General features: G+C 48.1%; 1 protein-coding gene and 1 pseudogene across 6 annotated transcripts; one reads left to right on the plus strand and one right to left on the minus strand.

Annotated features, from left to right (window-relative positions):
* Window positions 1-13920: 13920 nt before the first annotated feature.
* Tet (Ten-Eleven Translocation (TET) family protein) lies at window positions 13921-227692 on the minus strand. Of its 6 annotated transcripts, none has more exons than XM_084588460.1 (13): window positions 227391-227692; window positions 132039-132979; window positions 95723-95800; window positions 94671-94823; window positions 72769-74446; window positions 56756-56837; window positions 54914-55216; window positions 42958-43102; window positions 39558-39647; window positions 39331-39468; window positions 38303-38425; window positions 33002-33151; window positions 13921-20375 (listed from the first exon to the last, which is right to left on the minus strand). In XM_084588460.1, exons 2-13 carry the CDS (start codon window positions 132957-132959, stop codon window positions 18228-18230), a joined length of 6009 nt encoding a protein of 2002 aa, XP_084444586.1. In that variant the 5' UTR covers window positions 132960-132979; window positions 227391-227692; the 3' UTR covers window positions 13921-18227. The 6 variants fall into 6 exon arrangements, with proteins under 6 accessions (XP_084444586.1, XP_084444583.1, XP_084444584.1 ...); XM_084588457.1 differs by lacking the exon at window positions 227391-227692 and adding an exon at window positions 225356-225512; XM_084588458.1 differs by lacking the exon at window positions 227391-227692 and adding an exon at window positions 167702-168032.
* On the plus strand, window positions 85974-88624 carry LOC146202961 (uncharacterized; annotated as a pseudogene).
* Window positions 227693-288358: the final 60666 nt, after the last annotated feature.

The raw sequence follows: 288358 nt of genomic DNA on the forward strand, positions 1-288358 counted from the left end.
AGCAAAAACCAGAAATACTCGCATGAGCATATGATCCAATCTGAAGCTGTGGCAACATTCCTTCATTTGGAAAGGCAGAAGTGTGGTCTGTTTTGTATTCTACAAACAAGCAACAACTCTCACATAAGTGCCATAAATCTTTGAAAGCATGACGTGTCAAACCTCACCACAGTTCAAAAGCTGCAGTTAACATATCTGCTTATCACTTGGTGGCATTGCATCGTCTCTGCAAAAAAAATAGCAAATTGGGCAAAAATGATCACAACACAGAATACACTATTTACTACATTTTGCTGCTGTCAAAAGTGCATGCAATAGCGACAAGCCATAATGCATTACATGTATGTGTTGGGCTGAAAACAAACAATGCCTCAAAATGAACGAACGCCTAAAATAGTTGTGCTCTATGTAAGTAAGCAAAAAAAAAAGGGGGGAGTAATAAATGCCGTTACAGCAGGTTTGACGAGCGATAGCTCTTGTTTTGCTAATACCACGTGTCCAGCTGACGCCATCACGTGCTGGTCACGTGATCTTTGGCATTGAGAACAGCTCTCCCTCTCCATATCGTAGGTGATGTAGTATGTGCATGTGTATGGGCGTAGTTCAGCTTAATGAGCAAAACATTCGAGTGCAGGGGGGCGCAGTGCAGTGGGTTAGGTCTCTTGTGGGTGCAGTTTGCACAATTTTTCTCAATGCTGTCCAGTTATTGCGCAATGGGATGCAATAATCGATACAAGGAGACTAGCGGCACGCGTTTCTTCTGCTTGAAAGTGGCACAAAATCTTGCGTTTCCAGGAACTGATTGCACTTCACCGTAGGCAGGGTTGTGCGTACGTACTCATGCATCCACAATAAATCGCTTCGTTTGCTTTATTGTCCTTCCAAACAAATGGTGCTGGGATGATGGCCAAACTTTCACTCAAAGACCTGGGTGGCATGTGATTGCTGGCAGTCCTGCAAGAACTTCTTGCTCGGCAGTTAGTGCACCAATGGATATAGAATGCAAGCTCCTTCACACCTTGCATAACACTTTTTAGGTGGCTGAATTACACAACCCCCTTGCACATCACCTCCTGTAAACTGTTGGGTGATAGATTACTCCTAGCAGTAACGTCTTGTATTTGCCAGGCCAAACAGAATTTCAACAACACTAACTAAATATGTCTGCTTGATAAAGGAATCCCCAAACCAAGCACAGAGCTTGTGCGTACGCTGCTGTCTTTGCCCCCGACTGTCCGCAGTTCATGGCTCTTGGGAGTTGCTTTTGGGAAGGGTATCTTAAAAAAAAAAAAAAAAAAAAGGGTCGACCGAGGTACACAATAATCCCATTTGTGCATAAGTGCAGAGCTTATATGTTTCAGATGTTTGGTAGGATTTTAAGGCCTCCTTACTACGAGGCACGCCTGTTCTAAGAACACAAGGTCTACTGATCGGATTGGCTTCGAGTTTCTGCTATGCAAATGAGCTGTGGCTTGTTTCTAGAGTCTTGTTCTACTTGCTCAATGTTGAGCCTGACAAATGTTGCAAGTTGCTGTTTTTGTCATTTCTGGTGTATTCGATCTGAAGGCTTACTATGTGCATTCTCTATATGCATCTCTGATAGCTTTAGTCACTTTGGGACGTTAATTCCCACAAATTAAACCAAACTAAATGGATTCTTTATGCAGGCACATACAATGTCGAAACAACTGGATCTACCCAACACTAGCTACTTTGTTGAAAGAGGTTAGTGGTGGGGGAAGTGTTTTAGTTAGATTTAGCTGTACCTCAATAATGAATGACATTGGTTTCACTGTAGTCAGCCTCTGAAATATGTTCTTGTTTCATTTTGAACCAATGCTTGTAATGTATTTTTTGCCCCTTTCTCTTGCAAGCTCTAGCATCAAACCGTTAATTCGAATTTTATCTTTAATGACGGAAACAGTGGCGTCGCTAGGGTCACCTGCACCCGGTGCAGAGAAGCGCGACGCGGCGTGGATATCCCCCCCCCCCCCCTTTTTTTTTTTGCCGTCCTGTCGTTTTAAGCACTGGATTGCAACTTCCTTTTTACCTCCTCTGTAGTGATCAGACTTGCCATTCCACCGAGCAACAGGCATTACGTGTCTTTCGGCGTTTGGAAAGTGTGAGGTGGGTGTGTGACTGGGCTGAACGAGAAAGACAACAGATAAATGAACAAGACAAAAGACTGCCGGAGAGACACTGCAGCGGTCCTCGCTTGGGAAAGGAGAATGAACTGCACATACACAAAAGGAGGTGACGCAGCGGCACGGCCGCCGACGGGTGTCTCTCCCGCGCAGGGGTTTCCAGGGTACACACACGTAGTACACAGGCGCGGCCCCGGTTCAACGCTAAAATGGCGTGGAGTCTCTGGCATAAACTAAGGCATTTGTTTTCAAGCACTCCTCACAACAGAATGATTTGTTGTACGAGAAGATCACACTTTCCAATGGTTTCAGCGGCACCAATGCGCGCCTTTTCACGTCTTTACTTCATTTAGCTCCTCGCCCCTTCCTCCCTCTCACTGCCCAGCTGCACCCCCTTAGCGCTGCACCCAGTGCGGACCGCACCCCCCTCGCGACGCCACTGGACGGAAAGGGTGGAGATTGGCTAGAAGAATGTGACCCTAGCCTGCTACTTGATACTAAAGGAAAGGGAAAACTCGCAGTTACTTTCAGCAGTGTGATGACCGGTTCTTCTTGGCCAGCCCAAGTCATTAATCAACTGTGCCCCTTCCCATAACATCATAGTTAAATATTTGATAGATCAAGTTTTGGGTTTTGAAACAGAGTGCTAATAAATCGCATATTCACAGCTTTTGCCCACAAATGTAGACGTACTGCGAAAATTGTTAGTACCGTTTGCTAACCTCCAATTTAAAATTTGTCTGCAGTAATTTACCGAGATCTTCGTGCAGAACCAAGTTTTAATACCCAAAATGCTAAAGTATACAAAAAAATTGGCAAAAGTTGTTTGCTGGGCTTCTCACACAAACTGTGAAGTGTCGTGAACTGTAAGCAGCTGCTTGAAAATGTAGGCATAGAAAAGACGTGTGGGGGAGGCCCAGTTCAGATGGTTTCTTGAAACCAAAAGAACAAAAGCAGGGTGATAAATGCTCTTTCAGCGGTAGTAGGATTCATTGCTTATATATATAGGTATATTTTGTTTTCAATGTATTGTACACAAGTGCAGTGTTTCTTACAGTAGCAAGAAATTCTCAGAAATTGTGATGCCATCTGCCTTGTGACATGGTACATAGGATTAGGCCACAGCCATTATACTTTTTTAGAAGACTATATTGATTACATTTTCACGAGGATCAAAGGCATCAGCCATATTCGTCACTGTACTGTGGGACACGGCTGCTAACGTTCCTTGAAAAGGCAAGCTCAGGCGTAACGCTCGCCTGTTCACTCTCTTCCCAGTCTAAAAACCACTAACCTTTAAGGTTAGTGGTTTTTGGACCGCATTTCTAAACCCCTATAGGGTTTTAGAAATGTGGTCCACTCGGCTGGCAGTTCATGCAAACTCTCACTTTCCCAACACTTGCGACTTTAAGCACAACAGTTTATTGCTGAAATTAGCTGCTGCAAGCAAGATGAAAGAGTCTAATGATGTATACATGCTATTTCATCAGACTGATTGATCTGTATGACTGCGGTGGTCGCCACAATGAAATTCATCAAGTGAGCATTCATAAATACAGTTAAACCTCATTAAGGGCAACTGAGGATGTCGCACAATTACAGAGAAGGTCGATTCTCTCCTTCTTGGTGCTGAAGTTAACATTTGTAATTTGTCCAGCAGCTGGGAATGATCAATGAGATCAATGTGATAGTATGCATTAGACTTTACAGATGTTGCTGTATCACACAAACAAATTCCCGATTTCTTTTTTTTTTCTATACACACTTAGGTATTCTTTATGGTAGGTAGTACTCCATTCAAGAAGGACCTCCCTCCACTTCTGCTTTGCCTCTTCCGATTAGACACAGCACCGCCAACCACATTTCCCTCACCACTTGAATCCATCTACACTTCACCCTTTCCATTCTCATAGCTGTGGTGCCCCACCTCACCCTCGACAAATTGCCCCCTTTCCACTTCATCTTTGGCTTTGTGGCTTCAGAGACTGACGTTAACAGACAAAAATTGCTGTAGTGGAGGGTTACATCAAAAACATGGTACAGAATATAGTTAATTTACAAATTTCCTGCTACTTCTCAATTTTGTGATGTACGCATTAAGAAGGATTGGTTGCTGCATTTTGAAGGGTAAAAATTTGACATTAGGAAAAATGCAATCTACTTGCAAAATCAGGTGATGATAGTGACACCCATATTTTGTTTTTTGGTCTTTCATAGTTTACACAAGCTGTTTTTCATAAATGTGCTCTTCTTGTTATTAGAGAAAGTGTCGGTGAGCTGCTGCAGGCGCTCCACTTATGGGGCGGCATTTCGTGGGAAGGCAATGAGGCAGCAGGCGACGACAGTAGTGGTGATGACCCGGCATCTAAGTCGGAGTCAATGCTGGCGCCGTTGACATATCGCTTCATGTTTGACACATGCTCCGGGAAAATGTGGTGCACCCCGCATGGTTGATGCTCGGGGAGGTCTTCGAGGCGGTATGTCACGGAGCTGAGCCGTTCATCGACACGGTAAGGGCCGCGATATCGGGGCATGAGCTTCGTGGCACGGGTCGCGCGGATGGTGCGGCGAACGAGGACCAAGTCACCGGACCGAAAGGAGGGAAGTGGTGGTGCTGCCGCATTGGCCACTTGCACACGCGCATGAGCCGTGAGAAGGTTGCGCTGAGCGTCGAGGCGGACTTAACGAAGTCGTTGGGCGGAGTCAGTTGGTGACGCAGTGTGATGGGGAAGGCCTAACTGCGCGTCGAGAGGGATGGAGGGTGTTCTGCCATAGACGACTGAGAACGGCGCGACATGCGTTGTTTCTTGCCTCGCAGTGTTGAGTGCAGAAGCTGCCGCGGAAACAAAACGATCCCAGTTTCTGTGGGACGGAGCCACGTAAGCGAGTATATCCGTGAGGGTGCGGTTAACACGCTCCACGAGGCCATTGCACTGGGAATGATTGACGGATGTAGTGGAATGCGCAATGCCGAAGGAGCGAAGGGCTCGCTCAAATTCATGGGACATAAAGCACAAGACGGCATGAGCGGAAGAGGTGTCTGGAACGGGCAGTGCTTCGACCTAAAACCCTAAAACCCCAATAAACTAAAAGTAGCGCCGTAGCGCCATCTCCTCTCTCCTCCTCCGGCGGCGCCGCTCCTCCTCTCGCATTTCGACCGTGGCTCCACCTACGGGGTGCGCGACTAGCGCGCGCTCTCCGGAGCAGGCGCTGGTCACGGCCGTCTCAATCAGCGCGCGCGGCGCGCCGATCGAGACGGCCGTGCGCCGGTAAAAGGGCTGGCGCCGGGCCTCACCAGAGCATTTAAGCTTGCATTTTGTCGCAATGTGTTCAGGTTAAAATATTGCTCACTGTTGAAACAATTACCGAATGTTGACAGGGATTTCCCGCCAAAATAGTTTCAGCTGTTAGTGTCTTACACCACATGTACGCGATTTCGGCGTTGGTTCGACTCGCCGCCATCTCAGTGTGTCCGTAGTTCGTTACCCTTGGCCAAACTCAGCGGCATGCTTTAAAAAAATTTGTAACTAGGTGGCGGACAGGAACAATTTATCAACAGTCTGTGTATGGTTTCTCTGCAGCATTGACTGAATTGCGAGCTGCCGGTAAACTTTAAGTGTGGCAGCAGTTGTCTTCCGTGTATTTTCAACTTCAGCTGCAGATCAGAATTAACTAGGCGGCGGAAGCTGCAGTCTGTGTGGTGTCTTTGCACCTGTGACTGACTTGTGAGCTACCGGTAAACTTTGGAAGAGTGGTAGCAGTAATGTTTTTTTTTATATTTTGTGCTGAGACAGTGCCGTTTTCAGCTGTCATGGTGTGTCACCATACGTACACGATTTCGGCGTCGGTTTAACTCGCCTTCACCTCCTTGAGTCCATCAGCCGTTGATAAAAGTGCGCAACATGCTTGAAAAAAAAAATTAACTATGCGGCGGAAGCTGCAGTCTGTGTGGTTTCTTTGCAGGTTTGACTGAATTGTAAGCTACCGTTAAACTTGAGAAGCATGGTAGCAGTTTTTTTTTTTTAATATTTTGCGCTGATACGGTTCCGCTTTCAACTGTCAGTGTGTGACACCATTCGTACGCGATGTCTGCGTTGGTTGTACTCGCCTTCACCTCCGTGCTTCTATCAGCCGCCGGCCAAAGTGCGCAACATGCTTGACAAAAAAAAAATTAACTAGCCGGCGGAGGAGAACAATTTAGCAGCAGTCCGCGTGGCAGCAAAACACACGGTAATATGTGCCGCGCGCGCTCCGCCCGCACCGCTGGAAAGGAGGAAGCTGCGCGCGCGAGCACGTGATAGCGCTCGGCGAATGAGAGTGTCGAACGACGGAGAGCGCCGGAGAGGACGCGGGCGGCAAACTTCACATGTTGGCGCTGCTTTTAGTTTATTGAGGGGTTTTACTTCGACCCACTTGGAAAAGTAGTCGATCGCAACCAGAATATACCTGTTTCCGGCGGGCGTCTTCGAGAATGGGCCCAAATGGTCCAGTCCAACCAGTTCGAAAGGTGAACTCAGCGGCAAAAAAAGCCTGCGGGGGTGGCTTGGTTATTCGTGTAAACGATTTCCGGTATTGGCACGTCTGGCAGGACGCAACGTGTTCCTTGACATCTCTAGGCCACCAAAAGCGCTCCGACACTCGTGCGTAGGTCTTGCCGCGACCAAGGTGACCAGCTGTGGGAGCGTCGTGTAGGCCGCGCAAGACTTGCGACCGCAGTGTTGCTGGCACCACTGGCAACCACACGGGTGGTCGACCACGGAACCGCCTCACATGACACAAGAGATTATCTTTAATTCGATAGACTCGGCGCAGTTTAAGGCTGGTTCACACTGACGACTCGCGGAGGTCGCGCGACACGATTCGTCACGGAGGGGGCGATTATAGTCACGGAGGGGGCGACCCGAACGAGTCGCCAGCGACCCGTTTGGGGTAGATTGAGAAAGTCGCTCGCTGACCGATTTCTTGCGACGCGACTTGAAGTCGCAGAACTCCTCAGCCAACCCGCGGCGCTTCTGCCTTCTTCTTTGGGCAGGAAAATTCAAGCGTGCATGCGCGCGTGTGCACGAATTACTGCGCCCGCTGTGGTTGGGCACACATGTCAAGGATCACTGCGAGAGTGAAACGTACTAATTTGCGTTTGTACTCGTACTCTATCATGTGCTCGACTCTCTGGCATAAGGGGATTTCGTGATCTGCTATTGCGCGAGGCGCGCACACCACCACCGCTTCAGTCTTCGTTGAACTAGAGCGCTTTTGACTGTCGAAACAGCCCTAAACATGGGCATAACCATAAAATCTACTTCATCGCGGATAATTGCACATATTCATACCAGAAATGAGTCCGAATTGATCTACAACTAGCGGTGGAGCAGAGTCCGTAAAGGCGCGAAAGTCGGCTCTTCGTTCAAATCTCGTTCGGTGAAGCCCAGACAAAAAAAGTCAATGGGTCCAATTGGGAATTTCCCAATTGAAATGAATTGGTCAAAAACCAATTGTGTTTTCGCCACCCATTGGGCCTGACCATTTGATGTGAATTGGTGCTCCCCATTGGAAATAATTGGTCACCCATGAAGACCAAATGGTTCACCAATTGAACTCAAAAATGGCATACCCATTGAGCCCAAATGGTTTGAACTCACATTGCTGAAAAAAAAAAAAAGAATGGAGATGCAATTTCAATGTTTTGTGTCCAGAAGTTAAAGGGGAGCCGGCTTCTATACAAGTGGAATGAAATTACAATATTTTACAGAAATCATATATGAGACATGCAAGCATTACACACACGGAACACAGATTCAATGTATATATCCACAGGCTGCAGACTTATATACTCCATTCTTTGAGCAATGCTGCTGGGACCAGTGACACATCTTTGTTATTCAGAGTTAACTTATTTATTATTCCTGAACTTAGAGTGAACATGATATAATCAATAAGATTAAGTGGCATATACTTTTTATAACTTAAATTTTTCACTGTTGTCTCTTTATACAGGTATGTATATCTGTACACATCTCAGTCAAGGATATCACTGACTTGACTTTCCCAATTGGGAATGTTTACTTAGGACCAATTGGAACCAATGGGAAGCCCAGTTGGAAGCCCAATTCGTTTCAAATGGGCGTCCCGAATGGGAGCGAAGGAATCCCAATTGGGATTGAAGTAAACCATTGAGCTTCCCATTAGACCAATGGGTTTATTCAGTCCCAATTGGGATGCCCCGTTGGTTTCTCCAGTCCCAATTGGAACCTCCAAATGGTTTCTTCATTCCCAATTGGGAGTCATGAAACCAACTGGGCGTCCCAATTGGGAGTGAGGAAACCACTGGGCTTCCCAATTGGGAGTGGAGAAACGATTTGGGTTGGACAGTACCCATTGGACAAACCATTTGGGATTGGCAGAACCAATTCAATCTGACTGGTCTTCCCAATTTGACCCATTGATTTTTTTTTTTACTGGGAGGGGTTGTCGTGAAGGGAGTCGCATGCCAATGTGAACATTCGTTGTCGATCAGCGCTTGTCGCCAGTCTCCCCCTCCGTGACGAATCGAGCCGCGCGACCTCCGCGAGTCGCCAGTGTGAACCAGGCTGGTTCACACTGGCGACTCGCGGAGGTCGCGCGGCTCGATTCGTCACGGAGGGGGAGACCGGCGACAATCGTCGACCAACAGGGAGTGTTCACATCGGAATGCGACTCACTTCACGACAAACCCCTCTCCGAACGAGTTTGAACGAAGGCCCGGCTTTCGCGCCTTTACGGCTTCTGCTACCGCGCTCGGGGTAGATCAATTCCGACTCATTTCGGTTATGAATATGTGAAATTATCAGCGAAGAACCGGATCTTTTAGTCATTCCCATGTTTGGAACTGTTTCGACCGCCAACGCGCTTTAGTTCGACGAAGACAACAGCGCACACACCACCGCTGCGGTGGTGTGTGCGCTGTTGTTAGCGTTCTCGCGAAATAGCAGATACGAAATCGCCTCATGCCCGAGCGTCAAGCACATGACCAAGGATACGAGTGCAAACGTGAATTAGTACGCTTCACTCTCGCAGTGCTCCTTAACATATGTGCCCAACAACTGCGGACGCAGTAAGTCGATCGTGCACACGCGTGCATGCACTCTTGAATTTTCCCGCCTTGGAAGGAGGCTTTGCGACTTCAAGTCGCATCGCAAGAAATCGGTCAGCGAGCGACTCCATGGCGACTCCCTCAAACGGGTCGCTGGCGACTCGTTCGGGTCGCCCCCTCCGTGACGAATCGTGTCGCGCGACCTCCGCGAGTCGCCAGTGTGAACCAGCCTTGGCGGCGGCGGTGCCAAGGGATTGGACTATGGCCGCAATGTCGGGATCTTGCGTTTGTGCAGTCCTGAAATCCGTTAAAGCCGTCACGGGACAAGGGTGGCGAGAAAGGAAACCGGCATCTTGATGGGCAGAACCGCACCGATGCACTATGGTGAAATCGTACTCTTGAAGTTGCTGTGACCAGCATGCAATCTTGGCATTTAAGTGTTTGACGGCCGTATAGGTAGGGACGGAAATTCTCGACGGCCCAGACAACGGCGAGGCGGCGAGGCACTCGAGTTCCGAGGAGTGGCGGCGGCGCTCTACGTCGGAAAGCTGGCGGCTGGCATAAGCTAGAACTTTGTGGTCACCAGACTCGTCTTCCTGCAGAAAAACAGCGCCGAGCCCATCTTGACTGGCATCCGTGTGGAGGACTATGGGGGCCGATTCGTCGTAGTGGGCAAATGTGGGAGGCTTGAGGAGGGCGTGCTTGACGTCAAGGAACGCGAGCTGTTGGACCGGCGTCCAACTCCACGCTGCATTCTTCTTCAGCAGGGCGGTCAACGGAGCGCTTCGCTTGGCAAAGTCCGGAATGAAACGACGGAAATACGAAGCAAATCCAAGGAAACTTTTGAGCTCCTTGGCGGTGGTGGGAGCTTCGTAAGCCGTAAGCGCTTTTAGTTTTTCAGGGTCGGGACGGATGCCATGCCGGCTCACAACGTGACCCAAGTACGTCACCTCTGCAAAATCGAAGAAACATTTCTTTGGTTTTAAGCGAAGCCCAGCAGAGGTAAGGGCTTCGAGGACGAGTTTGAGTCGCGTTTGGTGTTCTTCAAACGTAGCCGCGTAGACAATTACGTCGTTCATGTAGACCAACGCCATAGTCACTTCATATTGCCTAAGACGCGGTCCATGAGGCTCTGAAAGGTAGCTGGAGCATTCGAGAGACCGAAGGGCATACGGTTGAACTGGTAAAGGCCGCCGGGAGTCACGAAAGCCGTCTTTTCCGCATCATCGGGGTGAACAGGCACCTGCTAGTAGCCCGAGAGCAGATCTAGGGTGGGAAAATAACGGGCCCCCTTCAGGCGATCAAGTGCATCGTCGAGGCGGGGAAGAGGGTACACATCGAGCTGAGTAATAGCATTTAACTTGCGATAATCAACGCAGAAGCGGAGTGTTCCATCCTTCTTGCGCACAAGGACTACAGGGGAGGACCAAGGGCTACAAGACGGGGCAATGATTCCCTGGTCAAGCATGTCGCATACGTGCTGCTGGATGACTCTCCGTTCGGCTGGCGCTACACGGCGAGGTTGGTGATGAATGGGCCCGCGGTTTTCGGTGTTGATCCGGTGTTGGGCCCAGGAAGTGCACCCGAGTTCACCGGCGCTTAGAGCAAAGCAACTGCGATGTTCGAGCAGCAAGGCCTAAAGAGGCAAGCTCCGCGTCAGTGAGGGTGGGGCCAAAGTTAAATGTTTCCCATGGTAGGACCGCCGGCGCTGGAAGGTGCTGAGGCGGTGCTTCAGGTTGCAGAGACGCAACCGGTGATCCGGAGTTCAGGATTGAGGCTGTACCCAATTGAGTGCCAGGAGTCAGCACGAGAGGTGCGCGGCTGATGTTAAGCATAAATACGTGGGCCTCTCCTTTGAGCACAGGCAGAAGGCTTCGAGGGGAGGTCATCTCACGGGCTGGAGCTGAACACCGGATGGGTTCGAAAAGCACGTCCGCTGTGATCGGACTGTCAAGCTTGGCATACACCCACATTGCCGCACCCGGTGGCAGAGTCACGGCGGACGCTACAGTCACGGTAGTGACGTCGATCGGCTTGACTCGACGTGGCCACTTCGTTGCGAGGTAACGCACAGATTCTGAGGCACGCTTGGTCGCCGACACCAGGGACTGCCACAGGGCGACACCGAGACTGGAAATCCGGCTATGCCAACCCGGCCCACGCAGAGTTCAACTCGCCCGTGGTTCTGTTGTGGTAAAATTAAGGACGACTCTGGCTTGCTGGCACCACCCGCACCCGAGGACCACTGGCCAAATAGGGCTGTCTGCTACAACAAACTCGGTGGAGAGGGTCTTTCCTAGCGCTGTCAGATTGACAATGACACGTCCGACTTGCTCCACCGGGGCGCCGTTAAAAGATATAAAAACCGGGTTTTGGCGGCTGGAAGAAGCCGGTGGGGCTCGTTAACAACAAACGATTTGTCCAGCAGGTGGGGCTCGTTAACAATAAACGATTTGTCCAGCACATTGACAGCCGCTCCGGTGTCGACCAAGGCCTCTACGTGCCGGTCAAGCAGAGCGACACGTAGGGAGCTTCAGTTGTTATCGAAGCCGACGAAAGGAGGGGACAAGGAGAACGAAGGAGTGTGGGGACGGACTTTATTCGGCGGAACAGTGCCCCCTGAGTTCCGCCAAATCGTTTTCCGACGTCGGAAGGCTAGCACAGTCCCTCGCGTAGTGCCCCCTCAGGCCGCAGCGGAAGCACGTCGTGCGGATGTCGTTACGCCTGCGTCGGTTAGAGGCCACTGTAGGGACTGCCAATCGAGGTGTCTGCACCGAGACGGTGCGCGCGGCAGACGGTGGCGACCCCCGCGTGGCCAACAAAGTCAATTCCACCTCGATGGCGAGCGCCATGGCGGCGCGGACGGACTCGGGACGCCCAAAACGGACCAAGCGCTGCAACCTCAGGGAGTCGGATCGCGTCGACAAACGCCTTGATGCCGACCAGGGCCACGACGTTCTGAGGTGCCCCCGGCAGCGACTGCAGAACCAGGCGCTCAATGGCGGCGGCGAGGTCCTGGTATGTCTCCCCGGGCTCTTGACGACGGGCTCGCAGGCGGTGGTACTGCGCACGGGGTTGACCTGAAGCACTGTAGTGGTTGGATAGGAGGCCCACCAGGACGGTGTAAGAGCCCAGCTGGTCGGGCGGCACGTTCTGCAGCAGCTCAGTTGCGCGGCCTCTCAGTTTGGAGACGAGCACCCATGCCTTCATTTGCTCGTCCCAGCCTCTCGCCGTCGCAATACCTTCCAGTTGGATGCGGTAAGCATCCCACGAGATAGTGCCGTCGAACGTGGGTAATTCCACTACGTCCAATGATGTACCCGCGCCGAGCACGTTATTGGCGGCTATGACAGCAGGCAGCGACGGCAGGGCTGGAGGCAGCGGTGGCGGTGACGCCTAAAGACCCATGACCTGTGTTCGGCTCGGCTGGCACAAGGCGACAGAAGTCGCGCCGGAGAGCTTCCATCTCCACAGCCTGGGCAGTCAGACGGGCCTCCCATGCGTCCATCCGCTGAGTAACTATATCCAGGAGGCGCTCAATACCGCCATCCAGCTGCTGCGAAGGACCGAGCCACTCCGAGCGTCTAGGTCTAGCTGCGCCAGCCGCTGCGTCGTCGGCGCCATCGCCTGGTGGCAGAGTCCTGTCGTCTGGCACGTCGGGTCCTTGACTTTGGGAGCGGGTGAGCGGCATGATGCCACCGCTGCCACCAAAATGTTGTGGGACGCTGTGCCCGCCTAGAGATAGACACAGAAGAACGGAGGACACCAGGCAAGCACTGCTTGCCCCGGCGCTCTTTTTTTTTTTTTTCTAACCCTCGCGCTGGCGTTTAGCTCTCGTCCCGCACCTCTTCTTTTTCTGGCGCAGCGCTCCTCGGAGCCCGCCGTAACAATACGTGGCTAAAAGCTTTCTTAATGCAGTCATAAAACTACACTGCCCGTTTCAAGGAAACTTCACCATTGTCCCTAATGAGCAGATCGCATGCAGCACACGACGATCATGCTTGCAGCAATTGATGCAACCAACAATCACAAGACTGTACACCTGCCTCCACCTGGTTCGCAGGCGCCAGTACCCAAGTGGTCATGGTCCAAGCTGCGTGAATCTGCCTGTCACGATAGCTATGCCCCGACTTCTTCGCAGCAACATGGGCCCGCAGTTTAGGTTAGCCATAGCAAACTTTCGTTTTGCTCTCTGTGCTGTAGCCGTCACTTCTGCATTTCTGGCTGACAGGTGTCACCGCACAGCTGTGATTTGGCCTCATCTCATTGTGTTGTCAAGTTACCAGTGTTGTCATGGATCGCATACATGATCTGGTGTTTCCCATGTGACACTACTCCACAGCATGCCTAGCATAGGGGTAAGGCTTCAGCCGATCACTATCCAGTAGCAACAATGCTGTGAAGGGCATTTCACACCATTTTTGTAGTGGGAAGGAGCTGTGGACACTGCAACCTTTTGCAAGAGTCACAGATAGTGCAGTTGAGACTTCCTCTGCATGATCTGGCTGATAGTGGCACATTGAAAGCTAACGATGGCCTGGGCCCTACCATTGAAGAAACTGCATGGCCGCTAGATGTCCTTCATCTGTTCTCCGAAATATGGGGGCTAATATGTAATATGTATATTTAAAGGTCTCCACAAATGTGGATATGGTAGCGATACGAATCTGTTGTGGTACTGTGCCATAAGCAGAAAACATCAGCTCGGACAATGATAAAGTACTGTTTATTGGAAAACTTCATGTATAACGACCACACATGTATCTGAATTTCATGGAGTTTTCAATACTCTTGGTGAATATGTTATGCAATTGCATGATTCTAATCTGATAATGTGGTGTACCTCCTATTTACAGGTCTGTACAAAAGTATGCACTTCATTTTGAACATTCACAACAACATAAAAATTATGAGGATGACAAGAAATACAAAGGGGAAGAAAAAAAAATCTAACAGTGGTAAACTAAAATGGCAGTGGTTTACTCTGTGTAAAATTAAAACTTTGGCAATTTTGAATTTCGACGGTTTGCTCTGAATACCCTTCAGCAATATACGTCGTTACAAAATGAAAGCAATTTGGGTTCAAAAAAAGAGGAACCATGTGTACATATAATTTAAACATTCTTGTAGGTGTAAACATTGTGTAATTTAAGCAAATACTCAGGCGTTAAATAAAAACAAGACAAACTTCATAACAAGAGAATCAACCCACCAGGGAAGCAACACTTAATGCAATGAGAACTAAATGACTGCATAGCAATCCCACATGCTACACTGCCCACTCCAGGTTAGCTGCGCCTGGTCGATGCGACACCCATTGCTAAAGAGACAGAAATCATTTCCAGAATGTCATTCACATTGCAAAGGCGGCTCTTTAACCAAGATAACCGCGGCCACCGTTGCAGCATGGTGTTCACACGTTAATAGCCTGTATAACTTATGCTGAAGATGTTCTCTGTACAAGATGAACAATGTTGAAGGACTGCCACTGTTTTGTAGGAAGTGACAGAAGGTTCATAAAACATCTCATCATGAAAAGGATAGAGTTATGCCAATATATTTACACCCTGGAGACATTGTTTCTGGGAAGCCTAGCAAGAAGCAGTATAAACTGCTCTGCAAGTGCCACTCACTGAGTTCATCGGAAGAGCATATCAAGTACTGTTTTGCACTACGGTGTTCCAAATCATGGAGGGCCCATACTTTGAATTAAAGGGAACTGCATAATCTGCTCAGATGTAGTGCATGCTGATAAAATTGTGCAGCTTTTCACATTGCAAGCCTTGCATTCTTCTGTCAATGTGCGTCAACGTAGTGGTAGAGATCACCCCCGCCTTGAAAGCTTTTCATGACCAGTGTTTCATATTTGTGCAGTCTGGCAGATAAATGCATGCATACACACTAACACACTACTAGGCAAGACAACAGCACAAATAACAAAACTGAGCCACTCAAGTCACTTCTCAACAGTAGTACTGAAAGCAATACCAATGACCTGCATAAGTTTCAGAAGAAAATAGAAATGAGCATGAAAGTATGCACAGCTTAAGAATGCTCTGTGACAATCCTTTTTTATGTGACTGACACACTACTTAAGGATGACTGTGTACACGAAACAGCCAAACAATATAGCTATGACTGGCTAGTGGCATTTTAGGCAGCAACCAGCCTCCTGACATATGGCAACATCTAAGGACATGGCATTTAAGATATTATAACTAAGCTGCAGTGGGCCACTGTGCCCATTTAATTACTTGAAATGTGTTCATTAAATCACTATAATTTTACGATAAATTAAAACATGTGGGTCCACTGCACACATATTTAGGCTAGTTAATGATGTCCGGTTTCGCACTTCAAAAGCTTAAATGCCAGATTCTTGTCAGGGGTGAGAATAGGCCATTACTTGCACTCTTGCCAATGACTTGTCAGCATGGCTGCTGCTCATGAAATCATGGGATGCTGCAATCAACAAGTAGACAGATGCTGGTGACATGAGTAAAATGAAAATGCAGTGCCCTTCCCTCAACATCTGTGAGTCTAAGTGCCAGCACAGATGGCCCTGAAAGACTTCTCATGTGCCAACCAGGTGCCTCAGCAAAATAAAAACATCCAACGTTATGTGCTTCATGCAAGTCATGAGAACTACATGACTACCAAAAGTTGCTCTTATTTTCACTACCCATTGCACTGCAGATAGTGGGCACGTCAATAAGGAAGTTCATTAACTCTTACGGAACAGTGGGACATATCCGAACAGCAGGCCTCCCCCCCCCCCAGCTATATTTATCAAAATAACAGCAGCACAGGTGTATCCTGCCAATGCTTGCCTGTGCCGAATTGCCTGCCACATTGCCTGCAAATCGCCTGTGCCAAAAAAAAAACTATCGCGCATGAATGAAAGATGGTAATGATTTCCAAAGAAGAGTGCAAGAGGAGTTTGGACTTAACTCACATGTTTAAAAGTGGAAGAGGACAATTTTTAAAGCACAACACAAGAGGCTGGCAATTGAACGCATAAGGAGAAAAGCTGAGGCCATAGCTGCATTGTCTAAAGCAGCAGCAAACAAAGCTGATCTGTTTGTTCCATCGCAGTTTCAAATCCCACTCGAGGCCATAAGTGTGGAAGGTACTTTTTTCTGCTGTGCAAGACATACTTCAGATGCTGCTGGGTTTTCATTCACACAGCCATTCCAATGTTAATGCAGTAAGAAAATGTAGACAGGGTTGGCAAAGAGTAAAGTTGGGAGGCGAGTGAGAATAGGAAATTAGCAGGGCCAGGATGTCCATGCCTGGCACGAAACAGACCTTGCTGGAAATCAATGTGAGTGGCCTTTGGCCTCTAGTGGATATAAACTTGCTGGTGTTTAAACGGGGCACGTGCTGTGCAATGTATATGTCCCACTATTCTGTAGAAAGTTAAGAACATACTGAACTGCTTGTTTTGATGACTGCTAGTAAGGTAAAGTAAAAAATAACCAAACCTGCCACTTCGGGCTTACTATAGGCACTACATGGCCGCTACTACAATTAGCCACACACAATGCTGCACATTTGCACATTCTTGCTCTTCAGACAATTTATAATGTAAAACAATCAAACTTATTAATTCCATATTACAGTGGCCGCAATAACAATGAGCAGTGTATGAATAATCTCTCCAAAATTATAGAACAGAGATAACCTTACAGAATCTCAAACCTGAGAGCAATTACTTCAGTCTACTGAATTATAACTATTCTCCTGCATACGTTTTCGTACCATGGCACCAGTAAAGGCTTCTTTTTAAAACTTTTGTAGTCTTTGAGAAAGTGATTGCATCCTTGAAAAGACTTTCCTTTTGTCAGAACTATCACATCATCCTTCTTCAGAACTAATTCCACACAGTAAAATGATCGCTGTGGTTTCCCAATCCCAATGCTTGCTATGTGCAAATGGCTAACATATGCATTTGTATTGTGGCTGCATGCAGAGTAAGCTGTACGATACCACATGAAATTACGGTTGCAAAATACCCTGAGCCCTTCTTAAGATATCACAAAATTATGTGGAAGATTAGACATAAAGAATTGACTTGTTACTTGTGCAATCTTGCCACTCAAAACATTGCAAAAACTTGCTTGAAGGTAAACATGTAGGCCTGATTCTCTCATTTAATGAATGAAGAACATCATCAAACTTCAATGAAAAGGAAAACAAAATGTCCGAGTCTCCTCAAGCACATCTCAAAGCATTGTACAGAGCTGGAGCTATGCCTCAGTCTCCGATATTAAAAAAGTTTCCTCATGAGGCATAAGAGCAAACAGCATGAAATTGTGTAAAAATTTCTCACTTCATAATGGCGTGAAAAAAAAAAAAAAAGCAGGGATATAAGTAAAGACTACTGCAAGTATGCAGCACAAAAATAAACTCTGGTACTATTTATTATGGGCTACATTTCATCTGAACCTGCATACCTGTACACCTTTAAAAGATAAACTTGACTCTCGCCAATGTTCTGCTTATGATTACAAAGCCATCAACAGTGCAGCACACAAAGCTGATTTCATTTTTTCCCATAAATGCGAAAAACTAAGCCTACCTTTGGACATCAGAAATCCAGCGGTACTGAGAATAATTATGCATGCTTACTATCCACTTATGCAAGAACTGCTAATATCAGATCAACGCTAGCATAAATACATGCTAACACTGGATGGCAGTGAGCATAACAGTGTACCTTCTAAAAAATTCACAGTACAGCAGCGATGAAAGCAACTACTATGTCCCCTTTTGGTTAACGCCCCCTTGTCTGACATCATTTTACACCAAACATGATGCTGTTGCAATAAAGATCGACAAGGCCAAAACTGCATCTCAGCAGCACGTGCATATTTAAGTCATCATCCTAAACGAACAACCAGTTTTGAAGCTGGCCTGGGCACCAAGCAGTGCAAACACCATGTATTCAGCAGGTACAGGCATTCCTGGCTGGCACACTAGAAGCCCCCTAGTGCACTCCTGTCTGGGCCAAGCTAGAAACACTTCTGGTATGGGTTGATGGCAAAGAATGAGGGCAAGGGCACATGGGGTCCCTCCCAAGACGGGACCTGGTCAGCCACTCGCAGTGCCGACGCAGGGAAGCCATCCTCATCCAACCTTTCCGCGGAGAGCTTGGCCTTCTTCTTGGATGGCCGCTCACCATTAGCCTTCTCCAGCTTGCGAACCTCCATCTTTTTCTCCCATTCTTCCTCGCCATGGTTCCTGAAATTAAGGTTCTTGTGCTGGTAAAAGACAAGGCTGATGCGGGTGGGGTTCTTGCGGTCGGGCCGTCGGAGAGCAGTGGTGGCATGAAGCTCATGCTTGGCACACTCAAACAGTACCGAGCCATGTGTGAGGGCAATGGCTACACCACCAACTTCTGGGTCCTGGAACGCTGCTTCGTTGTCTGAGTCGACTTCGTAGATGCCTTCCTCCTCAGCCTTGGTTATCTCGGCCCTAGGGAGGCCCTCGTGACTAGCTGGCCGTGGCATGAGCCGTGTAGGGCCTGCCACTTGGCTCCTTTGTGCATCCTCCATAACCGAGCGAAATGTCTGTAGGTGCCGCTCAAAGCCATTTGGTGCAGTCTGCGCTGGCAGGAAAGTGTTTTTGAAAGGAGGAAGCACACTGGCACGCGTCTGTGGAGGTGGTGTAGCAAGGCCTGCAGGCAGGCGTGTAGGAACAGGCGGTGTATGCATGCCATAGTCCTTGGGAGGTGTCACAGCTGCTGGGAAGCACTGACCACGAGGCGCGTAGTAAGGGCCTTGGAAGCCTGCACTGTAGTCACGGTCGGAGGCCCACGCTGCCGCGTCCACATAGGGCGCTTGCGGGAAGGGGGCACCCTGACTGTGGCTCCTTGATGTTCCACAGGATGGGTCCATGGGCATGCCAAAGCTGCCAGCCACATAGTATGGGGATCGCATGTGCAGTGGAGAATCCATTCGCACAGGGTTCAGTTCTGTCAGTCTCGGTGTGCTCGGCGGTGTCATAGGAGTGACAGGGGGACTGGGATGCGGTGGAAATGCTTCATGAGGTGGGGACAGGAAGCTGCCACTTCTGGAAAAGCCAGGTGCGCTATAGCCGGCATTCCGCGACATGTGTGGAGACACTGCTTGTGGGACATATGACGGTGGAAGCATGACGCCTTGGGACGGTGTCTGGGAGATGGGGTTGAATGCGGCGCTTAGAGACTGATGATGGTAAGATTGCATGGAAGCACTTCTATCCACAAATGGCGAGTAGACAGTGTGGCCCCCACTGGGACGACCTAATTCGAGGTTCTGCAGGTGGTGGTTGGAAACTGAGGCCAAATTCTGCAAGTGATCAATGCTATGGCCTTCCACAGGGGGGCCATCCTGCCCACTGTGTGGCAAGTAGCTAGGATAGTGGTACCGGTCAACCATCCTGTACTTGTAGTAGTTCATAGCCAAGTGGTGATCCTCGGGAGGAGTGTCCGGAATGGTAGTCATCATGGGGCTCTGAGGAAGGGAACAAATATTTCCCATCTTCTGCGCTCCTTGCTGTGTGTAGTTGCCTACAAAGTAGGGGTTCCCATAGGCAAGATCTTGCTGAGGCTGAAGATATGGCTGATTGAATGGGTTGGAATCCTTGGTGTGATGTGTTCTTTCTAAAGTATGAGGTGACAAGCTTTGAGGCATACCTGAGGATTTGTTTAATACTTGGGCACCTTTGTCCAGGATACTTTGAATGCATGCTTCATTGGAGTTTTCTTTCTTGATCACCACTTTCATGTCATCTTTGCCTGGACAAGGAACTTGAGATTCAGCGCAAGGAGAATTGGGTCTCTGTAAAGAGAAACTACTCTCTGAAGCTGATGTATCATACTGGCAAGAAAAAGGTGGCACACATTCATTTTTAACTTTGTATCCTGGTGCACATGCGCCATACGACTTGGCTGCTGAAGGCTCACTTGTTGGATAAAAACTAGGCTGAGATCGAAAGGAACTTGCAGGAATCTCAAGCCTGGAATTCCCAAGCTCCGATTCATGCTTCACGTGAGGCACACCTGATTTGTACTTCTCTTCAAATGGAGATCTGTGGTACGATGGTGGTGGTGCTTCAAAACTGGGACTGAAGACTGGTGATGGCATTGTTTGTGATGCATACCCTTCATCTGTCTGTGCCTGCAAAATACATGGCATAAATTTTTCTTTTTGCATAAGGATGACCGAAATGCACTAACCATCAATAACAATCAAAGACCTCGCATAAATTAACAGGCCATACAGTTAGACTTAATTATGGAAAACTTGAAATGGCACTGAAGCCTTATTATAACCACTGCTTCCTTGCAATTATAAACGGCTTTGACTGCAAATATGGTACTTATTGAGAAGTAAACTGAGTTTCCACGCTACTGGAGTGGGGAACGGCTGCGTGCATGATAAAATTTTAATAGCCCTAGCTTTTACACTGCAGCCACAAAAAAAAGATTTATGTTAACAGAGGAAAGTAGTGACACACACAATCCACTAAAAGTAAAACCTAACTCTGAAAAAGTCTGCCATGCTTCGCAAACTCATCCTCGAATGAAAAACAAATAAGAAGAAAGCTCTCAGCAACAGCAACCACCTCTGTCACGATCACCTCATTCATTTCACATTCGAAGAGGTAAACTCAGGATTGGTACTCAACGTCAGGTGCCTAAGACAACGATGAATTCTAGCACTTTGTCAGACAGCGAATGAGTAGTGATGAGGGTTTAAAATGTAGATTAAGTTACAACACAGAATGAGTGCAAAATAATGTTTTCATGAGAATGAATAGCCTAATACAAGCAGTTATTTTCATAGCATTAGATCCTAAAAGATAAATGAAACCCTTCCCTTACTCCCTCACAAAAACTACCACCACGTCAGGGGTAGGAAACTTCCTATATACACCACTGTCCAACAAATCCAGATGTCAGTGCCAAATTCAATCCCAATGCAGTCAGAAGAAAGTCAACTGAAGCACCGTGTTGTTGTCATGACAATTGGATTCAGTTGAGAAAGCTACATCCCTGAAGTGAGATTTAAAATGCCAGCAAAAACGGCACCTTTATTCCTCAGTGCCCCATACAAATAGTCACCACAGTAGCCGCTCATGTTGCGTGCACGTGCAGATAATATTGACCTTTAAACATCACTTCTTCTCCAACCGTCTGGTGCAGTGAAGTAGTGGAAACCAAAACTAACTACAGTTTCATACTCCTGACTGTGCCTCGCAGATTTCTCAGATTTTTGAGGATTCACAAGCCTGAGATCAAGAGTTCATCAAGGATGTCTAATACACTTACTCTCCAACCTCTCTCCGCCCTCCAACTTCCCCACCTACACACGAACCCACACCCGACATATTTGAAGAACGCCCACTTTCTCAAATTCCTCCCGTCATCTGTGCCAGCTAATGGTGAATATTCGTGTTAAGGATTTGTAACCCCATACTGAGGGGTTTTTTTTACCTTTATTTGGGAGGACTGTTATATCTATTAGCAGAGAACATATATACCTTTTAAATATGAGCTATTTAATCCTTAAACACCATTATAGGTGACATGTATGTAACACAATTGAAAATAAGAAGCGTTTTCCATAAACTTGGTTGGTTGTCCTATATGTTCCATTAAGTAGGCCTCTTCTGTAATAGCTAACTGGTGTAGAGTAAATTCAACAAAAAACAACCCTGCCTTGAATTTCGATCAAGACCTTATAATGAATATTGTAGCGTGTGCAACAGCAGCCGCTAGGTGGCAGCTCATCGAGAGTCTCGTGCGCGGACTGGAAGAAGTGGTCTCGTGGCGTTCGAGAAGAAGCTGAAGTCGGCTGCTGTCTCTCAGTGCTCTCTGGACCTACTCTTCTGTGCCTTCTAGGTCAACCCCCCCTATTAAAACCAACCTTCTGGTTACGGGCCTAAACGGCTACGTGACACTGGTGGAGGTGAGGCCTTGAATTACATGTCTCGGGCCTCTCGCAGCCGCTCATCGAGTCCCAACCGGCTTCCGCTCGTGTCGACACCCGTTCATCGCTGCAGCCGTCGCCTCCGAGGTCTGGCGCCGGAATTTGCCCCTCTACCTGAACCGACGCCAGCTGATCAGCAGTTCGAGACTTCTGTAATGGCACAGGCAAGTCAGCACCAGTTGCTGCTTCAGCAGCCTCGTACGCCCCCCCAGTTTCCATGGCGCTACTGGGGAAGATGTCGACGACTGGATCGACCAGTTCGAGCGAGTGGCGCAATTCAATCAGTGGAGCCCTGCTCAGAAGCTGCACAATGTGTACTTCGCCCTTGAGGACTGCGCAAAAACATGGTATGAGAATAGGGAAGCCAGTCTTCAAAGCTGGGATTCCTTTCGCCAGCAGCTGCGGGACACTTTTTCCAGCCATGACCGCCGTGATCGCGCACGCCGCCTCCTAGAAGCTCGTGTGCAACTACCAAACGAGAGCGTGGCCATGTTCGCTGAGGACGTGACGCGTCTTTGCCGACGGGCTGATCCCGACATGACGGAATCAGCGAAGTTGCGCCACCTGATGCAGGGCGTAAAAGAACCCCTCTTCGCTGGTCTGGTTCGGAGTCCACCTCAAACCGTCGCGGACTTCATCAATGAAGCTACCCTCATTGAGCGAGCCCTGCAGCAAAGATACCGGCGCACGGAGTCTGCCTGTGGTCAGCCCTTCAGCAGTGTGGCCACATTGAACGGATCCACTGACGATCACTCTCTGCGTGAGCTGATCCGCGAGGTAGTTCGCGAGGAGCTCCTCAAGTTCAACCTTGTATCGCCTAACCCGACTGCCGTGGCTGTCACCGAAGCCGTGCGGGAAGAAATACGTCAGACATTGTCCCCACCTGAGTCACCGTCGGAGCCACGTCCTATGAACTACGCAGCGGCTCTTCGTCGGCCTGCAGTGACTCCTGCGCAACAGCTTCGATTCGAAGCACAGCCGCCACCCACTTTGCAGCCACCGTTCTACCAACCGTCCTTCCAGCCGCCATACCAGCAGAGCCTCGTCATACAGCCGTCCGCTCCTCAGCCACTATACTACCAGCCTTCCTACCAGCCACCGCCCCAGCAGAACCCCGTCATGCAGCCACCGCTTCGGAAGGCAGACGTCTGGCGCACTCCTCGCCAACGGCCGCTGTGCTACCACTGTGGAGAACCCGGCCACTTGTACCGTCGTTGTCCATACCGTGAGCTCGGTCTTCGGGATTTTTCTCGGGATTCCCCGCGTCCCCGGGTCGGCGAACGCCCTCCAGAAATCGAGGAATACCTCGCAACTCGTGCAACCTCTTCAGGCAACCGTACACAGTCTTCTCCCGCGCGCTACTCGTCACCTAGCCGCCGTGATTTTAATGATGCGCCGAGGCGCCGGTCGCCAAGCCCACACCGGGGAAACTGAAGGCGGCGACCTCAGGGGGGCAGGTTGCTGACGAACGGAACCGATATCCCGAAGACCCCCCCGTGACGACTCAGTCCGATGCTGTGACTAGGATGCCGCCGCCGCCACATGAATCCGAAACTCCCAATCAACCTCAAGCCGATCAAGTTGTTAGCGCCGACCTTTCCGTTCTCGTCGACGGACACCCAGTAACAGCTTTGGTAGACACCGGAGCAGACTTCTCAATAATAAGCAAAAATTTCGCAGATCGGCTCTCTAAGGTGAAAACTGAATGGCTGGGGCCGCAAATTCGTACTGCTGGCGGTCACCTTATGACGCCGATCGGACGATGCACTGCCCGAGTAACCATCGCCGATTCAGCCTTTGTAGCCGTTTTTGTTATCCTGCCACACTGCTGCAAGGATCTCATACTCGGCATGGACTTTTTACGTGAGCATGGGGCGATTATTAATGTTCCTCGCTGTACTGTAACGTTTTCGACGCCTGAAACAATGACCGCTGACTCAGAAAGACGCCACGCACCTTTACGCATCGTTGACGCGGATGTATTCATGCCGCCGCGTTCGTCTGCTCTCGTCGCAGTCAGGTGCGACGATCAGTCCTGTGCTGCTGGTGTTGCCGAACAGAACATAGAGCTTCTGTTACATCATGGAGTCTGTGTTGCACGCGGTATAGTTCATCTGACTAATGGTCTAGCTCACGTAATGATTACGAACTTCGGGAACGAACGGCAACGCATCGCTAAAGGCACCACGGTAGCTTACTTTGAAGGTGTCGCAGAAGCAGCCCACGGCTGCTTTGTTCTTGAGACCAACACGTCTGCCAGCCAAACGCCCAACTTCGACCCTGATGTGAATCCCGCTCTATCACCGGCAGAGAAGGACAGACTCGTTGGGCTACTCTTTCAGTTTCAAGACTGCTTCTCATCCGCCTCCGCGGTTAAACAGACGCCCTTGACCAAGCACCGCATAATAACCGACGACCGCACCCGACCAGTCAGACAGAACCCCTACCGAGTGTCACCGCGGGAACGCGAAGTCATTGCTCAACAGGTCGACGAGATGTTAAATGACGGTGTCATCCAGCCATCGAGGAGTCCCTGGGCTTCGCCTGTTGTCCTCGTTAAGAAGAAAGACGGAAGTTTAAGGTTTTGTGTGGACTACCGTAAGCTCAATCAGGTCACAAAAAAAGACGTCTACCCGCTGCCACGTATTGATGACTCATTAGACCGGTTGCGCCACGCGCGCTACTTTTCATCGCTTGATCTCAAGAGCGGTTACTGGCAGATCGAAGTCGATGAACGTGATCGCGAGAAGACAGCGTTTGTCACGCCCGATGGACTTTATGAATTCAAAGTCCTACCTTTCGGATTGTGCTCCGCTCCAGCGACATTTCAGCGAATGATGGACGCAGTTCTATCTGGTCTTAAATGGCAGATGTGTCTAGTCTACCTGGACGACGTTGTTGTGTTTTCACCAACGTTCGAGGAACACCTCCAACGTCTCTCCGCTGTGCTACGGGCTATCAGATCTGCCGGCCTCACGTTAAAACCACAAAAGTGTCACTTTGGCTATGAAGAGCTCATGTTCTTGGGCCACGTCGTCAGCCATCGAGGAGTTCGTCCCGATCCCGCTAAAACAGCTGCCGTCACCAAATTCCCTACTCCATGTAACAAGAAGACAGTTCGCCGTTTCTTGGGCCTCTGCGCCTATTACCGCAGATTTATTGAAAACTTTTCACGCATTGCCGCTCCGTTGACACGTCTCACCCGGGATGATGTCACCTTCACCTGGACGGACGAACAGCAAAAGGCATTCGACGAGTTACGGCACCGCTTGCAGACAACACCTGTACTTGCCCATTTCGATGCGAATGCCGAGACTCTGGTCCACACAGATGCCAGCAACGTGGGTCTAGGCGCTGTACTCGTGCAGTGGCAAGATGGTGCCGAGCGAGTTATCGCATACGCAAGCCGGACTTTGTCCCGTGCCGAATCAAACTATTCAACCACCGAAAAAGAATGTCTGGCCGTTGTATGGGCGGTGATGAAATTTCGACCCTATCTTTATGGCCGGCACTTTCGGGTTGTGAGTGACCACCACTCTCTGTGCTGGTTAACAAACTTGCGAGACCCCTCCGGACGCCTTGCACGATGGAGCTTACGGCTACAGGAGTTCGACATGACCATCGTGTATAAGTCTGGACGTCAGCACAACGACGCTGACTGCTTGTCCCGTTCACCTGTCGAGGCTGCGCGGGAAGACGAAGAACCAGACTTTCCCCTTATCGCAGCCGTCGACGCGCTCACTGTTTCGCAGCAGCAACGTAATGATCCGGCTCTCGCACCACTTATTGATTTTCTAGAAGAGCGCACTACAGAAATTCCCCGTCTCTTCGCCAGAACGCATTCGTCGTTTTGCATGCAAAACAATGTTTTATAAAAGATCAACTTCGCTCCGACGGGAAGAGATTATCTCCTCGTCGTACCAGAGTCTCTTCGCGAAGAAATCTTACAGGCATGTCATGACGAGCCCACCGCGGGTCACCTGGGGTATGCTCGAACTCTGGCCCGAATTAAGAAGAGTTATTATTGGCCAAACTTTGCGGCCGCAGTACGCCATTACGTGAGAACATGCCATGATTGCCAGCGACGAAAAACACCACCTGTGAAACCGGCCGGTTTACTACATCCTGTTCAAGTGCCAAGATACCCATTCGAACAAGTTGGCATGGATTTGTTGGGTCCTTTTCCAATTTCTGATTCCGGCAACAGGTGGATAATTGTCGCTAGAGATTACCTTACGCGTTACGCTGAAACGAAGGCCCTCCAGCGTGGTACGGCAATCGAAGCAGCGAAATTTTTCATCGAACGCATAGTCCTCAGGCACGGCGCCCCGAGAGTTATAATAACGGACCGAGGCACTGCTTTCACTGCCAAGCTACTGGAATCTGTCATGCAGCTAAGCGGCACTACCTATCGCAGGTCAACAGCCTACCATCCACAAACTAATGGCTTGACAGAACGTCTGAACAAAACTCTCGCCGACATGATGTCCATGTACGTGGATGTTGAACATCGGTCTTGGGATGACGTCCTCCCGTACGTCACGTTCGCGTACAACACGGCGCAGCAGGAAACAACGCAAATGACGCCTTTCTCCTTATTGTATGGCCGTGAAGTTTCGACAATGCTCGAAGCCATGTTGCCCCACGACGGCCGTGACCTCGAAGTTGGCGCCGAGGAGTTCACTCAAAACGCAGAACAAGCGCGACAGCTGGCGAGGGCACGCATCCGGAACCAGCAAGGTCGAGACGCCCAGCGGTACGATCACCGCCACCGTGTAGTGACTTTCGAACCGGGTGACAGAGTGTGGCTCTGGACTCCGATTCGACGTCGGGGACTATCCGAAAAACTTCTGAAACAGTACTTTGGCCCATACAAAGTGCTCCGTCAGCTGAGCGACGTGACTTACGAAGTGCTTCCGGACGGCTTTTCTTCTACTCGTCGTCAGCAGAAATCCGAGGTTGCTCATGTCGTGCGCATGAAACCGTACTTTTCGCGAGAAAATTAGCGCACCGCCTACCGCATGTTTCTTGCTTTATTTTTTTTTTCTCTTTCTGCTTTTGAATTCATCAAACTCGCATTTATTTTTTTAGAGAGGGGGGTAATGTAGCGTGTGCAACAGCAGCCGCTAGGCGGCAGCTCATCGAGTCTCGTGCGCGGACTGGAAGAAGTGGTCTCGTGGCGTTCGAGAAGAAGCTGAAGTCGGCTGCTGTCTCTCAGTGCTCTCTGGACCTACTCTTCTGTGCCTTCTAGGTCAACCCCCCCTATTAAAACCAACCTTCTGGTTACGAGCCTAAACGGCTACGTGACAATATTTTAACCCTACTTGCAAGAGTTTCCCAACTAGGCTGATGTGGCAAGGGTGTGGTGCCATTGCTCACAAATTGTCACTACTACCATGCTTGAGGGGAAATCACTCCCACGGTATTTGTTACAACTGCAAGTAGTCCAGAGCAGTTTGGCTAGCTGCAAAGCATTGACGAGGGTGCCTTAAAGGGACAGAACACTGGCCAAAATATGTCATGAGATTATGATGGAGATGAAAAGATCTTGCCTCATATAGTACAGATCGAGCACTACAATAACAAAGAAAAGCGGCTTCACAATTTTAATTTGCCATTGAAAATCGCATAAAAACAACCGAGGCGCTATCTAGCGGAGAAACCCTAGTACTTTCAGTGTAGCCCCCCCCGTGACTACTTGTCAGCAAAATATCGCCGATTTCCGTAACTGCAAATTTTTTTTTTTCTTCGAGGAGTGCTTGCCATAATTTATTATATCTTGCGCTCTCTCCAGTGCGTCCTTAAATACAAACCACCTCTGCTTTCGCACCGCGAGAGGTATGCTTTCAGGTTTTGTGCCACTAGATGGCGCCACAGTGTTTGCAATTTCTTGAATGAAGCAATGACAGTGCCCATTAAAACTTTCGTCGACGAGGGCGTGTGTTATTGTGCCGTAACAGCATTGAGTGTGAAACTGAAAAGGACGTTACTCTGCGCAAAAAATGCCTGATTACTGTCTGGCGAGTGAAAGTTATATTTGTTTTTAGTACGTCTTTTTTGTCGACCGCCAGTCGTCATCGCGGTCGCTGCTCATGGTTTCCAGCATCGGATTACATCAAAACGGGCGCACGCATTGATCGAAAACTTCCCGGTAAACCTTTTCTACAGTGTTTCTAACAAAACCGTTATGGAATTGGACAGTTTAGACATCAATCTTTCCACTGCGGCGAAAAAAAATAGAGACCTAAATTCCAGTGTTCTGTCCCTTTAATTGCAAGCGCTACACAGGGAAGGGCTTCTAAACTACCAGTAACATACAGGCAGTGTACGTGTGTCAGCCTGCACTGAGCGTGGCAGGTACACACAGCCGGCTTTCTTGCTCATGCAGCTCCTACGACCAAAGGAGCTTGAAACTCGGTAAAAGGGCCATCATCCAGTGGTTAACACAGCCCACAGGTCATGTCGCAGCCAATAGGTCCGTTCGATCCACCTAGTTTGCTCACATGGTGCTGCACTTCACCATTCGTTTTAGTGATCCAACATGGCGCCCTCTGCATCACGGCGTTCGTTTCAAAAAGTGCAGACGTCATGCAGGTCGAGTTTACGAAAAGTTTGGCAAAACCGTGCACCTCCTCAGTGGTCAGTGCCAAAATGGTGCAGCTTCAGCCGCTGAATGAAAGCAGACGACAGCTTGCGCGATGATGGCTTGCGTGTTGTGATAAACAGTGAAGCGACCCTAGCTATTCTACTTGTCAAGGAGGACGGTGCTCGTATTCACCAAAGAAACAACGACGCATACTTCAAACCATGTCTAACAAGTAAGCATGTGCATATGTTATGGTTCATGCTGACTTCAATCGTGATCAAAGTTGTTTGCGCTTCGCGCCAGCTGACGCATGGTGCACATGCATCGAGGCAGCTGGTTCGTGTCAACGCTTCATTGCGATGTGCTAGTTGAAAATTGATCTTATTCGGCATGTTGGCGCCAGCTGATGTGAGTGGCAATATAATTCACATCTAGCCGACCACATGAATGCAGTCAGCTTTTGTACATCATCGCATATTCATGAATGAATGAATCCCATCGCCTATGTATATGCTGCTCAGATCAACGGTGCTAATCATCCCAAACATGAAGATTTTCAAATAGCACATCGCATCAAGTACGTGCTGTGCATATGCATATATATTTGCACCTTTTGCAGCAGCCGGCGATCAAAGCGCACATGATCATGATTGAAGAATATAATCAGCATGCATCACACCACATGCGTGTGTCTACTTTTCTTATGAGTACGCGTAGCCATTTCCTTGGCGAACTCGATCGTGTTCTCGTTGATAAGTGCAATAATTAACATCAGGTCCTTTCGCCGTCTGCTACAATGCACAAGGCCAAAAGCATCGCGGGCTGGATAATGGCAAAACTTCGTTATGTGCTATTTGAATATTCATCAAGTTAACCAGGACGTTGGCGTTGGCTGACGCGAGTTGCCCACAGCTGCGACCGCAACTTGTAGACGACGTCAAGGCTAGCAGATGACCCAACCTGCACTCTACCATTCGTTTGGAAGCAGCTGATGCTGCACCTGAACTGCTGGAACTGGCGCTGCACGCTTGTGGCACCGCTGCAGGACTTTGCAGAACTGGTGCAAAGAATGGAACTGAATTGAATGGAACTAATGAGTCTCGCTGTTACTCCGTAACATGCAATTTTGATGCTGTGCTGAGAAACAAAGCGTGAAGCTTCTTTTCCTGGCTTCGAATCTAGGCATCGACGTTAAAGAACTCCCAACCAAATGCAAGGAAAGTTTGTTTCCCAAGTTTGGTGGGGGCATCTCTAAGAAAAGGACGTGTGGGAAGATGCAAGCCTTCAATTCCCACATGTTCTGAGGCAGCTAAGGGATATGTCCACATTCTCAAAGCGGGCGCTCTCCTCTTCACTGCCTGTACTTCACACATGCTATCGTGCCGCTACACGAGGCTTGTTTCATTATAATTAAGTGCCCGGTTTGCATTGCAGAATAATACTAGAGAGAGGCTGAAATTTTTATGATTCTTGGTCAGTGCATGAAAGAGTTTGGTACTTATCTAGAACAGGGGTTCTCAAACTTTTTTGCTTGAAGGAACCCCAAAAGCCTTCAAATAGTTCCAGGGAACCACCCCCCCTCAGAGCCAGTCTCATATCAGCTGCCGGGTCAAGACGGCTCCTGTGCTTGTTCTTCAGATAGGCGAGGGCTGAAAATGCCTGTTCACATGCATATGTAGTTGCAAAGGGAAGCAAAATGTCCACTGCCCTTTCAACGAGGCCTGGAAACAGCGGAGCAGTCCCCATCCAAAATTTCACCAAGCCTTCACCATTAAATTTTTCTTTGAGAGCAGTGCTTGCCCTGAGCTCTGAGGATTCTCGCGGAACACAAGAAGACAGCCTGCGGAACCCCTGTGTTCCGTGGAACCCAGTTTGAGAACCCCTGATCTAGAACCTTCTTCCACAAAAATATTTCACTTTGTTGTGACTTACAACTACCAATGATTAACTGCACTTTCTGCACTAAATCAGCACAGCAAAGCTTGCCAATATGTGAAGCTTCATTACATATGAAGGCATGAACTGTTCTCAGAAATGCCGTATGCCAAACAGACAAAGGAGCAGGGGCCGTGTCAGCATGCAAGACCAGTAACCAAGTGGCGCCAAGACGCCTACAGGTGGAGAACGGCTGCAATAGTAGCCAATGGGCCTGCTGTGAGTGTGCCACGGACAATCGTAGCTGAATACCACCGGCACAAAGGAAGATAACGGTGGTGCCGCAAGAGTGCAGTATGAATGAAGGAGAGCCCGGGGCACTGATTGCAGTGGAACTCAAGTGCCATCGTGGAAAGGGCCCAAGAGGCGAGATGGTTGTCTCACCAGAACAGTAACATACATAAGAGGGGTGGCCATGTCTTGCTGAGGCACCGGTGGCAGGACATCCACGATGTACCAATATGCAGCGCACTAGCGACCTGAGCTTGGGTCATCTGCTGAAGAGCAGGAGTCAACACTGGTGGCGAGTCCTCCGAGAATACATGCACAAGCATGAGTTGATATGCTACATTTCCGTGGATGAACTGTTTTATTTGCATCAGATGAGGCCCTCTAGAAATCACAGCATCAGCGCACAGGAATTCAGCCTCCTGGCTTATTGATGTGGCAAGCAACGATGTGTTGCTTGGGAGCTCCCCGTAGCTCTGGCACAAGCTGATAACTAAGGCAACACTGTCCACAGCCTGGGCTAAATGCATTTCGAATGCATCCTTATCCATACCTTTCACAACATTTTTGAACTCGTCAGCCTCAGGCACATTGACACACTTGCATAAACCTACCACGTCCTTGATGTAGCTGGAGAGCGTTTTGTTTCATCCGGTTGCTGCACATTCCCACAAGCACTATTCAGTGCGGAGCTTGCACACACTAGGGCAGCCAAATAGCTCGGTGAATTTGGTTTTGAAGGTTGACCAGATGTCTATGTCCACTTCATGATCACAGAACCAGAGGTCAGTGACGTCAAAAACACAAAAACTATGTGGAATTGCATTGTGTCATCCCAGCAGTTGTCTGTGGTGACCCGTACGTATGAAGCCAGCCAGCCCTTAAAATCAGAGTCACCGGTTCCACTGAAGATGGCCGACCCACTGTTGAGGCGTATCAGCACAGAAAACCAGCACAGGCAGCCGCGGGGTCACCAGGGAGTGTCGGTTGGCAAGTTGGACATGAAAGTGCTGCTTCGAAGCTCCAGGGCGGCATCAGATGTCACTTCCACCACTTGTAATGAAGGTTTACTGGCATTTTCAGCACTAGGCACTAAGCAGGTTTTATTGATAGAAAGCAGTCATTTCGTGGAATGCCGCCGCCGTGTAGACATGTTATCACCATTGCACCGCTAATGTTTTTTTTTTTCTAAAAGCTTCAGTCATCCAGTGACGTCATCAAAGTAGGGGCAGATCAGTAAATAATGAAAATGCAGAACTTTTGATGTAAGAAAACATACCTCTTATGTAAATTACAAACTGCTCTCCGTTACATGCCTGTTATAAAGAGATTCAACTGTATACTGCTTTCTATGGGTGAGCTGATGAGGCAAATTAAATCTAATGCACTACAGTAGAATCACGACAATACAAATCTCACAAAGTTGCCAAAAATGTCGCATCATCTGAGATTTGTGTAACCAAAAATGAACAAATTCATACGCAGCAGAGGAAATGCATTCGCACAGATGTCTATATGGCTGATGGGATTTATTTATGGCCATGTATCACCACGCATTGCTCACACCGTGTATAGTGCAACCGGCGATCATGGCTGCAAAAATGTGCGGGCTGTGCTTAGTGCTTCATGGATGCAGTCAAGGCTCCCATGTTTGAATAATCTGTAGTGGCACCAAAGAACATTCACAATGTCCGAAATTCTGTCTATTGTACGCATACACTTTGGCCAGATAAGTTTACAAATTTTATCAGCCGTGATCATAGCATCAAGTTCTGTATTATGGTGATCTTTAACTACATGAACTATGTTTTGCTTTTTTTTTTACATAAAGGTTTACATAACCTTCTCAGTTAAGAAGCAATCAAGCGTTTCAGTGAAAGTGTTTTCAATGAAACAACAAGTATTTTAAGTCAATCGCTGCAAAACAAACTGAGCTATTTGCATGTTCTTGTTTTGAAGCTCTCACCAAGGTTTTAAATGGAAGTCTCATTCATTTTCATGACAGTACATTTCTGAACTGTTCCTTTTGCCTACTTACGGAGCTACAAGCCATGGAACTCACCTCCAAGTTCGAATTTTGTTGCATGGTGTGCGCTGCTTCATCAGGGTTTTTTTCTTTCCTGCCACGTTTCTTGCATGGCCCCAAAGGTACTTTGCGTATCCGTGTTGTTGTGTGGTACTTGGTGAGAACTTCCAACGATCCTTCTTTCACCTAAAGAAACAGAAAAGGGTACAGTGGTAAGTGTAGCAGAGATTCATGCATGTGTAAACCGCACTAAAATGAGAGTTGGAGGCAGTGCGTTGCTGACAGGGTACAGAGCAAACAGTAATGTCTAGATGAAGCTCACTTTTTAGACTCCCGAAATCTTTTTGATTTCCCACTTAAATTGTACAGCCGACTCAGATATATCAAACTCAGATACCTTGAATTTTTGGCTACAGTGAAACCCACTTATAACAATATATCGAATATAACAATGGGCAGTTGCTGCGCCATCAGGTCTGCCGTGTGTTCTATGGTAAAATAAACAGCTTATTACAATGGTGTCATGTTATATTATCGGATATAACAATGAAATGTGATCACTATAAGTCAACAAAAATGCAGAAACGTGGTGACCACAAAAGCGCGCGCGTACGCGGAGATGCCGACAATGCCGATGCAGTGACAATAAAAAAAATAATAATAATAAAAAAAAAGAATCGGAACAGAGTGCATTAAGCCAATGTGTTGGTCAGGTGCGCCATGGAAGCTTGCATGTCGTGGAGACGCGGGGTAGGATGGAGCGCTTCCTCACGCGGAGGAGGAGGGAAGGCATAAGGAGCTGCTAGGCACGGTCATTCTGAGGAACAGCTTTGAGCGCCCCCACGCGAGACCGCCCGTGGCCTAGGGGACCCGCGTCCTCTCTACCTCTGCACGGTGGAGCAATCCATTCTGAGGGTGCACTGACCGTGGTGTGCTACACTATCCTCCCTTATTTGCTTTGTCCAGGCCCTCGCTTCGCGGTTGCACATGTTTTGTGGCAGGCGTGCAGCAGCGTTCGTGCACGTGTCTTCCTAGCATGGTTCTAGTGTTCCATCATTGTTGCTACAATCTTGCTGGCCCTGGATTTCCCGTTAACAGCAATGGAGGATTCTCCTTCAGGAAGAGCAACACAACCGGCGCAGAAGAAGAAGCGAACGGCAATATCGCTACAAGTTAAGCGGAACATTATATGTGAGCACAAGGATGGTGTAAAAGTGTGCAACTTGGTGCGCAAGTACAGCCTGAAGCAACCGACGGTATCGACAGTCATCCACAACATGCTCAAGATTGAGAATAAAAGTGATGCCAGTACTGCCCATGCAATGAACGATGGCCGGAAAAGGGTTCGACACGGGGCCTACAAAGATGTAGAACAGGCGCTCTACCAGTGTTTTTTGAATGCCCGTGCAGCGAACCTGCCGATTAGTGGCCCGATTTTAGCGGAGAAGGCAAAGCACTTCGCATAACTCCTGCGCAACACCGATTTCACAGCGATGACCGAACTTTGGTCCACAGTGAGCGGTAGTGACGGCGACACGTCGTGACAAAGAATTTTTACATGCCGACGATACAGTCACGACAGACAAGGCTATTGTAGCAGCAGTCACTGGCGCGAAGGACGGTGACAGTAGCAACGGCGATGATGAACCGGAACCTGTGCAGGTTGCATCTCACCAGGAGGCTTTGAGAATGATAGAATTCCTGCGGGACTTTGTTTTTGCTAAGAACCTTCCACTGCACTATGTTCAGCAGCTGGATGCTCTGCAGAAAGATGTCGGCCAGATTGCAGTGAAACAGACGATGCTTACGGACTTCTTCCCAGTACGAAATAAAAAGTGTAAGCTACCTCGTCGTCATTAAATGTGTAGTTTATAATGTTTTCTTTGTTTTTTTGGTCTAATCTGGTTATAACAATGATATTTCCATGGCGCTTCAATATTGTTATTAGTGGGTTTGACTGTATATTGAACACAGACTATTCCCTTGAAAATCCTTTGTAAAAGTATAGAAAAGTCATACACTATACTGTATATACTCATGTAAGGGCCGCACTCGTTTTTTCGCAAGTGCAGCCCTTCCACAGGGCCGGTATTTTTCCGTAAAACATTTTCCGACTTTTCCCAATTATGCGTCCATTTTTTTTTATGCGACGACACACATTTCTATGACGAATTAGCCCAGCTGCGACAAATCCTTCGAATATATAACGCACTGAAAGTATGGATGATACAGCACGTGCCTGCACAAATGATGCGAGTTATATTACAGTTTTTTCATGCCTCACATAACCTAAACATCAACTACATGCATCACAGCTATCATACAGATGATGAAACTGAAACAGCATCAAGAAATAATTTCAATGATACATTACTTATTGGTCGCAGGCAAATACTGCATGGTAATCCATGCATTCTAATGTCTAACACATTATCAGAAAGAAGGAAACATCAGCTAAAATTTTGTGCCTCTAGTCCTTTAAATTTACTGAGCATTTATTCAATTTTCACAGTGTATTGGTGAAAGAATCTGACATCCTATGATTAGGCAATGGTTATTTCTGAAGGACCATCTGCAGCGGCTTCGATCAAAGTGAAGCAAGCTAAGCCTAACAACACCTAGCGAGCAGTGTGCTGCTAGCATGCCATCAGGTGATATGTAGCTACAAGTGCGTCACTGGTGTATGTACAAAGAATTTTTGCTTCCAGGTTAGAGAAAAGCTTGTATACTGCCATTTCTTATATATAAAACTATTTTGCAATTTCCTTTGAGTTCGATATATCCAGATTTGACTGTAGGAAGGTTTGGCCAGCAGGATATCAGCAAACACAGACGCAAGCAGGCAAATTTAAGTTCAAGTAAATGTATTTTCAGATCACCGCACCAGACAAGTAGGTGCAATTTTCCCTGATGTGTTCATTACAGAAAGCAATCATATGTTGCTAATTGCAGATACTCTGCAATATTGGTAGTACTACAGCAGATATCAAACCCACAAGCACCATTTTCAACAGATATGTGAGAAACATCTTCCCAAGAAATGCAAAATGTGGGAAAAACAACTGCAAATAGCTACATTTGCAAATAATAATTATTACGAATAGCCAAACAAAAAATGCAGTGGTGTACAAAGCAGTGTCCAAAACGGTGCCAGTGGCTGGCTTGCGCCCGATAGCAGTGGCGGGATGGCGCAAATCTAAAAACAGTGAAGCAAACTATGCTGCTGCGCTATGTTTCGCAAAGGAGGTATTATAGTTTCGCATTTGGCTGAGTAACGGGGCCCACTCTGTGGCTGCAGCAATGCCACAAAATAGCTTGCAGAGCAGCAGCAAATAAAAGGTGGCACAGGCTCTATAGTTGGATCCAACTCAAGAAAAAAGCGGCTTTTGACCCTCAAAGAATCCCCTCACAGCTGATGGCACTGAACGATTCTCATGATCGAGTAATGCCTTAGACCTGCTGGTGGAACAATACATGGTACGCCAGATAAAAGGAAGTTCACCATGCCTTAGTGAGCAGACTAACCCCATCATCATCATTACGAGGGTCGGCTGACACCACTGGCTCAAAAGCCTGCTTTGAAGGACATCTGCCGCTTCTTTCTCCAGTCTTATCCAAATATATACTTCGTCTCACAAGATATCTGCAGTACTGCAAAAGACAGAGGAGCCCTTGCAATTGTGCTCCCAAGTGCCTCTTGCCCCTGCACACTATAAAAGAGAATTGTGCTCCTACTGTCATCCTCGCCAATTTGGGGGGCGAGAGGCACGTAGGAGCAAAATTGTCTACTGTAGTGCGCGTGATCCTCATTGGACCGGGGTGCCTCTGCCTTTCGTAGTGCTCCAGACATCTTGTGAGACAAAGTATAGTAACGCATGTACACTGCGCAGTGGAGCACAGTATATCTGCATCTGTTTCTGGGAGCCTAGCTGCTGGCAGCGACCACAGAGACAGTCCATGTCTTGGCGTTGCTTGTTCATTGTCCCATGAAAATCAGGTTTGGGGATTTAAACGATCACTGGCTTCCTGGGTCATACCTCAGCATGCTGCCTGTCCAAATTGACTGGTGCAAGCCCACCCATGTCTGAATCAACAAACATCTCATGTATTCGACCATGGGCCTTGACACAGACGGTGCTCATAATTCAAATTATCCAAATTAACAAGGGTTGAATTAACAAGCTGTCACTATATTTGCACTTTCATAAATAGCCTACAATTGGCAGTTTGCAGCAATGTTCGATTCGTGTTGGGTTATTTTTTTTTTTTTTGTTCATGACTGCAACTGTTGTGCCGTGTACATTGCCATCCTCATATGCAATATCTTCCATGCCTTGCTAGACCTGCCTGCCTTTGTACTTTTTAAATACACTCACCACCATAGTGGACACCTGAAATGCCCATCTGCCTCGAATGGTGTGGCTAGAGCGTGATACAGTGCATATCAAGAGCATCTCACTTTTGCACCTGGACGGCTGCTGCCTGCGTCCATGATGTTCTCCCCTTTTTCTTTCCTTCATTTCAGGCAACGGAGAGGTAGCTGGGTGATAATCACTATTCTTTGGCTATAGTTGCACTCCTGAGTCTCAATGATGTTCATCCATCAGAGCATTTTTGAGAGAATTTGGGATCTACATGTGGCTGTGCACCGTGTATCCACCCGAGCGTGTGTGTGTGCAAGAAGGAGGGAGTGAATAAACACACCTCTGTGCACTTAGAGGTCTGTCTCCTTGTAGTGAGTTACTCTGGTCGGGGCCACTGGTTCGCGCAAAGCTCAAACCCACAGTGACTGAGTGCCCTCCATGAAACCACAAGTGGTGCCAATTCTATCAGTGCCTGCAATCTGCCCGATTTTTTTTTTTTTTTTTTGTCTCCAAGATGTGCTTTTTAAGTGATCCACAAATTAAACCACACCATTGAAAACAAGCATTAAAAAAGGTTTAAAATCATTATCAGCTAATTGAAATCACTGCTCCAGAAAAAGTGGAATACACACACACACCAGCTAGTTTGTGTGCTGTGCCTTCAGTTATGCGCACTGAAAAACTTTTTGAAAAGTGTGTGTGTGAGTGTATGCCAGAAAGAATTTACGAGATGCTTTGCATCCGCAGTATGTTCCTGCCGTTTGCAAAACAAACTGATGAAATGAAACATAAAAGTCTGGTCCAAGGTGCACCACTGGCGAGTTCATTTACCGCTAACCTCAGCATACATTCCAGCATGAACTTTTCATTCCAGACATGCCTCTAAGCCTCTTTTGATGAACCACCAACACATAAAATTATAGCTATCCTTGAGCACTTCTACACCCCTACTGTTGTTGTTAAAGCAACTCACCTTGTCAAAAAATCCATCTTTTTTTCCGTATTCATCAGTTGCATCAAGTACATACAATGGAAGCACATGCAGCTGCTCATCGTCACCTTTCTCAAATCCTCTATGTTTTGTCAGCGTCACTACCTGAAAAGGTATTATGGCAAACATCAATTCCAGGAAGGTTTTTCGCAGCTTTAAAGAAATAAATTAGCGATGTGCACTCGCAAAAGGACCTGCGAAAATGTGCAAAAAAAGAAACAAGAACGAGAACATCCAAAAGATGACCCTATCACAGTTGAATATCGTTCTTATGATGTCCTAGAATGGTCCTGGAAGGTTCAGTTACCTTCACCCTCCCACTTGTAATTAGAAGCCGAAGTTGGAAGCGCCTTATAACTCGGCCATGCATGTCATGTGGCCTCATGATGGCATCCACACTGTGACCTGAGGACCGATCAATGTATGGCCATGTCATCTGCAAGCTACCACTTGACAGAAGGATGCCTGTGACTTTTTGCTCAAAGTGTTGCCAATGATGGCAACATTCACGCAGGATTTTCAGGGGAACAGGACCTTTAATGCTATCCCGTTAATATCTATAACATTACAGAGCACTTAAAACAAAAACAGATGCTTTACATGTTTTTATCATTTGTTCATGCTGCACAAGAACAAGCCAAAAAGGTAGCTTTTTCTACAGTTATACTAACAGTCCTTTATAGGAATAGCTACAAAGTTTATTCAACTATTGTAGCGAAAATGCAGTTTTATAACTGCTAGCATTACAACACAATCTTTTAACATTACACCAATAATTCAAAAAGCTACAAAGTACACAGTCACATGGCAACACTCAATGGTAACAATAATTCCCCGTTACAGCCCGTTTCATGGCTACACACAGTCAAGAAAGGAATTAGGTAGTCATTGTTCTACGGACATAAAACAGCTTCCATGACATTGTTCATTTGGTCAGAACTTGGTTTTATCACCAGTACCACAGTAGGCTGCTTAACAAACCTGAAATCAAGTCTCTGAAAGGTACTCACGACTGTGCAGCCATTATTCATGTTGTGTAGATCTTTGTGGGCATGGGCGCAAAAGTCCACACAAGCGGTAACCCCCGAAAATGGTCTTCCTGGCTTCAGTCCTAACCTACATGATATCCCTTCAGACTCAAATTCGGTCTGAGAGAGGAAGTAAAAAGGCGATGACGAAAAATAATATCAAAACACTGTTCTTTCGATCACAAGTACCACAAGTAAATAACACACACCTGGTTCTTGTACGATTCTGGTGCAACCCTAGCATACAAGGGAGCCATGTTAGTGGCCAGCTGCTGCAGTTTGTCTTCAAGTTCCTGTTCCTGCATGTTACAAGCAGTCAGTCATCTCTTACTTCAATGCAAGCTTGGCTATATTTTGGAACTAAATCTACGCTCTCAAGCTGTGCACACGAAAACTCAACAATTTCCAAGCCGGATAGCAGCGAAAGCAGAAAGGGCTTATGCAAGAAGTACGCGTACAATTTAAATTGCACCTGAATACAGTCAAAAGAGCACAGACCAGTACTTAAAAAAAGTGCTTCATGACTTTAATATTCCTTTTAGTCCAGAGCCCTAACAAAGCCTGAACGCTGTACTGAATGCACCAAGCAGGAATTTAACGGCTAATAAATACCAGAGGAAGTTGTCAATACTAGTACAAACTCACATGAAGCTGCGGTACCTTTAGCACTTTCACTCTCATGCAATTCCTTTTACTATTAGTGTTGTTATCAGAGGCGTCAATAGGATGACCCGCACCCAGAGCGGTGCGCCACACGTCACCCCTACCCTCTTTCCTGCGCCATATCCAGATGCTGTGCTTCGTTGTTGAACTCACTCGGCAATACGAGAGATATTTCAATACAATGTACCAAACAAGAGTGAAATGCGATAGTGTCAACAGACTTCGTTCTTGCCTTTCCTGCTTGTCGTTCGCTACCACCTGCTCATCAGGCAACTGACACAATGACTTGCTTTAGTGTGTACATTCCTTTCTTATTTTTTATTCACTGTGGCATTTGCTTTAAATGGCAATGCCGTTTTGTACATAATTAATAACTCACAATCAGCACACCCTTAATTGCACTTAGCATGTGTCTTCAAGACCACTACGCATTATCTCTCCTTCTTATAAACCTAAACCAACGAGTCTTCGTGGCATATGTGAGCAGCATTATGATCTCGCAACCAAAGGACCTGGGTTTGACCCTCAGTACCAGCCCTAATTAAAACCACTTAATTATTGTTATTGTTTACTTATGTTACACGAACTTCCTTACCAACTTTGGTTTCATATGGATCTTTCTCTGAATTCTTCTGACCGTTCCTTATGGTTCCTTAGATTATTCAGTCACAAACAATACATTCACTGGTGACACATGGTTTTCTTCGACACTGAACCCTTACACGATGCATAAAAATTTGCTCATGAAGATAATGCAACATGAAAATGTATAGGTGCCCACAGAAGTTTTAAGAATGCGAAGTTTACAATACAGGCAACCTAAGCATGCTACCATAAAGCGAAGGTTGCTTTGTAGTTTCCAGCACAATGAACTTCCAAATGCTTGGCTGTAAAAACAGACATGCAAATGGTGCCCAACCCGAGATCCACCTTCAATCCTTCCTTGGGCGCATTGCTATGAAACAGCCTTCTGTCAGCGATGGTGTGTCGCATGTGCTATGTAGCTGAGCCGCCGATGTTGGGGCAGTGCGAATTCAAGACAAACATAGCATACGATATAGAGTGACATTCCAAACATTATGGTCAGCTGAAGCGTAGGGATATGGAAACCACGTTCGTAAGGCCGTAGCATGTAGTAAGTTTGGTCTTGCTTATAAGGTTTAATGCCCAAAAGCAACTCAACTCAGGCTATGAGAGAGGGATGTGGTGGATTTGTGTGGGAGAAACATCAGTGGAGGTTGTCACCTACAGCTTTTGGCAGTGTACCCGCCAAGTTCGCTGTGCAATTGTAATGGAGTATAAATAGTGAAGAAAATCTCTAAATTCAGTAGTGCAAATAGCAGTTAACAGACGTGCGTGGTGCACCTGGTCACATAATAATTGGCAATGGCGATTCATTTAGTGCTCAAGAGGGGTGTCGAGGAAAGAACACTGCACATCGAGACAACCACAATAAAAGGTTAGGGGAAATGTCACTAGGTCCAAGGGGTGCAAAGAATGGGTGATTCTTCCTATGCTGACAGAGGTAGCAAGAGTGAACACTACAGTGCAGTGGAAACTAGGACAGAATAAAAAAATAATAATAAAAGGCAGCACACACAGTCGCATATGCGCAACATGCCAAGATGGACGGTGCCAGGCACGTCGTAGAATTCCTGCAGGAGAGATAAATGGAGTCATTGCAGAACTGCAAGCAGTAACTCAGGCCTGTCAGTGTGGACATTTAGGCAACTGCCATCGAGGAGAAAAAGTAATCATGTAAGGATGCATTCATGGTTACAGAGTTGAGGCATTCAGTAAGGCAGCCTTAATAAGAAGTCAGGGCTCGACTAATGCCGATTTCTTAAAAACTAAAATAACGAAGAAACTAGGCACGGCGTGGGTCTCATTCGAGCCAGGCAACTCCACAGGGTGACAAGAAAAACAATCTGTATAGCGACATGGATGCCTGGACTTGTATGTGGCAATGAACAAATAATTTTGCAGGCAGAAAGCCTAACCTAGCAGCCAGCTCGTGGGGCCATTCAGCAAAGAAAGTGCGCGAGAAACACGGTGGATGGTCAGGACTGTGAACCGCTTGCATGTGTAATGGCTTTGGAGCAAACCTGAGCAAGATATGATGCATCAACATGGACTAGAATGGGTGGCGTTTCAGCAACTTGAGGAGTGACGAAGGAGCTTTCATGGGGGGCAAGCACCCAGGTAAAGAGAACGCCTTTCCTTGGGGGCGCTGTTTGCGGACAGTGTAGGCTGGCGAAATTTCAACCAAACAGCAATAACAAGAATAAAAGTGACAAAGCTTCACATACTACCCTTTGTTTACTGGGCAAAAAGTCATTTCATACATTTACTCACATAATGAACTCATTTTTATTCCAGGAAATCCAAGAAAATTATGGGGTGCTTTAAATATGCTTAGTAAAATAGTTAAAAAAATTTCAGCAATAAAGAGAAGGGGGACAGAAATTTGGCTGATGAAATAAATACTTTCCCCAGTATGACTCACCTTATAGACAAAAAAGAAAGCTTTTCTGTCTGATTTACGTTTTCGAGAGTGTAGTCAACAACTTTTATGTTTAACCCAGCCATACTACCTATGTACGGACCCATAGTTATGCCTCAAAAAGAGCACTACCACAGTTCACACCAGCACAGCTGCCAGCATTAAGTGTGAAGCCCAACTGAAACAAGTTGCTACAGTCTTAATATGGCAGATCGACTATACAAGGTTTCTACATGTTTGCAGTTTGTTTGCAGATCGCAGGGTGTGATGCAGCAATCTTGAGGTTCTTCATTTAATGCTTTATATCTTTGTGTAGTTGTTTTGGAATTTAAGAAAGAGTGCTTGCTAAAATTTACAACCAGGAGCAGCAGAGTGCATACAAATAAAAAGGGCAATAAAAAGGCCGAGCAAATGGCCTATGCCACTTCAAAATGTGCACTTACTTCAGACTGTTCCGAGAGTTTGAACTTGCGAACAGCTTTACTCCTTGCGTACTTGCAGCCATTGTAGTACATGCTCCATGAGCAGCCAAATGAAAAGGAAGCACCACAGGTTTCTGAGTCGATTCCTTGGCACGCGCATGTTCGTCTGAAAAAAGGCACAGAATTTGATCAATGCCGAAAGTTGGACGAGTTGGTTAACGTTCATGATGGAAAATAGCGCGAAAAAGTACACAAAGGACGGAAGAAAGACACGGACAAGCGCTATTTTTTTTTACAAGGAAAAGAACCCACTGAACTAGAAATCACGTTAAGTAATGCCGAAAATTGGGCGAGTTGGTTAACGTTCATGATGGAAAATAGCGCGAAAAAGTACACGAAGGACAAAAAGAAAACACGGACAAGCGCTAGCACTTGTCCGTAGCGCTTGTCCGTGTCTTCCTTCTGTCCTTCGTGCACTTTTGCGCGCTATTTTCCATCATGAATTTGGTCAAACAGAATGCATGAAAGGCTAAGTGGGTGGATTTATTGCTAAACAGGAGAATTCTTATTATGTCCATAAACAGCAAGAAATGCCAAAAATTTCATGCAAAATAAGGCACCTTTGTCATTAGAACACAGTAACCTGCATGTAGAGGTTAACTTCAATTTGCCTTCTTGTATCCCTATAATCCCTTTAATGGCTACAATTGCTTTGAGCAAGTGTTAGATTCCATGAAAGTCACTCCACAAAAGGCTGTAGTAATTAAAGAGAGCGTAATCCAAATCTTGCATGACTTTTTAACAACTATTTAAAAGCTGTTGCAAAAGAGGATACCCTTTGGGTGCGCTCCAAACGCTGTCCCAATAATACAGATCTCAAAGAGGCTTTCAGGATGCTCCGAAACAAAATGATTGCTATGATTCAGGGCACTAAACGCTGCTACTGTAATACATGTTTTTTTTTTTTTTATATATAGTAAGAAATACCCTCCATGTAAAACTTTGTCAACTATCAAGAAACCCCATGCAGTCCATGCAGAGATTTACTTCATGTGGTTCATTTTCCTCAGTCACTGTATTCCACAGTATCATCTCCATTTTTTTCTTTTTCCATTACACTCCAAGACCTTCAAAAAAATAATTTTAAGTTATTTTTAAGTTTTGACTTAAATAAAGCTGCAGGAACTGACGATACCACCATGGCCGACTTCCACCCAGGTAGCACCGAACCATGGTGGAAGAAAGAGAAGAGCTCCGACGGCGCCGGGAGCGACCGCTTAGTGTGACTTTTATGCATGACGCGGCCACCAGGAGCAGCACTGGTACTGGGAGCCTATCTCGTCGCTCGTTTCGCTTGCGTTTCTATGGGCGCGCCTGGGACGGGCGCTATAGGGACGTTCGCCAGCTTGACACAATTTTTTTTTTTTTTTGAAGGTATGCCCCTTTATATTTCTGCAAATTTTCTGGGTTATAATTCGACTTGGGGCCGCATGAATGAATTCTTAACTGATATGCAGCTTTGCAGTTTCCGACAAACACGAGTAAGAGAATATTTCCTGAAAGCACTTCTGTGAGCGGCGTGTAAAAAGCATCCAAAGGAGTGCACGGCAACCATGTGAGCCTTCACAGCTACCAACATATGTGCAAAGTTTCAGGTACTGTCGCGCCAAAAGAAAACAACGAAAACAGTTACGTTCGCATACTCCGATGTTTGAATTTCTTCTCGCCGTTCTTTTTTCTGGTTGATAACAAAAAACGCTAATGTCCTGATTTATTGCATTACAGACAATTGTAGAAGGCTTTTGCTGCAGCCCAAATGTAAACATAATGCAAGAAATTTAAACAGCGGAACCCGTAGGCATGTCTTTGCTCGCATTTCTTTTTGTTACCATGCACATGTGCGTGTCGTACATTACAGCGCAATTTGAAAATTCCATGCAAGATCAAACAAAGGATGGTCGGCCGACCTTATAAATTGATTTTATAATTTGGTATATTGTTGACCGATGACTGCAAAAAGATATCTGCAATTGGTGTTGCTGCCAATTTTTTTTTTTTTTTCGGGGCACAGGAAATTAATAATAACAAAGGAGTGGAGTGATGCGGTTATGTTCTCTGCTGTTTTTGAGAACTTTCGTTATTGATTACAGAAAGTATAATAAAGTTAGGTAGCTGAAAATGGTCTCACTAAAAATATGCAAGTTTCTATTTGTATTCAATTAATTTTTCTTTTTGGGAAGTGTTGGCTTTCTATATTTGCATGAACAATAAAGGAGAGGGTGCCGCATAGCGGTTCTGGCTACTTCTTCCCACCAAATTTATAAGAAACACCTGACCCGCGCCTTAAGGGAAGGGAGGAAGGTGGGAGTGAAAGCAGAAAGAGAGCAAGGGGTGTCGTAGTAGAGGGCTAAGGAACAATTTCGACCACCCGAGGATCTTAACATGCACCGACATCGCACAGCACACGGATGCCTCTTCTTTTCGTCTCCATCAAAACGCAGCCGCTGGCAGTCAGGATCGAGCCCTGGTACTCGGGTAGAGTAGTCGGGCATCTTAACCACTGCACCACCGCGGTGGGGCGAAATCGGCCCAGGAAGTGAAATTGTGTCTGTTAGCATATTTATCTATCAAACTGCGAAAGCTTATATTTATATAACGTTTCAATAAAGATTTACGATCGCACTAATTTCAAGAAAACAATGCACAATGAAAATTTCTGAAGACATGTAATTTTTTTTTATATCTCTTAAACTTTGTCCACCTATTCTCCTTTACTTCAGCTTTTAAATTCATTAAAAGCATATTGCATAATTTCGTTGTACTAATAATTATGGCCACTCCAATAACGCCTATGCGCAAGTCTCGGAGCACGACGCCGGTTTCAAGATTCTACGACATTTGTGAATCGCGAACTATTGTGGCATAATATTGCATTTAGTCATTTATGTCACCAAGTTGAAAATTAGCTGGCAGGCACCATAGTGAATGATTCAGAAATCTGTACGCATGGTGTTCCTGATGCGCTTGTGGCATCGGACAGCATAGAGATGTTTTTCGAATTTTACCTTCACCAAAACACGGATTTCACAATAATAGGATAGAGTTCAATGAGCAAGCACCATATTCCAAATATTATTAGTGAATCGAAGAAAAATTTGAAGGTCATGGAGAACTGCCTCATTAAAACAATGCTTCTTGGCTGTAATCGTTTATTTTTATCATTCGACGACGCACATTACCTTCATTCTTGTGCACAGTTTGTTTCTTTCATTCAGTCCAGGCTATGCGTGCCAGCATGAAGTGTGAGCTCCATATCGAATGCGCGGCAAAAGACACAGTCTGACCGTGTGGATGCCGTCATCCGAGATAGGCACAAGCATCCAGCTACAGATAGCTTTGCTTTTCTTTATGTTCGGTACTTCACTCTGCCACTGGAGCACCACGTTCATTCTGATACCATCTGGCGCAGCACAGTTTCTCATGTGGCAACAGCTGTCGCATCCGCGAGGGGGAAGCGGGCGCCCAAACCTCCTCGACAGCGCTGTGATCTTGCTTCCTTCATCACCGTGTTATAGGCGTCTGGTTGCCGTGCGAACAAGGGGCGGGCTCCATTGCACGTGCGTTGAACAGCTACCCAAGAGACATTGCACCGGCCATGACGCTGCTGTTTAATTGGCCAGACAAGGCAACAATCCGCTAGAAGCACGCCCGGTGCGTGCTCCGGAGCGGCAAGTGCAGCGTGTCGTCTGCTCGAGCAGACGACGCATCTCTGTTTGCTCGGAAATGGAGTTATTTGTTTAGTCAGCGTTACGAAAGTTTCTACCTACTCAGAAGTCAGGGTGTAAATATCGGAAAAGAAATATCTAAGGGTTGGGGCCTTTTAATGCTGATTTAAGTGGGAAATTATCAGCGCGCGCTGATGCTCCAGAGGCACGCCAGCAGAAACGGTGGAGAGGGTGGCCCCTAGAACATGTGCTGCCCCTGGCGGCGGCCCTCACTTCCAGCCACACTAAGCGGCCGCTCGCTCGCTGCAGCGCGGCCGCGCCATCGGAGCATCTCTCTTTCTTCCACCGTGTACTGAACATTAGAATAATGTTACAAATTGTTATCTAAGTTGCCTGAAGGTTGCCTGACATTCTGTCACATAGTTGTAACATTAGTTCCAGATGCTCCAAAGGCACGCCAGCAGAAACGGTGGAGAGGGTGGCCCCTAGAACATGTGCTGGCCCTGGCGGCGGCCCTCACTTCCAGCCACACTAAGCGGCCGCTCGATCGCTGCAGCGCGGCCGTGCCATCGGAGCACCTCTCTTTCTTCCACCGTGCACCGAACATTAGAATAATGTTACAAATTGTTATCTAAGTTGCCTGAAGGTTGTCTGACATTCTGTCACATAGTTGTAACATTAGTAGAACATGCAAAAGAAGCATTATACTAATGTTGACTTTTGAATGTTATAATAATGCTATACAATGTTTCATGTTGCATTGCAAACATTATTTTAATGTTACAAACAAATGTTAATCTAATATTGTCTGCTAAACGTTAAATAATATTTGCATCATAACTATAAAGCAACCCAGCATATATATTTCAAACACTGAGTCCCAGTACTTTTGCCCTTTTTCTTCCAGTAACCATGTTGTTTCAATAACACTTCTTTGCAACTAGAGCTTTCAGGTGATGCCCGTCGTAGAATGCAAGCATATAACCCTAACATTTTGTTAGAAAGTTTTGATTATTATCTATTTGCCACTATGACTCGTTGCATACCCGTCTGTGATGGATATAAAAGCTTGACTCTGTGCTATTTGTTCAGAGGTGATAGTAGAAGTTGTGCTGTATTATGGAGTTGTGCTGTATTGTGGTCTTTGCAAAGCATGCAAGCTATGTACCATCAAGAGTGGTGGGCCTACATGCTTGTGCAAGGTTGCTCTACATTTTCTCAAATGTTACGCTTTATATTGCATACATATTAGATGTATGTTGTTTAAATGTTTATGGAAACATTACACTAATCTTCATATGTAACATCGCTCAAACATTAGAAAAAAAAGGACAGTAACAACATCAAAACAGCGTTCGACTGAAACAAAAATGGAACATTGCTCTAATATTTCGGTGTTACCTAGACAGCATAATCTATCAGTATTGCAGTCAGTCCTTCTCCACAAGCCAATTGGTTTAATTCTCATTGTTTTATTCCTATTCAATTAGAAATTGTTATAACTAAGCTGTTATATAAAGACAGTTCATTAACCCTTCGAGTCCCACACCGGAGCTCTTGCTGCATCTTAAACTCTCCTTACGGCTCTCGATTTTACATGAGTTCGAAAACATTTTGGACTGGTCCCTTCATTTACTGAAATATGTGGCACTCAATCAAAAGGTTAAAAAAAGTTGAGAACTACAGGCCTATTTCAGTCATACCAGCAATGATGGAAATTTTGCTCCAAATTATCCACAGCTTTGTAGTCAAGAACAACACCATGTTTGAAGCGCAGTGTAGTCTGGATTCTTTCAGTCCAAAAGTTCTATCTCACTGTTACAAGCATTTTCCTGTTTACTACACTTTGCAGAACCCACGACTGCCTCAGCCCTTCCACAGCAGTCAGACCGAAGAAGTTGAAGACTGGCTCGTCCAGTTTGAACGGGTCACCTCATTCAATCACTGGGACGACGCCGCCAAGCTTAGAAACGTCTTCTTCAGCCTGAAAGATGGCGCTCGTATGTGGTATGAGAACCGAGAAGACACCCTAACATCATGGCGCGAGTTCTGCTGACGCATCCTTGAGACTTATACCAGTGCAGATCGGCGAGAACGCGCAGAAAGGGCCTTACAGTCCCGTATGCAGATGCCGAATGAGACTGTAAGCACGTATGTGGAGAACATGACCCGGCTCTTCCGACGATCTGACCCGGCCATGCCCGAAGACAAAAAGGTGCGCCACCTCATGCGCGGCATTAAGGAACAACTGTTTGCTGGTCTCGTGCGTAATCCACTGAGCACAGTTGCCGGGTTTCTTGCGGAAGCTGTCACAATGGAGCGGATGGCTCCAGCAGCGGTCTACCACCTATAACAGGCCGGTACTCACCGCTTCGGTTGCGGAGCTGCTTTCGGCCTTCGGGGCCACCCAGAATTTTCGCAACATCATCCACTCTGTTTTACGCGAAGAGCTCAAGATGCTTTTCAGTGCTCCTCAGCCGATGGTCGGCTCTATAACTGGCATTGTCCGTGAAGAGCTTCAAGCACTGAGGCTTTCAGTACCATCTCCTGATCCGCCACCTTTTCCTGCGGAGTACCATTGTCCAACGTATGCAGATAAGTTGCGATGCCCTGCGCCTACTACGAAGCCATTACAGCCGCCCAATCAAGGCTCACTCTATTCCGCACAAACTGAGTCGCACATCGACAACCGACGACCACACCAGCGGAAGGCGGACCTGTGGCGCGCCCTAAATCACCAGCGCCTGTGCTTCCATTGCGGGGAACCAAGTCATCTGTATAGCCAGTGTCCCTATTGAGGACTGGGACTGCACAGATTTCCCATCAACATGCGTCGCTCTCCACTAGGCCAACGACGTCATGAGATTGAGGACTACTTATACCAGCAGCGCATGGCGCCAACTTCCCAGCGACAGTCACACTCTCCATCTCCACGCCGACCATCGTCGCAGCCCAGCTCCTCCTGGATGGCGCAGCGACGGTTGCCTAGTCCGCGTCAGGAAAACTAAAGACAGCGACCTCTAGGGGCGAGGCCGCTTGCAATCGACGCCACGAAGACCCCCCGACAACGCGACCTGTGAGCGACCGCGACTTGACGACCCCAACGACAGTTCGTACACAGAAAGACAGTATCTCGCTGGATATACCCATGGTCCTCGACGGCTATAAGGTTAGCGCATTGGTAGACACTGGCACTGATTTTTCGATTTTAAGTGAGAAGCTCGCGGCGCATCTTAAAAAAGTAATGACGCCATGGTCTGGCACACAGATTCGCACCGCTGGTGGACATGTTGTAACAACGAGTAGTCAGCGCACGGCGAGAGTCCAAATTGGCAACTCCACGTTTGTTGTCAGCTGCCTCGTGATACCTGACTGCTCCCGCAACTGTATCCTTGGTGTATATTTTCTCCGGGAGTATGGAGTCATTATCGATTTCCGGAAGCGTACCGTGACATTTTTGAACGAGAAGGCTGCTGATACTGACACCGAGAATCGCCAACGCCGCCATGCCACCCTACGAATTGCCGCCGAGAGCATTTCTATTCCGCCATGTTCCAGTGTTTTTGTGACTGTTACCTGCGACGAACTACGTGACAAGTCGGCGGTCACTAAGGGCAACCAGTCCCTTCTGCTTCCCCACAGCATCACCTCGGCGTGCAGTCTCATCCACCTCCGTAACGGCCGATCTCAGCTGCTGGTGACTAACTTCACGAACGAACCCCGTCATCTTTTCCACGCTACTGCAATCGCATTCGCTGACTCCTTAGCGGATGTTTCTGAATGTTCTACGTTCGGAGCAGTTGAATATGTGCGCCCATCTCTTGACCGTCTTGAAATTAGTACAGATCTCTCAAAAACACAGCAGTGCGAACTGCGTTCTCTCCTCCTAGAATACAGCGCTTGTTTCGCGACCTCATCGAAAATTCGGCAAACGCCTCTTGTGAAACACCGCATAATTACACCCGACGATGCCTGCCCTATACGCCAGCAGCCGTACTGCATCTCCACGACGAAATGTGGAGCGATTCAGACACAGGTTCAGGAGATGCTTTCTGATGGTGTCATCGAACCCATGGTGTCCCCTGTCATGCTGGTAAAGAAAAAGGATAGGACCCTTCACTTCTGTGTTGATTATAGAAAATTGAACGACATCACTAAAAAAGACGTCTACCTGCTGCCCTGTACCGACGATTCGCTCGACAGGCTTCGTTGCGCCCAGTACTTCTCCTCAATTGACTTGAAGAGCGGGTACTGGCAGATTGAGGTCGATGAGTGGGACCGTGAAAAAATGGCTTTTGTCACCCCAGACGGTCTGTATGAGTTTAAAGTGCTGCCTTTCAGCCTATTTTTGGCACCGGCTACTTTTCAGTGCATGATGGACACAGTCCTCACTGGCCTCAAATGGCAAATTTGTTTAGTTTACCACGATGATGTCATCGTGTTCTCTGAAACCTTTGCCGAACCCCTTCAACGCCTGCGCACAGTGTTAGACGCCCTTCGGTCAGCTGACTCAACACTCAAGCCACAGAAATGTCACTTTGGCTACAAAAAGTTTCTCGGTCATCTCGTGAGCGCTGCTGGCGTGAGGCCAGACCACGACATGACTTCTGCTGTCGCCAAATTTCGCACTCCTGCATCCAAGAGAAGTTTGAGACGGTTCCTGAGTCTCTGCGCGTACTACCGCCGCTTCATTGCAGATTTTTCCAAGGTTGCCGCCCCCTGACTCGCCTCACGTGTGATGATACACAGTTCGTGTGGGGCACCGAGCAACAAGAGGCTTTTGCAGAACTGTGCAGATGATTGCAAATGAGCCCTGTTCTTGCGCACTTTCATGAAGATGCTGACACCGAAGACCACACCGACGCCAGCAATATCGGCCTCGGCGCTGTACTCGTTCAACACTTAGCAGGCGTCAAAAAGGTCATCGCGTATGCCAGCCGCACGCTCTCCCGCGTCGAGACAAACTATTCCACTACGGAAAAGGAATGCCTTGCGGTTGTGCGGGCAACCATGAAATTCAGGCCTTACCTCTATGGCCACCTATTTAAAGTCGTCATCGACCATCATTCTTTGTGCTGGCTGGCTAACCTCCGTGACCCATCGGGGTGCCTAGCACGATGGAGCCTTCGCCTCCAAGAATTTGAGTACATCACTGTGTATAAATCTGGCCAGAAGCACGAAGATGCTGACGCGCTGTTGCGTGCACCCATTGGTTTAGTCGACGAGAGCACGGTCAACGAGACCGGTTTTCTTGGACTGGTGAGTGCTCCAGACGTAATGACCCGACAGCGAGCTGACCCGGACCTTCGACCTGTCATTGATCACCTGGAGGGTCGCACTGCTGATATCCCTCGCCAATTTGCTCGGAACCTGTCTGCTTCCTGTCTTCGGAATGACGTTCTATTCAAGCAAAACTCAACCACTGTTGACCGAGCGTACCTCCTTGTAGTGCCGGCTGACCTCCGTGCCGATATCCTTTTTGCTTGCCATGATGAGCCCACCTCTGGCCACTTGGGCTTTGCATGCGCACTCGCCCGAGTTCGTCAAGCCTATTATTGGCCTAAGCTTGCTGACGCCGTTCATCGTTACGTCAGAAGCTGTCGTGAGTGCCAACGTCGAAAGGCGCCGCCTCTCAAACCAGTGGGTTTGTTCCAACCTATTGCGCCTCCCCGGATGTCGTTTGATCAAATCAGCATCGACCTTCTCGGCCCATTTCCGCTGACATTGGTCCGTAACAAATGGATTATAGTCGCGACCGACTATCTCACACGGTATGCGGAAACCAAGCCGGTGAAGTGTGGCATGTCATCTGAGATCGCCCAGTTTTTTATGCAGCAAATCGCGTTGCGCTATGGCGTACCGTCCCAAGTCATCACCGATCGAGGCACGGCGTTTACGGCACAACTTATGCGCAACGTTTCTGAGCTCAGTCACACGAGCCATCGCAAAACAACTGCCTATCATCCACAGACGAATGGCCTCATGGAGAGGCTCAACAAAATGATCGCCGACATGATTGCAATGTACACAGACTCCCAGCACAAGACCTGGGACAAGATTCTCCCGTACGTCACATATGCCTACAAAACTGCCATTCAAGAGACGACATGTTTAACGCCATTTCGCCTGCTCCATGAACGTGACGTTCAGACGATGTTGCATGCCATGCTTCCGTGCTGCACAGATGATCATCTTCTTACGCCAGACGCCGAACAGTTTGCTCAGCGCGCTGAGGAAGCACGTCAACTTGCCCGCATTCACATTCAGCAACAGCAGGGCAAGGATATGCGTCGCTACAACCTCCGTCATCGACACGTCACATACCAGCCTGGAGAGCAAGTTTGGGTGTGGACACCGGTGCGCCGACCCAGCTTGTCTGAAAAACTTATGTCGCATTACTTTGGACCTTACGAAGTTCTGCGCGTGTCACGGAAGTGACATACGAAGTTCTTCCAGCGGGTACTGTGCAACCCTCGCGTCAACAACCACGCTCCGAAGTGGTGCACGTTGTCCGCATGAAGCCGTATTTCACGTGGTAATGCGCAGTGTACTATGCACTTGTTTCGTTCTAATGTAGGGCACCTTATCCCGCTTCCGTTTTTTGTTTGTTTTCTGTGCTATCTTTTGTTTTCGCTTGCATCGCCCATCGCTTGCACTCAGCCTCTGCTTTCGTTTTTTTTTAGGAGGGGGAGTAATTCCATCTGGTGTTCCCGAGATTCTTAGGTGGCGCCTGGAAGAAAAGGACGCTGAAGTCGGCTCATGCACTCGGTGCGGAACTCTGACTGCTGGTATAGCTTCGCCCTGTCTTTTAGGCACGTCTAGCCCTATTGTCCATGACAGTATGCAGATGGCACTGTACATTTATTGACTAATGCACTCTTTCATAAAACTATGGAGGCTCTTGGGACTAGCATTGTACAGGTTATAAACTAGCACCTTATACTGCCAATGCCATCATTGAAAAGAATAGCTAAATGGATATTAAGGGCAACTACACACACTTTTCTTCTCAGTCAAAACCAGTTCTACGGCTCTATTGAGCTGTGGTGATGTTTGTCCAGCAGTAAAAGATCCATTTATAGCAGAGAAAATTAAACTTGAAAGTTGTCCCGCCATTCAGTTCTAACTCGTGATGTCCACAACAAAAAAGGCCTCCGTGAGCACTCTTTTCAAGTGTATTACAGTGTTGCCTAGCCTCATAGATAAGAAAAAGAAAACTCTGAGGGGCATTTAGTTACATTACGTGCATCAATGCAATAGCATAGAGCCTCGTCCACACACACATGGATTCCCAACTATGCTCTGCACATCCCTAAGCACAGCTGCCGATTGCTGCCTCGCCCACAGCTGCAAACCTCCGCTGATCACGTGGTGCATGATGTCACATCCCGCACCAGCCAATGGGGGTTAGGCAGTAAAGAATAGGCTTTCTTCCCAAAGAAGCTTGTAATGAGTTGCACTAAAATCGGCCACAATGACTTGTGGTTTTCTGATTGTGAAGACGGCCGGACTTAGTAGCACCTGCTTCCATTTTCAAGTCTCTTCCAGCTTATACAAGCGAAGACGTTGTAAAATAACGTCTTTGTCATTAAAAGGCAGTAAAATCTGTCTGTACAGACCAACTTAAATTTCTCCCCCATACATGTTTAAGAGAAATTACATCTTTTGTTTATACTGATATTAAGAAGGCAATAGGTCTCATCCTTGACACTGTCCTCCTCGACTGCTATGCACAGCCCACTAAGCCTTACTGACTTGAGCTGACCTGTTGTAACCTTTGTCATTGTAAAATAAAACTTTTTGTTGTTGTTGTTGTTGCAATAAACATCAAATACACTGATTTCAGCACCTTGCAACATGTATTCAAGATGGTTGCTGCTAGAATGTAACAAGTTTTCCAGTTGGTCTGACATATTATATTTACCTTTTATTTTTAACATTCTTTGAGTCACAATTTGGTCTTGGATTTTCTTCTATAAATCCCCATTTTCTTTGTTTCTGCTTTCAAAAGTATCACTAATGTGCCAAGGTTGTCGTGATGCAATCATAATCAACGGGACAAGTTGTGCATATTTCCCCATCACATTATACACACACCTCTACACTAACTGCAATACACTTAAGGTATTCCTATTCTGTGCAATCAGTGTTTCTCACACACAGCTACCAGTTTCACGTCTGTCCACTTGCTACATGAATGCACTTTATAGTAGCGCACAAGTCGTGCCTCACAAGCAGAAAGCAGAACTCACTGCTCATTGGTGCCACAGCGGCGCTGAGTGGGGAAGCCGAAGTTGACTGTTTTGTGCACGACAGTGCGGTACAAGTCGTCTGCCATCTCAGTGTGGACACCCTCCCAGGCCACGATAGCCATCACAATGTAGGCAGACAGGCAGCGATGGCCCTGTCGATGCCGCAGCACTGCCAGCACCTTCTCAGTGGGGCCGCTGCGCCGTATCACCCACTTGGCCACCGGACAGCCCTGGCTTGTCTTGCCCTCCTTGCCCGTGTACAGCACCTTCTCAATGCGCAGCGCAGTGCCCGTCTCATTCAGCCTAGGCAGCAATGAGACAGATTGCATCCATTTGTACCTTGCCCCCACCAGTCAATGTCGTCATTCTCAATAACAGTGTAATCTGCAAGTGAGCACCTCTGCAAATACCCACATAGCCTTGTAGTTCAGCAGTATACACTCAGAGTCAAAATGATGCTCACGAGATAATGACTTTCATTATGTGAACTTGGCTAGGCAGAATAGAAAATAATTTCGTGCATTAATTTTACAAATAGTAATGTGGCCACAAAGAAATCTGGAATATGCTTTTCACAACAGAAGTTTACAAAGCATTCCAAGAGGCAGTATGGCTTTTGTCAAATTTTTAGGAGCAATGCAGGTAGCTTTAAATACTTAAAATGGTGTAACATATACCACGATGCAACAAAGAAATCACTAATGGTAAGCAAAAACAGTGTTAAAATGCTAAGACCTTTTAAGACGTCTGCTATAGCTAATAATGAGCAGATAGTAAAATACCAGAATGTGATACGATACTATCATGTGATGGGAATAAAAGCGACACTTATAGTCTTCTCAATGCATCTCGATTTTTGTTTAGTGACATCAGTAGTGGCAAAAATGAAGTTAACAAGTACTACATGGCCTGTTATACATTAAAGGACCTGCACGTTGGATACAGGGCTTTCTACTAACAATCTACAAAAATGTTCTATACCATGCATTTCAGAGAAGGAGAACCAGAATTTTCAAAAACTGTGTTTTTGAGATATCGATATATTTGTTGCCGTTGCATTACCATTCTAGGCCGACTTCAGAAAACAGGTAAATCCTTCCAACTGGTTAACTAAATTCAAATAATTTATCTTTTAACTATTACACTCGTGTGCCTGAACATACTGGAGGTTTGTAGCTGGCTGTTAGTAACAGCCACATCATTTGTATAAATTCTCAAAAAGTGACTTCCCTCAACACTGGGGCATAACAAATTTCATCCACTGTACGTCCTTTTTGAAAACAGCGTCTATGAAGAGACTTCAATCACTACATGTCACTCCATGGCTCCGTTGCCGCGTGACCCACCCTGTCCTGTCTGGTCAGCAGTGCTCCCTGCTGCTTGCTGCTCATCCCACAAAGGAGAAAGGCCAGGTTACATAAAACATAATTCACCCGTTTGGCAGTGTCTGCAAATACAAAAATTCTGGTTTACCTTCACCGAAACACCCTGTATATTACACCAGTTTTACTTATAACTTTCTTGAGCAGAATAAACAGCCCATGAATGCCAGTATGACCCTAGCCTTGAAGACAAATTTTTCTTCAACCTCTGGAGGAGACAGTAGTGAATAGTGCTACTATATAAGCACTGCTCTCTTTTGTCAAAATCATGCCAGTTTTCATAACCTTTCTGTCAAAAATTATTCATATAGCTGAACTACACTGCTCAGCAAGGGTATGAATCTACCATCTAAATCTACATGAGAAAATGCAATGCTTACATTAAAAAATCCATGTACTAACTGACAAAAATGACGTGATAGCAAACAGTTAAAGTGGTTATATAGTACCTTGGACTCACCTTCGTTCTAGCATCTCTCTAATTGCGGCCACAGTTGGCCCCGAGCCAAGGTGAGTGTAGTAGGGTGACTTGTCCAAAGGTGCTGGGCACAGACAATTTAGAGTATCATAAAAATTTAGAATTTTATTTGCGCCTACCTAAGCAGACACAAGAGAGCTAAAATTTGAAAATATCTGCATTTTGCACGACCTGCTTATTACTTTCACAAGGATTACTGAAAAGTGACTGCTCTCATTGCAGTGAACATCAGTATCTACTGGTCATCATACCACACATTAGCTGCTATTAACACCGCTGCTGAAATATGATATGGTACAGTGTGAAATATATTTATGTTTTGAAAATAAATTTCTCGTTTACTCACACCTCCTTTAGTTTTTCTTCTTATAACCTACCGCAGGACTAACAAGAACAAACCACTACTATCACATGTACCGGCTCTGTGAAAAATTAGCCACATCTAACAAAGATACCAAGATTCAATATGTTTAAAGGAATGCCACAAAATCAAGATACCGGAATGTAATATGTGTAAAGGACTTGTAGCACACTGGGATAAAACACAGGGCAACTGGCTCTTGGAAGCCCGTCTACAAAGTTGGGGCGCTCCTGCAAAATGTGGACCTCCTGCAAATGCTACAGTTGGTTTAGTTGGCTTAAGAGGCTTAACATTCCAAAGTGACTTAAGCTATGAGGGACGCCATAGCAGAAGGTGCCAGAAAATTTCAACCATCAGAGTTTGTTTAGCATCCACTGACATCGCATTGCACATGGGGGCCTTGCATTTTGCCTCCATCAAAACGCTGCTGCCACTGCCGGAATTGGAGAAGTCCTTCACCTGCACATTATATTTATATCTCGTTTAGGTGTAAACCAGTGCTGTAAGAGTAATAATGGAAAAAGAAAAGCCCACAATATCCGAGGTTTCATAGTGTGACAGCTCCATGCATTATGATTGTCAGCATTTCACACACTCACTCAAAGGGCATCATTTCAGTGTATGACCCATTCTCTTTTAGACGAAATATAGGTGCTTGCAGCATCTACTAAGAATCGCCACCTGCCAGCATAATGCTGAAAGCACTTCATAAAATTTAGCTCAGAGGACCAATTTCAACACTTAGTCCTCTGTGGCCAATAGAGAACCATATAAAAATTGACACTATGGCTAATAACTACACGGCAACTACACTTCCACCACCAGCGAGTGGTAAATGAACATTTTAATGTCTAGGTGATTGTGTCAATACCTAGCAAAACTGCAACAAATTTTCAAAATTATACATCTAGAAAATACACCATCATAGAAAGTTATTGCCCAGTACATGTTCAATGCTTTTGCTTCCATCCCCTATGCACTTTTTTACAGCACGGCACCACCTCCAGTACAAGACCAAAAACCTCCAATATAGGGGAAATGTGAGCTAGTTGGTAAATGACCGAGATGCAGGACAGCACAGTGAAATGGTGAAGCAGACAATGTGTCATGGTTATTACATTTGAACTTAACTGTACCACTCTGCATCTCAGCCAAACAAAGTTTCACAAGGATAGTCCACCAGTTCCAGGACACAGAAGTGCCACCTGCCATCTCAGAACTCCGCTGTTAAACTGCACATTCTGGTTCCATTTTTCAGGAGGGGGTGGTTAGCCAAGAATACCCCAAGAATGGTGTTTCTGATCCTTCAGTTTGATACAAAAAGCAATGCTTTGGCAGCCTGCAGCAGTACACTGCTAGTAAAATTCAAAAGAAAGAAATGTTTATCTCATGACCCTCTTTATTGCATGGCACACTATTCTGGCCTTGCCAGAATAGTGTCACGCGCTCAGAGACATGCCAGCTTCTCAAATCATCATGCAAGTTTCTTCCAGCATCAAGCCCAAGGAAAGCAGAGCACACGTTTGCAGGCAAGCGCACACAGGTGCGTGAAATGGACATGTCCTCCACAGCCGCAATCAGAGTTATGGACCACCATTCTGGGATACATCGACGAAGTTAGAACAACATTTGCGTGTCCTTGGCAGCTTTGTTTCCTGGAGTACATTAAACGTTGCTCTCCAGTGATGTATGCAATATTCCATTTTCCCTCCATGCTGCCATAAATATAACGCACCAAAGGGAAAATTTCCAATCAGCCTGTAAATGCTTCTCCAAAGAGGCAACACAACAACGTTGCACAGGAGAGGCAGAGGGAAAGTAGAAACGAAGAGTTCCAGACACAATACTTTTGATAAAGATAGATGAAAAACAAAGCAGGTTTACCACCAGAGAAAGTACCCATCATAATTCCACTGGCTATTACAAAAGTAATGCATTTATTCCACTAATAAACCTCCATGCAACGTCCATATCTTCTTAGTTTTTGCACTTGAAGGTTTGGCAAAAAAATTAAGAGAGAATGTGTAACCCAATCTAGATACTTCTGTTACATATTAAGTGCAACAGCCTTGCAGTCTTAATGCAATATGTTCATGGCCACCGTATAAAAGAGAAAAAGCAGAAGGCTTGTGGATAAAATGCAGCCTCAGAAAAATTTTAATTTCATACAGCGAAGGAGAGTTGAAATGTGTTGGCTTGCAAATGACTATTTGGGTCATATCTGCCAGGCTCTTTTCTTATTTCATACTACACCACTGGAACATTGCTTTATTATTCAAACACTATTGAGAGTGCACATAATCTAAACGAAATAGATCTGAGACTTGCACCACCCTGCCCCAGCTCAAGAAAGTGCCTCAAATACCTAAGCCCCCGATTTTCCCCAAGCTTTCAAGAGCCATGGAAGTGATTCGAGACCCGAGCCACAACAGCTACAATACACTACTCTTATGGGAATGGTACAGCAAAGTTTGCAAGAACACCCCTAAATGATCAGTAAACACCAAATCGGTAGGGGTAAGCTACTCCGGGCACCGCGCATCTTGTATAAAATTGTCCGTACACTGCCGCACTGATCGAGAAATGAACACAAACGACAGAACATTGATTCCGCATAAGGATTGGGTGCTTCCCAACAATTCGTGAACTAAAGATGCTTTTGCCTTACAGTCCAAAGTTCATTTGACAATGTGATGAAATCAATAAATTGGCCTAATAAGATGCTCAAGGGCAAGATTTAATTGATCCCAAATTCTTTCTCATCCCATTTGCACTGCTTTATTCATGTCAGAGTGGACCAACTACACCAGCAAAAAAAGGTTTTGCTTCTTTCCTCTATCTCCATCCAGTAGACATGGGTTTAACTCATTCATTCATTCAATCAAGCTGAATCAATACATTTGTGAGGGTAGAACTAAGTGTTCGGTTTAATTTATGGGTGGCCTGAGACAATACTGTAACTTTTCAGGTCTCCATTCATTAACAAGTCTCACTGTACCAAGATTCCTGCGCCAACACTGAAGAATTATGAATTATACATGACCCCAATAGATCCCTCCAAAATGGGTATAAAAATAAATTTGGAAGACCCGAACGGCAGTGAAACTCAACCATCTTTCGAAGAAATCTTCCTATTATGCAGTTTTTGAGAGCTTCTCTGTATGACATTGATCTTTTCTCATATATTAACGAATTAGATTAGACCGTTAGCTGTTCCTTCTTTTCCATATCATAATGAAATTATATTGATTCAATACGATATTAGAACAACAAGGGCAATATCAAGTGCTGGAGCTTTAGAATGTCGAGCTTTACTTTTTTTTTCTGAAGTCAAAAACACACATCTTGACACAGTGATAAAAAATTTCAAGTGTTTGCTCCAGAAGTATAACCACGATTCTGGCATAATTCAAAAACAAAAGGCATGCTTTGCTTATTGTTTACAACAAAGTGCTCCACTCCTGTTGCAGGATTAAAGCACTTTTTCAGAGTTCCACATACTTGAGCATTCTACTAAAAGTTCAGTAACGTAAGCAAGTGGGACTAGCATGCAGCATTCAGAAATGCACACACAATACTGTCCGGCTTGGTGTGTATTTTGGGGGTAACATTACCTGTGTTTGTTATCCACACTTTTATTTCCATCTGTTTGTCAAGTTAGAAGTTAATCCTTTAGTTGCTAATTTGTTGTTGTTTAATGAAACGCTTGATGTTCAAGATGCCCGTTGCTGATATGGTATTGTCAGGGAGTACTGCAGAAGATCTTTAGAGCAAATTTTTGTGTCAGTGAATAAACTCATCTTTATGCAGCCTAATGCTGAAAGGCCATGTAAAGTGAGCGTTATAGTGAATGCAAAAAGAACTAAGAATCAGTATGACTACATCCACCAGATCATAATTAGCTGTGACATAGCACAGCGTCCACATGCATTCCTGCATGCAGCTCTATTACGGCACACTGCCGTACCTCTCAACTAGTTTTAATGAGCCATGGCTATAAATTCAAAACAATGCAGCACCGCCTAACTCAACGTACTTCAACTTAACCATGTGAAAGAAGGGCTTTACAACCTGCACTTTTTTTTTTTTTTTCACATTAAAAACAGATTGCAAAGAGTGCAAGCCACAATAATACTAGTTTCACCAACGAATGTTTCAGCCTCTTTATAAAGACTTTCAATGCCATATTAAAGTTGTAAGTTATCATCACATTGGTATCAAACTGCTTAATTTTGCTAATATGACAGGTTTTTTAAATCCCAATAAATTTTCTAAATAAATTTTGATTAACTGTCAAACCCTTAGGGATGAAATCCTTCAGCAAGAAACCAGCAATGCTTATCTTACCGCTGATGTAGTTACATTGCATGCAAAGCCGTTCTATAACAGGAAACATTTGAGAGTATACTTCAACAGCTGCAATTGGCATCAATAGATATAAAATATAACTTTTGTTTTTTGCCGAAGAGACATTTTGTTATTAAGTTTGTACTTCAAGAGTTGATAACCTATTATTCTGCCATACTTAAAAAAAAAAAAAGTGCAGCTCAAAAATCCCCATAACCTACTGAAATTTCCACCTAGCTTATGATGGTAAATATTTCAACTGGTGCCAGCATTTTTCTAATGACAGGCTAAATAAAAGCAGCTATGCAATTTCATGAAATATAATGACAACTAGCTTAACAACAATAGCAATGGTATCAAAAATAAAGCTGATGTGATCGTGCTGTTTACATGCTTATGAGCACGGCAGTGTCTGCAGTTAAAAAACAGCTTCAAAAAGGACAATGAAACCCCTGTGTGTGCTTTGAATGTTTGAATTGATGTTCTCACAATTCTGACATCTGTGTTAGCGATGGAGATGCAATTTTAAACTTGGAATTTGCAAAGCCCGGCAGTTATTAACATTATCAAGACAGAAAGAGCTTTCAGAGTGCAAATGAATGCTCCAATTTCATCGGACACATTGGTTACACTGTGCTTTTGGAAAGGTTTCATTTCAAAGAGAACAGTGGGGATAAAAAACCTTCATTTTTGCTCTGCCATTACGTTAGCAGAAGTAGCAGTACAAAAGCTCTCTGCTGGTTTGCAAAACATGTTGCAGCCAAAACAGCTAAAGGAACTCAAGATAGCTAAAAAAGTATTCTGATCCGCACATGGAATGAAGGTCACAAACATTTAGCTATGAGAAAACCTAAGTGTGTAGTTTAAAGGAAGGAAAACAGCCCATAAGACCATGAGTAAGATGATGGTTCATTTTACTCACATGAAAACGCAGGAATTTTCTTGCTGAATCCTCACTATGTGTACCAATTTTGCCATTTAGTGTTGGTAAAACTGTCCCCCTTTCAGTACCAACACTTCCCCATTTCTTCTTTGAATGCCTGCTATTGTATGCAGCACACTTCCTTGTTAAGGCTGCTGTGGGTGGCACAATAATAATGCAATGCTATACTTTCCATATGGTATAAGTCTCTACTGGTCTGTTCGGGCTTCTGCTACACATAAAAATAAATTATCACATATGAGCCACCTCCAAACACAAATGTATTCCTGCCATAGCTTTTTATGCTAACTGTATACTACAGTCTGTACACAGTTATCTATGCCACCTTCAAAATATAAAAGCATCCTGTAATCCCCCAAGTTTCTGGCTTCTGTCATTACCTATTCTTCGTTATGGATTTCTTAAGGACTGAAAGCATGCGGAATAGATAAATATACAAAAAGAACAACTGCATTGATGTACACAGTTCTCCACCAGACCTCGTGGGGACACAACACATTCTTGAATGTCAAAAAAGCATGAGTGAAGGTCATCTCTTTGAACAAGACAGATATGGAATTTTGTGCACTGACTGTCCTTAGGAGTGGTTGTTGTCCTGAAGCTTCTTTATGCATACTATGCAACCTCAGAAGTAGATCAGGGATTATGCAGCAGTGTCGAGCTTCCACTGCTACCACGTGATCCTCCCTTGCCGCCCTTGTTACTTTTATTTCAATGTTACTGCATAGGAAACGTTTAAGGTGAAAAACTTTCTAGGCTCATGGAACGCAATCACGTGCTCTAGAGTTGTGAACAACATGTGTGCGGGATCTGTGCGCTGGTGTGTTACTTGTCAATCATCCTGATGACGTCGTCAGAAAAATTTAAATCCTGTCTTCACTGGGAATCGAATCTCCATCCCTCTGATCCCCAGCCGAGAGCTTTAACCAACTGTGCCACGCTCGGGATCATGAAACGCACATCATGATTCTCCTTGTCTACTGTGGGGATGACAGTAGCGATTACAATGATGCTGCAATTAGTGATAATGAGAATGATGACAATATCAATGATAATTGTTAAATTGTGATTTATATGTGTTTCAGTGCTTGTTTCTGTTTCGGTTCTGTGGATTGTCTTGTACTTGTGTTTGGATTTGTGTGCGTGACATCATCACGTCTGTATATATACCGCGTCCCACCAATAAACGAGGCTCAGCTCTAGTCTCTCAGCCATGAAACAGCGCGAGTGACCTCGGCTCTCCTTACTAACGGCCGCCCCGACCAGCACGACATGATGAGTATGGGAAAACAAATTTTTTTTGAAGTCTTCCCCTTGTGCATAGTTTCGAGTTCCAATCGCCCCTAATGTCGGAGCCAAGATCAGAGCACACTAGGCGGACAACGCTCCTCTCGCCTCTGTTCGAATGCGCATTAGTTCTCTTGCATGTAGAGAGAGAGAATGTGTGTTTTTTTATTTGTGTTCACTGCTTTAAAAAAAAATATTACATGTTCTGTGTCAAGTGAATCTTTATGTTAGAGCACTTTTCCAAATCAATGTATCTGTCAATATTTTTTTCCCAAGGAAGGGAGTATGTTATATTGTGATTTATATGTGTTTCAGTGCTTGTTTCTGTTTCAGTTAGTCATTGTTTCGATTCTGTGAATTGTCTTGTACTTGTGCTTGGATTTGTGTGCGTGACATCATCATGTCTGTATATACATTGTGTCCTACCGATAAACGTCTCGTCTCCCGGCCATGGAACAGCGTGAGTGACCCCGGCTCTCCTTACTACTGGCGACACTACAATAATGACAGTGCATTTAGTTAATAATAATAAAGAGAGCAAACGTGATGCACCGTGTGAAGCAGCAACGCTCCCGCTTTCGCATTTCTGCAGTGTATATTCCCCAGTGCACTCATTTTTTTTTTTTTTTTTTTCAGGACATATTTTGTGATACTTAGTCTTAACATTAAGTTGAATACAGACACTTTTTTAAACTTCCACCAAGCACCCTGAATGTTGGTTTGGTTTATGGGGTCTGATGTCCCAAAGCGACTCGAGCTATGAGAGACGCCAGAGTGAAGGGAACTGGAAAGTTCGACCACCTGGGGTTCCTGAACGTGCACTAACATCACACTGCGGCCAGGATTCGATCCCACATCCTTGGTAGCGGTTGAAACTATCCTGTTAGAGCGGACATCTAAAGTGCATAGCAGGTAGGTTCAACGTTAGATGGGCAACTATGGAAGCTCGACACGTACACGCATCTTAAAAATATGCCATTTTAAACGTTCAGCAGACGTTGATGGTAACCTGAAGTTGATTGATGATAGTTTAAAGGCTTTCACCTTAATACACATGCAGGTGCAAGACTAGAGAGGAATGCACATGGCATGTACAGTGTTCACTGTGCATTTCACGTGTTCTTTGTGCGTTTTCATGCAAGTGTACTTCAGAATGAACCACACAGTACAGACCAAAGGATTAAATGAATGTTATTTAGATTCATGCTCTAAAAAGAACTGCTAATGTTGCGCTCCCTGCTATGCATAATCTGTGTCCAATGTTTACACCTCATTGGTGCAGTGCCAAACAGCAACAATGCACTACCAGGTGAAGCCTGCTAGCACAGTGCTGCTACTTTTCATCAACAGCTCTGAAAGATCTGCAAGCACTTACTAATACCAACACACTTAGCTTACGCACATAATTTGTTGGCAGTGCAGCTTGACATATACAAGGGGTCATTTTTCAGTCTTACATAAGTCTTAAGCCCCACCTGCGCTGAAACACCAGCAAAAACAAAGCTGGGAGGCAACAAAGCAGGAACAAGGAAGGATAAGATGGTCACGTGATTGTAGTCCTGTTTTCCCACATATTCCTGCCGATCAGGTTTTTGTGCAAGCAGAAGGGACAAGTCCCAATGAGCATTACATGCTCAAAAGCTAGAAATAATAATGGTCTCAAGTTCCGAACAAAGACCTCCTTTTGCACCACACTACACTGCAGTACAACACTCCACATGCACAGTTCAGCAATAGCAACATACTAAATGCAGGATATTAAAGAAAGGTAAAAATAAAGCTAGCTACAAAATGACCTGCCCAGTAAAGCAATATTCAGATGCCAAACTTGCCCCAAGCAGCCCAACAGGTCTTGCTGGCTAAGGAAGGCGTTTAGGCATATTGATTTAACATAACGGAGACGAGCGATTTTTACAGTCTAAAATTAGGCCTAAAACAAACCACAACTTTAAGGGAATTTTAAAACTAATAAAAAAATCAAGGAATTTCACTGCACACACTTCTAAAATTCTTGTACTTTGGCGTTCAGAAATCCCAAAGAACAGCTAAAGAAATACATTAAAATCACAGAGGAAAAAAAAAGCTGCAGTAATTGCCTCAACTGCTGCAGACAAAAAAAGAAACGTACATCGCACAGCACATGGATGCCTCTTCGATGGAGGCGAAACGAAGAGGCGTCCGTGTGCTGTGCGATGTCAGTGCACATTAAAGATCCCCAGCTGGTCGAAATTACTCCGTAGCCCTCCACTACGGCTCCTCTTTCTCTCTTTTTACTCCCGCCTTCCTCCCTTCCCTTACAGCGCGGTTCAGGTGTCCACAGACACAAGTGTGACAGACACTGCGCCTTTCCCTTCCTGTGAACCAATTATTATTATTATTACCCAGAATGAAACTTTGAGGGGGGCCTAATATGAAAATTTTTGGTCAGTGCACGGAAGGTCATTGACATAATGGATGATGGAAAGGGGTAAGAGACAGTCAAGAGCCACTTCATTGGTGGTATGCTATGAGTGTCAACTTTTTCAACGGGTCCACTTCGATCGCGCTGATGATACCCATGTTGGCACGAGACTGAGCTTCTGCAGATTCAAGGCGCAGAACTCTATTCACTCAAGCCTGCGAAACCTGGAGATCGTCCCAACAAAGGCATTGTCAACACAACCGAAGTGGACATGCGCAAAAGGCGACACCTGCAGCATGCTGCTCCACGTCTCTTCCATTCAGTCATGGTGCCTTTCATGCAGCGCTGCAGTCAGTCTTCGCTACAGTTTAAAAAATGCATACTGAAGTGAGGCCTCCTCACAGCCTTACTTATTTTGGGCACAATGCTAACAAAGCATGAAATTTGTTACCTTTGTCTAGGTATATGCTCGATCATTTCTACCTTCGTTTCGCGTTTGATAGGGCTTAGGCTTCATTTCATGGTGGCTTCCAAACACAGATGTGTTTCACATTTTAGGCACAGTTCACTGACCACTGATGCCATCAACATTCTTCCTACATCTAGTAGGTTTTCAACTCTTCCACTGATACAGTCCAATGCTATGACTGTGATGTATGAAATATAGTGAGAAAAGGTGCTACAGATGTCGAAGGCCAACACTGCTGCAGAAGCATTCTGTGCTGTGTCAGCACAGAATGCCAACACTCTGTCAACACACTCCTCAGAACCACATATGAAGTATATAACATGTGGCCCACACAAATCCAAAAAAATGTGCACCTTTCCAGCCCTTCCAGAAGAATACTGCACATCCTGGTGATGATGCAAACATTTGCAACCTTTTAACCTTTTTCAAAATGAAATTCTACACAACTGAGACAAGTGAATAAAAACAGAGATGAATGATGAAAGGTGGAAAGAAGATTCTCCAGTCATTTAAAAGTACATTTGTAAAACTGTGAAGTTGTGGATTACTTTTGTCCCCTTGATAAAAAGTAAAAAAAAAAAAAAAAAAAAAAAAAAACAAATGCAAAGAAACTTAGTGTCAAGGCCATGCAAAAAAGCTTAAGCAGGAGGAATGGGAGGGGCACCCAACAGCAGACTGCTCACAAAGGACTACCAGCTAAATAATAAAAAAGGCAAGCAGAAGGACAGGCAGAGAGGTTCAGGCATGCCAGGGTAGAAGAAATGCATTGCGAAGACAGCAAAAGAGAAAAAGAGGTTGGGTTAAGGTTGCCGCTGCAAAAATTCCCATCACCACACAGAACCAAAACCTTGTTTTCACAACTCAGGTTGCTCTATGAGCAGTCATTTTGAAATGTGTTTGGACTTATGCTAAAAGTGCACTGCAGACCAATGAGTGTCCTCTCCACGTCAAAAGTGTGAGGCAAACACGTATTCTTGATTAATGATTAGATGCAAATTGCATCTTAAATGCCAATAAAACAATGTGTAACTCTGAAGACAAATGCTGCCATATTCAAAGAGGAACCACTCAATATTAAGGAAGCATGCATATTTAGTGTGAGGCTTCCTTTATTTCTAGGAGAGAATGAATAAGAGATGAGTGCAAAGGTCTGCGTGAACCAGGAGCCCACAAGGCAGCACAAAAAACAATATGTTCAAGTTACACATTGCTTTTACTTAGCCAGGACATGTTCTATTATCATAGATGGTTCTGAAGATGCTTGTAAAAGATATGTGCTATATAAGAAAACTACTGCCGATTCTCTGTATGCACCGAAAACAAAAAGAGAAAAGCAAAGCCTTCCACAGGTCAATGACTGACCTCATAGGTTACCCACAACTGTGGGCCACCCAAGGGAAAGAAGCAAAATCAGACATTGTTGCATTTGATTTTGAAATGAAAGGGATTTATTTCTCACACATTTCAAAACCTGAGTTTCTATATATTTAGAAAAATCTATGGCACAGTGTAAAAAAAGTTGTGTATAGTAGCGAAGAGTATTGATAAATGTTGTACATCTCATCTGTTCACTCTATGATCAAGCAAACACTTTTTAAACAACTATTCATGTTGAGAGGTTGCACACACAAAAAAAATTATAGCTACCAAGATTGTACAATTAAGTAGGGGCACAAAAGCAATCCACATACTTCATAGCATTTCCAAATGTGCGATAAAGAAGTCAGCAGAAAAACAAGAATACGCTCATCAAGGTTTCCAGCAGCATTTTTTTTTGTTCCAGGTGCATGCAATAATCTCGAGCTGATCCTTCCCTGAGTGCAGAAAAACACTATAAACACGAATTAAAACAATCACATTGCAAGAACAAAAGCATAACTAAAAAGAAAAGCACAATGTAGAAAACACAGACACCACTCATGAGGACAAAACAGCAGGGGTGGAAAGTAAGGCTGAGGTAGAAATGAAACCAAAAAATGCACATAAACAATGCATGAAAGACTACAATGACAGACTTCAAAAATGAATGACACAAATGTACAACAAAAAGCACAGAAGCTTAAAAGCTTAAAAGCCAGGTGAGCAGACACATCTCTGGTCTCACCACACGTTTACCAAGGCCTTCTCCACATTTGAGCGTCAGATGATATGTTCTTTGGTTTCACTGCCTCACTAATTGGGTGGTGCTGAAGACAGCATGTCCTAAAAAATGTAAAGGCAGTTTCTGTGCACTGTCTCAAGCACCCCAAGAAGAAATTTCCTCACGCTCGCTGGCCTGGGTTTCCAGCCCTCCCCATTAGAGAAACAAGGTGCCTGAAGCAATGCACAATAAGTTAATGCCCGAAAAATCCTGCACACAAAACAAGGCGCAAAAGACAGCCGTTTATCTTAACTCACAAAGGTTCAATTTACCCCCTCCTCAGGCCTTCCATGCTTTCTGTGTGTGTGCATAGATAACCATAAACACGATGGGACAAGATGAACTCCTAGAACGGCAGCTTCCTGACAAGTGCCACCTGCTACAATACATCAGCTAAAACTCCACAAAAATAAAGCAGTAGCCGCTCAGCATTTGGCACAAGTTTGCATCATAATCCACCAGCGGCAACCAGCAGCTAGTCCCACATTGCAATGGATTGCTAGTGGCGTGACAATCTGTTTACAAGGGAGGGAATGTTACCTGGGCACACCCGTGGTGTACCCCTGTGTGCATAAGTCTCTGTATAGTTCACTGCACTTGTATTCACTTCACTGTACAGCCACACCATAAATAAATTTGCCACATTAGCGATTTCTAGCCTGGCCAACGGGAACAGTTACTCCAAGAAATGAGTAAGTAGAGCAGTACTCTATGGCCAGTGCTTGCAATGTGCATGTTAAGTGACAAACTGAGGACAGTAAGGACACATGCAGTGACATCTTCTCACATTATCCTTTGCTAAAGGCTCAGTATCTTGAGAGTGAAATGAAAACCTCAAAACAGCGCTCCAGAACAGTAAGGCAATCCACCTATTCACAGCACTTCATCCTTCCTGTTCTAGGCAACAGCACATAAAAATTTTTTTTTAAGACACCCATTCAAACAGCCAGCAGCTTTTGACTTATTTCTATACTCTATCTCAGTAGTTCCTTGCAGCACTATCAAAGCTGCAAATGGCCACACAGGCATTGGGAAAATGTGCTTTAAAATGAGCATTACTTTTATGCTTTACTTTTTGCTTAATCCAAGAAGTCCAACACTACAGCTATAAATTGCACATCAAAGATAATTAGCGGTTGTTGGTCATGCTGAAAGTTGATTTTGTCAGGTTTCTTGTTAAATCAATCTCATTTATAGCTTTCCCCTTGTTTATGTCTCTGCTTATAGTACAGAAAAAATAACCACTTAGTGAAATTTGCACTCAAGTGACATAACTTCTGGCTACACAGCAGCAAGATGCCATCACATTGTATTGTCAGCCTGCCTCTAGTTCTAAACATTCCAAACGAAATGCAACAATATGCATTATTTCTTTGTGAAAGACATTGAAAAAAAGTAATAGCACAAAAATATAAAGGAAAATATAGTTATTTGCACCTCATCTTCCCTGCTACTGATATAGCTGCAAAACTGACATCTTGAAAACATTTTGGGATGCAGAAAACATGCTTAATGCACTCTCACGATTGGCTAAAGAGGCTTTCAATAGTGCTGTAAGTACGCTATGGGATTGAGTATGGGTGCTAATTGTGACCTTTATCAAATCATTTGATGTCAAAATAATATGGGCTCTTCAGGAAACAATAAAGCTAATGGCTGGCTGCATATTCTCACTAAAAGCTTCTGTCGACAGACATCACCAAAACAATGTAAGAGAGGACTGCTCGTTGTCTTGTAGCTTGGCCCCAAACACCATTTTGGTCTGATTTATTTTTTTCCAGAACTTGCATGCTGAAACACTTGCAAGGTGAACATCGCCACATTTTGTTACGGCATCAGAACCAGGGTAAACATTCGCGGTTGCTTAACTACCACTGCCCATTTACACTGCGACAGCATGAAATATTTAAAACCAATGAGAAATTAGATTGCTAGTTCAAATCTACAGCCATTTCATTATATTTTCTGCATACCTGCAGGATGCAGCATGGATGCAAGTTACGAAGTTCGAAGCACTGCACAAGAGACTGCGGGATATTCGGCTGCAACAATGGCACAGTGGTCTGATGTATTTTGAATAAACTTGGTGACATCACATGACCATACAACTCTCTCTCTGCCAGGCAGAGAATTTCATGACTAACCACAACAAGCTTATTTTTCTGCGATGAGGCTTCTAATGCAGTCGCATTAGTAAGATTTGAATTTGATAATACAGAGCTTTGATTTTATTTTACTAAGCCTGGTTGACGAATAACAATGATGAACCAAGAAAACAAAGCATAATCAAAGCACTGGTTTAAAAACTACAGCGTTAAACTCAACTAAACCATAAGCTGCCGAATATTTATGTTCTTAATTCGTGGCACCGGTCACTTTGCAAGTCATCCAATGATACTGATGCGACTTCAAAAGTGCATTGCTTTAAGGCAATGCATTTCATTTCCATTTTGTTGCCTTGCATGCGATGAAAAAAAAAAAAAAAAAATTCGACAGGTGCATAAACCGATGCATAGGAGCTATTCTTAGCCTCTTGATAACACAGTTCAACAAAACATTCTACAAATCGTCTAATGACTGACCGACAGAAAGTTGCAAGAAATATGAGCACAAAGACTATAATTCAACACTAATAATGCATGCAACACCCAAACAGTTGCTTGATGAGAGCTGGCATTCTGTGTTGATTGTCACATGCTAACCAAAAGGAACTGCCCCTTAGTGCTTTCACAGAATGTTTATCTGTGTTGAATGTTTATCTCTGAAATGCAAAGACCATGTGCTCAGGCACGTCAAAAGATGAAGTCCAGAACACAGTGCTACATTATCTACACTTTTATCGCACTGGTGCACCACAGATAGTGCGTGTAGCCTGAATGCTACTGGACATCAGAAAGCATTATGCAATGCTGGAAACCTGACGATAGAGACAACACTGCACCCACGGCAACAATTTCTGCTATTAGGCTATCTCTCATTCCTTTGTCAGCAAAAAAAAAAAAAAATTTCAGGTGTGCAGTACTGCTGCAAATTCCCAACCCTCAATAACTTTCCGAATACAGCTTTCAAGTCTGACAAAAAAACATACATAACCTGTATCATAAAAATGACAAAAGCCAGCCATCCTTATCCAGATATTTTCTGATTATATCAGCACATGTGTTCCATGTATTTCATCTTTTCTGAACCACAGTGCTAAGTAATATGATCATTTTACATGCTTTTTTACCTCCCTATCCTTATCCCATGAATGGAATAAAAGCCTCCCAATACCAAAATACCTCCCAAAACACCAGCTGAAAATTTTTCTTGCATTACTTTTTTTTCTTCAATCGGTAATTAGTGACCACAGTACACTGCTAGTTAAAAATCTAAGTGGCTGGATCCAAATGTCACAACAGGGACTGTGTAGTTTCAACTACAGTAAGGCTGAACTGGCATAAAGGTAAGAACAGCTCCTTGGCACTGGAAATAGACACAGATTTTAGAAAGAAGCATGTAGCGCCACTGTGATGCTACCGGCAGCACCCTAGCAAGGTTGTCTTTGCTGTCGCACCCGATAACAACATCTCAGCATTCAGCCTAAGCAGTAAGACCCACAAACAACTTAGACACAAAAGTTCCTGCATGTTCTTGCATAGACATTGCCAGTGGCACCAAAGCAGAAAGCAGCATACGCTCTAGCCACTGGGGCTATTTGGCTTGCAAAAGTCAGCATTTCAAGTCAGTTGCAGCAGCAAGGAAATGAGGCTCCGTACAGCAGTCCAAAATTACAAAATGGTGATGCTACCAAACCAGCACACAGCCAGTGAAATGCACCTAACCACTGCCCAGATGGCAAATATTACATGGCTCGGTGTGAGCCATCCTGGGGGTATACTGCTAACTCCTCAATGCTAGTTGCGCTGCTTTAAGACCTGAGCCAATAACAAGAGGAGGGAAGCCAACATGTGATGCGGACCCCTGGCAAGCCAAACAGCCCCCACACACTTGGGAGCCCTCAATTTGTTGCTGGGAGGGTTGAGGGGGGGCTTCGGGGGTACTCACGAGCATCTTCTGGCGAGAGGCAGTCACAGGCGGGGGGCTCTGCCTTGGCATTGCTGCGCAGCCGCTCAAGTCGCTCCCACCAGGGGTCAGCGCCAGGCAGACTGAGGGGGGCGAAAGGCGCCGCCCCTGGGGGCCCCATGGGGGGCAGAGGGAAAGGGGGGCCCGCATAGCCCAACGGCCCCTCGGCAAATCCCCCAAAAGGAGGCGGTGGTCCCCCAAGGGGCCCCAAGCCCAACTCCAGTCCTCGGAATTCGCCCACAGCAGCAATACGACCAGCATCTATGTCGGGCGCCCCTCCCGCCCGAGCCGCCCCGTCTTGGGCACCGTCACCACCAAACTTGGACCCCCCCGCCGCAGTCAGCTGCTGGTGGTGGTGGTGGGGCGGCTGCTCCGGTAGGTAGGAAGGAGCGCACGAAGTGGCGAAGCTGTTATATGTACTGATAATACTTGTATATGTACTCATAGATGTGGTCGTATTCGATAAAAAAGGCTGCTGCACTGCATCCGTAGGCTCACTCTCACTGCGCGGTTGCTGGTGGCTGGGGTCACTCTCATTTCCGCGCACAGGGCTGGGCGGCACTAAGTGGGGCACATATGGCGGCGCGCCCTGAAAGGCTGCCCGTGGTGACTGCCGCTCTGCAAAGGGTGGGGCTGGTCCATTGCAGGGCTGCTGCTTCGAGTGGCTGGCTACTGTGCTGGCTGTTGTGGTGGTGCCAAGGGAGGCTGCTGAAGTGAAGTGATACTGGGCACCACCACGAATGTCTGCCTCTGATGCAGATGGTGCACTCGTACACGGAGTCTTCTTGTTCTCACATGCATCTGCTTTGGCTTCCGTTGACTCTTGCGGCGCCCCATAGAAGCTGCCGTATGGCAACATACCATTGGTGGGCGCAGTAGGCCCACTTGAGGCCCGGGGAGTGTTACCAGGCTCAGCACTGCTGTCTGCAAACTCACTCTCGCGACTCTGATCATCAGGCTGGGAGAACTCAGCTTCGGAGTTGTTGCTCCCCTGGGATGACGACCCGTTCTTGACAAATTCGGGCAGCTCTGGCCGGCCACGTGCCTGCCCCACTGAGGGGTTCGCCTCGTGCCAGGCCTCAGCTGGGAGCTCACTCGAGGAAGGTGGCCGAGCATTGCCATTGGAATGGCTGCCACTGTTGCTGCTGCCGCTGTTGCTCCTTGCCAAGGGAGGGAAGTTCCGTGGGGGGCCCACCTCAGCCGAAGGCCGGCTGAACTGCTGATGGCCCATGGGCTCGTCAGGCTGTGCCGGCTGCGGATGCAAAAAGTTGCCAGCTGGGCCTAGAGTGCTCTCCAAGCCCTGAAAAGGGCCTTGCTCCTTCTGGCTCTGCCTAGTCTGAATCAGAGTCTTGAGGCGATTGTTCATCATCTGGTGGCGTGTTGGGAAATCTGCCTCCTCAGTGTTCATAGGCAGACGCCCATCATGCTGCTGCTGTTGTTGCTGTTGCTGTTGTTGTTGTTGCTGCTGCTGTTGCTGTTGCTGTTGCTGCTGCTGCTGCTGCTGCACATGGCCATTAAAAGCACCCACCGTTTGTGAGTGCTGGGCTGGGAAGGTCCCAAATGAAGGGCCAGACTCGTACATTTGATTCGGGCCACCCGCTGTCCCACTCTTGGCTGTGGGTGGCAGCTGGTACTCGCTGTGGCTAGAAAAGCCACCGATCTGCAAAAGAAAGTGCAAAATTGATCAGACACTAATTATACAGAACATGACAACACATAACTTAGGATATTATATTATGCTAAAGAAGTGTCACTTTACTAGACACAAACATGTCTTGTCCACTGTTTTACTTTGTGTCAATGCAATATCATAACTCATTAACAACTAGCAGCAACCAATGTATTGAATGCATCGCCTCATGCAAAAGCAATTCACTTTTCTATTAACAATAAAACTGAGGAGATATCGATGCCATTTGAATGAAACTAGAGCTTAGTGCAGGCCTTTCTGTCTTGCCAACTCTTGTTTCACTTGCATCGCATAATTCTGGAAAAAGAGGCATCAACACGGCAGCAACTTGCATGCTATACCATCACTCTGCCTTCTGCTGTTCTAACTCTATGTGCCGTGTGCAGGACATAAGCCTTACTGCTGTCGATTCCCAATAAAAAAAAGCAGTTGGTACATGAGACTAGAACTGAAACAAAACAAAACTGGTGTTAGCTACAGTCATGTAAAACTTTGGAATGAAGTGGCAGCTGGCCCTCAAACAAGGCAGTAAGCCAATGACTTCAACAATTGTCACTGCATCACGGTTAATCTAGTTATGCTGAGGCTAATCACCGTGTGCCTCCCATTCAGCCACTACATCGTGGCAACCAGTTCACAGCATTCGCTGAAGGACCACCTTTAAATGGCATTCGGAAGTTGTACTTGACATAGGTCATAATTTCTGCTGTGCACTTATCTAGCCAGTGCTTATTTTCAGGCAGGAATAACTAAGCCTTGCTAAAGGGAAACTCTGTGTGCCTTCTTTCAAGAGTATTTCAGGAAAACTGGATGCTTTTTGGGTAATGATTTGATACAAGTCAAAGCCCAATCCTGGAGCACTAACAATTTGCACTTAATGTGCCAGCAACGGGCACCATATATAGTGTTAAAAATGCAACCAAACAAATATAAAGATTCCAGCAAGCTGTATCCGTGGCCATAAAAGTGATGCCACTATGTGAGAAAACAGCAGCAGTATACAAGACAATCGCTCAGGTTTCCCCACCGCAAGGTGGATGGCACAGCATGAACAATCTATGGTCCTCAGCTGTCCTAAGATGTCAGACTCAATCTTGTATAGTAGTGTTTCCAAGAAAACCACTCTCTCTCAGCTAGCCCACTATTTGTGTAACAATTTGGTGAAGGAAGAGAAAGAGAGAGAAATAAAATAGAAAGGCAAGGAGGTTAACTAGACGATGTCCAGTAGGCTACCCTACACGTGGGGAAGGGAAAAGGGAGAAAAAGAAAAGAAAGAGCGCCTACGAAAGGAGTCTATCACATGAAGGTGAAGGAAAACAAAAACATTCAAAACCAACATCAGCTGTATCAGAGCATCATATGCAGCGTGAAAAGCATAAAAGCAGAAATTATAAGCTCAAAAGACTCTCGATTATTATTGGAAAGAACCAAAATCTGTGTAAAAAAAAAGAACAAATAAAAGGTAAAGAGCATAAAGAGATTATTTGTCAGCATAAAACACACAATGACTCATTGAAAAACTTGAAGTCTGCCACCCAACAGACCTTCCAGCACCCCAAACAGCATGCAGATGTTAGCAAGAATGTATAGGGCCTTGTGTAACTCAAAGCGGTCAAGATTAGCTCGAAAAATGTGCAGCGCTAACGATGAGCACATCACAGAAGTGCTACTTATTTACTGATCATGTATAAATCCAGTACCCATACCCACCAGACCTTCAAAACAAAATGCCCATTCAATGAAAAGCGACATCGCTGAAAATAGTCACTCCCATGTATAGATTCTCTCTAATCAGCTTACTTGAAAAAAATAGTATGTATGGCTGGTTTACAAAGCTCAAGTCCCAAAGTGGCTCAGGCTATGGAGGACACAGTAGTGGAGGGCTGTGGAAATTTTTACCACATGGGGTTCTTTAACATGCACTGACATCGCATTGTACAAGAATGCCTTCATTTTTGCCACCATCAAAAAGTTTTGATCATGTGCCCTTGGCCTTAGTAGTAGAGCGCCCTAACCACTGAGCCACAATAAGAGCAGGTCTAAACGTAATTGGGCAATTGAAGATAAGATCATGCATTGAAATGGCAGTCATAGCCTTGGATTCATATAATGCTTTGTTACTGCCTGATGACTGGGAAGAAAGTAATAATTTTTGCCCAGAAACAATATTCTTTTTTTTACATGCAAAAACTACTGGATATGAGGCAACAAAAAAAAAAAGCTCATTCCGAGCAAAGGAAAGACACAGTAACAATCGCAATTCCCGGCGGCACCTCTGTACCAGGGGAAGAAACAAAGAAAGGACTGAATAAAGAGGTAGACTCCCACACTTACATGCGCTGCTATTTTTGCCATCTTTGGTTTTGAAAAAATATATTTCAAGGTAATGCCATTTATTTAAAACAGCAGATCCAAAATCGCTGCAGAGTTTGCCCAATTGCTTTCCAAATGTTTTCCAAACGTTCTTTCTTTTCTCCACTTTATGAAAACTGTCATAACTTAGCCCATGTATATTTTTTTTTGTAACCTTGATAACCTGAAGAAAAAAGTGATCACCCAAAGCACTGAAATCTGCACTGAAAGCTAAACATTTCAACAGATTTGCCTATCTGGTTGGGTTGATAACTAAGTGAAACTTGAAATTTTTCCAACCAACACTTTTTTTATTTTACAAAACCCGACGCGCCGCGTTTTGTAAAATAAAAAAAGTGTTGGTTGAGAAATTTCAAGTTTAACTTAAATCTGCACTGCACACAAGCTTATTTCCTAAAAAAATGAATTCGCTGACCTATCTCACACACAAAAAAAATATTCACAAGTGATCAATAAGTCAATCCAACAGCAATGCACTTTAATGGCTTGTAGCCACTACATACAGTGAGGTGGTGCATGCTTTCTGCTCACAATGGCACCCATGCATGTGCTGGCCGACTGTTAAAGCATTGACAATGGTTGATGGAAGCTGCCCTAGGTCTCGAGGAGATTCAAAGGCGACTAGCCCTGCACATGAGAGACATTTCCGGGACAGAATCTGGCCAGAGGGTGTATCAATGGGCAAGATAGTGGTGCTCTTTTAGGAACACCTGGATCAAGAAACTTTGCTTAAACTGCCAACGTGAATAACTAAATGAGCTCTACAGTAATTAAAAATATGCAGGCATGTCCAAGCAAGCTATATGAAGTTGTTCATGACCAAAGTAGACAAAAACTGCAATGGTTTGGTTTGGTTTATGGGGTATTCCCAAAGCAGCTCAGGCTACAAGATACATTGTAGTGGAAGGCTCTGGAAATTTCGACTGCCTGGGGTTCTTTGACATGCACTGACAGGCGCCTTGCTTTTTGCCTCCATCGAAAAGTGGCCGCCGAGGTTGGGATTCAATCTCGCGTTCTTGGTTGGGCACAACAGTCAAGTGCCCTAACCACTGCACCACAGCAGCAGAGCAAAACAGCAATGTATATTAAAAAAAAATGGTCAAACTACAAATACTGTATTAACTACACCCCCAATGTAATGCAACATATCTTTTTTTTTATATCTGGAGAGTAAATATATAGCCCTTAATATTTTGGCAGAATCCTTTCAACATTGATTTCAGGACAGTAATCTTTTGAAGTAAAAGCTTCACTACGCCATGTATCTGCCAAGGTCAACTAGGCAGGCCGCTTGACCTTCAACGAGCCAGAGGTCACAGTGTGGTTATATAGATCATTTCATGACCCTCGGGGGAAATTGGTTTGAGTGGGCTGCTAAGGGGGGCAGTTGTCAACTCTGCAGCGTTACAAGAGCAGACCAACGCCCCAATATGGCAGCGCACTTCACCCCTTTGTAAAATTGTGCATAGCTTAACCATGGTACCATCTATGGAGTGCCACCACTTGACCTCTGACGGCAGATGCAGCACCACGTGTTCCCTCTTGCAGTTGAGGACAGCCTCTACTCCATGGTCTCGGCAATTTAATAGCTGTAAAATCATGTCTGCCCATGCCTAAAGCTCACCAAAGCAAAAACTAAGCAAAATGTCACTTTCGCTTCGCCTAACTAGATTTAGCGAGGTTAAACCACAGCTACGTTTTATTTTTATTTTCGGAGAAAAAGGGGGTATAATTATTCAAGAATGAAATACTTTATAGTGGCATTCCTGTGAGGTTAGGGTCTGTCTTAGTGTATTAACCAGCATGAACAGTTTCATCATCTTCATCAGCCGGACTATACCCACTGCAGAACAAAGGCCTCTTACATATTCCTACAATTAACCCGGCCCTGTGCTAGTTACATCCACTTGACCCCTGCAAACTTATTCTCATCTGCCCAGCTAACTTTCTTCCGCCACCTGCTACGCTTTCCTTCAACCATCGGCTATCCTCTCTTCGCATTACATGTCCTGCCCATGCCCATTTCTTCTTGATTTCCACTCTGACTCACGCTACACACTTCGCATCTCTTAACATTACCCCTACCATTTTTCATTCCATAGCCCTCTGCGTTGTCCTCAACTTAAGTAGAACATTTTTCATTAGTCTCCACGTTTCAGCCCCATAGGTGAGCACAGGTAAGATGCAACTATTGTATACTTTCCTCTTAGTTTATTTACCAGTAATTAACATGCAAATGGCAGTATTTGGAACTGTGCTTTTAAAAGAAGTTTCTAACCTCATCAGAAAGGTACCATACAAGTGAAATCAAATAGGTAATTCATAAAAACACAGGTGCACGTTTGCTTCTGAGAACTAGGCTGACACATAATTATTGCAATGGGTTCAGTCAAATGGCTCAGCAGTTAGGGTGGTTGATTGCTGAACTCGAGAACACAGAATCAAATTCCAGCTGCAGCTGCCTGCTTTTCACTCGGGGGACATAGAAGCAAGGTGCCCATGCACTGTGCTATGTCAATGGCCGTCAATGGCAAGAACTTTAGGCAATAGAAAGTTCCGGAGGCCTCCGCAAGGGTGTCCTATTAGCCCGAGTCACTTTCGGACGCTAAGCCTTATGAAGCCAACCAAACCAAACCAAGAAGGCTGGGAATTAAGGTAGTGCTTATGCCGATGGCAGCAACAGAGCTGCCGCTAAGTTGCTGCAGTAGCCAGGACTTTTTTTTTTCATGACGCCTGTTGCGTTGGCCGAAGTGGCCTTTAAGAAGGAGAAGAAGCTTGCGCGTCAGCTGTCCATGTTGAGAAGCTCGTTTACTGATGAAGCGCCAAATATTTATGCAGCTCGGCTTACGTCACTGATGACAACACAATCCACAGCACAGAAACCAAAGCAGGACAAATGAAACTGAAACTAGAACAGAATGGATAGAAAGACACGATATAACAGTGCCCATGCATGCTTTCATGTCACTGTCCTACATGCAATTGATAAACTGACTTGACCAACTAACTGCTTCAAGTTGGTGATGATAGTGAGCAAAAAGTGCTTATCTAGCAGGTAGCAAGGAGGTGGTACTTCCCACTCTGCAGAGGCATGTAGGCACTACCTAAAATTGCATAGCTATGCCACCTATCCAACAATACCACCACGGCATCATACCGCTGGCTTCCCTACTGGGTAATTTTCAACTCTGACTTAGTGTACCTCATGCTCAACGGCCAGCTAGCTACACTTTGCATGCCAAGACTACAGAACCATTTCTTTCCTTTAAAGGGACCAGGAAATGGGTTCAAAGGTTGCTGTAAATGTGTTCAATGCGTAGAACAAAAGCATTCACCCAAAGTAAAACTCCTTAGACTAGAGCCAGTGGTTTATTATTAATTGTTAAAACCACATTTCTTTAAATTCGTGGCCTTACTGGTCAGTGAATAGTGGCAGTCTTTAACGATGTAACTATTGCCTATCAAGGATGAGTACAGTAATGTCATGCTGAGTAGTAGGCCGCTGCAGGCTGCCATTTGCTGCAGCCACAATAGCCACACTTTCGGTAGCTACAAAAGTTGTCTGCTAGCATTGCTATGGTTGCTGCATGAGCCCCTTGGGCATGTGCAAGCAAGGCCAATGCTGCCGTGCACTGGAGCACATAGTACCATGCCCAGAAAATGGCACATGCATACTTAAAATAAAAACATTTTATCGTCGAAACACTAGCAAACAATTTAATCCAGTTTTTAGCTCTAATGCAAGCTGCATTCATTTAGAAGATCGCTTGCATATTTCATATTCACAGTGTTCACTACAAAACTTCAACAGCGAATTTTCGAAAACCATTTTCAATAAAATATGGGTATCAAATACACAGCATGCTTTGAATCGCCATAGAAAGTTTCCACAATCTCCGCATGAAAGATACGTCAGTAAATGATATATTAGTGGACAAGCTTATGTACTAGTAGGCAGCTTTGATCGTACCATTCTGGCACAGCACATGACATCACAAAATATTTATGCTGCTGTCAACTGGTGGATGTAACTAACATAAAACTAACCTCACACAAGAATGGTATTCTCTGCAGTCTAAAATGGCTTAAGACTTCAGTTTACCAATTTTGACTCAGTAACAGCAGAATGAAGCCAGAAATTGGCATTTCGGTGGGGGGGGGGGGGGGGGGGGGGAGGAACGAAAACATCAGTGTCTCATCCAGTTTGTGGAAATGCACCCCGAATGCACATTACAGGCTGCCATCTAAAACAAACAGAAAAAGGGATGAGAGATAGAGTTGCGGCCTGGGCATTATGCATATGGATTTTATTAGTTGCTAATTAATTATCCTCATTAGTAGCACTAAGTACTAGTGCTACTTAGCATTGTTGGGTAGTGCTAACTGGTGGTCTTAATTTTAACCAAGTGTTGCTATCATGTAATGTAATGTGTCTACAGCATGAAGCAGTTGCAAAAAGCTTCTAAACTATCGCACTGAATGAATGCTCCTCAGATACGTGAAGATGCGTAGCCTGCCCGGCCTGCACCCTTCAAAGTGCAGCGCATTGGTTCCGCGTGACCGCCCTTTATTTTCCGTGATTTTTTTTTTTTACATTAGGAGTCCTTTCTAATGCTGTTTGGCTGAAGCTGAGCCACTGTGGTTGCTATCATAACCCTGCAGGCCCTGCCAGACCACCAGCCCACTCAGCTACAAACTTCCCTGACTAGTTGACATATTGATGACGTCTCGAGACCATGTGACCTCTTTTGACCGAACAGGGAATTTCCTGATACAAAGAACCCCAGGTGGTCGAAATTTCTGGAGTCCTCCACTACGGCGTCTCTCATAGCCTGAGTCGCTTTGGGACGTTAAACCCCACAAACCACCACCACCACCACCTGATACACACAGGGTTTTCCTTGAAATGCAGACTCTAATGTTATAAGCATTAAAATACAGCTGAACGATTTGTTTCTATGTGCCAAAGCAGCAGCATGTAGGTTGCGAGTTAGGGTAGGACTTTCCGGTTTAATAAGAAAAAAAAAAAAACATTAAACGTGTGTCGAATTCAATTTTAGTTTTAACTGAAAAAGGCCAGCATTACTGACATGCCCACAGCTAGCAAGCAATTGAGCAGGAGCTACACTCAAAGGACAAAATGACGTGCAGCAGCCAGGGATGTGGTAGAATTGTTTACCAGTGGATAATGCTGAGCAGTTGAGCACTTTTTGAGTCATCATTCCATTGCTTTAAATGCCTCAGTAGGCTGGCAGGCTCTACCTTCTTTTGGTAAAGTAGGTATCTCCACATGAAATCCATGCATAACTGTGAAAAACCATTTAAAACTTTAATTTCCTTTCCGTATTGTGCTCTTGTTTTCTCAAGGCAGATGGCGTCTGCAAATCCTGACAGAGAGGACAAAATATGCTCAATAGGTTGATGGTGTCAACTCAATGCATGTGAAAGCTGCCTTGTCACTTAGAAGGTGTGCAACGGCAGTAATGAATGCAATATTAAACGAGATGCACAAGTTTTACTAAAATTCCAGTTGAGAGAAATAAAGTAGTTTTAAAAATAATGCTAAGAAAACTAGACAGGTGATGTAATATAAAGAGGAGCCATAGTGCAGGGCTACGGATTAATTTCGACCACCTGGGGTACTTTAAAGTCCACTGACGTCGCACAGCATGCTTCTCTGTTTCGCCTCAGCCGCCGGCAGTCACAGGTGATATCACAGACAAAATGGCAGTTTCGGTTGTGCGATTTCTTCTCTGAAAACATTTCAAAATGTGATCAAGCAAGGTCAAACAATAAAAGTGCCTGCAGTTTAGTGGAAGTGCAAAAGGCAGGCTTGCTTAAGTTAATACAAGTGAAAATAACTTGTCTTTATGATGCTGGAGCATAGTCATGAAATACAGTAATACAGTGATGTTAGCCAGAACAAGAAAGCGTTGAGCTACCATCAGCTCCAACCTCACTTTCTTTGCCAATCTTAAATATAAATTCCTGCCTGAACAGTGCAGTTCTGCCTTTGTTGTTGCCACTACAATACGAGACCTACCAGAATATGCCAATATTTTATATTCATCTGTGACAGCAGACTGGCTTTTTTCAGCCCTTTCAACACAGACCTGCCCAAACGGCACCGCAAGCCAGCTTTTAGAAATAAACCTCAATATGTGGCCAGGGTAAACACAGAACATTCGGCCTGAAATTTAAGAATTTAAAAATTCCAGGATCACAAGAATACAACGGACAATAATAAAGGAGGGAGAGTAGTACTTTATGGACCACAGAGATTAGGAATCCTTTGATTTTTATTTAGCTCTGATTTCTCTCTATATGGCCACTATCTATCTCTACTTCTTTTTCTGGCATTCATGCACAAACTGTCACAAACTGTTAACCTTGACAATGATAGTTATGTCATTCTTAATTTTGCCAATCTTGAAGAGGTTGGCAGCTGACCCCCCAAAAACTACAGCATTCTTTGTAGTTACTTTTTCTCCTTTTCCGATCAGTTCTCATGCTCTCTAGCTCCAGTGCCTTCCATTTCAGACATGCCTGCTGACTTTCTGTCGCATTCTCCTGATCATGTGCAGGAACTGCGTGTGCGCTTTAGCCAGCAAGCATGAAACTTCGAACAGCACAACTGCTTCCAAATGCCATTAACCTGGAGATATAGGTGATTTTCCAGTGACATTTCACCCGCCGTCTCTGCATCAAAATCATCTTCTGGCACAACATGCACTTAGCCCTATGTGGATTTCTCCTTCTACCCTCACCCATGCATCATATAACCAACACATTCACAGTAGCAAGGCTGAAATTTGTATTTTGCACCTGGCAGAGCATCATATAACCACACATTCAAATCACAAAGGCAAAATGAGGTTATAACACAGCCTGCACTTGACGGCTTAAGCATCGGTGTAACTACAGTTCAAAATAGGACAGCACCCCTCAGAGGAAAGAGTCAAAGACAGGGAGACGACTGAGAAAATAAGCCTCCCAAAAGGTTATCAAGAAAGCTTCGCACTTCGGATGGGTTCTACTCCAATGCCAATCTATTCACGATAGTTCACTGCATAAGAGGAGAGTAGAGAAAATGGGAGGAAGGGGACCAAGGCGACCAATCAGTGTCAGAGAAAACCAGCTACCCGTGACCCTAGTCCTCCAGGGTCCGCTTTGGACTTAGATTATCCTCTTCCTGCCTTCTACTGTTCCCTCTGAGCGATATCAGCTTGATCTTAATATTTCAAGAAATTTAAAAAGTGTGCAAAATATAAAGAGTTTCAAGACAGCTGAAATGGTTTTTCAGGAATCAAGAGTATACAATGATTTCAAGGGCTTGTGCAAACCCTTGCAGGGTAGGTTTCACTGCATAAGTTTGAGCGAGAGAAAAAAAATGTTTTAACTGCTCTTCGAAAGTCTTCAGAGTTTTCATAAAGGCTGTAGTCTTCAGAAGTTTGAAACACAGAAGCTATGAACGTAAGGGGGCCATTTCTGCCTGGATTTTAAACAAAGCTGAATAATTAGAATCACAAAAGAAAACTTTCACACAACTTATGTGTGCCACCTGAAATTACAACAGAGGGAAATTCTCATAACTTCCTCTGCCTATCGTAGTGAATGAAACACTGTTTGTAGGGGTGGGTATTAAACTTCTTCCAGCTAAATCTCAGGCTCAATCACATTCCAATTCATGCGATGACAACTATGACATATGTTTTCAAATGGAAAACATAACCACATATCACTATCCATAATGATTTCAAGCAAAAGGAACTTTTCAGACAAAATAATGTTAGTGCGACAAGCAATGCGAGTCTCTCATAGAGATGTGTACTGTTGACACTGCTAATAACAAATGCAATTTCCACAGCTTCTGTTGTGGAACTAGATATCCCTGGCTTGGCACTGTTAGGGCCCCTAATTTTTTCCAATGCAGTATTAAACCATATCATAAGGGGGAGCGTAAAACCAGGGCAACAAACAAAGGAATTTGAAGGCTATATTGTTTAATAAACAGACATAAAATTTAAAAAAAAAAAGCACTCAGGCAACAGGTTGAAATTCGCAAGCTCCTAATTCGAAAAAATGAAAAAAGACGTCCAACCCCGGAAAATATTTAGCGAAATTAAGTATTTGTCCAATGCTCAACAGCATCAACTCTAGAAACCTCGTTCCCATTTTTTTTTTTTTAAGTATACAGGGGTGGAAGCAAACTCTAGCTTTTTAGAGCAGCCATGGGAGCAGCAAAAGTTCGATTTCGGAGCATGTTTGGAGCAATTTATGGGCTATTTTGGAGCACTTTAGAGCGAGCAGACGGCGTTAAATGCTACAAAGCACGTTTTTGTTTTCACAACTACAGTAAGCTGTATTTAATTTGGCCTCCGGTAGAGCAGAAAAAATTGAACCAAGTACAAGTTATCGAATTTGCTCGAAAAAACTCAGTTTACATTGCAGTATTTTATTTGACGAGCCCCTGCATTACAGCTACCTGCATATGACATTTTCGTCAAGCGCTTTGCCTTGCGCGCACTGCCGGGAAGGTTGAACAATTGCTCGAAAATTGTAAAAGCCTCGCTGCTCTTTCCGCAGGCAACCCGGTGCATGATGCCTCTGCACAAAACAGCCCCGTCGCATTTGGAGGATGCTTCACCACAAAGTCGAACAGTGAAGAATTGCGGCGAAGCGCCAGTGCGGTAAAACTGCGTGTGACTATCTGGAATCAGAGTGGATGCACGCGAGGGACGCGTGCGTGGAGACAACAGCGTGCCGCCATCCCAAAACAAAAAAGAACAAAGGCGCCCACGCAACGTCTGATACACGCGCCCAATCGCAGCCGCAGGATGACATCAAGGAAAACCAGTCCAAAGCTATGCGATTGAGTTTATTTCGGAAACTGCGAACTTACCATCGTCGTCATGCATGCAATTTAGGTTCGGGCAGGCTAGCCGCGCGTGTTGTAACACAACGGGATCCCCCTGTCCAAATCCGTGGTCCAAATTAACCACACCGCGACCCGCCCATGTCCGGCCACAGAGGAAATTGTTGGGGTCGCCACCTAAGAACTTAATAGTGGCGCCCTCTAAGCTGAAGCGCTGAAGTGCAGCAAGGGGGGATTGGAACAGTTTGTGTTTGGTTCTGGAGCGGTGTGGGTAGTTTGTTCTCTCTCTCTCGGCCTCCCAGCACGACAGCACGGGAACGCCCACGCAACATGGTGTCAGAAGTGGGGTCAGCATGAAAAACTCGTCTTAATGCAGCTCTTCACGACCGTCAAGGGTAAAAAGATGCTCCCGAACGAAAGCGCTCAGCAAGCCCAGTGGCTAGGCCTCTGCAACCCTGCAAGTAGGTCTTCATGGAAGTCTCGCTTCGAGGACTATGCCGCTGTCTCCGGTCTACGGAACGTTCCGCATGACATGAAAGTATGTATACGTACGCTTCTGTACTGCATGGGCCCGGAGGCTCGCTTGCTGCTAGACACTTTTTCACTCGACGCTGCCGCGTTAGCCTCCTACGACGCAGTTGTCAAACGCTTCTCCGAGCACTTCGTGCATCCCTGTAATGAGCTCTATCAGTCGTCTCGCTTTCACAAACGCGTTCAACAACTTGTCGACACATTTTACGCCGAACTGTTCAAGTTAGTCAAACGTTGCAACTACCCGCCACCGGCGGTGGAAGAACGCTTGGTCCGCGACAGGTTTGTCGTTGGAGTGCTCGGCACGCGTCTCTCCGATAAGCTTTGCTGCTCCCCCAAAGCTCTCTCAAAGAAGCTTGGACGCAAGCTCGTCAGTCCGAGGACGCAGACAAGGAACGCTCACTCGGACAGGCTACCTCGTAAGGCATGGTCAGCATTGATGCTGCGACTCAAAAGTTTTCGCGACGGCCGGTCGACGCCAGAACGCGCTCAACGGACGTGAAGTCGGAACGCCATCGTGACATTCCGGTCCGTTTCTTCTGCGGCCGCGCATATCATGCACGCTCAGAGTGCCCGGCAAAGAGCTCTATCTGCAACTGCTGCGGTAAGAAATGTCATTTTGCTGAAGTTTGCCGCTCCAGGAAGTCGAGGCAGGCCAAACTCAATGCTATCCAAATGCATGCTCTCGAGACGCCAGCTAAAGCCAAGTATGTGGATGTCACAGCCAACAACTACACAACTCAGTTCAAAGTAGACTCAGGGGTCGAGGTGTCCGCAGTTGCAAGTGACTTCCCCGGAGTCCCGGCTGAGCTCGCCAAAGTAGACGCTATTTTGACAGGGCCCGGTGGCCAACCTCTGCGTGTATGGGGTTCATATTTGGCACAGCTATCTTGGCAAGGGAAGACCAGCTCCCAGCGTCTTTACGTCACTGAGGTGCTTTCAGTACCTTGCCTTTACTGGGTCTGCCAGCCATCCCAGCTCTTCAAGTTAAATTTTTGGGTACTGTCAACACTCCCGAGCCAACGCTTCATGCTGAGCTGTTCCGTGGCCACGGCACGCTCAGAGATGAGTACACCATTCGCCTGAAAGAAGATGTGCCGTTCTTACTCAGTGCACCTCGACGGATACCAATCCTGCTACGTGAAGTTGTTCGACAAGAACTTGAAAAATTCGAAAGTGATGGGGTCATTCGCCGTATTGATAAACCAACTCCTGGTGGTAGTACCAAAAAAGAATGGAAAGTATTGTTTGTGTGTGGATCTGACTCGACTAAAAGTGGTTCTCAGGGAAAGACACGATTTGCCTACCGTTGAACAAGTTCTTGGGCTCATCGGTGACGCAGCCGTTTTTTCGAAGCTGGATGCAACTGCAGGCTTCCACCAAGTCGTCAGCAGACTCGCAAGAATTGACGACTTTCATCACACCTTTCGGCTGCTGTTTTTTCCGACTGCCCTTCGCATCACTTCCGCCCCGGAGTATTTTCAAAAGTAAATAGCCAAAATCCTTGAAGGTCAGGAGGGTGTTGTCAACATGATTGACCAAGCAGGAACACGATGCAAGACTTGAGCAAGTGTTGACTCGTCTTGCAACTGCAGGCGTCACCTTGAACAAAGACAAGTCTTGTTTTGGGGGTCTCCTTTCTAGGCGTCGTCTCAGCACAAGGCATCAAGCCAGACCCAGGCAAGATTGATGCAGTGTATGCAATGCCACCTCCCACAGACGTTGCAGGTGTCAGACGTTTGCTCGGGATGGTAAATCATCTTGCCAGGTTCTTGCCTCATATTTTGGAAATCACTGCTCCGATACGCACCCTTCTCAATAAGAATGCTAGTTAGACTGGCAGCATGAACAGGAAGCTGCGTTCAAAAAAGTCAAGGAACTTTTGACCTCCGAACGCTGCCTGGCCAAGTACCACCCATTGTATGCCACAACAGTTTCTGCCGACGCCAGCTCTTTTGGACTCTGAGCACTCCTGCTACAAGCACAAATGACTGGTGAGCGGAGGCCAGTAGCCTTTGCCTCAAGGGCAATGACGACCACAGAACAAAGGTACAGTCAAACAGAAAAGGAGGCCTTGGCTACAGCGTGGGCCATCCAGAAGTTCGACGAGTGCATCAGAGGCATCACCTTTACCGTCGAAACTGATCACCTTCCTCTCGTGTCATTGTTTGGCAGAATAGAACTTAACATGCTTCCTCTGAGGGTGCAAAGACTCAGGCTTAAGACAATGCCTTACCAGTTTCAAATCATGTACCGTCTTTGCCTAAAGTAACCAGGCTGCTCCAAAGGCTGGCGGAGCAAGCGCGCGGCCATGTGGCGGTGTTGCGCTTGCTGTGGCTTATCAGTGCTCGTCAGCTCCGAGGGTACAACAGCTGACGTAACTTCGCACCCTCAGTCTCGCCCATTGGGTGACAAAACTAGGCGTGTATGATGTGCGGGCTGCGATTTCACGCCTGCGAAGCCTAGTTGTGCCCAGCGAGGGCACTCAGTATAGCGACGGGGCTATTCGCACTTCTCGGCAACTGCGGAAAACAGAAAAGCAGGTGATAGTAGACAATGTGAGCTCTTGTTCGTTTCTAGGACGAATATGTGCTAGGTTTGCCAGACAGTGTTGCTCTGAAATAAGGGTTCCGCGAGCGCGAAAGCAATCCTGTGCATATAATGGCTAAGTGTGAGAAAGGTTTCATTATAGTTCATTACTTAAACCAAAACTGACCTACAAGCAAATGCAAGAATTAATTAGAATCAATCATTGCACTTATTTATAGGCAGCCTCCCCAAGGGGTTAACACAATTTTGCAAGCCTAAAAGAGAGATAAGGTGGTTTGAAAGGGTTCACTAGCTTTCCCATATCTTTGTACTGAAGTTACGGCCCGTAAAGTGGCAGTACCCAAGGCACCTCGGAGAAAGCATATTGAAATTTCGAGGTGCATTATCATTCTTTAATGTACAGGCGCAGGAAAGCGCAATTCTGCTGGAGCGTTTCAGTAGCGGATTACAGAACATAAGTATGTAGCGAGTAACGCGACATAATATCTGCTTCAGGGCAGTTGCCGAAAAGAGCGAATAGCCCCGTTGCTATACTGAGCGTCCTCACTAGGCGCAGACAAGCTTCGCACACACGAAATCGCAGCCCGCACATCATACGCGCCTAGTTTATATCATCCAACGGGCGAGACTGAGGGTGCAAAGTTACGTCAGCTGTTGTACCCTCGGACCTGAAGAGCACTGATAAGCCACAGCAAGCGCAACGCCGCCACACGGCCGCGCGCTTGCTCCTCCAGCCTTCAGAGCAGCCTGGTTACTTTTGGCAAAGACCGTACGTGCCCGGAAAATTGTTGGCTACAGTGGATGCATTGTCTCGCATCCCTCCAGAAGTGCATCCAGTACACACAGTGGAACTTTTTGCTACCGAAGTCGTGGCTTCTGCTCCAGATGTGCTTCCTGTGAACATGCAGGATACCAGGTATGTCCAAAGTTGTGATGGAGAATGCACCACGCTCATCTCTTTCTGCCAGCACGGCTGGCCAAAGATACCTTTTCACGCATCAAAGTATGAATCGGTGAAGGATGAACTTTCTGTTTGTGATGGTCTTCTCCTCAAAGGCACTCGCCTTTTGATCCCCGCAACAATGAGGCCAGCAGTCTTGACGCTTCTGCATGGAGGACATCAGGGCATCGGTCGCACCAAGACCCTCGTTCGTGAATCTGTGTGGTGGCCTGGCATAACAGCGGAGATAACCTCCCTCGCGACCAGCTGTGAAAGGTGCACACTTACTCGAGTGAATTCAGCAGAACCACTCCTTCCTACAAACCTCCCTGGTCGTCATTTGGGAAGTTCTGGGCATGGACCTCTTTCACCACAATTCTCAAACCTTCTTGATGGCAGTGGACTACTACTCCCGGTTCCCAGAGGTGATGGCACTGAAAAGTACAACAGCTCCAGTGGTAATTGAGGTGCTCAAAAGCCTGTTCGCCCGTCATGAGTATACCGCAACAGGTTAATTTAGACAACGGTCCGCCATTTTCTTACGCGAATTTGCCGCATTCGCTGCATCTTATGATTTCGACCACATCGCCAGTAGCCCCCGTTACCCGCAGTCTAACGGAGAGGCAGAGCGAATGATCCGGACTGTGAAAAACATCTTCCGTAAGGCAACAGATCCTTACTTGGCCCTTCTCAGCTGTAGGGATACACCAGGTGTGAGTGGCTTCAACCCAGCTCGGCTCCTAATGGGAACGTAACTGAGAACTCGAGTCCCAAAGCCGGATGAAAAGCTTCGTCCACACTGGCTCGAAAGGGAGGAGGTAGCCCTCAGAGATGATTCTTACAAGAAAAGGACTTCAACCAACATCATCGCGTCAAGTATCTGCCATCACTTCAGTCTGGTGAGCAGGTCTGGGTTCGACCCCATCAGGGCCTGTATTCAGACTGCGTCATTATCAAAGTGTCGCTATTTCACGTGATCCCGAGTCATCTGATTGGTGAAAACACTAGAACATGATGTTGCCACCTTTTCCGGCTCCGTAGTGGCAACACCCGATTCCGGCGTTTCGACCAATCAGATGGCTCGAGGTCACGTGAGATAACGACGCAAACTCGGAATACGGGCCCAGGTGTGTGCTACAGTTCTGAGCAAGGAACAATTCTGCAGCCAAATCGTCGACACCTTGTTTGTTCCCTTTGTGCTGAGGGTAGCAGATCCCACACTTCTCCAGCCTCACCCCCTAACTCGAGAGGCAGTAGCGCCTGATCTGCTGCCTGTTACAGCGGGACCTTCACGTCGTGGTGTTGGTGTTGTGTTTACCCATAGCGGCTGTCCTGTAGTACCACTGGACCGCTTGAACTTGTGACTGCATGGGGGGGGGGGGGGGTCGCCACTTATGAACTTAATAGTGGCTCCCTCTAAGCTGATGCGCAGCCAAGGGGGATTGGAATAAATCAGTGTGTTTGGTTCTGGAGCGGCGTGGATGCTTGCCTCTCTCCCTCGGCCTCTTGGCACGACAGCATGGGAACGCTCACGCAACAGAAAGCAAGGAGGTTCTATTAAATATTAACCCCCTTGGAGGAAAGCGACGGCAGCACTTATGTCTCTACTCTCTTGCTAATCGTATTCGCAGCTGAGATGGTACTTTTGTACAGCTGCGTACAGCCAGCGCTCTCAGCAGACAAAGTGATACGAAACTATCGCAAGAATGTTATGAGCCTTTACATCACTTGAAATTTAAAGCACATAAAATGTCAACTTTTTTTATGAACTTTAATGCTTTATTGATATACTTTTTAGTTTGTTTGTTTGTTTGTTTTTTTTGCGAGTGAAGCAAAAATAATAGGAGTACCACCATGGCGCTACCCGAGTGCAACGTTACTAGAACAAACTCTATTAACGTTGCCCGAGTGTAGCACAGCCTCATTGCCGCATAGAGTTGCTTACACTCTTCAACAAGAATGAAAGCTGAGGGCACTGCACTTCAGCCACCATGGGCGCGCTAAGTATCATGAGCCGGTCTCCTGCTTAGTGCGGGACAGTCGGTTTTTCTCGGGTGCACGGAGTGGCGTTACTATGATGTCTCTTTTCCATCATCATCTCGAGGTGGGTACATGAACCGCAAAAGCTATAGTAGCGAAGGCACAAAAGCAGACGTCACCAATTAAAGGTTTCTGTTTCCCGAAATGCCACTAAAAACTTCCTTAAGTGATTGTGCAACCATAAATATTTTCAAAACGTTTTTTGTCCTTCCAAAGTGTGCCTATTAAGGGTAAAGTATTGGTATCTGTGCAGCTCAAAGCTAGGCCAATAGGAGAAAGAGCCATCGCTTATATTGGATGAATTTCACCTGACATCCAGTTTCTCTTTTTTGAAATTAATAGTCACAAAATTGCATGTTAGGACATTGTTTACGGTAGTAGAACAATGTTTATCTTTGCATTAATTTTGGCCAAAAGTTTTTCTGTGCTCGGTAGTTATCCGGCCCATGATGCTTTGGGCGCCCATGGGGGCTGAACTCCATGTAAACTCCCATAGTTGGCGACACAGCTTTCCCTCTAGGTTTCAGTAAGCGACTATGCGTCGCCACACTTTACCTGAGCATCAGCCAGTGCTTCGTAGTAACAGGGGTCGTTGTCTAAAACTGCATGGAAAGTGATTCTGCATCCCAATGGCGAGAATTATTTAGAAGTGCAATGGATTCTAAAGATTTTTGCTCGAGTTCATGAAAAAAAAGACAAATGACAGCTGCAACAAACAGTAGTGGAATCGATTAGCTGCTATTAATTTCAATTCAGAAATTTGGCTCGTGCCGCCAGCCTTTCGTGAAAGCCGCGGCGACAACAGCTTTAGGATAGGCACCACTTTGGACGTGGATACGGCTGCGTTCTGATGGTGATGACAGCTCCCCCCTTCTTAACCTTTTTAGCGGTATTAACGGGTCACCCGCCTCAGCTCACGCGCTCACCCGAATGCTCCCTGTGCGGGGAAGGGCTACATTCGAGCACATCATGTTTATCTGTAGATAATTTCAACCTCCTGCCCAATGGGGCCTAAAGAACCACGAGGGATGGGATCGCGGTCTCCAGCTCGGACACAGCTAGCCAAAAAAAGGCTGGTCGACTCGGCGGGAAAGGTCGCCACCAGGCGCCACCTGCCTGGATCAGTTGTGCCAGACCTAGTGCTTTACCTTGTGAACTCATAAAGTTTGTACCACCACCTTACGCACGCTTCTTATTTTCAAAGCTTTGATCTTGAAACTACGAGCTGAAGCGACACTCGAAAACTGCAATTTCAAAACCGAAACTCAAATAGCATCTGCTCGCGAACATGGTTCACAATCGTCCTACATCAACTCCTTATGCCAAAAAAAGTGTCTGAAAAGTGTTTTTAAACTTGAAAAAAAAAAAAACGCGTAAAAGAATTGTCATATCTACCGCAGTTTTTACAACTCTAGTCCATACCCTGCTCATTTTTTACTTCTGGAGAAAAAAAAACTATGCTGGCCACGGTGATGAGTTTAATGATGGCGGCACTACTTGTGGGAAGTGCTTTTCGGTCTCAGCTATCTAGCTCACTATAAGTCTCTGCTTTACCCCCATGGTAAGGACTGTTCCCATGCGCCACCTTCGACAGCAGTCAACTCAAGCACCGCCCAACAGGACTTCCACGTTGATTGCGTGTTTACAAAAAAGTACAAGCGGGCCACCTAAGGTCACGCTGGGAAGAGACATGAACGCGTAAAACCAAAGTTTGGTACCACGAAAAAGTACGCAATTAGCTTAAACGGCAGTGATGTTAGACTGATGACGTGAGGTTAATCCCAGAAAACTCGCCACAGGATTATCGAATCGTAAACTCCCCAAAACGCGAAATGCACGTAACTTCGCTTCTGCTCCAGCAAGCTTCTAATGCTTGCGGCTGAGCACGAGCAGATGTGTGTTCCACGCGTTTTGAATAAATAACCGAAAAATTTGTAATTGCTGCCTTAAGCGAGAAGTGCACAAGCGTATGAACTGCTGCATAACAGCGATCGTAAAGAATGGAGGTCACAATAGCCATTGCCAACGCCAGTAAGAACGTCGACGTCCGTGTACTACTACGTGAAAACGCTACACTCAAAGATTCTAAGAGTCACCCGTGTATTTACATGTGTGCCTCTTTCAAATGTCAAGAAACCAGGGGAAAACATGTGGCACGCCTCGCCGGGTCAGTTCAGCAAAGCAATGCCAACATGTCCAATTCCCTACTTTTAAGTATTACCCATGAACTTTACCACGACCTGAGGCGAAATGAGAAATTCTGCAAGTGCTAAAAATTGGAATGTTACGGCAATTTTGAAAGTTCTGTTCAGCCACAAAGTACAACAAGCTAGTAATGTCACACGCAGCCAAGCGGCAACGGCACGAATGCAGCAACTGACAAATACTTAACTTTCTTCTCGCCAAAACGCTCAATAAGTATGGGTTAGGCATCGGGGGAAAAAAAAACGGTTAATTAAGCATGGTTAGCTTCATGCCCACCGTTAAACAGAAAGCGTTGCGCACAGGCAGCAGTTGTTAACCAGCAAGAGCAACTACAACTAATGACTTAAGTTTTCAAATTATGAACATGTCCACACACAAGCAAATGGCAAGAGGGAAGAAAAAAATACTGGCGCAAACCTACAATGCTCGCTGTGAAGCCGTAACTTAAACAGTCTTCGGTGAAGACATTTTAGATTACGGCTCCACTTGCCACTACTGACACAGTACTACGTGCAGCAGAAACAACCCATGAAGAAGGGAGGAGAGTTGTTAAAAAGCGCAAGGAGGGCGAGGGCCCTACTCGGAAGGACGCGACTGACCTCAAAGAGCCCCTCCCATATGTTTGGCGCCCCACGCGGCGGCGAGCGCCATCCAAAGGCCCTGGTCGCTCAGAGACTCACCCCTGGGTGCCCGAGATGTTCCGGCACTCCCTGCGGGAGGTACGGCGTCGTGGAGCCGTTCAGCGTCCTCCCGTTGAGATTATTTCTGCCGCCGGGGGACGACGCCATTCCGTCTTTTCCGGCAACCCCGCTTCCGCAAATGGCGCTCGCTACCTGCGGGCGGCGGCAGCACGTTGCTGGAGAGCGCTGCAACGACGCGCGCTCCGAGGCCCACACGGCAAGGGCAACGCGGATTCGCGGCGCATACGACCCTCAAAAGGTGCGCCACCCTCAGCCCTGGGCCTGCTGGCGGTGCGGTAGCACTGATGGCCGACGGTCTCCCATGCGCGGCAGCAGACCGGAATTCGCGGGAGGCCTCGCGAGGGGCGAGGACGCCCCGCAGCCGCGCTTGACTCACGTGCCACCTCGCAACAATCTGCAGCAGCGCGACGACATTGCGGAAGCCGGTCCGCACGGGCGCGCAACGACGGGGCTGGCCGCCGATCGACGCAGCAGCAGGCGACACGAGGAAGACGCCATCGGCCGCACGGATCGAAAATATTGAAAATGGCCGTTGTAACGCAGGCTCGGAAGGAGGAGGGAGCACGAGTGGATGAAGGCGGGAACAATCGGAAAAGCGCCCGTTACCCTAGCAACCACGCCGATAGGGGAAAGAGAGCCGCCTCCACGACGCGCTTTTTCTTTTTGGTTTCTCCCTAACATTTGTTAGACTCAGCGCGCATTTTAGTACTGATACGTTAGAATTATCCCCAATATCGCGTTGCACCGACAAGAAACGCGTGCACAATGTAGCCCGAGCACTGCCGCCCACCGACGACACCTATTACATAGCGCTCTCGGCGTGGCTTCGCGCCTCCCCTCAACGGAGCAGATCGCCGCCGCTTGTTACTACACAGCACTACGTCGCACACGTTGAGCCCAAGCAGCAAGACGATCCTCATGCGTTTCTCTTGTTTAGTAAATGCATTCATGCTAGTTCATGCTCATTTCTGACGCGTGCAAGCGGCGTGCTCACGGCAAACACGTGTGAATGAATTTGACTAAGAGCTCACCTGTTGCATATTTTTATTTTCATCTGGTGTGCCCCGGCGCCTTTCATGCATCTGATGCATCATCTTCTCATAGCGCTCCTGCAGAGAAAAGGAAAAACAATATTAGTAACTTCGCGTGGAACATGACTCAGCGTGACAAGCTTCGCACTCGGCGGGCATTGGAGGGAGAAAAACAAGCCGCATACTTGTCGCATAGTGTCGCGCTACTCGAGAGCTTCGGAAAGGACATCCTTGCATACTACCGCGATACCCTCCGATCGATCGGATATGGAATGAGCGGTACGAGGAAATCTCGCTAACGGGGAAAAAATAAAACGGCCCCTCGGGCGCGCGGGTACAGCAAGCGGCCCCCGCAGCGCCTTACCAAAGCGTTTCGAGATGGCGCCACCACCCCGTCAATGCATGGAGTGCCGTCACCCTCGCCCGCGGCTCGTAGCGTTCACTCTCTCCGGCCCGACGAAGGCTGCACGTCTTTTGCTTACTAGCGGTAGTTTGCTGCGTTCGTACAATATGCAGCGCGAGTACGCTCTAAAACGACTTTGGAAGCAATGCTTCAAGCGAGTAGCTATAAGACGTTTTAGTCGCAAACTCTGGAATGGGTGCAAATCCAAAAATACGCCCGCGAAAGGATTTCACGAAAGAACTTGAAAAACAGTTAGAGCACATGCTTGTGCCCCCAACTCGTACTTCGTCCCACAATTTTTTGCAAGGAAACACGTAGCTCGATGTACCTGTAAACTGGCCACGCTCAGCGTGACTAGAGAACACACCTTATGGGCAAGAGCTTCCACCCATTCAAGCAGAGGTCGCCGCCCGCATAGCCTCTCATTCTGTCGTCCTTTGCCCAGCGTGCAGGTGTTGTTTCTGCTTATATTCTGCTTCATTCCCTCACAGGAGCGCGCATACAAAAGTGTGGCCGGCTTACCGTAAATGACGGACGCATATGGCGTTGCTAACGAAGTCACAATGTTCCTCGAAATATTTCTGCCTAGGCCACTTCTACAGGACCAGTAGGCTTTCCTTTGTTATTGTTAGTAGTTTCTTTTTTTTTTTTTTTTCTAGAGCTGCTCACCCGGCTGGTTGTACAGGCTAGTACAATGCATTTAGGAGAAAATTCGAACGTAGAGCACATTTCATAGATAGGTTTATACGGTTAAACGTGCCAAACAGACTCAGGCTATGATGGACGCTTTCGACCACCTAGGGTTCTTTAGCGTTCATTGACATCACATAGCACACGGGGGCGCCTTGCTATTAGTCTCAATCGAAAAGCGGCCGCCGCGGCCACGATTTGACTCCGCGTCACTGGGTTCAACAGTCAAGCGCTCTGACCACTAGAGCACATTCAGTCAGGGAGGAATTAAGAGAGCAATTGCGCTCGTTAGCATACACCTGGACGACTGCACGGGCTGCCAACTAGAGGTTTGTGTGGGCATTAAAGAACTCAAGCCTTTCGACTAAGAAAGACTTCAACGCAAAGTGTGACACGGTTTGCTTTCGGCACTCAGAGACTTTTCAACAATTCCAGTTCGCCCCTCAACACGCGGAAAGTACACGCAAATAAGGCGGCGTTCCATGATGCCACTTGTAAAAGACGCGTCACGGGGCATTTATACCCAAACATGCACCGCCCTGTGGACGGTCGCAATCAAAGCCAGTCGCCTGGTTCGAACACTTCCGATCCCGCTTGGCCCCTGTGTGGGCTGCGATTAGTTCTCAACTCGAAACGAACGAACGTTCTTCGCCCGCCGCACATGGTCAGGTACAGCGAGTACACGTATAGAGTAGGTATAACAACAGTGTCACCAGTAAGAAATAGGGCAGCGACTTCAGTGGCACAGAACAACGGCTACGTAAGTCCCATATGTTGCTCTGAAGCATTACATTACTTTTTTTTTTCTTTCGCAGTCACTGCAACTGCGAAAGAAAAAAATGTTTCTATAGGAACAGAAAGAGAGGATGATATGACACCTGTCATATGCTTGCTGTTTCAATCTTTTGGTTTCACTTTTGTTTGCTCGGTTTTCACCCCATCCTCATTTACGTTGGTTAAAATGAAAATTAAGTGCAGTTGCTAGTTTGCACTAGTGTCTTGTGCTGTCCCTTTGTAATTCGTTAGTGCACCTTCACTTTATTATCACTATCGCAATGTTTCAGCTCTACCCGAGGACGTCCATTCTGCACCATCACCTCTCAAGGGTGAGGTGCCTTCACACCTCCAGAGCTTAGAACTTGCTGCGGTCCTAGGGAGCCTCAGTGCACCGCTGAGAAACAGGACTGTGCACTTCTGACGACTGGGACGACAACTCAAGTGCTGCGTGCTTAGCTTTCAGCGCACCACAGCTGGCACCAGAAAAAATGCCCTTGCGTTAAAGAAAATCAATACGACGGCGAACGGAAACACTGACGCATCAGAATTGAGGGAGGAATGTGAAAGGGGGCCGGCGACAGAGCCGCCCCGGGGCGCCCGCTAGCCTGCTTATCGAGCTTCAAAAAAAGACAAGATGGCGGAAATGTGGCGTAAGAAACGGAAGCGGAAATGAGGTTCCCGAAAGTGTTCGCGCCCGCTGCGAGGCAGGAGGAAGATACCGGCGGGAGGGGATGCCTGAGCCGGAAGGTCAGGAGGCGAGTGGAGAGAGGGTCAAGTTATTCCTCCTCTCCGCATTTCCCCTGCCGGTGTATTCCATGAGAGGAAGGAATATCGATCAGAAATTCGGGGAACCAGATCTTCATGCCGTGCCTGCCCACAACTGCACGCTTGGGTGTGAGCGCGCCCGCCGCCCTCTTCTAGCGTGCGCCAGCTGCTGACGGCCGTCCCTTATGCAGCATGTGAACTGTTCAAATCACACGCGCGTTTTTTTTTTTTTTTTTTTTAATAATTTTCCTGGCTCCGTTCATGAAAGGCACCACGCCGGTTTCTGTCCGATGGACAGTACCGTAGGCGGCGGCGATTATGAACGCAACTGAAAATGCAGGGAGGAAGTGAAGGAAGTTTTCAAGAACACGACACGAAGATGGCGATGCGTTCGTTCCGTGGGGAGGCGGTTACAAACCTACGAACGCCAACCAAACGAACGGAGTATCGGGAACAACTGGCAGCGCGCCAAGGAGCACGTGCGAGGAACCTGCCACAGAGTCTACAAACAAGTACCTTCGGAACGCCCGCTGCGTTATTTGTACACATTCACATGCATGTATAAACATGATGTCTGCATCCAGCCTTGCGAGTACTGAAATAAGCGGCCACGACGGAAGGCAACGAAACACAGGGGGGCGTGGAGTAACTAAGCCAAAATTCCCTTGAAAAAGCAAGCAGGGGGAAAAAAAAAATCAGGAGTCTTGTTGCGTTGCTCTTCTTTTTCCAAATACAATTCTGCTGTTAACCAAACGAGCGTTATAGGCTCTTGCGTAAAACTAATGATCGATACAAGGTGGTCATTTCTCAAGCAGCCCGGAGCCGAGCGGCGTAGCAGACGATAGGGGCGGAACGGAAACGGCTAGAATGCGTTGATCAGTGCCGCCATCTAGAAGGTAGTTGTGGAAGCTGTAGCGTAAGACTACATGCGAGACTGTCAGCTGTGATTCTAGCAGCAAAGAACTCGTGTTTCCGTAACGTCAATAGCATTAGCCCGGATGTTCTTTTTTTTTTTTTTTGATGTAGTATGTGCACGATTCTAACGCACATCTTTTTTTTTAAAAAAAAAGCACTCAAATCTGCGTGCGCATTGAATTGGACTCAAAAACTTTAACGAAACTGGGCATTTTTCTTTAGGGGCACAGAATATAACTGCGTTACAATATGGGAGCGTTATAACTGTAAATAGGTACTTCTTCAGAGTTCGTGCTATAGCGAGCAACAAACAAGTGCGAGTATTCACAGTTTGCGTGAGCTGTTCGTACAGGAGAGCCGTACAATACTTCAAAATTATCGTGTGTGTGTGTGTGTGTGTGTGTGTGTGTGTGTGTGTGTGTGTGTGTGTGTGTGTGTGTGTGTGTGTGTGTGTGTGTGTGTGTGTGTGTGTGTGTGTGTGTGTGTGTGTGTGTGTGTGTGTGTGTGTGTGTGTGTGTGTGTGTGTGTGTGTGTGTGTGTGTGTGTGTGTGTGTGTTATTCACCTAACTACTACTATTGGCTGGTAAAAGGGGGGATGCGACCAGGGGCACACGTCGGCAAGGAATGCGGTCACGTGGGGGTTAAGCAATGCGCGGCAACCATTCATTCGACCCAATTGCCGCAGCGTGCTTACATCTTGTACGAGACAAAAAGAGGCTTCTCTTTCCTGTCGAAGATGCAGCTCTCATTTCTTTCGCCCTTTCGCTGACAGCAATTCTCTTCTTTCCTCTGAGTCTCTCAGACAGCGGGGTGCACTCCCGGTGAGTGACGTCATTTTGACGTCAGACGACAAGCCCGACAGACCGCGTGGAGGTGTTTCCCGGCTGAGGCGCCCCAGGCGAAGCGCGGCTCGCGTTATTTTTTTTTTTTTTTTTCTTTTTCTTCGCCGCCGCCGCCACCGCTCGCTTTCACTCTTCTAGGGCAGCCGCCGACGGCACCGCGTCTGCTCCCCTCCACACAGGCACTTTATCCCGCCTTTCCCCGACGCCCCAGTCGACACAAGCCGGAGCGGAGCGCCCATTAAAAATGAGCAAGACAGGCGCGCTACACGCAGTCCGCCGGGAAAGGAGGGCCGAAGAATGGCTGTGCGATGATCGTCTCCTCGACGTGCCGTTGTTTATGAGCGAGCCCGCAGAAGGCGGCCAAACCGGCCAAAATAACCCGCAGTCACCGAAACTTGGCTCTCTCTTATTGCCCAGGTCTTTGCTTCCTCCGACCGTTGCGTTTTATTTCAGTCTTTCTTTCATTGCTCGTATCAATGCGATAGCATTTAAGCTGCCATCGAGGGGGTAACCTAGCGTTCAGTGTGAGGCGATTTCCTTACTGGCCGTAAGTTTAGATGTCACCGCTGCCATGACATCAGAACCGATCACTTTATACGGCCAAATTCGAAAATGGGCCAACACCCCAAGAAGTGGGTCGAAAATTTGGTGGACTAAGACGAATTAGCGGGAAGGTTGATGTGGTCGTAATAGTAAAATCCATCAAGCTACTCAAAATTTTGGAATTAAGACGGATTAAAAGGTGTATGTGATAATCCGTCAATTTAACCCAATGGAAGTCCTACAACGTTCGAGAAACAGGTGAATCATGCATCTACATTTGTCATCGCATTAATGCCTGAAGAAAATGCTTAGAAAGCCCTTAAGTTGTTGGCTTTTTTTTTTTTTTTTTTTTTCCGTAGCGGTTCATATTTACTAAGAGGTGTGTGGAGCACGCTCTGCGGAAGTATAGGATAGGTGCCCACGGTTGGCGATGCACTCCTAAACAGCCGCGAAGAACGAACACTGATGTAAAGAGGTTTTTAGCTCTAAATTGCTGCTCTCGCTAGTAGTTTCTTCTTTTTTTCTCTCACTAGTAGCTGTAAAGGGGTGTTGGCAGGCACGAAATTCTAGCTGCCACCAACAAGGAACAAGCCACGATGAACTACTAATGCATATACGAAGAGTTACTGCAATTGCATAGCAACAGAAAATAAAATCTTCCACGGGATAGTTTAGAAGAAAAAAAAAGTTCAGAGAAAAAAAATCGCTAACGTTGCCGCTCCTACACACACAGCCTCGGCGAATAGACAAAAACTAAAGCAACTCATCGTTTTCCAATGATCGCCAATTCTTCGAAAGAGGCGGGAAAAGTGGATGCCGATTCTAACAGGGGAGGGTTGGATAACAAAAACAGATCGCTGTGCACGAGGGTAAACCGAACGGCACAGACCTTATTCGAAGGGTTTGAAATGGGCGCCCAGCGAGCTGCCAAACGCGCCGACGATTCGCTTCCTTCAGTCGCTTTCGCAGCTGGTAGCTTTGGCAGCGATCGCCCAAGCAGAAAACTCGCCCGCCCGCAATTCCGCTTTCCATATTTGGACTACGTCAAGGTCGGCCATATACGATGACGGCAGGGTCTAACAATTCTGCTCGCGCCCAGCAGCTGCTTGACTGTTAAACACATCTGCTACCAGACTAGTCGGTTGCGTGTAGAGTAATTCGGGATGAAATAAAACGGTTGCGACACAAAAGCTGTCAACGTAAATTGTTTTGAGGTAATATCATGACGACGGCCTTTGGGACTGGGGCTGCGGCGTGGAGCATACAATAGGCACCGTCATCATAACTTTCACGTCTCTCTGTCCTTGCTGGCGCATACAATCAAAACACACGCTCGCACGCATTCGTGCGCGCAGAGGTACATACACCTTGGCTCAACAAAAACGCTGCTCTTCGCCACACTGAAACCTCGAACAGACTGGCGCCAGAAGCACAAAGATGCAGAAGACAAATGCCCCGATCAATACTACGGTCTGCGCGCGTTTCAAGTAAATTCGACTGAAAAAAAAAAAAAGAAAAAAAAAACGTTAATGTCAACACCGGTGTGCGTGGATAAAATACCCCGCTGAAATAAAACGAAGAAAAACAAGCGAAAAAAAAAACAAACAAAAAAAAAAGACTGCACCGCCAGGCAGAATGGGAAATGAGAGCATATGCTACATTGGACGAAACCACGTGATGCGCGCTCAGCAGGGAGAAGAGAGCTTCCACACCGCAGAAGAGGAAGCGATGCTCGACGGCGCCGGAGAATGCAAAGGGAGAGGGCGTAGCGAGGAGCAGCCGCTTCGGGCAGAGGAGGACAAGGGACGGAGAAAGGAAACGCCGTGGGAACGAATCTCCAAGGATTTTTGACCCGTGAGACAGATACGGGGGCAGGTGATGGCGGCTTTTCTTCGACGCAGAAGTGGATGGGTACAAGGCGCTTTTAACTTTCGGTTGTGTGTGCGTGGTAAAAAGAAGGGGCGTATGGCTACGCGCCCCGAAGTGCTGCTCTCCCAGCGGTTGTGACCCCGCAGAGATGCGAAAGGCGCCCGCGAATCAGTACAACGTGGTCATTTGCGAGCACAGCGGCGAGGCTGGATGGGCACCTGGGGCAAACACCGCTCTTCTGCGGCTTCAGTGTGTATGCGAGGAGACGAGAAATAGCCGCGACTGGGGAAGGCACCTTGAACCGTTGATTACCGCGAATCCGCGCACATGCAAGAAGGCGAACGCCTTCGCTAAACGAGCGCTTGTGATTCCACTCGCCAGGGTCGGCGTGGAATTGTTATGGGAGTTAAACGCTAACTCATTACAATAAAAAAAAAAAAAAATATGCGAGCATAGCGACCTCATCGGGAAGTCGCGACAAATCCCGGAGCCTGACCCCATGAGCGTAGAAAGGTTCCGAATGGATCGCCGCTTTTGGGTTGTGACAGTGCATTCGCAACAGCGGTACTATACGCGCCACGTGCAATGCAACGGCAGAAGACACCGCGGGGCGGGCACCGTCGCGACTGAGCACACAGGTCTTGACGCACCAAGGTCGGCAGGGCCGCATGAGTTGGCAGCAGCGAGGTACCCGGGCAGCAGCGATCGATGGCCGCTTATTGGCCCTCGTCTTGACGGAATCGATATGAATGTCGATACACGGCGGTGAGAGGGGGGGGGGGGGGGGGGGGGGGGGGGGGGCGCAAAGGGCGCAGAGTCAGCGCGCCGCTGGGTGCCCATTGATTTTTTGCCCTATCGATCCGGGAACGGGCACATCGCTGCCGCCACCAGCGCCTGGCACTGGTAGCTGGGATGACCTCCGGCGGGCCCTGCACCTGCCCATAATCTCGCCATGCGCGCGAGCAGCGACAAATGGCTGTGCCAACGCCATCTTGCACGCACCGGCCGTTCAGAAGAGTGTTTGAGACGAACAGCGGCTGAATTTCCCGTTTTACACCATCGTGCTGAGGAGCAATCTGGTAAGCGTTTCGAGCCGGAGTGCAGGCGCACAGCATTACTTATGCACTGTCCGGTAACACGGGCCTTGACTTGAACGTTGCAAAGATCCGACACCGACCTACGAACAAGCGCCGCTCAGGCCGATGGGTGTCGCGCAAAAAGAACCCTCTCCAATGAGCACCGCGAACAGCAGGCTCTCCTCGCCCAGCGCGGGGCACGCGTAATTCCAGCTCAGAGAACGCCCTCTCGCACAGGACCCTCCGAGAATGGAAGAGGTGGCGGCGGTGGTGCTCCGACCCTATCGAAGGCTCGTACCCCACGCGGGGCATCGATCCGAGAGGCCAGCCAGCGGCGAGCTCGGCTTTCCCCTCGGTCGCACTGGTGGCCCGCTCCGAGCCACACACTGTAATAGTGTATCCGAAGCGCACAGCGGCGCAGCTTCGCTGGAGACAAGAAACGCCTTCTGGTGGTGCAAGCGTTTTCGGGACATGCCTGCCTACGCCGACGAAAATACCACCCGGGCCGCAACTGTAAATCGACACTGAACTTGAGGTTCTTGGTGGCAAGGGGGAGGAAGGGGGGGGGGGGGGGATTAAGGAATATGAAGAATTGGAGGGCACAGCCCTATAACTGTCTCCTAGTAGAATTTAGGGACCACCGCAACGGGGTTGTGCAGGGGAAGGGTAAGAGTGAGAGCGCTCGTATCCATGTTCCATGCGCATGTTTACTTGAACCTGGGATGTTTCGTTGCGCGTCCCAGGCTCCCCATCGCATATTTTGACTACGACACAGCAGCGCGTCTCTGCATGCCTGCTAAAGAGCGCACCATTCGGGAAGATGCCAGCGGGCTCTAAAGTTGTTATGCGGCTTCGTCGAACAGCGGGCTGTCACGCCACTTTCCCTGGATTCGAGTAAACGGAAAAGATGTTGGCGCAGCCGCAGACCACTGTCTCAAGTATGCTGCTTTCGCGGCAGCTATCACGCGCGGCCGAATTCGCGACGCTGGAGACCAGCGAGACGCCTAGCGAGTGGGCACGAGGGACTGTGTGTTCGCGCAGTGGAGCACGATGTTATGAAGGCGGCAGGCGAAGGCGCAATGGCTCGGCTGATTTGCAAGTCAAGCGCATGTCATTGGTGCAGCCCGCATGGGCGAAGGAAAATCGCGCTCCGGGAGCTGTGGGGACCAGCAGCCGGGCGCTGCCGCTCACGCCATCCTATTTCGATGCGCGCTCTTCCGATAGACGGAGGGACACCCTCCTCCTACTCTCTCCACCTCTCCCGCACCATGGTATGCGGCGGCCCATAAATGGATCTCCAGTACTGACGTCACACAAACGCGTGGAGCAGGAGGCGGTGGTGGAAACTGCGCGTGCAGCTGTCATTCCAGCGCGTTTCGGATTTATACCGCTATTGATTTCGAGGAATGAAATTCCCAAATCTCGGATTTGCTTTCTCCGCTCGCCCAGCCCTCCTTTTGTGAGTGGCGCGCGCAGGCTCACATGCATGCAGACACACACGCATACAGCGCGTTGTTTTGTGGAAGGATATGAGCAATGCTACGGCTTCTATTCGATCGGTCGTCTTTTTTTTTTTTTTCGTCCTTTCAGAGCACGTTTTCAACCGCAGTCGGCTTTGTGTGCGCTCGGTGGCGCGAGAGGAACGAATAGCGCCGCAGCAGAAAGCCGCCAAGGAAATATCTGGCCGCGCTGGCGGATTCTGCTTTGTTCGGCGCACGGCAGTGGAAAAGGAGGATAAGAGGAGCTGCCCGCTGAATGAGCCCGCCCGGTGCAGCCAATCCCTTCTCTCGCGCCTTTCTTTTTATCCGGATCCCGCAAATGACTGATCGATCGTGCACTTTAGGGGGTCAATCAGCCAGCACTGCAAAGAGCTTCGAGCGCGTGCCTTGCACTCTCGCAACTCCGCACTACGCAACAACCGTCCCTTCGGTGCTGATGGCCGCCCAGCATCGAAGAAAGCGTACAAGCAATAGCAACAATACTAGCTCTCATCTCTTCTTTCCTTGGCGGCCGTAAAAGAAATGCAAAATCAGTCTATTACGGGTGTCCTAGTATTGGCATAACAAATGAAATATCCTCGTGTGCAATTTATTCGAAGGAATAAAGCAGTGTATCTTGGAAATTATTCGAATCTAATACGTTAAGAACATTTACAATATTTTTCGAATGATCGACCTAAGGTTTGACTAAAGTCCATCGCGTTTTTCTTTCACGACTCCTTCGAAAAGACGGGACCAATCCACCCTGCGCGGGATGAAGAGTTCAGTACCACTACATACACGGCCTCTGAGGCTGGACGACGCAGCTAGGCGTTTAGCAACCTTGCCTTAATCTGCCAGACTCGCAGTTGGGACCGCTCGACACCTACCGCCATGCCTAAGATCGAACTCGCAACCTGCCACAAACGGAGATCGCGTAGAGAGCGCTACAACGTTTCCGTCAAAAACGGCAGCCGCCATCGATTGCCAAGAGGAAAAAAAAAAAAAAAAAAGAAAGAAAGAAATAAACGAAACAGGCAGTTTGGAGAAAGAGCGGCGCTTTTCTGAAAGGGGGAGACCTGGCGACGGGAATTGCTTTCCGAACCGGAACAGCGTCGAAGATCGACATGCATCCACTGAGGAGGAGCTTCAGCGGCTGCGGAGAGAGTTCGATGGAGAACGATATGGATGGAACGCCAATCGCTGACTCAGACTGCATGCACTCAGGACCACGCGCTGGCTGGATGCAAAACAGCGGAGCCATCCTCTTTCTCTGTGTACCAATGCGAACGGTGCGACAGGCTCAGCTAAGCGACCCAGGGGCCTTCGGATAAGACGGAACGCATCCCGGTGTGCGTCCATTCCTCTAAGTGTTCTGCTGCAGGCATGCGCAGCTCCTATACTGTCAAATTCGCCGAGGAACGCAGAAAAAGAGGAAGGAACGCTAGAGAGAGAAGGGGACACATAGCTTAATACACACTGAACTGCACCGCGGACATTATCCGGCAAACTGCTGAATGATATTCAATTCGGCGCGCTCGAGAAACAAGGATGCATTTCCATACAATCGAGCAAACACGTGGCACTAGCGAAACGGGTCCTTCGAGCAATGTAGATCCTTGCAACGTACGCGCGGTCTTCGCTTTAAGTATATGCTTTTTTTTTTCTTTTTTTTTTCTTTTTTTTTGCCCGTGCGCACCCAAGGCGGACGTGTCTTTAACAGCAGCGTTTGGGGATTCATGGCGCAGCGTGTATGGCTGCGACCTTGGAGCGCAGCCATAGTACACGGGCATGCCAGGCAGGTTCTCCTGGAGGCAGCCATTTCCACGCTATTTTAAGGCGAAAGCCTTCATAGGCTCATGGAACGAAATCCCGTGCGCGAGAGCTGTGCGCGAGACGTGTTCTTGTCTAGCGTTCTTGCCATCTGCGACCCCACACTTAGCGCGCGCCAAGGAACGCAGGAGCGATGGTGTACCGTCCATACTCACAGTGAGACAGATACTGCGCTTTCCTTTCCTGTAAACCAATTATAATTATACCTATGTAGCACTGCCACAAACGCCGACAAGAGGCAAACGACGAGAAGCAAATAACAGAGGAAGGGCAGGCTTTCGCCATTCTCCTCTTAAGAGACATCTAATAGACCGCCTAATTTTTTACAGTATGCTGGCGACAATTACTTACTTTACTGGTGTACGCCACTGCATATCTTTTTATTTTTTTTAGCTAAACTGGACACGAAAAGTCTCTTTAGCGAGGGACTATTCATCCTCGCGAAAGTCCCCGGATCTCTCAATATACCGCAATACCACGCCGGCACAATATACCACAAAACTACCGTACATGCGTCGGTCATTACAGACGTCTTTTCCCCGCAGTGGGTGCAGTCACGCTGATGACCGTATCATACAATGAGATACATTTACAAACGTAACGTAAAATAGCATGCTGTTTGCTGCTTTCATTGCACGAAACACGAAAGGCGGCGGTGCAAGGAGTGAGCGAACATAGAAGGTGAACTCCGTTCGTGAGCCGTAATCACTAGATTGCCGCGACACGCAGGCAACCAACCTGTGAACGTCACCAGCCGCAACATCAGCGTAACTGACGTAACTGATTCGCCTGCCCAACTGTCTAGGTGCCGCGCTCCATCTGCCGTTCACCCCTACTCGAGGACGATTCGTTGCCGAGCGCCTACCGAGCGAGCTGCCTCCAAATGTCCAGTCCGCCTTAGGACACATTTCATTTCTGCGGTCGATTGTCGACGCAAGCCCGCTAGTGCCCTCTGTGCACGAACAGCTTAACCTCTGCACCGCGTTCTTCCTCGGGTGAGGGCGATGGGGCCGCGCGGGGCCCGACAAGGAGAAGCCGGCGATATTGAAAACAGAGATGGATCGATACTTCCGAGAACGTGGCACGCGACAACCGCACGCGGGGACTTAGCGGGGGCTGAGTGCTGGGAGGAAGGCCGACGCGGGTGGGGGCGGGCAGGAGGCGCCGTCAAAGCCCGCGCCGGACGACAGAAGAACAAAAGGGAGCCTGGTTTCGCACCAAAAAGAGAAGAGACAAAGGGAAAGCCTGGCGCGTTTCCCACTCCGCTTCTGAATGGTAATGACCTTATTTCGAAGCCTCGCGCCCTGTTTCCTTCGCGGAGCGCGCCTCCTCCTCTCTGCTCCTCCTCCTCACGACGCAACCGGCAGCTCCGGGATTCTTTTCCGTCCGCGACGGCAGTGGGACTAGCCGGCACCAGGCGTGCTCTCTTCCACGAGCCGTGGAGAAACGTGCGTGCGTCCGTGGCCGGGTCAATTGACAGTCACAATAAGAACAGTGCACGTGCGCTTGCATAACGACGCGTTGTGTGGACGCTTGTCCTTTGTAAAACCGCTTGCGCGCATCGGGACCACGCGAGCTCGGTTTACACGCGCACGCAAGCGAGACTACCGCAACGGGCGTCGACGGAACTTGCTTTTCTTTTTAGGTGCCGCGTGCGCACAAATCTAGGCGCGCATTTCTGGGCGCTGCTGTCGCTTGGCTGTAGGCTTTACAAGCCCAATAAGACATCGCCGGCAAATTAACGAGCGTGGAGCCAATGAATAAATATTAAAACGAATTGTACAGGCATACACGATTTTGTACGGTACTTAAGGAGATCACACCGGCCACGTACCTTCATAGCAGCGCAGCTTATATGCGATAGCCTTCTCGTGAAACTTCATTATTTGGGTTTAATTGTGCGAGATGGACAGCCGATGCACCCAAGAACGAGAAGAAAAAAATATGGGGGGGGGGGGGGGGGGTCTGCACTAAGATCACTCGTTATTTGAATGCATTTAGTTGTGGCTGTTGGCCAGCGACAGGCCGTGGCGATGAGTCCAGACAACGCCAGGAGCGCGGAAGACTGACCAGCCCTTCGCGCTCGTGTCGACCAGAAACCATTCACAAACAGCCGAATGAGATGAAGATATACGACTTCGGCGAGGAGCTAGTTAGATCTCAAAGCAACACTATATCGAGTGGGGCACCGATTCATCACTACGCGTCGTCTAACATCACCACAGTAATGAGCAACAACGGCGGCCAAACGGTGACACCTTCCCATCCTCGGTCTATCTTTCCGTGCCTGCGTCGACCCTTGCAGGGCCGACCTCCACCCACCTCGCAAGATTTGTAGCGACAAGCGGCCACAATTTTCACAATAAACTTTGCCGGCGAACGTCACGCAACATTAACCTTGCAAGTGTCTGGTGGTACAGCCCTTTAGGCTTAACCGACATCTATGCAAAGGTGACAACATACACCGTTAACGTCAACGCCGGCTGACAGCTGCAGCGGAGTACCCACAGCCCGAAGCAACGGTTCCTGAAACTGAGCACATTCGTGTTTTGTTTTTATCTGCCACCAAAGAGCAAACTGCCGGCATTGGCCATCGTCGCCATCATCGTCAAGTGACTGGAGGCAGCTTAGGCGATGTACAAATTTTCGAGCGACCGGGAACGGTCGCCGCACGTGTGGCACTCTTATTTATTCTTTTCGTCACCCTCAGTGGCGCGGTATCGACCGCCGGTGGGTTCGCAGCTCGAGCACGACAGCACCACCGCGTGGACCGATGCGATTCACGCGCGCAAGGGGATAAGAAACGGGCCGCCAAGATGAGGCACGGCGGAATGCGAAAGCCGCCGGGTGGCGGTATCGAACCAAGCAGAGAGAAGGGGGGTGCCCAGGAGAGGAGGAAAAAGCGTCGGGGACCGTCCATGAATTTTATGGCCCCCGGGCCGCCCGGTTGGCGGCGGCTCCGCTAGGCCGGCTCTGCGCCGCCGGAGCGCGCCCGTTGGGCCATTACGCCGATGCGCGTGACTAACCATTTCTATTGCGGGGGCCGTCTCCTAGAGGTATTATTAGACGCTGGCTCCTCCGACTTTCATTTGGCCCTTTCCCGACTCCGATCGCTCGTCTCCACTGCCACCCGCGGAGCCAGGTTACCTCTGACGTCACTGGCCCACTGTGCGCGAGTGTGTATACGAGTGCTATCTGGAACGGCCAGTGCTTATTCGTTCGTTGATTCCCGTTCGCTGCCGTGACAGTGCTCTCTACACTTTTCAGATGGTCTGATAACTCCCACTTTGTCTATAACAGAACACTGCTTACAAGGGTATGAATTCTATGCTTGCAAGCATTCAGTTTAGCACTACAGAGAACGAGGAGCAGAGGTGTACGGGCATAAGTAAACGAAGCACGCTTTTCCGTTTTGGCCAACCCTGTACAGTAATGTATAAACAGCCTCACAAAACAGCACCACTACAACACATCCGAATACAAAGCCGCTGAGGTTCGCAGTATACAAACGAAAGTGACCACCGGCGCAGCAAGTCGCCCTCGAAGTGTTGCGTCTAAAACACGCGCATAAGGGCGCTTTTGTGCAGCCGGGGCGAGCCATTTCTCACGCGTCCCGATCGAACGGCGGCCGGAGGGGGTTGTCTGTCGATGTCCGCGGCGGCCAGTGAAGGCCGTCCGCCTGCGGGGCCACTGGCTCCGTGGCCGCAGCCAGTCAGTAACCTGGCCGCAATTATCGCTCGTTGCCCAGAGGGCACGGACCGTATGGCCTTGAAAAGCGCAGCCGGACGGCTCCCCTAGGCGCGCGCCACTGCCAGCAACAAGCCCGATGCTTACCTGGCTGGCTGGCATGCCGGTGTTCATTGCGAATTGAAGAAGAACTGTAGCTTCCCAGATGCACCGTTGGCCAGCATAAGAGAAGCGCAAATTGACTGCTTGTTCTCTACTAGCTATAAACTCGGCAGACAGACATTGCGCGATTTACAAGGTCGGCCTACCGGCACTGGGACCGCTTTCCTACGAGCTGGATCTTAATGCAAACTGGCTCAAATCGCATGCCCAGTTCACAGGGCGTTCCTAGTTTCCTTGTCTCAGAATACGCAGAAGTGAACTTTATTTCTTAACCGTGGTTCACCGGCGCATCGTGTACATACAGTCGTCAGCACGGCTGTCTAGAGCGCTGGAGTGGTGTGCTGCGGAGCAAGTAAAGTGAGACATTAGAGAATTTTGGAATAGGACCACCCAAGGCTTGGGGCCCCCCAAGAAAATAGAGTGCCGCGGCGCAACGTGCGAGCCGACCGGCGAGTTTTAGAATAAGGGTTTTCCCGACGCAGCGGAGCCGGGCTTGCTTGCGTTCGTCGATTGCATCGTCCCGACGGTAAACCGTAATAAAGAATTTAAATATATAAAAGCGAACAAAGCTATTTTATTCATCAGAAAGTGCTCTTATTGTACAAAACTATCTCAAAACTACCGGTTAAAACCGTTTGTCAGACAAGACGAAATCGGCCAAAAGCATCCAGGCTGAACTATGAACCCTCATTTGAACCTTTCGGGCTTTCTGGCGTCTGGTCTCCAATGGCAACGATACAAGGCGAACTAGCTAAGTCTAACAGCTCGGTAAATCCGGAAGCAATCGGAAAATTTGGTGCGCTTTATCGATAAAATTTGGTGGTGCGGGCATCATGAGACATAGCACAAACTTCGTGCGCCTTTCGTTTGCCGTGAACGCGTGCCGTCAACGCGTGACACAACTACATCCTCGACTCCCGATATAAAACACGTGCCATCATCATCTCGACATGAAAATGGTGCCCAAAAACGCTGAACTAATGGAAACTTTCGACAAAGAGGACTGGATTCGGGGTCAAAAAGAGTAAGGAAGCACTTCAGAGTGAAGCCGTAGCGGTGGTACGTGCTGCTGGGCCATACGGAAAAGTAGTGAGCTGGACGACGATGCTGTGGTGCATTCAGCAAAATGTATGAAAAGAGAAACGAAGCCTCCATAACATGCGTACGGCAATTTGAGAGGAAGGCAGGTTGGCGCTCAGGCACGACCTTCTCCCTCCACCTCCGAACGGTAAGCGGCAACGCATGCGTAATCCCTCCGGGAGAGCGCGGTGTCCGGAGCAAGCGCCAAAGTGCAGACGCAGCAAATGTTGCTTTTAGTCTGCGGTGGTTTCTCGCAGCGGCAACAAATAAACGTGTAAGGTAAGCGGCGTGATCGTCGGTCACGACACCGACGTCGCAAATCGAACACCTGGAACTTCCCGCGCTCGGTAACACCACCAGCAGCAGTGAGAGAGGCGACCTCATCCGGGACACGGCGCGCGGAACAAAAAGCCACGCCGGGCACAGCGCATCCGGAGTGGTGGTTCGTTACCGGGCCTCGAAGATACGCGCGCAATGCTCTGTGCTCATCGCCAGCCGAGACGCCGCAGCACTAACGGGGAGGATGGAAAGAGGACGGAGGGGTACAAGAGAAGGAGGCTGGGCGCGCATCGGCGGCTTAATTGACGTGTAAGATGGGGGAAAGAGGTGCCTCTTCCTCACTCTGCACGGCGATCAGTAATGGGCATTGCGCTGTCTTCCCCGCATGCGCGAGGCTCGCGAGACCGGGGAAAAAAAAAAGCGGCTGCGGCGGCGTGCACGCGCACATACATACGTACGCACGCACGCAGGTGCGTCACGAAGCCGGCAAAAACAAAACGCCCGTCCCGAAGATGGTTGGGCTCGATACAAGTGACCCCCGCCTAGAGAGAGCCCACACGGCAGGCGTCAAAGACACACCACCACGCCCGACGAGTCGTTCCTCCCTGTGATGATCGCGGCCCACGATAAGTGCGCTCGCTACACGCGCGCCGATTGCGCTCGCAGATAACTTGTTCAGAAAGTGGCTCGCTGGTAATAGCCCGTTCAACTCTTTGCGTTCTGCAGACGCCGAAGGAGAATGCGTCCGGCTAGCGAGAGTAGCGACGCAGTGCAGTGTGCCGAGGGAGAAGGGTAGAGCAGACAGTGCTAGTAACAGCGGCGTGTACACGAAGAAGGCACAGCGCCCCGTGCGAGAGAAACCAATTCACCAGCCCGTCGGGCAGTGGTTATAATCAAGGCACTGCACAAAGGCTCGTTACGAGAGGCGCGCGTGATTGATCAGGCCGGGTATCCGCACTCTGCGCGGCCACTAATGGAGTCGTGCTGCGGGGAACGACGACGAACTGGCAGGTGCGCTACGCAGCCTCTCCGGCCGGAACCGAAACACGAAGAGCGGGGGCGCCGACACGGAGAAAGGTGTGACGGGCGCGGCACGTGTGACGACGTCGTGAGTATGCGTAGATGAAAGCAGTATGGACAGTATATATATATATATATATATATATATATATATATATATATATATACACACGGACGATTTAGAACCGTTGGGCCAAATGCCAATTATACTCGTCTGTAGCGATGGAGAGAAAGCTACAGTCGAAATGCACCAGCTCACTCCGCAACAGAATATAGTCCCCCCAAAATTAGCACACACCCGGCTATGAAATACTACACCATTAAGGAATTATTAACGTTATCATTACATCAAGATTATACTTCAATACTAGCCAGCAGAGCGTGAGTATAAGCAGAGTGTATACCGATGGTTGCGCCACCTGTCGGCAATCTCACAAAGCATAGGCGAGCTCTTCTGTGCTAGGCCTCAGATCATCCTCATGAATAAAGGTTTATGAATGAATGAAGTGCTGCATCAAGCCGCCGATTCCTGTACGCTTTTGCAACAAGCTTGTTTTGATAACATAAGTCGTGTGGACTGATTAGTCGCGAATTAGCGTTCGGATGGGGTTTCGGTGATGTAGAGGAACATAATTTTGTAGTTAGCGGCTCGAAAATCAATGCATCGTGAAGGCAGGACTGAAATCATAACCGAGGCCAGACGTGCCCGAACTACTTCGTGTGGTAACGCTGAGGAAACCCTCGCCCATTTAAATGAGCCTATGCTGCATAGCCACAGAAAGCCGTTCCCGAGAATACGTGTAAATAACAGCTTTCACTTCGATTACGGCTCGAGGCTCAGTCGTCAAGGTCAAGCAGGCTCCACGCAAAGATCGCCAAAATCGGTGGCTGGGGGCCTCAGTGGAAGCGCAGTATAAAATTTCGGGGCAGCTTAGCACACCCGTTCGGTGGCGATGATGACATAGTGGTCTGGTGCAGTGGCCGTCGATCATGCACCTGCGGGATCCAAACCCACTCGCGGCTGCTGCATTTTAGTTAAAGATCAAGGAGAGACTTTGGACGGACAAGCATCGGCGGAATCCGAAAATGGGAGTCTTCCTGCTAGCGCGGTCGAAACGAAACGAACAGTTTTCGCCGAGCGAGGACCGGCGCAGCCGCACAACTGCACATCGACAGGCCGCTATGGTGATTCCGAAGCTGCGTGACAGTGCTATTAAGCGTGAGTCTCCAAGGCTGGGTTGTCAATCTTGCTGTCGCTTTTCAAAGGTGGCGAACCTCGCCCAAGCAACAAAATTCCTCGCGTTTAATTCATTTTTGTCGCAGCTATATCGGCCCGGAGAGCCCTTGCACTAGCAGATCATGTGCAACCTCGAAATGTTTAAAAAAAACAATAAAAAGCTATTAACCCCGCTGCAAACAGAAGGTTGGAAAGGTCTCGACAATGACGCCAAGGAATACGTGTTATCTCTCTTGACAACTGAATTTACCTTCACATTGTCCAAATAAGTAGCGCTCCTTGAAATCTGGCGTTACTGTTTAAGGCGATAAACCCCTGTGCAGACTACGGAGTTTTGATTAAAACCTAGCACGACGGCCGACACTGGCTGGCGCAGTGGCCTTGGGAAGTTGCGCTCAGCCTTTGTTTTTGAAACAGACAGCTGGCAGATGCTGGCGATAACGCCGGGAGCCAGCTGCTGTCGTGATAGCCAGATAAGAAATACGGTTTCGTGCGGGTAAACCCGTTGATAATGTCACTCCTGGCGTTATCCACCCGCGCCACACGGTTATGCTGGGCCCGACCGCGTCGACGAGGATCGACGGTCCGAAACATCCGGCGCTCCACACACTTTTCCGCGCAAACATTAATGGCCCGCACCACCTTTAAAAGAGCTCGGTAAATCATTCGATAGGAGGCCAACAGACGTGACTATTGGTACATAACGACGAGCAAACATTCATTCATGTCGCGATACTACTTGAGGTTCGTTCAGAAGCGTCGCCACAGTAGGAGCTGCAGTGACAACGAACTACGCGAAGCGGAAACGGCCATTTAAGCGTGCGTTTAGTGACAACTGGGACATTTTACAAACATAGCGCCGTCTTGCGAAAACAAACTTGCAGAGACTGAGCGTACTGTGTAACGTTCCACAGACCTTGGATCGCAGCCATTTCTCCGCATGCATTAACCATTGCCTGAACTCAGTACGGATATGCAGACTTCTTTCCGCGAGCTGCTGCCTTCATTCGTCGCAGCATAGAGCAAGCGTTACATATCAGTCTGACCTACACCACTGCCCAACGCGTGTTCTCTCGCGAGTGACCAAGCGGCGCAACCACGAACAAGCAGTAGCCCTAATTGCGCCCGCTCTTTGCGACCGGCTGCATGTAGGGAAGCGCGCATTAAACTGTGCTGGCTCTCTTTCCCGCCGGATAGCGCGCGTTTCTAAACCAGGCTAGGTGTACGGCGGCGCGCTACATCGAGGCACCCTAAACCAGGCCACTGCAGAAATGTTTCGCGAAGGCGCGGGGGATGAGGCGGCGGAGTGCCCCGCAGGGACGCTCCTCCTCGGAGGACAGCGGGTGCCCCACGTCTCGCGTCCCTCCTGCGTGGGGTGGGGCGCAATGTGCGCAGTTCAAGGTCGCCGCGCGGTGGGCCAAGGCCGCCAATCCCCCTTCTTGGCGGCGGGAGCCCGAGGCCCCTGTGCCGGGGCCCCTGTCCGCTCCCCGCTGCCGCTACCGGTCTTGGCCGCCTTCCTTCCGGGTGGGGTGCCGGCCACGCCAGCCCGGCCCCCCTCGAGGGGTGTAGCTTGCGGCGACATTAGCGGTCGCAACGGGCCCAGCCTTTCTTCCACCCGCAGGCTAAGCCACCCCTCCTACTACGGGGCGAAGTGAGTGTTTTTTTTTTTTTTTTTTTTTTGTACCTGTAGCATACCGCGTTTCATTCAACGAGCGCGTGGCCGAGAACGGTATCCGGCGTTTTAAAACAGGGGGAGGAAGAGCATCGCGGAACCCGACGTGGGTCTGCAGACTGGCCTCTGGGCGCCGCATCACGATAGCTTCTGGTGGGCACAACTTGACGTTTGCAGTACAACGCACTCTTAAGAAGCATCAAATGAAAGGTTGAGCATGCTGAAGACTATCATTACCCCGTTTCAAAGGGGGCGCTCTTAACTTCCATGCAACCATCCATACTAGTGACACATGGTTTCAAAACGCTACGAGACCTGAAACGACAGGCAACTAGGCGTCCGTTCCTTCCGCGTTCAGCATCGAAGGAGGACCATGTTCGCCACAACGCACGCATCAATAGCAACTGAGAAGCACCGCACAGAATTCGACCGAAGATGCCACAGTACTTGTCAGACGCGGCGGCCCATGTGCGCAGCAACAAAGGGGCAGCGACTTTTCCGGCGCGCATGCGACCAGCGAGCGGAGGCATTCGTCGTCTTAAAGGTGAAGCCAGCAGCTGCGCGGAATCCTTGATTCGTTTACCGAGACCCTCGTTACGGGCCCCGGCGTCGTTAGAGGACGCTTTTCCTCTCCGGTGGAGGGAGGTGGAGGACGAAAATAGATGCGGCCGGCGCTCGCTTTTACGGCGACGGGAGGCCCGAGCTCCCCATCGCACGACGCCGGAGCTAACGACCGGAAAGGGAAGGCACCAGAAAACCGAAAGGCCCAGTAATGCGCAACGCAGAAGGAGATGCGCCTTTTCTCCGCAAATGAACGGGAACAGCGGGAAAGAATGAGGGCGCGCAGCTGAGATGGAGCGCTGCTCGAAATCGACGACCACCCGCCCTGCGAGGGCCGCCACGTGCCATCTTCGCACGGCCAACCCTTGAGTAGAGGAAGCTGCGGTCTCCTGCGTGATGATTCCGTACGTGGTGGCAATAAACGCAATGGAAACAAAGAAGCCGCACAGACCTTTTTAACTGCGTTCCCAGTGGCGTGCCGCAGATGATTCTCGTTTCCGTAACGCTGCGCGATCTCCCAGTGACACGTGTGTGCCCTTCTCAAAAAAAGAAAGCTAGTGGATATGTGAACTGAAGAGTTAACGATAACTGCAAAGTATCTCGCTTGTGAGAGATTTCTCTCGCTCTTTTAACCGATGAAGCGGAGCTACCGTGTTCGCAAAACTGGCGAGAGCGCTCGTATTTTGACCCGCATATCTGCCGCGTGGAATCTCCGCGTCTCCGAATACCTGCTTGCTTTTAACGCGAGGCATCGACGCCGAAACCGCCAGGGCAGCGTTGTGGGGGAAGAAATAGACACTGATGCTCATCCTCCCTCCACCATTGCCCTTGGCTACTTTTCCCCGGTCTCCTTTTCCGATTTCGTACCGAGTTCCCGCGCTTTTCCTATCCCCACCCTCGTCGAAGACGGGATAAAAGCGACAGAACAGCTTGCTTTCGCTAGCGGAACACGCCAGCCACCCCGCACCCTCCGCTCTCCGGGCTGCAAGGGCGCAGCGAACTCGGTCCGATAATCGAGGCGCTTCCCTCGACGCTTCCCGCAGCGCGGCCGACTCGCGGCGCACGTGCGCAACGCGCGCCGACGTAAACGACAGAGATGCGTAGGGCTCTGTGCTTAGATGGGGGGCGCCGTAAAAACGAGGATGGGTGCCACAGCAACGCCCGCGAATCGGGAAAGGGCTCGTCGGCAATCGCCAAATGGACGCCGCCGTCTCGCGCGTTGCGCAAGGGGGGCGGGCTCGGAAAGGGCTTTTCCGCTTTTTCTTTTTTATCCTTCCCGCAGTAGAGCTTTTTTTTTCTTTCGGCCTCCACGCAAACCAAGAAAAGGTAAAAAGCACAGGAAAAAAAACAAACAAACAAACATAGCGCAGTGAAGCAAGCATAGTGCCTTATTTAGTCCGTCACTGAAAGAGAAAACAAAAACACTAAAGGTCCCATGAAAAGCGATGGATGCCAAAGAAGGAGCGCGAAAGCATGTTCTTGCGACCAAGCCTTTGCCAGGCCAGGCGGGATTTTCATATCAAAAGTGGGGCGGCGAAGAGAAAGCAATAGGGGCTATGACTCACGCTCACCTTCCTAAAGTGCGCGGAGATCGGGCCCTTCCCAACGCGTACCTCTGAAAACTCCTACGCATCTGTATTCCGTCTTTTTGCACCTGTGCCAATCGGGGTGGTGCACAGTGTACTGTGTTCGGGTTCGAGCACAATCATGTAGTGCGTGTCACCCTGATCAGTGGCCAAGATCGTCCTTACATTTCGTAGTGCTGCAAAAAGCTTGTGAGACGGGGCATAGCCTAGACAGCAAATACCCCCTTCACCCCAATTTCGCACGAGACAACACACTAGCCCCGCGGTTCGGATTGCCGAAGGTTCTACCCACTGTTCTACACACGGTGGGTTTATTTTAGCAAAAGCAAGCCCCATTTTCCGGGAGAGAGAGAGAGAGAGAGAGAGAGAGAGAGAGAGAGAGAGAGAGAGAAAACGAACGATCCGAGATGAAGAAATGCGACTATAACCACACCTCTGGCGCTAGGACTCGAAACCTTTTTGAATACTCAAGATCCTTTCTGCCCCCTTCAAGCAAAGTGCTCAGGGGGGGGCCCGAGTCGGTACTCATCATTCTCCGTGCGGCGACGAGCAAGCGCGAAACGAACACTGTGATTACCTACAAAGCGCTCGCAAAAACATTGGTGGGACAGCGAGAAGGCAAGCATGCGCGGAAACATGCCATATGGCGATAGTCGCATGGCGCAGAGACTCCTCTCTGCTTCCGAGCCTTGCTGCCGGTTCGCGACTAGCTGATTCACGCACTGCGAGCGAGCTATGTCTTTAGACACGCGTCACGCACGGGAACAAGAGGGCACGACCAGGGCGAAGAAAAGGAAACGCTACGATGAGGAGGGGAGAGACAGCGCACACGGAATCCCCGAGATGAAGTCAGAACCTCAGAACAAAGCAAAGCACGAAGCTAGGAGCAGAACCAGAAAGCAAGGGGGAAAGGAAGAACGAAACAAGCGTGACAGCAAAACCAGCACAGGCGAACGCGCGAACACGTAACGAGAACTGCGCTGCTGGGGGAAAACACCTCTGAGTCATCGGCGCTCATCCCCCTCTCCACCATCCCAGCAGCACACACCGAGCCAGCTCCGGCAACCACCCCGTTTACAACCAACCCCGCTTCCAGAATCGTCTGGTGCGTCCCCCCTTCCAAGTGCCGACGCCGCATCGATTTTTCTGCTGCTGCCACCGCCGCCGTGGGGCCGCTTTCTCCGTCCTCTTCGCGCCCTCTCCGGACCGTTTTTGCCGTACTTTCTTTTCTCGCTGCTGCTCCCCCCTTCATTCGCCATCCTCATCGTGCGCAGAGCACAGCCGCCCGCGTGTTGTGCCGGCTCTCGCCAGGCCACCGCTCTCGGGCAAGCCGTGTTCGTCTCGGTCTCTAGGTTAGACACTCCCACCGCCACCATCCGTTCGGCTTCGTGTCCTGCCCTTCTCCCCCACCGCCGTCTTTTGTTTCTGCGTTTCCGGCGACATTTTGCCGTCGGCCTCGCTTCCTTCCTCCCTCCTCGCACTCCCCTTTCGGTCTCCCGGGAAACGCCCACGCTGTTCATTCATCCCGGCGGCTTTGCACGCCCGAGGTTCCCGGGCAACCCCAGCGCAACCCGGCAGACGCGCGCAGCGTGTGTCGATGTGTGTGCGTGCGGCGCCTCTAACGTCTTTTCTCCGGTGCTTCCGCAGCAGAGCTTCCTTTTCCGCTTTCGGCGCTACTGCGAGCTGGCGTCACAAGGTCCGGCCGCTGTTTACGAAAAACCGCTAAGTTCTTGCATTCCGGGAAATCGCGAGAGACGCGCTGCTACATGTTTAGTTTTAAAAGGTTCCTTTCTTTTTCTGGAAAGCTACATGCACGTGCTTTGATACCTCCTCCGCTTCTGTTCACAATACCCGCAGGAACCGCGAAAATCTGGAGGCAAATCCAGATTTCAGCGCGGTAAATTGACAGCGGCACGACAAAGTGGCGAGGCGAAGGTCGAAAGAAATCCGGAAAACTTCAACTGCGCCGTGGCTAACAGTTTGCATAACGTAAAGAGTAAAACCCAATAATCCGTATAAGTTCAAGGTTACGAAGGCAAAAAGCGTCACGGTCAGTGCTGTAATGCGGTTGAGAGCAGAGGGATATTGCAACATTAGACCTACGGCAAGGACACTTCACTGCGAGGTAACCGTGCTATGCAAGATAACCAACTCAAGGGGTACTTCGAAATGACGGCCACCGGTGACAATCGCTTTAAATACGATATTTTCCGACGAAACCCCAATCCGTCCTTTCTGTCAGCTATTACAGGTGTTGAAAGGTGTGCTTACAACGAACAGTGAGGAAGACAAACAGAATGTAACATAAAAAAAATACAGCACCTTTTACATTTTGCTTGCCGCGCTGCAAGAATTCCGACGTAGCCGTCTTGTATGCGGCGCAGCAAATGACGAACGGTAAAGAGATTTTCTTTTATTTGGCGTAGGAAATGAACACTGTATGAGCAAGCGTAAATTAATACCTCTTAACGTTCTTGAACTGAGCGTGCCAGCGCACGCACCCCACGACGCGCTTCAGCGTTTTCACTCGTAGCTATTGCATAAGCCCACAGTGACTTCACCGCAACGCTGCCACCTTTGACGGAGCTGGCGTAATCCAAAGGGAAGAAAACCATACCCTGCACTTGCGAGGATGGTGAAGTTGCCGTAATTCTGCGACTGCGTGCAATCGTTGGCTCTGCGCGGGAACCGGTGATGAGGCTTGGGCGTGGGCGCCGGATAATTGCACCCACATGCGACTCCACCCATGCCCGCCGCGGCCGCGCCCCCGCCGTTCGTGCGGCGAACCAAGTCAGTGAGTTCTCTTCAGCAGTCGATACGCAGCTTTTTTTGGGGGGCCATCTATGGTCGCATCAACTAAAGGGTTTTTCTTTTTGTTCGTGTAAGGCCGCCATGAAAACGGATGAATGCTTACGAAACACGCGGCGTATTCCAAGGAGCAATACAGGGCGTGCGGGCGTTAAAGTTTTCGTCGACTTACGCTACTTCTGGGGCTAGAAAAGCAACGATAATAAAACTAAATAAAACGTGCAGTGAAACTATGGTTATTCGAGAATTGCGCACCCGTATCCGCAATCTCTATTAGTACTATCGGCGAATCATTCCGACTCCCGGACGACCAGAGAGAGAGTGAGAGATACTACACTCCCTGTCAGTCAAAATGGGTTAAATACGAATATGGGTTACTACGTATGGGCGAAAGCCACTCCAGGGGGGTTCACATGAGACCGACAAAGTCGGGTAGGGGAGGCCTGTCGGGCTGAAAACAAACAGTTCCACCCATTGAAAAAGAAACCAAGTGAACGAATGCGCACCGAGTGCCAGCCGTACAGTGCGGAAGGAGTTGTCCTCGCGCGATAAACGGCCGCCGCTAGTTTGCTCGATTCCTCAGCCCCGTCGAGGTCAGGAAGGTTAAAAAAGGACAGGCGCCGCCGCGCAAAACAGTGGCAGCGAACAGAAAGAGGCACCCCGCTGCGACCACCCCCTCCAGCGGAACTTTGTGTAAAAAGAAGCAGCCACGCCGCGACGCCCTCGAAACCGAAGCGGAAGAGATGGAGGGGGCCGAGTTGAGCGGGGACCGCGGACAAGCGCTAAAACAAACGCGGTGACGACGGCGGCGGCAACGGTGCGGGGAAAGACTGGGTATCCCCGCCGCTCACATCGTCTTACTTTTGCCTTTAGCGAAGGCCTCCTCTTTCTCCAAACCTCGCACTATCGCCCGCTGCAACGGAGAAGAAAAAAGGCGCGCTTCGGTTTCAGCCGACAATGTTCGAGCGGCGGCGGCATTTCGCCAGCTTCGTCGGAAGAAGGAGCTATTATCCACGGCTAATTGGCCTGTCGTTGCAGAGAGCGCCAGGAGCGGACCTTAGTCCTTCCGAGGGGTAGGGTTAATATCGCGCGCGCGCACTCGTTCTCCCATCCAGGGAGAGTGATTCGTCCCCTCCTCGTGACGTCTTTTATTTTGCACTTTTGCTCTTCGCTTTACTTCGCCCCAACCCCAATTTTTCTTCCACTTATTTTCCACCCCGCGAGATTCACCGGGTGCGCGCACGCGGCTCCCATTGACAAACAAAAAACGACACCGCGCTCCGCTCGGCGCCGACAGTTTCGGTTTCCGAACAGCCGCCGACTCTAATGAACCCTCGAGCTGCGCGTACCCCGCCCCGCAAAACGGCCGACGAAATCCCAGGGAGGAGGCGGGGGAGGAAATTCCCGCTCGGTATTTTCTTTCGCCATTTAATCGCTCTCCGGATAACCTAATAAGAGGGGGCGGCGGAGCTCTTCGAGAGGGGGGCGAAACCGACCGCCGTCGCGTGGACACACTGTCGCAAAGGTGCGCAATGCCGCTCCAAGCAATGCGATTAGTGCTCTGCTCTCTTCACGAACCAACTGTCTCGGTCTCGGCAGCAGGACCGTCTCATCCGCGCAAATCGACAGCAATTGCTGCTGGCTCTTCCCGACACGCTTCCTCTTCCCTTCCCTAGATTCGCCCGCAGAACACGAGCAACAACCTGCGGCCTACCCGATAGAGGCGAGTCGTCCATCGGTGAAGAAGATCGTAGTCTAAAATGACAATGCAAGGACGCGCTCACAGGAAAGGTGAGCGGGCGACGTCCTGTCGTGCAGCCCAAGCGCGAAGGCTTTCAACGCGAAGTGATACACATGTACAAGCGTCCCTACTTTTCCGACGCCACATTCGATAGTCTGATGAAAGGCCCAAATTGACCAACGGCGAGAAAAACGCCACAAACGCGAGAAGAAAAAAAAAAAGCTACATTGACGATGCCCCCCCGACCCAGTCCCCGCTAGCAACGAAAACGCCCAGGCCTCCCCTTTTAAGACGCAGCCTACAAGGCACTCATCGCGCATGTGCGAGTGGGCGAACACCCAAGGGAGAAGCAAGAACGCTTTCCCGTCGAGTCATGGGGTTCACACGCAATGGCACGGCGCCCGCCGTAATGAAGACCAATTTCCATGCCCCCCTCCCCCATGAAGATTACTGCCCGGCAGCAGTTAGAGGATGCGGCCGTCTGAGCCGAACTTCTGCGAAAAGGCGAAATGAACGAGTGGAAAGTAACACCGCGCAACGCGTACAATCGCGACGAAGCGGCACGAGCAGTAACATCCATTAGGATGGTTTCCCAGAAGTCAGGGACGGCGCGCGAGAAAAGCGCGCGTGACGCAGTCGCCAACAAGCGCAGCATGCAAAAACTGCCTCGCAGCCCAGTATCCGGAAAAAGGAAGAACCCCACTGAAACGCTCCGACCGGCACACAGGACCGCTTGACAGCGTTTTCAAAATGAAAAGCGCCCCATTCTGCCATTTAGCTTGCCGCTGTACACACAGCGACGGGCCCCTTACAGTAACTCGTTATCGGGCGTAACGAGGCTAGGCAGGCGGCCGAGGAGGACTCGAGCCCAGGAAGACGGTGCCGCCTACGCCCGCTTCACTTTCCAGCCGGTAGCGCCTTTATCGGCGAGCAAAGACGACTAAGCGCTGACAGCGGCAAACATCGCGCGTGGACACGCACGGGGGTGCGATGATGGTGAAGGCCGCAGGTATACGGTGAGGTCAGACTTATGCCTCCGGCCTCCATCAAATGCCGCTCCGACTTCACCTCTACGCGTGTTATTTTACGTCTGTAGAGTTAGTTGTTGGGCTGGTTGGTACTCTAGATTCAAGGACACAGTTCTCAGCGCAAAGGCAAGCTGCCAAAGAAAAAAAAGAAGGAAGACTAAGGACGAACACAGTGCTGACTCGTCAGCGCTGTGTTCGTCTTCGGTCTTCTTTTTTTTTCTTTGGCCGCGTGCCTTTGCGCTGAGAATTATGTCCTTAAATTTCACGTCTATTTATTTGCAGCACTGCGGTCTACGTTCGGGCTCTGGACACCACTGCACCCCGGATCACGGCGAAGCCCGGCTGAAACAGCGCATGATGGGCGAGTAGGCTGCCCTACTACTGAAGACAGCTGCAGCTTTGATGGCGCCGGTAAACTTTAATGGGGCTGCAGCCGTGGCTTAGACGCTAGTGCATGCATGCGACGACGAACACCGCAGTGACGGATGCTCGCTGAAGAGTAAGTCACATTCCTAACGATCTGCGTTTACATCCCAGAATAAACACAACATTTGTTTGTTCGTTTTATGCGAAAGCAGTAGTTTCAAGCGCTGTACAGCCGTTGTAATGCCCAATCGTCACAGGGAGATGCGTCTGGGAGAAGCGCGCAGGAATACCTCGAACACACGGATCATCACGATGTATTCGCCTACGGCCGCTAAACTTAGTGGCCAGCTTTGGTTTGTGCGGTTTAACGTCCCAAAGCGACTAAGGCTAAGAGAAACGCCGTAGCGGAGGGCTCCACAAATTTCAACTAACTGGGGTTCTTTAACGTGCACTTAGTGGGCGGCTTTAGTGCATGGATTCCGCCCTTTCGGCGCACGCGTTATGCGCACTAGCACTCACGCCCCACTATTCCGCGTGGTCACGTAAAACTCTAGGGCCACCCCACTCTAGGACTCGCTAATTTCTTACCTCACGCCGTTTCAGTTTGGGTTTCATCATCCGAACGATGGCTGTCACCTCTAAGAAGGGTGTATTCGTTTGTTAAATTCAATTAGTGATTATTTAGCGGACGTAAGGGATTACCACGGTATGAGCCACATATACTAATGCCTAAAGCGTCTTCGAAAGGAGAAAACGGGATCAAAAAAATTTGACACCCGTGACACTTTAACCCGGCGCACCTACGAATTAGGCTCTCACGAGTTCGGGCAGACCAAGCGAGGATCGAGATACGGTGGGCCCTCTAGCCACCACGGTAGTGTTTCTTGTTGAAAGATGGACCGCGGCGTCCCTGCTTAAGCGTTACGCGGTCGGCCAGGTCTGCCGCGGATTGTTGCACCTATATGCTATGTAAATACGCCTTGTAAACAGTCAGCATGAAGTCTTCGGTATGGGCAACCGGGGGCGAAGAAGGGAGGGGGGGGGGGGGCATTTCCGCGTGCTCATGGCTGTCGTGGCACACGACAGCGTATACGGGAACACTATGCTGAACCACTATTCTCAAACACAAATTCCACGCGTCAGAACCGCCAATTCCACTTTAACAATCAACGGAAAAGCGCATAACGGCGTTAACAGCGTTCCAGGCCCGACGCTGCGCCCGACGGAGCGTACACCGGGCCCTCTCTCGCCGGACCACATGCTGGTGCGCAGACAAAGCGGGGCTTCCGAAACACAGTCGCAGCCGTCCGGCCCGCGTGTGTGCGTGCGTGCGCGCATGCTCGAGAGCGCTAACTCACGCGCCGCCTTCTATTGAGCGCTGCCGCCGCGAAAAGGGACAGATGGCCGCCAGAAGGCGCCCACGCAGAGGGAAACGAGAGGAATAAAGAAACGAAGGGAGAGGAGGGTTGGCGCACATCTGGACGGTGCATCCTCTTAAAGGAGCGGGCCCGCCACCGCTACGAAAACTGGGCGCGCCGTCGCGCGCGGTCTTCCACACTGTCGACTACTCGGCGATGATTGTGAACAACCTTCGTGTCTTGTGCGTAGCTGCACGACGTCGAGCGCCGCAGGCATCCTCGACAGCGAGAAATGCGTCTACCGATCATACCGCCAACAGTGCCACGAACAATCCTTCTATCTCCTGCATCCCATTCCCCCTTTCTAACTTATGCCTTGTGGCAAACTCTTCGAAAAAAAAAAAACAATCCGTGAAGACCGGCGAGGCACAGGAAGAATACTGGGGCGGCCACACAAGATTCCCCGTGACTAGTACCGCTTACCAAACGAGACCAGCAATTATCTGGTATTCGAGCGACGGCCGCTACATATGATCCAGCCCTGGGGTCTTTTGTTAGTTTCACTTTTTTTTTTTTAACCTGCTCTAGACAGAAAAATTTCATCATCTCCTTGTTCCAGACGAAGAAGTCACGTTGCAGCAACCACTGCAAATAAATATGAACCTGGTTTAGCGATTCAGCCAACGAGAATTCGCTTCATCTGCCAGCCGCGCCAGCTCAGCGGCTGTGTTGCTCGGGTGTTGTGGCCCTACTCGCGAGGCAAAATAACGGCCACGGATCCCGCATGCTCTGGGATGTCAGTGCACGTTAAAGATCCCCATGTAGTTCCGAGTGTCCTCCATCCACTAAGGAGTCCCTCAGCCTTCACGCGGCACCGGCACCCGGTTACGCCTAGCACGGCCCGACCAACTCGATTTTTATCAAAGCCCAGCTGCCGATCCTTCCGCCCGTTTTTTTTTTTTTTTTTTTTCGTTTTTTCCTTCCCGTCCGAATAGAGAGAAGGCAGGGGAGAAAAGCGCGCGGGGGGGAGGAGGGGGGTCGTTGTTCGCCCGCATAACGGATGCGCGCGAGTCCCGACTTCTCGGAAATGCCCGAGAGGGTAATTTGCCAATAAAGCAGTAGTGGCAGCCGCAAGGGTAACGCTCAACGTGGGCTCTCTCAATATCAAATGGTCGGTCCGGTCCGTTCGTATGTCTGCCTCATCTTTCCCTGTCCTTTCAGCCTGTCGCAAAAATCGCATGCCGCTCTCTGGCAAACTCCGCACTATCGCTACGCGCTCCGTTTTTTCACTCCGTTAATCCCGATTTCCGTCATTTAGCCGCCACATCCTCTCCTCGCCACAGTCGTGCCCCCGCCACCCCTTTCTTTCTTTTTCTATATTCCTACCTTTCACTCAGACTTCTTGAATGCGCTTTAGGAAAGCCAGCGACACGTGTGACTACCCACTGAAACCAGAGGAAAGAGGGAAGACAAATTCTAGAGGGCACTTTGGACCACTAAAGTGCGATGAGGCGAAATGCACTATAGTGCGGTGGATCGTAGCCCTCCACTGGGGCACCTCTGTCTCCCTCTCTTCTTTCACTCCCACCTTCCTCCCTTCCTTTACGGCATGGTACATGTGTCCGCGGAGAATTTCGACAGATACTGCGCTTTTTCTATCTTGTAAATCAATTTGAAATAGCGCTGCTTCCTCTGGGTCTGCTTCTGTTTGCTGCTCGGTGCGGCGTTCGAGGAAGCGGCAAATGAAAGGCGCCGCACGGACGCCTAGATAGGACGCCCGGCGGGGTCAGCTTTCGTATATGCATGAATCACGTCATGACCTGTCGTGACGGTACATGGCGCACCCTCTGTCGAACACAACCAACATTGCACTGAACGCACCGTTCTATAATTCGTTTACGGGAAATTAAATGCGCAGTATCTGTCACTCGCGGAATTCCGCTATCTTCGCGGTAGACAAGGGGAATTATAAATGTTTCACGATCCGGGGCGTGGCGCAGTTGGTAAAGTGATCGGCTAGGGATCCATGGGATGGAGGCACGATTCCCGGTGGAGACAAGGTTTATTTGCTTTTAACTATCTCCCTCGAAAGTGTGACACCCTCTGCCGACAGCTCCTGCTGACAACAATGAGGCATTAAAGGCCTTATAATACTGCTGGACGGCCGGACGGGGTGGAGAGCTGGGGACAGGAAAGTGCAATACCAGCTTGTGAAACGGAGAAAAACATGTTTCTGCAAGGCCTGCAGTGCGAGATAACTCGGAACATTTTCCTCATAAAACTGAAACCGAGCGCTGGAAGATCGCTAGCGATGTGTTGCAGACTCAATGGCGTTTAACTCGAACTGCTTGCCTTATTGTACCGTGCCATGCATTTATTTTCCTCCGTCGCCCTCAACAATGATGACTCCGCCGCTGACAATGACTGGTCTTCTCCCTGCAACAAGCGGCGATGCAAACGAGTGTACTGCATGACGTAGCACAACAGCGCTTGCTGTTCGAATTGACCGACATACTCACTGCCGCACATTATCAGCGGATATCGCGTTTGCACAGAGCTTTCTGCGCGTCAAATGCGCTCAGTTCAGCTTTTCCTTCCCAAAAAGGCGGTCGGATTTCATCCCAATCGAGGGGCTTAGGAAATAACATTCTCCTCATTTCACATTTATGTTTCAGGTAATCAGTTGCGGAAGTGAGGAAGTTTTGAAGGCGTTCACTGAAACACCTGGTAATGCAGTGGGTGCGTGTGCTTTAAATAGTGCTAGAGCTGCACGGCAGATTGCTCCACGCGACGCACTCTCTCCTGGAAAACGTAGAAATTATTTGCACGCCTTTTGGAAGAGACCAGGTATAGACGTATAGACCCGTTACAGCGCGAGCGCTGCCATATTTGATCATGTGACCCTTCCGCCATCGCTGGCCTTCGGGCCTCCTGGTTTGACGGCTTCCGGCGCACTGGTACTCGGCTGCACGGTGCGGCGTACTCGCTATCACTGGGGGCAACGAGCTTGTAGACAGCCAAAAAAACTTCATCTGAATGCCTATATAGTATGTGTAGGTGCTACAAAAAGCTTAATTTAACCATGTAGTTCATTTATTGCGTCCTCCTACTGTCTGCAGTGGCTAGAACGTTCCGACAAACCCATCAGCCGTCGACTCGCTTTTTTTTTTTTTAATCAATTCCCTCTCTAGCGCTCTTTGTGGATTTGTGGAAAACGTGCTTTTCTGTGACTATGGCATCCGATGCACCCGCAACGCGCTAAAAGTATGATGGGCCGAGACGCGCACACCTCTCGCGGCACCGCGCCAGACGCGTCAGCAGAGGCATCGAGTTGGGCACTGACGCGTCCGACGCCTGGCGCAGAGGATGCCCCGCGCACAGCGGAAGAGGAGAGAGGCGCTGGCAGCTGCACGTCGCCGCGGTGCGCCCCGAGTAGCGGTGCCGCGCGCAAAGTCTATTTTTACAGCCGGCACCGGGATGGAGATGAAGAGGGGTGGGATTGTAACGCCGCACGCTGAGTCGCCGCGTTGCCTTTTGCCGCAACCCGCAGCGATTAAAGCCCTCGGCGAGCCCTTTTACACTGGGACACGCATGTCGCACGCTCAGCAACCTGCCTCCTCCTCCTCTCCTGAGAACGTCACCACCACCACTTCAGCGCACACTGATCTTTACGACGTTCTACAGTGCCACAATCCCGCAATGCTTGCACACGTCCGCTCCTAGTGTCACATGTACTACAGTCGCATAGGTCGCGCCGCTGCGACAACCGGAGACAAAAAAAAAAAAAAAGAAAAGAAAAAAATGGGCACCGGACGTCGCCCTAATAGGGAAAAGAAGAAAGAAAACATGCCGAGGGCAGCGGACTTTTTAAGAAGTGAGCACACCGCTGAAAGTAAACCGGAAATCGACTTGGGCTGCGAGAGGCGCTGGCGGCCAGAAGGGCTACCTGCTTCATTTTAAAGGCCAGTTGAACACTGGTACGCTGAAGTGACATCATTGTCGCCTCGTAGCGACGCCTCCGCGCGCACACGACTCTGCGCCGTGCGGCAACGGCGATAGAAGTATGATATACGTCACCTGTAATTGTGCATCTGTGCGGCGTCGCAAGGGTACCAACGGCCGTGGGAAAAGGCTGGTGAGAGCTCCTAACGACCGAACTGACTCACAACGGAAAAGCCATTGTACGAACCAACGAAAAAAAAAAAAAAAGAAAGAAAGAAAGAAGACGCACCTGAAGAACGAGTTTCTATTGAATGGCTCGCGGAATGAAGCCTACAGGAAACAAAAGCAGCCTTACCCTAAGGCGAAACGACACGCCCGGCAGCTTCATTCGGCTGCTTCCGAGGGCTTCCTGCAAGCAGTGCTTGCAGCTGGGCTTCCATATTGAACGCTTCCCAGCTGCTTCATCGCCTGATTATCGATGCGCCTACGATACAGCGCAGCAAGGCCCGCGGCAGCACAGTGTCTAGAAAATAATGGCCCTCTCGGGATCAAGGTTCACAAAGTTTCTCCTAGTTACGACAGTGATGAAGGCTCCGGCCACTGTCGATGACTTTCCCGTAATATCGCGCAAGAGCGGTTCGTTAAGCCTCGCCGACAGGAAACCGAGGCTGATACACGCAGCTTATCTGAGCACGTGCGTAACGCGGCGCAAGACCAGCGACAACTGTTCTGTCCGCTGACCAGGAGGCCGGTTACGCCGCTCTCCTGTTGCAGGAAGTTCGGACGTCTGCGTCCCTCGCTGTAAACGCGATGTTTAGGAAATATCCGGGCCGGAATGGCCCGTCGTCGCCCAGCCGTCGGGTATACACTTGCCCTCTCTTCCCTCGCCGAGGAGGATCTGGAGAGCCTCGGCGAGGAGAGCAACACATCCGGGCGACTGAGCAAGACCGGAAACGGGCGCCATATGCTCCGCAAAGTGGCGGTTTTGTTCGCGCCACTGTGGTTCCATTAGTTACACGCCGCCGCCAAGAGAGAGAGCGCGGAGGAGGAGGAAGAGCAGGACGCCGTCGCGACCGTGGACGATGATCAATAACGGTCCCATTATCAAGAAAAGAAAAAAAAGACAGAGAGCCTGACCGAGCCCACCGTAATGACAAGAGTGCAGGCCCGCTGATTGATATTATCTGCTCATTCAAGCTTAACCTCCGGAAAACTAAACTAATGGCAAAAATGACAGATAAAAGTAAAAAAAAAAAAAAAAACAGTGCGTCTATTATTTTTGCACTCTAGCATGAAGGACCGAAAATACAAAGGCGGCAGAGCAAAAACAAAAATTAAAAACAACAGAAAGAAAGCTCGCTCCAGAAACTTTGCGAAAAGAGGAACGCTCGAGTGCATATACGTGCACGCGTTCCCGGTCTAGACTCTCTCTCCGCTCCGGAGAACAGCTGGGGCACATTGCTCATGCAAGTAGGGAAGGAAAAAAAAAAAAACATGGATCTGACGTCACCGCTTCTTTGTACCTTGCGCAGCTTTTACAGGCCTTCTTGTCACGACATGAATAATGCGCATGCACAAAGGCGCCCAGCGAGGATTCTTGATGGTCGCGCTGGGACGGGAACAAGAGAGCAGCTCCGTGACGCTCGTCCACATCCCATCACCACTCAGCTTCGAGGAGGGCGCGGTGAAATGTAACCGCATGCTAGCCGCGTTCGGCTCAAGCAGACGGAGTGAAAAAGAACAGGCGGCGCCGCTTTCTCATTTTCCTTCCTTTTCTTTCTTTTAACTACAATTTCGGTGCTACGCGATTCAATTTCCCAAAGGTAACAAGGAAACGCGTCTGAGAGTGGTCCTTGGCGAAACGTGAACTGCGCAACGAATTCACGGCTTCTAGCTGCAGAGGTCTACATTCGCTGCGCTCGGACACTGTTAGCCCTACTGCCCGCATAAGGCATTTTACAATGCAGCCAGGTGCTCGCAGATACTTCTCTACTATGCGTTACCTCTTGACAAATCTACTTGCAACCTGGCAGTATTCTAACGGCCTAGACTCCACAGCTTCAATGCAGCTTGTACACGCGTCTGCCGATACAAGCATTTCCTTGCACACAGTCAGCGCTACCCGCTGTACTGAAGGTGCACACCAGTCGCCTTATGGCCTGCAAACATCTTTTGGGATAAAGAAAGTGACCATCGCATGCTTCGTAGCCTTGTTGCTTAGCATCTCTCACTCTCGATTAACAACAACAACGAAAGATAAAAGATGCCTTCCGTGCCCAATCACGCGGCCACCGATACAAATGCCGAGCGCACTCCGCCGGGGAACTGGCGCAGCCCCTGCATGCGGCCCCCTCCGCCATAAAAGTTGCGAGGAGACGCGGCTGTACCTCGGATGCGGAGGAGAGCGAGCCATAATATTTACGCAACGAGGGCCCTCCTGCGATGTGTGCCACGCGGCGCAGAGTAAACCGCGCTGCCACTCATTATACAGCGTATCTCGGGACGCACACGCGATAAAAGAACGGGACCAGGGTGCACATGCGACGCCGAAATGCGCGCCGCCGGGACGCGCACTTGGGCGGCGATCACGGTACTCACTTTCTCCTTCTTGGTCTTGAGCTGATCGCACTTCCGCATCTTGCAGATCTGGTGGCTGCGCACACTCCTGCACGGCCCGCACTCGCCGCAGTTATCCTTCTTGAGACAGCCTGGGCACTCGCCGCAGCGCTTGCGTTTCTTCTTGGTGCCCTTGTCCATGGCGTCCGGCGTGCCCGGCGGCTGGGGCACCAGGCCATTGCGCTGCTGCTGCTGCTGGTCGGCCCAGTGGCTGGGCTGCTCGGGCGCCATGGGCAGCAGCGTGTGCCGGGTGGTGGTGGACGACACAGAGGGCACCTGGAAGGACGGCTCTTCGCCGGAGCCCTTGTCGAAGAACACCGCGGGGTGCGGGGGGAAGTCGGCGAAGGGATGATGCTGCATCGGAAACGGCGGCGCCGGGTGCTGCGCTGCCATTTTGTCCACGGGGGTGGGCATGCGCTCGCTAGATTGCGAGCTATCCTGGGAGCCGAGGCCCGGAGAGCCACCGCCCTTGTCCTGGCCGTTGCTGAAAGGCCGCTCGGGCTTGTCCGGCGGTCGGGCGCCCTCGTAGCCCTCCTGCTCCCAGGGTCGGTAGCCGACGCCACCGGCGGGCGTGCCGGCACGCGGCGAGGAACCGTCGGGGGGCTTGTCCAGCAGCCGTGCCGTCAGGCCCTCGTCCTTCGGCTCGTCGGAGGGCTCTTTGGGCGCGAAGCCGAAGCCCGGCGGGAACGGGAAACATGGGGCCACCTTGTTGAACTGCGGCTCGAAGGGCGACCCGAACGGGGCAAACTCCTGAGGCGGCGCCGCTAGCAGCTGGTACGGCGGCCCGCCTGCCACCATCCAGCCGTCTTGCGCCGCCAGCAGCGCTGGCGGCCCGGGCCCCGGGGCAGGACCCTGCGGTCCGGGCTCGAAGGGCCCGCCATGCAGCGCCTGCCGCTCGCTCATGGCCAGGCGGGGGGGCGCATCTGTGAAGAAGAGGAGTGCCGGTTAGCGTCCCTTGGAGACACGCAGCCGTACAAGAAAGCGTGTTTTAAGAAACCACCGTGCAATTGTGGGAACAATGCGAACAACGCGTCGTGTGTTTTTCAAAGGTGTCCACAGTATGGACTTGCACTGCACAGACAACCACGCAAAGGCATTGAATGAGCTAGAGCGTAGTTTGTTGAAATTACGGTATGGTTAACAGAAAAAAAAAAAAAAAGAACGTAGTAAAAAAGCACCGGTTTCACAAGAGCAATACACATGGACGATGTTGAAACCGAAAATAAGCTACAGCTTGAAAGCTGTTGCAAACAGAACAGAACGTATATGAACTGGCCCCAGCGCACTCAACGAAAGCACACTCGAACATCCCTAGCTGAAATTTACCAATGAACGCGCTCTCTATCACGAATACATCCAAGATGTGGATATCTATCAGAGCGATCCTCATTTCTTGTCCACGACATTACGCTACGCTCTTCCTTGAGACGCTGCGGCACACTGGCGAGTTGGTTCATGTCGATGAAATAAAATGTGGCAGCGAATACAGACGGGTGTTTGGCTTCTCTTCTGTACCGTCTCCAAGCGCTGCCATTCTTATTTCCACTTTGCCACTGGCACAGTGCCCCAACTTCCGGTTTCGCCTCACGGCTCAAGTAAAAGGATAAACGGCGACATTGTCTCCAATTAATCTCAAGATGTAACCTGAAAGGTAGCCAGCACACCGTGGAAAATAATGAATCATTTGCGTGATCTTGATTGATGCAGTTAAAAAGAAAGAGAGAGAGAAATACACTCAGGCAAACAGTTCTAGTCTACTACGCCACAGAACCGACGACAACGAGCAGATTTAGTCGTGCTTCATTTATTCCCTTTTCCGCTATTTGCAATTAGTCGTTTTCTTTGCGTGTGATTTCCGGCACTGTGGTTTGACGGTTCGGAAACATGTTACAGTCGTGGCGCTAGTCACAACAACACACGGGCACATCTTATCTACAAGTTCGAATAAATGCTTTCCGTCTCCTCTGAGGCGACAAGTAACGGAGAGTTGTTCCAATCTGTCGGAATGCGCCTCGGCGATTACGCCGGCCGTCCACCGTGCGCGTACTCCTAGTTGTGTGGGGCTCCCACTTTGTTCACTTTTGGTTCCGTCAGATGCCGCCACAGCTTGTCTGAAAGCGGAACACACGCAGGCATCCGTTTGGGACTTACCACGAGCCGGAGACCGAGCAAACGAGCAGCCTCTGGCCAGCCTGAAGCTGTTGCCGCCGCAAAGGGGTGGGCTCGCAAAATCGGGCCGATAGAAGGAGCGCTGTGTTAGCGACGCACAAGGCGTCGGCAGGGCAGGTGTCACAGGCAGCCAAGAGTGCATGAGAGAGGGAGGCAGAGAGAGAGAGAGAAAGAGAAAGCGGTAGAGGCGGGGAAGGGGAAGCAGGTGAGGAAGCACACATGTTAGTGGTGCAGAGTGCCGCCGATTACGCACAGCAAGCATGTAGCAGAGCCAAGCGACAAGTGGACTGGTTAACTGCGACTAGGCAGCAAAGCTTGAAACTGATTTCATCCACACACTGCTTGATAGTCACAAGATATTGAACCAGCCACACTCAGTTATCTTGTCACTTTAGGTAAGAGTTTCTGAACCTTCGGTTAATATTATATTATAATATATAAATATATGTGTTCTTCCTTGTTTTGCAAAGCCTGTCGCAAAATGAAAACGAATCAGTCATGCCTGAACTGCAACAAATTTGCATTTTCAGCATGAACACAAGCTGTCAGAGAAACAACTTATCTGACGTTACATAATGCACATGGTAGCAACTAAAAAAAAATCGCGTAGATGGCTCTCGGTGCAATTTAGCGTGGCATTCCATGCTGAGCACAATGTATGCAATATGCACCTGGCTGGCCGTGAAGAAACGAAACGTCGAAGGCACAAAGCACAAGCAAAAATTAGAATGCTTAGCGACAACTCTGATAAACTCCGAACTCAGTCGGCAGTCAATCTCAATCTAATCGTTAGCGTCAAACGACAACAGCATAGCACGCAACATCACCAGAAACTGCACAACGTATACGTATTCTCAAAGAGAACGCGCGCGAGCGAGCGTGCCAGGCGTCTTTATTAAGCGGTCATGTGTGATAGAAACGCCCACCATTAGCAACGAGGGCCTCCGGTTCTGTCGACCCTTTCGTCCACGCAAGTTCCGGGTCCACCGAAGGCCTAATTCATTATGCGCAAGACGCCAGTTCTTGTCAGTTAACACGAAATATCTCTCTGGAGACGGGGACGGCAGGCGGACACGAAGACGCGACCCACTTTCATTTTTATTTTATTTCAGCATCCCGTAGCGAGGAAAGCCAGAAACACACAAGCATCTTCCACACCACTGTATATGTATTAGTAATAAAGTCGCTGACTATAAGAAAAAAGCACTCACGTTCGCGGAACCGCATATTTCGCGGCGCGCCCGGTGGGAGGGGGGATCTTTTTATTTGCCTTTCCACTTACGGCGACACGTTCCGCGTTAAACGACGCCAAAGCGAGCGCCAGCATTTAAATCAATTAGCAACTGCGCCGCAACCATCGGGGACAGGCGGCGAGGTGAGGCAGTGCGATGAGGAGAGGTGAGGGTATCACGCAAAGCGCTTTCCCAGCGGCGCTCAGAGGTGCGACACGGCACCCAAGCGTGTCGCGCACGCGCTGCCTAACGAGAAAAACGCCCGTAATTCGCGCCTCAACACGTTTATCGCGCACTTTTATCCCCCGCGGAGAGGCTCAAGCAGCAGCCCTTTTGACTGGGAGTGTCGGAAAAGAAAAAATACAAGCATGAAGGGCAGCAGGCGCGCGCGAGGGGGTCGGAGGAAGCGACTCGAGGAGCGCCGAAGGAATGCAGATGAGGAGCCGCGTCTCTTCCTTCTTGAAGCGTTGCCAAGGTGAGTGGCCGCCCGCCACGCAATGACGCCTCCGACCGCTGCTGGCGCGTAGTCGCGCTACGCGAAAAGCACCATTTGTATTCCCCGCGTGCACTGCTGCTTCCGTGCAGAGAAGCGGTCGCCCCGCCGTGCAATGCCACGCGTGCCTGCTCGTACTACGCGCAGCGTGCCTCTCCCGTCTTGTCGCGGTACGGTCGTCGTCGGCGCACCCGTATTCCCCGCTGGGGTTCGGGGGCAAGCGCCCGAAACTGCTGCACGCGTATACTGGTTGCCTGATTAACGAAATAATTATTCCGCTAAAACCGGAAAACGACCTAGCTTCAACACGACACTCGAGATTCCCGAGCGCGGTCTGGCAGTGATCGCTTCAGTCTTCACGTACTCGGATGATCGCGTTCACTATGGCGAACACACCGAGTTAGATGCCGACACGTTCTCACCAGCCTTACCCCTTTCTTTCGTAATGTTTGGCGCCATCGTGAGGGAGCTACGCGAAAGGGCGCTAATGTTCAGAATTTCAGTTAGCGCTCAATATCCCTTCTTCGGCAAAAAGAGGAAGCCGCGTTAAACGTTGGCAAATAGTAATGTGCCATTAAAATGAAATACCCGGACCTTCGATCGGGTATTTCACAGAGCTCGAAACATGCGCAAACTAGACCAAGCTGCCGTTTGAGCGAATTCGCGACATACCGATTTCTTTCATTGCAGCGGCAATGACCCATTTTTGATCACTGCATTCGAATGTGCGTAGCGTAGCTCCTCACATAACATGCAAATAACATGTTCTTTGACTCTTTCGCAAGTTGGAGCATAATAGAGTGGAAACACTCTCACGCAGTTTATTGCTTAAAGGCTGACCTCAATAAACACGCGGGTATAAACAGCTATTTTTTATCTGTTTTTTTGTAAACTGCAGCGTCGTTCGTATTAGAAATTAACATGTTGTCGTGGCAGCGACCGTTTGTCGGTTCAGTTCTGCCGAAGCAATGGGCTTTGCGGAGAGAAGGAACAGGCTCGAGTCGCAGCAGTAGCCAAACGGGCGCCGAAATGGCGATTATGCCTTCTCTTTTAACAGAGAACTTCGCGCATCTTGCTGGACGTTGCCTGTGCTGATATTCGAAAGACGGCTGCCTTCATTCACACTTCACATCATGCGAGTGCAGGCCGCCGACCCGCGCAAGAAGCGAACAGGACGAAGCAGCGACGTGCGTCATAGTTCCATGAACGGCCTCTCGTCTGCCCATGCCCCACGGTTTGCAAGAAGGAGAAGAGGGGGGGGGGGGGGGGTAATAAACCTCTCGGTTTATTCGGAATAAGATGGATGCCGTCGGCGATAACGCGTTAAACGTAGGAGAGAGACAGAAAGAACGGAATGGAGCACAGGGCGAAATGGGCTGCGAGAGATTACAGGGTCCCGCGCTCTGGGTGTTCGATCAAGATGCCTCGCTCGGTTTCGCTGCTCGCTCTCTGGTTTTTGAAAAACAAGTCCACGCGATGACCGCGACGATAAGCGACGCTTCGCAATGAGAGAGCCAAGACGGGAGGAGGGCGACCACGCTCGGCAAAACAAGAACGCCGTCACGCTGTCGGTTTTATGAATCTTTCGATATCAGCACTGACGCGAAAGATTCAACTGAGGACAGAAAGAAATAACGCGCAGAGAACAAAAAAAAAAAAAAAAAAGCTGGGGAGGAGGAGAACGGCACAGGCACGTTTTCGACACAGCGCGATTGGTGAGCGGCCGATTCAAGGCTTCGATATACGCGCATAGCGATCGCCGGTGGCGAGCACGGTGCTTAACCCCGACCCACGAACCGACACAGACGCACGCACAGCGTGACCAGCATCCCTCGCCGGGCAATGAGAGAGGCAGCTGACCGAAGAAGGCAGTGACAACCCGCAGCAGTGCCGGACCTTTATCAGCGCCGCTCAGGTCCGCGAGCAGGCCCGTCGAGCGTGAAGAGAAACACGACGTGGCGCGCTCATCTTTCGCGCCGGCCGCTGCCGCCGATAAGGTATACCACGGCCGGCCGAGCTTTATGCCGCCGATCGGTCCGACCAAATCACCCTCATTATCCCGCACGCTTCCCCGGTTCGATTATTCCCGAACAGGCAGCCAGGCGCGCGCGCGAAAACCGCACCCCGCTCGCGCCATGTCACACATTATGAGCGCCGAAGGAAACAAGCCTCCGGTGATGATAGCCCTCGTTCGGTCCGATCTGGCCGCGCCGCTTGGCTGCCACGATAGGGGGGCGGCTGTCGGCACCGCGGCAGCCGAAGCATCGTGCGCCGGTTCTTCCCAGGCCGAAACGCATCGGCTCCATCGCAACGCCAAACTACGGCGGCGTGCCCGCCAAACCGAGCGACGCGCTACCGTGCTGACCAAACCGTCCACGGTTCCCAGAAGCAGAGCTGGTAAAGACTGTTGTAATAAATCACTTAGTTCCTACTCTTCCCTCCCTACTCTCCATTTTTCGCCCTCATATGAATTCAAAACCGCCGTCGACTAAAAAGCACGGCAAGTCTGGAAGTTTCCAGAGGCGCGTCTGCTTCACCTATATTGTACTGTGAACGCGTACAAAAGAACTGAACGAAAGTATGTTGGCTAGTCAGAAAACGCGCAAAGCGTACCCGTAAAGAGCAACCTTATGAAAAAGCGCTTCAGCAGCAGGCAGCCACGGAAGCCGGCGTCAACGTCAGGCCACCCAAATGGGCGACAACAGACGGTCAGCCTGCAGGCGGTCGCCGCTAACAAGTTTTGACTGCATGGACGTGCGGCCCCGGGGGTTGAAGACAGCAACTGCCGCTCGCTCATTCTGCAAGCGTGGCATACGTGCTGCCAAGCGATCATAATGGTGAGCGTAACCATAACTATATAAACCTTATCCAGCGAGCGACACCTACACACGCCGAAACCACTGGAATAAACAGATACCTCTTTATTCCTGCCGATTCGGAACCCCCATGAAACAAACTGCCGAATTGTATTTATGGCGGGCTTCGCTAAAGCGCGCCATTTTTCTGCACACGCTTGAACGCATTTCGCGCCAAAATGTATTCTAATCGAACAAGCCTCACGACTAACTTCTGGCTGATCACAGCTCACAAAACGGTCTAGATCAGCAAAATAAGGGGGGCACGATATGGCATCCCAAATTTTTCGAGCACACTCAACGACCTAACATATAAGTCCGCCTGCTTTGCTGCCCCGTAGTTTTCGAAGGCGAACACTACTCCCAACGACGCACATGTCCTTTCTCTTCAAACCCTGTATGCCACCACCAGAGCGTCCAGTCCTTTCATATCCATCACGTCGACGGCAAACTGGGGACTCCTCGTTCTCTTCTCCCAATAAGCGCGAGTGCTAAAGCGCCCGCTTCGTTATTCCGGGTCAAATATTTGGCCACTCGAGCGCAAATAAAGACAAAAAAAAAAGCCACCGGTGAGAGGAGGACTGAAGGGAAAGAGGATCGATGCGAGAAAACGCGAGTGATCCCGCCGGTTCGTGCTCGCGCGCGCCGCCCCTGGCCTATCCTGTTAGTTCTGGGAATCGACCAGTGGGAAATAAAAGGCCGCGCCGAGGGCAGCCGGCCCGAGCCAGAAACCAGCGGCCCGCTCACGCTAACGCGAGCAAGGTACACACATACGCACGCGCGCACAAAGGAAAGAGAGAGAGACACGAAAACGAACGGTGACTGACCTGCCATCTGTCGGTGGAAAGGCGCGCTCGCGGTGGGCCTGTTCCCTCTATCGCTTTTTTTTTTTTCCTTGACTTTTTTAGTTCTATTAGTTTCCTTTCCGGGCGCCAGGTGCGCTCCCTCTGAACACTAGGAACGATGGCTTGCTTAACCTTCCTTTCAGGACTACATTTTCTTCTCTCTCTCTAGAGGGATCAGCAGAGAGCGCTGCTCGCTTCTTATTTACTAGCTACTTCTTTCTTTTTCGTTTCCTCGACTCTTTGTGCGCGCCTATTTCCTTTCAGTGCGTCCGTAAAGCGGCCTGAGCGAGTGCATGCTTATCAACGTTTTTGTTCCCGTTCGGTGTCGTCCGTGTTTCTTCCACGCAATGCGCCATTCGGTTCCCCAGATTCGTCGTGCTAATACAGCCAGCGCCGAACACCTGGCCTCGCGCAAGATCGCCGCATCACGCTCGGCCTCCTCTCTCTCTCCGCTCCTCTTCAACAGCCGGCCTGCTCCTTGCTAATGGCTGAGTTCATCAGACGGGGGCAAACGCTCAGCTCAGCCAGTGGGAATTTTCCCATCTTGCCCCGTTCTAATATACAGCAGGCCCGACAGCGAAAGACTCTGCTATCAGCGCGTGTTTCACAAACTCGGGCACTGCTATGCGATGAGCGTCGGAATATAAAACACCGCTGTACAGTTCAAGCTTACCGCTGACGAGCCCGTCGGATATTGACTACAAGCAGAACAGCGAAAATGTTGCAAATGAAACGCTCTCCCACACAACGCAGATCTTTCGGGCGGGAACTTCGGCTAGACAGATGACATTTAGAGAAGGAAACGAACTATATGCCTCCGTGGTCGTTTAGTCCAGCAGTTTGCCGCTAGAGACAGAGCGCAGCCCGTACAGGAGGGTCGCCTCGTCGTCATGAATTTGACCTCTTGATCGTTTCTTCCACTACTGCTATCAGAGAAAATGTGTGGATGAAAAGTGTGCCTCAAGTGGCCAGGAAATTCTTGTCGAGCGAGCGGCGGGTCGTGTCGTGCAAGTGGTAAGGCATCCACTATCATCAGAGCCACTGCGTCCGCCTCAGCGACCTGGCCGCGGAGAATAGCCGTCACGTGAGTCAGGGCATCTCAAATAGAAAGCGAAGCATAGCGCAATAACGCCGTCGGGCGAGACTCCTCCGGAGAGCAGCGTCGTCGCGGCGCTCCCGCTCCGCCATCACGTCATCCGCGGCTTCCAGAGATTGCGAGCCGTATTTATAACCGCATCTCGGCCTCCGGCCCGCGCGCCATCCCGCCGGCTCCTCTCGACAGCTGCTCCGCAGTACCGGTGTTCCTGTGCACTTTTCCTGGACCGAGGCCATTCCATTATGGACCTTTAGTTATGGAGAAAAAAAAAAGGACCAGAAATTCGCTGCCCCTCGCGGGCGGATGGACGCAGCAGCGCTGTCCGGCGGCTGCACGGCGCAGCAGACCACCCGGTTCTGCGCGCCCAACGTCGCACACGCGCGCACACGGTGCGGCTTCCTAAAAATGGCGTTGCGGCGGCTGCGCACGCTCGTGCTATTCATAGCCGCACCCCGAGCCAGCCAGCCGGTCCGATGTGGGTAAACATGCTAGCGCCCAGCCAGCCAGGCCCTGGGGCGGGAACCGCTGTTTGCACCCCTCTCCTCGCTACTACGCTATACGCTCCACCGGCGTCGGTTCCCCCCTCTCCTTACCTCGTATTTCCCTTCCCGCTAGGGCGGGATTAGCGATTGCGCTACACTCTTGTCTTCGCACCATTCGGGATTAGCTTTGTGGAAGGAATCACGAGAGGCGGACGACCTTCCCCGCGCGTCGGCGCAACTTGACACGCTCCTTGCTGCTTCTTTAGATTTTTCGTCCTCCTCAGGCAGTCGACGACGTCCGAACAGCCAGGCGGCTGCTTTGTGCCGTTAGTGGATGAAAGTGATCATCGAGAAAGTGGAAATCGCTAAACGCTACGGATAATCTCTCGGGGTCCAAGAGGTCCTTATAGGTTGCTGCAAAAGCGCGTGACAGTCCCAGTAAACGGCCAGAAAGATACACCCGAGCCTGTTCTATTCGTTTGGAATTGCACGCCCCAAATATAGGCAATCGCCAACTGCTTCCTTCGCATGGTGGCGCTGTGAATAGTACACTCCGGAGTGGCCACAGCAGTCGAGCGCCGTAACCACTGCACCACCGCGGCGAGGCACAAATTCTGATAGCTGGATGTATAAGGTCAGTTGGCCAGATTCCAGCCGGACTTCGTGATCCGGAACTGGCACCGCGGTACCCTGCCAGCTGCCGGCCCGCAACCGGTTGAGGCGCGCTGCCAATCGACCCGGCACTGCCCGCCAGTACGACACCGAACGGTTCTGGGGGGCAGGCCTGCCGAGGAGACGTATACGGCACATCTCGAAGAACAAGGTGCCCATGAAAGTGCGAGCCGGCGAACTTGCAGTTATGGTGTTCGATGTCGGCCGGCACCAACTCTGCATGACACCGCGGGGCCGGGTCAAACAAAGCGGGCGCGGCACGATCGCACCACGCTGTCGCTCCATCGTACAGTCAGAACTATCGTTTGGCTGCACATCAATGGCTTTGACGCTATGCTCAATCATATGTGCTTTGGAAAGCGCTGATACGAACTCCCCAGAAACCACATTTGGCGGGAAAGGAGCTGAATATTTAGCTAAAGAAAGTGGCGCGTTGCTGTATCTTTTTTCCAAGTGGAGGGGTGATTCGCAATTAGTCGCGTCTTTTTTTAATTGTATTTTTTTTTTGTAGTGTGCGACGATTTAGGATTTTCTGAATGTGGGCCGAACAACGTGTTAGCAGATTCCAAATGAACGGGTGAGCGGACAGACGTTGAAGTGCAACTTATCAGTCTCATTTTCATCCGCCTTCTTTTGCTTATTCTCCCGTTGCGGCAAAGTAAGGGGTGCAAATGTGCGCCCTGGTCTATATGGCGATTAACGCACGCACGGTGATTAACCATACGTGTAACTGATATGAAGTTAACAGAGCTCCTTGTGGCGAAGTAGCGATCAGTAAGAAAGAGAAAAAAAAAGAAAAAAAAAAGTCCGACGTGTACGACCGAGCTTATAACGGTGTGACGAAACGGCGAGTTCCAAAACACATATTACTGGATCGGCGACCTAGATTCCCGACCGCTTCGTGGTCGCCACCCTAGGCGACAACTGCTTGGGCGACTACGCCCATCGCGTTCCTCCGAAAGCGCTAGGAAAAGGCGAGAAAAGCGCTCCCGTAGCTCGAGAGCATCTAAAATCTAAGCTCGCGACACGGGCGACACAGCATGCGCTCCAGAGCCGCTCATTATGCGCGCTGCATCGCGCAGCGGCGCCTTTTGTCGCGCCACGAATGAGCGCGGCGGACGGATTCAAATGGAGGCAAAATAAGGCCGCCCCGAAACGAGGAGGGAATAAAAGGACACCGCAGATAACATCCGAGATGTAGCCCAGGTCAGCCCGTACCGCGACGAGAGAACGATCCGCGATTGCCGACGAGATGTTGCGAAAGAGATGAGTTTCAAAACCTCCTTGCCCGGCTTTGTTGAGCGCGAGCGTCGCTTGCGAAAACGATGCCAAGGGGCTGCGGCGCACGCAAAAGAAGGCCGCATCACACAATGACGCGAAAAACGCCGCCGGCAGCACATGGCGACGCTGAATGAATCTCGGCGTCGTATACGCACGCTATGCCGCGCATCCGACTCGTGCAGGACGGCAACAAAGCGCGCCAGTCGAGAGAGCCAGGTAAATCACAAGCACCCGACCTTCGTAATGGCGATACAATGGAATCGGCTGCAGCGCCGTCCAGCAGTCCCTGCACGCTTGCGCAACAAATCCGGGCGACGGCTTCGTACTGACACGGAACCAGCCAACGCGGTGGCCAGCTTTCATGATGAATGAACGGGCAACGAAGGAGGAAGCCGTGAAGACTGCAGAGCGCCGGCACTGCGTGTAGTGCAGCTCGGAGAGGTTCAACAAAAAGCGGCCTATCGTGCTGCGCGTGCGGGAACGCTCTGCTAAGCCAACGAGTCAGATCCTAATCGGTTAGAATGAAGAAATGTCGATGAACAAGGAACGAGTGGACGACGCGGGCGGCAGCGCTCGATATACGGAGCGTCACGTCCTCGCGGCTGAGTAGATTTGAAGGCGGATTAAAAGCGCTCATTCGATGCGGTTTGGAACGGTGGTAACGGGTTTCGCGCAATGAGGGCCCTATTCGTTTTCCTTACCTTTGTGCGAAGATATAATAAATGTGCACGCAAAGCGGTCCTTCCCGGCTCGCTATCCAGCTGCAAAGCAGTGAAGAGCTCTGCATCCAAGACACAACGAAGCAATTAAGGTCTCAAGCAGGGTAACTCGATTACGGTTACACCCGGAAAGGGTCGGGACAAAGGAAATAAAAAGGCCCGGGGACATAGCCAGCGGACGCGAGAGAATTAGCCGCCCGGCACTTGACGGCGTGGTGCATGAATCTTGGCGGGCAGCCGAAGGAACGAGATTCCGCGCAAGGACTCGTGGTACAGAAGCGCCAGGTGGACGGGTTCGTCGGAAGCAGCGATAAGCGGCCGGAGCACGCGGCACGCGCACAGAGACCCGGATGCCGATCACGTCGCCGCGACAGGAATATGCACTCGCGGATTACGCCTCAATGAAGCAGCATCAGCGCCCGTACGGGTCGGCGTCTTTTGTCGTGCCAGCATCGCTTTCCAGTCGCCGCTATCGGCGCGCGCGGGAGCGTGCAATCTGGGCCAGCGCATCCGCCCCCCCCCCCCCCCCCCCCCCCGATCGGCACAAGACGCATCGCGCATTTCTCTCACGTTCCCCGGTAATAGGACAATTCTCGACATCGAATCGCGCCGGGTGCAACGACCTGCCGGGAGCGTGACTCGACCGACGCGGCCGCCAACGCCCGCGCTGTGGACGACGCTTCTCAGAGGCCGGCGGAGACAAAAGCAGCTCGGCGCTTTGTCTTGCAGAGACTGCTCGCGAGAAACACGGACTTAAGACAAACGTCCACAGGGGACCCGCCAATCCAAGTTTCTGTTGACAGTCCTGTCATGGTGAGCTCTCGCGTATTTTGGGGGAATCAGGCGTTGGTCGTCCACCTTAGCCAGTAAAAGTGAAGGGGTGTACTGTGTACCCTGCTCCAGTGCCAAATCAATACACTAAAAGAGTACTGGTCCAAAAGATTGGTCTAAGACGGGGTTGGCTCAACATTTTGCACTGCTCGAAAGCAAACCGCACGGCGGCCAACGGTCCATAACCTAGCTGCTAGCAAGTCGCGACCACTTTTCTGAGCAGAATGTAGGCGGACCGAACAGAAACCAAACGGGTCTGGAGAGCAAGCGAGTGCCGTCCACGTCCAATGTCCAGGCAGGAGGCTCGCCAGAATACGCGCCTGGAGGTTCAACGCCAGTTTTAGGCCATCACGCACTGTGGACTCGGGGTAATTCACGCGGCTGCAAGAACGTATCTCGGCATTAACCCAGGGACGCGGCTGGATGGTAGACACGTGTAATGCACGGGGACGCGATATAATGTCGTATGAACAGACGTTGCAGATCCACAGCACATGCGCAGATCCCCGGCGCCGCGTAACAGTTTGGGACAGGTGACCTCCAACTTCGCCTCCGTATGCTGTAGGGTGGCGGTTAGCGTAGAAAGCAGTACTCAGCTGTTCACACGTTTTAGCTATAAATCGGACGAACGGCTGCAAAACACGCTTCATGCTTCGAAACGCGTGCTCGTTAAGCGATTACACCACGCGCTACACCTCGCTTCGTACTTAGTGTTCCGAGTAGTCCCGCAACTACATATATACTGCCAAATGCGTATTGGTAGCACCTCTGTTGGTATTTTCTTCGGGCGGGGATCACTCGGGCGCGCAGACTGATACTAGTTTTACACCGGCAGTTTCAACTGCGAAACTACAGTTGAAATTCGCAACTGACGTTAAACTGAACGGCAGCCGCGAAACTCAGTTCAAACTCCGAATCACGTGATTTTGTCACGTGCAAGCAAATTGTTTAAAGATCATTTTCACGAATTATATTATTGAGTTCAAGTTTCTGCGCACGTTGGTTATCTCGAGTAAGGCACAACTGAACCCGACACACAGCCAAGACAATCCATTTGAGGTACGTCTGGCTTCGTTGTCGTTCACATTTACCCAACACGATACAACCAAAACTGTAAAGAATACGGCGAGATAGCAGGATACGATCACATATTATGGAGCTGCTAAAAAGGGCCGCCACCGGCGGACCTATACTACTAGTCCCTTCTCTAGAGCGATGGGTGGCTATACTGACCAGTTCAGACCCGCTGACGAAAGTTCGGGCCACTGAGTGGGTTCATAAGATCGTCGAGAGCCACGGACTCGAGGACATCTAAGTTGTTCAGTTCAACTGAACTGCCGTTGAAAACGACGGTGCAAAAAGAGTATGACATTCGTCAAAAGGGCAATGGCAGGAGAATTGGGCGACTCGGACTGGCTTAGTAATGTTTCCAACTCAGCGCGAAAAGAAGACAAGGAACGTGCTCTTGTTCCAGAGCACCATTGCGTAGCAGCGCCCCTCTGTGGGCCAGGCTACTCTCCTCGCGAGCCGGGCGCCGGGCTCCTTTCCCCCGTTCCAATGTGGAATTGCCGATCCACCACCCTCCCTTTTGGCGCTGCGCAGTTGCCATGGCACCCACAGGCGAAACGAGCTTCGGACAGCATCGCTGCGCGCTCGCGTGGTGTAAGCAGATTCGTCATTCTCGGAAGCCCATTTTCCTCATTTCGGAAGAGCGGTCCTTATTGCTTCCCCGAAGAATTTCGCTTCTTTTGTTCGCCACTCCCCCCGCGCCTTCTCCTCGCCAGCGCTCACCCAGCCGTTTAGCGAGGCGCTTCTCTACTCTAGAGGGTCCCGCCGGGAAGGCACGCTCACGGAGCGGCCGCGTCGCGAGCGCCACAGTCGGAGGGCTTCATCGAGCACTTTCTCGCGCTCATTCCCAGTCAGCCGGTTACGCCTTACCTGGAATAATGCACGGAATGATTCCTCGGCGTTCGAAATGCAGTTAACCGGCCCAGTGGCGGAACTTCCTCCTCCTCGGCCGAGGTGTTACAATATATCACCACAGACTTCCTTTGCAGCGGGATGCCCTCGAGGTGTTTGTTCCTTGCGCAACGCGCGTGTCAACTGCTAAGATTTGCTTTGAATCGCCAGATAACGAATGCTTTTTAATTGAGGTCAATGGGCCATCTTCAAGACTGAAATCTCGCACTTTGACAAACCAACAAAGAGCGTTTCAGCTAAGAATATCGTCAGGAGTTCGTTTACCCGCCGCACTGCTTTTAGTCCTTTCTTGATGACGAGCTTATGACTTTACACGTCCTTCGCTTCTTTCGAATCGGTTTCCCACAGTATTGTCTCGTATCTAACCATACTGACAATCTTGAGGCCGGTTTTTTTTTTTTATCTTACATAACTATAGAGGCCTGCACAACTCTACCAAAAAGTCATCAATTCCCCTCACAGGAGGCATTCCAGCCAACAGGGTCGACTGACTGTAGCATTGCAGTCAATCCAGTTTGGCCGTGAATAATAAATTTCCCTGCACTAGCAAGCCCCTGCGATAACACGCTATCAGGTGCGAGGATTAATGATTAAGCCCGATTGGTGGACGGCAAATAGGTGGACGGCCCCTTTTTCAGCGGCATTCGTCGCTTCGTTCTTGAGTTGTATCCAAGTGCAGCCTCCATAATGGCTGTGAATTATAACTGCCGTTGACAGGCCACAACGGATTTTCACCTCCAAAAATCTCACCGATTCCCAGATCGCGCGAGTTTTCCATGCACCGCTGAGGTTACACATATTCATAATTTCTAGTACCTTTGCCGACAATTTCTTCAGCTCCCTGTCAGTCTCTACGCGGCTGTCTGTTGGCCCTTGATGTTATACAGACCTGTCATGGATTGTTGGTTATCGGCGTCACACATGCGACTAACTGCGCGTCTGCACTATCTTGCCCGCCTCTCAAAGTAAAAGCCGAAATATCTGTCATAGCAGATGAAGGCACATATATTATGTACAGCCTCGCCCACTTCTAGCTATAACACGGTCACTGCTTTCAAAGCGTCATTGCGTCCGACTCGGCCATGCAATATAGCTTAGTGGCAGGCCATGTGAAGCAACACGCCCGGGTCCTTCTGTGCTCGCATCGCTTAGCATCGATATATGCCTACGCCGGGCGCAATGTTGCTTTGAAAGCAGTGACCGTGTTATAGCCAGAAGTGGACGACCCTGTACATATCCAAAGTTCACGAAGGCATCCAAATATAGCGTTTCCGTTGAAAAACGTCGTAATGCGCAGCCAGAAATGGATAGCAAAGTTTGTGCCAGTTATTAACAAGGGTGAGATGGTGTCAGCCCACAGCCACTTTGCAGACTTTGTGCACATGCAGCCAAACAGACAAGCAGCTCAGCTTCTGCCAGGAAACTTCCTTACTAGGACAAGCAGAGCACACGCTGCATACAACTAATGTGCACACAACTACTCAAGCTGCAGAGCGTAGGCTCATCTACACAGGCGATACGTGTGGTAAATCGTGTGCACTCCCAAGTCTCGCTGAACAGCAGACGCGCTCGCGAACCAGGTTCGAAAAGGGAGACGCGACCGCGCACTCAAGCCCCGTTGAGAAAAGAAAACAGCTGCAGAAAACGTGCTTTCATAAGATGAACCGGGATGAAGACGCAGCACGCGCAAAGACACTGCAGCCTAAGTAACATGATGATGCCAGCAGATTATGGTGGCACGGACAGCACGCGCGGTGCGGGCAGCATAGGACGGCCGCTCCGCGCGCTTTGTCGTCGTCGTCCGCGGAGGGAGCAGAGAAAGGGGGGAGGGGTCAACTACCGGTCGCGACGCTGCCAGGGCGGTTCTTGCTTTTTCTCGGAACCGTTAGGGAGGGGAACGCGCTTTTGGCGGATTAATCTGTCCGCGGGATCTGCCTGGAGCGCGCGCGGATGGTCCGCGATAATTCGTCGGGCCGCCTTAATACCCGCGGCCGCCGACGGCTCGGCGGGAAATCGCTCGCCGGAAAGCCTCTGTGCGAGCGCGCCCTACAGCGGAGAACGTGCGGGTCGCTTCTCGGATGCGGCCGTGGGAACTGCAGGAATCTGCCCGCCACGCAGAGACAAAGCTCGACGCCAGCCGAGGCGCCGACGCTAAGGCGATTGGAGCAGAACGGTCGGCTTTTAAGGTGAAAAGGCAGCAGTTGACCGCCGCGAGTGGAACTTCAAGAAGCCATGAAAATGGGACGTGACAAAGCCCACATCCTTATTCCCGCAGGTGCGTACGGGCGCAAACATGAAGGTGAACACTTACCTGATAATGCATTCTAACTCGCCCAAAACGCAACTAAAAAACAAAAATCACGTCTGACAGTAACATGCGCGTATTACTTTGCAGACTTTCATACCCAGAGACGGTGAAAGATTTGAGGTGGTAAGCAAGATGCTTCCCGTGCAAATATCACAGCAGCAGAGAAGGTGCGCGGCCAGCAGGAAGAAACGACGCCGCAACTGTGTTACGCTCTCGGAACGCAAGTGGTAACTCGCATACGCGGGCTGACACCTGAAGCGAAACGGCGATCCTACCCTGGCTAGGCAGCGATCCGTAGTACAGAATAAAGCGGCGGCAGCCTCTCTTGTTCGTCGTGCGTCTGTGCAACAAGTCCGCAACGACTCGAGCACAAGCCGCAATGGCCGCGCACGTGATGCGTCGCACCGTCGTCCACGCAACTCCTTTCCCACCGTGTAAGGTTGGTGGCTACGACGCGTGCTTGGTACACTGCCTTCCGTTTTTACGACCCCCTGACCGCCGCCCGAACGAGAGAGGAGCGGTGCCTGCGCGTCAAATCTCCACCAAGTACACACTCGCCGGCAAACCGTTAGGCGCGCTATTGAAAGCGCCAATCCCTTCTGTTTTGCCGCACTAAGGTTCCTCCTTGTGTTCCTTTCTGGCGGCGCTCGTCTTTTCTGCGCGAAAACATAAAACTTTACGTCACGGCATCGATTTTGCTCGCACGCGTTGTCTGTGCCAGGCACAACAGGCGCAACGAGGTAGGCGAGGGAAAGGGCGGGTGGAGGGATCATAGCGGTGGGGCCTAAGGCAGCGGCGCCAACGAGGCCCAAAGTAAAAATGCGCACAGCAAGCGACGAGTGTGTGTATGTGTGTGTAGGGGGGGGGGGGGGGGGGGGGGGGGCTCGACAAGAGCAAGATATACGCCGCGAGCAAAAGCCGGCTAAATCAGCTGCTGCTGCGAGCTATAATGGCGGAGCCCGAGAGCTCTGCATGAAGCCTAGGCCCCGTCCACCTGGCCTGTTGGTTCCCGACTCGGGATGAATAGGGCGGGGGGACAGCTTCCACAATGGAGAGAGCGCCGGGAAGATTTGGTAGTGAACCGGCTCAAAAAAAAAAAAAAAAAGAGAGAGAGAGAGAGAGGCCGACACACCATTAGGCATGCATTGAAAAGGGAGGGGCTCCCTTCGATGCGAAAAACTGCAGCCCCCCTTCGTTCCCATCCCCTCCCCATAGCCCAAAGAGAAAACTGTTGGCGCTGCACAGTACCTAGCTGCGCCCGAGAACAACGGGAGAGCGAAAGAGCGCAGTGATAATTTTTCATCACAGCGCGAAATCTGGTAACGTTAGCATAATGCCCCTCTGCATCTCGCGTGACGCGTCGCGAGTGATAAATGCGATCTTATTCAAACGTACGAAGCCGCGCTCGCTGCCGCCGCCGTCAACGTCAGGGCTCGTTCCGAGCGATCGTCGCAAATTGTCGAGGAAAGAAAAGGGTACTCATTCCACCACCACGTCTGTTGGCTTCGTTAAGTCAGCACGCTAAAAGAGGTGCGTGACCGGGTGTCCGGCTGTTTCGACGAATAGCGTCGAGCATAGGTCCGTGCCGTTGTCAGATGGGAGGAGGCTTGGCACCAGAAGGCACCGCACCTCAAGGTCTCACATAACCTATCTAAGCCCAGAGTTTTATTAACACCAGAGAGACAACCGCGGCACTTGGTAGTGACCGGGACATACTACGACGAGACGGGGCGCAGTTTAACCGCAACTAGAGAAAAACCCTCGGCTCACTCTCATAGGCCGCACGTGCGCAGACAGAACACACGGAGCAGTTCTCGGCGAGTTCCGATGGGAACTCCGAGCGACGCAGCAGTGTACATACTTCTACGCAACGCCCGAGAGCGAATCCGTTATCGCAGAGACGAAGCCAACATGTGCCATATGGTGGTCGTTCCGTTTCGCGTCGCGACTATGCTTTCACGAAATTCCGTCTGATCGGGCGAGAGGTTAAAGGAGCACAAGGGGAGATGAGGGGGGGGGGGGGGGGGGGGGGTGCTCTTCCGGCTCGCCGGCGCCAGACCAGCAAAGCACCGATGTGAACTGCGCGCATTAGGGCAGCCAAAAGCGCACAGAGCGAACGACTACCCTCCTGTCGGAGAAAGAAGAGCAAAGATGCGCAACAAAAGAAAAAGTGTACAAGAGAGGCGGCTGTGAGGGGGGCTTAACGGGAGAGAGAAGCGAAGCCGGCGCAGCACCTCCTGCAGAGAGTGCCAGCGAAGGCCACTGAGGAGACAGCAGACAGACAGGCGGTGATGCCTGCAACCGGAAGTCAAAAGCGCGACACACAAGAGAAACACGCGAATTTTGAGAAAAGAAGAAGAAAAAAAAAAAGAGAACGGTGAGAAAGAGGGGTACAGACAGGGACGGCACCCAAACGACGACCGCGTGGCTTCGCTGGCGGTGGATAAACATCTTAACGGATTCCTTCTCAATTTCCTTCGCTTTTTCGTTGCTTCAAGTACGTTGGACAGAAAGAAAACCTAATAACAATAAAAAAAGAAAACAGAACGCGAACAGAGAACGTTCGTTCTGAAACTCGATCTCGCTTTCTGTCCTCCCAGCGCGTCGCCTTCAACGCTGTGCAGATGCGTGCCCCGGGCGGAAAGGAAGGAAAGATGAGTGACGGAGGAAAGAAGAGGAAGACTAGGTTACAGCCTCCCCCCACCCTCTCCCGACATGTGGGCACACCTGAGGAAGACGCGCAAGACATTTGCGCGCTTACTGCCCACCCCGTCGTCTGTGACACACATTGGGAATACTTCTCTCTTAAGGGCGAAAAGGATCGAGAAGAAAGAGCACTTGAGCCACGCACGCTCAACACCAAACCCCCGGTTCTCGTCTGTGAAGAGTTCCAAGGATACATGATGCACCACGTGTCTCGCATGAGCAGCGCGTATGGTGGCGATGGTGCCTACGCGCTTTGTAACGGCTACGCATGCGTTTTTAAGCATGACGGAGCTAGAAAAAAGAGTACAGGACCGCAAAGCACTTGAGAGGCGAGAACATCGAAAGACGGATGCACACAATGTAGAATGGACAAACAACATGGCCAAACGCTGCCACTGCAAGAAAGCCGAACAAAAGAGAAAATTGGAAAAACAAACCGGAACGGATGTAGTCGCCTCGTCCTACCCGGGCAAAAAAAAAAAAAAAGTCTGGGCGTTCACGAAGCCCTGTCATGATGGCACAGGTATTCTAGGCGTCTTTCGGTCGGACGACAAAACAGAAGTACCAAGATCCACAAAGTAGGCAAATTAATCATGCTTTCGAAGGCGCCACAAAGCAACCAACGGTTACCCAGGTAGCTAATCCGTTCGGAAAGCCCGGTCCCTAGGGTCAGTGGCAGAGTTCACGCGTCTTTAACGCTCGAGAATGTGTGTAGCAGACTCCAACACGCGCATGGCCGTCCGTCTCTACGTAGCCCATCGGCAGACGACTTTGACGAGACTCGGATGCTGGCACCCAGAGGGCCTCAGCGCGCTACACTGTAAAAACACCCCAGGGAAAAAAAGCAAATTTTCACGCGCCGTTCCAGAGTGGTTAAGCCGCATCGTACGACAGCAGTCAGTCGCTAGAGCACAGGCCGGGCTAACCAAGCGCCTAAATATCCAGGTGCCGATATATTTCACTCACCGAACTTTTGCGTTGTAAATTGCGCGCCGACAGCGAAAGCATTCTTTCCTGCAGAGATGGAAAACTTGCACACCTCGTCACTCAGGGGGACGCGTCAACAGCGCCGCAAGACCACACCATGGCCTAGGAGAAAAAAAAGGTGCCGTCGCTCATTCGCGACTTACGGGCACAGCAGCGTCCGCCGTCATCTGTCGCGACCTACCAGAGATAGCAGCAACCAACAAGCCCCAAAAGCCAGCGCAGCGAGCGAGAGACAGACTAAATAAACCCGAGGTAAGAAAATAACCCCGAACGGCGCCTGACTTGCGCCGGGCTCACCGCTCCGTTTGGCGGCAGCCTTCGCCCAAGGTTTACCTGCATGCGCTACGTTGTTTACCCTTGCGGATTTTTTTTTTTTTTTATGCGACAAAGACGGCTTGGAATACTTTGCTTACACTGCACAAAATGCTGCGACAAGAGAACGCGCCAGTTTCGTTTTCTGCGTAGCGCTACACTACTACTGTGTGCACGATCCCCTAGGAGACTCGGCGCCCCGTGACAAATAAGCTCTGCTAAGAGGTCCGGGCCACAAAGCGTCAGGTTTGAGGGCACGTGCAATTGTAGGTCGTCATCGAGAAGATAAACTGCTACAACGCTGATTCCTTGCCAGTTGTCCAGTTTAGGAAGGTAGATACCGTATCCGGTCCATCGTCGCGGCTTGCTGCTACATTCGATTAAACGTCCCTCAGAAACGGCGGCAAAGTCAATGGACTCATTTCACCGTGTACAGGTCCATTGAGTAGCCGGGTCTTAAGCCGTGCCGTGGGCAAGAGCGCCCAGCAGCACGCCCCCCAAAGCCCGTTCGCTTGCGTTGCAATGATGGCAGGCGCGGATGAAGCGCCATCCGGCCAACTTGACGCGCAGGAAGAAAGAGACGGGCCACAGGACGTCCTCATCGCAAGAGGGACAAGCAACGAGAGACCGCTGTGCCCAAGAGGGCGCGCCCTCCCCGTCGGCGTCAGAGAACGGGAAACGCCGCTCGTCCCTCTTGGTGGTAACCGTGGCAACGGGTCATTCTGGGGCCAGCACGGCGCCGCTGCCCTCTCCCGACGGGCTTCACGTGGGCCCGGCCGCACGCAGCTGCGGCGGCCACAATGATGCGTGGAATGTCACAGACCTCCCGCCGCGGGCAAGGTCACCCAGAGAGGAGGGGGGGCATAGCCTCCTCGCACCTGAAGAAGAGTTGCACGCCCTCGGGGGCGCTCGCTTTCTTCGCAGGTCACAAGACAAATGAGCTTCGCACCTCCCGGCTTGATCGCAGTACACTTTCTGCGAAGGCTGGATAACCTCTGAAAGGACGAAGGAGAAGCAGGCCATCGGTGCGACCACGTTGCGAGCGTACGCGAGAAGCCGCGTCGACAGCGAGCGAGACATGGGCTGAATTTTTGAAAATGACGTGCGCTGCACGTCTCTTCATTGCGTATTCCTGTTCAGATGCATATGTCAATCACAAAAGAGTTCTAATCTGCATGCGCAAAGAGCCCGCTAGCGTAACAAGCTCTGACGACAGGTCATGCAACGCAAAGGAAGATACACCGGAGAGTGCCCTATCAAGCGAGCCGCTTTGCATTGGCGTCATGGCAAAATGGGCACAGATTGGTCGGCGGGTGACCACATGAGATCAGATCGCATGAAGGCAGGAGCTATCTAATTTACATTCGCATGCCCCCTTTTTTTTTTGTTTCCAGCTTGTTTAATTTCCAATTTTCACCCACGTCGCAGATCGTTTTCGTTTCATACTCTGGAAGCGTAGTGTGCATTTCCTGGGTGCATTTAAAATTCGCGCCAAGTTTACTTGTACGACGTGGCTCCACCTGCCAGCGCTATCCTTGCGACACTGAACTCTACCGCATACCACTTGTCCGGCTGTGTTAGTGCGCGCACGGTTTCTTGGATCTAAATTAGCTTCTTCGCTTGGGTTGCATTGCTTTCATTTTCCCTTTCGTCACGGAGAGCGTCGAGACAGCTCCAAAGGGCCAAAAGGAAGTTGTATCTGACGCTAATAATCCTCGCAAGTGTGGATTTTCCATTCTGCATTGGTGCACCATCTCCCGCCTTCGCCCTCTCCACGTTCGATTTCGCGCTTCACGCCACTGTGCAGTATGGAGATAGTTGTAAATACACAGCGTGGAAGGGACGCTGTAAACACGTTGGTATGTAAACAGCAAAAACCTGGAGAACACACTGGGAGACGTTCCCTTTCGAGGGCTTGGCTTGCGTTTACCTGAAAGGCGGTTGCCACTAAGTGCACTCAGGAGGCAGCGGGCGACAAAAAAAGTTATGGCAGAAAAGCAGGAATCCCACCGACGAGAATGCGCAGATAGACGCTGGGGTTTTTTTTTTTTTTCTTCTTTTTTTTTTTAAACGATGATTCGAGCTCGTTCCATCAACTTTGCTGCGTTTTTCGGTCGACATATATATAGTGGGGGAGACTGTCAAACTCACGTGGCAATCTACTACAACGGGCTGACAAATTTTAGCGCAACACTGACCGAGATGGGCAACGCAAAAGGGGCGTGCTGCCAGACGCTCTCGCACCTAAGGGTCGGCGAAGCGTCGATCGCGACACGCCGTTAGCATGCCCCCACGACGAAGCCCGGAGGGAAACAACACGCTCCGCAGCAAGGGTACATACACTACAGCCGAGTCACCTTCTTGTCTCTTCCAAATGCGACCGACGAAAACGGCACGAGCAAAACAAGTAGCAAAAAAAAAATAATAATAATAAAAAGGGGGAAGGGAGAGATGCGGGCAACAGAATTTGGAATCACGAGTCATTTTTCACCGTGTCAGGCAGCCATGCCAGGCTGCGGAGCGAGAGGCGAACGGGGTGGAGCCTGAATATGCCATGCGCGTGCATCAGCAGCAGCCCCGAGGTGAGTCACGCTGCTGAGCAGAGCGGCAACGCATCGAGCGCCGTAGGCCACCGCCGGATGCGGTGAGCAGCGGCGACCATCTCTCCCGGCTCTCGGAGGAGCCAGCGGCTCAGCCGCCCAAGTGGCAAAGTCGTGCGACGGTACTGCCAATCGCGGGCGCAATCTCTTTCTCTATGGCTGCAGCACTCAAGCAAATCTTCGAATCGTTCTTGATAAGAGGACTGCTACTAGAAGGGAGCACACAAGCTAAAATTCAAAAAGCCGGGTCAATGTGTCGCGAAATGGGCCAGTTCTAGGCGGAAAAAGAAAACGACCCATGAATGCGGCTCACAAATCGGACGACTGCATAAAGGAAGCCAAAGTTTCGCCAAAACCTTCTCTTCGAAGCGAAACGTCTGAGAGAACCAAAAATGTGCAATGCTGCCCACCTGCGAGTCGCTGTTAACGAGCTACTTGCAGGTTACCGCTTCCACTGTGCAAGCAAGAGCTTTTATTAGTGGCCCCAGACTCGAACGGGCCGACGCTCTTCCGCTGCTGACAAACGCAGATCTCGTAGGGAAGCCCAGCCTGATGTGCGGCCAGCGGGGTGGCCACTCGTATGCGGTGAGAAGGTTTGATTCGATTACCACCGGGCCCAGACAAAGAAAGACAGGCAGCGAACAAAGATGGCGGCATGCAGTGGAAACTATCCCCTCCCCATCTCGTAATGGGTCTACAGCAGCGAAGGCGGATGCACGCTGCTATGCGGCGTGTCTGGCCGCTGAAGGTCTGCTCGGTCACGAACGGCCCAATGGCTGCGCCGTTCCGTGATGACCGGGCCGCGTCCGTCCATGAACTCCGGCGTGCGCGCGGATATGCGTGTCAGCGGCACGCAGATGGCGCCGCCACTGACCGCGCCAAGCTAGTCGCCGTGCCACGCGCGGCGGCACTCGTCGGTGCTGCGTGCACTGCTTGCACAGCTGCGAGCGACGGCGTTACTGAGGCACAGCTCGCACCCGTCGGCGGAACTTGCAACGAGAACGTGCTGCCAGTGACCGCGTAGAAGGACCCTCGTGTTCAAGGGGCGCATGCGCAGTTGCCCTGCCCCCGCACTGTGACTCAGCACCGAGGGCGGCGGAGAACATAGCGCCATGCAGAGCACGTCGCTCGCCCACTCGCACGTACTGCAATCAGCGGTCCCCGAGGCCATGCCCGAGGCGTCTGCTGATCGGGTTAGCGCGCGGACCCCGAGGAGGGCGCTCGCGACGGACCTTCCGCGCGTTTGCTCTCCATCCTTCAGGGATGCGGAAAGCTAGCTGACCCCTCGCTCCGACCACAAAGTGCATACTCGCGCCGCGCCGGTGCGCTTTGTCAGCCGCCACGGATTGGCTGGAATGTAGGTACGTCGCAGCGCACTACAACACCCTTGGCATTACACCGAAATAAGTTTTGCCGGTGCCAGTATCAGTTAAGTTGGAAATTGTGAGGTTGACTGGTTTTCCAGTGAATACACGGTAATGTCATATGACATGTTAGGGATGTAGAGAGAAAATTAACAATGTGGACAGCAAAACAAATATGCAAATATAAAACCACACACACAAACACCGATATATATATATATATATATATATATATATATATATATATATATATAATGTGGTTTGGGGGGTTTAACGTCCCACAGCGACTTAAGCTATGAGAGACGCCATAGTGGAGGGCTCCGGAAATTTCGACCACCTGGCGTTCTTTAACGTGCACTGACATTGCACAGCATACGACGCCTTGCTTTACGCCTCCATCGAAAAGCGGCGGCCGCCGAGGCCGGGATTCGATCCCGCACTCTTGGGAACAGTAGTCGAGCGCCGTAACCACCTCAGCGAGGTGTGCGTGTGTGTATATATATATATATATATATATATATATATATATATATATATATATATATATATATATATATTTAAAGGAGCGAACAGTCTACGAGTGCAAGGCAAAGGTTTATTTTATTATTATTATACTGTTGACATTTACAGGAATTTTGTCTTATGGTGATTATTGGAACAACGAGCATTAAATGCAAAGCGGGAGGAAAAACAACGCGCCTATATATATATATATATATATATATATATATATATATATATATATATATATATATATATATATATATATATATATATATATATATATATACATTTCCTCTATTTATTTCCCCTCTCTCTATTTAAATATATATAGGGTTATTCGCTTTCAGGTATTATATATATTTCTTTTTCAAATTCGGGGGTAAAAATCGGGCGCTATTTTTCATCTTTATAATAGGGGAGAAATCGGGTTTTTCGTGGAAACACTCCAAAATTCGGGTTTTATCAGGTTAAATTTGCAAACAAATAATTAATTCCACTTCTCCTAATGTTGGGTAACGATTAGGGTTATGTTTTTGGTTGCTTTCAAGAAAGTGTTTTATAATTGGGCATTTTTGACGTAATTATTGCTTTCAGTGTTGTGCAACGGTCAGTTTTTGGACAAGAAACAATGTATTCACGTGAGCATGGTCATCGACGTTTTACACGCCCTTATTAACATAAAAAATAATCAGCATGCGCAACACTTCGGTTTCCATCCTGTCTGGTCTCTGGAGCTATCTTAGCTGAGAGGAAGTTCGCTCAACGTCACAGCTGGCATTAGCTATAGATACAACGATGTCAGCGCTGCATTTGCTAGCCTGGGGTAGCGCACAGCTGCAACGTTCCAAAAGTCCCTCACTTCAACACTTTCATTTGTGGGGCTTGCTTCCAGCAAGCATTGGTTAAACTCCTCGCGACTCAGCAGGAGCAACGACCGACTCAGCAGCCGCTTCTGGAGTGCAGCTCCATTTTGTGGAGATTTTGGCGCAAAACTGTTCACAACAAGTTTTTACTAATGTGTCACTGCTCTTAGGTAACAGACAAAACACCTTTTGCTCGATCTCTATTACCGATCATCGTGGAAACTCTTAGTCTGTTGTAGCTTGACGTTTACGCGGTGATCGAAGCTTGGAATAAGAAGTTCCAAGCGTCTTCTGGACATTTTAAAGTGGCTTGAGTGTATTCCTCATTAAGACTGCCTCCGCATGAAGAACCTCTTTATCAAAAAGTATCTTTCTGCTTTGCTGCTTTCATACGAGCTTTCAACAAGTTATGTGGGCACAGTTCCAGAAAACGGCAAAAATTGGGCTTTAGGAACAAGCGGGATGCAAAAACAGAGTTAAATCGGGCTTTACTTGAAAAAAAAAAAAAAAAAGAAAAGAAGAAAAAGGAAAGAAAAAATGTGTGTGTGCGCGCTGTTCGTTGAGTTTTTCTGGGTGTCATGCGGTCCTGTGTATGGAATGCAAGACAGGTGACATCCACCTGTTTTGATATTTCGTGGCACACCTAGGGTCTTCTTGTGGGAGCACTTGTCGTCAAGGGCCGCCCGACGGAGGTTCGGCGGCGGCTGTATTGTTGTCGACAGTGCCGCCGCTAAAGGATCCGGTTTCCCCCCTTTTGCCCTTCCTGTCGCCAATGCCTTCTCTGCGCGCAGCTCTTTGCAATAACCGCATTGTTCGAAAGCGCATGTGCCACACATTTTGCAGAAGCATGTCTACGGTGGGCGACGTGTGTGTGGCGCCGAGGGTTGTCTGAGCTGCAGGCAGCGTAAGAGTAAGGACGCTTTATTTTTTTATTTTGTAAACAACCGCTGACCAGAACATCTTGAAGTGACTGGTCCCACTGCATACGTTTGTCTCGTACGCCCATGTGTGGAAAAGAAGATGGGTGCTAGGACGAATATGGGATGACAGCAATGTAGTGACTGCAATGCCGTTTGTTTCCTATTGGTTGCGGTCCCGCTATGGGAGGACAAGGAGGGTTTAAAAGCACGCATCTAGTTTGAGCCGTGGGCTAAATTCATGTGAGCAACGGTTTAGGCAGTGCGTAAATAGTTTTATCCTTCCTGTTTTCATCGTATTTTATTTAATGTAAATAAATAGATAACCTTGCCAGTCCTCAACAAACGTTTGCGAGTAAGAACTACCAAGGTATCACAAACCCCGATTGCGTCATCAACAAGGCATTTTCTCTCCGGGTCACCTGAAGAGGAAACTCAAATATACCATTCCGGTTTCCTGAAGTTCATCTGCTGTCTACCTTTTGCAATCATCTCGCATTCTCAACCGCTTAATGTATTTAGACACCCAGAGGCAGAGCGGGAAAGCACGAAAACCCCCAGACAAATATTCTGTGAGAGAACAATTCTGAGGGCTCCGCAAATTTCGACCACCTGGGGTTCTGTAACGCGCACTGACATCGCATAGCACACGGACGCCTTGCTTTCCGCCGCCAACGAGAAGCGGCCGCCGCAGCCGGGAGTCGATCGCGTATTCTCGGGCACAGAAGCATGGCACAATTAACATTTTGACTATAAAACACATTAGCAGCAGAAATCAACGAAATTACGGTCTCTGATAAATGTTGCTGACTGAGAATAATTAAAGCTCACAACATATTAACAGGGAACTTGTGTATAAACCAGGAATAGATGATATTACAATTTTTGCCAGACCCAAACTAAGGCTGCGAGTGGAACGTTGGATGCACTTGCTCTCAGCATGCGTTTTGACGCTTCTAATTTCTTCGCTGTCAGTAAGTTAATAAAAACGAGAGTTTCCTCGGGCAGAGATTGCATCGGAGAAGCCGGGCCGGACAACGCAAAAGGCAGCCGGGCCTAGGCCGAACGATAATTACGGTCCGGCAATGCTCTAGCAACGACATACATCTTCGTGCGCTTTGTCGGCGCTTTCCATTCCTCGTGTGTGTAGGTTTTCTTTTTGTAATGAAAAAGGCAGGCACAACGACTATTCATCTCAGCAATAATTAAATATATTTTCTTTTTTTAGCCCAGAGTTCATGTGCTTTGACCTAATGACCCTAGGTGGCGCCAACGAGCACACGGTCGCTGACGGGCGCTGCGGCACGGTCAACTGAATTTACCGTGTTCACGCTGTTTACAGAGCACGCAACATCGTGAGCCATCCTGAACACCCCAGCTTAAAGTGTATAATTAAAACCGGTTCTTACTTGCAGAAAATATGATATAGTCATTTTAACACTGTCCTGATGCTTTTTCTAGAACAGCATTTGCAGGTTTATAAGGACTCTATACTTCCTCTCACAAGATGTTTGCAGCAGATGTTTGCAGAGACACCGGGTACAATCAGGCTCATGAGCACTACAATAGGCAATTGCGCTTCTACGCGCCTCTGGCCCCCCAAATTGGAGGGGGCGACAGTAGGAGCACACCTCTTCATTATAGTGCCCAAGGGGGAGAGGCACTTAGGAGCACAATTGCAAGGGCTCCTCCGCCTTTCAGTGCTGCAGATATCTTGGGAGACCAAGTATACAATTTTGGTCCCCTTTTATAGGGGGAAAGAACAGAAAGGTAGAGTAAGAGAGTAGAGGCCAGTCAAGTGTTTCCTTTTCAATACTCGTTCTCTCTCTGGAATAATCTTTGCAAACCCATTATATTTAGTTCCTTGTATACAAGACAAATTACCGGACCACTTGTGGGAAATAATGGAGGGAGTACAGTGTAGGCTTACACAAACACGTGCGTAGCTCCCGCACGTGCTGTACAATGCGATTCACCTCCACATTTCTATGAGTAAGGGATTAAACGAATTAGGAGAAGCAATGAGAAAATACAACCGCCCAAAATAGTTTGCTGAATATGGAGATTTGGACAAAGCGTAATTGCTTCGCACTGCCGCCTCGAAGTTTGAACTGAAGGGAGTGAGTTACCCTTCCGCTGGGACCCGCACAGTGCAGCCTTCAGTGATTGGCCCGCACCTTAGGCAGCGATGAAATGCGGCCTTTTCGTGCATTCAGTGTTCTCAAATTTTTCGGGCCTTCTCTAACGCAAGCCAGCAGTGCTCTTCGCCACTGGTCGAAAATAAACATCACCCGACAATGAAAACGAGTTTTCGCGGAAAAGAAGCGAGAGTGGGGCCAGCGTGGGACGCTTTAGTACGCCCAGGGGCTCGGAAGGGTGCACCACTAAGGAAAATATCCATGGACTGGGCGAATTACCAGCCATGGCACACTCAAGGACAGGAAGAATAGAAGGATCTGCCTGAATTGCAACTTTGAACAGAGCTAACAGGGCACTTAAAGAAAGAAATAAGCTCTAGCGTGTCAAGGAAGGCGCTTCTACGAAGTCACAACCATTATATTGTAGCAGAGATTGCCATCAACCAGACAACAGAAAAGCACGTGGACAGAACCCATGGTAGCATACAAAGGGTCCGTAGAGCACGCCACAGCTTGCGGGGTAGTTAGCAGCGGGCAGAATGGACTTTTCTCAGTAGCGGAAGTAGTCTCATGCCGAGCAAATGCAGTCAAATATCGTCGAGGATTATTTGCACTTGGCAACAAGCGTGTGCCTCTGCTGTCCATAAGAGTAATCACCTGTCCGCGTGTGCGAGTTTTTCCAGTGAAAGCAAATAGCTGCTTTAAAGTTTCGTCTTATTTCTTACTCATGACACTCTGCGAGCGCTATAGACTAGTGTAATTGACTACCTTTGCGGGGCCTAGTAAGTGTGGCTCCTTCGCATATTTCCTGCGAAAGTTCGTTTACAAGGGTGCCGTGCGCCGATTTTGCAGGGCTGGCTTCTCCTAGCCAGTGCAGAGAAGCTCGAGTCATCAGTGCACAACCTTTCGCGCACTTTATTTATCTGTAGTGCGACAAAGGGCCCGAGCATGCATGAGCTAAGGTTAAAGAATATGCCATCACTGCACCGTATTTTTCAGCAGTTCGCATCGGTGATCGGATAAACGTCGTTCCCAGAAAAGCACCCCCCCCCCCCCCCGCGCCCCTTCCCCCTCTCTCATTTCGGCCCGCCATAATCGGCAAAAATGTTAGCAAAGGATGTTTCCCGCATGTGCAGGACGTTACTGGTAAAAGGCCCACTGCACGACGGGGCAAGCGAACACGTCCAACGGCCGTGGAATCGCAAGAGGTCAGTAAGCCAGCACAATGGCACGGTATCCAAGCATGACAGGAAAAGCGCTAAGGAACTTTTCGGCTGCGAACTATATCATTACGAAGTTGAAATAATAAATAGCTCCACGCGAAAAGAAAAAACGACAAATAAAGCCGAAACGCCGGCAAAGAAACACAAGGTGCAGCGAACGCCTCGGCCAGCGAAGCAAACTGACGCGCAAGGTAGCTGCCGTAGTAAGACTGGCGAAGTAGCTAGCTACAGCCGGGAAAGGAGAAAAGCAGTCGGCGGGCGAGAGAGATCTGGCTTCCAGAGGCGGACAAACGATACAGCATTTTCACACTCCTTAAATCGACACTTTAGCTGTTTGCTTGGCCCACCACGGCAGCAGCGTTCCAGGCTGCTACCACGTGCAGAAGAATGCTGCGCGCCAGGTTTTGGAGCACGGCAGCCGACCGGTGGAGAGGGAAGGGCACCGGAGCATTTCGCCGAATCGAGTCGGCCGCAGAGGCGGACATGGCACTCGCGTCGTTACAGAGACTCCCTCACTTTTGTCGCTGCTCTTTTTGTTTTCTCTTTCAACTTCCCTCAGCACGCTGAAAAAAAAAAAAAAAAAAAAAAAAAGTGCACACGCAAAGCAACGTACGACCAGCATTGCATCGTTGCGTGTCTTTACGAAGCGAAGCGTAAGGCAAGGCCGGATCCGGCTTCGCCACAGCAGCCGCCGCGTTGCGCAGACGTTACCGGCGTTTTTCTCAGCGCGGAGCACGCGCGCTACTGTGAATGGAGGACGCGCCGACAACGGTGGACAGTGGTGCCACCACCACTCCTCTTCGAGCTCTGCCAACCTGTCGGTCAAGGAAATTTCAGCGCTGACTGCTGGATTCCCATGCATTCCGCACATCCGCAGGAGTGCATACTCGATGGGAAAGCAGCCCCAGTTTAGGAATGTTAACATGTTCCGCACGTCATTAAACAAAGTCTTAATTCAATAAAGTTTATTCACTCACTCACACTATACGATAGCAGTGCAGGTTATTTCCCGGCGCCCTTCACTGCGGCGTCCCATCTAACTCATCTCGCTATAGGTCGTTAGACCACAGAAACCAAACTATTCAGTCACTTTTCGCTAAAAAAAAAAAAAAAAAAAAAAAAAGTGGCAGAAATCTACAACTTTTACCTCATCACGTAATGATGAAGGCAGCACACCTGTTGCATAGAAAAAGGGACAAACACAAAGCCAACTACATGACGAGACATGATGCAAATGGTAACCAAGGAAAATGAAACAAGTGTCAAATTCCGAAATGAATGTCTAGCGTTTGAAACAATGTTCCAAAGGCTAAGGTGTCAACGTATCTAGATCTGTGCCAACGGCGGTCTGCTTGGCCAGACACGAAACAGGACAATCACAGTGCTGCCTCGCGATTCCTTTGTGCGAACCAGTAGCCGTGTTTACATGAAGGCGACAGTAGCGCATCATCTCTAGCGCTGTGGTGTCGCATATAGAAAGCATTAGTGGCAACAGGTTGGAAATTTTTCGAATTCATTTAATATTTATTTTATACATACCAGAATAAAATTGGAACTGTAATAAATACCTGAACAGCGTATGAAGCGAAATTAAATACTTCTTCGCCTTTGTTTATCCAACCTGAAGGGATTTGAACATCCCGCGCTTTCAGTCCATGGCGCCCGACAACGCTTACTAAGCCTTTCACCTGTTCGATTCCAGAAGCTATCTTAAAATTTGAGGCGTTTTGCCGCCAGAATTGCGTGGTGCGGGCATCTTCAGCCAAATTAACAGCTTCGTTAGCCACTCGTTTGCAGCGAACGCGAGACGCAGTGGAGTGGCAACGACGAATTGCTGGTGAGGCGAGCGGCCGCCGCTTCGCCGGACACCGCCATCTTTTCCGTAATGCGATGCGACCGGGTTTACATGCACGGAGAAAGTCGACTTACCCCTCTCGATCCATCCCTGCCTGGAGCATTAATGCGATATGCTAGTAACCGGGTGCGATGCGCTAGCTGTCGCATTTATGTAAACACGGCTAGTGAGCTTCAAAACTGACGCGTAAGTCTGACTCGCCACAAGCACTTAGATGTCACAATGGATAACAGCCGCAGGGACACAATGTGCACGCGTTTAACTGAAGGAATGACGGTATTTGAAAAAGTAATAGCAACTGACAATAGTGAATGCAAGCTTAAGCCGAATTTCTACCACTCATTGATCTCACGACTCTCGGAACGCCTGCTGTTTGGACTATGGAAAGAGCAAGATCCGTACTCTCGGGGCAGCTATTCGCTGCTGCAGCCAGAGTTCAATACGTCGACGACCTTCGACGATTTGGTAACAAAGACTATGATGTCGCCACGATGTGTCGAACGTCCTTCTCGACCAATTCAGAAGTTTATAAAATAAAGAAACGCAGTAGCAAATACCGAAAAATGCCGAACATTAAAGATGCAAATTGCCAATTTGGCTCATGCAGCACTATAACGCGCCTATTAATGTTGTACGTTATATTATAATTAATAATTTAAGCACAAACCAGAGCTGAACATCTAAAGGATTTTTTTCCCTCAAAGGAAACCCCTACACCCAAGAGCGTTGGCCGATTCTCATTACGTCGTCGCCTACCAGCATGGTGCGGCAGCTGAGAAGGGAGTTACACAGACACACAAAAGAACTCGCCGTAGCCCGAGTCAAGAAAATACGCATCCGATTGCGCATCAAATTTGTGATGCAACCTTACTTTCGAAAGGTGGTCCCATAACCATTTCGCTTAGCATTTAGCCCCCATCTTCCTATTGTCATCCATCCAGTTGGACGTTAGTGTGCGATGGGGATTCGATCCGACGACATGCGCACCCCTGATAGGAGTAGATATCCATTGAGACACCGCGCCATACTCCTGGCCCCCCACAAATGCAGGCAGGAAAAAACTTGAAAACCGAGTTCGCAGAGTAATAGCGGTATCGCCGAGTCTGGACAGAAAAACCGGCGATGCCTGCACCAGCTGCCATGCACAATAACGCACAGCTGAATCAAGTCGCGCTCGGGCAACAGCGGACGACGGTAATCCACCCAGCTAGCGCGTTTATGCTTTCTCGCACAAGACGAGCGTCTTCCTTCGGTGCCAGTTTAGGAACGACCTTGGCGGGTGTAAAAATGGTCGTCTAAATGCAGCGCTTTGGCAGTGCACCCCGGCGCTTTTCACCGGCTGCCAAGTCGGCTGACCTGGCTTTCTCGCTCGGCCGAAACACCTGCCGCCAGACGTCAAGGTATGGGGAGAGAGACCGGCAGTCTTCCTAGCCACGACGACAGCGAAACAAGATTTCACACCCTTTCTCGTCAGCCAGCACAACCGGCATGCATACAAATGATAGAAGCCGCGCAATATGCCGGCGCATTTTTTTTTTTGTTATTATTATTACTAATGTAATTGCCATTCCCAGAGCCACCTACGCCGAAATAAAATGACTGCGACAATTTCGATTCGAAAGAGCTGTCCTGCGGCGTACATCGAAACGGGCAGGACGTAAGGACATGCGCCTTGTGCAAAAACAGAGCGTCAACGTGATACGAAGTTTGCCGCGGCAATCGCTGCACCGCGTATACACTTTAGCGAGCATTTTACACCTGCCTTCTTCCCTATGCTAAGATGCCCTACCTATGAGTGTACACGCCACCTGCGAGCGTTCTGACATGACTTTGCGCCCTGTGTAGAAACCCCGCGTAACGTACGACAGCTGACTGGGCCACGTCAATACAGGCGTTTATCGTGACGAAAGAGGCAGCAATTAGCAGTGCGGATTGCCTACATTTGGAGTTAGACAATTATTTCCTGTTATCTTGCTTTGTGATGATTCCATGAAAACTACTGGTACTGGAGGTCAACGTCCTGCTAACCAGTCCAGCTTATGCCCAGGGCTCTCTCTTGCGCTAGCATCCGGCGCATTCGAGAGTTTACTATATGTCACGTTGCGGTAAGGCACCGAAATGTAAAAGGAAAACGATGGCAGCAGGGCGGAGACCAGTGAGCATTATGCAGATATTGTGACATTTCTTCCAAAGAGGCGACCATTTTCCCGCCCTCAACGACGCCCGAAATGCTTCGCTATCCATTAACGAGTCCGCCATTATGCCGCCAGGTCTGCACACTCGTCATACAGCTCCTGCCACGTGGCACACGTGGATATCTGCTAGTTCATGAACTTGGAAATGTACGGAGTACGAATGGGGTCGTGGCAGTTATATCCCTGCAGAGTAGGCATTATTTTTTACTTGTGAGCTGTTGACTCTCCAACTCTTCTTCAAAGGATGACAGTTCTCCAACACGCTGGTTTACGCTGACACCAACAGCTTCCACAATTCCAAACAAGCAGGTAAATAAGGAGCAGCAGCTCAGTTTGCGCCTGAAAAACTGGAAATTCCCTGAATATTCAAGCAACTAGTCCACATATGGAATGAAATGGTACGTTGATGGCAGGTAACGCTGACATATATGCCTTTCAATGACAAACATTACTGTAACAGCCAGACCCCACTACCTGAACGCAGTATCGAGAGCTAACTGTAGCTAGGACCACGTGCTTGAGATTTCCATGCAGTGTTAAGTGAGAGAAGGCATGCAAACATGCGGGCAAACAGACGCCGTTCACCATACACTGCCATAATTCGGAAAACACGCGCACACAAACAGGCATCGGAAGAATTCCAGCTTCTGTGAACGGTCAAGCACTCCGCGTACATTTTCACAGCACAGTAAAAACAATACATCCGTAGAGTGAGGCAGCATGCCCGCGGCTTTCGCGCGAAGCGTGCCTCCTTCGTTGCATTGCGCAGATCATGTCTCGAACTAATCTCTGCGCAAAGAAACCAAAAAAGGCACGCTTCAAACGCCGACGTGATGCGATAATCGCTGCACGGAGAGGAGGTGATCATGCAAGGCGCGAGTAACACCGCGTCATCGTGACGCTGCGCGCACAGATGCGTCGTCGCGCACCGCGTTCGGGACGAGTGCCGGCCGGCATGTCCGCATGTGACGGTCACGGGCAGGCCGCCATGTGCGCCACTACAACCGGTGCGACTCACCTGCGTCACAGAACTATCCGCCGGGGAACTGGCCGGCGTCCGCCATAGCGGTCGCGTGGCTTCGACGATGGAAAACCGGCAGGACGTCCCGGAGCGTGTGTCAAGCCCCAATGGTGAAAACTGTGCACATCGCACGACGAGGAACCCCTAACAACGCGACGACGCTATCGCACACGCGTGTCCACACGGGCCGCTGTCGACGACGCTGGGGCAACAAAGGAGGCAACTGGCGGAGGCAAGAAGAGCGCCAGAGCAGCGGCGGGGCCGTCCAGCGCGAGAGGGAGAAGGGCGCGTTGTGGGCCCGCTCCTCTCGTGACTCTCGAGCGCGCGTTTCGGGGCGAGGGATTGCAAACAACGCGGGAAAGAAGGTAGCCACCTCCTCTCCTACCGAGAGACGACCCCCGCCGCCGAAAAGCGGTTCGCGTACTCCCGGTCAGAGGGCGCCCCCATTGGAACTCTTCGGTCGCTGTCGCGTGATTCGCACCCTTCCTTGACCTCGGTGCCAAACTTTCGCCTTCGCTGGTGGCGTCTCGCGCACCTTGTACAAGCGCACACCGCTCTGCGATCGGGCTGGTGGGTGCTGGTTCGTCTTAGCACTCCAACGGCCACAGTTGCTCGTTCAACATAGCCGCCACCCAACCCACCAGGACTTCGCCCACTTTAACCCACAGAAATATATATATATATATATATATATATATATATATATATATATATATATATATATATATATATATATATATATTTCAGGGAAGGCGGTCAGCTGTTTTCAAATAAGGGCTTTTTAACAAGACATGTCTTCTGCAGCCCTATTATAGATTTTTGTTGGGCTGTTGGTAATCCGTTGAGACAGGTAGCAGTGGCGCTAATGCGGACAGAAAGAAAGAGGCGAACTAAACGCTGTATTCGACTTCTTGCTGTTCGCCTGTGCTACTAGTACCTGTCTCAATAACACCAGTGCTGGCGGCCATCAGAAAAATGATCACGGATAGTAACTATTAATATAGTTAACCAAATTCTGATAAATAACTTCTTAGCTATTACAGTTAAGTACCTGGTTTGAATTACAGACCTCTACCCGGCCGTCATCAATTACCATGTCAGTTTTTAGAATTAAGAAAACGCAATTTCTCTCGGCGCTGTGGTTCAACACATTTTGGCTATCTCGCGTCAATATCAGCAATATCGAAAATTTTACCCGCGCTCTAATAACCACTGCAGCGCTCAATGAGTTGTCTCGCCTAAGCTGCGGTGCTCGCTGCAATGCGGGACGGAGAAAGCAGGAGACACCCGTCACGCCGCTTATGAGGAACGTCGTCGGGGTGGGATCGGGCAATCAAAAACCCCGAAGGTTCTTAGCGTGCACTAAAACCAGAAAGGCTGCACGTGCTTTTTCACGAAACGACGACCCTTGATAGTAGGCCCTCGGAAATGCAGGCATTGCATTGTCCCCGCCTCCTCTAGCTTGCCTCAAGAGAGAAAACTGCCCCATATTCGCCAGCGTTCAGTTGTCATGGAATAAGTTGAGCAAATGCTGGGCAAGGTCCCTTACATCAGATGACTCAGGCGTCTCCCTGCACAGACTCGACTACTTGGAAAATAAGTCCACCCCAATATTATGAACAAATTTCTGCTGAAAATACGCGAGCGAGCCTCGGTAAGCCGTCCCGTCAAACTTGTTTCGCCTGGCGGCCGGTGGAGGGGTGCGCTACTAGGAAGAAGGTCCATTTCAGAACGGCCAGTGAGACAGCGTAGGGATTTATAACAAAGTCGACCGTAATTATCCACGGAATAACAGCGACGACGTAACCCGTGGAAGTAACCTGGTCACCAATTTCAAGCACCTCGCCAATCGCTCCACTGGCAGGGCTTTCGTCGTCGGTAATAAATGTCCCCAAGAGGTGCCTACTTCAGCTCTTCTCCTGCGGAAGCTTATTCAAGTTACGTAGTGAATATGTACCTATAAGAAAAAAAGTAGGAAAATTACTTTCTAATATTTTATCCTTCAATCACAAAATGATTACAGTATATATATATATATATATATATATATATATATATAGAGAGAGAGAGAGAGAGAGAGAGAGAGAGAGAGAGATATGCACTCGGATAGATCCTGCAAGACAAAAAGTGATTAGAAATCCGCCCTACAACGTCGGCGCTAAAGCGGCAATATCGCCCACTGTTCTCGACGACATTCGTGCCTGGCGTCTCTCGTGGTCAGTTCTCCGGCGAAACGAGGAGATTCGGCTGCATGCCCTGCGACGTCGCCATTGTGCGTAGATCCCCCGGAGGTCAGCTTTTTCTGTAGCGCCTATAAGAAGATAAGCCTCTGCTGTTCGGCGCAGCCATTCCATGGGGTTCGCTAGGCACATTCGTGCAAACGCGCGCGGGGGCGAGGAGGCGCGAAGCTTTCCTTTCAAATGCAAAGGCAGGGCCGAGCCACTCCCGATTATGCCACTGGTCGGCAAGGCCCAGAGGAGAAGGAAGAAGGGGACCCGAGGGAGGGAAAGGGCAGACGGAAAACCTGTTCTCCGTGGTCCTTCCTATCTTCATTTTTTTTTTTTCTTCTGCCCTTTTGAGTTTCTCGGTGGGTTCGACAGTACTGCCGCTGCTGGGCTCACCGGCGAAGGTTAGCAGTGGTTTCCAGTAGTAACAAGTTAGCGCAAAATAAACACAACAGAGGCAGAGGCCAGGCACAAATGTTGAGAAACGAGTGAGCGGCATTGTTACCGAAGAAAATGCTCCAACTAGCCCAGCAACAAGTTTTACTCAAGTTTCCAGTCGTCGAAGCCGTCCGTACGCGCTGCGTCAGCGCGGGACCAGTTTTGGGCAGCCCGCTGCCCCCTCCCTCCCTGTCTCCTTGCGCGCTCCTTTCCGTCCCCTGATCTCCTCTCCTGTTGCTTTTCAACCAAACGAACCCCGCGACGAGGGGATCACTTGGAAAACAAGACCAGGAATGCTGCACATCGGAGCACGTAATTCCGACAAAGGGTCTTTCCACACGAAACGTCCCAGACGCCAAAGCGAACAGGACAAGTTCTATTTCCCTCGAGGAGAATGTTTTGCTCTCGTAAGTTCTCTTCGGATTTTCCGCGAAGAAGCGAAATTTGACTGAAGGCGAATTATTGTTTCAGAATATTTTACTTCCACTGTTCTCTCCATGAACGGAATAATAAATTTTCGAGTTTTTTTGGTTTACTAAACATTAAAAAGATGAGGCGCTTTTGGAAATTCTTTACATTTTATGCGGTAATGTTTCAGACGAAACTTTTTTTTTTTTCTGATTTTACGTTTCGCTGTAATTCATGAAAAAGTCTTATACTGCTAATTAGACGAGACACTTTTCAAAACAATATGTTCCAATCCTGCCAAAAAGTGATCTTTTTTTTTTTTTTCATTGTTTTCATTTCAAGATATTTCAGATGGCTCATCAAACACATCATCGGTCAGCCTTTCATGCAGGAGATTTTATGCGAGGAAATTTTGTTCTTGAACAAAAACTTCTTGAACCGCTGCTAATAAGAGGAGAACAAGAATTTATTAGCAGCATAAGATTTCCTCGCGACTTCGGACCGCCAAAGCATATTGGGCACTGTCGGCGGCACACTGAAATTTGGCAAATCAGCAAGCTTGCGAAAGCCATATGATTACGGCCATAAATCAGAAGGGGGGCGTTTGCCTCGGCCAGAAATGATACACATAACTATAGTAATCTCGCTGCCGAGTTCTAAAATATATATGAAACAAAATAGCTGGCTTTCCACTTTGCCATGGCATCGCAGTCATAGGAATGCGACAGTTCATCCAATTCGGACCCACAACAATTTCAAGGGTTCATGCTGAGATCGCACAGTCTTCAAACACTCAAAAAATTTAACTGAAGAAACGGGCATAAACTCTTACGCGACACTAACGATTGAAGCGTTTAAAAGTTGAACATTTGTGAATAATTGATTTGGCTTGATTTATGGGTTTGAACGTCCCAAAGCGACTGCGGCTGTCAGAGTAGTGGACGGTTCCGAAAATTTCGACCACCTGGGGTTTCCTAACGTGCACTGCCATCGCGCGCAGAGCACGTGGGCGTCTTGCTTTTCGCGCCTAGCGAAAAGCAGCCTCCGCGGCCGGTATTCGATCCCGCATCCTTTGGGCCCAGTAGTCGAGCGCCCTAATCACTGCGCCACTGCGGCGGGATGCCTAGATGAGAACAGGAAAGTGCAGGAGACAAAATTTTGAAAATACATCCAGTATGTATGCAATAACAGCTTGCTATAAGGGTCCGGAAACTCTCTGAAGCACTGTCTGTAAAAGCTGTCATAGAGGAGGGGAATCCTTCAGCTGCCGCGTCAGATAAAATGAAGCAAAGTTGCTCCCCAATTGCCGATTCTAAAGGCTCACGCCGATTCTGTGTCGACACGCCTCAGCGTCCGAGCTCCCGTATCGCTATCTATGCATTTATACTGATGGGAAGCGCCACAGCCACAAGTTCGCTTCGTAAAGCTCCAGAGTGCTTATGCGGATCAGAAAAAGAGGCGGCGGTATGTGCATGTTATGCAATGAAGTCGCAGTTCGGCAATAACTGCCGGTGTGGTTGGTTATGGGTATCAAAAAACATTTTCGCATGAAAAAATATTTATTCACTAGAATATGAACTAGATTAGAAGCTAAAATGTTTACATGTGTAATGAGCTATCTGAAGTATTTTTACCTGGAAGCCCTTTTGTTTCCTATTAGGCCGGAATATAAGAAAAAATACTTTTTTCGAAGTTTGGAACGTATTGTTTTCAAAAATACTTAGGTTAACAATTGAGAATTATTTTTGCAAAACTGCAGCAGCATGTAAAAGCTTGAAAAGTTCGATTTGGCTGAACCACTGCGGAGGGTAATGTAAAAAGTGACAGAAACGACACATTTTTGCCCTTATACTGAAGGAACAAGACGCGAACGGATTTTTTTTTTTCTCTTTTTTTTTTTTACATTCAGTCATTTATGGAATTCATCAAAGAACAACACCAACCGAAATATAATAAAATAATATTTCTCATTGCACCGTTTTACACACTTATGATTTAAAATCTTTGCCTTGAACCAAACTCGCCTCTTCTAGGACACTTCAAAGAGCGCTTATGTGGGCACAAATTTTCCTTGAGAACAATATTTTTACTTAAAACTGTTCAGTGTTCACACATAGTCCCATTCGACTGAGTGGGTCAAGGAAATAACTCAAGCTAATGACATTCGAGTGGAAATTAAGAAGAAATGGGCATGGGTAGGGCATATAGTGCGAACACAGGATAACCGATGGTTAAGTGTAACCATTTGGATTCCAAGCGAAGGAAAGCGTTGCAAGGGGCGGCAGAAAGTCAGGCGGGCAGGTTAAGAAGTTTGCAGGAGTCAAGCGGATGCAGCTAGTAGAGTACCGGGTTAATTGGATGAAAATGGGAGAGGTTTTCGCACAGTCACATCCAACACGCCCATTTTCTTTTTCCTACAAACATTCGGCGGTGATCACGTTTCGGTTGTGGAACGTATCGCATGGAATGACCCCCCCCCCCCCCCCCCCCATTGGACAGAATGCGGGCACAAGAAGCGAATACGCAGAAAGCCGGGAGAACGAATGTGCAAGCGCCTTTCAGTTGTCTTGCCAACATTTCAGCCTTATTTCCTATTTTCAGCATGGGCGCAACACCTATTGTTGATGGCAATGCTGGCGGGCGCAGACCACTTGTACTTAGAGTGGCAAATTCATTTTCGACCGCAAAATGGAATGCGACTAAACATGACGCGCCAAAGCTGGCAGGCGAAGCAGACAAAAAAGAAAGTATATGAAAGCAGTTTCGAGTATGCGGAGCTGAAAATCGTTCCCCTGGACGTCGAAAGTGGCAAAGTAGATGGATGCAAGCTTCGTGAAAACAGGACAGGGCCTGGATGTTGTAGGTCAAATGGCCAGAAAATGGTTGCCCACAGGGTGGCGGCTGCTTCTTACTTCCGTCCGTCAGGAAAATAAGTATATATAATAAAGGCACGTTATTTATGAGTACTCAAAAGATATTCAGGCATTTTTCGAACGTGTTCGTGACGATGGACTGCCTTTTTAAAAGCTCACAGGGGGTTCGCATGAAACCGACAAACCTCGAGTCAGGTCCCCTTTTAAAAGGAAAGGGCAAAAACGCAGAGGAAGAGAGTAGCAGACCGCACTAAAAAAATTTTGTTGAAAAATGCAGAAAATTTCTGGCAGCTGTCCTGCCAGAAATTTTCTGTTCTGCTATGTTTTGTTTTTAATTTTTTTTGTGATTTTACAGTTTTTTCTGTTTACTGCTGTTAAAAAGTTTTGTAAATTGACAAACATTTTCTGGTATACGGCGCTTTGTTTTTTTTTTTATTCATTTTTCTGTAGTTTTTCTGTCCCGGTTAGAAGAATAATGTAAATACACCTTTTTTACTCGTCTTTCATTTCACATGTTTTTCTGCATGTAACAATAAAATTGCGTTAAGCGCCAATGTGTGCAATGAACACAATTCTTAAGGCGAAAGGCTTGCAAACTCCACCTCATGAATATCGGCAATACTCGATGGCACCCATAAAGCTGGCCGTGTGACAGGCGTTGTCCAGCCACCGAAAAAGGCAAGTGGAAAAATGCGTAACAGATATTGCTGTAGCAGAGAGCCAACCAACAACGAACCTCAATGAGGCGCCAGTAGTTATCTTCTTTCGAATCGAAATTGTCACGCAGGCGATCGTCGGACAGCGCCTTCGGGGCTGTCATACCATTTCGCTTTCTATTCGGCATTTACCTACTATTCAAGTAAAAATCAGTTTTCGGTAGAAAATACAACAGGGGACAAAAATGTATCCGATTGTTTGCCTTCCAATCAGGGTTTCGGCTAAAAAAAACAGAATTACTGTTTCTGTCGTGAACGTATTTCGGTCAATGAAGTAGAACAGATATTCTATGTCGGGGGATTGAAATTTTCTTTAAAAGTACCTTTAATTTCACACACATTTTTTTTTTTTTTTTTTTTTTTTTTTTTACAGTGCAGTCACGCGTCTCCGATTCAAAACTCGCCATTTCTCTTGAATAATTAACTCATCCCGCATTCTGTCCAGTTTATGCATAGACAAGGCTTGAGACTCTCTGGGCTTTTTCAGGGAGTCTTTTTGCCCAACTATAGAAAGGAATGTGACCGGGAGGGGTCATTATAGATCCATTCACAATAGCCTCTTGACTTGCTTTAGGGAGCTTCGACTAGCCCAGTCGCACGTGTTCAGACCGCGTGTACTGGCTTGAGGCAGGTGCGTGCTGGGTACACGTGCGCATTTCGTTGGTCGAGAAAACGCCGTCTGTGGAAGAACACGTGCGGCGGCCAGGACGGTGTGGTTATAAACATGCGCAGAGCGTTATTAAAAAAAAAAATAGAAAGACCTGGGCCTTTATGCCAAGTTTACGTCCTTTTTAGAAGTGTCGCTATCTCCGCGTCCGCCCTTAACTGGTTGGTGGGCACGCCGGAACCGGAAACGAAGCTGCAGGTCCCGGCGTTTCCATCAATCAGATGACTTGAGGTCAGGGAGAAAACGACGCAAACTCGGAATACTCAAACTCGAATTTGATTTCATGTAACGTCCCAAAACGACTCAAGCTGTGAGACACGACGTAGCGAAGGGCTTCGGAAATTTCGACTATCAGAGCTTCTTTAACGTGCTCTGACATCGCACAGCACACGGGCGCCTTGCTTTTCATTTTCATTGAAAAGCGGCCATCGTGGCATGGATTCGACCCCACATCCCCACATCAATTGGCCACTGTACCACTGCGGCGGGGAAAAATACAGAAGTAATCGATTAATCACCTGGTTCCTGATAAATCGTTAGCGTGCGAATCGAACATCTACGACATCTGCTAAATAAACAAAGCGATCAAATAACGCTCCCTTTGTGTACGAACGAAAAAGCTATACAGATTTGCAGGACAATGTACCGAAATACGACTTATTTCCGGCCTAAACTTGTTATATTTGCAGCGCAGCTGCGCTTCAGAAGAAAAAAAAAAAAAGAACGAGCCTGCGTCGACAGAAGTGCCTGCGTAAGGGAACGTAACGCAGCTTTGGTACTTAACCATTGGTTCTTGGATGACTGCTACGTACAGCATTAGTATTTTTTCTTCATTTTTTTGTTTTAAGTTTTCTAGCATGCTTCTGAAACTCCTTACACGCTAAAGCACTGCGAAAGGGAACGTTGAATGAGGTAAACACTGGAAAGAGATAGAAAGACAAAGACGAGTTTCCGAGACGGACTAACGAAGTAGCTTCACTGACGCAACCTTTAAGTGTGAAACGTCTTCCCGTGCGCTGCCTACATGTGCAGTGACCGGCGTTTAGCACTTTTGAAAGAATAGGGTTCCGCTTGTGAATTCCTAAAGGTATGCCACCTCTGCCGCGTTACTTGCCCCCTCTTGGAAGCGTCGCTCGCTAAGTACAGCTTTTCGCGAGTCGGCGTCCGAGTCTTCCAATCGACCATTGACTTTAAAAAACTGCCGAGGAATTCCTGCGTGCGTACACTGGATTCGTGACGATACGGCTTCAAGGCCGACTGTGCGCGAGGGGCGGTGAACGCTGGTTGCTGTCGGCGCAGCCACACCATCGCTTATCTTTCGAAATCATCGCGTTTGGTATCATGCGACGCGCAACAAAAGCGGCTTCGCTAGCGCGGAAGACTAAGAAAAGATTTGCAAGTTCAGAACAATCGGGAAATAAACCAAAACGAAAAGGAATCTGCGCCAAGCCGTCCCGCGATCCGACGATTGCGAACATGTCTCGCAGAGGATTCTCGAGTTTGATTATGTGCCCCGTTTAAACATCGCTCGCCTTGAACTCGTGCGGAGGAAGAACGCGAATCCCGGTTTTTTGTCTTTTTTTTTTTTTTTTTTGTTCTCCTTTGCTCGTTGATCTCAACGTCGCCAGACGTTTTTACGCCGACGCGGTTTCGTCGCGCGAATAGGGCAGAGCAGCAGGACAGGGTTAGCAGGCGCACGGAGCAAACAAGAAAAAGCTCTCATCTAGCGCTCTGAGCACGTGCGCGCCTGGCGAGGCGCCGTCAGACGCCATGCACCGTGTTTGTCAGCCGACGGCGAGCGCGTAGAAAAGAGGCGGCATTGAGCTCAACGCAATCGCGCCTTCAGTGACGCGCTTTCAACGATGTTGTCAAAATACTGCCCGCAGTTTTATTTTCCCTCAGCATCCAATGAGTTTAATGACTCCAGGTCAACGCTAGAAATGGCCAGGAACGTTGGGGTACTTGATGAAATGGCCTCTTCCCTCGCTCGGTTTTCAGACGATAAGGAGAGCTTTTTATTTCAGTGTGTGAAGTCAGCATGGAATCATTCCGCATATGCCGGCACTTTCTTCCAGTTGATTATGGAACCTACAGGGTCATTCACTCTTAGTAGGAACGAGTGGTCACTCTCTTCAAAACACCATCCGTTTTGCAACTAAGTAATGTTATGTCCAAAGCCCGCATATACGAAAAGTACATGCGGGCGTTTCCAGCTTATTATGGCACCTGCAGGCAACCTGCAATGAGGTTTGCTCTGTCGATCGCCGCGCCGTAACACATATCCTAGCGAGAAGAGCAAGTACTTCTGAGACGGCTTTTTAGGGCGTTTTCACGTCACCTACATGAGCTGTCAGGAATCATATCGCACGCTCTGTCGAAGCTTTGCGTGGCGTGTGTCAGATAACTGAGCTATGTCGAGAGCGCCTGGGCAAGGACGTTATCTGTCACATGCGTATCTATAATGCTGCTGAATATTCTCGGTCGTTTATCGCGAACCAAGCGGCTAACAGCAGCATTTTTGAGTCACGCTGCGGAACAATTGCAGCACCACCTATGCAGTGCACGTTCCCTACAGACCGTTCACTCTTAGTAGGAACACGTGAATGGGTGGTCGCTCTCTTCAAGACGCCATCGAGTCCGACGCGGCCGTGCAACTAAGCAATGTTTCGCACGCTCAGAGGGGCTACTTCGCTTCGACGTGGAGCCGCGTCAGACGTAATGGCGCTTTGAAGAGAGCGACCACCACTCACGTGTTCCCACCAAGCGTGGACGACCCTGTACAACCCAATGTGCTATAAAAAAAAAAATCAAAACGAGTGATTCAGTATTGTCATGTTGCGCTTATGTCAGCGCCGGCGCAGTACCACTCTTTTTAAAGAGTCTGTCATTCTCTCTCTCTCTCTCTCTCTCTCTCTCTCTCTGTGTGTGTGTGTGTGTGTGTGTGTGTGTGTGTGTGTGTGTGTGTGTGTGTGTGTGTGTGTGTGTGTGTGTGTGTGTGTGTGTGTGTGTGTGCGTGTGCGTGTGCGCGTGCGCGTGCGCGTGCGCGTGCGCGTGCGCGTGCGCGTGTGCGTGTGTGTGTGTGTGTGTGTGTGTGTGTGTGTGTGTGTGTGTGTGTGTGTGTGTGTGTGTGTGTGTGTGTGTGTGTGTGTGTGTGTGCTCTTTACGACTGCGATTAGACCGAACGAAAAAAGAAGAAAAGGAATCATCATATTGTACCGAAGCCAGTCACCACACAGTACCACACAGTGCTGTTGTGGGCTAGCTAACGCTATGTGGAACGAATCGGCCGAGATCAGAGTCGCGCGCTGAATGATGCTCGTTCAAGGCATTCATCTTTTCCACTCATTGCGTGCATAATGCCGTGAACAGGATACTGAATTCTAGCTAATGCCGCTGTCTCCTTCGCCCTTCTGTTTGTGCACTTCTCTTGCGCGCTCGCAAATACTAAAGGTCCCTGTATTCAATTAGTTTGCGCGTTCGCAGTACTCGCTTACCACAAAACGGCAATCGCAAGGAAGGGGCTCATTTATGGACCATTCTTGGAGGGGGCAATTAAAACAGGGAGGGGGGGGGATCAGGAGGGGTCCATTCCAATCATGTATTTCTGAGACGTTCAACCCAACCAATCTGTCTGGCAGCTGCTCGCACAACATTAGGATGTACCGCTTCTTAACCTGGTCGCCTTCCTCTGCCTTCAAACGAGACGTTCCACATTGCATACTGTGCGTCGGCAGTAATTCACGCGAGGACGGCCCCCTCCCTTCGCGAGAATGCGGCAGCATTTCGAAGGTGGGCCTGCACGATGGGAATCCCCGGGCAGCAAGGGTGGACTCGGTGCTCCCGCTGAGGCCTGGAAGCGAGCAGTGCGCTCGCCGTTGTCGTCGACGCGGTGCGCGCACTGCTCGCTCATATATCCCGCTCCGGCAGCTGGCAACCCCCCTTTCCCTTCTCCTAATAATGAAGAGAGGCCGCTGAGGTGGTGAGGGCGGAAAGAAGCGTTCCGCTCGGGGCGCGTCTTTTGTTTCAGCGGCGACGGCCTTGCGTCGGAGCCGACGCGTCGACGTTCGACCTTGCACTTGGGAAGCTTCCGCCCTTCGGCCCCGACCCCACGCGTGCCGGCGGCTCTCCCGGCCACTCTTTCTTCTTTGCGGGGGCGGCACTCTTGTTTCTTTTTTTTCTCTCCCCCCATCCCTTCACCACATTCGGAGAGCGTGGCGCGATGCCCGTCTTCCTTTTTCTCCCCGTTCACCGAGCCCGCCGCCGGGCGTCCCTGGCGGAGGCGCTTTTATTGCTATTATGGCGAGAGTTGCTCGGACGCCAAGGCGGCGGCCCCCCACTTTCTTCGCAGCGGGGGTGACCGCGTAAGCGCTGCTGCTACTCCAAGTATGGAGCCGCATCGACCGGCGATTGCCTCGCCATGCGTTAATAAGGAAAGGAAGACCAGCGGGTGCTTCCGAAGAGGCTGCGCCGTGCCCTGGGTGCCGATGCGGCACACCGACGCACCTCCCCACCGACCCTGCCGGGAAGAGCGGGCCATGACCGCCTCCGTTTAATTGGCTCTGGCCGGTTTATTTCAATAGCAAAGTTTGTGAGACGGGTTAGGGGGGGGGGGGAGACGAGGGGGGCGTGCCGGTGCTCCGCGCGTGCTCTCTTGGGCGCGCCTTTGGTCCTGACACGGGGGCTGCGCCCCGCACGCCTGTGCTAACCTGTGCTCAGGGTCAATCTGATTAACCCCGGAAATCAGAACAGGGAAAGAGCGAGTGAACGCGGTGCGCAGCGGAACAGAGATGAAGGAGTTCCGTTTAGTTTACTGCAGAAGCCAGAAGTATTGTACATATTTTTTTTGTCGTTGCTATTGCATTTTTCTTCGCAATAAAAATTAGGAAATGCTCCTCCGTTAGAGCTGGTGAGAGAAGAAACTTAAAGCCTTCTCGCTAATTGCTCGGCACGGAGCAAGGCTGCACTACAAGCCCGACGGGTACGGGTGTCGCATATTATATATATATATATATATATATATATATATATATATATATATATATATATATATATATATATATATATATATATATATATATATATATATATATTTCCTTCTCGCTCTCTCTTATCGTACCCTTTACTACGGACTGCACATGACGGGAGAACGCTTCGGCCGAACCAGAGCCCCAATAACACTGACTGTCAGAATAGCGAAAACACTGTGCTTCATTCTTTGACTATAGTCGGAAGCATCTCATGTCTACAGTAACCACCACACACAATTCCTCGTCACATAAAGTAGCCCGTTGTCTAAAATTTTTTGATATCTGAATAAAAAGCTAACGATCAGAGCAAATTATGAGCTCGAGAATTTCAGTGCCTCTGACTTGTAGGAAAGAAGCCAACAGTCGGCGAGGCCAAGGATAGCGTTGGGGATGGTACTTTATGTCTTTTTTTTTTAATGTTTACTTGGATAATCACAGAAATTAGTAATGTAATCTGTTTAGGGGAAAGATAATTAAACACAAAGTAGTAGAAAAAACAACGTGCCGATGGTGGGAACCGAACCCACGACCTCCGAATATCGCGTCCGGTGCTCTTCCAACTGAGCTACATCGGCCGCTGTCCCCCCTGCTACTTGCTTGGGTATTTATGTTGTCTGTATACGAGCCTTGAGAGTGTTCACCAGCGCCACCGTCAACCATAGCGGCGGACGTGGAACGTCCTTTGTTACCGCTAGCGTCACGTAGAACGTGATCAACAGCGAGGGCGAATGCTGTGCTAGAACCCTCTTACGCTACCTATGGCTTCAAGACTGCCAGAACCGAGACCCCCGTAAGCTACAAGCAGATAAATTAAGGGGAAATGAGGGTGCTCGTTATAATATATGAAGGAAAGAAGCCAACAGTCGGCGAGGCCAAGGAAAGCGTTGGGGATGGTACTTTATGTCTTTTTTTTTATGTTTACTTGGATAATCACAGAAATTAGTAATGTAATCTGTTTAGGGGAAAGATAATTAAACACAAAGTAGAAGAAAAAACAACGTGCCGATGGTGGGAACCGAACCCACGACCTCCGTTAGATGAGGTTAGATGTCAAAAATTGATTTAGTGTTTTGTTTAGCGGTGTAATCCGTGTCTTCCTTCCATCCTTCATGTACTTTTTCGCGCTATTTTTCATCATGAACGTTAACCAACTTGCCCAACTTTCGGCATTACTTAACGTAATACACATGCCGCGCCCCATTTCCCAGCAACTGCTAATATTTGAATTTTAACCTGACTATAAAATAGGCACGTGAACTTTGGTACGACAGGCCGTCGAGTTATTGGTCGCTTAATTTGTGTCCCAAATGAAATTGCTTACTGCTGCCACTGCTGCGCACAAGCCTCCTCCGCAAATGCTGTCCATCCAATTCTGCTGGATCAGTTTTCATCGGCACAAATAAAAGGTTATATGCAAACGCCGTTTCCGACTTTTGGACGCATTGCTTCCTCTGTCGTTGAGCTAACTAAGGCTCCGATCAAATGAACTTTTTTTTTTTTTAACCTTTGTCTCGCCGAACTACGTTACGCTTATACCACGCATAGCCGCGCATGAGCTCAGCGACCCCGCGCCGCTCGGGTCACAGTTTCCCTGCGCGAAAGACTCCATTGTTAACCGAATCGAGGGGCCCCCTGACAGTGAGCGCTTCTTTTACGGCGCTCGGCGAGTTGACCGGAGATGCCATTCCATCTTCACGAGCGGCGCGCGATTATGCGCGGTCGGCGCCTGTTCCGCGTCGCGGTGCTCGCGCGAGGACGGGCATTGCGCGGCCCGCCCGGCATTGTTCGGACCATTTCGTCGCTCATTTGCATATGAATCTGCGCGCCTCGTCACTGCACTCCGGAGGTCTCGCGAAAAGCAGCTGACGAAGCCCCACTCCCTCCCTTCCGAGTACCGCGCGCTAAAGCGGCCGCTGGAGCAGGACCGCAACCTCCGGTCGACGCCACTGTCTCCGTATCCGGAACACTCAAGGCGCCGTCGTGGTCGGGGCATCATTCGCTCTTCGAGAGGATCTCGTCAGAGCCCACCTTTCTTCCCTCTTCCGCTAGCGTCGTCTTTCGGCGCTTAGTCGTTCCCGTCTTTTTTTCTTTCTCGCGCCTCTCGTTCTCTGCAGAGCTTCCTTCCCGCCGGCTTCTTCGCTCCCCATCGACGTCTCTGCTGGTTAGCCTAGCCCGTTGCGCTGTCTTGTCCTTCGTCCCAGCGCGTACTCGATCCAGACAATGGAAGAATACATATAACAGTCATTTGTTTAGCCTACACTAGTAGCGAAATACGAGTGGAAGCATTGGAGTTTTGCTACACCGATGTAGCTGGTGTAGGTAAAAAAAAAAAAAGAAAAAAAAAAGCTCTATAAAGAAGACGTTCATTCGCAGCCGAGGTCAACGCGAAGTGAGCACAAATTCGACCTCCTAAAGGCGCACCGCGCGTTCTGTGGCTCGTTAATAGCGGTTACACAAAGCATGAAACTGATGGCGAAGCCGTATCACCCGTGTGACAGGTCTCACAAGCTTTTCGCTAAAAATTGGGAAGGCTACTCGAGCAATTCAATGTCGACCTCGCCATTTCTCAAGCTCCACGATCTCACGAGCGACCTCAAGGCACGAGTGCTCTGAGCATGCAACACCGTTTAGTCGGAGACGAGTCGAATGTTTCTCGCACGAATGATGCGTGGGTTACAGAGCTTGCCTTTCATTCATTGCCACGTGTGCGCAGACATTTTAGAATTTTCTGGGGAATAGTTTTTGAACGTACCTTTTTCACATAGTTATAACTTAGTGAAAAGGTTAGGGGAAACCCCCAAGGTGGAGTATAGGTTTTGTAGTCATTACTTTCCCCTCCGAGTTATTCATCGATTCGCCTTATTTGCTAGCCTTCCTGGTTCGCTCAGTTGGTAGAACCCCGCCGGGTTCCAACCTCGAAATTTTTATTCAAATACCAAGTTTCTTAGAAGGCTGTATATATTTCCGTTTTAGCCGTATGACTGCGCTTAGGTGGATAACTCCACGACAGAAATGAATACATCTGCAGATCATCCCTCGGCAGGCTTCTATTCTTTCTAATAATTTTCACAAACGCATTTCGTTTGTTTGCTATGTCAGGTTTAACTACTCGCTGCGAACGCACGGGAAATTTTTAACAGCAAAACTTTTTGCCACGCATCGGAAGTTTATACCATATCTCACAATATCCTCTATATTCCTCACGAATAAAAGGTGTTCCAAAGCCCTGCACTTCAACTGCATAAAAGTCAGTCCACTCAATAAACCAGTTATTTTAGTCGATCCCCGTTCTCCAAGTTTGGCAGCACCTGCCGTCCCTGCGAATCTTGGGTTCCATCCTGAAATGCGCACCAATCAGCAGAAGATTAGAATAAATCTCGCTTAGAATAAATCTCGCCCTAATCGGATTCACCCCGAAAGGAAATCGCATCTCGTGCGTTCGCAGTTATAGAAACGACTCTGACAGTGTTATTATGTATGAACGCACGCGACAACAATAAACACAACACTGCCCATCCGTGAGGGCCGCCTGGCACTCCTGCGCGGCTCGAGAAGCAGCCTCACATGTTGGACGACACATGCAAGCTCGGGGCAGCGGTAGCAGCGGTGCCGACAGCGACGTCTCTTGTTGGCAGATCGGTGGTTAGAAAGCAGCGAGCCTCTTCGCCTCGGAACCCACATAAAGAGATCCCCGGACGGGCTGTGTTCGATAAAGCCCCAGCCCTCTGAACGTCGGAGAGTGCCCTTTATCTTCCTCTCTGGCAGCCCTCATCTTGTGACGCTGTCCGCTTCTTCTTCATTGTTATTAATATTACTTCTTCCCGTCGCTTCTTTCGATGACGGCGCTCGCACAACGGCTTTCCGGGTGCCGTTGCGACGTCCGCTTTAACCTGCTGCACTCATGACCATTACTCTGAAGCCCTCATAGAGAGAAAGAGAGAGATTTACACCGCGACAGTATTGTCTACTCGAAGCATATGCCAAGTGACATTGCATGTCTCATGCGCTTCGTTGTCCTCTTCTGGGCCTATTTTCGTCGCAGTGTCGCCCCACGGCCGGTGAAGGTTATCGGATTGTTAGTGCGAAGCCCTGGCTCAACCTTCTGTGCCTTGCGGACCGAAGTCAGTGAAAACAGGGTTGATACAGTGGTGGATTGACAGAAGAGGGGGGATGACCCCCCCCCCCCCCCCCGCCTCATGCATGCAAGCGACAAATTTGAAAATCATGCGAAACCTCCTTATGTGGGCGCTGAGAGACCCTCAAATTCATTGCGCCGAGAAGACCAGCTAGTCCCCCAAACCGCCCCACGACCAACAAAAACATAAACCCTCACCTGGGTCAAGAAATTGGGGTGTCACTGCTCACTCAGTTATAGCGCTTTCGACAGGATGTTTTGTTTTTCATTTCTTTGAGGTACCGCTAGACATTCGCGTGCCGTTTCAACTATTCTACATAAGCCTGGGACAAAATAAAGCCCCGCTGATATCACATTCGTCCGCATATTCGTCCAATTCGCAAACGGGAAGGGCTCCTCCTCGCGCTTCTGGGCTGGGAATACTGGGACCTTCGCCGGTTGTGACGGGGGGCTCCTTGCCATACGAGTATCTGTTGCGCATGTCATCGTCGCAATCGCCGCTTCGCTGGCTAGGCGATGGTTGTTGCGAGGCCATCTTTTTCGGACCATCGGTCGCCCCCAGCAACAACGGCCGCTGATGGAATTTCGTCTAATGGAGCTAGTAAGGTTTTCGCCTTAAAGGTACCCATTCTATTCGGGCATACCTCGTACACACGCGGCCGGACGGAAGCTTCACGGCGCAAGATGACGCTTCCTACACCCGGTACTCGAGATCCATCCTGCTCTCGGCAGGCACTCATTAGGGCCGCGCAACTTCGGCTCAGGGCCCTGGCGGCGCTGCGAACTCCTGCGCCGCAATAACCCGGTCTCTGCGTCACCGTGCAGCAGATGGCGCGCTTGGTTGGGATCGGAGCGCAGGCAACCCGTTGCTGGGCAAGCGCTGCCGAGGTTTGCACGCGCGTGTCTTCACCTTACGGGCCGCCATCCATCATCTTACTCAGACCTGACCGTTTCCGGCTCGCTCGTCGCGTGCCGACGAGGAGGAGGGAGATCCCGCGTGACGGATTCGGCCGGCGGTGGGGCCCGAACCCCGAGCTGAAGCGACCCCCTCCTCGGCCCGATGGATTAGCTCGTCGCTTCCGCTGCCCAAGGAGAGCTGCCCTTGGCGCCCGTCGGCCGACCAGCTGATCGCGGTGCCAGATCGCCACGTGAATGCGCCGGTCTCGAACGTTCCCTAACTTTCCCTTAGCTCTCGCCGAACCTTTCCCGACGCCTGGCTTGACGCAGCATTTGGTCGACAATAGCGTACGAGTGGGCAAGGGTATAAAGCAAGGCAGTATCTCGGCTGCGCGGCAAGTCAGCTGAAACGCCCCGTGGTAATGAAACGTTCCAACTGCAGACTGAATGACGACACTTCTGTTTACCTTTCTGCCCCGCGTACTCTCGAAGGCCTCGGTTCTGCGCGATGCCACCAGTGAAGTTTTATACCACATCAGGGCATTTCTGTTACGCCGTCACGGTGACTCAATGGTTTAGACATTCGGTTGCTGAGAGCCTGAGGACGCCGGCCCAATCCCTGATTCGGCGGTCGCGTTTCCATGGATTCGAAACGCAAGGTGCCGTTTGGATGTAAGCGCACGTTAAAAAAAAACCAGGTGGCTGAAATTAATCGAGGCCCTCCCCTATGACGTCTCTGATGTAGCCCCCATGCGTCGCTTTGGAACGTGAAACCATGTCGTGCCATACCATACTATACTGAATGCGCCTTTTTCCCCTCTTTCTTTTGGGGCCCCTTTTTCGCATTTTTCCTCGAGCATGGTAGCATGCTGGAACACCAGCCACGCTTACCTGCCCGCCCTTCCTTCCTGCTCCCTTATCTCTCTCTCTCTGTCTGCCCCTCTCCCTTTCTGCTTTTTGACGAGCAATAAGGTGCGCCAGTTGGTAGCATGGAGATTTTCTTGGCGACAAATATCAACGACAAAAGCAGGGCTTCGCAAAGAGTGAAAATAGCGTTTAGTTCTGTCGCGATAAATTTCAGTCAGCGAGGCCCCCTGTGGCAAGCGTGAACGAAACTAACATCCAACCCTTCTCCAAAATATACAGCCCGAGGGATTTCCCTCAGCTCCCTTAGTAGAGAGGTTCCGAAAGGTGCAGGACAATAATTCTCATTTCGGAGAGCTTTGAAATCCACAAAAGCTGCATGCACGCTATCCACTAAGGAGCTGACAAAATGATGGAAAGGTCTCAGAAGCACGTAAAGAGGTGTATTATGCGCGAGATTCACGTGACACAGCCATAAGAATGGGCGGTTAGAGAGCGTAATATTATGGAGGAGAAGCAAAACACGGCAGAGTAAGAAATAAGGAGCTGCTGAAGCAATCGCCAGAAATCGAATGAATGAAAGGCAGGCAGCCTTACAGAAACAGCTACGTCTTCTGCGGGTTGACTGCAGTGCCAAAAAATAATCCTCTTACGTCACAGGTTAACAACAGACACCCTGAACCTTCCTCCCGCATGGTTTATGCAATGAACGCGGTGGCGCTAATGCTTCATAGTAGAAAAGTGCCCACCATGGTCTGTTCAAGTATTCGTGGCAGCTAGCGTTCGCTCATCCCGATCGAGTGCAAAAGCGCAGGGCATGCAGGGTTGCGGGGCTTTTATGAATATCGGTGTGAAGCCCACGCATAGGTCAGACAGCTGGATACATCGCACGATGCGATCACATAACTCATGCAACCGAGGTATCAGATCACGCAACACTGGCACCAAGCCCGGCGCTCTGTTACTATTCTTTTTTAAATAAGAATTTTAGAGCGCTGCATTTTCTAGTTTACGACGCTCGTTTCGCGAAAATGATGAAACTGCGGCGTATCTATTTCCATCTTTATTTTTATTTTTGTTCAATCGCTTCACCGAGTGAGTGCACAAGTTTTATGGAGGGCCCTGTTTCAAAGTGCTCTCCTCGGGAGCAAGCTGCAGCAAGTTTCATGCGCAGACGGCTGGTGAGTCATGCACCCAACATGGCGGTCCCATCCTTTCTTTTGTGCCGCTTTTGCCATGCTTTTGCTCGTGGCCGTTGTTTCGCTGTCAAGGCGCAGCGGTGTCCGATTAGGGAAAGGGAGATTATGCCAGAGAGAAAGAGGGCCAGAGGGCCACGGAGCGAGGAAGAAAAAGAGAAAGGAGGCGCACCGATGGCTCCACGTGACCCTAGCCAACCAATCCCGAGCGCCTACGGCGCAGATGCGCGAGCGCAAAAGAGGAAAAAGGGAGGTGAGGGCAACGGCGGTCTATCAGCTTGATCGTCAGCTCTCATTGTTCGCCACCTATGAAGCCCGTAGGCAACGGAAAAGCAAACGGGCAAAGAGCAGCGCGTCTCTGAGCTGCGTTAGGTCAGCCTCGCGAGCGAGCGCTCTTTGGCGCTTTATTATAGTGCCGCCCGTTCGCTTTATTTGTCTTCTTTTCCTGTATATCGGGCGACTCTGCCATCTCGATTCTGAGCTGCTTGCGCGTGGCAGGAAGGAATCTGGCGTCGGGGGACGATATGTGAACAGCGCGCAACGACGGTGTCCGACCGGTTGAACGAGGGAGGAACGAGTGAACGTTACTCTGTTCGCGTGGGTTGACAGCGGCCGGTAAAAACGCGGGAAGTCCGAAATAAAAAAGAAATTAACTTTGCACACGGTGCTCCCTCGTTACATCTACGCGTTATACACGAATAGCGTAAAGCTCGCGCGTGCCAGATGAGATCTTCGCGTCTTTTGAAATGTCCACGTACCAGAGTGGTTTAAAAGTGGGCAACCCATATGTGCGAATGTGGCGGGCGCGTGTGGCGGTACTGGTACCAATATAAGCCTGAAGCGACTATATCTGGACCGGCAGCGGTCGTTTTCTGAATGGTAAACAGAACGATAGGAAAGAATGCAGCTTTGCCTTTGGTTTTCTTCGTCAAGCGGAGCTCTTGCGAACTGTATGTTCGTGCTTATCTCGAAAGCTGTGTGAGGGTGAAGAACAAACTGAGGGCCCTCATCTTACCTCGCATACCTCATCAGGCTCATACCTCATCCATCACGTGCAGCTTCTAGCGCCATTGTTTACCCGCTAAAATGAAAAGGACGACAAGTGCTGTCTAATTTATTAGAAGATGCAGACAGAGTTAACAAGACCCTAACCAGCGCGGAATCCGTGGCGTTGACGTCAATGCTTCAACTGCGAATGCAGGCTAAAACGTAATCCTGTACACCTTCAGTGTCGCGCAGGCAAGGAAGGTTGCACGAAAAATTCCCAGCTCATGTATAATGTAGTATAAGCAACTGTCGCGCCTTATAGAGGGCGCCACCGGAAATTCAATGCTACTGCCCTAAAGATGATCCGGAGGACGTGTCAGCTATATGTGCTGTGCGCTTGCAGCTCCGATAAAACGTTCGAGGAAGTGTGCAGCCTCAGGCGGAAAAGTTAGCAATATAGTGCCCGTTGTGTGCACGCGGCGCGTAGGTATGTACGTATGCGCAGTATATATAACGCCTGTCGTCGCACAAGCTCCGCAGATTTGATAAAAACTACGAAGCAGCGACACTCCGATATGGAAAACTTTGTATTGTATTGTATTGGGGTTTTATGGCGCATAAGCAACTGAGGCTATCATGCGCCAAGAGCAAGGTTAAAATCTGTTCTTATTTGAAAAGGGGAAGAAGGTTCGTTTAAGTTTACAGTTTATTCAGAACGTCTGCTTCTTTTAAAAAACTAAGAACACATGTTAAGTTTATTATTGCTCTTTCTCCTAAAAGTAATTTGGGATGGAAAGGGATGGCATGATCATAAAAAATAGTGAAATGCTTTCTCCGTAGTGTCTCTAGTTTTGGGCATGCAATCAGGATGTGGTTGACTGTGAGTACTTCTCCGCATTCTCCACACGTAGGCTTATCTTGTTTCATTAGTAGAAAATTATGTGTGAGATGTGTGTGCCCGATACGCAGACGGCATACTGTAACCTCCATGAAGCGTTCCTGATGAGTGCTTGTTTCCCATTCTTCTATTATAGGCTTTACGAGGTGCAATTTATTACTTTCCTGGTTATTCCATATAGACTGCCATATATCCTTTTGTTTTCGTTTAATTAACTTTATGCAATCCTTATAAGGTATGTTTACTTTCTCTATTTCTTTCCTGCCTGCTTGAGCAGCACACACGTCCGCTCTCTCATTTCCTTCAATGCCCATGTGGCTTGGAACCCAACAGAATATTATGTTATGTCCTTGGGCTGATATCTTTATTACATCGTGTATTATGTTACCGAGTAATGGCATGACTGCATTTCTGGAGTTTAGAGCTGTGAGCACGCTCAGTGAATCTGTATAGATAACACTGTTCTCAGTACCCTCGTACACAATTTTTGCTACAGCTACCCGGACAGCATAACACTCGGCTGCAAATACTGATGCACATTGAGGAAGTCGAATAATTTTTTCGGAGTTCCGATCCACTACAGCGCAGCCCACATAGAAGGCAGTTTTTGATCCGTCTGTGTAAAACTCTGTGCATTTGCTGTATTTCTCTTTTAGTGCGTGATATTCTTGTAATATATGTTCTGTAGGAGTTTCGCTCTTTTTGAACTGTGTAAGAGTGAGGTCACAGACTGTTGGAAAGTTGTACCATGGGGCCAGGGGCCTATTTTCTTGAGCGACATCAGGCAAGGTGTCCAGAATATGGAGCTCACGGCAAATGTCTTCAAATCGCATTATCAATGGTCTTGTTGTCTGAGGCTTATTTGAGAATATTGTTCGGGAGGGGCAAGTTGTGACAATCGGGTAACAGATGTGTTTTTTCCGTGTCCTTATTTTGAGGACATATGCGCATGTAAGTAAAGCTCGTCTATCTTTCAGAGAAGGCTCGTTAGTTTCAACATAGAGGCTATGCACAGGAGACGTTCTGTATGCACCACAAGCAAGGCGGAGGCCTAAGTTATGCACTGGGTCTAATTTCTTTAAATATGATTGCCTAGCTGCTCCATAGACTATGCTTCCATAGTCCAAGGAGGAGCGCACAACGGAGCGATATATATGCAAAAGGCATGCCCTATCAGATCCCCAATGTTTGCGTGAAAGGACTTTTAGGATGTTTAGGGATTTGGAGGCTTTCTTCTTTAGTGCTTGTATGTGAGGGAGAAAAGTGAGTTTTTTGTCAAAAGTAATGCCCAAGAATTTATGGTTATTGTTTATGGGCAATTTGATTTCATTTAGGTGTAAGGTAGGATTGGGCTGTATGCCTCGTTTGAGCGAGAACATAACTGCCACTGTCTTCTGCGGGGAAAATTTAAACCCATTTTCACTGGCCCATTTTGTTAGCTTATTTATTGTTAATTGGATCTGTCTCTCACATGTGGACATGTTGCATGACGTGTAGGCTATTTGAAGGTCGTCCACATAGAGTGAATACATTATGGAATTTGGTATTACTTTACTGATCGAATTCATTTTTACCACGAAAAGTGTGGTGCTTAAAATGCACCCTTGGGGCACACCATTCTCCTGCAGGAAGGTTCTTGATAAAGTGGTCCCAAGACGTACTTGAAACGACCGATGTGACAAAAAGTCACTTAAAACCTTTAGCATTCTGCCACATATGCCTAGATCTGCTAGGTCGCGCAATATCCCATACCTCCAAGCCGTATCATATGCTTTCTCAAGGTCAAAGAAAACGGCAAGGCAATGCTGTCGGTGTATAAAAGCCTCTCTGATAGTGTTTTCAAGACGTACGAGATGGTCAGTTGTTGAGCATCCCTTTTTAAAACCGCACTGATGAATGTTTAAAAGTTGATGAGATTCTAAAACAAAAGTTAGTCTGATGTTTAAAACACTTTCAAATGATTTTGCTAAACAGCTGGTGAGAGCAATGGGCCTATAACTACCAGGAGATGTCGGCTCCTTTCCGGGTTTTAAAAAAGGTATGACAACAGCTTTTTTCCACGCCTCTGGCAATTTTCCTAGGACCCATATTTTGTTAAAAAAATTTAATAGTGCCTCTATGGCAGGTTCGGATAAGTGGGCGAGCATTTTGTAGTGAATTTGGTCAGGACCAGGTGCAGTTTGTTTACCGGCAGCTAGGACATTTTTTATTTCTTGTAGTGTAATTAAGCTATTATAGGGTTCTTTTGTACCACTACTTGTAGGGAGTTTTTGTTTCTCTGCTGTGTTTTTGTGTTTTAGGAATGTTTTAGTGTAGTGTGATGAACTGGAAACTTCAGAAAAGTATTCACCTAAAATGTCGGCCTGTTCTTGTATAGTTGTCTGTACTCCGGGGGCTGTTAGAAGGGGAATGGTAAATGGAGAGTAGCTGCCATTTAGCTTTCTAACCTGTTCCCACATTTGTTTTGTTGTTGTTGAGCTATTTATAGAAGTTACATAGTTTTGCCAGGAGGCTTTTTCGGCGTGGCGGCGGATGTAGCGGGCTTTTGCTCTTGCTTTTTTAAACTTGACGAAATTGTCCTGTGTTGGGTATCTGCGAAAAATTCCCCATGTTTTGTTTTGTTCTTTTTTTGCTTGTTTACATTCTTTTGAATACCAGGTTTTGTGATTTTGTTTCACCACTCCTGAGGACTGAGGAATTGCTATATGTGCTGCAGTAAGGATACAATTTGTGTAAGCATCGTTTAGTTCATCTATATTATATTTATCTAGAGTAATTTTTTCTAGGCTGGCCTTCTCTCGGAACAGTGCCCAATCGGCTAAATGCAGCTTCCAGCGTCGCGGCTTGGATGGGATGATTTGTGGTGAAGATGTTAAGCTGATTAGTATAGGTAAGTGATCACTTCCGTGTGGATTATCTAAAACGTCCCATTTAAAATCTGTAAAAATTGATGGTGAGCTGAGGGATAAATCAATACAGCTCATTTTGCCTGAACTAGATGAACAGTAGGTTGGTTTTCCGGTGTTAAGAAGACAGATATTATTACATAGTATACAATCCTCGATGATTTCGCCTCTCGTATCTGTTTTTCTACTGCCCCAAAGGATGGAATGTGCATTAAAATCTCCTACTATTAAAAATGGCTCTGGAAGCTGCTTTAAAAGGTCTTCTAATTCATAACTACTAAATTTAAGGTGCGGCTCTAAGTATATGCAGCACACAGTTATAGTTTTAAAAGCCTGTAAGGTTACCGCTATAGCTTCAAACTTAGTTTTTAGTTTGTATTCTCGAACTGCTATTCCATTTTTTACTACTATGGCAACGCCACCTGAGAGCCTGAGAGCTTGCTCTCGGTCGCGACGGAAGACTGTATAGTTTTTGAGTATGTTCTTATGTTTGGGACCTAAATTTGTCTCTTGCAAACACAAGGCTAGTGGTGAGTGAGTGGCCAATAAGTGTTTTATGTCATTTATATTAGTTAAAAGTCCTCTGCAGTTCCATTGTAAGAAAGCCATTTTGTATTAAATGAGTAGAGCAAGTTAAGTTTTGTTTTCAGGCCCTCTGATTCGGGGCTTTTCTCGTTTTTGTCTATCCAAGGAGCTGTGCCGTCCGTCTGACGTCGACGGCACAGGACTGCCTTGGCTTGTGTCCATCGCGTCTTCTGACACGCTGGACGCCCGTGCGGACCGCACAGGTGCGTTTGTATTTCCCCTCACCGCATGGTGGGAGGCCTTGAGGCCGGCTGACCTGGGGGTCTGCGCAGCCTGTTTTTCTGGTGGTGGTGCAGCGCTGGCCGCAGCCACCAAGGGCACGGATGGCCCTGCTCCCGGTTCACTGTGTGAAACCTGGGCAGGTGCCAGAGTCTGTTGTGGCTCAGTGCCCTGTTGTGCCACAACAGAATAGGCCGGTTTTTTTGACAGAACACGATTTCGTGCTTCCCGGAAAGTTATGTTTTCTTTGACCTTGATGGTAATGATTTCCTTTTCCTGTTTCCATATTGGGCATGTGCGTGAATAGGCAGGATGACTACCCTCACAGTTGGCACACAAGTGTGTCTGAACCTCACATTTTTGGGAATCGTGTTCATGGGAAGCACATTTTGCGCATCTCGGCTGGCCACGGCAGGTCTGGGAGCCGTGACCATAGCGTTGGCACTTGAAACAGCGGCGAGGATTTGGAATATATTTCCTGAGTTGAAGTTTCACATAACCTATTTCGACTGATTCGGGGAGGATACTTTGTGCAAATGTCAGGACAAGGTGCTTGGTCGGGATCTCTTTGTCATCGCGCCTCATTTTTATTCTGTAAACATCTGTTACGTTTTGGTCTCTGAGGCCTTCTAGAAGTTCCTCTTCGGTTAAGGATCTGAGGTCATCGTCAGAGATAACTCCGCGGACAGTGTTCAGAGAACGGTGTGGACTGATGGTCACTGGGATTTCTCCAAAAGACTTTAATGTGGACAGTTTTTCATGTTGATGGTTATAGAAGATTTCCAACAGAAGGTCTCCGTTCGGAAGTTTCTTTACGTTGTAACCCTGACCTATTACTTCTGTCAGTGTCTTGGTCACTATGAAAGGTGAGATTTGTCTAGCCGTTTTCTCAGCGTTGTCACTGTGTACTACATGAAATCGTGGGAACCTGTTTGGGTTTTTCAGAAAGAATTTAGAGGTTTCGTCGGTGCGACCCCTTTTTCGGGATCGATCATGTGAGAGTAAAGAAGCCATAAAATAATGTTGACGTTCGGCCAGGGTGGCGGCCGCCCACCACCGAGCCCAACAAGGGGACGGGACGGGAGCTTCCGAGAAAGTCCAGCCCACGCCAGCCTTACACCCTGACTATAACCAAATATGGCATAACACAGGGTGGTTAGCCACACAAGGTTAACCCTTGCCGCCTGGAAAATGAAAAATCCAAGAAAAGAGGAGGAGACAGGAAAGTTGTAAGCAAGAGGACAGGAAAGCAAAAGATGGAGGGGAGGACAGGAAAAGGCGACTGCCGATTTCCCACGGTCGGGTCAGGCCGGAGGTGCCGTCTGTGGGAAGCGTGGGCCAAAGTGGTGTGTTGCCTCCGCCGAGGGGCCTTAAAGGTCCAAACACTCGGCATCGGCTCAACCACCAGGATCCCCTTTTCCCCAGACACGGCGATGCCACGCACGGCTAAGCGTGGGTGCTCGGGGTCCGTGGTGTCGCACAGTACACGCAAACATCTGCTTTAACAGATGCCCCCTGCGGGGGATATGGAAAACGTTTGAGTGTTGACAGCGTGGTGCGGACGCACCTAAGTTGCTCTGATCCCTCCGAGGAAGAAAGGCGAGAGGAAAACGGTCGACATGTAAGCGGAGAGAAAACACGGATGCCGAGAACATTTTCCAGCTTTCATATCGATTCACGGTACTCGCAGACTAGAGCGTTTCAATATGACTAAGAGCTCGCAACCATCTGACCTGGTTTTCAACCTCATTTCGACACACACACATCACATCTGGCTGTCTAGGCAAGCAAAACACACAGAGAAGCTGTGGTATATAGGCGCAAGGAAGTAAGTATATATAATGCAGCAATTACTATCTACAGTGCGCATTTCCGCCCGGTTGATTTCTTTGTGAATATTACAGGAAGGCAATCGTTTTTACTGATGTTAGTCGCCAACATGTCCTGAAAGAAATGCTCCTTTCGCTTGATGGGGGAATTAACCCAGTCTTTATGAAAAACCTTGTCACTATACCCCCTCGGTGCCACTAATGCTACTATAGCCGAATAAAGCTCACGTCTGCACTGACTGTCACAAAGCATCGTTCTGTGACAAAAAGTAGACCGCTGTTTAGGCTTTTCGTGTTGCGTAAACGAGAGGCTGAAACGCTAGACGAATTTATGACCTGAAGAATTCTGAATTTTTTTGCTCGTTTAATATAGTCAGATATTAAAAGTCTGACTTCGTTTGCTATTGCTATTGGCCAGCGGGTAGTAAAGCCACAACCCATCGTTAATCAACTGCTTTTTCTTTAGATGTTGTATCCTACACTATATACGCTAATATCCGCTGCTGATGCACACCTCCACATCACGGTAAGGTTCAGTACAGGTCCTAATTTAGTGCGCACCCGTCCACTACTGGCTGCAAGCACTGCATATACATTGGATAGTGCAGGAATAGTTTTAATTTCTTATATAGTATTCGTGGTCGCTACTGAAAATGTTGCCTCCTATAGGTAAAGGACTACAAAATAGCTCACTCAAGATTACTGCTCCCCAGTGGGGCTCGAAAGTAGATCAACGAGGCAGAAATGCCCACTGCTGATTTACAGTCTTGGACAGAGGCTTTTTAAAGGGAATTTTGATTGTGGTGCACACTTGAAGCAGCGCGAAAAAAAAAAAAAAAAACAAACTAGAAGGATAGCTAAGCACGGAAAGAGCAGGGCTGGTGCGGCTGTTTGTAGTGATTCATGTCTATTTGATTATAACAGACATCCTTCCACCGTGTATAAAACGCAGATTTCATGAGTAAAGTAAAATTCAAAATAAAATATAACTTTCCTTTTTTTTTTTAGTAACTGCAGGTTTTTAGTTGTTATTAAAGAAAACCTTTTTTTTTTTTTTTTTAAAGCGTTGACGTCCATACGGGTGTGCTTTTTATTGTGTTCGCTTTTCTCAGCGGCGTAGGTTACAGTGGTAGAGAGTACAAAAATAATACGCCTTTTAAAAAAAGCGATGCTATTTTTAAATTATTACGCACACTAATATTTTTCCGCCTAAATTAAAGATATGAAATAATAACGCTTGTTCATGTTTTTGTACGCATAAGCGCGCTGTGGACGAGAGTGCGCGTGGCGCTCCTCTGGTCAATTTAGCAACCTTGCGCGACGTTCGAAGGCCTTCGAGATCTCGATAGAGTTCTGGGCTGTTCCGTTGACTCGATAGAGTATCGACTCAATGGCCATTGAAAACGCCCGTATGGCAGCGTTCGAAGGCCTTCGAGTCGATAGGCAATCGGTTCGAAGGCCTTCGAAATGCCCGTGTGACAGCGGTATTATACTTGCAGGCCTGCGGCCGTTCGCGCTGTTTCTCTTAGAGTGTATATACGTACTTTTTGTTTTATCAACACATTTCTCAGCGCGAAACATCGCAGACTCGAGACAGCGTACCTTTTGTCGTGACTTCGTACATACGTATACTGCACCGCAGTTGAGCAAGGCTCACAATGCTTTTTGCGTAGTAGACCTCTTTATACGGCAGCCGCAAGGCGTACAGATATTGAGAACAATGTTTCGCCGCAGTTTACTACAGTATTACAGTCAGTAGAAATATGCCATGGGACACTAGCTCTACATGAGCATCCTATGGTATGTTGCATCTTCAAAGTTCTCCCTGGCGGCCCATCCATCGGCGTCAGCGCAGATTTATGTTCGTGCGCAACGTATGGGTGCTACAGGCACTCACTACAGGCGTTCAAAAAATGTGAGAAGCAGCGTCAGAGACTGTCCTCCAAACATGTGACGATATAGAGATGAACACAAGCTATACGCACAGTACGTGTAAGCAGACTTCATACGCGCATAGATATGACATGCTCCCGCTCGCTGTTCGAGGCCAGCCTGTATACGTATAGTTTCGTTCGTGAAAGTGACAGAGCGAATCGTACAGAGCTCGGCATCTCTGAAAAAATGTGCCTAAACTCGAACGTAATGCTGCGGATAAAAACCGCGACGACGGAAAACACGCAGTGCGCTTTCAAACGCGACATACCTCGAAGCGACACGATGTGAAAGGCGAATCGTATACATTATAGACGCGCTAGCCGAACTGCGCACCGCTTGGTCCCTGCGTGATGTGCCATAACTATAAAACCAAGCTCTTGACTATGCTACCATTTTTTACGATTACCGTAAGGACGTAAACGGTCACCGGACATCTGCAGTCCACGTCTGTGTCTTAGTCAAGGGAGTCCGCACGACATTTTGAGGAGGAAGGGGGGGGGGGGGTGACGAAAGCCAACTACTAAAAAAAGGAACCATTTGTGCTCTAAACTGCCAAACCAATATTTTCGGTTTGAGTATTTGGCACCAAAACAACTGCGGGTTGCCTATGTCTTGGCGAAGTTGAAACAGCTCGCATAATAAGGATACTACTTGCCTCTCTTTGACGTTCACTGCAGTACAAACTTGCAATCTTTTTTTATGGGCGGATTTATGGGTCAGCTGGTTTCGGAGCTTGTATGGTACGGGGAGGCCAAAATTTCGCCAGGGAAGGAGAGAAGAGGGTCTACAACAAAGACAGTTGGAGCCACAGGAGGATTTTATATTCCCGCCACTAAGTCTAGCGGCCAAGATTTTCCGCTAAATGTAGCCGGCAATTTATACCAAAAATCAACTTCTCACGGTAGGACTGCATTTTTCTCTTTGAATTCAGAGAAAAGCCAAACTCCTCTCAGTCTCGTTCGTTATTTCCGACAGACAGCACAGCCAGTCTTCCTTTCCCCGAATACACGTGACCGAGAAGACTGTAGATCGAGTGTAGTGTGTAAATTGGCTCTAAGTTCTCAAGGCGTTTAGGACGGAGATGCAGGACCGGAGTGTGCGTGCGTGCGTGTGTGTGTGCGTGCGCGTGCGCGCGTGTGCGTGCGTGTGTGTGTGTGTGTGTGTGTGTGTGTGTGTGTGAAGCAAGACTATGCTACTCACTGGGAGGTTAGACAAATCTTGTCAATATGTTCATTACAGTATTTTACAATTCTCTCACAATAAAAGTAATGCCTAAGAAAGCCGGACTTGAATAGGACGAAGACCTATAACACATTCGTAGTTTACGAAGGTGCATACACATTACATATGTTGGCACCTACACAGAGGAAAGCGTACGAAAATTTGTTGTGTGTTGTGCCGCGTTTTACGGCAACTAGGGTATGAATAATTTATGCATGTTAAAAATTATACCTAGCTGCGCATGCAAACATGCACGAGGGTTTCTTACTTATGTTCCAGAAGACGTAAAAAAAGAGACTCAACAGTACTCCTTGTTGCTTGTGAAAAGGGAGGACCGCAGTTGCAAAATAACGGGATACGCACAGCACTCAATCGAACCTGCGGCGTTGCCGTCGAAAAAGAATAAAAAAAGAAAATTCACAATAAATATCAAGAAGACACGATGTGTCCGTTGTGAAAAGGACAACAACAAACCGAAAGCGATGAAGAAACGCAGTTGCGGAGCCAGCAAATACAAACCCACAGTCAATGGCCATAGGGGAAAGACGAATGTGTCGTCTGGAGGAGAGAGACGCAGGATTTTTTTTCCAGGCGCGCTAGGGGAGTTCCTTCCCTCGTCCTCCCCAGGCGGCTTCCCGAAACATCTGCTGCTATCCGCCGCCGATGGTGGATCAGGGGCCCGAGGCCTTTGGCAGCGCATGAGCGAGCGTTTCCAAGGGGGACGGAGGAGAAGGGATGTACAACATGTGCGGCTGGATCGGCGCACTCTCCCTGAGCGGAACCGCTGAGCAATTATCTCTTGCGGAAACCAAAGCTTGTGCGCTCACTCACGGCTGCACGCGCGGCACCGCACGTTTGGGAGTGCGGTGCGATGGTGGCCAGACGCAATGCGCGACACTCACCGGGCATCAGTGTGCACGAACAGCTGCTCAACTTCGCAAGAGGAAGCGTCTCCATTTTGCTGCAAGCTCGGGCACAAGCAGCACTTTGCGGGGCCCCCTATTGGGCGCGGTAAGCACCAGCGCTGCAGTGTGCGCAGCACGCAGTTACGGAGTTTCAAGATGATAAGCACACGACGACAGCCTTCGAGTGGATGGTGATTGCATCAGAAGTGCCGAGGAGCAGTAGCCCGCACTAGCCCCGATCATTATTGCACATCCAGGGTGAATGCATAGAAGTGTATTTAGGAGCACGTCAATCACGTTTAAAATTGGCAGGAGCGTGTGTTACGACCGTGCATTACCCGCACTTGCGCGCTCTATTGTTCGCCTGTGGGCATGGATAAGTGTTGTGGATATGTGGTGATGGTCCAATGGCTCTAAGTGAGCCTGTTTCCAGGAATCCTGTTTTGTAAGCCTGTTTTGCTTTGTGGACACCCTGCAAATGCCAAATTGACCCTGTCAAGAGAACGTCTGGAAAAACACAAAGAAACGTCCCCCTGCGGGAAATGCAGGAAGTGCTTTCTTTCTTTTGTTCACCCTTCCAGTCGAGAAGCCCTATGGTCCAGTAAGGAATGCCTACTGGACAAAGGAGACGACAGAGTGACACGTCCGCTGACGTGTAGGACAAGAAAGGAGCATGACGCATACAGCCATTAAGTGATTTCCCAGGAATGCAGGAAAGATTTGCAATTGTCGAAAACGGACAATGCTGGGAGCGAATGCGGCGCCCACGTGCACTTGGGTTTCTGAGAAGTAAACCCACTTGTCAGAACCAGCCTGTGGTTTCTTTGCTGAAGAATAGAAATGTACCTCCTCTCCTCGCCGTTCCCAAGCTTTTCCCGCCAACAAGTGATCACGCCCAACGAATTAATGCCGGACCTGATGTGTTCGATTGGATGCCGATATCTGAGGGGCGTGCCCTGGATTTGGTTGGTCAGCATCTTCAGAGAGGGGCTGGACATAGGGGGTTTTAAGGACGCTGCAGAGCACGAAATGTCGCTCTGGGCCCTGGGTAAACGGCTCATCCAGTCGCTTCTCGCTATGAACTCTTAACGCTTGCCATTTTGCTGATGTACCCTTCTTTTTCGTGTAAATAATCTTGTAAATAAGTTTCTCAAAGTGCCATTAAACCTGCTGGTACATATTTCACCAACTTCGAAGATTCAATCCTACTTCAACCCCGAGTCTCTGCACGCTACCAAGTGAAGGCCGGGTCGACGTAGCCCCAGCGTCACGACAACTGGTGTCCAGCGTTGGGATCTGAATCTACAAGCCACAACATCTGATGACTGGAGGTGGGATCTGAATCTACAAGCCACAACATCTGATGACTGGAGGTGGGATCTGGATCTACAAGCTACAACATCTGGTGATTCGAGGTGGATCAGAATCTACAAGCCACAACATCTGGTGATCGGAGGTGGCATCTCAAGTAACAAGCAGGCGCAACAATCGGCCAACAAGAGAGCAGCTCGGAACATCGATCGCATGTGTGGGTGAGTGCTTGGCTTTTCTTCTGATGTGGACCAGGTTCTAGAACAGGGTTAGATTTTAGAACTGGTAAAAAGAGTGTGGAAACGCCTTTAGGTTTGGTAGTTTGCACAGTTGTTTTGGAAGTAGCCGACACTCGGAGCGATCATGGACCTACAAAAGCTGCAGAAACCGGAACTGTTGCAATTGTGTGAGGAATTGGGAATTGATACAAGTGGTTTGGCACGAAAACCTTTGATTATAAAGGCAATCACAGATTTGGGAGCCGATGATGAGGAGCTCAGTGAAGCATGGAACCTCATCGGACAAAAAAAGGAGGAGCAGCTCAGACAGCAGAAAGAGCGGGAAAACGAGGAAAAGAGGCGTGAGCGTGAACTTGAGAGGGTAAAAGAGGAACAGAAGCGTGAACTTGAGAGGGAAAAAGAGGAAAAGAAGCGTGAAATTGAAAGAGAAGCAAGAAGGCTGGAGCTAGAAATTGAGCTCCGGAAATTAGAACTAGAGTTGAGCAAGAGGTCGGGCAATTGTCCCCAGCTAGCGGTACCTCTTCTCAACAAGGAGGCAGATTTCAAGATGTCAAAGTACATGCAGCCATATGTGATATCAGGGGATATCGGTCTGTATCTGGCTAACTTTGAGCGAACCTGCGAAAAACTGTCCTTCCAGCGAGACACTTGGTCTCAGAGATTATTGACGGTTCTGCCCTGCGAGGCAGCGGAGGTTGTCGCGCGGCTGAGCAAGGAGGACGCGGACAACTACGAGAAGGTCAAAGCTTGCCTTCTGAGAAAGTATAGGCTTAGCGCCGAGGCGTTCAGACAACGTTTTCGGAAAGCTACTAGGTCCAGGGACGAGAGTTACCCTGAATTCCTATACAATTTAAGAGTCAATTTGGGCGAGTGGCTAAAGAGCACTGATTCCTACAGTGATAGGGACGCTGTAGTCGAGCGAATTCTTTTGGAGCAGTTTTATAACTGCCTCCCAGAAATTGAAAGAAATTGGTTACAGGACCGAGGCGACATTAAGTCGGCAACTGAAGCTGCCGAACTCATTGAGGAGTACGCTTCGCGCCGACAATTCAGCAACCCAGCAGTGGATAGGCCCCGCAATCCCAAATTCAGAGTGAATAACCATCAGAAAAGGCACTTTGCTAGATTTGCAAACGAAGAAAGGAAGGCTTCTTCAGGCAAACGCCCTAGAAAGGACGGCAGTGAGAATAGTGGTGTAGTGACCAGCGCGCAGAACACAAAGAACAAGCTTGGGGCTAGGAAGCCGCTCACATGCTTCAGGTGTAATGAGCAAGGTCACATTGCCGTCAACTGCCGGAAAGAAAAGATTGCTTTCTCGTATGTCAGTGACTGCGATGAAAATATGCAGCTTTTGGAACCCTACCTGCATGACCTAGTAGTCAACGGGAAGCCTTGCAAGGTACTGCGCGATTCGGCCGCAACGATGGATGTTGTCCATCCGGCGTATGTGTCGCCTTCCGACTATACAGGGCAGTGTGCATGGATCCGCCAGGTAGTGGAGGAACAGAGTGTGTGCTTGCCAATCGCGAACGTGGTCATCGAGGGCCCTTTCGGCAAATTGACAACCGAGGCTGCCGTTTCAGGAAAGCTTCCTAAGTGCTATCCGTATTTGTTTTCCAACAAATCGGACATGCTACTGCGAAAGAGGGGCATCCTTTTCGGAGACAGAGTTGTGCAAGCCTTAACACGTTCAAAGGCGCGAGAACTAGCTACACTGCTCATTTCAGAAAAATCAACAGCGGAGGAAACGGCAGTTAAAACAGTGGTAAATGCGGAAGATAGCGGGTCAGAAAACTTTGAGAGCGAGGCATCTCAGATAAGTCAACTTGAAAGTGAGCTTGATGAGACGCGGAATGAGGACGTTCTTGATAGTAACCTCTTGCCGCCAGTGTCTAGTAATCTCACGAGACTTTTAAGTGGAACCCGAGAGGACTTGGCTATGGAGCAAGCCAATGATCCTAAGATACAGGAGCTTCTCAAAAGCACGGAGCAGAGAGGAGAACTAAAGAAATCCCAGCTGTCCGATCTGGGCGAGATAATAACAGAGTTTGAGGCCTGCTTCGTGGACAGGCCAGGCAGGACTGATTTGACTGAGCACGATATTGAGCTGACTTCAGACGTGCCAGTGCGATCAAGGTGCTACCGATTTTCTCCAAGGCAAAGAGAAATTCTGGATAGGGAAGTAACTCGCATGCTGGAATTGGGAGTAATAAAACCCTCGGAAAGCGATTATGCTTCGCCTATGATCTTAGTAGAAGCTCCAGGTAAAGACCCTAGGCCTGTGGTAGACTACCGAAAGCTAAATTCTCTCACCAGGGATCAAGTGTATCCTATTCCGAATATTGAGGAGAGAGTAGAACAGGTCAGTAGAGCGGCATATGTGACTACGCTGGACCTTACTCGAGGATACTGGCAAGTACCGCTCACTGAACGCGCCAGCAGATACGCGGCTTTCGTCACTCCGACGGGCAGCTACCAGCCAACAATGATGAGTTTCGGGCTCAAAAATGCTCCATTTTGTTTTTCCCGACTCATGGATAGGGTTTTAAATGGGTGTGAAACATTCGCGGTGCCTTATTTAGATGACATTGCGGTTTTTTCCGACTCATGGGCGGACCATATGGTACATCTAAGAGCTGTACTGAGCCTTTTGCGTCAAGCTGGACTAACCGTAAAGGCCGAGAAATGTTGCCTGGCAAGGGCGACCGTGGACTACTTGGGTCACAATGTAGGTCAAGGTTTCAGGAAACCCAGCGAGATTAAGATTTCTGCGGTAGCATACCCGCGGCCGAGCACGAAGACGGAAATTCGGGCATTCTTAGGGCTGACGGGATACTACAACCACTACATCCCTCACTATTCATCTTTGGCTAGCCCTCTGACCGACGCTCTCCGCAAGACAGAACCGACAAATGTAGTCTGGGACGAACAAAAGGAAGCCTCCTTCGTAAACCTGAAGGCTGTGCTAATTAGCCGTCCGGTATTGCGAGCTCCAGACTATGGCCGAGAATTCACGGTCCAGTGTGATGCCAGTGATCGAGGGTTAGGTGCTGTTCTCTGCCAGAGAGATGACGACGGTAATGAGCACCCCGTGCTCTACCTGAGCAGAAAACTGAGTTCTAGAGAGAGAGCTTATTGCGCGTCAGAGAAAGAGTGCGCTTGCATTGTATGGGCCATTCAAAAATTGAAGTGCTATCTTGGAGGGGCCAAATTCACCATAGAGACGGACCATTGTCCCCTGGCTTGGCTGCAAACTGCGACATCGAAGAACAGTCGCCTTCTTAGGTGGAGCTTGATTTTACAGCAGTACAATTTTGAAATAAGATACAAAAAGGGGAAGTTAAATGGGAATGCGGACGCGCTTAGCCGCTGTTTCTAAGCAGTCCGAGATGTTCCTCACCATGTATCCAAATTGATAATCAGGTTTTATTTTTTTTTTCTCGTGCGCTTGTATATGTGTGACTATGTAAAGCAGCACGTTTGGTTTTCTAGGAATACGTGGGTCCTGAACGTCTTGAGAGTGGGCTTTTCTCGAACAACAATGGCAGTTTTCTTTTAACCTGGTCTCTTCAGACGGGGGCCGAGTGCTTGTTTAGACATGTGGTTGAGTTTCAGAGACAGCTCAAGCAATTTGGCCTACAACAATCAAGACAACGCGACAAGCAACAGCGAGCTTCAAGCGTTCACGTGCAGGCCATTAAGTCGTCTCTTCATGCAGCAGCTGCGACTGCTGCCCTCCGAGACTCTTCTGGCGGGGGAGGAGGCTGTTACGACCGTGCATTACCCGCACTTGCGCGCTCTATTGTTCGCCTGTGGGCATGGATAAGTGTTGTGGATATGTGGTGATGGTCCAATGGCTCTAAGTGAGCCTGTTTCCAGGAATCCTGTTTTGTAAGCCTGTTTTGCTTTGTGGACACCCTGCAAATGCCAAATTGACCCTGTCAAGAGAACGTCTGGAAAAACACAAAGAAACGTCCCCCTGCGGGAAATGCAGGAAGTGCTTTCTTTCTTTTGTTCACCCTTCCAGTCGAGAAGCCCTATCGTCCAGTAAGGAATGCCTACTGGACAAAGGAGACGACAGAGTGACACGTCCGCTGACGTGTAGGACAAGAAAGGAGCATGACGCATACAGCCATTAAGTGATTTCCCAGGAATGCAGGAAAGATTTGCAATTGTCGAAAACGGACAATGCTGGGAGCGAATGCGGCGCCCACGTGCACTTGGGTTTCTGAGAAGTAAACCCACTTGTCAGAACCAGCCTGTGGTTTCTTTGCTGAAGAATAGAAATGTACCTCCTCTCCTCGCCGTTCCCAAGATTTTCCCGCCAACAAGTGATCACGCCCAACGAATTAATGCCGGACCAGTCAGTGCTTCAGACCATCAGTGCAGTGATGTGTTCGATTGGATGCCGATATCTGAGGGGCGTGCCCTGGATTTGGTTGGTCAGCATCTTCAGAGAGGGGCTGGACATAGGGGGTTTTAAGGACGCTGCAGAGCACGAAATGTCGCTCTGGGCCCTGGGTAAACGGCTCATCCAGTCGCTTCTCGCTATGAACTCTTAACGCTTGCCATTTTGCTGATGTACCCTTCTTTTTCGTGTAAATAATCTTGTAAATAAGTTTCTCAAAGTGCCATTAAACCTGCTTGTACATATTTCACCAACTTCGAAGATTCAATCCTACTTCAACCCCGAGTCTCTGCACGCTACCAAGTGAAGGCCGGGTCGACGTAGCCCCAGCGTCACGACACGTGCTCCAATATTCTATATTATTGGCCATAGGTATACAACGCACCCATGTGGTGCAAATAATATTCAGGTCGCCCTGAGCGTAATGCAAGGAAGCTCGGCGGGAAATGAAGCTTCATGCTTAGACACAAGTGAATTGTCACGTAATTGTTGGCACCGCAGCTGTCAACTATGCGCGAAGTCAATAAGAGAAAAGGTACTTCGCTGTTCTATCATACACATATGTGGGGTAGAAGTAGGCATTGCAGCACAGTCATTCAAAAAGGCAAAATGGATGGAAGTGCGCTTTGGCGTAACGTGGCCCTCCACGTGCGTGATCCATTCGAGGTGGCTAGGTGGTAGCCGGCTTACGCCAGCTTTGCAAGTACAGTATGTATTACATCAGTATCAGCAAGCGCCTGCTAGAACACAGCCTGGACACGTCGCCGAGGCTCAAATCGCGTCAGCGCGTGAGAAAGCGCTCAGTTCAGGCGCGAGCTCTCATCTGGACTGAAAACGTCGTCGCAGAAGAGGGAAGCCCTTCTAGCTCTGTTTCGCTCTTTTCCAGCGGTGTCAAACGCCGAGCGTGGTCGCGCGGCTCCTTTGGGGATCAGCACTGGGGCGCGCGCATTCGGCCGCCGGTCGGCGATGAGCGAGCTACCCACAAGCGCACAAACGCCGGGTGTCCAAGTTCACGCACGCGCTCGATGGCGACAGTGTTTTATCCCCCTCCCCCCCCCCTCCTCCCCCCCATGGCCCATAGCGCGGTGCGGCCTCGAGTCTAGCGATCGGAGAGGCGCCTTTGATTTCGGCGAAGTGCCCCGGTGGGCGCGTCCCGCTGCCCGAAATAGACGCGGGCGCCACGCGCGGTCCCACCGCACCGACATCTTTGGGGCGGCACGGCGCGCCGTTTAAAATTAGAAGCACGGAGGCCTCGCCGCGGGGAGCCCAAACCCCGGCGGCAGCAGTGAGGCGAGCGGACACCGTGCACGCGGCCGCTCACGGGCAGCGCCGATCGAGGCTCTGCGCGCCTCGCTAGGGAACCCGTGGCGCCCAGGAACCCATGGCGCGCCGCGCTACACGTGGTCGTGCCACGGAGTCGTCTTCGTCCGCGCGCGATCCTCATTAAGCGCAGCTCCTGCACTGGCGTTAACTCCGACTGCTACGCACAGCTGAGAAGCAAATGGACGGACTGTAGCACTCGGTTACAATACGAGCGAAATACAAAGAGCTTGGAAAAGCCATGAGCTGACAAATACGCGCAGAGCCCGCCACTGACAGCGTCTTCGAGGCATCGATGCCAGCATCCTGCATTCCCACGTATACTAGAGCCTGTTTCGAGTTACATGCGGGAAGTTGCCGGTCCATCATCTGACACTGTAGGTGCACACATGAGTAAACGAAGCACGTTATTCGGTTCCAAGTTATTCGGTATTCGGTACCGGATATAGGCATAATTTGTCCGTATAACGTGCACAGCGTGTACTGTCAGCATGCACATATGCCAGAGCTGCCACTTTCCATTGGTTTGGTTTACGGGGCTTAACGTCCCAAAGCGACTCAGGCTATGAGCGACGCAGTAGTGGATGGCTCCGGAAATATCGACCTCCTGGTGCTCTTTAACGCGTATTGACAGCACAAGGGCGCATTGCTTTGCTTTCGCCTCCATCAAAAAACGGACGCTGCGGCCGGGATTCAATCCCGTATCCTTGGACACAGCAGTGGAGTGCCCTATAACCACTGCGCTACCACGGCGGGGTCCAGTTTCCATTGGGCAGGGCGTCAAAAAAAGGTAAATGAGCAATAGCATATTCCGCTCGTATTTCTCCGAACCTGTACTTGGGGAGTATTTTGACATCTACGGATTATCTTATTTTTCTTTTGCCGTGAGGCCAGAAGGATGAAGGTCAGAGAATCGATTTACAGAGACATGTGGTAACTGGTTTCCTAATTTCGTGCACACACTGTTCGCTTCGTTTCCCAGTAAATCTCACATATCACGACGTCTGAAGCGCAAAATTATTCCTCGAAATCGAGCTCACTTCGTGAATTTCTTCTCTGGCAGCCTGTTTTGTTGAGTAAGTTGCGTTCATAGCACCAGGATAAATACTGCGCGAAAAATGTCCAGAAATTGTAACCGCGCTAGACGGCACTTTTAGCAGTAAAGCAGAAATTGACAATATATGCAGCGATTCGAGACTGACACCCTGACAACAGTATACCTCATTAGTACTTTTCGCGACCACTGGCGTCTAACCGGCGTCCACTGCGTTCTTTGCATCAATTTCCTATCATGAAAAACGCAAGGTTTGTGTCGAATCGCATCATACGCCAAATGGGACCACAACCTCAGAGGCGGGAATTTGCGATGCCCCCAGGCTCCCCGAGTACTTTCTACGTATACGCTCAGTAAACGATGGGCAGATCGTGCATGAAAGAAAGAAAGAAAGAAAGAAAGAAACAAACAAACAAACAAACAAAACATCGCTCTAACGCAGCTCATCAGGAATTGAGGCGAGGCGAACGATACACGTGCAGTGGTTCATCGTCACCACCGGTCGGCCTACTCTACACAGAAGACAAAGGCATCTCTCATTGACGCTGTCCCCACAGATCTTCCCGCCCATGTTCATCTCTTTGATTTCCGTCCAATTTAATTCTGCGCTTTTCTTGCCGATTGACGTCACTCCTTTTGTTTCCATAGGCCGAAGGACTGAACATACTGTCAGTCCAAGCCTTTTTGCGCAAACTCTAAGTTCTTGAGCTATATATGGGAGCACTTGTCACCTATTATTATTTCTTATGCACCTATTATATCAGGTGCCCCAGGCTCGCAGCTAATGTAACCTAGCTTTTGAAAAACACGGAGCGTCCCAGCCCTGTCAAGCAAACTGAGAGCTATCTAGAGTCGCCTGGCCTATAGTTAGCGGTACTTTATTTTCGTTCGGCAAGGTTGATTAATTATAAAGAATAATTATCGACATTTTTAATTATTAGCATGACGAAAATAGTGCGAGTACGGAAGTAGTAGGTCGTCTCGAGAAATTGCTAGCTGCAATATTTCCATCAGGGCCGATTTACCTATCTTTATTAATTGGCCTTCAAGGAAAGTTGCCACGTGATCAGCTGCTAGCTCAAATCTCTCGCCCATTGGGCACACAGATGTTCAGCTGGGAGAGCACTGCACGCTGAAGTGGCACCGCTGTCATGTGGAAGAGTTTTTTTTTTTTTTTTTGCTTCCTGCGCGAATTATCTTTTAAGACGGGCAAAAAGCGGCTTTACGTAAATAGTAGCTTGGTGCAAACATTTCAGTCAGCTGTTTTTCAAGACTATCTACAGCTGTTCGTATTGACACTTCATTCATCAAGTCAATAATTAAAGAGTTAGCTCATTATTTTTACATAAATCATATAGTTTGGTTGATCGTGAAAGAGCAAAAAAAAAAAAAGAAAAAAAATCATACAACTGCAACACAGACAAACGAGCGGTTACTTCCACCTGATTTTATTTCATGCGAGTAGCAAAATTTTATGCTTTTGAAGTTAAATGCGCATGCAAAACTAGAACTTCAGACTGAAGGAAAACCGTGTTGTCCGCTGTTGCTTTTGGCCTTTTTTTTTCCTTCTCTACAAAAAATATGGCTAACTAACTCGCCCAAATGCGGCCATTATCGAATAAAGTTTGGATAACCAAAAAAATACTTCATACTAGGCCACGTGACTCAACAGCCTTCAGGTGGTTTCAGTTGGTTAGAACACATCTTTTCTTAATCCTGGTTACATTTAGCTGGGACAGCTTTTTTTTTTTTTTTTCATTCCAGTTGAGATACTGGTAACCAGCTCTTTATTACCTGACAGTGCTTGACAAACACAATGTCATTCTTTTTTTTTCTTGCTATATTTCTCTGATGGACTGCATTTTCCATTGAGCATCAACTGGGTGCCTATCGCAATGTCTTGTTTCCAAGCAGTCGAACAAATATTGTTGTCTTAAAAATCGCAAAATCATTTTTGGCCGTACTAACGTGCTTTGCGCGTACAGACTGTCATTCTCGGACCGTGCGCTGCAATTCCTCGTCTGAGTTAAACTAGCAGGGCAACCATCGGAAAAACTGAAGCTTGGATGCACATTTCGACGATTGCTGGGAATCTTGCCACTTATTGAGGATTTCTCCACTGTTTCCTATCCCTAACTATTCCCAACTTAGGACAACGCACCGAATACCTCCGTAAACATTTATTGCCGCTCTATCGTTTGTCGTTACCATTCTGTAATTCTGCAAAAGCTTTACGTTCGTCTCCGGCGGTCTGGCTGCTCAGTACCTCCATCACTGCTGTCTTTTCCACTGAATCAAATTACGTTGCGGCGAAGCGGCTAACAAAGAGTCATATAGTGCACCAGTCACAGCACTGTTTCACCGTTCTGCCCATTCTTTGAGCGACTACAAACAAACAAACAAACAAACAAACAGCATTCTTGAGCAGTATTTAGGCATAGGCACTGGTGTATCTAAAGCAACATCAGTCATTCTAATTGTCCGCCACTTGCCTGCAGCGCACTTGGACCCCACATTAGTGTTCCGAAGCCTTCCTCCCCAAATGACCGCCACTGAGCAGCTTATCGGATCTAAAGTCGGGAATTCACTGCACGCGAGGATTTGAGGGCGAGACGGAGGAAGCTGTTCCGCCAACGTTCCTCTAGGTTCTAAAACCCCATAATGACCACCACGTTCAAGGCTCAGATCTCATGTGCACAATACGCAAAACTTTTAGCGTCTGATGTTTTATAAATCACGTAGTCACAACATGCCAGACGCGAGAAAGATGCGACGCAGTAATTGTAGCGTTTGCAAATACGAAAAGCAATGCTTGTTTGGGGCGGCACCCAGCAAAGTATAAAAACTCCAACCGGCTTGGAAATGCGAGATGATAATGGCCGACGTTGTTTATGTGCGGTGAAGGTGCCCAGATTTCTCAAATTTACTCTTCACAAATCGACATGCGCTGAAATCACTCGCGCTATGCGTACCGCTGCGCGCGAAAGCCAAGAGAGACGCTACGTTCGAGCAACGCTTGGGTCTGCTTGGCGTGCAAAATCAGAAGTCCACTCGATTTTTCTTTTCCACAAAACAAAGACACGGAGAAAAGGGGAAGCGCTGACGGGAGCACAGAGGCGGTCAAAAGAGCCCCGCCGGACAAGGAGCGCCTTTGTGCGTCGTCCTCTCTTCTCGCGTCAAGATGGAATAAAGGGCTCGGAAAGCGATGAGCTGCAGAGATGGCAGCCGGAAGAGAGGGGCGAGCGAATCTATATTAGGCTCTTCGCCTTGGGCATAGCGTGCCGCTGGACATAGTCGACGTTGACATGTATTTCACACACCGACGGCGACGCGACGCGGCGCGTTCTAGCTGCCGCATTTACAAACACTCGGGCGAAATTTCTGCCAGGATCCTGGCCGAGTTCGCCGAGGACTTTGCAGCCAGCTGACATCCGCTAACGGTTAGAAGGGAAGGGACATCCCGCACGCTAAACTCCGCACATATTTCTAGTCCGTCCCAACGCTTCCCGCACTTAGCGCGGCTGTGCTCACGACGAGCGGCGTTCGCTTTATAAGCCTCCTCGCCACAGTAGGCTATAGTTTGCCTGCAGTTTTTACTAACGATTCACACGAACAAAAAATAGTGAAAGAGAAACCTGAAGATAGTACGGCGGGACACGACGCCGATGCTCAAAGCGAAGCAGCGCGGATCCTGGGGTTCGCCTTGGGGCGCGCACCACGTCGGTGCGTGAAAGAAACAATGGAAGCAAGAGAAATAATCAGGCAGTGCTCCAACTCGCCAACCACGACACAGATCGGCTGCGTTCGGTCACGTAGCGCAATGTACTATACGCTTTGGGGCCGTCGACTTTTCGTCAAACGCGGGCGCATACATAAATGCATACATCGAAGCGCTAACTGAATGACTACATTCAAATGCGCCAATGGGGTTTCTTCTTCACTCAGCGCGACGGCGCACGACGTGATTTTATATTCCTCGCTGCGAGGAACACCTTTTGTGCGTCTCGGTAAATATATGCAGGCCGCCCCGCATATCCGCAAGAAAAATCTTGGACGGCGATATATGCATGCGGCAGCGGCCGTGCCGGCTCGTAATTTCTGCCCAATCGGTTTTGCATGCAGAACAGGCTCGGTCGTGAGGCGGCGGGGTCGCCAAAGCCGAATAAATGACGGGATCCGAGCGCGGATTGAATCAGTGACTCAGCGGCGGTCGTGATTCACACAATCACTCGCGCAAACAGAGCTCGCGGCATAAAATCATCCACCTCTAGCCAGTGCCCGCGCCGCCTCTCGCGTGTTTATAGACGAGCAGCGGCGACACAGTTTGTGTGTGCGTAGCGTGGCCCCATGTCGAAACCCGGCCGACAGCAACCCCAGCGCGGAGAATTAAGCCCAACTCGGCGGCGAGCAGTTTGCAGCGGCCTTTTTTGTTGCCAAGATCGTCGGTGCAGCTTTCCTCTGCTGCGCCCGAACCGATGACACGGTGTGACGAGCCCGCATACGTGACGCCTCTCACTCCTGCTATATTAGAGTTTTAGCATAGCATGCACTACTTATTGTGGCCGCCAGCCGTCAATGCGCATGCGTAGATGGCGGTGACGAACGCGGTGCAGGCACTGTGTGCGATGCTAAACGTTTCTCTGCACGCGTCCCGCATCCGCAGTTTGGGAGTAGACGCCGAAAAGGGTGACGGAAGGAGAGCAAGAGCGTATTTGCAGCAGGGTTTGTTTTTAGGTAAGTAGAGGAGAATTTAAGGCACCACTTGAGCTCTGAATCTGTGTAAGGTAAGGTGAACCATTCTCTTCACCTTTCCACACCTTTTGGGCTTCACGGGTGCCGTGAGGCAGGTACGAATCCAAAGGCGGAGGGAAAAGCGCCTTTCCACTAAAAGTAAAGCCCCCAGCCCTTTTCAAGACAGCATCCTTTTCGGGCACATACCACCTAACCATAGATCCACTTAACCAGCTAGGATATGTACTTCGTATCCGCCTGTTACAAATGGAATAGTCCCAAGGCATCATCATCAGGTGGATGCCCGAGAAGTGATCCGGCAGCCGCTCTAGCCTTGCGTTGTGGTGCGCTGCCCGCAGCTTCGTTAAAATCGGCGTGTGTCGACCGTCCGCCGGGAAATCACGTGACTCCTCTTACTGAGGTAGAAGGGGGTACTGAAACAATTTCTGCATTCAAAAAGGGCACAGGTCTAGTCTGTTTTTCCAGTCAGCGAGTTCCTGCATTGCACTGCTGATCATGTCTTCGTAACAGAGGGAGGTTATTATGCTTCTGTCAGAGTGGTTTATTAGTAGAGATATAGCGTAGCTGAGTTTTAGTGTTGAAGTATATTGGATGACTCCTGTACATTCACAGTGGCAGGGGTGGCGCCAAGCGGGGCTGCAGCCCGTCTGCAGCCGGCTCTGTGCAGGCTCAGATGTCGATACGAAAGATGGAAAGCTTCTAGAATGATGATACCCCACAAAGGATGCCGCTAAGAATGATAAAAAAAAAAAAAAAGAATGCGAGTTTGCACTACCGTGTGCGCAGCAAGCATTTCGTTGTTAAACAATTTAAGTAACAGTCAACGCCGAAGGAGTCCGCTGAAACACTCATGCGTGTACTCCGTCCTCCCAGACCTAGTATCGGACTCACTACCTTACTCGCCTAACCTAAAGACATATCCACATTATCGGCAGCACCGCATTCTCGGGCACCAACCTGAACCGAATGGCCGCATTTAATTTCTACTGCATCGATATCGCGTTCTCCAAAACTCCGCTCCTGGCACACAAAAATTCTCTTTTTACTGGGATCCGGAAGGCCGGTGACCCTTCAGCCATGGCTACTGGGGCAGCAGCTTCAGTGCTGCGGCAATACAAGCTCCGAATGGACAGCTGGAGAACGCTGGCCGTTGAGCCTTTTTTGAGGCAGACAAATCTCACCGAAGCTGCGACAGCTCCACACGTGATGCCCCTTCCAGCGTAACGTGGGTGCTGTCAAGAGATGACGCGCACGGTATGTCCGCACTGCCGCAAGAGTTGAAGATGCACATGCCTTCTATGTGTGTGTCCCGGAGAGGACAAGCTTCCACCCGTTGATGTCAATGTTTTACATCAACATCATCGTCTTCGTCTATTAGCGCGTGGTTTAGCGCGCGAAAAAAAAGGGGAACACAGAAACCGTCAGAAGGTTATCGCTTGGCGGTCTAAACACGTAGTAGTGAAGTGCGTGAATGATGCTCTGCACCTTCCAGCACAGATCGATTCTCGGTAGTGTCGACGCCTCCAGGCGGAAGAATTGTTTTTGCATTGATTCCGAGTTCCGCGCTAGTTGGTTGGATCAACTAAAGAAGATGAAAACCCGTTTGGATTTTGACCAGATGGCTTCTGAGTGTGATACCGGCAGCATGTAGCAGATGGCAAATTCTGGCACAAAACCTGCAATACTCCAGTAACACGGGCCATTTCAATGGACCTTTTTCCAGTAGCGCACCCCTCTTGCGGCCGCCGCGCGAAGTACAACTGACAGGATGGGTTACCGAGAATTTGTGCGGAAATTCGTTCCTATAGTAGCGCTGTGTGTTTATTTTCCAAACAGTACTTGAGTGCAGTGCTGTTCTCGCCTAGCATGTGCAGAGACGCGTGAGTTATCTGTGGACATACCTTGACACACAAGGAAAACAAGCTTTGTGGAGAAGCTGACAGATTTCCAGAAATGGGAAATTAGGTACTCGCGTCCTTCCTCACCAAAAGCACTTGCAGGCGCCCTCGAGAGAGATGTAAATATCACGCCGTGCAGTATCGTATTTTACGAGCCTGTCAGTTCTTATAATAGAGCCATTATGCACGTTGCTGGAAAAACTATTTTCCTATTGGCTGAGAAACCGCTTGGCTTCTAAGAAAGTACCGCGAATTTCCCTCTTTTATGACTCACCAGGTTTCCCTACTGCTTCTGCAATGCGAACTACTCGCGGGGGTGAAAATAGCTCGCAACAAAACGATTCGCATTCGCATCAGCAGACAAAGCAGCTGCGTTTTGCTTTAGCAGTGGTATTCGAGAATAAATCTCTGGTAGTGAAACCTGTACCGTAGGCATTTAGAAGAGAGGAGTTTCTGATTGTGCACAGCTCAGTTTACACACACTTCGGCACCAGCGCATTTGTATGATTTCGCATTTCGTCCAGGAATCGAGAAGAATGTACGCGCGCAGGCGACCATGCAGCAAACGTTCCAGGTTGCCGTTCGGTCGCCCGCAGTAATTTCTTCCTGCTTCCTGACTTTTTTTTCCCTTTCTGATCGCGGGTGACGCTGCAATCTACGGACATGCAGAACAGCTGTCATAACCTGCGATTCTGACATCAGAACCGCAACCATGACAATGCACATTTTTCCAGCAGCGCTGTGCGCATGCGCCAAGCATAATCGTCATCATCCAGCCTTTTTGCCTGGCGTTCTTAGCTAAAATGGTGGACGAGTCACTTTGCGCGTTCTTCTCTCAAACATAGTTCGTGAAAGACCAAGTTAGTGACGAACTATACTATGCGTAGCGCTTAGTATCTTCCAAGCCCACGCAGAGGCCCGAGTGGTCGCCGCACAAATAGCGTCAAGCAAGAAAGTGCGGTTTGGTTCGCGGCGGAGCCTAAACTGATCAAGTGCCCGGCGCGCAGATGGATTGATAGATAATTCACGCTATTTTACTCTGACTTGAAACCGGTAACACAAAACTTATTTCTGAATGTCAGCCCACCCCGCCACTGCAAAATAATTTTTTGCCGAAAAGTGGGAGGGGAAATACCAGTCTGCCAGACTTGGCTGGCCGTATGGCTCATGTTCTCACAATGAATGGTTCGTGACGGGCAAACTGGTTCCGATTGCTGCAGTACGTTACATTCCTCGATAAAACGGGTTAAATAAAATAAGTTGTGAAACCTAAGTGTAAAAACTTGTGCCATCCCAAACAGAAAAACCACACACACAATACAGTCAAGCGTATCGTCAGCGAAGGCATAGATATAAAGCCCCACTTTGGTAAAACCGTGCGATCGGGCGTGCGAGGTCTAGGGGTACCGTGTCTGACTCAGGATCAAAGGGTCTCGGGTTCGATTTGAGTCTCACCCAAACACTTGAAAGCAGCTAAATGTTCCTGCCAACTCGACCATGTCATGTGATTTCGCTGCGTCACTCAAACTACCGACCAATCAGTGTTCGACAGTATGTCGCCTGACCTCCTGTCAGAGGCACGCCTGTGATTTTTCGCCGACAAAGGCGGCACCGGAATTTATAGAGACCGGGGGTCTTAACGCTGTAACTTTAAAAATGGCCATTGATCAAGACTCCATTCCATTGGCTGTAATAGCCCCCCCCCCCCCCCCCCCCCCCTATCTCTCTCTTTTCCAAGGGAAATTTTATCGCTTGGGTGTTCAGTTCTACAGCGTAGCAGGACATTTTGCATTTCACAGTACATTGGTATTGTAAAATAAAAACGAGTGAACGAGCAGATTTGTTTTTTGTTTTTTTAACCACGACTCAACTACAGAGGGCATTTTTTTCCAGCCGCGTGCGGCTAGAGCAATTTATTTCGCAGTGCTCCCGCGTCATTGCTTTCTTTCTTTGCAGAAAAAAGAAAAAAGAAACAAACCATCGCTTCGCTCTTCGCTTTCCTTCACGAAAAGAATACGGCGCGTATAACTCCGCTTCTTGTTTATTTTTTCGCCCTACTTTCTGCACACTTTGCGCAGCGTCTGGCGGCGAACCCTTAACTACGCGGTTCTAATTTAAAACAGCGCGCTGGCCAAGCACGCGCGAGGCGGCTCGCTCAGGAAACCAAGTCAGCGGCTGCCAGCCGATGCACGAAAGAAGCGAAAGCGTTTGGTGGCAAGGCGGCGGTTCTTGCCTTACCGCCAGAGCTTTGCTTGGCTGGCCGTTTTCTGGTAAAGCGACCGCTGCCTGCAGACTGTTTTCCTTTCCGAGGCTTCTGCTCCCCCCCCCCCCCCCCCTTTCTTCCTCTTTACATTTTATACCCGGCTTAGATTTAACAATCATAATCAGATGCAGGAGGATTTCAGAAACAGCTTCAACGTTTGTATTTTTTTTTCCTCTTGCTGCTCGCTTCGCATCCTGGAAAGCCTGACGCCTGTGCCTACATGAAAGAGCGATGTGGTCGACCAGGGCTAGTCCACGGCACGTCAAGGTCATGACAGCGCATGGGCGAAAGCATGGAGTTGAGTTTCCCCTTCAGGCGGCCAGGTGAGGAAACACTTATGATGATGAAATCGGGGTTTCTTGATGGATTAATAGTTCAGACTGGCAAACATTCACATTACTTGATGGCACGATAGAAAGGTTGACTATTTATTTACCTGAAGGGGAAACACAACTCATGGGAATTACATTTTATACGCAACAAAAAAATCTCTTCGCTATTACGATGCAGCCTGTTATGCGGTGCTTAATCTAGGTGCAGCACCGGTGGTGAACTTCTGGAACCAGAGCAATGCATCCTACTCACATGCTCGTGCTTGCCAGGAGCGTCGTAGCCGTGCGGCCACCGAATTCAGCGTGCCTCACGAGGGCAACTGGCGAGGGTCAGCTAGGAATTCGCGGACGGCGGCGATTAGCTGCGCACTCCGAAATGCCTCGTGCGTCACCTGGGCCCCGTTCGCTGACCCCTGGACGCTCGGAACGGCCTGGTGCAGGTTCCAGTGAACCAGGTTCAACGAACACGTGTCGATGACACCTCAGCTGCCGTCCCAGGACCGGGGAAAATCGGCAGCACTAAGACGCTGGTGGGGCTAAGCTCTCGCCGCGTCCCTTTCCGGGTAAAGCTGCTTTGCAAGGACAAGCGGCGACGCGGAGAGGGGGGGGGGGGGGTCATGCTGGTGGGATAGACAGGGGAAACAAAGGAGCGAAGCAGCACAACGCAGAAAGGTAAAGGTGTACTGCGCTACGGTACCCACGTGCACTGACTGTACATGCGGTTAAATGGAGAGGTTTAACTTGGCTCTGAGTGACAAGCGATACTCAGCGCTTCACCGGCAGTCATGGGCGAAATAAGACTGCAAAGCGTACTTTGAGAAAACTAGATGTCAGCATCTATCTCTCTCTCTCTCTCTTTTTTTTTTTTCGAGAAGGCAAATAAAAAGATCAGCATGAAGAAGTGGAGATAGTTGGAAATATGACCATAAGGCAAGCGGACGACGGGAGAAATGAAGATAGGCTACGAGAGACGCGGGGAAACTTCTGCCAAACGCAACGCTTCTTCCCCATCCTTGTAGTGCCACCGTGCGGATGCGCGCGTTGGCCAGTCGCGCTTCTTTCGGCACGTAGCCTTCCTTTTTAGCGTTTAAGCATGTCTTGGGTCTAAAAAGAGAGGGAGAGTCACAGCCTGCCGAACTCTCCTCACTTTTAAAAAGTGGGAACGGCCTGACACTCTGGATATCGGCGTGCCCTTGGATCGCAGCGACACGAACTGGAGCTCTGGCCCTGCTGTGATTGGTCACCTGGGCCATCCTAACTTTACTTTGACAGGGGAGAAAATAAAGCACTGACCCGAAATAAGTTAGCCAATTTTAAAATAAAGTTCACAGGAGGTAAAATATATTCTAAGAATTTGTAGGCACTACATCGGTGCATTATGATCCTAATAAGTGTCGAGTGAAGTAAATACTACATGCCGGAAGTTAAACCCAGAATGAAAGTGCGAAGATAATTTTTTATTTTAATGAATAAAACGCTGACATCTTGCAATAATACTTTCGCAGATGCATTTATACACAAGCTAAAGCTTATTTTCATATGCGCGAGCATGTGACTCTGATTACATGTAAAATGGAGCATCAAGACGTAAAAGGTGAAGTGATCGTTGCTGCTATTATAGCAATATTGTCAAATATAATGTCGTTTACGAAAACAGGATTTGTCCTTATCGCAACAAGAAACGGCCTGGCAAAGCGATACAGTATGAAGGATATGTCAAGTTCCAGCAGAACCATGATGATGATACGCCCTTATTCGTCCCAAGCAAAGCAGCTTAAAATATACAAGTAGTCAAACAGAAAAAAACAAAAACAAAACAAAGGAAATAGTCTAAGATGTAAAGTAGCAGGTGTTCTATCCGGGAACTTGACGTTTGTGAATGCATTTTCAGATATTCGAATTATTTAAGCAACTGAGCTTTCGAATCGAATATACAAAGTGTGTAATATTCGATTAGTATTCTATTTTAGGACGTTGGTATACCCCAACAGCCTTCATCACGAATCAAAAGCTGTCACCGCCAAATTATCCAGCTCCGAAATACCTCAAAGCCGAGGACAGAAGGAAACCTTTGGGAAACCTGTTCACTAGCCGTTGTTTAGGGTGCTTGTGGCGGACATTAATTCGACTGCAAATGTCGCGTTTTCCGATCGCAAGCGAAGACCTTCTGTGAAATATGCATATGCTTCACGTTCCTGCATCCTCGACGTAATTCGGCAAGCTGAATGAAGCGCTATTTACAGTGTCATCCGCGGATGCATTTATTTGCTCTGTATCCCGTGCCGAGCGAAAGACTCGCGCAAAGGTCGGAGCCTCGCAGCGCGTCTCGCAAAGTCGCGGTCGGCGTCAGGACGTTTCACTTCCTTCACGTCATCGGAATTCGCTAAAAGCGGCAGTTTTCTCGCAGCTCTCCCTTGTTGACGCGTCGCATAAAAGGCGTGTCTCGCTTTCTTCCTGTCCGCGTTGCCCTTTCCTCACGGTGCTTTTGCGCAGTCGGAAATTTTAGGGGTGCAAAATGCGAACACGCCAGCATCAGAGTAGGATGGCGTTGCAAGTTTGTCGTTCATTGCACAGTGAAATGTAGAGAGCCCCATATAGTTGACTCGCCGAAGGAATACGGAGTTTACTTTGTCGGGATTTTACAGAGAGGTATATGCATGGATTAGAAACGGCGGTGCTCATTTCGCCAGAGTTGGGCTGTATATATCTACTCCGACAACTACGCGACAACCCAGAAAAGAATTTTCATCAACCAATGCGCGTTACATTAAGTGCGTTACTTTGCTCTATGCGGAACGAGTACGCTTAAAAAAAAAAAAAATAATGTTCTGCACAACACTGGCTGTCTCGCACACGCGCTCCTTTCGACGGGTGAGTTACGTTTTCAGTGTGTACCCTGCATCGTCTCCCAGGGTGTGAAATGAATAACGAAAAAAAAAAAAAAAGCAAGCGTGCACGGGACGTCACAGTGTCTGTCCTTAGATAGGGCACTGGGGGATCGGATAAGATAGGTTTCGTTTGGTTTGTGGGGTTTAACGTCCCAAAGCAACTCAGGCTATGAGAGACACCGTAGTAGAGAACTCCGGAAATTTCGACCACCTGGGGTTCTTTGACGTGCACTAACATCGCACAGCACAAGGGTGCGCCTTGCTTTTCGCCTCCATCGAAAAGCGGCCGCCGAGGCCGGGATTCGATCCCGCGTCCTTGGGAACAGTAGTCGAGCGCGGTAACAACTGTGTGCCACAGCGGGGCCGTCCGATATCAGCGGCAATTGGTGCTTCGCGCAAATGAAAATGTTGGCTGCGACATTCGCCTTGAGGTAAACAAAATGTACAGGTTACAGGTAAATTTGCACTGAATATGTGGTGTACAGCGGCTGAAATTGACCACTTGCGGAAATCCGTGTCAGCTTCTTCACAAGCCTCTTCTCCCAACCAAAAGGTCTCGTTCCCCGAGGGCACGTTCTCATTACTTCAAAAAGAAGCGAAAAGAGGCAACTTCCACTTCTACACAAGCTCAGGAATGTTTCCGGTCGACTGCAAGATGACTCAGGGAGAGGCGTCCAAAAAGCACAATGATTGACTACCACCCCTCTGTTACTAAAATAGAGGATGAAAGGGATTGCCCCGCGCCTTGCTTTCCCAGCATGACTGGTTTCGGCGCATTCTTCACGCTTCCACCCTGCGACTCGCAAGTGTGAAGGCGCCTGCCTCTTAAATGCAGGCAGCTGCAGACGGCATTGTAACGTCGTGCAGCACGTTTAAACTGGATGAGATTAAGTGTCCTTACAGTTCCAGGAACAAGTGCCTGATTGACCCAGACAGAGAAATTGGATATATATGTACCACACATCCACTATGTGAATGGTCCTTTACGATTGCGCAAAGCGCATTATTACAACACGCAGGTAATGATAATGCTCTATGTCCCGAGGATTGATACTGATTTGCTTTAAACATTGTTCTCAAAGAAGCATAGCTCTAACCATGGAAAAAGACGAAGCGTTTCTTGATGAGTATGTAATAAAGTTAGAGGATTTTTAGTTTAGCTATTTTCCAAAAGCCCTAATTACATGAATGTTCAAGGGCATTCATATATTTTAAATAGCGTACAAAGCTCCCCCTGTAATTTCATGCTATTGCTGCCATGTATTTCTTCTCGCTATCCTCTGTGCTGCTATTAGATGCCAGAAATAAATATACAAAAGTCCAAACCATTGTTTGTTTCTTTTTTATTTGTACAAAAAAAGAGCTTAGCTATCGAGGATGCAAAATAATATGCAAAAACACTGCCTGAATCTAGCGCTCCCTCTTTTCCGTTTCGTAGGATTTCCAAGGAAAACGACAAATTTTTATCTTCGGCAGCTTGCCTGTGTTTTATGACTGTTATGACCTTCGTAAACAAAGTATAGGTCGAGCCATTCATAATTACCGGAGGTTATTTTCGCCTTCTGCGGAAACACCTTGCCACTCGCATCGCTATAACTACAAACTGAAAGAGAATGACGTCCACCTTTCGCCCCTTCCGTTAACCAGATGGCGCCACGCACGCTCCCCAAACTGCAGCGCACGAAGCCTACACCAGTAAATCACGCAGGAACGTTAGAAGCATACTAAAGAGTATGTATGAGAGATAAAAGGAACAAATTAAGGGATTAGAAACTACGCGAGCATCGAAGTTCACGCAGATGAACAAGGATAGGCAAGGAGAATTGGCGAGCGAGAGTCATCGATGATGCTGTCGAATCATATACCTTGAAAAGGTATATGATTCGGTATATGATATAAGTGCATCCCCCCCCCCCCCCCCCCCCCATCCCGACATCTTTTTACATACCTCTCTCTTTTACCATAGTCTTCGATTTTCCTACTCTAATGTACTGATTTTGTTAAAAAAAAAATACTTTGTTTGCCAATAGGTACTTATGTAGCTATTTTATATTTTTATTGCTATATAATTAGTGGAGTTATATTGAGAAGAGTTATTTGTTTTTACTTACAAAGTTGCGTAGCTATTTTACTGTTAGTTCTATTGTTACCGGTTGGATTTGTGGCTCTCAGTCGTTAACCTGAGTTTTTAATTTGAATTTTCCATTGTACTGCATTCTTTCGTTCGCAAAGCTTTAGCTTTTGAATGTATTTCGCCTTTTTCAGCCACCGATGACGCCACATGTGAAATGGGAGTGTAGGCCTCGTCAGAAGGCATACTTTGTCCTGTTTTAGCATGTAGGCTTATGGCATTAATATTGGCTAAATACACTGCTGTACTCCCATTACACTCCACATTTATGTATGATTTGTGCTCTGCGGCGCGTAACTAGTTTGCGATGTTTTAATTCGCCACTGTTGACATGCCGCAGCTAGAACAATGGAGCACTTTAGGGACATTATACAGAGTTCGACATATAGCTTTGCGGTATTAATGTATGTAACATACGCCGTCCATGGATTCCGAGATCTGCCGAACGAAATTACAAGATAGCTTGTTTGTAAGATTGTTGCCTTGTTCCCTGGGAGGTTCTATTCCTGAGAATTGCGAAAAATGCGCAGGAAGTCGGCGAGGAAGGAGCCAGAAAACGAGGCACACAACGGCTCACCGAGCGAACGTCACCGGAAAGAAAAATGGATAACGCACGAACGCAAACCAGGCATTCAGAGATACCAGCCGGTTTAGCACATGGCGCTTTTCTACACGTAGACTGCAGACAGCTATCTTAAAATAACAGCTTGAGGGGCAAGTTGGTGCTGCATAGTACCCAGAAATGTGGCGCAACAAACACAATGTTTCTTCCCATGTGATTGTGTTTGTTGCGCCACATTTCTAGGTACTGCAGGCAGCAAACGCTGGCGCTTTTGGCAAGGCAAAAAGAATTCTCAACACTGGCAAAACTTCGGTACCCGTCTGCACGAGAGGTTGAAAGGTATTGAAGACGTCATTATACGTTTTTTTTTTTTTTTAAATATATTTCAAGGGTGCGAAGCTTCGAGGATAAAATACACAAAGCAGTCCCGAAGCAAAACACTGTAGTGCGACTACTTACGAAAAACTATGCATTTGCGAAGAATGTGACAATTACATTACAGAAAAAAAAAAGCCAAAATAGGAATACTTTTTAACGTATCTATATTAACGTTTAGTTTGTGGGGTTTATAACGTCCCAAAGCGACTCAGGCTATGAGAGACGCCGTAGTGGAGGACTCCGGAAAATTTCAACCACATGACATCGCACAGCACACGGGCGCCTTGCTTTTCGTCTCCATCGAAAAGCGGCTGCCGAGGCCGGCATTCGATCCCGCATCCTTGGGAACAGTAGTCGAGCGCCGTAACCACTGCGCAACCCCGGCGGGGTGCATATTAACGTGCCAGTGATCCTACGGGCAATGAAAACACAGAGAACACCACGCTAAGGCGCTACGCAGGGAACGTACGTTACATGAGCGTTACCATTTGACACGCGGGGACTCCTCGCTTCTCCTAGCAAGACGCCTCGAATATCTGAAGCCATGCAAACCAGACTTTGTCTAACAACGCAAGCAAACAGATCAACCAAGAATTCAGCGCTGGCGTTTTCACTGATCTCGTAAAGTGCTCCCGCATGTCCTGCTTGGGCATGCTGCGGGCAGGAGTATGTACTAAACAAAAGTTATGGACGCGAAAGAAAAAAAAAAAGCGCCAAAGCTAAGATTAAATATACCTGAGGTCTCATGTACTGCTGAGTATAAAATCAGTAAAGATTAAGAAAAGAGCGTTAAAACCACACAGTTATAACCAACGAAACAATAATGGCGTGGTCATGGTTTAAGTTTTACGCGTAACTTCGAGGTACTCAAAATACTATTTCGTACATGGTCCCATGGGACATCAAAATCGGAGTGCGGACTTTCTGGACCATACTGCTTGCTTTAGGGCGCGTTTGGACACCTTTCATTTCTGAGCCGGCGCTTGGGTCCTGCTGGCTGAAACGCTACTTGTGACGTCATCCTTGACACTGGCGTGCGAAGAGGAGATCGATGGTGGTATTTGTTCTGAAGGAAGTCGTCCGGTAGCACGGCTTGACTATATCAGTCTTTGTTACTGGCATATGAGCCGATGGCAAGGCTCGCATACTCCAGGGCAACCAAACGCCATTTAAGATGTACACCATTTTTCAAAAAGTATACTGACCACCGGCTTCGCTAATGAAACGCATAGTTATAACCTCGTAACACCCCTTGAACTCCTGAGGTTTGGAGGGCACGTACTATGTATGTACATACGTATTGTTACCCGCACTTTCGAGAGAGCTGGAGCTCTGGTGACGCAACACGATTAACCCGGTGCGAAGCGAAACAACGTTACTACAACCAGCTGGTTGTAGTAACGATGAAGCGAAGCGACTCTCCTTCAGATTTCTGAAACGCTTGCACATTGTACAACGCAAATATTTCATACGAGCGCCAATGGATTCGTCAGTATATTCCCTGTTCCTCGGTTCCATAAAGCCATGAAATATCTGAAGCACGCTTGTGAAATCTAGATGTGTCTTATGCAATTTACCGTGCACCATAGGGCCGTGAACGAACAAAATGCCCTTTACCGCGCGTTTAATATTCACGCTGAATGCGGCATACCAGATGCGATAAAGGAAAGATAAAATCGCTGCTCGAAGCGTAGTGTTCACCGCACAGGTGAAACTGACAAACCGCGGAAATGCGTCTAGTGTTACAAATAAGCCTTTTCAGGGTAACGGGGCTAAAATGCTAGCGTCAACATTTTGCAAGCCTGAAACGGCGGCTTACCTACCTATACCTTCCTCTCAAGTGACAACTATAAAGTACCAAGACCTTATAACGCAATGAAAATATTAAAGCACTATAGGCACCTAATTTTGGGCTCTTGTTTTATAAGTTTTAATTATGCCTATGACACTACTGTACACGGATCACCATTTGCCTACGACTTCTGAGTAATTTGTAACCTCATGTATCTTTAACAAGAAGAAAAACGCCGCCAAAATTTGGTGTTAATAGTCCTTTAGGCAACGCGCAGCTAACCGCGTGAAAAACACGAAATACTGCAGTTTCTCAGTTATCTTCCAAACAACAATTCTTCATCACCTTCACGGTTCTCTTCCACAAACCGCACATGTTTCTTTCATAGGGCCGCATTTTTCGGCGTTGTGACGGAGGCGACATGCAAGCTGTTAAAACGTGATTTGTAACGCGATACTTCGCTCCCTTGCCTACGCGAAGAACTAACTGGCTGTTCCAGAGCGGGTTGAGGCTGAGCCTGCAATGCCAGTCGCGTAACGCCACAACGTGTCTGCGGGTAATTGCAATTTTAGGAAGGATAAAATTGCCACTTGTAAGAAGTTCCGTGCGCTGCAAAGCATGTCATGTGATCAGCTGCTGCATTTCATTGTCCTCTACGTTCTGTATTTCACAACTGAAAACTCGGGGCAGCACTTAAGCAAGAAATTCCGACAACCTAGATGCTTGTTGTTTTGAAGATTAGTGGCCTGATTAAAACCATATAAAACGTACATTCAAGTAACGACAATATGAAATGGAGCCCATTAAGACCATTCAACCAGTTATTTATTGCTCTCCATGTGTAAATCACAAGTACACTAGTTCCTTTTTTCTTTTTTTTTTTTTCACAGTTTCCCTCAGACAATAACACGCCAAGAGCGTTTTCAACTTCATCGTGCAAAATAACACTGAAATTCGTTGTTATGTGCAAACTGACTCGCCTCTTTCACATTGCAGCTACTTGTACAGGAACACAAGTGCTAGTGTACAACGCGGGAGTTAAAACCTTCGAAAGGTCTTGTAAGCTATCATGAAAAAAAAAAAATAATAAAAAATAAAACATGGTATGATAAAAATCTCCGGTAGTTATTACTGGTAAACCCCACAGCGTACAGGGAAAAGAAGCGCTTCGTTCGTCCAGGAGTTGTTTTGGACACAAACGGTGCACTTAAGATAGCAGATGGGAGCCCGTTTTCTGAGCACAGTCAAATTTCCGGCGCTAAACGCGGGACATCACCTGCAAGATCACGGTATGAAAACACGCAGCTACGATTCGCGGGTGGGATAATGCATGCATGCACGAAATGCGCCGCAGTACCAGTGTAACAATAACAAAAAAGATCAAATACTCACGATCATGACAGCGCGCCGCGAACGAGCCTCGAATGCTGGCCGGTGGTGCGACTGCGGTCATCTCCGGGGTGCTCGGGGTTCGCGGCGGAGGCGTGCGTGCGAACGCGTGACTCCGAGCTTCGGCCGCTGCGACCACGTCGAGAGACACAGCGGAAGCGCCGGCCGAATGGAAGGAACACGCGCTCGCACGCACACATACGCAGAGACACACACACGCACGAGTGTCTCGCGTTTCAACGTAAGCCGAGAAGGCAGACCCGCGATAAAGAGCAGGACACCCCCTACACACACACAGCACAGATGCGATGCTGGACGAAGAGCGGTGTTACGCGCGCGTCTCGGTGCCGCTGCTGCAGATTGCGGGAAACAACAAAATTTAAACGGGAGATGCCAAGGCTTAGGCCAGGAAACCTTGGCATTGGAATCACAGCTCCCGAGGAATATGCGGAAGAAGCGAACAATAATAATAGAAAAGAAAACGTGGGGTTTTTCAAAGGCGGCTACTAAAAGGTGGCACTCTTATGTTGCCCTCTACTACGCCCCAAAGTTGGCATGCTGGAGCTACGCGGCCTCTGTTATATCTTCTGGCAAGCACGATAAGAGCAGAAAGAAAAACGTATAAGCCTGCATGGGCAGGCAGTGCTAAAGTGCTCCCGTGCAAAACTGCCGTCTAAATGGAAGCATGCAGTTATCAAAACGAAATGATGCCTCGCTCGGAGCTCAGAAGTGCTTGCAGCGGATCGGCTTAGCTGTTCGGGAAGAATATAGGACAGAAATAGAGAAACGTTTGAAGAGTCATTAACGATAGTGAAGGCGCCAACATTCTCCAATTTATTTTCCCTTAGTACAGTACAAAAAAAAAAAAAAAAAGAAGCTGCATGAGACTGAACAGTTCACATGAAACTGAGTCTCAAAATAAAACTAACGAGGCGAACTTGATTTCACCAACCATCGATATAAATGTGCGAAAAAGTAAACAAGGTTCCAGAAGCCAATGTTTTGCTTTCTTTGATGTGCTCTTACCTTAGTCATAAGGATACGTGCTCCGCCATTACTATCCGTGGTAAAAAAATACGCGTCCTTTCTTCCTATCCCTTGCCCTCTGTCCTTCCCCTCGCTATCCTCTCTCTATCCCCTTTTCTTTCCCGCCGGCTGCCGCTCAGGTGCTTCAGATTTTTAGATAGCAGTTGCCGCGGCCGGCAACACTCTTTTCATTCTTTTTGATTATTTAATAATAAACCACTGCCACCTATAGGTAACCTTCTTCACTAGTTCGAGCATAAGAGTGTTCAATAGTTTTTTTCAAGGAGGCTACCTTTTATCGGATTAATTTTCATTCAGGAAAGCTTTAGCCAGCTGTCTATCACCTTGTCGAGGAAGTGGATCAAACATCGAGAAATAAGGTAGCTAGTTTAATTCCCACGAATGCTGCCACCTTGGAGCGCTTTTTCGGGGCAGTTAGCCAGACGCGCGCAGCTATCACGTTATCCTGCCGACTTTCATTCCCCTGAGAGAAAAGAAAAAGCCTATCTTGCGATCAAAAGCGCGTTTTTCTTGTTTTTGTCGCATGTTGGTTAGTCGTCATTCACGATGGTAAAGAAAAAAGCGAAGACTTCCGTGCACACAACAAGAAAGACGTACGCGTTCTTCATAAAAACAAAAAAGAAACTGGAAAAACAATCGAAACAAAACTGAATGTCAGCTGCAGGGACGGTCTGAAGCCGCTGAAGCGTCGGCCTCCTCACCGTGTAAACACAAGCGTCGGATGCAAGTGGCGTGCAGGGCAGGGATAAAGTGCAGGCCATCGCGAGCGTCCGCAGGCGCGCGCCTTTGCGGAAACAGCCGCGCTTTTTTTTCCTCGCACATTCTCCGCCCCGACAGGGACAAAGCGCGCACCGATTTTCAATGTCACGGCCAGCGGCGCAAGCAGGAGAAAACCGAGCGACGACGGCGGTGCCCCGAGCAGGGCAGCACGTGCGCCTCGCCGGCCGGCGAGCCGCACACACAAACACGGCGTGGGCGTGGGGGTGCTCACCCTGTTGTTGTCTACGAGGGCTCGCGAGGAGGCCTGGTGCGACGGTGCGGCGGCCTCCATGGGAATCCAGGCGCGCATGGCGTGCGTCGTCGGGGTCCGAGCGCCTGCTCGCGGCGGCCACAACGGGTTGCGCTGCTGCTGCCCTTTGGGGTCAGAGGCGTCACGTGACGGAGCGCTGGCCTCCCAGCGGCGGCGGCTGTCGGGCCCGGGGGGGGCCCCGCTGGTCCGTGGCGGCGGCGGCGGCGGCTGCTGCTGCTGCTGCGTGTGTCGCCCGAGGAACGCCCTGCGACGGCGCGCCAGCGAACAACTCGCGGGGTCCTGCCCGCGGCGGGCGCCCCGAGGCCTCCTCCTCGCCGGCCGGGGAGGGGCCTCGGTGGGCGAGGCTCCCCTCTCCATTCGTCACTCCTCGCTCCTCCTCGGAGTGGCGTCATGCCGCTGATGCGGATGGAGAGGAGCGCCGATCCAGGATGCTGCTGCTGCCCGCCGCGCTGATGCTGCTCACGTGCGGGAAGCGCGACGTTTCGGCGCAGCGACTGCTCTCCGCTCGCGAGGCCTTTCGAGCTGGATGCGAGTTTGTCTCGTCGCTGCTTATCGCAGCGCGGCGTCGCGCGTTAGGCTTTTTCGGGTAGGGTGGCTAGGTGAGGTGAGCTGGTCGTGACGTATGCTGGCGCCGAGTGATGCAAACGTAGAATGATTTTCCTCTTGTCCTTTTCACGCGTTGTGCAACGTTAATTGGCAGACATGGCATGTGTACGCGAGTAAGTGTATCCAGTTCGGTTTGACGTGAGTGCACTGTTCTTTGATTTCTGCCAGAATAAACTCGGGCGCATTGGAGTAGACCAGTTTACACCTGCTTGCGCCTGTAAGTACATATGTGTATGCAGTCCATGCTACGTTCATTTTGTTTTCTTTTAAGAAACAAATACGTCCTTTTCACTAGCGTCTTCTGTCTCCTTTATTATCACTCCCTCTATCTATGTCTAAATCTGTGCACCCTTAATACAGCGCATGATAATGTTTCCATGATTTATCGCGCCATTGTGCATCGAAACATGAAACAATTTTCTTGAGACTTTTGCGCAAGCTGCGTGTAAGCAATGCACACAAAAAGCAGAATTTCGCGAAACGCTTAAAGCAGGCACAAAATGCTCCAAATGAAGTCCCAAATAACTCGGCACCATGGACTTCGTATTGCGGCCGTCAACAAACAAACGCGTCTCAGCCTGTTTGATCATGAACCCCCCTTGCCTTTTAAGCAGCCTCCGTTGTTACCCAGATGTCAAGCCAAAATGTGGTTCGCTAAATCTTTGTTGTGGCTCAGAAAAAGTTCAGATTCATATCAGACTTTGAGTGAAAAACAACAACAAAAAATAGTGAACTCTCGTGTGGCTACCGGAAATGTACTGATGGCAGCGAAGGTGGAAGCTGGTCTTTCAACAGAAAACTCCAGGAAAAAATAAAAAAAAGAAAGTGGCATCTTGAGCTGTTCAATGAAAGCGTCAAACTACTATGCACTACCATTCAGGTATAGGCTGCTGCACAGCTGATGGCCGGTTTGTCGGTTTGTTCGCGCCCAGTAGTTGCGTCATCAGTTTATTTTCCACGGCGTTTGCGTCGCTATATAAGCAGCGCACGCTGCTGATGCACTGCAAACTTGAAAGCATATCCAGCGATAATTTTCGGTGATAATAAAAGATAGCCATAACTGCAATAATTAGAATAGGCAATTCGAGATATTAATTTTTTCTGTAACAAACGCAGCCGCGGCGGTCGTAATTTAGTTAAGACTATTGCGATCATATGCTAATTAACGGAAGCTTCTAATTCAGTTGGGTGGTTAGTTTCCAAGGAGGAGTTCAAAGCCATGAGCAATACGATGCTATCACAGATTTTCAAACGAAGAAAAACTCCTGTAGTGCGAGGAAATGAGGCATTTTTTTTTTCGCATGCAACCTAAATCCAGCATATTAGACCGCCGCCACCGAGATCTTGACAAGGCCAGCGTAACCTACGCAAGCGTACCTACGCAGTCATGACGTATGTCCAGCATGCCTACGTCACGACTGCTGATGGGCTATAAGGTGCAGACAAATGAAACTGTGAGAGCAGATCTGAGTAGAGGCAAGTGCTTTACCCTCGCCACTTTGCTCACACCCGAGCGCGCAAAGGGTCATTTGCTGACCATTTATCGCCCATCCGCTGTCGTGACGTTTCGATGCTGGGAAAGAAAATGCTGCACAAGTCTGGCTAAGATCTCGGTGGTGACGATTAGACACGCAGGAAGCTCGACTGAAACGAGATATTCACAGACACGTGTTGCAGCGACTATAGGGGTCCTAATCCCAATTACATGCGCTATTGTGCCATGTTATGTGCATTATTTCGCTGCGCGACTTGGTGGAGCGAAAAGAACGGTCATTGTCAACTGCGTGACTGTTATTGAAGCGGTTGCTTAAGTGCTCCCATTCAGCAGTAAATCCGGCACTGTCCCGTCATCGTCCTGTCTTGAAGCTGCTGGTTAGTTGACAGAGTCATGACATCATAGCCCATGACATAGCGTAGCAGTTTCAAACGCTCGCAAAGCTCGGGTGAAACGTGACTTCATGCGCGGAGCGAATGTGATTAAAACAGTATGTGTGATGCGAATTAAAGGTAGCCGCGTGTATAAAAAAGCGTAACATATAAAGAAATAAATATCGGATCAACGAAAATGTGGAGCAGTTCGGGTTTGAGGATTCGCGACCTTTGGCTTGCGAACCAGAGACGCTATACTCATTCTGCAGGCCACACAAGGTGTACGAGCTTATGCGTGTCGTGCAGTCTTTCACGTAAAATGGTATTTTACGACTTTGCAATAATGAGTTTTTGTGCAAATAGAGAGGACCATAGGCCACTATAAGGGTTGTACCTGAAGGCGGAACTTACGCGAATCCCTATTTTTAAGGCGAAAGCCTTTTTAGGCTCTTGTAACAAAATTCCGTACGCGAGAGTTGTGCGCGATATCTGTCATACTCAGCGAGGTGTGTTCTTGTGTAGCGTTCCTGCCATCTGCAATCCCACACTTGAACGCGCGCTAAGGAATGCCACGCTACAGGAGCGATGGTGTACCGTCCAAACTGACACCTGCCGGAGAAAGTGTGACAGATACTGCTCCTTTACTTTCCTGTGAACCAGTTATAATTATATGTAGCACTGCAACGAACGCCGATCAGAGGTAAATGATAAGGGAGGAAGGGTTAGCTTTCGCAATTCTCCTTTCGAGAGACATCAAAGAGACCCTCTAATCTTTTTTTTCTTGTTTTTTCTTGTTTTTTCTTGTTTTTTTTTCCGGAGAGAGAGAGGGAGCAAAAAAGAGTGCATAGCACAGCAGTAGTGCGCGAAGTTCGAATTTGGCACCGTCGTCACTGAACACGATCACCATGCGGGCTTACGGATTCCACAGAGCTTTCTGCTCGTCGAATGCTCTCAATTTCGGTATTGCGCGAAAGGTGAGGGTCCGATGTGCTCGCGCTACAGGGCTTTAGAAAATTACTTTTGTTTTTTGTTTAAAGAACTGACATGGCAAAGGCTTCGAACTCCCCATTGACACTGACTGCGTCAATTAAAGTTAATTCACGTCTAGTTAATATTCTGCGTAATTAGAAACGTTTTAATGTACATCACGTCCGCCGAAAAAGGTACGGGAATTGTTCCGGCAGATTTCGCGACACCGCTGCTTCCGTGTTCAAAACACCAAAAGGGCCTTCAATCCTAACACGTGCGATTGGCAAGCACGTACTTTGTTCTTAGTTAAATACAAAAATATGAAAATGTAGGAAGAACGAACTTTACTGTTGAATTACCAGGTCGGTGAAGCGAACCTGCAGTAGAGCTGTAGGGGCTCCAGACTTCAGCCGGATCTTTGGCGCGCGTTTGCAGGAGGTACCTGGTGCGTGTATGTATTGTTTTTCCCAGATGGCTGCAGCGCCACCTATGCCTTCCCTCCTACACAAGGAGCATATTTTCTACTTTAGGCAGTCATGAAAAAAATCGGCAAGAGCTAAAAAAATAAATCGCAGTCGCGGACGTCGGCTGTCCTCGAAGTAATTACGCATGAATAGCGCCAACATGTCCCCACAGGCGCAATTTCGAGAGCCATATTTCTAGAACGAATAGGTGGCTATCAGTGGCGCCCCTATGGGTGGTGCCACGGGGCGTATAACAATCGCAATTTGAAAGGCACCTGCAAGACGCTCGTTGCGCAAACTTTATTCCTATACAGTGCAGGCGGAGTAGTTTTTCCGCCATTCAGTGTGCTTGGTGAAACCGTTCAAGTGCATTTTAGTGCAAGAGAAACGGAATGCATGGGTACGAAGGTGGAAGAGGGAGCTGTGCCGCATAAGCTAACCTGCGTATCCGGCATAAATCATATATACGGATCCACCCAGCTCTGTCCTCCCCCATTCAATGATTAGCACTCCAGTAAGTTCGTGCTCCTCGGAAGCCTCATTAAACTATACTTTTCAGACATGAAAATGCCGAGTGCCTGTCCGCGTCACTGTATACTAGCCAGTTAGACCCCACGACTGTCCAATGACAATGGCCAGGAAGCCGTGAGCAATTCACGAAGCATAGGCCAGGGAACTATCAAACGGTACTTAAGTCTGCAACGACTGAGAAAAATTCCGAGAGCACTGCCGAATCTGCAGTGGAGAAATGCGAAAGCCTGAGCGTTGCTGCTGCACACGGTACATCGCGAGCCCCTTGTCGAGCACAACCAGCGTTCCGTTGAACACATCTAAGATCATGGGCGTTATATAAAAGTGGGCAGAAAAGGAAAAGCGTGTTATTTGTCACTCGTGGAATCGTTCTGACACAACTCGCGGACAGCACAGCAACGCTGCAGGCTTACGCATCTCCTAATGCTCTTAATCGGTCTAGTAGTTGGTGAATAGGTTCTGACATAGTGGCTAAAGCACAAGAAAGACGAACACAGAAGGTAGGGGGACAGGACAAGCGCTAGTGTCCTGTCCCCCTACCTTCTGTATACGGATCTCGCCAGTACAGATTCTGCAGCGCTCTCGGTATTCTTTTTCGCTCCTTTACGCCCTAATGATATATTTTATTGATTTTTTGAGAGTGATTGCGCATTGCTGATTACTATCACGCATTTATTTGGCTCATTAAGTCATAAACACATCGACATTCCCTGGACCTCGACATTAGTCGTACGAGTATTTCATCGCCTGTATAATTTTAATTCTTATATTTTTGGCTCTAATTAATTAACTAATCATCCTACTGACAATTTTTTTTTTGCATCCTGGCACCATCCTTGTTCAATTACAACCACTCGTCTGATCCTAAATCTTACGGGAACGACACAAGACTGTACACACGTTCCGTACACACGACTTTGCCGACATAGCCTAGTAACACTTTCGCATTAGTAAGTGTCGTGTCAGGTGCTGCGTTCTCGTTCCCGTGTTAATCTGCAAAGCTCCACGGCAAGAACGATTGCGACAATGGAGTCTGTGAAAAATCCTCCTGATGGTGCAAGGAGAGTGCCATATCGGTCTTGCGTGTCAACGTCGCTTCCATCTTCCCTTCAATTCCATGCTCTATAATTTCATGACGGGCGAAGAATTTCAGCGTTTGTGCTAAATAATATCGTGCTCTGCCTTTCCTCTCCTAGTTGTGGTGATCAAGCAATAAGCGCGTAAATACTGATTCTTCTTGCTAGCTGAAAACTATATTTTTGGTGGAGTATTTTCAGTAGTGCATGGTGGAAGAAAGAAGGGAAGGTATTATGCTGAAATTAAATCTCACAGATTAGTGGCAATGAGCTTCGCATACAGTATATATTCTTTGCGAGGTCATCTCCTGCTCCTTAATTACGTATACATCGCCGTGGCCGTCAACTTAATACTTGGTTCATGGTGAAAAGCTCGCGTGGGCAAGATCTGTCCGCGAGATATCGGCGGGATTCTATCTAACCTTCAGAACATCGCCATTTCGGACAGAGCCCGGGAACCTTCAAATCATCCTCCACCGGGAATCGAACTCTTGCCCCTCCGATCCAGCTAAGCGCGTTAACCGACTACGCCTCGTCAGGAATGCGAGGAACATGTCTTAGTTGTCCTTGTCCAGCATTCCTGCCGTCTCCATGACAACTTAGGGACGTGACGACGACGCCTTCACATCGGTCTCCAGGAGGGCTAGGGAGTCTCGATGCAAACGCCCTTTTACATCGAGACTCCCTAAGGAGGGGCGCGTGGCGCACGCCATCTGCCGCCAGCTTTGAAGACCAAGCGGCGCAACGAGCGCGCGCCATCGCCGCCGAGTCCGGCGCGGCTACACTTTGATCATCGGTGGGGTTCTGTCAAATAAACACTACAATAGAACCAGCCCCAAAGGCTTTCGCTGTATCGTTCTTCAAGGGTCTTAAGTGCCTCCTATAATTTTTAGGAACGGTTCGAAGCGACGCCGAAGAACCATGCCTGGTGTCTGACAATGCGGCTGAACACGCTGCACATTCATACTACGCACACTAGAAACAACGTCCTCTCTACTGTTTAGAGTGTTAATGAAAGTAATTAAGATACTAATTTTTGTACCTTACCATATGTTGCGATAGTTCCAAAAGTTCACCGCGTGTCAGGCGGGGTTCTCAGCAGTTCATTCGATGCCGCAGTGCAGATGGGTCGCGCACCTTTGCAATTGAGTGAATAGCACTTTGCTATGATTTTAATCACCAAAAAGCCCATAACCAATGAAATCAGGGAATATAGGAAGTAGAATTTCGAGGCTGCGGCCAGAGTGCATGACCTCGGCGGCAGACATGCCTGTGCTTATTCTGCGTCGTTCCTCGGTGTCATTTGAAAGTCCTTGCGTCTCATTCCATCAAACTACGGCTTTCGCGGCAGAGATTCTTCACGTCACTGATATATGTGGAACATAACTTTTAATGTGTTTTCATTCGAAACTCCTGTGTACCACGTCAGCAAGCTTACAGGGTGCGTTTGCATACAGTCCGTGACATACCGCCTAACTTATCAATGGCGAATTTTGCTTAATCTCGCATCACGTGCGATTATTTAGCCGGGCTAATGGGAGGAGGAATAAACGCACGTGTGAAATTTCCGTTGCCTGGTGGTAAATACAAACCGCAAAAAGACGCGTCTTCTGCTGCATTTCGTATATGTCAGAAGTCTTGCATAATGCGTGTGGGAGCGAATGTACAGGTGCAGAATTAATCAACGAAACAGATCACGGCGACAACGGATTTGCATAGATTGCTCTAACAACTTTGTATACGACACTGCATTGTATCTTAGCACGGAGTGGTATAACTGGGGAGAGTGCCAGGGCTCCGCAAGCGTCCACATCCTCGCATTTCCCCCTCGGAGCAGCCCTCCATGCGAAGCTCACTGTGGGGTATGCTTTTTCTTCTACTGATTGCGGTGCGTTGTATACGAACAGATATATTCCCTTCCCCTCCCAGTGTTGCCCTTAAAGTCGCCCCCTATATCACTTAAAAAAATCGAAATGCCGCCTTTTCACTTGAAGAATTCGTGTGCACATTCCCATAATAACGTTCGTGCTCTCTACGATTAAGACCACCTCGCCCTTAGTGCTTTCTGTGCATTTAAACTGTTAAATTGGCGTTTGCTTGGTGACCTTGAGAACGTGAGATGGAATCAGAGAACACGGCCTTCTTTTATTATCCCTCTTTCCGAGTTTTTATAGCGTAGAAAAAAGAAGAGAGAGCAAAAAGGAAAGGAGGTTAGCCGGCGAAATAGAACACGGTGAAACTAGAAACTGGCGCAAATAGAACAAAGAAGAGAATAGACTAGATCATCATCATCATCATCATCATCATCATCATCATCATCATCATCATCCAGACTATACCCACTGCAGGGCGAAGGCCTCTCCCATATTCCTCCAATTAACCCGGTACTGTGCTAACTACATCCACTTGACCTCTGCGAATTTCTTAATCTTACCTACCCACCTAATTTTCGGTCGCCCCCTGCTGCACTTACCTTCTCTTGGAATCCAAATGGTTACTCTTAAAGACCATCTTAAAGATAATCTTAAAGGACATATAGCGCAAAGAAAGGATAACCGATGGTCGCTTAGGGTAACAAACTGGATTCCAAGGGAAGGAAAGCGTAGCAGGGGGCGGCTGAAAGTTAGGTGGGCAGATGAGGTTAAGACGTTCGCAGGGGTCAAGTGGATGCAGCTAGCTCAGGGCCGGATTAATTGGAGGAATATGGGAGAGGTCTTCGCTCTGCAGTGGGTATAGTCAGGCTGATGACGATTATGAAGAAAGACCATCGGTTATCCTTTCTTCTAACTACATGTCCTGCCTATGCCCGTTCCTTCTTCTTAATTTCGACTAGAATACCAGTAACTTGAGTTATTTCTCTGAACCACTCTGCACGTTTCCTATCTATTAATGTTATTCCTAACATTTTTCGTTCCATATCCCTCTGCGTTGTTCTCAACTTAAGTAGAACTCTCTGAGTCTTTGCTAGCCTTCACGTTTCAGCCCCATAGGTGAGTACAGGTGAGATGCAAATATTGTATACTTTCCTCTTGAGTGATGCCGGTAAGCTGCTAGTCATAATCTGCGAGTGCTTGCCAAATGCACTCCATACCAATCTTATTCTCCTTGTTAATGCCTTTTCATGGTCCGGATCTGATGTTACTACCTGTCCTAAATAGACATATTCGCCTTCTACTTCCAGTGCTTTGCTACCTAACCTGAACTGCTGTTCCTTCCCGAGGCTGTTGAACCTTTTTTTTTTTTAGTCCTTTCTAGGTCATCAATCATTATTTACAGTTCATCCCCTGCGCTACTTAGCAAAGCAATGTCATCAGCAAATTGCAGATTACTGAGGTATTCTCCATCTACCCTTATCCTTAACTACTCTCATTCAAAGACTGAATACGTCTTCTAAGCAAGCTGTGAATAGTACTGGGGAGATCGTGTCCCCTTGCCTAACACCTTTCTTTATAAGAATTTTGTTACTTTCTTTACGCAGAACTATGATTGCTGTGAAGCCCCTATATATATATTCCAGCACTTTCACGTATACGGCTCGTCTACACCCTTATTTCGCAATGCCTGCATCACCGCCGAGGTTTCTACTGAGTCATGCTTCTTCGTAATCAATGAATGCTATGTATAAGGGCATTCTGAGCATTTTTCTATCTCCTGTTTGATGGTATGGATATATGATCGATAGTAGAGTACATACCCATTCCGAAAACCTGCTTGATATTTTGCTTGGTTGCAGTCTAAAGTTGTCCCGATTATATTAGCGATTCTCTTGATGCATACCTTATGCGTAACAGACAGTAAGCTGATTGGTCTGTAATTTTTCAAGCCCTTAGCGTCCCCTTTCTTATGAATTACGATAATGTGTGCGTTCTTCCATGGTTCCGGTACCGTCGATGACGCCAGGCACTGCGTATACAGGGTGGCCAATGTTTCTAACATGATATCCCCCCCCCCCCCCCCTCCTTGTTCTTCAAAAAATCCATAGTTACCTGATCCTCTCCAGCTGCTTTCCCCCTTTTCATAGATTATAATGCTTTCTTGACCTCGTCCTTCGTCACTGGTACAACGTCTCACTACTTTTCCCTGCCGCCAATCTCATTATTGTCCTGACTTCTTTAGCTACTGTTGAGATCAGTATAGAACTCCTCGGCTACTTTGACTATCTTGTCCATATTCGTGATGACATTGCCCGCCGTGTCCCTTAGCGCATACATCTGATTTTTTCCTATGCCCAATTTCTTCTTCACTGCTTTAAGGCTTCCCCCGTTCTTTACAGCATGCTCAATTTTGTCCATGTTATACTTTCTTATATCGGCCACTTTGCGCTTATTGATTAGCTTTGATATCTCTGCCAATTCGATCTGTTCTGTTGTATTGGAAGCTTTCATACTCTTGCGTTTCTTAATCAAACCTTTCTTCTCCTTAGACAGTTTACCGGTATCCTCTGTAACTACCGCCTACTTCTACAGCACATTCAGTAATGATGTCTCTGAAATTATTCTTTATTGCTTCTAGGGTAATGTCGCCATCCTCGGTTAGAGCTGAATATTTATTCTGTAGCGAGATCCTGGACTCTTCTGCCCTCCCCTTTACCGCTAATTCGTTGATGGACTTCTTTCTCAACGAGAAACTTGAGGGCCTACCGGCTCTAGTAGAGAAAGTAGACAGCATGGAACAGGCAGTGCAGTTTCTGTCACAGAAATTTGACGAATTTCAAGAAAAGATTGCTAATCAAGGAACTGAAATTAAAGGGCTAAGAAAAAGAGTTGCGGAACTGGAGGAAAGAGAAACAGTGCATGCAGCTGTAGAATCCGAACTCCAACGCCAGGTGAATGACATTGAGTTCCGAAGTAGGAGACTGAACCTTGAAGTCCATGGAATCCCTGTTGTGGTGGGCGAAAAACTGATATGCTCTCTAAATGAAGTCGCTGATAAGCTCCGGATACCTCATCTCGAAGAGGCTGACACTGCAGCCGTGCATCGGCTGCCCGCTAGGCAAGACAATGTGCCAGGAATTCTTGTCCGTTTCACAAAGCAGGGAACCAGAGACACGTGGCTTAAGAAAAAAAAAACGCCCTGAGGGATGAGACCCATCAAATTTTCTTTCAAGAAAACTTGACTCGGCGTAACAGGGAGCTTCTACGGTCGGCAAAGGAAGCTGCAAAACAAAAAGGTTATAAGTTTGCTTGGTACGTGAACGGTAAGGCCCTTGTTCGAAAGACCGATGGAGCTACTGCAATTCACATCAGGGAGAAGGGGAAGCTTGACGACCTTTAAAGGGTAGTTTCTTTTTGCAACAAAAGAGAATGCATAATGAAATGGAATTTTACTTACCTAATGATGTAGATAAAATTGTTACAGCATTTCCTGCAGCTCCCATAAAATGTATCCACCTGAATACGCGTTCGGTCAGAAATAAGGTGTCATCCCTGGAAGAGTTATTTACTGGATTCTCTTTTCAATTTTCGGTTATCATGCTAACCGAGACATGGAGCGCTAATGAATGTGATGTTTTTAGGTTGCCTTATTACGATACCTACTATTTAAACAGATCGCACTCTCGAGGGGGTGGAGTATCACTGCTGATTACAAATGATGTAGAATGTCAAATCATTAATTCTTATACAGTTCTTTCACCAGACTATGAAATGTTAACCCTGTGTACTGCAAGACATGTATTTTCTGTGTGCTATCGACCACCGAATGGTGATTTGTATGCGTTTCTGCAGTTTTATGATCAGTTTCTGGCTTATGTCGTTCAAAACCACAACTCTAAACCTCTGATAGCGGGTGGAGATTTCAACGTCGACATGAGTGTGAACAGTCCGTCATCAAATGCTTTCAATATGGTCATATTATCGAATGGTTTTGCCAAATTAATTAATACACCAACCAGAATTACTCCCGAAGGCCAGTCTACCCTAGATTTGTTTATTACTAATTCCTTTCAGTCGAACGCTAAATCTGGAGTTTTATCTTGTTCTATCAGCGATCATTTGCCGGTGTTCTTATGTTTGGAAACAAGGAGGTCAACAAGGAAAGAAAAATTTCCACCATTAATGTACCAACTAATAACAGACACAACACTGAATTCCTTTCGTGACGCTCTGTTGTCAGCAGAATGGAACATGATCGCTGATCTTACAGATGCCAGTGGAGCGTACAATAAATTTGTGGATTACTGACACAGTTATACCACAAAAGTTTCCCGTTAAGAACACGCAAAAAAAGTAAAAAAACACGCGAACCATGGATTACACCTGAATTGCGAGATGAAATGAAAATGAGAGACAAGTTATATCAGCATTTTCTTCATACACGACCAGCAAATGATCTTGTCAAATTTAAAAAAGCATCGTAATCAGCTTACAAAAAAATTGCGAAATGCACGCCCAGCGTATTACTCATCTTTTCTTGATATGAGGTGCCGTCAAGACAGTCTGTTATGGTCGAGGTTGAACACTCTCCTTAATCGTGGTCACTCGCATAAGCCTTTATTGAAACTACAAATTGATGGCAAAGAATTATCCGGTGCTGAACTAGCTGATACTTTTACAATTTTTTCACAAGTATCGCTACTGCTCGTTCTACGTCATCTAATGCTAGCAAATATGTTTCCACTCATCTTAACAACACAATATACCTCCAGCCCGTAACACTGGATGAAATCGTATCATTTATACGAGCCTTAAACAACAGTAGCAGTTGTGACATTGATGGTTTGCAAGTACGCCCAATCAAACATGTAGTCAACATTATTGCCCCTATAATCACCTCCATTTTTAACATGTGTTTGAAATCGGGAATTTTTCCAGCTAAAATGCAATGTGCAAAAGTTACTGTTCTATACAAAAAAGGAGACCGTAATGAGCTGGGAAATTACAGGCCGGTAGCTATTTTGCCGATCTTTTCAAAGCTGTTTGAAAAGGTCTTGCATTCGAGGATGGCAAATTTCATTGAAAAACATAATCTGTTAACACCACACCAGTTCGGCTTCCGTAAAAACAAATCAGCAGAGTTAGCGTTGCTAGAGCAGAAAGAGTATATACTAACGGCATTTGAAAACAAGACATTAGCTGTTGTCATTTTTGTGGACTTTTCTAAAGCCTTCGATTTAGTGGATCATAACATTTTGCTGGAAAAATTAAGTTATTACGGTATACGAGGACAGGCACTAGCTCTTATAAAATCTTACCTATCCAATAGAACTCAAGTTGTGAAAATAGGTACCTATACATCGAATGCTAAAACTGTCCATTGTGGAGTGTCGCAGGGAAGCATTTTAGGGCCTCTACTTTTTAATCTCTATCTGAATGATATCGTCAATATTAACTCCAAAGCAAAATTTATCATCTATGCAGACGACACTAGTATTTTTTTCGCCGGCAATGATATTAATCTCCTTGTTGAACAATGTAACAGTGCGTTGAAATCCTTAGAGCATTGGTCGAGAGTAAATGCAATGAAGATAAATGAAAGCAAAACGAAAGCGATTATATTCAGGCCAAAAAACAAGCTCATACCTCCGCATCAAGATATTATAATAAACTCACGATGCATCGATTTAGTCGAGAATTTCAAATGCCTTGGTGTCACCTTTTCCGCTAATCTGTCCTGGGATAATCATGTCAAGCATGTTCTCAGCAAAATAAGTCAAATATCTGGTGTAATAGGTCGTTTAAAATATATCCTTCCCACACGCATCAAACTTTTGCTTTATAATTCACTCTTTCAATCACACTTGAACTATTGTCAGCTAGTATGGGGACACACAACATCCACTAATATAGAAGACATCCACCTCTTACAGAAAAAGTATCTCCGACACACATATAATGCTTCTTATACTGCATCAACATCCACTTTCTTTAAGAACTCCGGTGTAATTCCAGCTTACAATTTATATAAATATCGCTTAAGTCATATGTATAAAAAGGAAACACATAGGAATGTCAACAATCTACGTAACCTATCTCAATTACAGGACAACACTCAAAGTATACGTCACGAGACATTTTGAAAACTGGTCAGTACCCACGTCACGTTCGAATTACGGGAAATAGAGTCTTAAGTACATAATACCATCACTTTTAAATTACTATAATTCAATTCGTTTTGATCTTTTCACGGCATCCTGCAAAGACCTCCGGGAGATGTTTTCGATTTCTAGGTAATATTGTCTAACCCTGCTGATGTGTTTGTTTGCTTTTGTAACAATGCGTTTCTATGTTGTTTTCATTTAAATATTAACTAATGATTACTATGTTTACATAATATTAAATATGTACCTGTATACTTGTTCTAATGAAGAGTATGTGTGCATATGTGATGCTGCCATGCTGCCGAAAGAAAAGAAGGGATTGTGGACCCGTCAAGCTGTCCATGGACAGCTTTTTTTCTACAATCCCCCCGTCTGTATTTGATGGCAAATAAAAGATTTCATTTCATTTCATTTCTTACTAATATTTGCGTTCCTTCTTCAGATTTAGACTAATTCGGGACCTCACCATCCTATGGTCACTGCATCGCACTTTCTCGATTACCTCTACATCTTGCATAATGGCGGAGGTGAACACAGTATGAAGTCAGTTTCATTTTTAGACTCTCCGTTAGGACTTTTTCATGTCCACTTGGTTGTTCCATTTGCTGAAGCAGGTGTTCATGATTTGTAATTTATTGCGCTCTGCAAACTCAACTAGCAACTTCCCCCTGCTATTCTCAGAACCAATGCCATAGTCACCTACTGCCTGGTCTCCTGCCTGCTTTTTCCCTACCTTGGCATTGAAGTCGCCCATTAGTACAGTATACTGCGTCTTTCCTTTCCGCATTGCCGATTCCACATCTTCATAGAAGCTTTCAACATCCTGTTCATCATGACTACATGTAGGTGCGTAGGCTTGTACAACCTTCAGTTTATACCGCTCATTAAGCTTGGGAAGAGGGTAGGCAAAATAAAAAAAAAATCGATTTTTTATTTTTCTGCAAATCAAAACCCTTATTGTATCCTTTACATAGTCCAACCCTTCATTTACCGGCAGGCGAAATATTTACTCCGAAATCGACATTTTTCGATACCAAGGCGGCGACGAGCAACGTCCCCTTTTGACACCTGCTTGAGACCTTTGCCTTTCCTAATCTAAAAAATAAAAAATAAAAAAGAAAGAAACAGCGTTTAGCGGGATAGTTGCCACTGATATGATAACAGTGAAAAGCTAGCTAGCATATTTTGTTTAGCCAAATAAATAATCAGACGCAGCCGCAATACTCACGACTCACGGAATTTTGTTAGTGCTTCGGCGTGTTTCGTGGGCAATTGACATTTTATTTATTTGAAGCTGGATATTTAGAGCTGATCCAATGACGAGGACAGAGAAATGGTTTAGGAGACTGCGCTTCCACAGGAAGAGGCATGAATTAATCGGCAACGACACCAAATCTCCGCAACACAATTGAGCCGCGGTCACCACGCGCGTGTGCATCGAAGCTTTCACGCTCGGTGAGACGCATGGAGACCGTAATGGCAAAAACTTGTGACCGTAGCTATGGCCTGATTGACAATTACCTTCTCTCGTTTGCCGTCGCCGAAAACTGTTGGTGTAAATCATGCGGTGAGGATTTCCAGCTGGTTGAAGATGCTGCACAAGAACTTTGCTGGCGCGTTCTCCCGGCATTCTGTAAAGCGGCTCTCAGGGCCCCGTGTCGAGACATCCAGACGGAAAATATCGAGCAACATGGCTCGAGTTGCCATTTGAGGTTATTCGAAATTTCTGCCGGGCGAAAAACAGTCCACTGGTCATGTGAAGCTGGATGACGGTGACTATACTTCGTACTGATACACTACAGGTCACTAAGGGGGTCGGGAGAGCAAGGCAGCTTGTACAGAAAAGAAATATTGATTGCGGTGGTGACTAACATGCTGGTGGCTATTGAAAAAATTGCATCAATATGTATTTATAGAATTAGTATTGTAATAAAGGTGTTTTTTCCACTTCAAAGGCAATTATCTCAAAACGTAAAATTTTGCTGCATTTGACCCCTTTTTTCAGGAACTACAGGCGATAGGGAGATAAAACTTTGTGGTTAATGAGTAAATACAACAGAAAGTCTACTGAACTAGAATTATGAAATTTAGTGCAGAGATAAGTTATCTAAAAGGATATGTACTGAAGATTTTGGGTCTTAAATTTGGTAGGCCTAGTAAAAAAATCAAACAAAAAATCCAATGTTCAGAATACAATACTCCTAGTTCAGTATCACTACATCAGGTTGCTGATTACAATGATACCAAGATGAATGTTCTAACCCCCGCAGGTCACGAGAAAAAGGGTCACAAACATAGGCTAAAATGCATGGGAGGAATAGGGCCTTCCTTCCCTGTCCCCTTAATTACGATGCCTGCCACCCTCTCATCAATGCTATAGAATTCATCTATATTACCCGCTATATACTCATTGACAAAGAAACCTACTCCTAGTTCTCGCCTCTCCGGTAAACCTCGATAACACAGTACATGCCCATGCTTCAGGACAGTACATGCCTCATCCGGCCTCCTAACCTTACTAAGCCCTATGACATCTCATTTGATAGCCTCTAGTTCCTCTAACAGCACTGCTAAACTAGCTTCACTGGCTAGAGTTTTAGCATTAAACGTTGCCAGGGTCAGTTTCCAATGGCGGCCTGTTCAGCGGACATGCCGCCATTGGAAGACTAGAGCATAAAGTTATATATTTCGTGAATACTGGCAGCTGTCAAAAGACGTGCTGAGGCAGGAGTAGATGTGACATAAAATAAAATCAAACAGATAACAAAAACAACGAAGTTATTACGGTAATAATACAGAAAAAATGACGGTGACGTCAGCAAGAAGCAATGCACACACACTAAATATTATGACATATCAGTGAAGTAACACACACACACACACACACACACACACACACACACACACACACACACACACACACACACACACACACACACACACACACACACACACACACACACACACACACACACACACACACACACACACACACACACACACACACACACACACACACACACACACACACACACACACACACACACACACACACACACACACACACACACACACACGCTCACTCACACACACACACACACACACGCTCACTCACTCACTCACTCACTCACTCACTCACTCACTCACTCACTCACTCACTCACTCACTCACTCACTCACTCACTCACTCACTCACTCACTCACTCACTCACTCACTCACTCACTCACTCACTCACTCACTCACTCACTCACTCACTCACTCACTCGGCAAGATATCCAAATACAACTAAAGACAACTAGTGACACCGTTCTCAGCACCCTTCCAAGAGCGCAGACATGAGCAAGCAAAAGTGAAGAAAAAAAAAAAGACGTATTGAAGTGTCGGACGCCAGATGGGTACTACTCCATCGGAACTTTTCGTGTCAGCGCGGCGCTCGCAGGAAAATGGGCCGCGTGCCATGTCAACGCCTTTGGTGGTGTGTCTGACAGTCTCTCGGGCCCGGCATTCTGTTTTTCGTCAGATGGTGCTGCCTGGGTGGCCGAGTGCAAAGCACAGCGCAGTAAACTAAGGAGAGCCACAAAGTGACATTTGGTCAGTATAGGTGTCGTGCATGTACTGTACGTGTAAGTATTGCTAACCGTTCCTCGCCACGTACGGCGCCTGGCCGCCTGAGCGAAGCTGAGGACACCGGGGGCTCAGGCCCGTGCACAGCATCCACGCCGGCGATCGATGCGAGGCTTCGGCTTTGAGCAGCGGCTGACTCACAGTCAACGCCAAGCAGCGTATATACCCAGTGTACGCCACGGAGGGGACACGACCGAGTGTGCGTTCACTGACGCTTTCCAGGATTACCTGCGTCAGGCGGAGACTGACGCAGCTAATGGTGCTAGCGGTAGGAGCTGTAAATGAGTGAGATAACGCTGCAAGCACGTGAAAGAACAAGCGAATGAAGCCGAGGCACCAAGTTAATGAAGGAGAAGGGGGTAACGGTGACACTATAGCACAGGAGGTCCCGTACTGACGAGATTGTTTGGTGGATTCCGCATGCGTTAATCTCAAACGAATCGATGCCTATTTTCGAAGCCGAAACAGTCCCCCACCCAAAAAGCTAATAATACTGGCCCCTTGAGAACTATTGGATCCTTCTTTCCATGACAAGAGGACGCCCAACGAGAACGAGCTGCGTTTGTCTCGCGTCGAGAAAGACTGGTGGCGTTCGCGGCATACATGAAGCTCTACTCACGCGCGTGCTGAAATCACGTCCTAAGTCGATCTCTGCCGCCTACGAACAAGCCATCGCATTTTTCTTTGGAGCGTCGTATGTCCACCTCAACTCAATTCTTTATTTCAGTAACAATATCACCAACTCAACTTTATTCTCTATTGCCCGCAAAGCTCTTTCTGGTCTTTAACGTAGATTTCTCCTTCTACAAATATCGGTCTGAAAAGTTGATATCGATGCTTCGAAACCAACAAATGTCTACTTTAACTGTGCCTTATGGAGACCGCCGAGGAAACCTTGGAAGCAGAGCCACCTTAAAAGTAGACTCGGCGCCACCGCCAACCCCAAGGAAGATGGCTCGCAGTGCGGCGGCCAAGGATCCACCATCTGGCCCTTCACGGTCGGCAGCCCAGCTGTCGCGCGCCGTCTTTCCTGAACGTGCGGCCGCATACACGGGGCCATCCGCACTGGGCGGCCGCCGGCGCAAACAGAGGCGCGCGCGATTAATGAGCGTGGCCGCGCATTTAGAGCTCGCGGCCGCTGCTGGTGACTCATGGGGAGAGCGCGCGCCAGCGGCCAGTGCGGCGGCGGTGACTGCGTGGCCCCCACCGCGGCTGCGCACGCGCGGTAGGGTCTCAGGACTCGCTGTTTACCAACACGCCGAGTAGGTTGACTGTGGCGATTTAGCCCTGAGCGCCGCCGTGGACTGGATGCTGCGGGCAGGGAGACAGGCTACGAGGACAGGAGCGCGAGTAGGGGAAACACCTTAAGTGCCTTTATTTCATTTTATTATTTAGTTCCTCGAAGCATGCTGAGAATGTCTTGAAGACAGATATTTGCCGTAATTTGTCAGAAAATATCAGTTTATTATTATTTAGAGAAAGTAAAATGCAACCTATGCGTCTCCGAATGTGTTAGTGAGAAGCTTTGCGCATTAGTTTACATATATTGCTGATACAAACAGAAATGTTTAGGTGAGAAAGCACAAGCCAGTTTGAACAAACGACTGAAAGATGAAGCAGGAAAAGGGCAGACCGGCAGTACGGCCGGCTTGATATTAATCTGCGCTGAAAGGCGGATGAAAACAATGAATAGAACCCTCAACAAAATCATCAACAAAACGGTTATGAAGACCGCACACGCACCTCCTCGAGAACACCGTCAATCAGTAGGCGTGGATCTGAGGTTAAGACTGATGAAGTGTTTGGCTAGTAGATGCGATTGGCATTAATTCTGCTAGAAATTGCTCCACGCCGTAGCCACGCATTAAGTAACAATTAAAGACAAGAGTGCGTCGTACAGCCTTGTGACCTGGAAAAGTCCACGTCAGCTCGCACACAAGCACCCAAAAGAGTCGTCAGCTGTCACTGTTACCATTTCAAGTCCTATTTCGTGTCCCAAAGGAGATTGATAGCAGGTGGGAGGCCTCCCTCCTTATTGTCCGTTTCCCACGCGGATTGAAACTAAGCAACGAGGTCTGCTTCTTCAATGTATACAGCGAACTTATGGCACCCATTGATCTGTAAATATGTATGAGGTAAGGAGAACCCTTATGTTCACATTTCGGTACCTTTAAATCATCTTAGTGGTGCCGTGAGGGTTCCATCACTATGTGGCTAAGTAGCAAACCCCCTTTTGTTGCCTTGTTATTTTTTGGCAATGACTGCACTGCATGGGACTGTGCGGCTCGCATGCCCTCGAGGGAAGCGAGCAGGTCCCGCCTCTCAGCGTCATGACGTGCAGAACACATTAAGATTATAACTTTAATCTCTGTGGAGGACAGGCAACGTGGGCAGACCAGGAGGCATTTAAAGACGGAGTATGAAACGTCTTTGTTCTAGCCAGCTCTTCTAGAAACTTGCCCACAAAATCATCAGTAAAGACTTTCAGGTGTTCCTGAGATTCTTTTTCAAAGCGCTCGAATGCCAACGAACTTGTTTCCGCTATAAAAGCAGCACTCCTACTATAAAGAACAAAAACGAAGAACGATCACTGAGCAGTAGAAGCTCTCAAATGACCTTTCTGTCGGATGCCAACTGACACAGTTGGGTAGAATGTGGATCTCCACCCCCTGCAGGCGTCTGTGCATGGAGAAGGCTGGCGCAGCAGAAACTTGGAACTTTAGTTTTGAGAAGAATGTTCGACCTGCCGGCAAGGTGTAGGCAGACTCTAGTTTCTGATGGTAAATACAGAAGAAAATGAAGCGTGTGATGTAAGCCAAGCCTCTCGCTACGTAACCGCAAGATCGATTTTCCGACCAGCTGCTGCTCGTCGTGCAGACGGGAAAGGCGGTTTTCCTCGCGTTCAGAAGCAACGAGATCTCACCGTGGCGCCCGGTGCGTCTCGCGCGCTTTTAGACCTGTGGGAAAGTCGGCCTGCGTCTGGCTTCAAACGCCCCGTCGAAAACTGAGGGGCCTCAGAGCCCGGAATATTAGATGCGCGTGACGCGAAGCCGTGACAAGGAGGAGTGCTGACTGCATGCTGTATATGCACGGGCCCAAACTGCGCATTTGCGAGGCTCCCTAAAATGGCGACTTCCAGATAACGCAAACGTTCTCTCGCTGCTTTAAAGCTACAAACGGGAAAGTGCAATCTGAGCGTGGGGCTTTCCAGGACCTCTGTGAATTCAAAAATGATGGCAGCTACAAACGGGGCGGCTACGACTCGCCGCCGATTAATTCCTCAGTGGATCGTAAGTCCTTCACTCACAATTCATTATAGATAAGGCGCTTTTCCTGAATTTCGGTTTCAAGAAACTTTCATAATGAGACAGTGTTGTCATCGCAAAGTACCTATCTCCTTTGTTATGCCGAATTCGAAGAGCCAGACGCTCGTGTGCTATGCGATGACAGTGCACGCTAAAGAACCCCAGGTGGTCGAAATTTATGGAGTCCTCCACTTCGGCGCTTCACATAGCCCGAGTCACTTTGGGACGTTAAACCTCATATACCAAACCAAACCAAACCAAACCGTGCTTGCTTTTCATGTCGCCATATTTGTCCTGTGTTAAAAGAATGTGTATGCAATTGCGAGGAACTCATTCGTTACTTAGTTCACGTTTAAATGCTTCCGCTATATAGGTGCTGCATATCACTTTTTCGACTCACCAAAATTTTCGCAAAACAGCAGCTGTTAACAGCAGATGCTTGGCTTGGGCTAGTTGGTAGCGATTTCTTGAAAGCGTAGCGCAAATATAGACATGGACGACGCAGAGTAGATGGGACAGTGCTGGCTTGCAACCCTATTCATAGAAAACACCACGGCCACTATATGGGAGCCATTGCCGCTATCAGTCGGTGAGCGTGTGCAAAGAAGAGCACAATCAGGACAACATTAGGAAGAAAACGAAAATAAGAATTGCCTTGTCAAACGAATTACTTTTAAAAGCTCTTAATCTTAAAGGTTGCCTTAAAACATCCAAATCCAACAATTAACGCGGGTAAAATGAAGCAAATGAGGATGAGGTGAAATAGTGAAAGGTGGGAGAAGTGTACAAGACTAACGCTATACAATATGTACAAGATGTGAACTGTGCTTAGCAAAAAAAAAAAAGAAAAAAGGAAACAGTAAAACAAAATAAAACAGGAGTGTACAAGCCTCCATGCTAAGGGAAACATGCGGTGTAGAGACATAAGATGACAAAGTGCGACGGTGAACCATAATGAAAAAGGAATGATAAGAGTTCAGTTCAGTTCAGTCGTTCAGTCGTGTCCGACTCTTCGTGACCCTATAGACCATGTCACGCCACGCTTTCCGGTCTCTCACTATCTTCCTAACATCACATAACTTCATCTGCATGCGCCTCGAGGATGCCATCTAACCATCGCGTTCGCTGCCTACCCCTTCTCCGGTGACCCTCAACCTTTCCCAACATCAAATCTTTCTCCAGGGATGATAAGAGTAGTAAAAGTAAAAGCCACAAAACAGAAGGTGTAAAGTTGTACTTAGTTAAAACAGAGATAATATAAAAAATGTACACAATTTATAAGAACACAAAAACAAAAAAATACGAATAAAATAAAAAATCAGAAAATTAAGAATGAGAAATAAAGAATAAGAACGGAAGTGGGAAGAAATACGAGAAAGACAAGGAAGAAACCAAAAAGAATTAGCAAAGAGAGAAAGGCAAAGCAAAGTGTATAAACAGGAATGTACAAGGCTGCAGACTAAAACAAACAAGTGAGATGAAAGATGCGAAATGAGAATGGGCGCATGAAAAAACAATAATGAAAAGTGACAATATCCAGGAAAGTAAAAGCTAACAGAAAACACGCACAGGGCTAAAAGCATAAATACCGGAAGTGGACCCATTCCGGATCAAACAGAACAAAAAGGGTGCTTGTGGAAAGCATGTGAAAATAGTGACACCTGCAGGCGGCCATCCTGGAGTTCAAACTCGTTCTCAAGTAAATTAATAGAAGGTGCGCTGACGCACTTCTGTTCTGCCTTTCTTATAAAGTACGGCCCCATGACTTCGCGCTGACAAAACGGTTCGGTTGCGACGGTTTTCAGACCTGAGCGCTGAAAAGATCGCGAAACATGTGAAGAATTTCTGGACAGCCGTGACGAGCAAACAATCCGTTCTCGAGGCTCCGGACGTTTCCGTGTGTAGTGACATTGAAAGAAAGCGAAGGCGCTTACAACTGCCCAGGAAGCGCACGATAGCGCACGATATCGTGATCTTTGTTTAGCGCACGATATCGTATGCAGGAACACCAAAATTATACCTTGAATGCAATCGGAGTTGTACTGCTGGGCGGAGCTTCTGGGCTGCCCGAGGAAAATGGAACGCAGGACACCTGTCAGCAAGTAGTCCGAGCCTGCCTGAGACTGAAAATCGAACGTACCCACCCTGCGCATCTAACTCCGGATAGTTCCAGTGACTTCCAACTCCAGAGAGACATGCGCGCCACTCGCGGCGGCGAGCTTGTCCCTATATGGTGAAGGCTAGAGCAGGCGATGGCGCCCGCAAGCCCATGCAGTGCTGCACACGTTGTCACGAATGAGCTCTGCGCCCCTTTCTCGATCGCAAATGCCGCATAAAAACAGCCGGACACACTGCTGTGTTATAGGCTGCAGCAATACTTCGCCTGATGGAACAAAATTTTACGGCTTCCCAAAGCGGCATTGGTAGACGGAACGACAGCAGCGCTGGATTCCCCTTGCTCCTCGCGAAAAGTAAGTTTAAGCTCCGTTTATTTTTTTTTAACAGATATTATGCTGTAGAAGTAGGCACTTGTTGAATCCTTAAAATGCGCAAAGGTACGTTTCTTGGCATCAGCCATGCATGCTGCACGTACATGACGTTGGATAAAGGCGCTGTAGATTGTTCATTTCATGCGCGTAGCAGAGTATGCTTCTTATTTGTTTTTATGTTTACCTTTGCAGCGAAGATGGCATGTACTGAGTGCTTCGGCGAATTGCAGGATATGCAGCAGCCCTTTAGTGGGAAATGCAAAATTGAATGAGGAAGGGCACTCGTCCTACGACCCAAGTATTTTCCCTTCAGCCTACAAAAGAGCGAAATTCCCCCAAAACATGGAACAGCACAAGGCAGACGAGCAGAGTCCGTAGTGCGGTGGTCGTCCACTGCGAGACATTCCAACGCAAGAATGGCTTGGGAAAGAAGAAGAAGAAGAAAAAAAAAACCTTTGTGCTGGACACAGAGCCGCGCGCTCAGACATGAGACTCTTGCTGGAATCATAGCAGGCTCAAGGAAGCATAAAACTGTACCCAAGATCCCCCTTCTTCTCCCCCCTCCCTTTCTCATCTTACATCTAAGAGTTACATTCGGTGACCCGGAGTATGAGTAATCGCGGGATAAAAAAAAAAGAAAAAAGTAAGCTGCAACTCTCCTGCATCCTGGCCCCTTTCTTTCCGCCGTCCGCAGCTCGGGTGCTTAAGTTATCAGATACCAATTGCAGCGGCCGGCAACATTCCTTTACTTCCTCTTTGATTAATTTTAATAAACCACCGCCACCACCATCACCACAAAAAACTCGCTTGCAGTTACACCCGATGAAGGAACCGCGTAGGTTCTGAAACGTCTTGTGTTTTTCTTCTCTTTTTTGTATTATACTTACGTTGCAAGAGTGTAGCTGTATTCCGGGTCAGTTGGCACACTGCATAAATCAAACAGCGCAACAGTCAGCATGTTAAAAGCCAGCAGATAAATTTATTTCTTACCTTTAATTTGACGGTTTTCGATGGCGCATTGATGCTTATCTGCGCAACGTACAAGGCTGTTACCTGGACCTCATCACACGAAATTCTCCTTCATGTCGCGTGCATGGCCTGCTTCAAAAAGCTTCGTTCATTTCCCGATGTTTGCGGCTCGAACGAATTTCGCAACCCCATTAACAGCTCCAAATCCCGCCTCTACAATCAGCGGAACACCGCTAGCAGACGACATCCCTACAGAGACGCGAAGGGAACCTTCATGATAAGGACGAGGCACCGGCAGCGCGGAGCGCAGAACGCAGCCTCTACGGTGGCGGCGCCTAGCGGGTGCAGGGTGCCTATTTTGACGAGAGGAGAGCACAAGAGGAGATACAGACACAGCGCTGTGTCTCCTCTTGTTCTCGTCGTATGTGCACAGTAATGTCTGGCCAACATGCCCAAGCGTCTACCTTGCCTATAATGAGTTATGCACTTTATTTCGCTCCGTCACTGTTAAAACTAACAATCATGCAGTCGGCGACCATTGGCCTTTCTTTAGCACCAAGCTGCGATTGAAAAGAAAGTATGTACGCACGTACGTTGCATGACATGGCACACTACCACCCTACCGCTTGCAGTTCAAACCACCGTGGTTCAAACTGAGCGCCGTATCCATTGACCACGTCATCGGCAGACGTCGTGTCTGTACCGAGCTTCCTTCGCGTGTCTTGAGCTCAGTTTTGGTTGTTCGTTTCAAAAACTAATATGACATTTTGTTCGCAGCTTCGACCACCCCATTGAGACCAACCACCCAATAGCGATAATTGAAAAGTCAATTAGTTTTGGTAACTCTGAATAATTCGAAGTGTTTTGCACATACTGTGTCCGCCGCGGCTGAGAGTTCGTTCTTGAAAATTTATATATTTTTTATTTTTAACTCACTAGTCTCAGCTTACCTGGTATGTGTTGAGGGGCCTATGAATCGAGCATGTTCGATTGAATTAGTCGTCGCAGCGCATTGAACAGCGGTGAGCGCATGAATGGGTGCATCCACTTGTGTCGCAAATGTCGTTATCTGTAGCATATATTTCGCATGGTGCGCGCGAATGCACTCGACAACGCTGCTGATTTAGAAAGATCTTATACTAGGAGCACGTGTGCTAAGGCGAATCGAACTCCGTGGGCGCTCTGGTAATATAACTGGTGGGTGTGGTAACATATTAATTAATCAGTTTTTACTTGCCTCCGGTTTTTAGAGACCGGCGTGTGACTCACCTGCAGTGGCGAGCGTTGACAAATATCTTTTCCCCCTGTCCGCACTTATACGTGCCGACAACTTTGAGAACAATGCACCTGACTACTCCTAATCGGCGAGATCCATCATCATCATCATTAGGACTATACCCACTGCAAGGTGCAAGACTCTCCCATATTCCTCCTATTAACCCGGTCCTGTGCTAGCTGCATCACCTTCACCCTCACGAACGTCTTAACCTCATCCGCCCACCTCACTTTCTACCACCTCTTCCTACGTTTTCCTTCCTTTGGAATCCAATTTGTTACCCTAAGCGACCATCGGTTATCCTCTCTTCGCGCTACATGCCCTGCCCATGCCCGTCTCTTCCTGGTTTCTACTAGAATGTCATTAACTCGAGTTATTTCTCTGATCCACCCTACACGCTTCCTATCTCTTAATGTTACACCTACCATTTTTCGTTCCATAGCCCTCTGCGTTGTCCTCAACTTAAGTAGAACCCTTTTCGTTAGCCTCCACGTTTCAGCCCCATAGGTGGGTACAGGTAAGTTGCAACTGCTGTATACTTTCCAACTGAGCGATACCGGTAAGCTGCTAGTCACATTCGGCGAATACTTGCCAAATGCGCTCCATCCTAATTTTATTATCCTAGTTATTCCCATTTAATAGTCCGGATCTGCATTTACTATACACGTTCTAAGTAGAGGTATTCGCCTACCACTTCCAATGCTTCGCTGCTTTTTGTAAACTGCTGTTCCTGCTGCAGGCTGCTGAACACTGCGGCCTGAGGTTGCTGGTCCCTGCATCTTCATTTAGAACTGTTGCTATTTGAGAACCAGCCATATGATACGTCATGCAGTGGGTAGAAATATTTTTGCATGTTCATGTCATGAAAAAAAAAAAATGCGAGACCATTGAATCTACAATGTAGAAATGACAAAGCCTAAGCATTGCTAGTACACACGGTGCATCACGTTTGCTCTAATTAACGCGTGTTTAAACCAATCAATCAATCAATCAATCAATCAATCAATCAATCAATCAATCAATCAATCTATCTATCACAGCTTAATTCACCATCACTATCACTAATTGCAGCACCATTATCATCGCTACAATCATCCTTACGGTAGACAAGGATTATGGTGTGCGCTTCACGATCCCGGGCGTGGCGCAGTTGGTTGAAGAGCTTGGCTGGGGATCCAAGGGATGCAGGTTCGATTCCCGGTGGAGACAGGACTTACTTATTTATCTTCAACTGCCTTAATTACGGTAGAAAAGGAGAATTATGATGTGGGCTTCGTCTGCTTGGTTACCTTGACTCGATGCATGAATATGTCTCCCGGAATTTTGATGTGTGGGCAAACAGAGAGCTCGTTTCTGGTACGACTGTGTATGGTTGCGGGATGCCTGTGTATGGTTGCGGGATGCCTGTGTATGGTTGCGGGATGCGTCGTGGTTAAAGGGGGCTTAAGTACTTCCATGCAACAAAGAAAAAAAAAAATCCCAGGCGTGGCGCAGTTGGTTGAAGCGCTCGACTGGGTAGCGAGGGGATCGAGGTTCGATTCCCTGTGGAGGCATGTTTTTTATTTTTTTGATGACATCATGATGGCGTCATTTGATTGACAACTATGGTGTGACCAGCCGAATGAACGCTGACGGTATGAGCCATTAAAGGCTTTCGCCTTAAGATTATCCTTAATTCAAGCCATCCACAATTCAACTGTGACTTTGCGACTTTTATCAAGTTATGTGTAATAATACACTCTGTTAAAGTGCAAACAAAGCACCTAGGCTACACTATATTGCCCTCGCAAAAACCTCAGATACCTCAGATATATATATATATATATATATATATATATATATATATATATATATGAGAGGGGGGGGGGATATCCATGAGACAAGGGTACAGAAGTCAGTCCAGAATTTAAAAGTAAATAAATAATTTGTCCCAGTTTGTCCTGCACCTGAGTTACATGACTGCAGGAATGCGTGCGTGCTCTTCAATGCTCTGATCTTATGCATGCACAAGGAACGGCACGAGGAAGGTTGTCACTGAAGAAGGCATTTACTCCTTGCTTCATTTCACTTATGAGCATTCGGCGATGACACAGCATGTACTGCGCATGTCATCTGAGAATCATCGCCCGTTATCGGCATCTCAGAGCGAGCATTTCTTTGCAGTTTCATTACTGTCAAGTTGTGTCACGTGTTTCAGATGAAGTCTGTCTGGCAGATGCAAGCAGCATCCTCTAGCGTTGGCGCAAACTTACTTACAGGCATTTTACGCAACATACGAGTCAGTAAGAGCAGCTAAAGCTATCACATTCGGAGAGAGAAACGCGAACTCGACAGACATGAACAACGGCACGTTAGAGGGAGGCGACGAACTTGTGCTCGAAGCATCGAAGGCAGCAGGAAACTAATCAGAAAAGAAACTGTACGTTACGAAATTGTGAAAATCTGCAATGTTTTCAACGAGACCCTCTGTGGACGTCTCGTAAGCTGTGCACCTGTAAGCGTTTAAAATATCTCTCTCGACGACGTCCGTACATAATTATTTGCTTGGGGGCTTTGCTGTGTGCAGAATCAGTGCCACTCTTTAGCATTGACGCTGTTGCTGTTAGCTCCGTACCAATTGCAAGCTATTACATGAGCAAGAGTTATTTGCATCATCTCTGTATGGCCTGCATTGGGAGTATGTGTTCAGTTTTACCTACGTTGTTGCTGCGACGCGCCAGTTCTTCCTTCCTTCCTTCCTTCCTTCCTTCCTTCCTTCCTTCCTTCCTTTTTTTTTTTTTTTTTTTTTTTTTAGGGGGGGAGGGAGCACCTATTCCTGTCAACACTGATGGGGCGCCCGTAGCTCAGGAATCGCTCCGGCGGACGCGATTGTTGCGACTCCCCTATTCCCTCCATCTATTCTATCGTATCTATTACCTTCTGCCTACACGCTACAGTCGTAGTAGCCCTGTATACATGGACTCGACAGCACCGGGTCGGGTAAAGCGTCGAGTGAGCGAGGTCACCATTACTCGACCCGATTGGTGTCTACATGAACTCGCTTTCTAGCGAGTAAGTATCGCAGCGGCGCGTAGCGCTGAGATTTGAAGTTATTGTGCAAGTTGGTTACTCGTAATTGATTCCGTTGCCTTTTACTATCGAGAGCTTCGATTATTATTTTTTATCGTTGATGAGGGCTAAAAAGCCTTCAACTTTGCTGACGCTCCCCGCCGTTCCGGTTGCTTTTTAATCCCAGAGTTCGCCATAACTCGACTCCCTGACTCGACAGCGTCTACATGCTTTTAGACAAGCGGGTCAAGCGAGTTAACCTACCCCCTGCAAGCGAGTTAACGCGACCCGCTCCGCGGCTATTTTACTCGACCCGACTACATGAACCCGACAACTGGTTTTTTACTCGACAGGCTTACTCGACCCGACTCTGTCGAGTGCATGTATACTGGGCTACTGTGTGTTCTTCGCCACCCCTTGCTGTTGACATCAACTCATCATCGTGGTGTGGACGAACGGGCGAAAATCCGCAGACAAAGAGAAGGGAAGTTGTGACCGTTAAGTGCTTTAAAAACTTGAGGCATGTCTGGCAGCTTTCTGAGGGCGCTGGAAGAATGGGAAAGGGGTGCGGGTGCGAAGTTAGCATCTAGAAATCTCTGCCACCGATCGTCGTCACGCCACTACTAATGTAAGAGTGCGCCTGATGTCTGTGTAACAGTAGGGTGAGAAAAGTAAGACAGGTCCGTTGAAAACATTCGCTGAACAGACAGCTTGCCTTCAAATACTCACAATGAAGGGATACTCTTTGTGATCAGACTGGATACCAAACACGGTGCGTGCTTTTTCTAAGCATGTACAGTATAATATCGCTGCAACAAAGGTCACTTGAATTAACTGTTCAGATAAACGAACTTTCGAAAACTCTCTCGCCGAAATGCCGTTGCATAAAATCTAAACCATTTGAATGCATTTGAGCATGCCCAAGCTTCCACTTCGGCGCATATTTTGGGAAGCACTGAAGTACTGCTTCCAGAGCAGAAAGCTTAGTTTCGGCAGATGAGTTTCGTCCGTGAAATTGCGGACACTTTCCTGAGAAACTTGCGTAGCTGGCAGGCCTCTGCACGTTCGCTTACAAAGGCACAGGGTGCTACGAGTACTTTAGGTTGGCATGGCTACCCAGCTAGCTTTTAACCTGAGCAGTAGCCGTCGGACCCATAGCTGGAGCCAAATAATAGTCGTGTCTTTTGGAGCATCGAAAAGTTCTTTATTTTTGGAGTAGCAGATGATTTTTGTGTGCGTGTGTGTTTTGAATGAAAATATTAAATATCGAGGTTCAGTTGAAAATATTCAGTTTTATCCGCGAAGCACTAAGCACACAATGCACGCCTGAAGTTTTCGGCCCTGTTTTTAAAAGTGGTGCCCTTGGGAAATATTTGAACGGTTGATATTTCTTTTGGCCTATTAAAATAAGCTCTTAGGAGCTTATTTCACTTTACCAAACTTTCACTGAAGCTAACATATTCCTCCTGATCTCTAAGATGGCTCATTTGGTATTTCAATGCATTGGTTAAAATATTATACGCCAAAGGAATTGGAGGGGAAAAATGTAATGGTATGCGAACTGTGGTGCAAGAACCTTCGCCGTGTGGAAAAGCTATGGGGAGCTACAGCTATTGACATTACTGCGAACCAGGGTACAACGACAGCGAACTTCTCTGAACAGCGCAAGTCGAGGCAGGCACTGCGGTTGCAAAGACCATGATTTGGTAATCCCGAACGTTTCCCTCCATAGAGGTAAGCTCTATGCGTTCCCTCCTGAGCCCACCCTCTTTGCCAATGCTGTCCTATTGAAGTTCTCTCTACGGCAAATGAATAAAATAAATAAATAAATAAATAAATAAATAAATAAATAAATAAATAAATAAATAAATAAATAAATAAATAAATAAATAAATAAATAAATAAATAAATAAATAAATAAACAAGTAGTGCAAGCAAAGAACTCATTTCTCGCTCTGCTCCTTTACAATCCATTTCAATAGAAGCCACAGCTGGAAATAAACGATAATGTTACACATTTGGACGACGATCCTCCAAAACAAGCTTACCTTCCTTGACTGTACGTAAATGGCACTCAAGTTGGCGCACAAAACAACAGCCGCTGGAACTGCCTTGGCCACTCTCGGGTTGCTGGAGTGGCCGTTGCATTCGATCGTTCTAAATTAAAGGCTCATGGATTGTTTGCTCATGCGATAAAAGAAAAAACAAAAAAGAAACAGATGATAATGTTTCATGAAGTAATCAGAACATCGAACTTCGAAGTCTTAATTCTAGCATAGCTCTACCACTTACAACTAGTGTAGCGCTACCGCGCGCTGTCAGCAGCGCACGTGCTGATTGGCCTCGGCACGACGCGTGCGTCGACATGTGGCGGGCACGTGGCTCCGTTTGGCACCTTCAAGGCAATCAGCGCATGCGTATTGACGGTGCGCGCCAGTGACAGACTGTAGCTGTAAGCAGTAGTGCTAGCAGCGCTATGCTGAAAGTGTCTGGCATGACCAGGTGTCGAAGCAGATGCGCTCCTCTCGCACTAAGCGCCCTATCGCAGAGGCGCCTGCGGCGCACTCGGGGGTAGCATGCGCATTGAAAAGGGGAGAACTACAAACCCTTGGAACCTGGAATAATCAGCTGGGCTGGCGTCTTGAGCAGCCAACAACCGGCTGGAAACAAACTGCTGAGAGTATGCGGGTCTCTTCCGTCTGGGTGTCGCCCACCCAGCGACTGCGGATTTTTTTTGTTTGTTTGTTTACATCTGTGTGGCCATCTGTCAATTTGTGTTTTGAAAACAGTGTACAACTCTCCCCTTGTCTCTTTTATTTCTGCCGGCAGCAGCTCGGGCGCTTGAGATACTAGAAATCGCCGCGGCCGGCAGCGTTCTATTTCCTTCTTTTGATTTTTTTTTTTTAACAGGCCACTACTACCGCAACATCTGCCCAGTGCTGCCATCTGGTGCCGGTTAGTGACTGCCCGTGTGGAACTTTGTATTTGTTTCTTTAAAAAAAAAAAAAAAAAAAAAAAAAAAACCAAACTACTCTGTTTTGAGAAGACGCTGTTCTGTGCGTCGTGTTTAAGGCATTCGTCGGTTTCGTAGCAAGTAAGAACGGCCGGGAACTCGTTCCAATCAAACAACTGGAGCTAAGCGTTAGTAAGCCTCAGTTGAAAGCACCCGTGTGTGATTCTGTCAGCTTTTTACCACCATTCATGCCCCTGACCAGATGGTCAATAAATAAATAAATAAATAAATAAATAAATAAATAAATAAATAAATAAATAAATAAATAAATAAATAAATAAATAAATAAATAAATAAATGAAAAATGCTCTTTATCTTTTACGGTCATCGCAACAGAAAGGCTGACTGCATCACGCCTCCCGCATCAACCGTAACGTTGGCAACTGCATTGAATTGATTCTTTAAAGCTGTATGTATATATATATATATATATATATATATATATATATATATATATATATATATATATATATATATATATATATATATATATATATATATATATATATATATATATATATATATATATATGTATATATATATATATATATATATATATATATATATATATATATATATATATATATATATATATATATATTATTATTATATATATATATATATATATATATATATATATATATACATATATATATATATATATATATATATATATATATATATATATATATATATATATATATATATATATATATAAAGAGCCACCTTGGCGATTGCTCGATTGTGAACAAGCTAGGCCCCTGCACTGGGAGCGAAAGGTCATGTTTCTTCCTTTTCAACTTAGCGGGTTGCTGTTTTTCCAAGATCACCAGATACATCCGATGTTAGCACCCTTTGCTACTTCTGCTAAGGAGACAACATGAGACACCAGAACTTAAATATAGAAAATACTTTGCTGTCATAAAAATATTGGACCGTGCAGTAACCTCTGCCTTCTAGGCTGTGACTTCTGTAGTACTACTACATATATTAGAATCGATAAATATTGAAACTTTTTCATGGAGCCGAAAAGCCCCTATGCTGTGCGATGTCAGTGTGCGTTAAAGAACCCCAGTTGGCCGAAATGTTTGGGCCCCTCAACTACGGTGTCTCCCGCGTAGCCTGAATTGAACTGGGATGCTAACAAATATTGGATTCCAATGATAGTTCCTAATGAAATGCCCTATATTCCTGGAGCGCGGATTACTTTTTGATATGCCATGGAGCCTTTCGTTTTGAATTAAAACGCGATATTATACCCGATTCATGCGCTATGAATAGATTTCCTAAAAATCGGTTTAAGTACTATCTCGAAAGGTTTTAGAATTGAGAAGCTGAGGCATGCACCGGTACTGACTATAAGCCTCCTTGGCATCACTGTACCAAGCGCTGCAGCAAGCCAACGACGTTCTTTTCCAAGGAAAGTGTGTTTTTCAAAATCGTCGCCGTCATGTTGAGCGAGAGTTTTCGAAGCGTGCGAAAATAGGCAGGTAGGTGCCTGCCACGGCGACTCATTGTTGGTGCGTTCTGCTGCTTTTTTCATGGATGGAGAATCTAATCCCGGCCCTGGCAACTGCGTGGAGTTGAAATGCATAAAAGGCCCGCCTCGGAGAACTCCGTCATTCTCACACGTGCTAAGTGATGTCAGTGCACGTCAAAGAACCCCACATCATTTACTCCGGCCTTCCACCGGTTCGTCACTTTTCCTCGTCCTTCTTTCGGTTCCTCCCCCATGCCTTCCAAGCTTAAACCGACACTCCAAACCTTACCAATGCCGGCCGATGTGACGTCACTCAAAGGAGCCGAATACATTGCAAGCCGACCGAGAGAGAGCTTTCATCGTGCGTCATTCTCCGTCTTGATTGCGTTGTGGACGTACAAAGCATGTCAGCTGAACTTTGTGCACCCTATCCAACTTATGACGGACTGCTCATAACCGTCATAAACCGTTTCTCTCATCATCAAAAACTCACAGCGCAATGGGTCACTGCTAACAAGAGTGATGAGTTCAAACCGACCAAAGCAACCGTGTTCGAAGCATTTGCTTTTGTCCCTAATGCGATTTCTCTTGGCCTCTGTCAAAAATGCAGCTGAACCACGACGCGGCTCCTTCAATTTTCTCCCCCAAAAGAAGCATGTCTATCGCCATTCCCAAGAAGTGCGTTTACTAAAATGAAGAAAATGGAAGAAGGGCTTCTACTTGGGATTGTAACTCAATTACTTTCCGACAGCCAGGGGTCTCATACGCGTGTAAACCTTTGCGTGACGTGTTGATCGCGATCAGTTCAAAGAGTGCAATTTCATAATGGGACGGGCGGACAGCGGCGCGCCGCACGCGGTTGCACTTGCGTGTCACGTCTTCTCACGCATGGGTAGACGCTACGCGCCTCTATGCTAAACATCGCGCAACTCATCAGTCGCACGCGCTGATATGATTCTTCGCGAGCAGACGGGAGATTGAGAAGAGCTGGCTGTTGCGTCGCAGGTTGTGACGGGTTTCTTGCGAGATCGTTCCCCGCACGACACGCGCCTGGCATGCTCGCAGAATCCCCGCGGGAGCGTTATAGAGACTCACGCGTGTGCCGCTCACTTCAGCAAAGACTCCTGGAGCGCACTGAGCGATATTTGGTTCAACGCGTCGGAGCGAGCAGGCATCGAAGCTGTTCATGCGCAGCATGTGATTTTGCGCCCGTTTCTGCCTCATCGTGAGGAATTTGGTTATGCGATTAACACGAAAACGCTCGGCAGAGTTCAGTCTGATTGGGGGACGCAAATTGAGCGAGGAATGAATGCAAACGAGGCTCTTGCAAAGAAAAAAAAAAAAAGTACGACGTTTCGAAACACGCTTTGTTTTCTCATCAAGGTATGAGTGCGGAGTATTTGTATCTTCGCTTAAAGAAACAAACACGCCGACCTTCGGATCGCTGAACTTACAGAGTATACTGTGGGGCCAGTTAAGCGAAAAACATAGCGTTAAGACAAGACGGAAGGGATAAAAAATCAGTATGTGGCGTTAATCACAGAATCCGCACGTCTCATGCGCCACTGGTGTTGTTTATCGGATCCCTCTCCGCTGTGGGAGTGTGTACATCGTGTGTAGACGGGCAGATGCCTAAATGTGAGACTGAGTGAAGATGCTTTTCCACTTCGTCAACGAACTGATGAGCATTCGCCTAAGCACTGCAAGAGCTGCAAAAACTGCATTCCCCTCCTGGACGGGTACCAAGGTCTTGGGAAGCGGTAAATACCAATTGGCAAGAGAAATCTTCGAAGCGCACGAAATTGCGAAATGCAGCAGTGACACGTGCATTAGTACGCCGTCTGTTTATCTTGTGGAAAAAGAAGAAAAAGTTTTTAATACGTACTTGAGGTTGCACCTCATATCATGAGCGATAACTCTTGTTTTTTTTTCGTTTTCTTTTTTTCGTGTTTGCCATTGCTAAGATTGCCAATGAAGAGTGTTATCAATTTTCTATAGGTAGGCGCAGGCGTATTGTTGCTTAATGATGGGACGTTTTTTTCGTCGTACGATTCCATTCAGTTGTAAGTGGTAGCTCTGTCCTGTCCTCGTTTCTCTAGTGCTGTCTTGACGCTACTATTTTCGCTGAACACTGAACTTACACCGTGGATGTAGAAAGAGGGAAGGGTTCCTTATACATCTACCTAATGTATCATGACTTCAGCGGCATTCTGTGTGGGTTTGACTCGTCCTTCAGAACAATGGTTCCGTTACTGCCTCACATGCATCGCAGATCTCGGCCACTGCATTTCGCTCGTTGTTTATCTGTATGTTACCAGATTTGTACTGCTTCATCATTTTAATTAAATTCTTCGTGTTCCCAGTGTACGACGCCGGGCACCCAGAAAAAGGGATTTAGTACATACACAACAACTTGAGCCCTTTCTTCAGAACAATGATCTTTCGTGAGTTGGAGGAGGCAGCTGGCTTGCGCATTGTTCGCTGCCCCTCATTCCCAAAAATATTCGAGCTGAAGGCCATCTAGTTTCTGCTAATAATGACGTGCACTGCTTTGCAGAATGCCTTACTACGTACACTGTAAAAAAAAAAAATTTTGTTGAAAAATACAGAAATTTTCTGGCAGCTGACCTGCCAGAAATTTTCTATTCTTTAATTTTTCTGTGATTTTACAGTTTTTTTTTTTGTTTACAACTGACAAAAAAATTTTGTAAATTGACAAAACATTTTCTGTTATACGGGGTTTTTGTTTTTTATTTGCTTGTTTTTCTGTGGCAGTGAAAATAATGATGCAAATATATCTTTTCTTTACTCGTCTTTCATTTCACGTTTTCTGCCTTAAAAACAATGAAATTGTGTTAAGCGGCAATTTCTTCAAGGAATACTATTTTAAGGTGAACGCCTGGCCAACTACATCTCACGAATATCTCTCGGCGCTGTCAATACTCGGTGGCATCCATAAGGCTGGCCTCGCAACAGCCGTTGTCTGTCCTGCAACAATTATTGAAGCTGTTCTATAGCAGATGTTAATAAATTGACTACAGGTCAATTTCAAATCGTTGTCGATGTGCCGGACGTCAAGGGACAGTTGCTCACGCTTGAACAATACATATCCGACTTGAGCGAATGTCTAACCGTGCCAGAGGGACAGTACTAAAGGTTCACGGTGTTTCAATCTATAGGCTTGAAACTGTAGAATTGGCCACCACTGAAACCGCTCAAATCACCCCTGCGATGGACGCCCGATTGGACGACTTAGAAAATTACTCTTTGCGCAATAGTTGGACATTCTACGGTCTACCCCAAGAAGATGTCGGCTCAGACAGAAGATGTGGTCATTCGCAATTGCATTGATCAGTTCCAAGTAACCCTTGAGCATCACGAAATAGAGCATGCACATTGCCTCGGCAGTCACTCAAATATACCCGCAAACGCCCAATAATCGTAAAATTATCTTCCTTTAAAACAAAAGAATTTTTTGTCTAACGGACCAAGCTAAAAGGAACTGATTACAGCGTTGGCGAACTCTTCACCCGTCCGGTCCGAACGTCCCGCAAACACTTGCTGGCCTTCGCTAAATCATTATCTGTGGCATACTTGTTCCGCTATAAGACGCTCTACGTTAGACCTAAGCGATATGTTTTTGATAATACCTCAAACACTCTTAAAGAAATCTCATAGCCATCATTCTGTCATCGCCAAGCAACCAACCGCCCTCCACCTTCTCCTCGGGCTAATATTACACTTAGCGTTATCTTCACTATTCAGTTATTCTTAGCACACCCCGCTGCGTTACAGCTCTGACCGCCGCCGTGATCAGTTGCTTCGCAGCCTCTGGTGACTGAGGGACGGGGTTTCGTAGGACTAATCATTGGAGTTTGTGGCCAATACACCTTTCCTGGCCTACGTCACGAATAACGTATCGCAGGAGGAGCGAAGGGGGCGGCCGCCACGTGGCTTGGCCTGGTGGGCAAAACATTCCGCTGCCGATGACGTGCGGAGGATTTGGTGTCGTCTGGTGATAACCCTCAGTGTTTTTCTCAATACCGTCAAGCTCTCGCGTGGTGTGATATCAATTGGATCGAAGATGACCACCGGCATGTGTTTATTCCATTCTAGAAATGGGCCAAATGTATTTTTCAGCTGTGCAAAGAGCGAAGCGATAAACGTCATGCGCTGACAGGCCTCGATATTGTTCTTGACAGTAAGCACATTTTTCAGGTATACTCGTGCGTTCGCGTAATTCTGGGAAAACGAACAGGCACTTATTTGTTTGCTTTTTTGTCCTTCCTGCTTAATGCTGACCGATTGCGTCGCGCTCTAATAGGTCGGGAAGGCATACGATCAATGGCAGCGCTTTTAGAGATTCTTGCTCGGCATTAAATTTATTCCAGTTCAGCAGGCCATGTTGAAGGAGCTAGCTCTCTCACAAGACGGCTCCCAAGGTCATGCCTGCGGCATGATCGCACAAGTACAACCGCATCCCCAGACGGAATCGTTATATAGCGCGTTCAAAGGCTATCGCGTCCCAAGCGAAAGGTGGTTTTACTGGAATCACCTATGACTATTTGTACGCCTTGGATGAATATTATTTTGTGGTACAAATCGCGCTTTGTTACTTTCCATACCACGGGACTCATTCGCGTGGTACTGCTAGCTTCCTTGTAACACAGTTAAGGTGTCTGAATTGAATGACTAGGCGGAAATAATATTTTTTCTTTGTCTGGCTGAACATAACATAAACTAAAAATGCCTGTACTTTGGAGGGAAATCATCCAGCGAAGCACGAAACTCGCGTACGCGCTGCTGTTTCTGCTCACAACTGCCCGCGCTTCGGGGGGCTCAGCAGTCGCTTTTGCGAACATTCTCAGAAAAAAAGAAAAAAAAAAAGAAAGAAAGAAGATAACGATGCCTGCAATATGCCTGCATTGACCCGTTTTCCAGCATGCTTAAGCCCTATGAGTTTCGAGCGTTTGGTAGGACTTCAGGTTCTCCGCAAGCGGCCGTGCCAGTTCACTGAACAAAAATAATTGCATGCATGCTTGCCGAGACTGTCATCTTTTTCAAGGTAAAAATTGGCATTGGGTATGTGTACTAAGGAGTGCTGCATATTGTGCCGGATCTGAATATAGCTAACGCACGATTTGAAGCAAAACGTGCGCAGCAGTGGGCAGCTTGCCGCCGCTCCTTGCCGCAGGGATACCCGGCTGAAAAGGACGCTCCCCTGTCGTCACGTGCCTCCTTGAGATCACATTGTTTGCAAACAGGGAGAGGTCTATTACTGCACCAGCGTGGCCAACCACTGTTCTAGTGCGCTGCCGGAGGTGTTTTACCAGCATCAGGTCGCGCCCCAAACCTGTTTTTATGCAATTCCATCGACATGCGTTTATTTCTTGCTTTAATCCGGTGGAGAATCACGCCGCACCGAGATTCGAACCACAGTCCTCTGGCATGCGAGGCGGATGCTCTGCCTCTACACCGCCACTGCACCACTTAACCAATTAACTAGAAAATATCCCCATGCGCATGTTCTTTTGTTTCGGGACTTCAACTGCCCTGAAATCAACTGCAGGGATAACGAAGCTAACCAAACTGCCCGACATGAAGACATCATAACTGAAAAATCATAGCGCAAAAAAAAAAGAAAAAAAAAAAGACAGGGACTATGACGAGACAGGACAAGTGCTAAATCGGCAGTAACTCCACTTTCATGTGCACAGCACTGTCTTGGACAAAACCGGCAGATGTTTAAAGGTCCGTCTTCAAGAGCACTATTAAAAAGTTGGTAGCATTGCCACAGGCGTCCATGTGGCTGTGCATTGTAAAACAAATGTGAGGCGGAACCACCTTGCCATCCCCTGTTTGATAAGACGATCATCTTGTATCGACATCGCAACGAACTGACAAGGGAGATCAAGAAAACAGTGCAGATAGCTCGGGCAGGTGATAAATGGGTCAGTAAGTCGTCTGTGGCATTGTCAAGAAAAGAGCTCTCGTTCTTGGCGTAGCACGTGGCTGTTTGTCAGCAGCTTCATAGTTATTTACCCCCTCCTCTGCTGATCTAGAAAGGAATATATGGCCCTTTCCTCAATAAACGCACTGTTGAAAGTTTGCGCATGTCCTGTCTCGTCGTCGTCCCCGCCTTCTTTCCTGCGCTGTGCTTTTTGAGGCACGATTTCTAACCAACCCCCAATCCTATTCCCTTCTGACGACGTGAATAACCTCGTGCCCTTATAGATTACTGTTTTAATTTCAACCTAACTCAGCTTTTAACCCAGCCCACGCGTGTCACGAAAGATATTCTCGACCTCATCCTAAACTCACAACCTGAGTATTTATTTCCGATTTTATACGTGAAAGAAATCAGTGATCATAAAATAATCCGTGCCGTTTTCAGCTCTAAGCTATTAATAAAGAACGCTCCACGGAAAACCGTCACTCTTCATGATAAGGGCCATTACAATGCTATTAATACTGAACTAAGCAACTTCTCGATTTTTGAATATCCTTTCACTGACCGCACCATTCACAAAAACTGGTTCTTTTCTAAACAAAAGATTAGTGAATTAACAAACAGATTGATACCCAAATACGGTTTCCGCTTTACTCAGCAAAGCCCCTGACGCACTAATAATCTGAAAAGGCTCGATAGAAATAAAAAAAAAAACGCATTTTTTCGCGCTGCGAAACGAACTTCTAGCCATAATATGCGGGCAAATTACTGAGAAGCTTAACGTGCATATGTATATGCAACTAAAAAAGTAAACACCTTTTTTTTTATATTAGCCTGCCGAAGATGCTACTGCAAACCCTAGTAAATTCTGGCAGATGATAAACACCGAGTCCATACGTACTATTTCCCTTACAAATGATAACGAAGAGCCGGTAAATGATGCTGAATGTGCGAACATATTTAACGCACCTTTCTCGTCCGTTTTCTCCATGGAAACTAATGCATCACATCTCATTGTGAGCCCTAATACGTTTCCTGCTATGCCATCTGTTACATTTACTTGCCAAAAAAATAGACTTGTGAAAAAGGTTGAGGAAGGAGGAGACGGGATGACAGGACAGAGAGTTCTGTCCTGTCGTCACGTCTCTTTCTCCCTCAACCTTTTGTGCAAGTTTATTCTTTTTTTGCTAATATGAAACAACTAGCCCAGAAGAAAGTACTTCTTTCGGCACTGAATGTTTAATCGGAAATTTAAAGCCATCTTCATCAGCAGGACCGGACAAAATTAACCCGAAAATTCTAATGAACATCACACATACTACTTCTAAACAGCTTTGTTAGCTCTTCACGCAGTCACTTCAGACAGGTTTGATACCAGATGATTGGAAGGTGGGGAAGATCGTTCCCGTACACAAATTAGGTAACAAAACGCCCCCTTGCAACTACCGCCCCATTAAAAAAATGTCATGCGAGACTCAGCTTTCCATTTTTCTTCATGCATTGCACACCAACACCAACATCGACATTAACATGCAAACCTATGCCATTCTTCTCGATTTCGCGAAAGAATTCGATAAGGTTCCGCATGATCGCTTGTTCCTAAAACTTCCCAATTAAACTGGCACCCAAATGTACTTGCCTGCACCATTTCTTACTAACCGTCCTCAGTTCATTTCAGTTAACAATGCAAACTCACACTCATTGCCAGTAACGTCACGCGTTCTTAATTTACGCCAACAACTTACACCTCCAAATGTTATGCCATATTCGTTTGTTTGCTGATGTTGTGCTATCTACCCACCTGTTACAACTCGTCCGATCAAGAATCTTTGCAGTCTGTCGTAAATGATATACAAGCATGGTGCAATCAATGGCTAATGAATCTTAGTTCTACTAAATGTAAAACTATGTCCTTTCACCGCCGCTGTAATCCTCTTTTATTTTGGTATGGCATTTCCTGCGTCCCGATTGATATAGAACCATCGTAAAGGTAATTGGGCGTCTCTATGCAACTTAACCTGGCATGCACACGTAACGAACATTAGAGAGCTTTAGTTTAGCGTAAGCGTAAATAGCGCTGCTAATGGAAATAAAGTTAGCGTGCCGCAGAAGACTCACCCTCAGAACGAGTTTTAGTATAGCGGTTAGCAAACGCTACAGAAACTATTTTGCACGAGGTATCAGCGATTGAGGATATATTCGATGTGCTTGCTAGCGCAGCCTGGTAAGCAAAATGTTCACTGAAATGAACCAGGACGTAGGTTGAGCCGCAGGGAGCTGAGACAATCTAACTTTGAAGTCGCGAGCAAAGCGAAACGTTTAGCAGCAGACGAGTGTCTGTGGCGCCTGTGGAAGCAGACGAACTTGGAAGAGCTCGCCGTTTGGTTTGGAAGCAGACGCGCGAAACGTTTAGAAGCAGACGAATGTCTGCTTCTACAGGCGCCACAGATGTTGTGCATGCTTCTAAACGCTTCGCACGTCTGCTTCCAAAGCACAGACGGACGGCATACCCTTCCAGAGCGGCGCTTGTCCTCTGAACTGCACATTCTTCAGGCGTCTTTCAAATATACCATCGAGCCCCTTGAAGATTCACGATATCCATCGATGTGGACATGGGTGGAGTACGAAGGACTGTATCTAGGAGTGCATGCTCACAAGCTCGCTCACCCTGACTTGTTTGAAGCCGATGGTTTGGAAACCTCCCAGCAAAGAAAAAGTGTGCTGACGATATGCCGCTGCCGCTCGAAGAATGGTCAACTGGATATATCTGCTGTGTAGTCTTCGCTGTTCAGGTATCCGTTCCGGTTTAAAAAGAGCATCTTGAGTAACTTTACAACTGGCTTGCTGCGCCAGACACTTTTACCAGCGCCAAATGTGTTAAGGTTCCTGGCCTATCGGCGCTTTGCATTGACTAAGACGGCTAGCGTATCCGAACAGCTGGTGCAATTTGGAACCTATCTTCGGTCTGCATTCATCATTGATGTCCAACATCATGACTGAAACTATTAGCTACAATGTTGGGAGATTTCTGCACTTTTTTAGCGATGTCAGCAATCACAGCTGGCTGACTGAAGCAACAATCACAGTTAGCTGACGGATGGATTCGCAGCAGTGCAGTATTCACACAATTAATGAAACAAAATTTTTTCTTCTTTTTTTTTTTATGTCGTGTGCGCTTCGAATCAAAACTGATAGTACGTGAAAACCAGCCATACGCGGACCACGATAGTTAAACGCAGCTGTTCCGATACTCGAAACAGCTAGATTCAAGTTCCGCATTTGTTGCAGCATTGCGACGTCGTCATGAGCAGTGAAACGTACGTGCATATTTCTTTTACACCGCGCTCTGACTCTGGCACTGGACATTTTGATTATGACGCCGTTCGTCTGCTCTCTTCTGCTCTGAGGAATGATGGACGTATGCTACAAGAACTCCGCTTGCATGCCTTTGAAGTGAGGCTTTTAACATTTAAAAGGTGCAATGCAAACTTCGCCGCCATCTCAATACTTTTTCGTAAATTATAATTATGTAATAGCCAAAATTAGTAGTAAACTATAGTAGCCGCCCAAACGAGGCCGGGAATCAATTCGCTGCATTCAAAGCGGTATACATCGTCGTAAGCGACTCAATTAGGCCTAGGAGCATCGGATTCCGGACAGAATCTCAACAACAAAGCTTCTTTACACCCTGCACATTGCCATCGAAGCAAGATTAGTGAAAGCGAAAGACGACAGTACCAGTAACTGCTCGTAACCGTGCCAACCGGAACTACAACGACTCTTTGTTCGTCTGAAGCGGACGGCTGCCCGATCCAAGGACGCTGCCATATTTTCACGCTAAATGCGCAAAAGGCGCGCGCTAAGTTCTCAAAATTGCGTGCATGCGCTAGCGCTATTTTGCTGTTAACGTTCAGCGCATGCGCATTTCCGACCTGCTATTTCGCTAATCACGCAATTCCCGCAAAGCCCGCTAAACTAAATCTCTCTAATATCCCATCTTCTAATTAGTCACTAGTTTTCTTAAAGCGTGACCTCCGTAGCGCCCGTTCCCATGTATGTATAGGTACTATACACGTGACGTCACAGCGACAGCGGACGCTAGCGGGGACAGCTTACTCTGTTCTGGCAACCCAGGCAACTGACCCGGCTCCATGTCAGTGGGCGTGCTCCTCAGCGTGTGTCGGCTCCTCAGTTTTGCCAGCTCGTTTTACCTACAAAATATCTGTACAGCTTCGTGCTTGCAGCATCACGGGTGATGGGTGCTCGGTCTGTTTGAGTGCGTACGCGTAGAGTTTAGCTTGGTGCGGCTGCAAAGAACCGCTACGAACAGAAAGTCCGGCTGTGTGGTGGTGAGAACCAGCTGCTGAGCGAGGCTGGTGACCCAGTCTTCGACATTATCTTGCGCCGAAAGTTGAGCTTTCAGACATTAAATATTATTTAGTGCACTCCACGAGCTTCATCAGCCATGAAAAACTCAAGGCTGAAAATCGCTGGAAGCTCACAATTATCTCACCAATGATTTTGTGCAGACGCCACTGATAAAGAAAGTCAACGGAGACATCATTGTGCGTGGAAAGGTAAGATTATTTTAAAGCCTTCTACACTTAACCACAAAAGTCACAGCGTCGTCGCTGTGTTGTGGCTGACTTTAGGCAAAGTTGTCCCGCCTGTTACGCACAGCTCTGTCACAACTAATGTTATGGCGTTGCTGCTGGCACGCTCCCAGTGCTATAACTGTTGAGGAGTACCTTCGCTCCGCTTATGTTCATTCAGTGCGCGAGACAGGTCAGAGATCGAGACTTGATATTTGGGGAGCGCGAAGTGTAGCGTACGCTTCGTCTTCTACCGTCACAAATCGGTGTAAAATCTTATCGCTTTTGGGTGCAGAAGCTCGGTCGTCATATACTAGTGCGCTTGAAACTTGGACATTCTACATTTAATCTTATTTACTATTCTACAGGTCAACCATTCACAGGCCATGGCCTCTCAGCCTTTGGAGCCCTGGCTTCTTTTTAAGGAGGAGTGTATGGTGAAGGCAGCTCAGTGCACTATGCAAAAGGCAGCTCACATCGGTGCACTGCTATTTTACTTGGAGTCAGTTGCAACTCACCGCGACACCCACGCTTACACGGACAAGACAAAGCGATGGTTGCCGCCTTATTTAAAAAGTGTGCCTTGCATGCCGGTTGCAAATTGCAAAGGAAAGATGAAGGCGCCAAGCAGTCGGCCAAGAAAAACACATCTGACAGCAAGCAGCTCACGGAGGAAAAATGGGCCGCATTTTTCAAAAGTCTAAAGGATTCTGGGGAACAGTCGGCAGTGCTTGCTATCCACAAGGACTACTCCGACGACTATGTGCCTCTACAGTTCAAGTATTCCACGTCACACCTCGGCGCACTAACCAGGGACAAACCTGCAACATGGGGCGAGGTACTCAGGGAGTGCCAGGTGTTTGCAGACTCCTTCATTGTGCAGCCAGAGGTATGCAACGCTCTTTTTTTTTTTGAAGAGACATCAGTGGTAGGGCAGATGCAAAATTATGATCCTAAATGGCTGTTTAGTAAACAGCACGTAACACTTGTCTAATACTTGTCAGTGTATGAGTGCACTGCTGCAATTCCCTATGCCTGTTTAGCTTTAGACCTTGATCGGGATAAAGACCTTTTTTATTTTGCTGCATGGGGAACATTACTCATGCACCGTTAAGAATTGGTATAGGTTGCATTCTTAACTACATCCATGCCACTGATCAGGTGAGCTCATGTCTGGTTTCCTTGGGATCCTATGAATAAGATGATCTTCAAGAGCCTTTTTTTTTGTCAGTCCATCTCTCCATGCATGGCCGAATTGACTAAAAGAAATGGCATCTCTCATTCAATTACAGTGATTCATTAGGAAACAACTCTACATGAGGCTTTGTGCCATACCACAAAATGATCATAATTTCCTGGGCTGTTACAGAGTGTGCGCTTTTTAAAATGGGGCTTGGTACTAAAATAGTCAAGAAGATTAGACGGGACACATGCAGCCTACTCCCTCCCTTTTTTCTTTTTTTAGCCCATATCCCATTTTGCAAAAGGCATTCATACCAACCGTGGTGTCGTGTTTCTAGTGTTTTAATGTGAAGGGCACATATGTTTGCATCAAGGACATGCAACTCTGTCTCCGTTTTTGAAGCCCCCACGCTACCTTGTGAACTAATCGACTCTTAAGAATACAGGTTTGTGCAGCCGTGGAGGAGGCCACGAAGGACTGATCGGCATCACCAACGTGGTTCGCTTTTCGGGTAGGGAGGATTATAGCGTCAAAGGTGTATGCAGCTTCTCGAACATCCATCTCTCGTCCTTCAGTCAGCCTCGTTAAGAAGATGTGCTACCCCGAAAAGAACAAATTCTCTTGGGATGCTACCGACTGGGACGCCTCAAAGAAGGAGTAGTCAAAATACACTAACTAGCTGTGATGTCAAAGCAACACACTGATTTTAAATATGACAGCTCTGGCTTGCACAACAGTAGTGAGCATCCACACTTGGCAGCAAGTCCTGATGGCCTTGTTTCTTATGTGTGCTGCAGTGATGGGCCAGTGAAAATCAAGTGCCTCTGCTTGTCAAAATGTGCTTGACGTCGATGAAAAGGCCATAGGCTGCTTCGAGCTATGCGGTGATGGCATGCATTGTCTGAAAAGGCAGCATGCATATTTTTATCAAGTGCAGATGCATCTGTTTATTTATTTGGTACCTGCATCGCCGGTAGGCGTTACAGCAGGGGGGGGGGGGGAGGGGACACATTTATATTCATGAAACAGGAAACGCACTTTTTTCGCGCACTTAACGCGTGAAAAAAGTCTCATTTGAGGCAATATTAACATGTGGCGGCAAAACATTCCATTCACGAACTGTTCTCAGAAAAAACGAGTAGCGGAGTACGTCACCTAGAAAGGAAATTCATAAAGTTATAAATTGTGGTCCCTATGCTTCGAAACATAGAACGGCAGCTTCAAATATTTTGTTCCGTCCATACCGGTCTTGCAATAGTAAATATTGTGTAAAAATTTTAAACTTGGATTTCTTATTCGAGTTTTGAGGTCTGGCCACTGAAGATTGCTTTTACTTTATGACATATTAAGTGTTCTATCATAATTTCCAAGGACAAAGAAGACTGCTCTTGTCTGAATTTTTTAAGTTTACCAATAAGTTGTTGATTAAATGGGTAAATGTAGCTACTGAGACTTCATAGTGTGGACTCCTGTGGACGTTCACATTGAGCATGTCTCCATTGACACCAGCTTCCAAACTGATGTCATGCCTAAATGCAAATAATTTTTTTAGACGCATTTTGTGGCCAGAGCTACTGTTTCGGCATTGGACAACCCGTGATGATGAACCTGATGAGCACTGCAAGGATGCCTCTGAAGGAGCATATTGCTATTGTGGTGCTGCTGAATATGAACAGATGATAGATTGCAATTGGCGAAGCACTTTGTTTCTTCCAGCATCAACCAGGCATTGTTTTGTTTCAGAAATGTGGAATTCCCTTAAAACAACTAGCTGCGAACAGTTTAAGCATAAAAAAAAAACCATGCACACTGCCAACTTAAAGCAAGTATTGCAGCTCTCTTCAGCATGCAAGTGCTCTTAATACCACCTTGTCTTAGTCTCTGAAGAAAGCATAGCCACAGCTCTTGCAGGGCATTTCCTGCCCATATCAAGGCCATGTGAAGTTTTTTCATGTTGAGCCCGCTATGCTCAGCAAATACACTAGTCTGCTGTCAGGTTGGCTTTTCTATCATGGAATTGAGGCACCTTCCAGAAGGCCACAGTGAATAAACTGTGATATCAACATTAACATTTCTTATTTTGAAAGCTGAAATATACTTGCTCATAACACTTGGTATTTTACTTATACAGGTGCAAGCTGCTGAAAACTTGGATGTGTGCGATGATGACATCTGTCAGATATTTTTGTAACAGGTTATGTACAAAATACCGCATGATGTATCTGTACTCTGACATTGTGTTAATGCAATTCTTGTGTAATGCAATAAGCGTGCATTATGTGGTGTCCGCAGCAGCCAGGGGGTCGCTGCCAGGTCACCCAAAGCATTTGTGCGAGAAAAATGTTGTGAAAAAAATAATTAAATACACTACGCTGACTGTAGATACTAAAATGTCTGCTTAGCAGCCAGCCTGCTATGTGGCATCTGCATAAAGACTGCACATCAGTTCTGTTTGGTTTACAGGGTTTAACATCCCAAAGCGACTCAGGCCATGAGAAACGGTTTAGTGGAGGACTCCAGAAATTTCGAGCACGTGGGGTTCTTTAACGTGCACTGACGCCGTAGTGGAGGACTCCGGAAAATTTCAACCACATGACATCGCACAGCACACGGGCGCCTTGCTTTTCGCCCGCATCGAAAAGCGGCCGCCGAGGCCGGGATTCAATCCCGCATCCTTGGGAACAGTAGTCGAGCGCCGTAACCACTGCAATACCCCGGTGGAACATAACAGTTCTGTTTCAGTGAGCATAGCACAGCTTCTTTTTCAATTATTACATCAAGTGCATTGTTACGTTCAGTGTGTTCAATGAGTGGGTGTGTGTAGATTAGTTAAATGGAATAAATGCTGTAAAGCAAGGTTCAAACATCCGCTTCAATTACTTCTTAAAGGTACTTCAGTCATTTGTGCAAAAAAAAAAAAAAAAAAGTCCGCATGTTTGTAAGTCGGCCTAACCAGCAAATGCTTCTAACCAAAGGTGATGAATAAAAACAGTGGTTTTTGTCTTATGTCTGTATTTTCCTTTTTGTCTCTCTTACATTATAACCTTGTGTATTTTAGCGACCCTATTGAGGTTCAAAGGAGTAACTGTTACCAAATTTTCACAGCTAGCCACTAGTCATTGAGATTTTGCAGTCTGTCATTCATCAAAGATGTTTGGAAGACAAACTCGACGAGTTGACAATACTGGAATTACTTTCTTCAATATTCTCTTGTGTTCCATACCATAATGCTATGCACTGTGCATGGCAAAGAAAGTAGTGAAAATAAAGTTAAAACACTGCAAACAACACGTAACCTTAACAATCCTCTGCAATGTTTGTGCTGTTTGCATCATAACCAAGTCGAAGACTTGGTGCCCAGTCAGGATTTGTCTCATCTATTAAGTAAGCCGGTTTTCCGCGCCCAGAGCCCTGCATGGAATTATCAGAGAACAGCAAACCACCAAGCCAAGTAGCCTTAATAAAAACGCTAAACGAGCACGCGTGTACCAGTATCAAGAGCTGGGTTGGAAACTGGCCCTTGTGCAACCGAAACGATGCAAAAGCCATGTTACCGTACATAGTCACCTACACGGGCGTTGCGGCTTTTCAGGCAGATGCGATGTTTTTTTTGTTCGTAAAGATCGGCCGATGCGCTTGAGCGCAAATATTGCCCATGAAAACCGTGACCTGAATTAAAATTTCGAATCAGTTGCACCGAAGACCAAAGCAAGCTCGACTGCTCAAGGAAAGCAGGCCTGCGCACGTACTTACGTTTGAGTCGTTTAGGAGCGACACAGAGCTAGAATCGCATTTAACCCACGAGAGTGCACGCAGCGCGCCATTGGAGTATTTTCACTGGTGTGTGTGGACGACTGAACATGAAAGCAACAGTCCGTGCTCAAGGCGCTCGTGTTACATTCTGGTGCTCGCACCAGACGGAAAGAAGTTAAGACCTTGTGATCATGTACGAATGTGTCCTGCAGGCTAAATTATGAATTTGTACTCGCCGAAGCAAAAATGCTCGCTACACAGTCTGTAGCGCGTCGCTTTGAGATTCATGTCCGAACGTCGGAGACAGCGAAACCATTCCGCACGTTTTTTTTTTCTCTTTCGTCCTGTCGCACTGCCTAAGAATAACGGCCGGTATGGCAAAAAAAAAAAAAAAAAAGAAAAGTCATTCGTGCTCTCACACATATCGGTTTTCCGCCGCGAATTATTATTACATCTAAACGCAGCACAACTGACAATGGTCGCGGTGGCAATTCGTCCAGGCACGGGTATAAGGCACGCGAAATGCAGCTGTCATACGCACGCATAGCCTGGACGCCTACTTCATGGCGAGCGGCAGGAGCAGGAGGAGAAGGCAGGCAAAATGTTTGCAGTAACGCTCGTGTCGTATTAGTGAATACCGCCTATAAGACTGGTCCGACCGAAATTGCAATATTGACCTGCAGTCTGAAATGCCCGCTATAATTGCATCGCGCTAAACTCCTCGAGGGGGTTCAAAACAAAGCCACAGATTCATACATTCATGCTACTCACGCGATGTCAGCATTTCATCCCTAAAACGACAATCAAATCTGCAGCATTTTTCCCTTCGCCGCCACATCGCCAGTCTGTCTTTATCCTGAGTTTTACTATTCTGCACTTCATCAGGAGACCTACATCTGCGCCCCTGCTTCACGCTTTTCTTAGCGCGCCGGCCACCTCCTTCAAGTTTCAGGTCCACCCTTCCGTACTACCACTCTTTCAACGTCATCCTATCCGAAAACAGCAGCCGACTGGAACGACCTTCCCCACCACATCGCTGCGATCACGTGTTCCTTGATGTTCCGTCGGAGTGTTTATTGTATATTTGCCTCCACGATTATGTAATACTCCTCACGGGGTCTTAATAAATGAAAATAAAATGAAATAATAAATAAAGGCAATAAAATGAAATTAAAATCCGGCATCGGCACTGTCGGAATTGTGAGCGCGAAACTACAGACGTGCCTCTGGCAGGTGGCACCGTCGGGCACTGACTGGTCGTCGGGTTGGGTGACGTCACGAGACAACGTGACGTGGTCAAGTTGGCAACTCCGTCAGGTCGATCGAAGGATGGGATTATAATCGAACCAGGGATCCCGAGTAAGACGCACACTACCCCTAGGCCACGCAGGCGCAGTGGGGCTTTACATCTACGTTGGGTGGTAGCTTACGACTGTATGCTAATTAGTATGACAAAGGCGCAAATTAAAGGGTTAGTGATTAAGTGAAAAGCAAGGTGCATGTACGCGAACGAGGATCCGCAAGGCAGCCTCAGAGGGAGACATTGACGTCATAACCTTAAAGGCGGAGCTTTCTCTCAATTTTTTAGCCGGGTGGTGCCTTCTAGAAGGGCTTGGACAGGTTGTTAATTCATTGTAACTTGTAATTGGTTTGCAATTTACGACGATTTTGTTATGTTTTTTTTTTACGTCCTTCTTTCTCTTGGCGGAATCAGATGCGTATATGTTGCTACAAATATGAAGACGACGAAGCAGCAAGTGGAGCGGGTATACTTTGGAGGGGGGGGGGGGGGGGGGAGCGCTCGCGCCAGGCCCGCTGGCCATTAATCATATCTCACCGTCGTGCCATCGCGACTTTCGGTTTTATCGTGTCGCTGTGCTTTATCGCTTGCCATCACGTAACAATGTGCTCCTGTTACACGCTGTGTTGAAAGTTAGCGCTTGTCCCGTCTCATCTTCGCCTCCCGTTCTTTCCATGCTAAGCTTGCAGGGTTACAACGCTGCCTTCTGCCACCCTTTCCCACTTGTTGTCTTTTGTCTTATAGTAATAGACCGATGCCCCTAGCGTCCATCATGATCGATCAGTACCCGAGAGGGCCACAGTATGACAGTGTATTCTATATCTCCTGCTGTTTTGTGTCCACCATTGCATGCCATCCTGGTATTGTTTACTGGAGGCTATAGAAATTCCGAGGCTTAGTCCTATAATTGCTTCAAACTTGGAAAATGTGAAGCACTTGAGGAATCTTAAATGCTCTAACTGGACTAAGAATTCCTAATACAACACGAATTTCGGGCACTAGTAAATAACAAACAAACAAACAAACAAACAAACAAACAAACAAACAAACAAACAAACAAACAAACAAACAAACAAACAAACAAACAAACAAACAAACAAACAACACACGATTCTAGCGATTCAGACGCGGCTCGCCATTTCTTGAGCCTTGAGTTCGACGTAGAAATACAAGTGCACTGTCGCTGCTGTTGGTGAAGAATACAGTCGCCTTGCAGGAACATCATTCTAGTCAAGTCGCCCTGCGAAGCTAATGTAAGAACGAAAACACTGTGCCCCCTCCCCCCTCCAAGTGCATCGAATTATTTTTCTTATATACAAGAAGAGGCAGCAAAATATTATTGTTTATTCTGCGTCTGTATCAGTGCATCAGGGCATTTTTCTGTTTATTTTTTAGGGAGCCCAAACTGGCATAAGTGAGCGTACATATACACACATCATAACTGTGCTGCTATGCGTGTGCTGCTACGTACAGTGCTTGCATAAGCTGGCTTTTGAGTTCTCTTCCTCTACTTTGTAAGTAATAACTGCCTGAAAAGAAAAGGATAAAATAAATAAATATTAGGACAACTGAGGCAAAATCTAACTATAGCAATAAGTTGCAGCAGTATACCGGGTGCTTAGTATTATTCAATGCAGATTTCTCTTTTCGAAATCGTGCAAAATACGAGTCGTACTTCAACACATTCTGTGCAGATTGATTGTACGGTATAGGGCGGACGTTATTTACGTGACGGAGTACACCCCAAAATACGACTAATTGACTACACACTTTTATCTTTGGCTATTTGGCACGTAACTAATTTGCGAAGTTGAAACTTGTTCGAATCAAAGGCAATCTCAGATTGTTACGGGGCGTTCCTAGCGAAGAGTCTCTCAGGGACACCAGCGCACAACCACACAGAAGCTTCCGCTTCAGCGTCTTCGTCGTTCGACGCAGCGCCCAAAACATTCTTGTCGTCGTCCGACATCCCCGTAACTATGTTTTCAGGTTTCAGAAACGGCATTGTTGCGGCGGCACAGCAGGCTGAAAAAAAAAAAAAAGAAAGAACGCCTTTGAGAGCTCTTCAATTTAGCTTTTCTGGACCACATATTAATAAAATGGCGCCGGTTCAATGAAACCATGACAGGCGCAGTTTACGTTCTTTATGGCGCTGAAGACGTTTACGTGATTACGGTCCCGATTCCCAGAGCAGGGATGCTATATTAGTAAAGGGGCTGCGGTAAAGTCAACATAGCGTGCTGGCAAAGGCGTATTTCTCAGGTTCAATATTTCGAACCGCGATGAGGATTCAGAAATTTGATACACTGAACTCATCTTTAGTGTTCAAAGCCTTCGATTTCGCAACGTAAAGTTGTACCCTAAAACCGAGAAGGGAAAGTTGATTAGTCAGTTCTTCGCAGTTAACTGTTTTTTTTTTTTTCCTGGACTTTCCATGCAAATATTGTCCGCCTTGTTGCACCTGTAATAACCTCACCAGCGTATCTCTCGCGGGTTTTGAGACAAAAACCTGTATGGAATAATTCGAAACAACCTAATAGTAGCGGCTACTTCGTCTGTGTGTATATGGTATGAGCGGCTGTTGTGTGACAAAAACGCAGCCTGGGAAAAGTTAACCTAATTGCATATCGCCGCCTGAAAAACAAGCGGCACAAAGCAGTGCATGACCCAGATTACACCACGGCGGCTCACCGTGTTATCTTCTCAGCGAAACATGAGTCTGCCTATGATATATATATGCCTCGGCGAGCTTACAAAAAAGCTGCGGCGCTTGGTTATCTTCAGAGCAATGGCAGTCCAAACTTTTTCCCGCTATTACCACATGCGATCACCGATAAAGCACCTGTGTGCATCCTCTTACGGACATCCAGTCGAGGCATATTGTGTACGGGTATGATCCCTTTTTACGACTCTCGCGACGCGATATTCACTGCGCGTATTCGAACTCGGTCTTCACCTGTGCTCGGTTCTGCCATCGAGTGCCAAGCGCTCACACTCAAGAGTAAAACATGGCGTCGGCCATCAAGCTGTTTGAAAGAAAGGTGTCACGCGACGTCACAGCCGATGTGCTCCACAAAGCAAGATGCGGGCACTAGATAGTCCACTGCGGCGCGCGCGTTCAGCGGCCAGCCGAGACGCTGGGGGCACGTCGCCGACGACGTCGAAGGCTCGAAAGGGGATGCTGCCTGGCGCCTCCGAGGATGGCCCAATTAGGCCACCACTCTTCTAATAGGAAGCCCTTAAGGACGCCAGGGCTCGCCCTCTGCCGGCGCTCATTTGAATGCTGCGACGCCCCTTCATGAGAAAACTTTTCCGAAGGCCACTCTCTGTTCCAACTCGGCAATCGCCGTAATGCGCTCTCGCGAGAGCGGGACGCGCGCCTCGCCAAAGATGCGATCTGTGTAAACAGGCGGACACGTCTTCTTTCAGGATCCGAACTGCGGAGGCCGGGTCAGGGTTGTTTACGCGTCCAAATTCTGAAACGAGTGCCAAGCGTCCCAGCGGCGATCATCGTTCCGTCGTCTTCTTCATTTTTGAAACACTTAGGCAGCGCGCAAATTGATGCTACGCTACACTTTATTAGGCCACTTCGCAGTAAGAACTAACGATATTATCCGGTTTTATCTTTATTCGCGTCTTTTTTAAAGTGAAATTGCTTCCTTTATTATGCCTCAAGGGTTTCGTTATCTATATTGTTAGTTTCCGCAAGGCGGTTGCTTTTTTACGAGTGGTCGTGACCACGAACTGTAATTCTCGACGTTCAGTACTGTTCCCGACCTGATTATCTAGAACGATCTGCATCTTGTTTATTGAATAGCATGCTGCCGACACTATCCGTCTCTCTATCGGGGTCTGCGCCAAGTATTAACGTCACTACTATCACCGCTGAATTTGTTATTTGCGTACCCACCGCACCCCTCACCTAATAGTGGTCACAGGGAGTGTAATTAAAAAAAAGAAAAGAAAAGTGAATCGAGGAGCAAGGCACTGACAGCGGACAACTGAAAGAAGATTCAGAAATCAATTTTTATCTCTCTCATACATGATTATAGCGATCGGTCAAACTCTTTAAATTCTCTTCTTTCACCAGCCATTTGTGCAAGAGGATGGCACGCATTATTGTCTTCACGAAAGCAAACAAGCGTTGACAAGTATCTGAGCTAGTCTTGTGACTCCGCCTGAAAGCATCATGCTTTAGTTGCGGAGTTAGTTCGGGAAGGGATTGATCATCTTGGTTTTTCTCTATTTTTCTGTTCATTAATGAAATCATAACAGTCCTTATTCTTTTTTTCTGTTCGCCCCTAGAAAGGCTTTAGATAACAATATTTCGACGAGCGGACAAGACAATTCATTTTTCAATATTGGGAGCGAATGAAAGGCACTGCTGTCTTCTGCAATTCTTTTATATCCCTCAAGAACAACTGCTGAGGGCTTCAAACGTGGAAAGAGTTCTCCAAATCAGGGATTATGTTTTGTGCACAATCAGCTTTCCTTTTCTCGCTGAAACCTCTTGATCCTTTCCACAGTTTTCTCTGTAAATGGGACAGATTGAGATGTAAGCTTTTGCACACACTTTCTCTTGTTCTGAGTGTAAATTCAACTTCGAAATAATCGGTCCGCGCGCATGTTTTGTTGACATTGGGAGGGCTGAAATATGGCAGCGTGGGAGCGCAGTCATGTCGTAATTCTTCATATTTCTCGGGCATTCTTTAAGTAATGAAAAACACGGCCGCGTATCAAATACGTTGGTAGAAGAAACTGTGTCGGTTGTTTCTCAAGCCCCTCTACAACTTAATGAAAAATATTTCGCCTTAAAGGACTATAGACGGCAAATTTTGGTGACATTTTTCTTCTTTTTAATGATGCATAAGTCATGTCCTGTATATCTATCCGCACTAAGTTTTTGCCTACGACCGCGAAATAATTTATAATTGAATTTTTATTTCTCACCAACTTCGCTTTTAGCAGCCGAGAGATGGCTGTGACATCACAATCATGTCTTGATGCGCGGCATGAAGAAACAGCGATATAATCGCTGATTCTTCACTTGTATAGTGATTACCGTTCTTGAGGCAGGCTGGCTTTACCATTGTAGTGGATTCAAATGACACAGCAATGAATACATCGCTGTAATTTCCTCCCTCGCGTGACCTAGACTTGACTGTGACATCAGAGCCATCGCTCGGCTGTTGAAACCGACACCGAAACTGGCGATATAAGACATTCGATTGTAAATTATTCAGCAGTCGTAGGCGAACATGAGGTGGTGATCCGTGTACAGTAATGTATTACGCATCATTACAAAGGATAAAACATGAATCCAAAAATTATGTGTCTACACTCCTTTAAACTTATTATTAAACATTTTTCATAATTCGTCTTAGTTAACTAATCGGAATGTAGAAAATACTCCGAGGAGCGCTGCATGGCAGCAAAAAATATGCCGTTGGTTAAAAATAAATACACTATTGCTATTAATTAATGCTTAAAATTAGCAATGCGAAGTTCAAGAATATTTTTCTTGATGAATTATCCGCACATGATGTGATCAGGAGACCGAACGGTTGAAATAGGTTTCGTTGAGCTTGCCGTGTAACGTTCAGTTCAACGCCGGCTGCAAGTCTGAACTGCCGTTGAGCCGTATGGTACACGGGACGCCTATGTTACGTTTGAAGCTATAAATCTCTGGAGCTCCGAGAGAGCGCCACTATGCCGCTCTATAGCTTCCTAAACAAAGGGTAAGGGGGAAGGGGGGGGGGTGCTATGTAATCGACTGCACGGCTCAGTGAAATAACCCAAGGATTCATGCCCATGTTTATGCATTGCCATATGCTCTGGCATAAAGAGCACTCTTTCAAAATGAACTCACCCTCTACTCTGAGCGCCAAAAATAACAATCTTTATCCCCTGGCGCAATCCACTTCTTTGTTCCGGCTCACAGTGTGGTGATGATATTGAAGGCTAACAGTCGCCCTTTCTTGAGCGCAGAAATAGCTAGACAGAGGAGTAAATAATTTGTATCATCCCCTTTTGCATATGGATGGCAATAACAGCAGTTTACAAACTAATTTCCAACGTGCTAAAATTCTCCGGATTAGACATCTATTTTTTTTCCTTTCCTTATATAAACCACTCTCCCGCCCTTCTCTAATAAAACCCGCTTCCTATTTTTTTCTAGTACTCGGAAGTTGAGCATATCTCGTGGCTCAATCTAAACGTTGTACATCTCGGACCTTTGTCCCATGGTGAGCTCGTGCAACGAGGGCTGCATGGATGGCCTTACACTAGACAAGAATATGAGCTATCGCTTCTCTACGCAATACGACGGGATAGTGTAAAGCGGCATCTGTCAAATCTGATAACCGTACTATGCGGCTGTATGACCTGCACGACGAACAGCCAATGGAAATATCCTGCGAGGGTTAGAGAACCATATAGAACTCGCATGTTGCCAGGCCTTTTCACTTCAGTTTGCCACATTACGTGATTCCTTATGCATGATTACGATTGCTTTTATGAGCCGTTTGCTGCGGTTGGCCTTTGTTCGGATTGTTGTGAGTCGTGCTAGAGTAAACTCCAGTTATGTTTTCCCTGGACAGCATTAAAGGCCTTTAGCACAGTGGAGACATACTAACGTAGACGTATACCAAGCGGAGTACCGGACGCCAGGGGTGGCGCAAGGTGCCCGAGGCCCCAGCGCATGCGCACCCGGCGTCCGGTAAGCTGCTAGAGTGCTAGAGTGAACTCCAGTTATGTTTTCCCTGGACAGCATTAAAGGCCTTTAGCACAGTGGAGACATACTAACGTAGACGTATACCAAGCGGAGTACCGGACTCCAGGGGTGGCGCAAGGTGCCCGAGGCCCCAGCGCATGCGCACCCGGCGTCCGGTAAGCTACATGGTGCTAGAGTGAACTCCAGTTATGTTTTCCCTGCACAGCATTAAAGGCCTTTAGCACTGTGGAGACATACTAACGTAGACGTATACCAAGCGGAGTACCGGACGCCAAGGGTGGCGCAAGGTGCCCGAGGCCCCAGCGCATGCGCACCCGGCGTCCGGTAAGCTACATGGTGCTAGAGTGAACTCCAGTTATGTTTTCCCTGGACAGCATTAAATGCCTTTAGCACAATGGAGACATACTAACGTAGACGTATACCAAGCGGAGTACCGGACTCCAGGGGTGGCGCAAGGTGCCCGAGGCCCCAGCGCATGCGCACCCGGCGTCCGGTAAGCTACATGGTGCTAGAGTGAACTCCAGTTATGTTTTCCCTGCACAGCATTAAAGGCCTTTAGCACTGTGGAGACATACTAACGTAGACGTATACCAAGCGGAGTACCGGACGCCAAGGGTGGCGCAAGGTGCCCGAGGCCCCAGCGCATGCGCACCCGGCGTCCGGTAAGCTACATGGTGCTAGAGTGAACTCCAGTTATGTTTTCCCTGGACAGCATTAAAGGCCTTTAGCACAGTGGAGACATACTAACGTAGACGTATACCAAGCGGAGTACCGGACGCCAGGGGTGGCGCAAGGTGCCCGAGGCACCAGCGCATGCGCACCCGGCGTCCGGTAAGCTACATGGTATACGTCTACGTTAGTATGTCTTCACTGCGCTAAAAGCCTCTATTACGGACCGCTAGTCGAGTTGCACGTGCGGGTTTAATACATAAAAGTAGCTGACAACGGCCTTGAACGTGCTGAAGGCCGCATGAGTTTTGTTTTATTTTGAAAATGAGTCTTATCGAATGGCGTATTTACTTTACCAGCCTACTTACTATCCCGTTTTTATCGCTTCATTTTTCCTTTGAACACCGTTTATGTTCGAAAAAATGGACGCATTCATTTTGTTTTAAATTTTGGTGGGGATGGCCCTCACTCAACTGCGGCATTTTTCAGTTTAATTTTCCAACAGTGCTCCCGCGGAACTAGTTTATTGTGCCATAGACTCCGGCACTTGAGGTGTACATCGCCCGCTGCTCAGGCCCGGCTGCTAGCCCCTCCCTTCAATGAAATTATGTTCGGTTCCATCAGTTGCATCCGAAACTACTGCGGAATAAAACATGTAACTATGTGCGCGCGCACGGCATGCCGCCGCTTCACAATCCTCAAGCAGACGACCTGAATCGATGCTCTTCTTCAATGAACCAGTCGGCGCTATTTTATGGTCAGCTGTTGCCATCCCCTCTTATTACAGTCTTTTGAATTGTGCATTAAACAGCAGTCAGCTGCAGAGCGGTTCAACCTTATATAGTCATATTATGCTGTTAGCAGTAGGCAGCTGTGCGTCGCCATCTGCCAACGCCCCGAACAGCGCGCCGCGCAGCACGAGAATTTAAAGACATCTCAAAAGCTACCGCTACTGTACACTCCTTTTTTATTTTTTTATTTTTTCATGAGACGTCTCCCATGTTGGCGGACAAAGCGACCCCTACATGAGCGCAGTCCACAATTGAAAGTATACATGGTTTCTCGCCGCGTGTTATGACCCCTGACCCACTCCTCTATTTTTCGGGTATTAAGATTTCTCAAAACTTCTCAGTCAAAGGAAAGTGTACAGTTGTCATTGTTCCCTCTACCAAACAATCGTATTAACCTTGTTGACACCGGTCACTCTTAATCCGATCATTTGAACCCGAGTGAACAATCATCGGTCAAAAGCTTAATCTCAGCGGTTGATTCATCAAGACGAGATATACTGGTATATATAAAAAAATCAAAGAACAAAGTTTGCCTCGCGTATAACATTGACACGGGTGGCTGCACGGAATCTGAGTTGACAAGCCCGCTCGACATATACAGTTTGTTCCACCATCCGAATGACTGGGTGGCTTCACGCTACGAGATGAGATCGTCAGGTGGTAGCGGGATGTCTCTAAAGCAGGAGATATTCAAGCCCATGGGCGCCTCATTTGAAGGACACTTTTTTTATTTAAAAAGGACGGCATTAATAGGTCAAAGCCACGTGCGCCCGTGGTAAAAAAATCTGCGAGCCATATCGCCTAAAAGGTAACAATAGACTACGTAGTGGACCCCCATCTAATGGTGCATCTTAAACCTAGGTGTCAGCTAAGAACTACCCTCGTTCTCACTTTTCGAAGAGTTTTAATCGCGAAGGTTGCCGCAAGTACTTCAATATACAAGACATACATACTTCAGTATACAGCTCAAAAGCGAGCGATGTGGCCTGCAGATTTTTTTTTTTTTTTTTTTTTTGCCACGGTTGTGCAATCAAGGATATTTACGGGATGTGAATTTTCGGTGAAAAAATTGTTTCGACGTTCCTTCATTAGCAAGTCAGCTGATGTTAGTTACACAGGATGGAGCACGCATGTCCCCATCGCGTTTCTCGGCTTTTAGCTGACCTGTTTTTACCTGACCACGAAGAAATTTCTGTTTTTCCGCTAGCCAACACCCCAAAAACTTTTGTTGGTGGCTGTACATATTCACGCAAAAAAACAGAGTCTTGGTGGACCACTGATTGCGGCCAGCAGCGGGCACTGATTCTGCTTCTGAGGCTGGGACATAGCATCTGAAAAGAACATGCACCAACGGAGACCCGCGAAGCGAGGAACCTGCAAAGAGGCCGGCCGCCGTATACCTCCAGCTGGACAGCGGCTTATCAGAGACTGAGGATGCCTCTTGAGGGCTGGTAACGATGCCGCAAGTATCACCCATGTGGACAAGGTAGGCAATGAATGTTTCAAACTCGGGAGTCATCTAGCTCAAAGGCGGGAGGCTGGACATACCGGCTCTCATCGCTTCGTGCGATGCCATTAGGGAGTTGGAACATGCCGATCAGGTTCAGTTCTAAACAATGCTATCGAGAGTCATCTCTCGCTGGTGTGCCGCAGAACCGGCCCGTTTCACAACACCAGGTACTTCTGTACAGGAGGATACGACTACCTGCGGAGAGCGCGCACCCGCAATAATGGAGACATCTTATCGTCAGACGTCACTTGACGTATGCTGAATGAGAATTAGGCGCCGTTAAGGCGAATTAAGGCGATAATTAACGCTTAAAACATGAGCGTAAAACGAGGCGATTAGACGCTCGGCCGTAAAGGCGGTTTGGAGCACATTTAAGAACGCTTCACGCGTGCATAGTTGGCCCTCTATTTACGACCATATTAGTGCGCGTCAGTCAACCATGTGTCCTGGCACTTCGAAGGTGTGTGAAGCCGTTTACCACCGAAAACGTATTCTCTGCGGAGCCCCGTTGGTCGTCCTGTGTTTTGTGATGCCAGTCTCCCAATTAAAGGCGGCGTGCCAGGATACGCCATGCATGAAGACCGAAGCATATAATCGTTTACCAATATATGTTCTACAACTCGCATGGCACTTACTATAGGGCCATTTTTTTTTTTTTTAACCTACACCTTCTACACCAGTGCAGCAAAAATCCATTGTAGCTAGCGATAGGAGATTTGCTACACTGGTGTAGCTGGTGTAGGTTAAACAAATGGCCTTTATAGAACACCTTTGCACTGACTCGATTCAAGTTTCAGCGGTCATGGTATTTTTGAAAGGTAAAATCGCTAAGTGGCCTCTCTCGACGTGTATACCCAGGAGGAAGAATTACACTGAAGCCTTTATAAGGAACCTCTGTGATCGCTGTCCGGTTGCATACTTCATATGCGCGGTTTTCAATTCCAATAATCTTGTGTGGGGCGACGAGATCGCAGACACTTGCGACACAGAGCATGCCAAGAAAAAAAAAAGAAAAAACTTCTACAGCCTCTCTCATAGCTCACAGCATTTATCTGGCATGAGTAATCTATAAACAGTAACCACATCTGATGCGCGCTTTCAGGCGTCCTCAAATTCTCGTAATAACTAGTTAAGGCTGTTTATGGACAAACGTGTTTAACTAGCAATGAACGCTATAAGAAACTGAACAGCGATAGTGGACGCAATGAGAGCGGCAGCAGGAAGAAAAAGAGCGCGCGCGCAATACCATTCCAAGCATCACCTGCAGAGAATTTCTCACAGCCGAACGGTTTTCTAGGTCAGAAAACAAAGGAGCGCCTTTTCCTTCTAGCATTCTTCCCGCATGACGAACGTGCCATGCTTCTTTTTCTTCTCTTTTTCTGTGCTCTTCCGTACGGTGCCAAGCAAGTGCGTCGGAGCATGCCAGAATGACAGCGAAAAAGAAGGAAACATTGTTAACAGAGCCGGCCCGCCCTCATGGAGCTGAGGGAATAACGAGAAGAATAAAATTGGAGTGGAGAAAAAGCGCCAGCAAAAACGGTGAACGATGAAAAGAAACGCTCTTGCGGGCGGAACACAGATCGAGAGGTGCGAGAGGTAAGGGGACTCAACGAGCAAGAAGACTCCGATAGGTGGCAATGGTGTCGGGTCTCCCATCCTTCGAACATTTTCTGAGCCATGAAGCACACGGG

Source organism: Amblyomma maculatum, chromosome 1, assembly GCF_055883805.1.
Source record: "Amblyomma maculatum isolate TAMU_Amacu chromosome 1, ASM5588380v1, whole genome shotgun sequence".
Taxonomy (NCBI): Eukaryota; Metazoa; Arthropoda; class Arachnida; order Ixodida; family Ixodidae; genus Amblyomma; species Amblyomma maculatum.

Excerpts from the sequence above, each read along its gene's own strand:
- Tet (XM_084588457.1), bottom strand. The coding sequence starts at position 225,416 with ATGACCGCAGTCGCACCACCGGCCAGCATTCGAGGCTCGTTCGCGGCG. Across the intron at positions 56,838-72,768 it reads CCTCTCGCCAGAAGATGCTC|CACCTTTGGACAAGTCACCC; the intron begins GTGAGTACCCCC and ends GTCTGTGCCCAG. Across the intron at positions 33,152-38,302 it reads AAGATGGATTTTTTGACAAG|GTGAAAGAAGGATCGTTGGA; the intron begins GTGAGTTGCTTT and ends CTGTTTCTTTAG.